This window comes from Platalea leucorodia (genome assembly GCF_965183815.1).
Source record: "Platalea leucorodia genome assembly, chromosome: 4".
In the NCBI taxonomy this organism is placed as follows: domain Eukaryota; kingdom Metazoa; phylum Chordata; class Aves; order Pelecaniformes; family Threskiornithidae; genus Platalea; species Platalea leucorodia.
The window spans coordinates 121,072,822-121,321,480 of record NC_138826.1 but is presented as its reverse complement, the minus strand read 5'-3'; the positions used below and the strand labels follow the sequence as shown (position 1 = coordinate 121,321,480).

General features: G+C 41.4%; 3 protein-coding genes across 3 annotated transcripts; 2 read left to right on the top strand and 1 right to left on the bottom strand.

Annotated features, from left to right (window-relative positions):
• Nucleotides 1-30,982: 30,982 nt before the first annotated feature.
• USP6NL (USP6 N-terminal like) lies at nt 30,983-161,008 on the bottom strand. Its single transcript, XM_082309104.1, has 15 exons — nt 160,924-161,008; nt 155,450-155,539; nt 101,149-101,222; nt 99,185-99,267; nt 79,001-79,040; nt 73,380-73,460; nt 63,522-63,629; nt 60,492-60,601; nt 57,678-57,726; nt 55,724-55,844; nt 51,337-51,431; nt 48,574-48,639; nt 48,388-48,487; nt 45,613-45,765; nt 30,983-34,440 (listed from the first exon to the last, which is right to left on the bottom strand). Exons 2-15 carry the CDS (start codon nt 155,451-155,453, stop codon nt 32,999-33,001), a joined length of 2,526 nt encoding a protein of 841 aa, XP_082165230.1. The 5' UTR covers nt 155,454-155,539; nt 160,924-161,008; the 3' UTR covers nt 30,983-32,998.
• A 23,186-nt stretch (nt 161,009-184,194) lies between these two features.
• ECHDC3 (enoyl-CoA hydratase domain containing 3) lies at nt 184,195-192,387 on the top strand. The gene is made up of 5 exons (XM_082308949.1): nt 184,195-184,328; nt 184,450-184,571; nt 186,801-186,898; nt 190,129-190,329; nt 191,889-192,387. The coding sequence occupies exons 1-5, from the start codon at nt 184,198-184,200 to the stop codon at nt 192,216-192,218; spliced, it is 882 nt and encodes a 293-aa protein (XP_082165075.1). The 5' UTR covers nt 184,195-184,197; the 3' UTR covers nt 192,219-192,387.
• A 21,954-nt stretch (nt 192,388-214,341) lies between these two features.
• PROSER2 (proline and serine rich 2) lies at nt 214,342-240,422 on the top strand. The gene is made up of 4 exons (XM_082309181.1): nt 214,342-214,485; nt 224,030-224,245; nt 235,430-235,682; nt 236,585-240,422. Exons 2-4 carry the CDS (start codon nt 224,066-224,068, stop codon nt 237,577-237,579), a joined length of 1,428 nt encoding a protein of 475 aa, XP_082165307.1. The 5' UTR covers nt 214,342-214,485; nt 224,030-224,065; the 3' UTR covers nt 237,580-240,422.
• The last annotated feature ends 8,237 nt before the right edge of the window (nt 240,423-248,659 follow it).

The window sequence follows — 248,659 nt, the reverse complement described above, 5'->3', positions numbered from 1 at the left end:
GATCTCAGGTGCCTGATATCAGTCCCTTTTCTTTTGGCCAGAAATAGAAAGATCTTAATTTAACCCCATCCCAGTTTACTGAAAATATATGGTGCCTGCCTCGGGGTGGGGTGTAGAGGGATGTGAGGGCAGAGAGGATCAGCTTTGGTGGAGTTAAAAGAAGAGGTGAGAAGAGGTCCCTGGAGTGAACTACCCTCAGGGTTGCACAGTGGGGAGAACAAGCTGGTTGAAAGCTGGGGAATGAACCTCCACCCACGCACAGAGTACAGATGGCCCAGGGGCAACCAGAAAATGAGACCATTGGTGTAGATGAACCTTCAGGCTGGGGGGAAAAAAAAAAAAAAGGTAGCTTCTCCTCTCTTTTCACTGTGATGGAGGTGACTCCATGGTCTGGCCATCAACGGCCCTCACTCCCAGGAAGCGTCATCAGAGACCTCTAAAGTCCAGGGACAGCAAGAGTTTCTTTGTCTAAATTTTCACAGTCAACCAGAGATTTTGAAAAGACATCACAATATTCAGGCTGGAGAAGTGCAGGCAGTGTTAACACACTCAGAAAAGCAGCTGGCTTTATGTAGCTTGTGTTTGCTGCTCAGTGTTGTCAACTGCCATGATTTTACCAAGAAACTCGTAGTAAGTGGTGCTTTTCCTAAGAGCTGGCGTTCCTGGAGTTGTATGCACGCATTTTATGTATCACTAAAAGCTTGAAAACTTCAGTCCTGTGTGTTTCTCTACCTAAAAAGAAAGCAAAAGCACTTTTGGTTTTCTTTTTAATCTTCATTTTTAAGTCATTGTTGGAATTTACAGGAATGAAAAATTGTGCTGGACCTGGTGCCACTGAGCACCCAATGATGGTTTCCACTGTGGGTTTTAAGGTTTTACATGAGAAACCCACCCCCAAAACGTGCATACCATGAGCTGCAGAAGTCAATGTATTCACTGCTGAAGGTCCAAATTATCCTTGCTGGGACATGGTCCAGGGCAGTGTAGATGGTCGAACCTGAGGCTCCAACAACTGGACTCGGGAAATGTCACAGAAGCCTGAAGAATAGTAAAAACATGGAATTATCTCCTGAGGGAATGTGTGTCACTCACTGCTCCTGTCAAGGAAATTGCAGCAAAATTTCAACTGACAAACATACGTACCCCAGGAGCAGCACTACCACAGATGACAAACCCATCACACAGGGGAACAGTGATTGCTGTACCCCTTCAAACAGCATCCTCATCGTTGCGGAGCAAAGCAATTTGTAGGAGACAAACAACCCCCAGCCCTTGCGAACTCCCACACTTCCTGCAAAAATACCCTTCCTCAGATCCCAAAATCAGGAATAGCTTTCAGCCCTCCCAGGAAGGGGAACAACATGCTCTTGCCCTTTGCCTCCCACCCAGTTGCCACCAGGAGAGAGGAACCAAACCCCCCAAAGAGGTTTTTTTTTCCATCCAGAGTGCAGAAGGCAGCTGATATCAGTCCTCTGGACTTCTGGGTGTTGTGTCTCCTCTGAATTGAGTGAAATGAGTCCAGAGGGAGTGTGTATTGCCAAAAATAATCATAGTTGCTGTGGTGATGTCATTGCTCACAAAAAAACCCCTTCTCACTTTGGAGGCCACCAGTTAAACTGAGCCCTCAAGCAGTGCTGCCTGCAGCATGGCCAGGGACGGCGCAGGGACTCAAGGAAAATACAGATTTCTTCACCTACCTTTATGGCTTTTCCCTTGTACTGCAGCCCAACGGCTGGCCAAAAGCTGAGTCTGGAAACACGCTTGGTTGCGTGTCAAGGTAGAGGGGCTGCAGGGAGAGCAGGGCTGTAAAAATCCCTGGAAATCTATGTAGCATCTATGTTGTACCTAAAATGTTTTCACTGTGGATTTAATCTAAGCATACTCCAAGCCCAACATATTTGGAATGTTTTATTTGAAAACCAAATGAGGTGGTGGGTTGATGTCAGAGCTCAGCTGTGAGGCACTGGATTTAAATAACATTGTAGGATTTTGGCACTTGGGCTCCTGTCAGAGCCAGCAGAGCCCACAAAGCAAGTCAGCTCTGCTGAAAGTTGAGCTTGGGGCATGGGGCCGGCAGATATGACATGGGACCTAAGGAAGACCTCTGCTCTTCTGGACTGACACCTGCATTTGGGCAAACAAATAAAGCCCTGGCTGTCTGGTCTGCTGTGCTGCTCTCCAGATTGGCTTCATCTCCACTGAAAATAACGGGAGCTTAAAGACTTAAGCATACATATGGAGACTTAATGTATGTGTCACTTCAGGCTGAATCCCACCCTGAGTGCTTGAACTAAAGGGACAACTCATCCTTTGTTACCCATCTGCTTTGTATTGCAGATTTCCATTTTGCCCATCCCCAAAGATGGGAGAGCAGCCATAGGATGAAGACAGACATCAACAGGGATGGCCACTGGCCAGCAAACTGACAAGCATCACAGACAGATGGAAATAGTTCATGGCAATTACCAAACCAGCTCAGCAACTCCTGAAGCTGCCCAGAGACTGCAGTCAAAGCTGGGACAAAGCTGTAGACTTGCTGATCCAGGATGTGACTTTTCGTGAAACCAAAGGATGCCTCTGTTGTGAAGAATGGGCCCTGCCAGCTGCGCAAGTGGTTTGCATGGCAGGCAGGCTTTTTGCTAGTGCAATATAGAGCCTGAGGGATTTACACTTCACTCTTATCCCTCTGCTCACCACAGAGCTCTGGTCTCATGAGCAACTGAGGACCCACCAGTCACCAGCTCAAGGGTTCAAATACAGCCATTTGCAGATCCTTCCAGTTGGGTGTTTGCCAACAGGGTTATGAAGCACTTGTACAAAAATAGAGATGCTGTCACTCTTCCTGATGAGTCTAAGTTGCATACTCTGTGTATTGTAGTCATCGGTAGATGATGCTTAAGAAAACATCCGTGAAAGAGCAGAGGGCCTGAGAGGTGCAATGTTGCTGAGCTTGAAGCGGCAGCGGCAAGGACTCTGCTGAAACACCACCCAAAATCTTCAGCAGTCCCAGGAAGGCTGGACCAGTTAGAAAGAAATAAGACACATTTTTTTTAAAAGATAGACAAATTTTCAGAGACCTTGAAAGTGTGTTGGGAAAGCTGGAAAGCCCAAAGAAACAAGAACTACCAAAAAGGCAAGGGGCAATCTGTTTTCCATGTCCAGGGCATATAGGAAAAGAGTTAATGGGATTAAGTTAAGAAGAGGGAGATTCAGTTTAGATATGAGGAAAAACTTCCCAGTGGTTGGGATAGTAGAGAACTGGAATAAATTTTTCTGACAAGACTCTACATCATTAAAAGCAGGTTTTAAACAGATTTTTAAAACAAGTCAAGAAAAAAGCACCTCTCAGAAGTGTTACTGGCACAACTGGTACTCTTTCATTCCTTCCAGCACTATAATTCTGTAAGGCAGTGTAAATACCTGTTACAAATTGTACATGCCCTTTTGAAAGCTCGCTTTTAAACATGGTGCAGAGATGAAAAAATGAAAACTTGTATAAAGGGAAGACTGCATAAGAAATATTGAGAGGTTTATGGTCCTATAACTTTGGGGGTTTAGAATAGTATAGTCTATCATAGGTAACTATTTACAGCATCATGTTATTTACACGGTTTTATATATTCCAATAGTGACTTACTAGCAAGCTGCCTGGTTCTTTTTGAAGCTGTGAGCTACTAATATTTATTTATCAAAATATTGTGTATAAGAATGACACCTAAGTCTGGAAAAAACTTTCTGCATGATCCCAGTGGACAAAATTCTGCTCTGAGATTCAGCAAAAAATTTGCAAGTGCTTCTGCATACCCTGTTTCAGCACGTAGCTGGTATGAGTTACGGTGGCCTTGGGAATGTGGGATCTTCCAGCAACCTGCTCCCCTACTCCAACGCAGTTCTGCACCTTGATAAATCTCATTTCTCCTATACATAGATACAGGCACACACGTATGCATAGAGATATTTAAAGTCTACCCCAACAAGTGGAAACAAAGAATATTATTTGAGATGGGCCTAACAGATTGGATTTAAAAAAATAAATTAAACCAGCAACAAACAGCCCTTGAGCACCTGAGTGCCAAGTTTAATCCCCTCGTTAATTAAAAATGGCCGAATTATAACCCCTTTCAAAAATTAGGTTTACAGTGGAAATGCCAGCTGAACAGACCCTTCAGTGTAACATCCCTGCTGGCGCCTCCAGAACACAATCGCAGAATGGCAAAACATATTGGCACCTCCTGTACACGCAATTGAAATATTCGCTCGGTGCCATCTCTTCCTGTTAATTGCTGTGTGGAAAGTGGTCCCCGTACAACCTCTTTATCGATCTGCTTCACAAGCACTGCCTACCGCCACGCGTACTCGAGGGGCACGGTTGGCCAGGTTGTCGGGCTCGAGTGCCAAGCTCGGCGAAGTCGCCGAGTTCGTTCTCCCGTCCCTGAAAGCGGCAGCTGGATCGCCGCTTGGCTCCTGGGCTGGCGCCTTGGTTTGCTCTGCTCTTGGCTGGTGTGGGGCTGTGCAACAGCTTGCACACCTCGCTGGGCGGGATGCTCGCTGCCACTGTCGCTGCTGGGCTGGCTCAGCAGCCTCTCCTTGCTTTTCAGGAGACGAGTGCTCCCAAGGTCCCCACTTTAACTACTACGTTTTCTCCTTTGAATACCAGCAGCGTAATGCTAAAAACCTCACCTGCTTTGAAAACCAGTTTGTTTTTCCGTGCACTGCATCCTCTCCTGTCCATTTTCTCTGTTTTTCACTTAAATCAAGAGCTTTATGCAGCAGGGTTGCTCTTAATTATGAGTTTCTTCAATACCTTGTATGATGCAACAGCACCCTGATATCAGCTATTAAAACTCGTCAGGCTAAGGGTAAATGCAGTCTGTAAAATGGCTTCTGCCTTCGCAGACGGATTCCCTGTACGAATTCAGGACCAAGGGCCAGATCTCCACTGGAGCCGTGCCAGTCCACACCAGCTGTCAGCGCAGCCACAGAAGATCAAGTATTTCTGTTCCACCCCGTCTCATCATCACGACTGTCAGCTCAGGCCCCACCACGGAATATTTATTAGTGGCGACAACAGGAAAGAATAGAAATATCAACTCTTAGGTTGACTTTTGCAAAGTCAGTAGGTAAAAAATTTACAATTTGTCCTCATAAAGTGATTAAACATGTTGGGACAGATATAGGAAAAAAACACCCTTGGGGCTTAGGGGCAGGTTTGCTTTTTGTTTGATGAAAGATTGGCAAAGGACTTACACTGCATGAAACTTGACATCTCTCTCGAATTCATATACAGAATTGGGAAACAGAGCAATCAGTGAAAGTACCGAAGTATTGGTGTAGCTGTGGGTCTGACCATGCAAAAGTTATAAGCAGTGAAGCAGTAAGGGTTGCTCTGTACTGAGAGACAGTGTAAGTCTTTGCATTTACATACCAGCTGTCATCAAGGCTTAACCAAAGTGTTTTCAATTTCTTTTTATTGTATTTTATATTGTGTTTATGTGTTGGAAATCGAGGCACAGAGCCTGCAAGTCCAGGTGAAAAAAAGGACAAAGACAAATTAAATGAGATGCAAGTGGAATTCAGGTGCTTAAATGCACAGAAAGCAATATTTAAAACTCTCTGCTCTGCTGCTGTCTAAACTTAGAGATATCTAAGTGCCCAAAGTATAACTCTTCATTAATCAAAAATTCCTTTATTCCTCTCCTCTACAGTGTACCAAACCATTCGCAGTCCTCACTCATGGGCCCTCAGTCCAAGCTCCCACCAAGCATGGCCCCCTCCATCCCACAGCCAAGCCTTGCCATGCTCCAGCACCTCCCCTTCCTGCCAAACTGGGACCAATCCCATGGCAAAGGATGAAAGACTCCCTGTGTCCCTGACCATGGACCGTGCCTGGTCAGAGGAGCTTCCCAGAAACCCCACGTTTGGGACAAAAAGGGGGTTAAGGTTGATCTGCATGGTCTGCCCTTGGCCCAGCAACCACCCAACTGACTTTGGCATCATCCTGGTCCCACCTGGAGGGCGGTTGAGTCTGACTCTCGTTTGGAGTTCCTAAAACCCAACCAGTAAATGAGGAGTAGAGGTCCTTGGGTTTCCTGCTGGGGAGATAGATTTCCAGGTGCCCCACGGGGACTCCAGCCCCAAGCGCTCTGCCTACGGCGGTAAAGGCACTCTGCGTCGGGGGCTCGTGTCAACTGACTTCCTATCCGGGCTGCTAATAAGAACTCCCTTGACTAGGAAGACACTACCGCAGAGAACAAAACCATCTCCTGCTGAACTGATTATATTTACTGTAAAACACGGAAGCAAATGAAATCTCTGATTGAGAGAGAAGGAGAAAGCTTTTAATCCCGCTCTATGATGCTTCCCAGACTGACAAGTCTAGAAATACAAATGGAAGAGTAATTATACAAGGCTCACTTATGTCACTGTTCAGATTTATTTTTTCAAATGTAAGAAAGAGAAAGAGACAGAAAAGGCCTGGCTTGTTATATTGGTTTCCATAGCTGTTAGTGCAAATTGATTAGAAATCTAAGTCCAGGATGTACCAAACTACTCAAAAAATCTTCTCCTCTTAGCTGTGGCACAATCACAGCATTATGGATTGATACAAGACAAAGGAAAAAAATAAAAGGAAGAAAATAGCAATCTGGGGCAAAGTCATATTTTCATTGTTACAAGTCCTATAGCCCTTCATGGAGGAAGGAGGAAATGTATATGCTACCAATCATTTTAAAGTTATGGGAGAAATCTCTAAAAATATCCATTAAATCTTTGAATTCAGTCGGTAAACAAAAGTGAGAGAGAGAACCAAATACTGAAGTGTCTGGCAACTTATAGCCACTAAATATTAGGAAAAGATACGTCAGGACTTTGGGTCAGACTTGACCTCAGCACAAACGCATTTCTTTGAGGGCCCTTGAGGACACTGTACTTTTTAATTGGACTTGTACTTCCAATTTGAGACCCGAGTATCCATCACACAAGGCATTTTTTAAAAATACAGCATCGACAGGATTCGTCTTGCCTAATTCAAAACATCCATGCTGGAAACATCTGTGTCTTACTGAGCCTCCGATCTTTTGTAACCATGAAGAGAAACAGGCGCTTTTACAGCATGCTCAGCTGACCTATTTTAGATATCGGCTTTAGGGCAAGATGAATCATGCCTTGAATGTGCCAATTTTCCTGCGGTGCCAAAGCAAGACTAGACAACCAGTTTATTTGCTCAGATGAATCCCACGTGGCTGGGGCTGATAGACTTGTGCTACAATCTGGCTGAATGTGAACTGTCTCTGGTCCCAAGTCTTACATCATCCTACGGAGAGTCCTGTGAGTCGGATAAATTAGCTTGGGTAGTTATGCTCTAATTCCATGATACACCATCAGTACCAGAGCTGTCTTGCATCTGGCCAGCTAAAAAATTAGGTGGAAGAAATCAGTTTGGAGAAGAGGAGGCTGAGGGGAGACCTTATTGCTCTCTACAACTCCCTGAAAGGAGGCTGTAGCCAGGTGGGGGTCGGTCTCTTCTCCCAAGTAACAAGTGATAGGACGAGAGGAAACGGCCTCAAGCTGCGCCAGGGGAAGTTTAGGTTAGACATTAGGAAAAACTTCTTCACCGAAAGGGCAGTCAGGCACTGGCACAGGCTGCCCAGGGAAGTGGTTGAGTCTCCGTCCCTGGAGGTATTTAAAAGATGGGTAGACGTGGTGCTCGAGGACATGGTTTAGTGGTGGACTTGGCAGTGCTGGGTTAACGGTTGGACTTGATGATCTCAAGGGTCTTTTCCAACCTTAACGATTCTATGATTCTATGATTCACATACCTTCAATACAGTAAAGAAACCATCACTGCTTCAGTGTTGCTGTATTAATGGGAAGGGCCACGGGAAGCAAAAGAAAGAGCAAAGGCAGAAGCAACTTGCCCAAAGTCATACTGGAAGCATGATGAATGTAGGACTAGAAGCCACTTCTTCCAGTCCCCTTCCCACCCAGTTCAGTATTCATGAGCTGGAAGTTTGATCACGTCTTCTAAACACTTTAATTACCTTTGGAAATCTTTCACCCTCCCCAGGAAATCTGGCCCTTTGTGTTTTAAGAGCAGACCAGCTATGAGATGTCTTCAGGAGCCTCCAGACCTCTCGTTCCTCTTGGAACCGTTGCAGCACCAGTCTGTGGTCTGCAGTGAGCGAGTGTAGCTGTGCCTTGGTGTGTCCTTAGAGGTGAATTTGAAAAGCAGCAACCATCCCCAGATATCATCAGTGCTGCGTAACAGTAGTGTCCCGAAAATTGCCATGCTAATGAATCTGCATGGTTTCCTTTGAGAAACAAATCACCTTAAACTTTTAAGTTATCTCCAGAGCTCTTATTTTATAAAGTCTGAATCAAACAATGGCAGATTCAGCCTAATTCCAGCAATGTTGGTATGGATTTGTAGTGGGAATAATTTGCATTTTCAGTTTTTGTTTCTTGGTGGATGTATACTAATGCTCCAGATAGCGGTATCAAGAAAATAATTTACATTCTAGTCTTTCCTCCTTTGGAGAGGACTTTTTCTGAAAGGCAGCTTTATAGGTAAAGATTCAGATTGCACAGGGACATTGAATATTAAACAGGAGCTTTCCTTCCAAATTTTGTTTCCAGCAGCGCTTAAGAAAGATAACAAAAGTTTTATATGTTTTATTAGAAAGCCAACACTCCAAACTGTGCATATGTAGGTTTTTGGTATGATTTCTGTTATGGTCATAATCAGCTGCTTGCCCATTCCAGCTGCTAACACATAGTAGACAAGACTTGAATTCCAAATATTATTCTTATCACCATGGTATCCTGCGCACAGATCCCCAAAAGTAATTAAAGAAGTTTGAGGCTCTGACTCCAAAGGCCAGGTCCATAAATAATTTCAGCTCTCACAATTAGGTGACATTGTGTTTTGTTTTGAGACTTTTGTACTGCAGGGAGTGAATCCAGAAGCTGCCTTGCCTCCAACAGACAGGGAGAGATCAGGGCACTCCAGAGAGGGAATGGAAAATAGACCCCCCCAAAACCACACACACAGACCAGAAAGTCATGTTAGGCCAAGCTCGTAGAAGATGCTGCACACAGGGACACGTCTGCAGTCTCACCTCTCTTGGAGGCTCCTCACCCAGGCTTGCAGGGAAGCAGCTCCGTCGCCTCAGGGTCTTTGGACAGAATCCTCCTTCTCTCCTGAATATCAGTGTTAAAACCTATGTTAAACACAAACACAAAAGAAGGCTTTTTGGTCACTCCTTCCTTCACCTCCCAAATTCCCAGCCAAAGCTTTAACTGCAAGGTGACAAAGCAAAGACCTTTTGCTATGCTGACTGTTTGGCTCAATATTCCCACGAACATCCTAAATCCCACATTATTTTCTAGACAGCAGCTCAAACAAAACCAAGCCTCTCTTCCAGGAGATAGCAGAGGAAGATCAGAACCCCTTAAGGATGAGGGGTGTGAACCACACTGGTGTACACTCCATGTTTTCAGAAAGGGAGATCCCACTACTTTCTTTGAGCAGCCTCATCTTGTCACTGCCCATTAGGTTTCCTCTGAGAACCGCTACCAGACTGGATAACCCAAAGGATTTACCTTTGTCTTTAATCCTCCATTCCATGATAAACAAAAACAACCAGGACTTCAGATTGTAGCTTTTCATGCTTTTACTCAACATAAAAAAGCATGATTGGTGAGACTGAACAGCAGCAAACCTGTAGGTATAGAGGACTCCAGTAATGCAAGGAGACACATAATCGAAGTAAGAACCTCCAGAACTGGGTGGTGGTTGGAGATAGGTATTACGTGTTGATTACTGTATTTTACTTGTTTCAGTGTCACATTTCACTTTAACTGCTAGGTCCCTTCTGGACACCATCCTTATTGCCTTGCATGCAAACACGGCTAACATCTGGTTCCATTAGTTTTCTTTTGGGGGCAGAGAGAGGAGAGCAATTCATAGAGATTTTAAAAACTGGTTAAGAGAAGAAACAGCAGAAGGTTGTCTTGAGATAGGAATGGGAAGTACTGGGGCCTGACCTGGTTTTCAGTTCCTGCAATAGCTCATACAGTAGTGTAGGACCAGTCCCTTGGAAAGTCACCACCTTCTGCATAAGGAGTAAAGGATTGGCTTTGCCTGAGGTGCAAGTGTTTGCCCTACACCTTCATCCTGCAAAAAAATGGTTTTTAACATGTAATTTTATGTACTTTTAAAGATGGCACAAGAGGCACAGGATCGGTGTTATTCAGTTGCATGTTTACTCCCTTTTAGATCCTGCAGTTCCAGGTTTTTCCTTTCTGTCTGCTCCAAGGCCGAGTTGCTGGTGACCCATCTCAGGTGTCTTGTCAGTCCTAAACACAGTCAATTAATTGCCTTCTGATGAAGATTTCATCAAGCTGGCTTCCCAGTCGTGAACATCTTTCTTGAAATGACAAACCTAATTATACCATTTCCCATAATGTAAAAGCTATGAAGAAAAAGAGAATAAAACCATTGGGAAGAAGAGACACGTACGTTTCCCTCAAGTTTTCTTCCATCCCTGCCATCTTCCATCAGTCTGACAAAAAGCTGTTTGTAAGAGCCTCTTGAAATGAAGAATCTAATATTCAATCACAAAAAGATTAGCCTTTGACTGTACTTCACTCCATGCTACACTAATACAATCAGCATGGGAAATGTTATCCAGTAAGAGGTTACGGAGAGGATGGAAGACCAGGTGGTGCTGGAGACCTAAATTATAAAGGTTCATTTTCCATGAAGCATGACTTTTATTTGCTTCTAACTTTAAGAAGTAGCAATGCTGGAGATGAAACGCACAGCATGAGACGTTCAGCCATGTACTCCAGGGCAGGTGTGCTGCTGAGTCACTCCTTACAGCGCTCCCGTCACGCTGAGCTTGGGCTGACCTGCGAAAAGGATACAGGAAAACTGGGATTACATCGGAGAAGTTAATTCAGAACTAAAGCAGCCTGCCCATACCATGCCCAAGGTGCCACCGAAGGCACGAGGAACTGCAGGAGACCTGGACAGAGTTTGGGCACTCAAATGTAGGAGTGCAATCCACAAAACATTTATCACCTGAGGCTCCTGAAGGGCCATAAACACATAATTTTTGCCACTGTAATTACCCAGCTATCTGGAGTTTTGCTACTGCGCTCAGAAATGCTGCCATCTCAGCAGGACTGTGTGGGTTAGCAGCTATGTCATGTACATGCCTGTTGGGATCTGCAAATTAGGTCTTTCTGTGCTTAAGTTCCCTGAGCAGTCTCAGCTTTTTCTTAGGTATGAAGCACAGGGGAGGATGTTTTGCACAGATTTTCTCTCACGACCCAGAAGCTCAGACACCTCTTTCAGAGCGGGAGATAGGACACACCACCTCCCCTCCCAAAACTGCCTCTGCACGGGAGGCAACCCAAAGCTTGAGCGAGAGAGAACAAAATTGTGCAGCCCACTGATAAAAGCTCTGACCCTGCACAAAGGACTTAGGCTTTCCAGTTTCTTTTACAGGAATCACGCCTGCATTTTGCATTATTTTCAGTAAGTCATACACTGATCCTGCACATTTGCTGCCTCAGCAGTAAAAGAGACGTCTGATTTCCTACAACATAAGCTGCCCTTGTAGGATAAATACATTATATTTTTGTGACTTGCACTGTCATATGCTCTCTCAATGCTGGGATAAACCAGAGTTCATGGTTTTGGAAAACAGAACTGATGACGAGCATCATTAAATCTCCAAGTAACTTTTTTTCCCCCCCGAGATGTCCTTCCTGAAGCCACAGAGAAGGACATTCGATATATACACGTGTCACCATTACTTACGTCAGTAATCTAGCAGACAAGACCGTGGGATTGACATGATGGCCACAGGGCCTGAATTTAGGTCACATACGAAATGAATTAAAAGCTTCTCCTTATCTCAGTGCAACATCTCTCCCTCACCCGCACCCTTGTCTTTGGCACCGCTGGGTGTATGCAGCAAAGATGAGGAAAACTAACCCGCTGCTTGCCAAGTGACTTCAAAGCAAAAACAGCTCCTAAATCAAGGTACCAGACCACATTAAATTGGTCTAGCCACAACCGCAAAGCTCTGAATTGTGTTTATCCCCATGTAGTTACTGCTACAGATCTCAATGACAGAGATCTGTGTGTGAGCTTATCTTAAAAAACAAACAAACAAAAAAACACAAAAAACACAACTAAAAAAACCCCGCCCCTACACAAAATTTGGACTAAATCTAAGTCATTGGCTTGTATCAGATCAGCTGCCCAGCGGTACCCCTGCCTGGCTCATGCTCCCCACTTCACCTCCTCCTCCACAGAGCGAACTGTGCAGCAGAGAGATGGCTTCAGGCTGAACGATAGACTGCAAGCAGAGACTACCACCCAGAAGTGCCAGCTGAGCCCTCCCATAGGAAAACAGCTCCCTCATCCCCTTTTTAAGTGATTTATGGTTTCATAAAGCACATTGAACACCCCACACTGCCCAGATTTGCATGCACACGTTACCGAAGTCCAAATAGAAACCTGCAGCCAACACAAAGGCGCACATCCCCACCCAAACCCAAATGTGTCTGAGTCTTTTCAGGGTTGAAGGACAGCAGATGGAGGGGTTTTCTGGGTGTTTGGGGTGCACTTTTGCAGGACAGGGTAGACAAAACCTGAGCCTGGCAGCTAAGGCAGTCCCAATGTCAGGGTGCTGAAGGGACAGACAGCAAACCTAGCAAAATGAGGTTGGAGTTGGGGTGCTGATGGAAGAGGTCTGGAGCTTTAATCAGGGACATTTCTTGTGTTTGATTCTTCCTGGGCACCTAGGAACTGCCTCTCTATACTTATTATGTAAATAAATACAGTACCATCAAAGCCAACAATCTCCTGGGGTTTCTCTCCTGAGTCAGCTTTGCAAAACTCTACGTTTTTGGCCAATCGTTCTGATGAAAACCGACAGCAACACACATTGCTGCGCACCTCAGAAACAACGTGTGATCCCTGTGTGAAACCTCCTGCGTTTCACAGGGCTGGTATGGTCCCAGCATCCCCTCTCAGGGGGCTGGCCAGTGCAAAGGAATGAGGCATGGCAGAAATTAAGCAGAGGTTAAAATTACTGTACAACAGTATGCATATACTCTGGTGCATAAGGAGGATGAGATGAAATGTGTTGGGTTATTTTCCTGTTTAGTTTTGCCTCTTGTATTTTTAGAGCTTTCTTTTTCTTCTGTTCTTGAAGAGCTTTTTAAAAGGTTGCCAATAGAGGCAGTAGCACTGAGGTATGGATGTACAGAGGTATAAGGCAGCGTGGTAGACCATGGGGAGACAGCAGGGCGGGATGTCCTACCTAAAGACATCTGCCTGCAAAAAGGGAGAGGCTGCATGTTAGAAGCAAGTGGGCAGTGAAGAGCGTGTGTTTGTGTGTGCGTGCCTGGAGGCAGGAGCAGGGGCTGGACATCCGCAGGTGCAGGAAGGGCAGCGGGCCAAGGTCAAGCAGGAGGAAGGAGAGGCTACCGGGGAGGTGACATTGAAACCTCTGGTCCCCAGCTTTGCTTCTGCAAAAATCCAAGCCAGGTGGCTGGGACATGCATGACGATGACATTCAAATGGAGGATTTCTCCTCTCCCCAGCATTTTAGAGTCGATTAGACCATGGATTATGACAGTCAATTTAGGCATGCCTTTTGTTGCACTTTAGCCTGTTCCATAATCACTGCAAGACAGAATTTGGCTTTAAACCCATCATTTTTCATCCCAGGGACAAAGCCTGTTTTCACCCAGTGTGCCAAGACATTCTATGAGATTAAAATTATGTCTCTTACAAGATTGTCAAGATCCTGCCTTCAAGGGTCTCTTTCTAATTGTTTTCAGAGGCTGCCAGCCTTGCAGGGCGTAGTGCTAACTTCAAAAGATGTGGGGTGGAAAAGTCTTTTACAAATGATTTTTAAAATCAGAGGAAGAGAGGAGGCTATTTAATTCCATACAGAAGATCACTTCTTCTTCCTGCCAAGCAGCAGCGGCAGCACAGGCCTTGGAGTTCACGGTTCAAGGGTGCAATCATTTGACATGCAGTCATTGCCAGGAGGGAAAAGGAGGGGAGACCAACCTAGGCAGAGGCTCTGCGACTCTGACCTTCCAAGAGAAAATCCCAATTTGCAGAGCTATCCTTCAAGGACCTGGCTCCACAGACATTCATTGCATTCACCTTCACCTGGGCAATCATAACAATAACAAACGTATCAAGGTTGAAAAGTTTGGGCTTAAGCTTGTAAGGTTGAGGAAAGAAAAGGGGGGCTATTCCCCACCACCAACAACTCAAAAAGCCCTCACCATGAATGGCACTTGGATTTTGGAAGAAGTTTTAAAACTTTCATTTTTCAGGCCCAATATTTAATTAGGACACTTAAAAATGCAGAGGAGTGAAACAACAACAACAATAAAAGACAAACACACCCTGCCCTGGGATTAATCTGATGCCTGGCACTGAAAAAGCCACCAACTGACAGACCGCGCTGTGGTAATTCATGTTCGTGACATTACAGTGATCGGCTCCTAATGCATTCACCAATAAATTACCACTAGTCAAACAAAGAGCTCCAAGGAGAAAGACGGACAGAAAGGAACATTCAAGGTTCTTGATTATTTATCAGTTGGCTGAAACATTTGGAGACCAAAGAGAGCATTACATATCCTACTCAATGAATCACCTCACGGCGAACGATTTTACATTCCCATAAAGTGAAGTTTCCACTAAGGGCTGGAGGGAAAGGATGTGCAAACAGCTCGACTTAGCCAAGGTAGCATTAAGACAGCATTAAGAGGCCAAAAGTTCTTGAAGCCAATAATAAGCTGTTGATTTCAGCCAAGCCCCGTGCAGTGCAGGAAGCAAACTCAGATCCCCAGAAGCCACACCAAGGATGCTTTGCTAGAGGGAAGCTATGGGGCTAAATGCATTCCCAGTTTCAGTGCTACCATCTTTAATCAAAATTAAGGATATTTAAACCACCTAATTTATTCTTCCCTCCTTGCCCTGTACTTTTTTCAGGGTGCTTTATGCAGCCACCTAAGCAGCTTAAAGACTTTGCCTTTCATGAGCTCACATTTTGGCTCTCCCACGCTGTACAAATGTTGCACCATGAAAACACCATGCTGGAGAACAGCTGAACAGAACTGTGTCTCGGATGACATTTTAACCGATTCCAACTAGATTTTTCCAGTAGTAAGAAAAGGGAAAAGAAAGAAAAGGGGGAAAGAAAGAAAAGGGGGAAAGAAAGAAAAGGGGGAAAGAAAGAAAAGGGGGAAAGAAAGAAAAGGGGGAAAGAAAGAAAAGGGGGAAAGAAAGAAAAGGGGGAAAGAAAGAAAAGGGGGAAAGAAAGAAAAGGGGGAAAGAAAGAAAAGGAAAAAAAAAAAGAAAAGGGAAGAAAAAAGGGAAAAAAAAAGAAAAGGGAATGTTTCCACCACAAATTGCTGTGTTCACCCATTAGTGGATAATAACGCCAAAGTGTAATGATTAATTTGTAAGTGCGGTGTGATGGGAAGCACCAGGTTGGTAGCAAGAGATAGCAACAGGAGACAAGGTGCTCAACTAATGTTTCTAAGAAACCAACCTGAAAGGCTTGTAAACTGTTACAATACTTTTTTTTTTCCTCCATCATACTTACATTTGCTTTGCATCACAAATCCATTGCTAAAGAGCACTGCAGACTTGGTGCTGGGTTTTTACAAAGCCATTCTTAAAAACATTTCATACCAGGTAAAAGAGAAACCTAACCAAAATCATAAGGCCCTGCACGTGGCAGCACCCTTCTCGTTGGTGCGGTCTCTCAGACTGGATTCGGTCTGTTCCCCACGCCGACGTATGCAATAATTTCTGCGTGAGCCATGGGAGATAAGGACCCCTGCGGCTGTGAACTGCCACCGTGCTGGACTGCGTGTGTGTGAGAATTTCACACTAGCGTTTTGGGATGGAAAACTACTGTGTATTTTACGCTCTTGTAACCTTCTCTTCATCTCAAACTGTCTTTCGTATGATAATTTGAAATATTTTCCCTAGACCTTCTATCTTTAGTAAAAGTTAGACAAAGCCTGAATCATCCTGTAAGTTTGGTAAATGTTTTGCTACAGATACATTTTTAAATAAACATCTGATTCGAAGATCCCAGTGCACAGTGTTAAAGCGGGATATGCTGCTGTAATTCTTCCCATTTCTACCCAAATATCTCACTACATCTGTGATGTTGCTGCGTCACCTAATGTTAGCATGTGCGATTTATAGGCAAGAAACGGAGAGAAAAAGAACACGCTGAAATAACTTGCCTATAGCAATATGCAGAGAGCCGATGCCAGGGCTGGGAATTAGAGCTCAATTGATTTCTGGTATCCAGCCCCTTGCATAATTCACTAGGTCACAGTGGCAAGATTTAAATATGGGAGTAATTGAATCTTCATATGGGAACTGCTGCTCTTTCGGTCCAGCTTGGAGAGGGAGAAGGGTACAGAGAAGAAACTGAGGTCCCTGGAGGAAAATGCAGGGGGAAAATACCTAGGCATATAGCTGGAAGAGAAAGCTGCTCTGTCCCTCTCCCATTATCTCAATGGCAGGTTAATTCTGGATGACAATTTAAACGTCAAACACAGTCAATCTGTTTCACCAGGGAAAATAAACCGTCTCCTCAAATCCCTGGTGACGCGGGCGAGAACAGAAAGCACCTGGGCCTCCGGTGGGTTGTTAGAAGGGAGCATGGTGAGCTCCCCGAGAGCTGCAGAACTGCCTTCAACAGCGGGGCCATCTCCGGCGGGGTGCGACCACGCACCTGGGGTGACACTGGAGTCATCCTTGACTTACAATGAATAATTGTAAGCAAGAACACGTGAGGTGATAACAAATATAAATGTTAGGATGAATGTCTCCAAAGGAAAATGCTCCTGAAGTTCTGAAAAAACAAACCAAGCCGGTCAGGGGAATTACAGCTTCCCCATTTCATGGGCTGTCCACCACATCCAGCCCGAGATTCCTCCTTCTATTTATTGGGCAGATGTTTTCAGTCCTACCTGCTTTTCCTTTCATCTAGCTCCTGTAGTCAGCGGCAGCACTGTTACACTGGCTGAGAAGATGCTTTCCCTGAGCAGCGTGCGTTATAGGCAGCTTGTGGTCCGTAACACAGCTCCGCTGAGCCACTTCGGTCTTGCTGCATGCGTAAGCAGATGTACTACAAATATTCCTATTTCTCCCCGCCGGAAAGCCAGAACCAGCCTTGGACTCCTGGGGATCTCCATCGTTCTGCCGGCACAGGAGAGGACTTGCATTGCTAACTAACCTCACTGCGTGGCTTGTCCCTGGGGATGGATCCCGAAGCAACTGCCCAGGTATCTTCCCTTACCTTGGCAGTATTAAAGCACGTTCTTCCCAGGACTGTCCCCTGCAAAACAGCAAATGCCAGGAGCTAGGGGTAGTATGAAGCATTAAATATTTCATAATCTCCAAAACAAGCAATTTTTCCTCAGCCACATGGTATTCTTCAACCTCTGATTACTTTATACAGGACATCTGGCATCCCTGGGACACCTGGAAAATGTTCTTACAGATACATTTCCCACCATAAGATCTGCAGCAACACCTGTTTTTCCTCCCATGCCATAAATGCCACACATTCTCCATCTGCTCCCCTCTTCAGGACCTCTGGGATCTGGGCTCTCTACCAGGTACTTCCAAAGGAGTGAAATGGTGAAGAGGTGACACGTAAGGAGATCAAGTCAACACAACACAGTCTGCTCTCCAAAGGTGGTTGCTGTCAGTTCCTAATGGTTTCATTTTCCGGTAGCTAAATTATCACCCAGTCTTCCTAAAAGAGCATCTAGAAAAGCTCTCTCCAAAAAAAAAAAAATCCCTTTTTTTGGACTGCTCCACAGAAATATTTACCTTTCAGGTTCCTTCAGGAGCAAACCACAGTTGTTGCCATCAGCAAAGGTGAAGGCTGCCCAGCTGCAGGTCTGCAAACCCTATTCCATATTTTGTAATCCCCATTTAGAAGGCTTTATTAAACTTGCTATTATTTAAGGTTAGGGATAAAAATTAAAATCCTGTGAGTTTCCCCCCGCACCAAAAAACCCTAATCTCTCCCAATAACTCTGACCAAAAGAAAAGAAAAAGTCCATTTAAAGAAAAAAAAAAAAGTTTTTAATGTTTGCTCTTGTGACCATAGAATTTTTTTTTTTTTTATTTCAATTCTCCCAGCCAAATATATCCAACAAAATTATTTCAGGAAAACTTCTGGCCAAAAACTTTGTTGGTGCTGTTTTTGAAACCACAAACTATTTCTACTGCATCACCCAATGCTAGCAGGAGAGAGAGGTGATCTGAAAGAAAGGGAATGCTTTCTGTCCTTTTTATATGCGACCACCCGGGGGGTTTTCCCTGTTCCCAGCCAGGCTGTACTGATTCCTGCGCTGGCAGCAGGGCTGGAAGCTCTGGACACGCCGGTGGGGATATGCGGTTCTTCCAGATCCCTCATGCTCAGACGCTTTCTGAAGGTGGGATCTGTTTATGGAAACACAAATCCCTTGGCTGGGCTCTGAAATGACTTAAAGCGGTTAAGAAGCTACTGACCAAAGTCATTACAAATCTTGCTCATCTTCACAGGGTCATTTGGAGATGAGCAGAGAAAACTCGCCTTTGGGCTGTCACCAAAGCAATATTAATAATTATGAAAAATAACTTATGCTTAGCACGACATAGTAAATCTACAGTGCCACATCTGGAATTAGCCTTTCCTCGGTGACAAATTCTAAACAACAAACATTCATAATACAAGTCTATAAACTATTGACTGTAAGAGATAATAAATCCTTCGGCAATATGAGGAGGATAGGAAAAGCTTCCCAGTACAAATATTGTTACCTCTGTCTGTGCATTAAAATGGCAAGCTGAGACAGCTCTGGTTAGCAAATACAATGAAACCTTTTACAGAAGGGTTTCAGAGAAAGGGAAAATCCCAAAATGCGATGCAGGGTGGTTTTGTGACAATGCGGAAAGGTCAAACACTCACAACCCACTCGGTGGAAACGCCGAGGGGATTGCTCCCAGAACCAGCCGAAGAAGAAAGGGCAAGCGCCTACATCCAAGCACGGGGCTGGAACTGCGTACGGGGAACCGCAGCAACAAAAAGTGGTGAATAAGTGCTTTCAGCCGTGCTCACCTAGAGAAACGAATGCTGTAGAGGGTCTAGAGACACAGCTGGGCAATGCCCCAACGGCTGTAGTTTGCACTGAAACATTGGTTAGGGTTAAAGGTCCTCGCACACGCCATCACCCCTACTACAGAAACACAGGGTGCTTTCATGCGTGGTTGCTTCAAACACCATTGTCTACCAGCGGTTTCACAGCTCTGGAGGAGGATGTAAATAAGCCCAGCAATTATTATGCAAAATGTTTCAGATAAATGCTAGCTGAGCCATACATCTACCTACTGTTTTAAAAATATTTACACCCGTAGTAGGTAAAGAAATAAATATTTTTTTCTAATATCTTATATATAAGGCTTCCTGGCACTACCCTTTCCAGCCAGAAGTCATCTTCTACCCAGGTTCACAATCCTGGGTAGGCAGGAATTTTTTTTAATACTGTTTGCTTCTCAAAATCATTATCAAGTTTTAATTCAGCTCCTCATGGGCAAGCGTCCACCCCACGGCTAGGTCCTCCGAGCCGTTCAGACTCGGACTCCTAGGCGTTTGAATACTCAGTGTTGTAAGCAGCAAAAGACCGGCATCTGTAACACACAACCAAATGTTGTGAGACAACAGGGTGAATTATTCTTTAAAAATTGGTCTATAATGTAGAGAAAGGAAAGATAATCTATCGCGAGCAAGCATTGCTGGACACAGCCTGTGGCTACCCAACAAAATTTAGAGTTTCTGGGGGAAAAAAAAAATACGTTTCATGGCATACGAAATCAAGGGACAGCTTGATTAGACTAAATTCCCAGGAGTAAATCATTTATCAAGAAATCAGCGTTGGCCTGGGTGCTGGGAATTGTGACTTGGTGCGATTCACTGTGTGTAGCCAGACATGCGGTCGACAGAAGCTTATTGGGAATTTTTAAAGGGCAGCTTTTTCAAAGCATAAGGGAATTGTTGGCATAGCTAACTGGGAACATTACATTTGGAGTGGGAGCGACATAAACAGCGAACTGTTCAAGGTCTTCCACCTGACAGCAAAAAAACCCCCAGCAGACAGGTAAGAAGTTATGCTCTGCAAACAATCCATCTAGTTAAAAGGAACAAATACTTCAATAAAGAAAAATGATAAAAAGCAGAGCAGGAAATGGCAAAGAGTTTCAATCAGGTTGAAAATATAGACAAGTAATAATGGAGACTACAGAATTCAATGAAAACTTTATAAACTTCAAAAATTAAGCATAATAAAGAAGACAACTCGAAATAAAGAAATCTCAAGCGTCAGGTACAGCTTTATTGTTAGATGTTAATGTTAAAATTGTAAACACTGATATAAAAAGGCAACTTTATGTAATCGCATTAGTGGGAGGTATGAATCGGTGGGGCTTTCTCCAGCAGATTCCCCCAGGGACTAACTCTTGGCTCAATATTATTTAATATTTTATCAATGTTTTAGATGTTCATATAAAAATCTCTGTAGATCACAAATAGATGGGATGGTAGCAAATGATCAGAACTTAGTTTTACAAAATAAACTGGTTTTGGGGTTGGTTTATTGGGTTTTTTTTGAAGGATTGCAATACAAGCAAATCGATTCAACCGTAACCAAATGCAAGGAAATCCTTCTGGGAACCAGGAAGGGTGACTTTGGGATTTTATCAACAAAGAATTAGAAGCCAAAGCATTATGAATTCGCTTCTGTCACAGGGGTCTCAGTTCAACTGACCTTTGTTTGGGGCACAAGAGTTTAGTTTCATGAGTACTTCCTATTAACACACTTACTGAGCCAAAGGATTTGAGTTTGGGATTAAAAAAATAATAAAGAAAACACTCAAGACGTGTGATATGTAGCACAAACTCACCAGTCTAACAGCCGTTACACTTCCAAACGAAGTAGTTTGAAGACATAGGATGGCAAACGTCCAAGGGCAAGGACAAGTAAGGGCTCGTCTACATCGAAAGGCGCCTGGCAGCCTGCAGAGCTGCTCCCGAGGAGCCCTGCACGGGCACTCCCGAGGCATATTCACAGTTTACTCTCTTCTAAGACGTTTACACACCGGTGTGAGAAGCGCATGCGTATCCTCAGTTTTGCAACCCACAGAACTAAGAGCAATAAACTCATTAACTCCACAGCAAAAAGGTACTACTTCTCTGCTCTTCTGTTTTAAAGATGGAATCAGCCACCGCATGCTTACCCGCACGCGGGGAGCGGCTCTTTGCAAGTTAGTGGTAAATCTGCTCTCTAGTCTGGAAATTTATTCTTTGCGACAACATTTAAGCACTACAGCTGTAAGTTTTAAGATGAGTCAATGAGAAGCAGAGAACTGGAAGATGTCTAAGCTCCCTTGATTTGTTCCCGTTTTACAGCCAAATAATAGATATGTTCTTGAAAGTTTTCATTATCCATAAGAATCACATCAAATACTGCCGAGAAAAAACTCATAGGCAAGGCAGGTCGGTAATTTCTACGTATGCATACGTAACGGGCACACACAGCCAGATCCTGCCTGTCTAGTGGCAAGTGGTGACCTTACTACACGACCAAAGTCACAAACACAGCTTGTACCTCGTATGACAACTGTCCGTGACTATGTTTAATTATCAATGAAAAAAAATCCTTTCAGTCTCAGAGGCCAGAGACTTGTTCAGCCTTTGTGTTCAGAGATGTTGCTGAGTGCTTTTTTTATTATTATTATTGTTATTTCTCTGAAAGAAGCCTGAGTGAAGAAGTCTCACTTTCACAGGAGGTCTGGGTCCTCCATCTTCCACAAGCCTTTGTTGGCATCTTCATCCTTGATTTCAATGCTCCTTTATATCAGAGACCTCTGATCCAAAGCTGTAAAGAACTTTCAGAGATATAATAAGTTTCTTGAAGTTTGTTAGAATTAATACAATTCATTTCTCTTCTGCTACATCTTTGCATTGTACTGCCACTTCAAACACAGAGCCCACTTAGCTTCTTCTGGAAGACTTCAGATGTCAAGGCTATGAGGTTTTTGAGCCTCTTGGAGCCATTACAATAAAAATCTCATTTCAAATACATGCTTTTAAACAACATCTTTACAGAAAAAAACTCCCATAAAAAATGTTTTTCAGGGTGAATTAATAAACGTGTTGCAGAGCGATGGGTTCGTCTAACTTGAAGAGATGAAAATATTTGGCATCATGCACAGAAACTCAGAGAGAATCAACACTTACTTCGGTACTTCTGAACAGACATAAAAGCATCATCCTACATCTGTGTATGAAAAAAAAAAAACCCAAACAACAACCCCTGAATGAAATTAAAGATTAAAGAAATGTAATTTAAAAGAAAAATGGAAATCAGACACGGGAAGAGTTGTTTGTACAGTGCCAAGCCTGCATGAAATGCATTACTAACAGGTATGGAGATCTCCTCAAAGTTTTTAATCTCAGGCACCAAACATGCAAAGACTGATGGGTTTTTCACTTTGCATATGAAAAATTCTCTCACCCATAAATATTCCAGTTCTGCTGAGCTCCTTTGGCTGGGGCTGCACGGCCAGAAGGCGCGTCCCCTGGGTGGTGGATAGGGGATCCCTCTCTGGAGGGAGCACCGGATAAAATCGAAGAAGGTGCCGCGAACCAACGCAGCCTAAGGGAAGGCCACCCTGACAGAAAAACCACTGGCCCTCCAAGTCATGGGGGTTGGGCAGGAGGCCAACTACCTCCTCCTGGAAAAAAAATAAAAAGTTGCAGAAATGACGAGCATCAACTCGGAGATGGAGAAAATCAGTAATGAAGTGAGGAGGAGGAGATGGAACTGGATCGGTCATGTCTTCAGGAAAAAACCAACAGAAGACTGCGCTGTGGCCCTTGGGACTCCAGAGCACGCAGCCGCAGACCGATCGAAGCGGAAGAACGATGTTCACGCCTTGTGTGCCTCCTGGCACTGAGAGAATTCAGATCAGATCAGATCTGCTGAGCTCAGTGGGCTCGTGCACTCTGTATTTAGTCTTGAAGGACTGAACTTCTGCCGTGGAAGGCTTTCCTCTCCAGGACAGAAAGCCCTCTCCAGCCCCAAGCAAGCACAAGCTAAGAAGTAGGAAAGCTTGGGCAGATATCAGGGAAGAAGTCGTCCAAATCTGTACCAACCCTTGCTGTGCATCTGTGACTGGTAGTTTCTCAGCTGGCGTGGTTAAGAAGAGAGCGACCAGAGCGGTGTGCAAGAGAGGGCAATGGTTCCTGGGCTGCCGGTGACCAAGCTTCCACAGAAAAGAGCTTCACAAGCAGAGGGTGGGCTGGCAGCAGAAGGGACTGAGAGCAAAAACTGGGCAAGGAAAGACAAGGCAGGGTTGCAGAGAGACTAAAAACCTGCTGAGAGGGGCAGGGAGCAGACATCCCATGGCGAAAACTCTGTGGATGAGAGGGGGCTGCTTCCAATAACCCAGAAAAACACGGCTGGGTTGACTTCAGTCCTGGAGGAAAAGACCTGCACAGGAAGAGACTTAATGGGCAAGGGCAAAGAGCGCTTAAATATTTAAGAATGCTCTTTGTCGCTTTGAATTCTAATTAAGATAATTAAGTATTCTAGCTGACATTCTAATAAAGCTTTTTGAATTCAAAAAGCCATTCTCGTTTTCTTTTGTAATCCCACCGTAGCGAGAGGTTCAGGTATACCCACCTCAAAGCACCAACAGCATCCTCTAATTCAGTTCCTGGGTGGTAGGGAAACAAAGCAGCCAGTGACCGAAAAACAGGGCCTCAAGCCGAAAGTAGGTCCGAAAGGTCAGACTAGACTTATCGCAAAATGATCGGATAAAAAAATATTTAAGAAATTCTGTTCAGCAGAACAAAGTGCAGTTATAAAGATACCTTAGGAATTAAATGTTGCAAAGCATGGGAGACACTTTACATCTTGTTAGGCTGATGGATAAGCATTTATTATTTTTTTCCCAGCAAAGGCAAAAAAGCAGAGAGAGAATTTCTCCCTAAGAGTTCCCATCATTAACACATGGAGTTAAAAATAAAAGGGCTGCAGGTTTTTCTTATAAAAAACACTAGAAAAGAAGTGTCAGACAGAAGACACAGGCCGGGAAGGTTTTATAAAGTAGCTCGGCTATAGGCTAACGGTAAAAGTGAGCATCTGTTAAATGCCAAGGATATAAAGATAGGATTTCTTCCTTGCCTTCGTAAGCAATTTGGACATTGGCTCCTCAAATTCTATGAAAAGTAGCGGGTGCTAAGTCACTTGAAAAGTTGGTCACAAGCTCTACAACCTGCTTCAGTCATTTCAAATAATTGGACCCAACTCCCTCGCAGGAGCAGCGCCATGGAGAGTGCTCTTTCAGTGCTGCGTAAACGTGGAGTGTTTGCTTTATGGCTGGAAACAATTCCGACCCCATGGCAATTGACTGCCACTGTATTGCTTAAAGAGAAAGAATTGCAAGACAGGAGTTCAGGCAGTTCACCTTCCTTATTCTGAATATAAAACCCTTTAAAATTACTTACAGACTCCCAATGACCTCCCCACAGCTTGTGGCTTAGGCTGGTAGATGGAAACACAGTCTTCGGTTTACCTCTGGAGGCATCTACTGAGGTGGCCAACTTGTCAACTAAGATTTTGCCGAACCCCCTCCAGCAAATGGTGCACACAAGGACGAATCCTTCTGCGTACGGTACTCAGAGGACGATATACCAAAGGTAACTTAAAAAATAAGCAAGTCCAGTTCAACTGCCTTGCTAGTAGCTGACAAGTCTTTTCAAAGGTATAGCTAACTCTCCGTCTTTGGATGGGTAGTTAGGTAATTTTCCTTTATTAAACCAATCCAATGATAAGTAGAAGTCGTGGAAGTTTGGCTACCCTCCTACAAGCCCCATTAGTCTAGCTAGAAAGAAAATTGAGATCTCAGCTGAGGGTTATTCTAAATATCAGAATATGATTCACTTCTAAAAGGGGAGGTAGACAAGGGAGTCTATCCTTAGAGTTAATAATAAAGTAATTATCAGGGTTGCACAAAATGTTATTCTGGAACTTGAAGGCCTCTGTAAGAAACCACTTAAATCAACAGGGAAAACCACCACCTGACCAACCCTATTGAGTAGAACAAGAGGGTTACAATATGTGCCCAAAATCACAAGTTCTGAAAGCATTTCAAAGCCTTTCAGCCATAACATTTACAATGATAAATGTGTGCACAGGATGACACCCCACCCATTCACTGAAATCATGCTTTTTTATAATGGCATTTAAAGAGCAAAACTATTTTCTTCCTTGCCTGAAGTTTTGCCATCCGAACTTTTCTCCGCGGGGAGCAGATAGAGCTGCACAGCTTCCAGCAGGTCACGCCTGCAGATATTTAAGCCAAGGAGAATTTATGATCTTCCCCTCTCCGTTAGTGCCTGGCATAATTTAGACAGAGCAGGGAGGACCAGGAGGGGAAGATGTGAAAATTGAATAGGTCCTTAGCTTTGTTACAAAACAAATAAAACAAGCAAACAAAAAAAGCCCACAACCAGCACCAGGAGGAGCCGTGAATACTTAGAAGAGACAAGGGGCTTATTTCTTCCGCTGTGAGACTGGGCGTGCTCAGCGGAACTGAGCACATCACTAAAACAACTGCCGCAGGCAGGACGTGTGCCGCCAACCTAGCTGCACAACTGCATGGCAAAGAGAACACCTGAGGTTAATGCTACATTTTTTACACATTACATAGCAAAATTACAATTTACGGCATCAAAAAGCTGGAGGTATAGCTCTGCACAACCGATGAACTCCAGCAGCTATAAATGACTTTCTATAGCTGTGAGCACACTACTTCCCTGGCTAGGAGAGGTTATTCTTCCTTTACTCACTATATGTGATTAAATATTTACCAAGAGCGGTGCGCCCAGCCACCCGCTAAAGGCTGGCTTGCTCCTTCGTGCTGGCCAGCATAAAGCTCTAACCATGGGCATAACCTCCCACTCAAGCAAGGTATCGCCGAGGGAAAAAACTCAGCAAGCCACTTATCATCCCAGTCCTTCCAATTAACTAGATAATATATAAGCACTTATATCACTTCTGATGATTTAGGTGCTGCGTACTGTAAAGCAGAGCACAACCACCAGATAGGCCTTTCTAAAGCGTTTGTGACTGGATTTTATCCTCGCATGTACCATTTTCTGGTTTATAGTCTCCAAATCGTTTACTTTATCCTTTTTCAGAGATTTCTTCAAAGCAAAGTGACAGCACTGGAACTTGAGAACAGACTTAGAGATGGACTGGAGAATGCAATGAATTGATACAGAGCAGGTAGCCCATGACAAGGTGACATAAGAACTGGGAAGGAAACTCATTCCCCGGAGTAGCAAACAGGTGGGCATCTCTACTGGAACTGAGCTAACTGTGAGGGAAACACTCTGACACAGTAAATCCTGGGGACAGAAGGGGACAGAGCAGTGAAGGATATCAGGAGTTACAGACACAACGTTTGAACAAATGAAGGATGTTCGATGCCCAGAGCATCCGTTGACATCAAATAACGATCTTCTAACACAGTCACTTTTGTTAGAGAGTGAAAGGTTGATGGGCGAGTTGCCTCTAAGGAAGACTGAGGCCAAGAGGACTGTTTTAAAACCACTTTAAAAAATACAGTGATACCCAGTTTGTTCTAGGTTACCTTTACGGAGCACGTGTCCAGTACTTTGAAACCTGTTGACTTGCAGAACGGACCCAACTCCTCCTTTTCTGAGAGAATGGCTTCTCCATCACGTGGTTCAGCCAGGGCATTGCTCAGCTTTCAGGAAAAGAAAGCCCAGGAATTGCTAAAAACAGGCTTTACACTGAACTCCAGCTCCATTCCCAAACATTAAGGCAGAGCTAAGCACCACCACCTTTGAAAACCCAGCCCTTTTGCTTTTAAGCTTTGTGAGTTTTAGTATAAAAACCCACATTACTGCTGGATTCAAGCAGAGTCTTCACCCAGTAAAGCTCTTCCACTTACCCGTATTGCAGAAACCCAGTTTTGACAGCCGGGTGCCAACCCACCTGAAAACACCACCCAGCCCAGCTGAAGGTAGCACTGGAGGTCACCTCCTACCTGTGGCATCGCTCTCGGCCGTACGCAGCCCGCCCTGCCAACCGGGTTATCTTTGGGGAAGAAGTCTGGGAGCAGGCAAGCTTAAAAAGGCACAGATCAGACAAAATAATCGAACAGAGCTCTTTGTTATAAAAAACAAGAGAGATCTGGTTTTTTTCCTAAGGAACAATACTGCAAATGATTCTAGAAGATACTGCTGAACTTGCAAACGCAAGGCTCAAAGCGGATGGTCTGAACCAGAAATCAGCTCTAGGCCTCCTAAGAAAGGACAGGAGCTCAGGCTTCAATTCTCTGCCTCGTCTCAGTTCGAGCAGAAACTCTAACAAAAGCAACGTGTTATCAGGAAACGAGGGGGTATTTCCCTAACCGGAATCAAGCATGTCGTAGCTCCATCTGCCCTCCTGCCAGCTGAGCTGGCATGTTTCTGTGGCACGATGCAGCATTTTGCAAAAAAAATGCTTGATCGGCCCTGCGTGCAATACAGCTTTTGTTGCTGGATCCCGAGCAGAAGCAACCTATGACTTTGGATTGCAGAGGCTGTACAAGAGCCTCCGCACTACAGCGTCCTTCACCAACCGCTAAATTAAATTGCTTTCTGTCAGAAAAAAAAAATCTTTCTGGAGAATTTCTGACCAACTATAATCTTGAGAACATAAGTGATTTTTTTTTTTTTTTTTTTTTTTTTTTTTTAATTTGCACATTGTCTGGAGAGGGGAAAAGCTGAAGAGGCAAACAGTAACCTCTGATATTAACTGCTTTATCATGTTCCCAATGAACAGCAAAAACAGCAGCAAAAAGGCATCACAAAACCTCTGAAAAACATAAGCTGGCACATCATCAAAGTGAGGAGAGGGAAGAATCAAGCACAGCTCACCTTGACAAGGCTGACAATAAAATCATCAGTAAAATAAACATACTAAAAAAAAAAAGGGGGGGGGGGGAAGAGCGAGAAGTCAGAACAAGATATGTTAATTTTCAGATTATTCAGAACGTGTGGTTTTGGATCTTCTAAAAGCACCATTGATTTTCTACTAAGACATTAACTCCATGAGCACAAAGAAAGGCAGTCGGTGTCAGCAGAGAGAATCCCGTCGCTCGGGAGAGGGACCCACGCGGTCCCCGTGGCAGTCACAAGTCCTCTTGGCACAAAGCAGCCAGAAAATGGTGTCTTTCCCCAGCTCACCAGATTCGGCAACCACTTAAAGGCTATCCTGAAACAACTGCAGGTGTATTTCCAATTTCAACTGGCGGCCTAGTCATCTCCTCATTGCGACTCTGCTGTTAAAAGCATTTGGATTATCCTAATATTCCCCAAAAGAAAAAAAAAAAAAAAACCAACCCTGCAGCAAACTCTGCAGTAGCTTTATGCCGTCTAAAGAGGAGCCTAAACCATACTTGGTTAAGTAACTGTTTAACTATGGTACATTTACAGAGCTTTACAAAAATGCAGTATTTAAAGGACTACAAAAAAAGATTATATTTTCCTCTCACTGAAGTATTGAAAGCAGAATGTACTCTGCTGGAAATGAAACGGTGGGTGTTTGATGGCATATTTTAAATAGTATTCCTCTTTGTGCATGCAGTGTAATGCCACCCAAGGGGGAGATTAAAAAAAAAAAAGCTGTAATTTGCAAGTCCATTTCAAAGTCATATTGAGGATGATGTGAAATTCAGGATAGGAGTCTTGAGAGAAATCTCCCTGCAAAACGTGTCTGTACCTCAGGGAAGCTTTGGATTTGCTTCCCCATGCTGGAAGGCTGTTCTCTCTTTTGACATTTCCATGTTGTTTACTCTTTGCATCTAATTTTGGAATTATTGAGTGGTTTATTATAAAGGTGTATCTTTGACTAACAACAAGGTATTTCTCTTCTGCAACAGCCAAGGTTTCTAAAAATCCCTTGCTATTAGTCTTGAAACTTTTATTGGTAGTGAGGATATAGCAGTTACTTTTACAGTAAGGGATTAATCCTGCTGTCGGGTATTATGAAGGTAACCGACATTTGCATGTGTGAAGGACCTTCCTTTGCGGCCCTGGGAAAAACAGGATTGCCCGCATCGGTCTGATCATTCTCAAACAATTGCAAACAATATCATGCTTTAAGGCTTTAGGTAGTCATCAGCAGGGATTAGGAGGGAGTACTCTCCTTAATAGACTTCTGGCTAAATGGATTTTCTCTTTCTTGTGTCACCTTCCCTGAAGCGTTACAGGCGGGCCACAGCTGGATGTGGCGAGAGGAAAAGGGTAAGATCATTTTCCTGAGGTCGGATTCTGTTCCTTGGATGCCCGAGTGAGCGGATGCTTAGATTCAAACTCATCACCGAATCTGACGTCAAAGGAATCTTCCCCCCGGGTCAGATGAGGAAGGAGCAGGGACGGCTTCTGTCTTCACTTGTAGTGCATAACATGGTTTGATCATAGAGATAAGCAATTTGATCGTGTAATCACATCCCACTCATCGAGAAGGTTAGGAGTGCCAGTGATACCGCGATCCTTCCACAGCCACAACAATTTGCACTGCAGAAGACTAAAATGCTCCAGTCCCACACCGAAGTCTTCACATTTAATCTAGCGTGGCATCAGGGTGAACGAAAAAGCAACCAGAGAAGACCACAGCATACAACTAGAGTGATTTGCTTATCCTCCTGAATTCTAATTAGTTTAATTTCACTTAATGTTTGCCATACAGAAGTTAAACCCCTATCCTTACTTAGTCTTCTGCATTGTTCTGTGTTAGTGGAGAGAGCGTGACAACGACCACTCTCCAAAACCCTCCCTTGAACTTGTCTCACTAACCACAAGGACAGCCAACAACTAACCTGGACAAAACCCCTACAGTTCACACAACTCAAGGCAGGCAAATTTTGAAAAACTATGAAACCATGGGAAGAAAAGGTCTCAAGTATTTTATGTTGATACTTACTGCTTGACTGTTTTCAGATCAAAAACAGCGACAGAAAAGCTCTTCTGAGGATATCTAATCCATTACGCTGAGATGATTCCCTCTACCAGCAAGATACTGGCACAGCTGCATCTCACTTTACTCTGCATCGAGGGGTTTTTGTTACTGGTATGAATGACAGATTTGAATCTGGCAGTACCTTTAGTTTGGTTTGTCCAGTTAAATGAAGATAAAAGTGTATTTTGCACTACAAACAGATGACACAAGGCTTTTTTGTTTTTTCCTAAAGCTCTATACCATCCTCTAAACATGTGAGACACACAGCAGCCACAGTCAGATTATTATTTTGCACTTTGATCAATGCAACTTTGCAAGTCTCTCATGCCAATAATTCTCCTCTCTTGAATTGGTATCGGGTGAGATTATTAGAACAAAACCAGAAAATTATGATCACAGTTTATACTCCTAGTTTTCGCAAATGATAGGTCAAGGTTTAGCAGTGTAGTAAACTATAATCAATAACCTTGCTGCTTCTATAATAATGCAAAAGCACTACATAGATTGTATCCATATTGCTCAGTCTAAAAATAAACAAGCACAAATGAAACAGGACATACATCAAATATACATATACGCATCATTCACTGATGAAAAGCAATTATTTGTGCCGAGAAGACCTAAAGTCCAGTTTTGAGCTAATCAGATAATTAAAAACAAAGACAAGGCAACATAAGCTTAATTATTATTATTTTAACATGTTAAAAATACAGTCACATCAAAATAGGATACACAGTTATAAAACTGTTGCTGATGACATAAGAAAATAGTGTGTATATATTTTATATATAAAAATCTACAGTATTTACTAATGCTGATACATATTTTGGAGCCTTGTGTTGCTTGCACAAATAAATTGTACAGCTTTGTTATGAATTACAGAACCACCGTTAAACACTGAGATTATTACACTTAGCCACAATATTATATACATACATTTCTAAGCTGCTGTAAGCAATCAGAACTAAGGTAGGCCCAAGTCATATTTATCTTCACAATTTTAGTTTAGGGTTTCAGTGTAGTGCTTTGCTACTGTTACTTTGCTGCAGTTTGCAATTTTTAAAATATAAAATTGCCCAGGTCATTAAAAATTACATCAGACACATTATATACACAAAAAAGTTTTTGAAATATACTAAGTAAATGTTACTTCCATTTGTAAAAATTGTTTTACTTCTGTACCTTAAAACTTACAGAGCCAACCTGCAGCAATTATAGGCACTAAAGCTCATTCTTTAAAGGAAAAATAAAAATATATATCCATTTCTATGTTTTCAGTTAACAAATCTTACAAAATAAAAGATAACAGGACAAGCTTCCAAACCATCCAAAACTGGTGTTGATACCAATTTTTGGTACTTAAGTATTAGAAAAATCTCTCTGTTAAGCACTCCAAGGACCTCTTCTGGCGAGACCCTTATCCGCCTCGACTCCCGTTGGTGTCAATGAGAGGTCAGCACATTTAGCACTCACTACACAGCACCCAGCAGCTCGCAGGACTGTATCCTACATGTGCCATTTAACCTGCATTTTTTTTCACCCCCAATTCACAGTCAAGGAAAGGAAAACATGAAGTAGAAAAGGCTGCAACCACTAATTAAAAACACTTACGTTACCAGGAGTCTAAGCTTCCTATTAACAGTCAGGATCATTTTAGTGTAAAACACGGCACAGTCCCTCAGCAGCCTGATAGCACAGCAGCACATGCCCAATCACAGACACAAACCTACCGGCTCTTTGGGGTAAAAAAGGGCAAAACAAAACAAAACAAGCTTAAGAGGAAGGATACTGCGTACTCACACAGCTCAGGGAATGTCAAGCCTCAACCAAATCTCAGACTCGTGTGTGTACCTCACAAGAGTGTCGAGGAGCCAGTCATTCTCCGATACCTGTGAGATTTGGCCCTGCAACCAATTTGTTTAGTTTGACAGCACAGCACGGCAAAAGGTGAAGGGTGCAGCACCATTCCTGTATCTGGCATTACTCTCACTGTGCTCCAGTATTTTGCATATAGGACGACATTCTGAAGGTAGATTTGGGTGAGAAGGTAAAAATTCTCCACTTTCGATGCACCTAAAAAACTAAAGACTGCCCTGAATTTTAAGCACCATTTCTTAGCCAGATTAGAGAGACATTTTTGGCTTTCTGCTTTTGCCTGCCTGCTCCTTCTTGCTGAGGAAAATGACAAACAGTAGTCAAAGGAGAGGAAATTAACTCTCACATAAGATTAAATTAATAATCCCAAAGCATCTCTCCTGCCCAGAACAGATTGAGATGCTGAGGCAGCTGTATAAAAACGACAGAAATTCCCATTCAAAATGAATGGCTTCTCAAATAAATTACAAAGAAAAATTAATATGAAATAAAAGTACTTCACAAGCTTTGCCCAAAGTTAAATGCATTTACATTTAAACTCTTTAGCTCTTTTCAATATGTGTTTGTGTATTATAAGTGCACACTCACACGCACGCGCGCGCACACATCTATACAGTGCATTAACAATGTCAGTCAAAATAAAACTTGTAAATGTGTTACAGGTTTAGGCAGAAAGATTGTAACACAGGTTATTTAAATGTAAGGAACAATGACAGTATTAACCACATTGTGTATATGATCTTATTGCTATGTCTATGTGCATCAGATCACTTTCAATAGCTTCAATGCAAGTCTCAGAACTCGACTAGCCTTCAATGAAAGTCAAACATCTCTGAAATAGTGTTGCTATTTTTGAGAGTCACACGAACTGTCTGCGTTTCATAGAAGAACGGAGCAGGGCTAACGCAGTAACGTTTAACTGGTTTTGGTTCTTGCCATTTTGCTAAGTATAGACAGATTCTCAGAGAAGCACAGATTCATGCATAGACAACCCATCATTTCTGTTTCGATAGTGTTGGGCTTGAGCTGATGGGCTTGAATATTGGTACTGTGGTGAACCACGCTCTTCAAAAGTTGGTGAAGTCCTGTATCGTATTGGACTATCCACAGAAACAGCAGGAAGACCATGGTCTTGAAAAGGCGTTGACTGAAAATGCTGATATTTCTGGAAATTATCCAAGTGGCCTTTGTTGACGTCTTGGCTCCAGGGCTGCCTGTAGGGTTCATGTCTGTAAATATATGCAGCATCTGGCCACTTTCTATCTTCTGGAAAATAATCCACTGGAGGGATTACGAATTTGACACCTGGGGGGGACCTTGAGTTGCTGGTATAAGCATCGACAGGGGCTACTTCTATCTGTCCAGGGGTTGGTGAAAGAGGATTTTGGCGACTGGCAGAATAGGAATTCATTTGTAGTTTGTCCGGAGAATAATCTACTGAAATAAAAGAACCATAGGGCCTACCAAAAGGGCTGGTTCGATTCCCATGATAATGTAGAGGTACAGAACTTGTATTGCCTATACTAGAAACGTGCTTTGGAGAATTTCCATGGTAAGTAGGTGGATTGCTATAACAGGGCAGTGGCTGTTTTACATTCAGTCCATGAGGTGATCCATCAGATTGTGATGAATATTTTGGAGATCTCGGTTGTGAAGTGAAGGTGTAATTATTGGGTATTTTTAATGGAGTTGGTAGTTTTTCAGTTTGCCTTCTTGGACTATTAGAATATGCTACGTGCCTAGGGCTCTGTGGATGAGCTCTCTCAAGCATCTCTTCAACAAGATTCTCATTCTCATTATCAACTTCCAGAACATTGTCATACTGAGACGCATTAGACCCTCGCTTACCTTCATCAGCATCCAAAACCCTCATCTTTTGCTTTACATTCAACGGCTGCGTTTCTCCTGGACTTGGTGGCGGGGCTGAAACCGAATGGTTTATTGGCCTTCCTTTCACCTCTGCAGTAAGTTTCATTGTCTTTTCAATTATTTTGGTATCAGATGGTTTATTCCACTTAGGTACAAATTCCCTTCTTATATTTGAAGTAGCATTAGAATTTTGATTAGCAGCTGCATTATTATACTGTCTCGAGTTGTCCTGCTCTATTGGCTGAGGCTTTCTTCTGGTATCTACCTCGCTCTTAGGCACACTACTTTGTGTTTCTATTGGTCGAGTCTTCTGCTGTTTTAAGGAAGGTTTCTTTTCCAGTGAATTAATTCTCTTTCGGTTATCTGGTGAACTTTCTGGTTCTTCTCCTGGGGATGGTCTCCTCTCTGTCCTTCTTGCTGTTTGTGTACCAGTGCTGTTCTGTCCATTAAGCATTGGAGTGGAGTTAAGCATAGCAGGCTGAGGTCCTGATGGAATCTGCCCCAATGGCTTCTTTGGAAATTCATCTTCTTTACCTAAAACAAGAACAGTAATAACATAAATTCACCTTTGTACAGAAGTTGTCTTTGATCTGTCGGTCATGCAAGCAAAAATAGCTATGAACTCTTATTACCTGGGCCTCTCTCTGGGCCACCATGCTGCTAAACACCTCAAAGGTTTTTCTGTATACCGACACTGAACAAAGATTTTGCTTAGGCTCTCATCTCAACCAGTTACTCTAGTCTTCCTTTCTACAGCTGATGCAATCTTGGCAAGCTTTTGCTCATTCCTGACACTGCTGAAAAAGAATCATTTTCCTAGGTGATATTTCCATTACAGTACCTACTCTGTATGTAACCCTCCTCACACCGTCCCTGTCACATTAAGTAAACTACTTTCTCCACTTCAGAAATCCTTCCCAATATCCCTCTCCCAACCTATTCTCTTCCATTCATTCATCTTTTAATCTTCACCTCTGTTAAGCTATACTATCAGCTCCTCATATACACAAGCTTCCTACCAGACAACTTTGAACTTTCTCTCACTTCTTTTTTTGGGTGGAGGTCCTCTAACATCTGCACAGTTAAGTCCTTGTTCCCCCTCAACCCCTGTCTAGAAATTTCATAGTATTTCATGTAGTATTAAAATGCTACAGTGTAACTAAAAGACTATGTAGAATCATATTTTTTTCAGTTCGGTTTTCTATCAGTTATAGAACAACTGAAGTAGCTAATACTGATACTGGCTACGTCATGATTTCAACTGAGTGTTCAACAGGCAAGTTTTGCTGAACACAAGGGCATCATTTACAGAACTGGGATACGAATGGAAAGTTCTCCCAGACTGGAGCTCAACACATCGCAACAGCCAGTGGTAAACATCGGTTACGTGGGGACCCAGAACAATCCGCATTGCCACCACAGAAAGAATAAAGAAGCGTTTCATTGCTTGATGCTGCTCATTGAACAATTTACATCGAATTTTCCACTGTACTCTTTCTCCTTAGCAGTCAATGCCCTTCATATTCTCAAAGTCTTTTACCATATCCACTTGCATACAACTTAATTGTGTAATACATTACTTTCCCATTATAAGCAGAAAAGGTCACATACTTCTCATTAAATTTATTAATCTAAATTTGATTTATTTCATGTTCAGTACTTCCCAAAAAATAAACAAATTTTTGAAGTCAGCATAACCAAAAAAAATCCTACTCTGTATCCATTTCTTAAGCAAAAGCTCGGTGGTAAGGAGAAAAAAAGAAATGGCTACCCTTGCTTAAATGTTATGCAAAATAAATTCTATAAAGTGGCTGTCAGTAAAGTAATTTTGTTTAATTCCTGCTTCTTCCTAAGACAAGAACTGTAGAATCTTTCTCCATCATCAAAGATCATAGAGCTAGCACCTCACTCTTTCTAGTTATTTGTAACTAAAATTCCTTTTATATGTCTATATGGGTTCACAGGAGCAAATACACACAAATGTCTCTATCCCTGACACGAGTGCTGTGGTTAGAAGTGAGCTATGTTCATTTTTACAGTCAATAGCATGAGTTCAATCTTTGATGACTGGTTCATGATAGAGATACACAGAGGAATGCCAGCAGCCAAGGTCAGTATTATTTATTATAACAGCATAACAAACTACCATCACAGATCAGTTGCTATATAAACTAAAGGAAAACTCACAGTTTGTGCCAGCTAGGACATAGCAGGAGGACAGCAGAGAAGAATACAATGACGCCATTTGTCATGACAAGATAACTAAATAAAAAGTACTTAACAAAACCAGTCTGGTTTTGCCAAACAATTAAACTAGCCTTTTCTTGATTTTTAAAGTCTTCATACGAGGCCGAAATTCATATGGAAACCTACCCTTTCTTTTAGAAATACATAACTTCAGAAACCTCAGTTTACATATAATAAACACAGCCTGCCCAGGCTTTCTGTAGGAAAACCCTCCACTCTTATTTTCCCCTAGTTATCTTCTGCTCAATTATGATCATACAATTATTTAGATACACAAACCTATGCTCCTACACTGAAGGTACTCACTGTCTACCTTACTACAACTTGGCAAAGGAAGATACTCATGCTGAGCCCTCTCCCCAGTTAACTTGTCCCCAAAGGGGAGATTCCATATGTTAAATCACCTTCCAGGATTATACACCTTGCGCGCTATACTCTGTGATGGAGAGCACCTACACGAATGGTTGCAAGACAGCACAGCAGGTTAGACGGTGGGGCAGTGCCTCAGCATCAGGCCTCAAGGAGCGGCGGCTCTTGGAATGACAAGCCTCGTGGTCTGTTCCCTGGCGCTGCAGGGCCCCACTGCTCACAAACCAGGCTAAGATCTGGAGCACGGCTCTGTAGACTCGCACTCCCCAGCAGCTCACCGTTGGAAGAACAGATGAGGGGACAGAGGAATGAGCTGCATGGATGCTGGAAACGGGTGATTTAACAATTAACAATGAATTAAACAATTAAAGCTTTGCAATATACTGTCTGCTGCACCAGCCTCTTCAAAATTCTTCTTTATTCTTTATGAACAGGAGTTAACTTTCTGAACTTGCTTCAGTTTGGCAAAAGGCATTTGTACCATTTAATTCCATCTGCATCCTCAAACACAGTGTCAGGCAAAGCTGAAGATCTTGTCTTCTAAACAGAAGTTAATTTTGCCCGTAATAAATATTCCTGATACTGGAACTATATATTACAGTGCTTTCAATCTTACTAATTTTGAATGTTAAAATAGCAGGGAGTCTGAATTAAGAAACAATACTCAAAGTACATACCAAAAACTTGTCATCTAAATCATACAGAACTAGTCTTTATATGCTGCTAATCCATTTATCACCTCCAGGTGATCCATAGTAGTTATGGGATTGCATAACAAAATGGCTCCCCAACATTTGTAAATTATTTAATTTCTCTCCTTGTATGCAATAGATGTTTTAGAAAAATTTCTTTTCTTCCATGCTTGAAATTAAACTATTTAAGCTATATATATATATATATATATATATATAAAAAACTGAAGGCAAGTTCTTCTAGTAGCTGCAATGCTTCCTTTATTTGTACAAAGACGTTAAAAGCATGAACTGATTTCCTTTCTTCCAGCTTTTACTCTAAGAAATGCACACAGTGCAATATGAGAGAGATCCTTTGAAATATACTTGGTTGTACAATAAAGGTGGGGTTTGTGTGAGTTTTTTGTTTTTTAATTTCACACACTTAAGGTTTCTTAATTACCATTAAGCTCTAATAAAACCCAGGTGAGAATACTGCAGACATTTTTACTGAATTCTATCTAGGCTGCTTTGAAGATTACCTTCTGTCATCTTTCCTTCACATTTCAGGGTAAAAGAACACACTACAACTAGGCATGTAGGCTGTACTGCCTAGATGATGTACGCTATAACATGAATTACAGCTGTAAAATGAATATCAGAGAAATCTTACCATGTCTGTTGTGAAACTGCTAAAACTCGACATTAATTCATGTACAGAGTAACAAGCAAAGTGTTCCCAGACAATAGTTCATTTAGAAGAAAACCTCTGCATTCTAGCAGCATGATACCGTGTTTGTAGGATGGTAATACTGGAGCTTAGTGCTTTCAGGGAGAACAAAAATATGGAGCGATGAGTATGTGCAGAAGGAGGGTCAGTGGGGAAAACAAGAAATACAGCTTTAAATCTTAGCCACAGGGCTTCCACAGAACTTGTTTTAACTTGACCTCAGACAGAAACAGCTGACACAGCTTGCTTAATCAACCACATCTGCATGTGAAACTTTAAGAAAGGCCACATTGCTAGAGGTACTCAGTTCAGTAATCAAAGCTACGAAGCACAGGCCTTGTTCTGGTTCAAAAATGCTTAAGCTCTCATCACCTCCTGCCATAAAAAAGCACTGGAAAGAAAGGAGTTGTATAAGGATCTATGCTGCTGCAGCACAAACATCCTGCAAACCGGTCACCTTCTAAAGGAAGACCAATTTGCTTTAAACTGCAAAACCGATATTTAAGTATACAGATCATACATACATATACACACGTACACAGAGCCGTCACTTCCAGTGGAACTACCAAGTACTTAAAAAACAAATAAAAACTCCTAAAATTCAAAAAGAGTCCACGAAATTAAACAAGTAGAGGATAACCAAATCTATCACCATGCACATTAATACAATGAGACATTCCTCAAATGCACAAAATAGCATGCAAACTACGTCTGTGAATGCTTTAAGTAGTCCAGTATCAGCAAGAATACCAAGAAAACCACGATGCTGCATGCTGGCAAGAATGAAAGAAAAAAGGTAATAAAAGCAAAAAGCTGAGGAAAAGAAACCACAATGCAAAAGCAAACGAAAGAAACCAAGTCACCACAAACACCTCTACCATTCAGAGGTACACAAACAGCTTGCCAGAGAAGCGTGCAAAAGCACCGATTCTTCTTACAAGCTGCATATCTTTTATCTACCAATTTTCCACTCCAAATCTGCCTAAAGCCTCACATGCAGCTCTCAATCATCATCTTTACTACTTCAACTAAACTCACTGTTCAAACTCCTCAGATCTGAGCATGCAGAAATTTTATTTGGATGTTTTCGAGGACATTCAATTGAATATCTGTTTGTGCTGTTGATCCAAAGTCCGAGTTAATTCACTTTCTGGACATACCTGGCTGACTGAGGAACAGAGAAACATTCGAATTTTACAAGAAGTATTTCTGGGACAAGTGCTTTTCTATACAATCCACGACGTTTACACACAAGGTTTGAAAGCACTTTAAAACTAGAAGTTAAGACAAAGCTGTCCAGTTCAGCTGAGATTATTTTGGCAGCGACCACCACAGTCATCGAATGTGCCTTTGTCTTCTGAAGCAAACAGGGCAATCGGATTTTTTCCAGCTTGCCAGTATTTGCATGAGATGCAGAACTGGGTACCCCTCATCCTTCTCTCCCCCTCTTCCTTCAACAGAACAGGTTCCTAGACAGAGTTTAGTTACTGGCTTTTCCCAAAGACAAACATAATAGCTTATTTCAGAATTTACAGAGCTGGGACTATAGGATTTTCTATTTTTTCTTTAAAAGAAAGGTAGTGATTTAGTTGGCTTGTATGCAGTATAGCATAGAATAAGCAAACAACAAAGAAAATAGGGTGAAAAATGGGTGAGGAAGGAGAGAAATGGAAGTAGAGGGAGACAATTTAAGCAAAACAAGAACAATCAGGTGCTTGTTTGCTGCTGGTAGACATATTACCTGACACAAAAAGAAGGAAAGCAAACATGAGCAGATCTGACTGTTCCCCAAAAGATAAGAAATTCAAGTCAGATTAAAGAAAGTTTTAGTCTACTGAGTTGTCCCTGCTGTAACAAGTCTTGGTCACCACCCAGTGGAAGTCGAGCTCAACTACAAGATTTTTACAGATAATTGCTTCAGGAGGCACTAACAGCCTCATGCATTGAATAGCAGACATGTAATTGGAGTAAAGTGCTTTAAGTGCTCTCTCTGGTGAATAACAGTCTAGTCCCTAATTTCAGCACCAGAATACATGCACTTTGACTGTTCTAACACAGTTTTCAAGGATGATAATGGTCATAAAAACAACTCTTAAAATGACATCTTGATATTTTGTGTTTATTTTCCATCAGTGACATCCCATCTTACTTCTTCGGTTTACAAGTCCAAGAGAATTTTAAAGAAATTTAAGTGCCTGCACTAGAAGCTCAAGCTGCTGTCTGAAAGTCAACCTCTGCTCCTCCCCCTTTACATGCCATCACAGAGAAAGGAGTTACTAAAATGAAATCTTGCCTGACAACCTGAAGGTAGAACAAAATACGCCGTTTGCCTTTCTGCTGCTATGTCACTTTCGTAGTACTGACAGCGAGGAAAACTTACTTTATAAACATCTGCATTTAGACAAACAATAGAAATGTTAACAAATTTGGTCATCAACCAGAAGATACAGGTGGCCAGCTGCATGTCTGTAAGCTGCCTTTGCAAAAATTTCTAAAATTAACCACTTTTTGCTTTACATCCCTAATTCTACATTTCTTCCAGAAAATATGCTTTCTTGAAAAGTCAGTTTAAAATAGGAATATGAACAATGACTAACGTAACTATCTGGATCATATTTTAAAAAAGCATGCAAGTTCTAAACAGTAAAGATTATTAAATGATGCAAAGCCATTGTCTAAAACTGCTGAATATACTAATTATATTAGTATAATTCCATATATTAATTTTTTTCATAGTATTGTGAAGTAGTTGTACCACACAAGACACAAGGCAGAAAAATTAGTTTAATTAATTAAAATATGAAGTGCATCGTATGAAATAGATACTTGTGTATTCTTCAAGCACAAGTGAAAAATCCAAAATTCCTCTGAAACAAAACACAACCAAGAGAGAGACACCATCAGAAACAGGAAAGTCAAGCTGACTTACATATTTCTATTGCTTAGGCTGTCAAAAGGTGCAATAACAGCAGAGAACAGACATTATTTAATAGATTATCAACCTAGTATATACTTCTACACTGTCACTGATGAGTATTTAAAATAGACAGATATTTGAATAAAAGATATTGATAATAAATTTAATAAAATATACCTTTAAAGATAAATAACAGATAAACACTTAAAAAAATCTATGGCAAATGCCAGATTCAAACTTTGCTAGTTTCCCCTGAATACAGAAAAGGCTGGGAGAACTAGAAGAACTGAGTCGGAGCTTAAAGCTGGTGTTATCATGCACAAATATAGCTAAGATGATCACAAGGACAAGGGCAGATTCCAAATTTGCCAATACTGCTTTAAAATTAAGGTACGAGACCTTTACCTCTGATTTAAGGCCTTCTCAGCTGCTGTAAGGTCTATTAAACTTTCAGTCATTAAAAAAAAAATCCAACCCAGGACCCCTCTGCCCTCCCTTTTCAGGACACCTTATATCAAAACGCAAGTGAGAAATTGTCTCAGGAACAGACCTGAGAGCCTTCAGCCTTGAAGGTGGGCCTGACTGTCTTGTTTATAAAGCACTAGATTAATAAACTCTTTTCAGCCACATATTTTTAAGTAGAATATGAAACTTTCACTGGTAAGCACTTTTGTTTAATAAAGTCAGACACTATAAAAAACATACGTATTAACATACAAATATTGTTTATTAATCATTGCATTATTTATGTAGTCGTACAGGAATAACTTACAGCAAACTTGGAAATTCTATCCGTATCTTGTGAGCATTTAAAGAATTTTGCTGCTGTTTTAAATAACAGCCAAGGAAAGAATCTGCATCAAGAAATTTTGGAAATCGGAGTGGTGTGTACCAAGAAAATTCCTTTCATCATGCTCTAGACATCATCCTTGAGGTAAGGAAGAGATTGTCTGCTCTGCGTCAGTTCTGGCTCCTTGAGAAGATGCCAACAGGAGTCATACAGATTTAGATGAGTGTGCTGTTCAAGAACCTGCTGTGGTATGGACACCCTTCATAATGTTCCAGTTAATCCAGAAAATATCAATTGTCTTTTCTACTAAATTTGCTTGAGGATATGTCAGAGGAGAGGTACCTTAAAGGACATAGCTGTCACAGCCTGCCTCTCTCAGGGCTTGATAACCAAGCCGCTTGCCAGTAAGTGTGCTTATCCATACACTTTACCATCTCCACAGAGAGATGGTGCGATGACAGTAAGATATCATAGAGAGACAGCATCTCCACTGGAACAGGGATGCTACCTTGGGTTTTGAGCACTTAAGTTGCAAGCCATCCTCTGAAGGTTGCAGTTGCTGAGCACAGGCCAGCAGTTAGACTAGAGATTACCACAAAGAGGAATGAAAAGCCATGGGCTGCTTTATGCAAAAGAGCCCTAGTATTGGCAAAAGCATTTCATTGACATGCAAAATTAGCATGATCCCCTTAATGTCCATGTTCTGGCTGAGCATTTTAAGGGTTTTATCCGTGAGAAAGTGCTAAATGAAGTCCCTTCCTTCCTCTCTGCTCTGAAGGGAAGAAGGAGCTCCTTAATTCAGTGGGAGAAGCCATGGAGGAAGCAAGTCAGCGAAAGCTACATCAGACATAAGCAGACATCCACTTTAAAGTAACGCAAAAGTTATTAGCTCTTTTAATATCCTACCGCAGCTTACCCTACTAGGGCAGGAAAATCTATACAGCCTAACAAAGGATGCCAGATGGAAAATTCCACTGAGCTTAATTAGCTGACTGCTATTCCTGGATGACTGATACTGATGCAACTATAAGATGGAGATTTTTTTCTTTTTCCTAACATGCATTTTTACTTTAGTTCTTAAAGGTGTAATTGTTGCTCAAAAAAAAGAAAAAAAAAAGTACAAGATAGGAAATAGTGCTTTGGCTTCAGCTGAGTAAACTAAAATAAACACTATTTTCTCAGGCTACAGTGGATACAAATGAACAGTCTGGTATTTTTGCTGTGTATTACTGCATGACATAATGGTTTCATAACTTCTACATGAAATTAGAAGAAAAAGAGTAAAAAGAGACTAAAGGTAGTAAAGATAGTAGAGTCAGACAGACAAGTGAGCCAAGCTGAATGTCTAGAGAATGCTGAGAACCTGTAGAAAAATATTATTGCCTGAAGACAGTGATTAGTAAAACCAAAATGAACATCAAAGTGGGAAAAGAAAAAAAAAAAATAAATCAAAGGCTTGTGAAATTCATATGAAGAACAAACGAGGCAGCCTCACTCAATGACAGATAACAGCAGACAAATCAGCTAGATTCCCAAGGATTAGGATGAAGGCATTTTATATTTATTTTGTGAAAGGTTAAGTAATGATCCCATTTACCCCTGGCAAAAATATACCACACAGAGCGGCTTTCCCAGGGTATTTTGAAATTAAAAAGAAAAAAGCTCAATTCTTCATCCAGCACCAAAATACACTTTGGCTTTGCTTTTCCTATTTTAATATTAAACCTCCCACATTCTTGTTGTGAAAAAAAAGGCATTTTATTGTCATTGGTGTTGCTTTAGCTATCCAAAAGAAAGAACCAATATGGCTCAAAACAATTACCGTCCTGTCACCTAGTCATATCAGAAGTTACACTTAAGCGTACAAAGTATGAAACCAAACCACTTGCATTCCATCTCCAAACTGTCTCGGCAAGAAGATACCTTCACTACCCTTCGCTGTTGGTCTCCACAAGACGACTCCTTGTGCCTCACACCTTCTGTTACTGCATTGCAAGGTGGGTTGCTCTTATGTCACCCAAAGCCTCCTGTAATTTTCTGTGAAAATCCAGAGTATTCTCAAACAAAATTTCACTTGGAGGCAATTTACATTCTCCCAAAAGAAAAGCCTTAAAATATAAATAAGTTAGAACAGACTTTCTGCCTTCATTTTTTTTTCCATCAAGAAAATTTTCAGTAAATTCTGTATTTTCCGCAGAAACTGTCAACACAAGTTACGTGCATGTGATTTTCTAGGCTAGAAGATACATTAACTCCATCATGTAGCAAACTACTTAAATCCTTCCCAGCTCTTCAGCTACCACTGTTTCAAGTGGAGACTAGAAACTTCTCACTGCTGAAATTTACTTTACCACACCCATGAAAAATCTATCCATCTACAAACAATTAAAGATTTTTGGGATAACCCCCTCACCGTTCAAACGCAATCACGGAGAACTCTCTATTTAAAATTTAAACAGAAAGCATCCCCATGGTCTACCTTACTTTAATATGGCAGAGTGGAACTGATGCTAAAAGATACAGTTGTTCATTGACCTATTTGCTCCCATCTAGTCACCATGACCAAGCATCGGCTGTGACAAGGTGTCTGACAGAGCACACAGCTGAAGAGTAGTGCCGAAAAGAGCAACTTGCTCCGAAGAATAAATCAAGACTGAAACCTAGCTTGCGGAAAAAGGATGGAGAGACGATAGGATGGGAAGGCTGTGATTAGAAAGGGGAAGAAGCAGTGTACGCAGTAACATGGAGAAGAACTGCGGACCCACAGAATGCAGTCTGTGGATGAGAAGGACCAAGAAGGCAGAGCAGACAAAAAGACAAGAGCAGGAACTGACTTCGACCTATTGTGGGTGGGAGAAAGCATGCTGGAGAGGTGTTACAGAAAGTCAGAAAGAGGGCAAAACAGAGGACTAGGCAGCAAGAGAAATGGGGAACTCTGACAAGAAGCCAAGACGATGGGAAACAAATGTACAGAAAGTGTTTGTACTCCAGAGGGACAGATCTGCTTAAGAACCAGATGTAACAGGTATCTATTTGTGATGAGTAGTCCTGAAACAGCCCAATACTGCATGCAATAAATAGGGTCCACAGAAACAGAAAAATGAAGTTCGTTAATGAAAGAGCTTCAGGAACAACTTAGCACAACAATGCTACATAGGCAACCTTTATTCTGACACTTCTTAACTTCTGAAAGCTAACCATAACAACTTAATAAAGTTATTTTTAGGTAATTTCTGCCATATGTTTAAAATTTTTAAAAATCTATATTCCTTCTCACATACTATTTTACAATTAGCAAGGATAAAGAAAAAGGATTCTGAATAATCACAAAAAAAATTCTAATTAAAGATTGTGGAAGTAGGGATAGAAAAGATAATAGAATCTTAATGCAAAAAGAAGAGATCCTATACACATTTCAAGTAGTGCCCCACGAAACAACCATCTCCACTCTGCAACCAAAAAGCACAAACACAAAGGCTGAGAAGAAACAAAGAAAATAACTCAGTTAAACACCCAGAAGGTCTATCACCTGCAAACAATTAAAAATCTGGATTTGACTAACAGAAGAAACTATTTGACCTGAAGTTTGTTCCATAGCTAATCAAGCTACAAAACAATCTGGATTCTTGGGCAACGCCATTGCTTCAAATAATTTGAAACCTTGATATTTAATCTTCTATCTTAAAGACTTTATAAATCCAAGTTAATAAAATTATCAGAACATGGGATGTTTTGAAGTGTGTTGCCATTAGCTTACAACCAGTAAACAAAACACCAAAAAAAGAGCAAACCCACGAAATGAAGGGTGTTGATTTTAAACTGTAAAATATTTTTTGGGGAAAAAAAACCAAACCCAAAACCTATGCAGTGATGAAGAGATAAATATTTGCACAATTTTTAGCAGCATGAATTAACACTTTAAAAATGGATAATATGTGAATAGCTCCAAATATCTAAATCTGTGTATGTACAAGTTTCTTACCAGCTGCTGGTAAATCCAGCTTTGCTCGTTTCAATTCTGATATAGAATTTTGGAGCTGGTCTATTACAAAGTCATCTTCATAGAAGAAATCCTTGGCTAAAGACTCCTGCAGAAATTCTACAAGCTCTTCCATTTGTAACTTCATCAGATGCTCTATGTAAGAAAAAAATATTATACATTGAAATATCGTGATTATAAACATCGGAAAATGTACTTAAGATGTACATTAGATGCCTTTGTTTTCAAAGTAGAATGAAAAACACTTATTAATTAAGCAGATAGCAGAATTCTACAGAAGAAATCTATAAAATGCATTAAAAATTCACTTGCAAATCAGCATGGAAATGCTTTCAACTTATCATTCCCTACTTAGGACAATGTTTTCCAAGAAGGGGCATCTTCAGAAAACTAACTACAAGTCTCCCTCCTTCAGCCTTCTTATGTCCAACAGCTTCAGGTCTTTATTTTTCAGCCTGCATCTTCAACTTGCAAAACACTGCTGTAGATCTGTACAACATACATCATCTCTTTTATTAAGAGCTTTGAAAAGCAGTAAAACATTTTAAAAACCGATATTTACGGCATCCTCATTCACAACTGAATTAGCTTCCAATGAAATGATGATGGCAGTTCACCCTTCAGAACCATGGCTTCAGGCTCTCTGAAAATTCAGGTACTTTTTGCTACTTCAATCAAATTCAGGTCATATTTTGAAAGTCATTTTACAGTTATCAGATTATTTTTCTTTCCCTTTTTACACAGCAGTAAGGCCATGTTTCCCACACAAACCTATTTGGCTTGCAAGGCTGTGACTGCATACCTATGTAGCTTCTTTAAGCATAGGTATCCCATCAAAAGTTCCAGAATGTACAATTTCTATACAAAAACCATAAAAAATGTTTTTGCACTGTAATAAAATTGCTCTTGGTATGTATTCCACAATGGCACTTTGACTGGGTAACTATACAATCAATGTTTTTAAGGGTAGACAAAAGACTGGAAAACGAATCCGTCTTCTGCCACCTTCTCTCCCTGCCAGTCCTCTAATCTCTGTTGCCATAAGGTACTCTTGGTGTTTTGATCGTGGAGAAAGTTGCCATGTACTTGCTAAGCAAGCAAACCTGCACTCGAACTTTTTCCTTATGTCCTCCCATAAAAAGAGTGGTGAATAAAAAAAAAAAAAAAAAATTCAAGAAGATGTCTATTTGCAAATAAAGAAGATAAACCAAAATGCTAAGTCTAACGATTTGCCTCTAAATGTTTAGCTTTCTTAAGTACAATAATTTAAAAAGTAACCTTTTTCATTTTTCAAAGCAGTTCATGAACAAACTAATGAATACACCCCAGTGAGACAGCGAGGTAGGATCACCACAGATCAAGGAGGGTAAACTATCAAGCAAATTAAGACATCAATTCTGCAGAGCTCCATGCAGCCCTCTGAATTTCCATAGTGTTAAATGACTTCACTAAGAAAGCTGAAGTCCCAGAGTAAGACTGTATCAAACTTGAGCTACAAGGCATCATCCTGAGAAATGCTCAAGTATATTTAGAAGTTAACATCCGTCCTCAAAAGCTTTTTGGATCCTTTGCAACTGAAGGTGCTAAATCACTTTGGAGAACCAGGCATAGATGCTTTGGACAATTCTTCTGTTTAAAGATCTCAAATTTTACCTTACTTGAAGGCAAGTGATGGAAGGGAAGCCATCCAGGCAGACTACAGAAATTCTGAATTTTAATTACATTCTTGGACAAGTAACGGTATAAAGAGAGACACACACTGGTGATGCCTCATTGCGGAGTTGTTTGCCAATAGAGTTTCAGGTATTTAGTGGTACTGTCTGGATTCTTCGTGCACTTTTTTGATTAATTTAAATCCTCTAGGGGCTAACAAGCCATTTCCAAACCGTGGAACTACAACATTTTTTCCCCATTTTTTAATTAGCAATACAGCTCACCTGATGTCGATGTCTAAATAACCTTCTTACTGTAATACACGTTTTTCTTTGGCAATCACACTGTATTGGGTTTGGCTGAGATGGAGTTAATTTTCCCCACAGCAGCCCTCATCGTGCTGTGCTCTGTATAGGTAGCTAGAAAAGGTCTTGATAGCACACCAGTGGTTTGGCTACTGCTAGCAGCGCTTGCCCAGCATCGAGACTGTCTCTCCAACACTTCCCGCCCTCACCAGTAGGCTGGGGGTGGGCAAGATCTTGGGAGGGGACACAGCCAGGACAGCTGACCCAGACTGACCAAAGGGCTATTCCATATCATACGACATCTGCTCAGCAATAAAAGCTAAGAGGAAGAGGGGGGAAGGCATTCATTATTACAGCATTTGTCTTCCAGAGCAACCGCTACACATATTGAAGCCCTACTTCCCAGAGTGGCTGGACATTGCCTGCTGATGGGAAGTAGAGAATAAATCTTTTGTTTTCTTTTGCTTCCACATGTGGCCTTTGCTTTATTAAAATGCCTTTATCTTGACCCAGGAGGTTTTCTTCCATCTTATTTTCTCACACACACACACACCCCTGGCCCGTCCTGCTGAGGAGGGGAGCGATAGAGTGGCTTGGTGGGCACCTGGCATCCAGCCAAGGTCAACCCACCACACACACACATTAATAAAGCAAAGATTTTGATCTTTTTGTGCATAAGGAAAGAAAAATACCTGTCAGAAATAGCATTAGGCAAACAGAAAACTAAGATTTTCACACAAGGTCAAGCTACACAAAATAAGAACAAAACCAGCATTCAAATGTTTAAGAGATTTCTTACTTCTGTGTAGTTTCAGAATTGTGTAAGACATCGCAGTGAGAATCCGCTCTCCTTCAAGTATGTAGATATCCCATATCCTGAGGCTTAATGTAAAGGGAGTCTGCAATGACAGAATCAGGCAACACTGAAACGGTCTGTCCCAAGTCACAATTAAAAACAGAAATAGAAAATGAAAAACATACTCACACGATCAAGGAAACACTGGAAAAACCACTTTGTTGTGTAAAAGCTAGTGGACATATCCTGGGAGTCCTGTAAAAAATGCAAAAGTTTAAAAATACTCACAAAAATCAAGTAATGCCTTGCACTGTCCATGAAAAAACATTTTCATCTTGAGGCCAATGTACCCAATATGCACCATAAAGAATTAATTTAACTACATGAAACACTGTTACTTCAATCCAACAAATATAATTTCTGTCTTTTATAGTTTTTCTTCGTGAACTTCACCACCTGAAGAAACAAGTGTTCAGAGATGCAGAGGTATTAACACATCTTAGACCTCCATCTTATTCTTGGGACAGTGGTAGCAGAGGATTAAATCCTCTCTCAAGAAAATAAATCAATATTCTGGAGCAACGAAAGTTCAGGCACTGGGTCCATTTAGTCTTTCATTTCTCTATAGCAAGGCTGCCAATTCATGCCAAAGGTTGAAAAGATTTTGTGACAAGAATACCTATCTACCAGAAACCAGCCTAAAACAATCAAATTCTTCAAACACAGGACCTCAAAACAGCACTTAGACTGATAAGGAATTTCATTCCTTAATTAAGGGGCCTAATTTCCCCTAGAGCATAGATGGTCCATCTGGGATGCCACCCCATTCAAAGATGGCTAAAGCTTCTTTGCATTTTCATGGGGCTCCTCAAAGTCCTTTGCACAGCTAGAGGAAAAGCCAAAGTAAAAGCTGAAAAGTTAAGCAATTCTGAACTTCAGCTCTGGGATAACATCATATCCTATGCTTGCCACATTCAGCTTTTCCAAAAATTTCAAGTATACAAACACTGAATAAGCAATGGACCAAATCCCTCTGGCTTATCTGCAGGCTTTACCTTCATCTTTCAACGAGTTAGAATGGGCTCATCTTAGTGATACATTCACAGTAAGAAATGAGGGAAAATAATTCTTCATGTAATTGAAATAACCTTTATGAGATTTTCATTTTGATAGTCTTTAAAAAAAGCAGACAGAACAAAAAACACTTTATTTTGAGGATTTTCTAGCCTGTAAGAACGACCATCAGCCTACTGAAAGATAGATATAATGGACCATGCCTTTCCCTGATAAAAAAACCTGATTGCTACTAAATTTAATGCCACTAAACTAATTCAGACAAACCAGAAGTAAGTTCTGATTTAAAACTGAAAAGAAAAATATATAATAAATACAGAGAGAGAGTGAATGTTTTCTGGAACCCTCTAAACAAGTCATCAAAAACTCCCTCACAAGAGATCTATCAAAGCATTTTATTTAAATCAGCTTTTTCAGTTACTAAAGCAACCTTCTGCACTCTTCTGAAACTTTCTTTTTCAAGTGACCTCGGGTGGGGGGGGGGGGGTGGGAGGGGGTGGAAGAGAAAGGGGACAGCGATGGATGACAGGGAAGAAAAAAAAAGTTCTTAATTGTTAAATGCAGTAATAAGAGGTATATAAGCAATATACACAATTTAATAGCATGCCAGCCTCAGGTTGTATCATCTCAATCATGTATAATTATTTTTGGATTTTTAGAAAGTATAAAGGCCTTTTACCATTTACTGTTAAAACCAGCCAATCTTCTTGGGATTATTCTATATTTTGTTCCTGAAACGTGACAACCTCAAAAATGAGAATAAGACTATATTTCTAAACAGGAATCATCATCTTGCATGTACTGTAAAAACTAAATCCACAACTTTCATTTCAGAGTCAAGTTAGTCACAGAACTGGTCTTGATTTTTTTTTTTTTTTTTTTTTAAATATGACAAGATCATCTTCCGTGACTTATTTTGACTTGACCTTTTAAGAAGAGAGTGGAGTTTTTTTCCTAACCAGATCTGCCTAATTCCATGTTATGAGCAGGTCTTACAACACGTTGTTAAAAAAAGATATTAAATTCTATTTTATAATACAACAGGCACACATTAGATGCAATTCATCATTGCTAAGGTGCTAGTCTGCTCCCAAATGGTATTTTTTTCTTTTTCTGAGGAGATAAACATACTAAAGAGAAAATAATATAGGCCTGGGAAGGTAATGTTTGTAAGCAGCCATCACTCTTAGAAGATGTTGCTGCAACTGAGCATCTCTTACTCTACCTTTTAAGACTTGGAGATGGATTCTGGCAGAACCAATGTGATTGTAAAAGACAATATGTGATGACTATTGGAAGGGCATTTTTCTCCCATTAGGAAAAGAATTTGTTCCTTAGAATATATACAGCCAATATTTGCAAAAAATAAAGAACATTAGAAAAGATAACACTCAACATTTAGCTTCGTGAAAATACTACTGAGTATGTACAAATTTTAAAAGGACGATTAACTCCTCTTATAAAAGTTATTTTTTAAACACAGATTAAAAGTGGTTGGCTGCAAAGTCACCTCTGTCCAGAGATGAGCCACAAAGCTCTACATACCATAAACTCTTGACAAAATGTTTTAACATTTAACTGCTTGCTATACAGCAGTTTGCACAAAGGCAGGTAGAAGGACCACGTATTTTCCTTAACTCAGAGGTCAAAAGTGAGACAGACACCCCATTTAATTACTTTTAGGATCCAGTTTTATCATAACTATGCGAAGGTGCACCATAACTTCGTCTATAATGAAAACAACAGCATTTCTGCCTCTTAGAGCTTTGCATTTTTTTCTGAGGTTTGAGATGTTCTTAACCTAGTGGGTTAACCTGAACTGAAACAAGGTAGAAAGATGTAAATTAGTATTGCTTTTATTGTGATAGAAATACTTACCAAATGTTGCTTAAGTTTGGACAAAAATTTTTTCAGTATTTTGTCATGATGTTCTTGAAACCTCAACAGCTTTGGAAAACCAGGAATAAAAAAACCTAAGAAAAGAAGTTGACCATGTAACAGGGTGTATGTACTATAAAAATGACAAAAAAAGGCATTCAGGGCTCTGAGAACATTATCCTTCTGTAAGACCACTGGATCTGAACAGTAACTAAAACATCCCTGAATTATCAACACTGTTTCCAGCACATATTCAAAACACAGCTCCATACTAGCTACTATGAAGAAAATTAACTCTACCCCAGCCAAAACCAGCACAACATTCAAAATTCTGAATAGGTTTAGTGATCATACACTGGAAAAGGAAAGCACTAAGATCCCCTTCCAATTGAGTTATCAGCAGAGTTAAAAAAAGGCTTGGAGCAAACACGTAATACTAGCCAAAAAAACTTGAAATGTAAAGGAAAGCTAGTACAGCTACCTAGCGGGAAAAGAAACCATTCAATGAAGATCCTTCAAAAAGCTGAAGCTGTGTTCAGATCAGAAAAACAGAGATGATCAAACACCGGCAGTATAAAAATGTGAAAAACAAGCCTTCCCCAAGAAAACAACTTACAAAAGACATTAAAAAAATACTAATAGACCTATTTTCAAACACCTTGGAAGCAAAAAGCCTGACAGAGAATTTGTAGGTTCAACAGCCTGTGAAGATTTTTAGAAGTGCTCAGAGAAGACAAAGTCGAGACTAAAAACAAGTTAGATTCTTGCATGGAAGACACTGGGGAGGTTCCCAACTCAGAACCCTAAAAAACCAAAAAGGCTTCAGCTATGAAGTTGCACAGGAGTTTGTGCTGGGACCTAAGCTCTTTGACACGTGCCACGTGTCCACACTGTGAACAACCAGTCAAGTCCTAGCCATCCTGAAAGAGTATTGGAAAATCTGGAAAAGGCAAGAAGTCACAGAAATTATCAAAGTATACAAGCACTTCTGTGTGAAGAACAGATTAAAACGCTATGTCTGATCAGCCTGCAGTAAAGAAACTGCTGAGGGGAAATACCACCAAGTGCCAGTAGTGAACAGGTTATGAACATTCACTGTCTTTTCTAAGGCAAAATCTAGAGGGCATCATCAAGAAACCACCATGTGGCAGAGCCAAAACAAAAATGGAAGAACGCAATCCATAGTCAAAGGCAATGAATTATTTAAGGAAGAAAAGTCTACTGGGGACTATTAAAGGCAAAACAAATTTCCATATCAAGAAGTTTCTCCAGAAATTCTTTCAGTCTCTAATATGTTTTCCAGAAGGTGTTGATCTTTGGTTGCCTTATTCTCAGACACTTTGCTGAGCATCTGTTGCTGGTCACTATCAGAGACAGGACACTGGGTTAAAATAGGTCCGGCACAGCAATTCCATATTCTTAGGATTAAAAAAGGCTACAAAAAAAAACCAAACCAAACAGTTTTTACTTGTAAATGATACACAGTATGGAAACTGGAAGAAGCATGGACCCACAGAACGCATGTCACTTAAAAAAAAAAAAAGTCACTAAAAAGAAGTCCCAAACCAAAAAGAAAACTCTTCCTAGTTACCAATTACCTAATTCAGTGCACGGTCACTAAGCTGCAAGATTTGCTGTCTCAGATTCACACACATTTAGTATTTCACAGATACAAATGCACATTCTATCATACTTAAACGTCAGGTTGCATATTAGGAAATTTTACTAATATAGGCAAGGTGTTTGGGTTTTTTTTTTTAATGTAATGTAAACAGTGAATGACTACATCAAAGCTAATTAGCCACCATTAATAACATTCAAAGGTGCTTCTTCCATGGAAAGTCGCTCTTTCAATTTATATATACCAACTCATTACCTTGAATTTGTAAGACAATAAAAACCCCAACGGAGCGAGCTTTCAAAAACCTAAATCATTTTCAGGGTCAGATACCTGTATTTTATCGTTTAGAGACTTCACATCATCCAGACAACATGAAACATCAGAGACGCATAAATTCATCCCTTGATTTCAAGCGGTGTTATGCTAGAAATTAGTCTGGCTACGTATCTGAGACACATGGGTTGCACCCAAAGAGCATTCCAGGTTTCCAGATCACAGGTAGAAGAGAAAAACAGATGAAAAACCTTGTCTATGGGGAGGAATTTTTAACCATCAAACTCTTGTCAATATGATTCTAATTGAATTACTCAGCCCACCCCTGTAATTTCCAAAGAGAGATGCTCATTTCAGAGAACCGCCTGATGGTCAGTGGCATCAAGTGTAATTATAAAAGTTTTCATGAATATCAGCAATTTAGAATTGAAATGATTTAGGCTTGGAAGAGTTGGCAAACAGTGCTTGAAACTACTTTCCCCAAAGAAGAACACAGAAAATGTGCGAACAGTTATATGACACCAGTTAAGTCAGTTTTAAAGTTTCCTTTCCAGAATCTACAGTGATATTTACAGGAACACTGCACTGTGGCATAAACTCATTTAAAACATAGACATTCCAAGAATCCTAGGAAATCTAGGTTGGAAGGGACTCTGGAGATTATCTGGTCCAACCTGCTGAAAGCAGGACCTTAGATTAGGTTGGTAACATTTAATAAATGATAAATTGGGAACATTTGAGTTATAATTAAGGTTTTGTCAGCATATCTATAAACGCAAACTTCCGTAACAGACAGTGCCAAGACAGCTTCAATGTGTGTATGAACCTGTGGCACAATGGTTCGTTTGCCCTGTAGAGGAGCTCATCGAGCCTTGGGCTACTCATAGCTCCCTCCTCCCCTGGCTAAGCACTTGACCGATACGTGCCCTGTAACTGGGGGGGGCAAGGAGAAGGGACAGAACCAAGGAGGGCGAGAGGGAGGTCGGAATGGGGTACTCAGTTACAGCAGTGCGCTGACTCCCGTATGTACACAAGCGACACATCTGCCTCTGTAAGTCCATCAGCAGCTACCAGATGAACCCTTCTGTTCATCACAGCAAGCTCAAATGATGACTACAAAAGTCAGCCTGAGAAATTCATACTAAGAGTTCTCCATTAGCATCACACTCCGAGGTTAGGACTCTCCTCTTTTAAAAAAGGTGACATGGACAAAACACTAAGACATAAAGTCTGGAAAAAATTTTAAAATCCTGTTTAACAGTCTACAGCATCTTAAAAAGGCAACTACGCCTATGTGAAGCTCCCATGTATCAAAACCGGATCAACTGATTTGCTATATAATGAGTTGATTTAGACTTACCCGCCAAAACACCTAAATTTCTGTGACCTTTGAGGAGCTCAGCATTCTGCATAGTTGTATTTGCACGGTTGTAGCTGCACGGCTCTTGATGATTATTAAATCTATAGATTTTTTTGTAAGATTATTTTAGTCTTTGTTATCATTGTGTAAAGCTCCAAGCAACACTCTGACTCTTGAGGAATTCAAAATTTCACTTGCAACATTGTCAGACAGCACTTGTTTGTTTGGGGTTTTTTTTGTTGTTGGTTTTTTGGTTTTTTTTGTTTTGTTTGGTTGTTTTTGTTTTTTAAAGGCGATATCTTTGCAAATGTATAAACAGAAAAATAGCCAACTAACACTTCTTGTAGGGGGCAGAGAACATGCAGGGACACTGAAAAGCCAGGGAAGGAAGCTAATCTCAGTATGAGGAAGTCTTAAGCAAGGAAAAGGAGCCAGAGCCTGTTGGAAATTTGCTAAAAAGCCCAAGTTCTAGATAATATTTACTTTTTCAGGCTTCCAAGAACTACAGCTTTTCTGAATCACCACATCATTAACATCTACAAAAGATGCTGGAATTCCTGGAGTAGTTCCATACCAGGAGGCACAGAATATGCATAGATCATACTAAATTTGGCATGGGAAGAGAGAGCTACCAATAACATAAAAGTAACAAGACGGCAGGAAATGCTGTGCCAGGCAGAGATAAAACAAAGAAATTCAAAGTTAATGCCTAGATACAGTGTCAATTTTTTACTGTGGATTCCTGTCCTGCCAAATGATAGCATAGCCACAATATTATTTAACAGTACAATATTACAATATTATTTCTGTATCAGGTTTCCAGTAGTATTTTATTGCTTATATAGATTATCTGCATAACCAGCTTTCAACTGGTTACATTCCCTGAGAGATTAAGAAGAAAGGAAACATCTGATTTTCATTAAGAACTATTTGAAAGCTATCACATATAAAACCAATTACTTACCATCACGGGTGAGCTTCAGTAACATCCAATGGCCCCCCACTATAAAGCTCACATTATGTCTTATTTTGACTATACAGACAGAACAGCACAGTTCCATTTTCTAATAATCTACAACTTAAATAGGGCAGGTTGAAACCTAATATATACTAAGTGACATGAAACTCCATACCATGCATAGCATGCTTTGGACCAGAGAGAAGTTTCACCAAGGCCCAGAAGGCATCTTCTTCGTTCATGTACATAAGGAGTAAAGCTGTGATCTGGCTCATTCCCTGACAGTATCCAACTTCCTGAAAATCAGACAGTGAAAAATATTAGAACACTGAAAACAAAAGCCTCATAACCATGAGCTGTTAGTTCTTCCTCGAGCTACTGGAGGAAGGAGGATGCCTGCCCTGATGGTCTAAGTTCCCTAATTACGACACCACCAAACACGCTTAATATTTAAACATTTAAAACTTTGATAGACAGAAGGGATGATGCACAACCCTCCAACTGAATAGCAAACTGGAAGTCTTGATTGTTCGTTAGAACTCTTTACTGATGCACAAAATCCTTGTCAGGACTAATATTTTCAAGGAACTGTATAATCTTATTCCCTGAATGAATGTATTTTCCATTTAGTTGTAATTTGGGATTTTTGGGGGGGGAGGGGTCTTGCTTTGTTTTGCTTTACAGTCACGGCACCGTCTGATAAACATACCACTTTTCAAGAGTGACCTATAACAACAAACCTGCTCAAGTTTAGCAGCCCATAGCAAGCAGATGCAATAAACCCAAAGAAAAAATGTTACCGTTCCAAAACTGAACTTGAGTATTTCCTCTGCTATTTATTTTGACTTTTATGGCAGGAACAAACTGTCACTATCACTTAGCTGCTCAGATAACCCCACTGATAAAGTATTTGTAAGGACAATGACTTAATTTCAGTAAGTTTTTTCAGGTTTACAAGTTCTTTGCAGAACTTTGCTCTAGAGATAAAACCAAAGCATAAGAACTGCTATACATTAAAAGGAGAAATACAACAACCTAAGTGCAAAATAAAAATGTCACTGCAGTATTTCCATCATTACACTTTAATAGTTGATTTTAAACAATATTTTTCATGCAACTTGAAGATATTAGTCCAAAGTTCTATAGGAGATATATAAAAGTCCTTCCAGAGTTTTATTTCTCAGTGTGTCAAGGCTGTTTACAATGAAAAGCTTAAGGCAACAAAACAAGTGAAAGACAACAAATTCCAGCAATGTAAGTTCTTTTATGGGCCAATAATTGCGGGGAGACAGAAACTGAAACAGGATAGAAAGGTGACATTTCCTAGAACTTGGAAAAATGAAACAAAGTGGTAATTAATTAGAGTGTGTAATTTCACTTTCTTCTTCTTAACTTTACATATTTTTACATTGAATTCTAGGGAGCTGCTGATGGATATAAAATGAAAGATGTACAAAAATGATCAAAATGGGCACAATGAATGAGAGGATACTGCACAGAAAAGTTAAATGTGGACATGACAGCGTTTCTGTTTCTTCTATTTTATGCATGCAGCCAAAAGACATTACAAAATACCTAAGTTTCTAACCCTTATGATATAGCCCGGGAACCCCACTCTAACAAATCCTCATCCAGGACTGCAGCCAAGACCAAGGGCTTAAGTAAAGAAGATGCAACCTTTAAAACCATTTTCCATCTGTTAGAACCCTCCAGGTTATGAAATACGCCTGTTTACTCCAGCATGCATTTTTCTGCAGTGTGTTTTCCTTCCCATCATTCAAATGAGTGGGATGCATATAATATAATGGGGGGAAAATATCAGTAGTATAAAACTCTGGCACAGCACAAATTCATTATTCTTATTAGATACAATACTTCGTTTCGGTCAAACTGTATGCACAGTTCAGTCTGTCCAATAAGATGCTCATAATCAAGATGCTTTGTTTTATTTTAACTTCAGCTCAAAGCATATCAACAAACAATTTATTTCTATGTACTTCCAAACTCTCTGAAATTCAGGAATATTTGGTTTTATTTTTTTTTAGGGAGAAAGAAGATACAGAAATTTAAGTTGTTATCTTACGGCAGGTTCAGAGAAACCATATTAAGTGCGAAGGTACACAACTTACCGTATTATATATGGAATATGCAGCTAAAACATGGAATAAAGATTGTTGCCTGGAGAAATAAAGAGTAGAAAAGGAAAATACTGTTAATATTGTCTTTTGTAAAGGCAGAAAAACATAACTATGTTTTGGAAACCTGTTTGCCCAGTTTAACTTGTCTAGCACTAAAGAACAGGACAAACCACACTTTACAATGATATGCAGTTCTGATTTCAAACCAACGTTATATTTAGCACTTTTCTGATGTTTTACATGTTGAAAGGTTTCAAAAAATTCCTATAATACTTTGAGAAGGCAATGGTGTCAGATCATCATTTTTACAGATAGGTACAGTGAAACATAGGATGGGCTACATTTCAAACACTGATTTATTTTGAATGCCAAACTTCAAACACCCCAGACCTGATTTCTGTGCTTGCAGAACACTAACAGCTGTTACTAATTGCAAACAGAGACATGGAAGAGTTGAAATACACAAAGCAGCCACAAAGGTGTCTTAATCTTGGCACCCAAATTAAAGGCTGCTTTAGTGACTGCTACTGTCAAAATGAAGAAAACCAACATCAACTCTTGACTCGCCATCCTATGCTTAGTTCTCCAGAGGGTACTGATCTCCATGTACTTCAGAGTTAGAATTAAAGAGCTTTGTATAGGTCCTTTGCTTTCTGTAAAAAGTCTTACTTGTGAAGGCAGTAAGGACACCCCCCCCCCCCCCCACCAAAAAAAAAAAAACAACCACAAAAAACCCCCACACCCTCAAAAACAACCACCAAAAAAACCCAAACCCAAATCCAAAACAAAACTCTGCTCTTCTCCAATTGGGATATCAAAGTAATGGTGGAGAGCTCTCATAATCAATTTTTAAACTCTCACCTACCTTTGGTGATTTGTTGGGGAGAGAATTTGGAAATCTGAATGCCTACTTTCATCCACAACTAAAACTGCTAAATTTTAACTGCTGAGTTTTGCATACTGTCCTTTTTCTGTCCAGTGAAATTCCCTCTGCCTGTCACTAATCAAATGTATAGAAATAGGTATTAGCAGGTTAAAAAAAAGAAAGCATAAGCAAAAAGCTGCATATTTTCTATTGGGAAGAGGATGCATATTTGGAGAATTTTGCCAGAACCTCTAGATTATGGCATTTTCATTTGCCCTCTTGCAGAACGGAAGCTTAGCCATTCTTCAGTAACCACAGTGAAGTGTAACTTAAAGTACTAGATATTAAGCTGGAGTCTTATTTTACAAGGACAAACTAAAAGGTCCCAAATGTACCCAGGAACCTTCTGTATCTTCAGTTGGCCATACAGAACTCAACATAAGAGCTCAATCTCATTCACAGTAAAATACATAAAATAATGGTAACTTCTGTACTGTTTACTCTAGATGATACCACTAAAGACCTTTTTAAAGAATGAACCTTCAAAGACATACAATCTACTTAAAAGTCAAACAAGCTATTGATTTACCCAGGGGACTTCATTTCATTGCTATGTGAAATGGTTTCTGAATTTTTCATTGAGGCATCACTGGAAATGCATAATATATGTACAGTAATTCCAAGATCTATTCCAAGTGTGAAATTGCTTTATGCAGCCAAAGGCTTTCCTGTGGACTCTGAGGGCACACTTACAACACAGCTCCAGGGACTGGAGCTGGCTCTGCTCGTGTTAACCCCAAACTGATGGGGTAGCAAGCTTCTGCTAACACCTACAATGTGTGCACGAAACCAAATTGGGGCCTGGAAGCAACACAGCCATTTTTGCACGGCGCTGTGTCAGTACTAGCGAGAGGTGAGGCACGGCAGCTCAAGTACAGGTAGCAGTGCACAAATATATCTAAACTACAGTGGCTGCACAGAATAGCTCTCAGCTTGGGAATTTCTGCTTTGTACTCCATCCTGTGTCGCAGCCATCAGAGAAACTCCCCATATTTAGAATTTGTCCACAAAATACCTAGAATAATAATATAAGAAAATGTTTGGTTTATTATCACATTAAAGTCCACAGCTCTGAGCATTGCTTTTTGAAAATAGCTACTACTGTAGAATCTGCCTTGGAAAGAAAAGAAGATTAAAAACTGAACTAATACGGTCAAAGAAGGGAAAAAAATACCCTCTTCATCTCAGCAGGGTGCTGATGCTGCAAGCTAGCAACAATGCTGATGTTTGTATCACCACTTATTTCATTATTAAGCATTTTTAAAGATGACAGCTGCATAATATTCCTCATCCAATGACAGTTTAAAAAAAAACAAAAAACAAACAAACCACATTTTGAAGAAATCCAAAAGCATTAAGGCCAACATTTGTAAATAATTAAATGCTCACATCTAAAATACTGCTTTACTTGGTTCTGAATTAGATAATAGGGGAAGAGGAATATAAAATCCAAAGGAAGGGTAAAACCTCTGGGAAGATAAGTTATTAGAGATGCAAAAAGTTATTTTGGTTTTGAAAATACACAGTTAAATAAAATGATTGGGTAATAAATCTTAATTAATTTATTAGCTTGGAATTCCCAGGCTTTTGTATTTACAACATCTGAGACTGCTTTTATTAAATATGAAACAAGATGAGAACAGTTTAGAAATGGTTTTCTTTGGAATGCTGCTGACCACCTCATAGCGAGGGAAAACTAGCTGGCTGGAAGTGACCACCTGGTTTTGTGGCAGTAACGGGAATTACATCATTGCACATAGACAATCCTGCCTTGGAAGTTTGGAGCTTACATTCAATATTCTTGCATAGGTCAAAGAGGCTTGAGGCAGATCGGAAGCTAGTTTTAAGACAAATAAAACAAAACCTTTTAATTTACTTACTTAACACCGTATCTATCTCGAAACATGATATGATCTCTATACGTTCGATTTACATCAAGATCAATTTGCCTAATGTCTGGCGAAGACCCTCGTGCTTGACACTTCAATTTCTAGGAAAATAGTAAAGAACAGAAATTAAAATTGTGAGCACTAAAACAGCTGAAACCTGCCTGACTGTACACCTATACTGAAGTATTTGCCATCTCATGATTTAAAATGTTTAATATAGAATAGCAACTCACAACAACTTTAACTTCCAAAATATGCATATACACATATAAATTCTATACAGTCAGACACTTCTCACACAGTATAGACGTAAGAAGACTAATCCCATATCACACATTTTTGTGACACACCATTCACTATCCATATTCAAGGCTATGTTTCAGTGTTTTTAAATTTCTGATTGCCATTTCTCAGGTAGGCACATCACTGGAGGAAGACAGAAAGTGAATTTTACCACTCAGGAACAAGAACCTAAGATGCAAGTGCTCCAGACTGGACTTTCAGCAGATGATTTAGTGTGGTTTTCATACTTTTCCTGCCCTTCCATCTCAGCAGAAGTAATACCTACATAGCTCCCAGTTATTATCTAAGTATAGATAATGGACATTTCTCTAGTCATTTCCTCTGTCTTTCTCTTCTAATCTAATTTTGTTGTAGAATACCCCTACTTTAGCACTTGCTTTAATGTTTTATAATTAAATCCAATTTTGCAATTGAATACTTAGGAAGCCTGCACAGGTTAGATTGCCACCTTATTTTTTGCACTTACAATAATTTTCTCTTGAACGTTCATTCATTCATTCCCACTTCTGTCCCTAAAAGTTGAGTTTGCAAGACATTTCTAACTGGATTCAACATAGTATTTTCAAAACATTACATTTGAGTAGGCATTATTAGAGAACACCACAGACAATCAAAAGGCAGAACTCTACAGATTCTGGTTGCAAGAAAACAAAAAGGCTTAAAGACAAAAATATTAAGAAAATAGTATTAAGAAAAATAAAGGGATCAAACAAGGAACAATAATATCCATTCAGTCTGTTGAATACAACCAGAAGCTTCGGGAATTACTTGTAAATCAATGAACCAACTGGCAGCAGCCATCAACCAGCACAACGCTAACCACAAGCTCAGCTTTGTGCACCTTTCAGTATAATTTAAAGTACTAACATCCAGCATGATTTTCCCCCAGACAGAGAGAAAAGAAGAGAAAATATATTGTTTTAAGGTGGCACGAGGACCCACAGCCTACAGTATCTTGGATTACAGGAAAAGAAGCACCCTGAGTCCTTGCCATCGCGGGAGCCTCTAGCTTGAGTGAAAAGAAAAGGTGCCTAGGGTTTAAGAAATGGAAAGAACAGAAGATTAAGAACTGGTAATTGCCCTGCACAGAGAACTGAAAGAAGGTGTTTGACCTACAGCAAATGCACATGTTTTCCTTCTAATTTTAAGGTGTGCAATTTGTAAGTGATACTTGTAATGAGAAGTGTTAATATCACTTCGGGAAATGGGAAAAAAATGGAGAGCAGTAAAATGAGCTTATCGCAAATAAACAAGCTAGGATAATGATGGAAGAAACTCTACTTCTATATCTGAACTACAAACACTTCTTCGTTTTGCACTGAGCACTAGATGGCATTAATAATCTCTGAAGATGAATTCACCTATTTTTAAATGCTTCTAGTTTTACTCAGTATTCTTTCCCACAACTACATTATTCAGCATGAACTCTGTTTTATCCCTTTTGGATCTGCCACTAGTCTTGCTTACGAAGTTAAACAAAATACAACAGTCAGAAAGGGCAGCCTGTCGGACTAAAGAGCGATAAATAATTTTGGAGGAAGATCACAGACACCAAAATTTAGATAACATCAATGTCAACATCGATCTTCTTTCATGACCTTTCATGACAAGATTCCTTGTCTACTCAGACACAAAATCTCAGCTCCAAAAAAGTGCTATTAGAAAGTGCCAAAATCAAAAAAGCCATGCATTTCCTTGAAACTCTGGACATTATTTCTTTCAAAGGCAGTGAGTATTTAAATTCCTGTGGGGAAAAATTCAAACACACTACAATACTAAATTGCCTTTCTATTAACTAAATTCTCCCCATAATCCTTGAGCAGAAAGAGAGACAGAGAGGAAAAGACAGAATTTTAAAGGATTCAATTCCCCTCCTGCCTAACTTACTAGCCTGCACATGAACCTTACTCTTCATTCTTGGGTCTGAAGTTTAGCTCTGATGGCCATCAGCTGTATTCACACCCACTGAAAAAGTACAGTTAGTAGGCAAAACTTTAGAGGACCGTAACCACAGTAATTCAGAGGTTGCTTTAACTGCTACTCAGGGTGAGGATGGCGGCTGGTGGGGGAAGACATAGCTATTTTCTTTATATTCTAAGTAGGAGATACGCTTAAATGGTCAATTTATGCCTGTAGAATTTTGTGGGGTTAACATCCTGTCATCAGGTGCACCTCTGAGAATACAATCATGTAACCAGACAGTGCTTTGTAGGGGATAGCTAAGCTTCACTTGGAGAGGAGATGGCAGAAAGATAGCCAGCTTGTTCCGGCTTTTACAAGATTAAGGCACCAATCTCCATCCCCTCTGGAATACTGGAACTCCTCTTACTGATACTCAGCTAACAAGGTGCTTCCTTAACAGACATTTCTCAAAGGGCTGTAGTTCCAGAGGTTTACATCTTCTTACTGGGACACATTTTTTTTCTTATTATGTTTTGCTTTGCTTTTGGAAGGGCTTTTGCAAGTATTGGAGGATGGGAAAAGAAATGGAAAGAAGACCAAATTAAATACATGAATTACAGTGCCAAAAAATAAGCTGGAAAAGTGCTTTTCAATACAAAGCCTTTTTCCTAGCTAAAACAAGCAGTAGAGTTCAATGCAATTTCCAATCCTTTTTTTTTTAATAAACACTGCATAACAACAAAAGTTTAATAAAGCCTGTAGCCTTAGTATCCAAAATTTTAAAATTAATGTTAAATGGAAATTCTACAAACTCACGTTATAAAAGTCCTTCATTTCTTCTTTCATTTTAGGGACATCAAGTAGTAAAGACCAGACTTGCCCTCTGAACTGCAGTGGGATTCCTTTATAAATTCGCCTATGAAACTGTAAAAAGAAAAGAAAATATAAATGCAGTACAATGTACAGTGTTCTGAACAAAACGAACAGGGACACACAACATGCTAAAGAGAAAAATGCTGTTATATCAATTGTCCTAGCATAGGGATGACCTGCTGGGGCAAAGTGTTCTGGTGTCTTTTGAGGGACGGAAAGTGCCCAGTGGCACCATCTGGGACCTCCGTTGACGGAATCAGTAGAGGCACAAGGAACAAAATGGACACAGAGGCCAAAACATCACTCTGTGCAGGCAGTGCTTATAAGCCAGGACTTTAGCATGCAGGAAGGCCTATCAAAATTGTATCACCTCTGCTGAGCAGCACGTATTCTACAAATATTGGAAAGACTACTCCAAAATTTGTAATTTAGACCCCCAAAAAATCAGATTCTTCTCAACACAATATTTCAGGACAAGCCACAAATAACTCCCTATAATTACAAACTATAAATGGGAATGGTGAAAGGCAATCAGTAGTATCACAAAGCTTTAAAGATTACCAGTAAAAAAAAAAAAAAAAAAAAAAAGCATGACTGATTTTTGAATTCTTGTAAAACTGCAAGTGTGCTGAAATGTATGTATGCATACCAAACATGAGATCACAAAAAAACACCCCAGGATATGCCATTTCTAAAGCTAACAGCTTTCAAATCATATTTCTAAACTAATAATCAGTTACCTAAATGCATATTAAAACATTTGCCCAAACCCAACATATAAAAGATATTCTAGCTACGGTTTCTAAGAATACAGAACAACCTACCAACACTGCATGCAATCCTTAGCTGTGAAATAGAAAAGTAAATTCCCCGTTCCTGACACATTCTGTTCTGACACATAAAGCTTGTTTTAGAAACGGGTCAGAAGGGGATAACTCGGTACCTGTGCGTAACTAGAGTCGTTTTATAAACTATTTATCAGTCTTGCCTCTGACTTGTCACTGCTCTTGCACTCTCATTCACTGGTTTGGTTCTTACTGGGCTTACTTGAAAAAATCAGGAGCACTGACAACCGTCTTCCTCAGTTCTCTTCTGATTTGTATCTCTTTATGCTGCAGCATTTAGGAGCATGAAAAGCCTCTAAACAGAGAAAGATGGGCTAGCTGTCTAAAGTCTTGGTTTTACGCAGCCAGGAGAGACTCAAGATAAGCAAAGCCTCAGAGCAACTGAATCCTAGTAATGCTGAAAACACACAAAAAATGTTATCATCTTTTCTTAGACATGTCTCCTCAAAGGAAAAAAGGAGAACTCTAACAAAGAAAACGAACCTTTCTGAAGTTCTCTTTTTACCATTATTTTAATGGTGGCACAGGGAGACGATTAGATTTAAAAGAGAACAAAACACACGCAACCCCTCCCCAAACAATTTATTCTTTGCATTTAACCCACAATGAAAGTTAGACCTTAAAAATTTCAATTGACAAAGCTACCACTTCCTTGAAACATTTATAAAAGTTATGTTTGTAACATAAGAAATATTTTAAAAGAAATGTCCTGCTCAAAGACAGGCTCCTTTTTTCTTTTTCACATATTTCACGTCTCCAGTTTTGGAAGATTAATGAACCCCTCATTGCAGTATATTTGCAAACCTCCTGCAGTTTGGGCTATATCAGATCTTTGAAGGTGTCTTTAATGCCAGCAAGGATTCATCTCTGGATTTTAGAATGCATAACTCTTACACAAGTAAGGTTATGACTTTTTTTCCTGTCCCCGTTTCAAATCAAAATTTTGAACTTGTATAAGATGCAACAGCAATCCTGGAGGCTGTCCACAAAGAAAATGTTGTGCTTTTTAAAGAAAACTCTGCTGCTTTAATATTATTAAGAATGCTAAAGCAGCAAGACTTCTAGTGTGAGCACAGTTATGTCAGTACAGTTTCTTCTGGAAGGATAAAGAGCAATGTACAGTGCTACAAAGCACCCTTCTCTAGGGATGTATATCCAGACTTCAGCTCACACAGAGAATTTCAGTGTGTGTCAAGCCAGACACAAGGATAACTGCTTGCAAGAGAGAGGATAATTCAGTCTTTTGAAAGCCAAGCAACGCCAACTGCAGTGGAGTCATCCTAAGAAGAGATTAGCCTGTCTACTGGAAAGCAGAATGAGCCAAATTTGCAAAATCTTTTCTGGGAACTTGAAAGAAAAAAAAAAAAAAAGCAATGTTATATGTCAGCCTTAACAATTCTATGATTCTATGTTCCCAGTGACATGTAGCTATATTCCTCAGACCCACGGTACAGTAACAGTGTACCTCGATAACAAACATTTTTGCCAGTCAATTTTAATTTTGTAATTCATTTTCAAATGTCTCCAGCAACCATAAGGTTATTAATGAAGAGAATTCGTTGAAGAATAAATTCTCAAGACTACTGTTGTTCTAAATTAATATTTTGGGAGCAGGTCAGGTGGACATGAAAGGCCAGAAATAAGCCTTTGTAATAGTAGTTTCTTATAAAAATAGAATTAAAACAAATTCAAACCATCCAAAGTGTGGGGTTGTTTTGTTTTTTTTTCAGGAGATAAAACTGAAGAACAACCAGTTTCAGAGGAGTCTATTGCTTTTACAGTTTTCCCCATCTTCTGCACTTCCCAGACTGAAACAGCCAGCCACTAGAAAAGCCCTTGAAGTAATAAGTAAAAACTGAGATAGAGAAGTGTGGAAGCTCTTTTAAAAGAAAAGTTTGAAAAATGATTTGCCAAATATAACTTTAAAAAGAGTGGAAAGGAGAGAGAGACCAGCAGTTTCATCAGTCTGCTACAGTTATGCCAAAAAGAAAAAAAAAACAGAAGAAAAGCAAATGTTTTCAGTAGCTAAGATCAGAATTATTGCACTACCTGACAGAATAAACCCAAATAACATTCGGAGCTTCTTGCAAACCATTTTAGATCTGTATCCAGCTGGCTCTGCTGTTCCAACTATTCTTTTACTTAGGCAGAGAAAAAAAAGCTCCCAGTCATCCCAAGTCGTTACAAGATCCTGCCTACAGACTCAGCAGAAGCCGAGACTAAAGACTTGCACTGTCTGCCCGGTATACGAGAGAGAAATGTAACTCAAAAACAGAACCTTTCATGGCACAGGCTCCCATTACACAAACGATAATGTGGAAACAAGTGTGAATCATTTTATATGCAATGGAAAACTGCGAGGAGTGGCTGATACACCAGAAGGTCGTGTTGCCACCCAGAGGGACCTTGACAGGCTGGAGAAATGGGCTAACGGGAACTTCATGGAGTTCAACAAGGAGAGGTGCAAAGTCCTGCACCAGGGCAGGAACCACGCCAGTCACCAGTACATGCTGGGGCCGCCCAGCTGGAAAGCAGCTTGGCAGAAAAGGACCTGGGGGTCTCGACAGACACCAAGTTGAGCAAGAGCCAGCACCATGCCCTTGAAGCAAAGACAACTAATGGTATCCTGGGCTGTGTTAGACAAAAGTATTGCCAGCAGGTTGAGGGAGGTGATCCTTCCCCTCTGCTCATCAGTGGTAAGGCCACATCTGGAGTTCTGTGTCCAGTTCTGGGCTCCTCAGTACGAGAGAGACATGGACATACTGGAGAGAGTCCAGAGGGCTACAGAGATGAAGGGACTTGACCACCTCTGCTGTAAGGCTGAGAGAGCTGGGACTGTTCAGCCTGGAGAAGGCTCAGGGGGATCTTATGAAGTGACATGAGTACCTGAAGGGAGGGTACAAAGAGGACAGAGCCAGGCTCTTTCAAGTGGTGCCCAGTGACAGGACCAGAGGCAATGGGCACAAACTGAAACACAGGAGGGTCCCTCTGAACATCAGGAACCACTTTGTCACCGTGAGGGTGACTGAGCACTGGCACAGGGAGGTTGTGGAGTCTCCATCCTTGGAGATAACTCGAAAGCTGTCTGGACATGGTCCAGGGCAACTGGCTCTGTGTGGCCGCACTTGAGCAGGGGGGTGGACCAGATGACCTCCAGAGGCCCCTTCCAACCTCAACCATCCTGTGATCCTGTGTGATTCTGCGATTTTGTGGAAATGACAGGGCTGCAATGCATCTCGGGGGGGCAGGGGGGAACCCACACATACTTCACAGCAAAGCTCATTTCTGATAATCATTCAGTCACCAAACAGTTAAAGAAAATATAAATGAGCAAACTGGTTATTAGCTAACTGAATATCTTTACCATAAGTACCATACTACTGCCCTCTGCTGTCTTTTATTTCCTTATGTAATACAAGGTTGAAAATACATCGAGAAACACTGGGTTAGGTCTATATACTTGCAGAACCCTAATCTACTCTTCTGTTCTCTCTGAATTAATAATTAAAATAAAAAGTAGAAAATTCAGCAACTTACTTTACCTTTTCTTCTGCTTCTGAGGAAATGAAATAATGAGTCAATCTTCAAGAAATTCTTTTAAATTAAGGTTTTCTTAAGATAATAGCTCAAAACAAAATAGAAGTATATAAACTCAGAGTTCAGATAATTGTGGTATGAAAACATGCATCATTCAAAGAATGGTGTTACGGAATCTGGGATGTTTCCATCAGCATAGCACATAGAAAAAAGAAAGTTATCCTCGGTAGATATAATTACATAAACGCAACTTAAAAAAAAAACACAGGTTCAAGTTCTGTATCACATCTAAGCTGATATTCAGGCAAGGATAGTTGTCATGAACTCTTGCAATTATTACTAATATTTTTGATCCTGAAGTAGATAGGACAAGCGGACACTAGATGAGGCCCTCCTACCTGGTAACTCAAAAGGAACTTCTCATGCAAAAAGAAATTGAACCTGTAAATTGAACCTTCCCATTGTGAAACAAGAGACTATACAGAATGAATGAAAAAGCTTACAAAGCAAGAACAAAACAAAAAAAAACCTCCCAAATTTGGAATATTCCAAATTAGCTCTCATAACAAATAATAAAGTCCGTAACATCCAACATTCAATGTGGCCTCCACGCAAAAAACCTGGAAAACACACAACCTCCCCTTCCTTCCCCTGCCCCAATCTCTCCAGCTCATAAACGCAACTAGTTCCTGGACAAGAAATGAGGCCACTGCCACACAGCACTAGTCTGAAGAGTGGGAACTGGCATTCTCGCTGCTACAAGAGATAAAACCGGTTTTCTTGAAAATAAAACTTTCTCAGTTATGTCAGGAAGAGCTGCACAAGCCGCAGAGGGACTCTGCCACCTCAAAAAGAATCAGTGATGAGAAGCATAGGAATTAAAATCTGAAGTCTCACAAGAAAGTATATTTATAATGAAAAGAAAGTATATTTATAAAGGCTGCTGCCTTTAGAGGTTCTTCAACTTGTGTGGGTTCCATAAGAGAAAGAAAAAGTGCAAATACAAGAGTTGCTCAATCTCATTCAAAAAAATCTCAGGAATGCAAAGAGGACTCTTCATTAATGCCCTGTCTTCAGACTCCAGACTAAGTGGAGTCTTGATTATTATATTCCATGTGAATGCCAGAACAAATAGCCAGCTACCCTGATTGTTTCTCTTCTTCCTTTCCCTCTTAATTTAGGCAACTTCAGTCACAGACAGATGAAGGTAGACAGTGAAAGACAGAAATACTTTGGTAGAAATACTCAAATGGGAATATAACATATAACAGTTTTATTTAATCTTTCCTGAAAGTTATGATCATACTAAGCCAGGAAGGATTTACTATCTGTGGTGGTTGATTGTACCCTGGATTATTAAGCAGTAGAATACAAATAGGAAATAAAAGCATAAGGTAGAGGAAGACCACACTGAAACACAAACTTTGCTGCTCTGTGACACTTGCTGCATACGAAATGACTGACGGGGAGATGAAAGCTTTGTTTTGACAAATATCAATCACGGAAAGACACAAGGGCAGTTACACACATCAGAGACTGGTATCTGCAAGAATCAGGATGAGTCCACTGAAAAAATGCCTAAATAATCATATAGGAATCCAGGAGTTTTATATACAGTTATGGAGTTTTACATGGGTTCTTTTTACTATGTCATCCTTCATTACTTCTAAGTTGTTACTCAAATATGGTAGAGACTGGCACATTTCTGGTCTCAATGTGACAACTCTTCCATCTCTTTCGAGTTCCTCATGGTCACACATTGCTGCCCTCCATTACCCCCCCACCACCACCTTTTTTTTTTTTAATTAGGTTTAAGCACAGAAGTTCTAATGGGAAAACAGTATGAAGTTCCCAGAGTCCCCATCTCTCTCTTGAGATATTCTTCTGCAATAAATATCAGGGGAAGATGTAAATTGAAGCATCTCACGTGCACGCACACACATCAGTGCATTAATGTTTTTTCATTAATTCTCCTTGTGAAGTTATGACAGAAAAAAATAAGGCAGCAGCCTATAGGCAACTCTGCAAGAGTATTAAATGAAAACTGTATTTTGCAATTAAGCATATGACAGTTTTGGATAATGTAATCAAATATATGGATTCATTTTCAGTCTGTGTACAGTATGAACAGATTTCTTCAAGCCAAAACTCTCTCAGCTGTATATTATGAAGGCTCATTACAAACGGGCTGTCTGAAGTCCTGTACTTTGTACGTACCCGCTCTACCCCTGGGACCATCACCTTCTCTGACTCTCCCTTGCTCTCTTTTTAAGAACGCAAGCATCTCAAGTATGCCATTTTCCAAAACCAAGCCATCGTTACAATTACAACCCATAACCCTACAACGTTATTACTGTTGTCGTTGCTGCAATGTTCCCTCCAGTGCTGTTTCTAAACAATGCTGATTTCAGGAGCAGTCTGACTGCACAGAAACCATGGGGATGTCAGGTGAAGTGAGTCTTTTAAGATACAGGCTGTTCATTTCCTTTAGCAATTTGTTCCTCTAGTGTTAACCCCCTTCTCCAATCAAGTGAAGACAGAAAGCAAGAGTCAGGAATTGGTCTTGCAACTATTGCTTCCGTGCTTCAAGAAGGCAAGCATGGGAAGCTGGTGCACTCTTCCAACACACCTTCAGATAAAAACAGTCTTTATCTGTGAGTTTTTGTACAAACCTGAGAACATCACCAGGCTTTCCATAAAAAGTCAGACAAATAATGTCTGACTTTCCACTGCATGCTGGGCAGGAGGAGGAGGCTGATTCTTTATTCTGTATGTTCTGGTTCACTTACCACATAAGGTGCAAGAAAGAATAAGGAAAACGCCCTTGTTTTTACAGTCTCATGTGCTCCACCAGAGTTCAACAATCACTGAAAATTTTTCCTAGCCTCAAGCAAAGTTCATCCCCTTTACGAACATATTGAATTATTCCTGCCACTATTTATAGTTCAGCCTATAATTTGTTACATGAACTGAACCTCTTTCTGCTCAGCTGATCTGCTATACCTTCTGTGTGCTTGGTGAATAGAGGATTATTCAGTTAAGTCAGTGTATCATGGACTAACGTCACTGACGGCTGAAGAGGAAGACCGCTGCTGCTTACACAACACGTAGCTATTGTGTTACCTGAAAGGTCATATTTAACATTCTCTTTGCAAACAAAGTAGCTGTTACACAGTTTTTCTGATCATCCCTTTGACTTGGGAACATACTTGATCTTCAAATCACCTAATCACCACAGTAAAACAAAGCCACAAGTGTTACGACCTCTAGCTTCTCCTTCCAGAGAAGATGACAGGACAGAAAGTAGGGTTATAAGAAAAACAAATTATTACTTTTTCATGCATTCACTTAATATTTTAAGGAAACAAATTTTCTAGCGTCTCAGTTATACCCTGAAAAACATCAGCCACTGGCGTTGGTGTTTTTAACAAAAGCCAAGTGCAAGACATAGCTACCAGTCTCAAAACCAAAAGTAGTAAGCAGACATGATGAGTAGGGGACATGCTGAGTAGACTTCTCCCTCCACTTGAATTGTAGTATCTCAGTTCCCTGCTCATCAGGCTAATGAGTATTTTGGTCTCAATCTCGCCCTTTAAAGTTTTCCACTTTGCACAGAATAATTTACTAAAACAAAAGGCTATCAAGGGAGTAAGCTAACGCTGCAGGCCAGTCATCCAGGCAGTAACCTGGGATGCCTAACAGTTGTCCTCTAGTCCTCAGCAAAACACAGGTGGATCAGCAGCATCAGAAAATACCAACAGAAACCCCAATAGAAAATGCAAGTTTTAAGCCCTATTGAGGAGAAGAGGGAATTGAATTTGGGAACCTCATATTCTCTGCATTATCCACCAAACAGCCACAGGAACAGCTATGAAAACCTCCCCAGAATGCAGTGTTGGGAATATAGCCTCTCCAGCAAGTTTTTTTCCCAGCTGAAATTCTTCCATAATGGTAAGATGACCAACACTACAATTCCAGCAAATAAACTATTCACATGAAAATCCCTACCTAGCTTTTAAAGCAAGTAAAAGCAGTTAGCACCTAACGGCATACCTAACATAACCCACTTTATGTCATTACCCCCAGACCATTATTTGTTTTCCGAGTTGGATAAAAATAATTCTGTAACTAAAAATCCCAAAAGCAATTTAAAGATTATTAATGGGCAATTCACTTCCTTAATTCACCTTCCTCACCTGCAGCTTCACATAAAAAAATAATTTTACTTTTTTTTTTTTTTTTTTTTAAAGTCAAGAAATGCTGTAGCACTGCTGGGCACTGTCAAGTAGCTGCCAGCATATTTCAGTTCTTCCATACCGATTCCAAAATAAAAAAAGCCTATCAAGGTATAAAGTATTCTATTCAAAAGTAGATGCCATTCATACCATCAAAAAAAAAAAATTCACTTCTCTTGAAGATTATGAATGCTGTGTTGCATATTATTCACAGAAAAAACAGACTTAGCCCAAGGGGGACAGGGCACTGAATGGCTTCGTATACTCTTTACCTTCTAACTTACTCAGTGCAACTCTCCTTTTACCAAAACAACCAGGTATCTTGGGATATCCTAAGATATCTGTGCTGGCAAGCATGATAATTTAAACATCAAACTATATGCCCCATGTTATGACTAATCAGTTTCCTTGGAGAGTTATTCAAGGCGGTTTTATGCTACCCTGGGCCCTTCAGTAAACCTGGGCTAAAAAAAAAAAGGGGGGGGGGGGGGGAAGAGAGAGAAAAAAATGGAAACTGTAGAAGTGGAGAAGATTAATAATAAGAAAACTCATAGATCTTAATAAGATGCCACCAGTAACTCAGAAGAGTAACTTCAAATATTAATCATTACAATACCCAGCATACAAAAGGAATAAAAAAAGTAAAGTTAAAATTCATAACCCTTAAAAGGGGATTTATGATTCCTGAAGAATTCAGCTACACCCATTTAAAGGTGTCCCCTCTTTTCAAGTTTATAAAGATTTTTCTTTTTTTCCTCCTTTGCATTCTCAAAGCGTACATCAAATACAACTTCTCGCTCTCTGCAAGACAAGACAAGCAGGTCTGATGCTTCACCCGCTCCACAGATTATTTTGCAGACGTGAACACAGTATGCTGCCTGATCCTATCCCACAGTGCAAGCACAATGCAATGCAGCACACAATTATTACCATGAATATGTTAGAGAGCCTACGCAATACTGCCCTTAGAAACTCCTTGCGTTTGACCACCAGTTTTGTTGGACTATTATTATTATTATTGGGTATTATTATTATGTATTATTGCATTCTGGAAAAATGAAAAGCCTTTTTCTTTCAGTGTGGTTTTTTTTTTTTTCAGATCTCATAAACAGAAACAATCTAATTTAAGGTTATACATTCATTCAGAAGTGATAGCTGATGAAAAAAAGCGTGCATAACTTTACCTTTTCACTATTCTTGTATTTTTCCCAGCTTTTCAGCATCTTAAGCCATTTTGTAGTTCTTTCAATTTCAAGGTGCTTTTGCTGAAAAGAAATTAGAATTTTTTTAATCTTTTCAAGTTTAATATATTTGAAATTATTTATGTATATCTAAAAATATTGAGAAAAAGTTCAACACAGCATCATCAACTTTTTATCCAGTCATCTAAGAACAGCAACAGAGTAACATCAGTTCACTTAAAACATCCAAAAAAACAGCCAACCAAATAATGAGCAGAAACCTTTATTTTCAGCACTATGTAAAGAACCGTATCTTGTAAGAGGAGTTTAAGTTTCTTCTCTACACATTTTTGGCAAGTACAAAAGACTTTAATGTGGATTTTATACTCAGTAAATTTTCAGGCAAATAATTTCTGCTGCAAGCTTTTTAAAAGTTAGTTGAGCAAGGTCCTGCACGTGCGTCAGGGCAATCCCAAGCACAAACACAGGCTGGGTGGAGAACGGATTGAGAGCAGACCTGAGGAGAAGGACTTGGGGGTGTCCGTTGATGAGAAGCTCAACATGACCCAGCAATGTGTGTTTGCAGCCCAGAAAGCCAACCGTACCCTGGGCTGCATCCCCCGCAGCGGGGCCAGCAGGGCGAGGGAGGGGATTCTGCCCCTCTGCTCTGCTCTGGGGAGACCCCACCTGGAGCCCTGCGTCCAGCTCGGGGGTCCTCAGCACGGGAAGGACATGGAGCTGTTGGAGCGGGGCCAGAGGAGGCCACAGAAATGATCGAAGGGATGGAGCACCTCTGCTGTGAGGAAAGGCTGGGAGAGCTGGGGTTGTTCAGCCTGGAGAAGAGGAGGCTCCAGGGAGACCTCATTGCGGCCTTTCAGTACTTAAAGGGGGCCTACAAGAAAGCTGGAGAGGGACTTTTTACAAGGGCATGTAGTGATAGGACAAGGGGTGATGGCTCTAAACTGAAAGAGGGTAGATTTAGATTAAATACAAGGAAGAAAATTCTTCACTATGAGGGTGGTGAGGCACTGGAACAGGTTGCTCAGAGAAGTTGTGGATGTCCCATCCTTGGAAGTGTTCAAGGCCGGGTTGGATGGGGCTTTGAGCCACCCAGTCTGGTGGGAGGTGTCCCTGCCCATGGCAGGGGGCTTGGAACCAGATGGTCTTTAAGGTCCCTTCCAACCCAAACCTTTCTATGGTTCTATGAAAGTTAAAAAGGCACAAAGGACATGAACAAAACCAAGTGCATGCAAGAGCAGCAGTGCAGTAGCAGAAGTGGGAATAAGTTCTAATTCTGGATATTGAAAGCCTTGCTATCATTCTCACCTTTGGCTTGGTACATTTTTACCTAGATGGCTCTCTAGCCTCATCAAGGATTTCGTCTGAAGGTAAGATCTACTTGCTTAAGTTATATTACTGGCAAGAATATTTCAGTAACAAGGTGCTAAAATGAGAATTCGAAACAAAACAAACCCTGTCTTCTCAAAGTAAATACTTATATCAAGTAGTATAACATGTAACATCATAAATATGTGAATTCCACGCATTATATTATATATGGCTTTAAAAGCACAGGACAACCCTACTACCTTAAAGATTGCCATTCTGCCTATGAAAACCTTGCTACAATTGCCATCAACTTCCTGAATTTCGGAATCAAACAAGCACTTGGCATTATCTATTTTAGTCCCTGGAATTTCAAGCCACTTTGGCTCTTCACAGCCAAAAAAAATCTGTATTTTGTTGGCTCCAATGATAAGAAGATTTTTAGTCTGTATTTTTACAGCCCAGTTTTACATGCTGTAAAATAGGGAAGATGCCTCTGATTATACTACAAAGTTAACCATTAACTGTACTTTCAAAAATTTTTAAGTTTTTTCAACGACACTATTTCAACTCTTTCATAATGCTTTGGAGCTGAGGATCAACACTGGAAAAGCTAAAGCAGAAAAACGTATGTGTGCAGCTATTGCTTTCTCTTCAAAGATGAATATAAACAAATATTTATGTTTTTTTGTAAAGAACAGCCCATCTACCTCCAACTTCAAATCCAGGGCTTAATAAAGACAGGAAGGATATTCTGTTTCATATGGTTAGTGATGCAATACGATAACAATGTAGGAGTTTAATTTCAAAGCTCTGCAGGATACTGAAAACTTATTAATACTTTCATTAACTGCATCTGAAATGTTGGGGGGAAAATATGAAAGAAAATTATTACTTATTGTCTCAAGAGAATTATAATTTTACTTCCAGCTTTTACTCGTCAGAATTTGTGCATTCTTTCTTGCCTATCAGTGCAACAAAATGGGAAAAAAACTTCTTTAATCCAGGAGCCCAAAGCCTTGTGCTTGCAGAATTACGACTTGATGACTGTTCAGGTCCACCTCAACCATGATTCAGTCCATGAAGTATCCTGGAAATAAGCTGGTTTGGGTTTTTTAAGTTATTTTTATTTGAATCCAACTGATGTAAGCCTGACATAAGTATAAGAAATTTATGGGGGAAGAAGTGCCTCTACTCTCTCAGCCTTAACTTATTCAACTATTCATGTTGTAATCAACCACCCACATTCTTGTTCAGGTTCCATGCTGTATTTCATAACACCTCAACCACTTGCTTTTTTTTATTATTATTATTATTTTTAATTATTTAAAACACTTTCTGAGGAGTTAGGTTAGAGGGGAGCTGTAGAAAAACTACCGCTTCCCAAGTTTCTGCTTCTGATTCTCCTCTACACTTGCAACCCCTTTAAGAAATAAGTATTTTTAACATCTCTAAAGCAGATGTTCTCTAGGCAGAATTTAGATTGCAGAAATAACATTGCTATCAAGTCAGGAAAGGTCTCTGCCCTCAACAGGTTGTTCAGATAATTGGTAAGAAAAATAAAAACCTATCTGCTCCCACAGTCTTTTTGTTTGTATGTTTGATCTACTTTCAAGATTTTTGGTCTTCTGAGCCAGAAGCTCACTTCAATTGTATGTTTGTTAAAGCTTTTATGTCTTCTGTGTCAATTTATCCCAGTTCTCAAGTGATGCTACAGTAGTCAAAATAGCAATTATTTCTGTGTTCAGTTGTTGAAAACTTTTAGCTATTTTTTCCCGGTCTGAATTATGTTCACTTTCACGTCTAACAGGTGCAACACTGAAAACATGGATAGATCTGATGCAGCTCATTGCAGAGTAGACGGATGCTGCTGCTGCTCTTTCAGGCAAGTTCCATGTAGTTGTCACCAAAAAAAAAAAAAAAAAAAAATCCATTTATCTGTCTTCTGAGTACATTTTACACTTTGAAGCATTTTTGCCGTTGGGAATAACAGAATCCATAACTGAAGCAGAGAAGTTTTCTTACTCTTGTGTCAGTAAATAATACACTACTGAAGCAAAAAAGCATGAAGTGAAGTTGGCAGGCATCCATCTTTTCTGCAGCGATCTACCTTCCTGGAGAGCAAGTGTGCTAGAGCTGAGGCTTAAAGTAATGCTTTAGCAGAAGCCTCAGACAAAACCAGAACTCACTGAACAGTTCCCTGGAGAATTTATAATCGAGTAAACCAAGGACAAAACCAAACAAACTGAAAGTGACTTACAAAACATTTCATAGCACTTCAAAAACAGAGTCACAGACAGACTCCAGATTTCCTGAGGTCAGTTCTCTGTCCGCTTTTCTCTTCTAGATGATCTTTCCTCCCCTAGTTTTATCTCAATGTGCTGCATGATTCATCCGAAGGTTAAGTAGTTCACAATGTAGGACAATGATTTGATGCATTTAAGCCACCAAATGCCCAGCAAGGTAATGAAGCATCAAAATTACTCTGTGTTCACAGTAATAATGCCTGTTCTAAAAGTATTACGCACGTAAAGTACACACACGTAAATACACACACAGAAACCCCAGCTTAAGCTTTACACTAGAATGTATATGAAGAAGAGAGATGCAAAATTCACAAGGATACACAACCCTTTACGTAAGCTGCAAACTAAATGAAAACACGACTTGGGAATTTTTTTTTTACATTCACAAGTAAGGCAAAAGGAAAGCAGAAATAGTTCTGCCAAGTAAGTGACTTCAAAAGATATTGCACAGAAAGCTTTCAGTGCTAGCCGACATTAACATGAGACATTAATTATCCGATGAATGGTATCTTGAAAATTGTAAAGATTCAACCACCACTGACAGAAGACAGATAAACCTCAAACCAGCAGAGGTCAGGATATCATCAGGAGTATAACCAGGAGCCTAATACAAGAGCATTACTCTATGATTATAAAAAGACACTAGATTTGCAATTTAACAGTGATTCAATAAATACAGTTTCTATGCTGACATTTTGTCTGAGACAGCATGAATACAATATGCGACAGAGAACTGAGACTCTATTTTCCCCCAATAATTTAAAGCTAACTACAAAGCCACAGTGAATCAGAGCTTCAAAACACATATACCACAATAATTGCAAGCTGTCTAATGCTTATGCTCATAGACCCACCACCCTGATGTGTCCTTCTGATGGGAATGAAGTTATACATACACTCACTCTGTTATTAAATGTAATGGAACATGGCAGGAAAATGCAACTATTTCAGGCTGCGTACGCAGAAACACACATGAACCAATGCAAAACAAAAAGGACGCAGAAGTTCCCTTCTTTTGTGAGAAGTTCCTACTAGCCCAATACTGAAGCTCAAAATAATTCATTTTTAGAAACACCGCTGCTCTTAACACTCAGGGAGCTGAGCTGCTTAGAACAAATCATTCTGTCCCTCTTCCATGCACTCTACTTACTTGTGCAGCCAAGGGGGCTAACTTTAAACTTACAGCTCTAAATATTTTATCATGAGTTTTCTGACGATACAGAAGATCAATACGGACAAACAAGAAGGACCTGATCTGGTCTTGGAGATAACAACAGGTCTGACAGACCAAGGGGAAATACCAATAGTATCTAGGCCCAGACAAGTAGAAATTCAGTTCCCGACAATTTTAATAAAAATTCCCAGAACATCAGTTCCCAAATTTCTCCTCCAGAACCATCCAGCAGCAGCAGGACTTTTGGACTAGGGCCTGCACCAGCTGCTGACAGGTCTTGCATGTCCAGAATACACCTCGCTCGTCAACGGAACATTACAAGGGAGGTCATCGTGTTTCAGGGGCAGCCAGGATATTTGTCACCATTTACCAAACTAGAAAAGCATGCTACGCTCCTCAGGGGACGGCAACGTACACCTCAGCATCAAAGCCAGCACCCCACTTGGACAATCCATCCACCCAGCACAGCTGATGACAGCTCATGACACAAAGACAATAGCTCTCGCTCTTCCAGGGCAGAGCTGGGTGTGATCTCTTAAGTAGCTCTGTTTCCTTTACCAGGTCATATAATGGGTGAGGAAAACTCATGTCTCACTGCAACCAGTAAATGTAAGATTGCATGGGCCCCAGGGGATCTCTGGGCGAGCTAACATGGCCTCAAGGACCACGGTCCTTACGGTACTTAGAACATGTTTCTCTAGGAATGCAAATCACTAAAATGCTTCATCTTCTCATTTCACAATGATTTATATTAAAAAAAGTTGTAAATCTGTAAACATTTACTTCCTACTCAAAAAACTGGAAGACACTGGACTTACCTTTTCTATCGCTGCATCGTGGACAGGAAGCTCCTCGGGACTGAAAACAAAGACAAAGTTCATATTACTCGTGGTCAATCTTGGCACAAAATCATTTCTGTATAGGTTCTTACAAGTAATCATTTACAGTAGCAATATGCAGTAACGAGTAAACAAGAATTCTGAACTTCAGAGAACTAAGGCAATGACACACAGGAACCCTTGGAATTTATTTTTTAAAGCCAGTAAAACTCTCAATATTTTAAGTACAGAACTAGAATTATTTCAGTCTTAAACATTCTAAATCAAAGTAGTTGCATACCTTCAAAAGACAAGAACTTAACAGAAAGTTGTTTTTCTTTAGTAAAAGCACCCTGTGCTGTACTACTGAACTGAAACCTAAGTGAATTTTTTGTTTTGTTTATTAGACCACACTACTGTTAGCTGAAACACCCCTATAAAAGCTTTTCCTTTCCTCCTTTACTACTGTGCCCTGTGAAAGGCACTGAGACTTTGCTTGACTTAAGAGAGTTAACTTCCAGTTTCTCAAATCTCCGCAAAACTCACTCTGAGTAACAGGGAACCAACAAAAAATCAGTTTTATTACTGGGTATCTAATTAATATTAAAAAATACAGTCCTTTCACCACTTAGCCTAACTCTAAAAAGGCAGGTTATTAATTGAAGCTTAAAAAGCAGCCTTTGAACAGATACATTTTCAGACTTTATATTATTTTAGTTTCATTCTGAGGGCTCTAACTTCTGTTCTTCTTATCAAAGAAACTTGTGTTTTTCTTATCAAAAGTAACTGGACGACTTTGATGCCAAATGAGCCTGCCTGCCTTTGCCTGCATCATCTGCAGCTTCTGAAAACATAACAGCTCATCTCTCAGTAGCAAGGCTCCCTTCTTCTGCTCTGCAGATCAGATAAATAAGACACCCAACAAAACCCTGTTTAAAAGGGACTAAAAAGCAGGCACTATGTGAAATCCTTTTAAAAAAAAAATTCCTACTGAGTCTTGATATCACGAAAAAAGTCCTACCCACATCATTACAGCTTTCTATAGCGAGGACATTAAAACCCGGTATTTGAGACCTGTATCAAATCTGTGCAAGGGTGAAAAAAAACCACTGGGGCAGGCTACAAAAGTAGTTGCTGCTGCAGTCAATATAAGACAAGTCTGATGCAAAATGCTTGAATTATATTTGATCTCATTTATTTCATTTAAAAGATGCAGTTTCAGTTTCATAAGTTATATTTGAATCAAGAAATACATTTGATTTACTTCAGCAAATGGAAAAGCTTGCTCCAATCAACACCTTTTCAGAGACCACACACACGTCAAAGTTTCCAGTACACAGCCTAGAAACTAATTTAAAAACCAGAAGAGTGTTTCTTTTGAACAGCATCGCAAAAAGCATAATCCATTCATTTAGAAGCACTTTGCAAGTATCTGAAAGTTTTCTTGAAGAACAACATCAAAACCCAAAAAACCCCTGATGAACATCTGTCTAACGCACTAGGAATTGCCCATATTCAGTGCTATCTGAGGTTGTAAATGCTGTAAAATCATAGTATAGTGCACATTCCCATATAACTAAATTAACGAACTGAAAGTAAGCCCTTTGTGTGCCAAATATCACCTCAAAATTAAGCTTATTTGAACAGAAGTAAAAAGAAAAATAAGCAAAGCGGTAGAAAAAATTCAATTTGATAATTGCCTGTGGTTTGTTGTTGTTTCATTTGGGTTTAAGTACAAAGATTGCTAAGCCTTGCAAACGCCACTTAAAATTTTCAATTCTTTAGCAACCCCTTCTTCTCTCCCCACGCCAAATTTCTGAATAACCTCCTCCGTTGCAGGCACTGTCTACCTCCACCAGAAGCATCGGTCCCATGCAACAAGAGGAGCGCACAGCAGCCGCATTCTTCGTGGCCCTGCAAGATCACACCAGCAGCCAGCTGCACACCCAAGAGCCTCTCCTTCCCCCAGCGCCTCCAGCAGCGTGCAAGACACCGATCTGACTGCTCCGCATCCCCGCGGGCTCCCATCGGGCACAGCTACTCCTCTGCTCAACTGGTACCACTTGACAGCTTATCTTCACGTTTGCTAATCTGGCATGGAAGCTAATCACACAAAAGATTACTCAAATCTCATTTTCTCACAAAGGATAATTCACAACAATTTATTAAGGAATTGTTTTTTGCTAATTTTGCAAGTTCCCATCGACATACAAACAAAAGGGATAGCTGGATCTACTGAAAGAAGGCTCTTTTGCCCTGGGAAGCAGACACCGTACTCCCCACTAGATTAATCCAGCAGCACATTTATGACCACATTCCTTGTTATTTCTTTAGCTACAGAGCTATGCACTAACACCACATACCTATACATTTTAAGCACTGAAATTCCACAGGAGCACATTAAGCCAGCCCCATATTTTTATTCCCTGAGATGCTGCTGGCAGCTGAGCACCAGGAACACAGCGCAGAAGCTGAGCGAATTGCCCCGGGCTGCTCAGTAACTCACTGGACTGGAACAGGAGTTCCTGGAGATCTTCCTCCCAATTAACGAGATTGCACTAACGATGCCCATGTACTCACATACATAATATTCAAATCTATCCTGCCAGGACTGAGGGAATGGCATAGTGGGCAAACAAACTCTCCCAACCCCCTAAAGATATTTTAAATAAATACATTTACATTTAGTGAATGTGGTTTTTTACGCAGAAGCACCTGGGGTTTTTTTTTCCCCTAAAAAGGATTAGGTGGGATCAGACACAAAAATCAATGTAATTTTATTGTACCTTTTTTTTTCTTTATAATAATGAACGTTCCCCTTCCTTCATCAGCCTAGCCAGTCTAATTTTGTTATACCTTCATTATTTCTTTTAATGTTGAATCTTCTCCCACCATCCCCAGCCTATTTAAACTTGTATTTTTTGATGGTTTTTTTATCTGTGTACTTCACCAAGTAATAATGTGAAGTAGTAAACAATATTAACATAATATAGCCACATCCTGCCCTAAGATGACTGCATCCCTTTAATAGCTCAAGTAATATTCATTTAGGGGATACGGAGAAGAACAGGACTGATTAACGTAATTAGCTTGGAACCATACAATAGCTGATATCCAAAAGAGGAGTCAGAGAGATAGCTTTTAACTGAACTCATGTAAATAAGGTCTCACTTAGCAGAAAGGAAATCTTTTGTCCACAATAAAGAAAGATCCAAACTAGGTAAATTCACCTGTTTAAATCGGACAGGAATCAAGACCCATCACATCTGACATGTGCCTTTGCCCCAGGCATAAAGACTACAGCCTCCCACCCGCAGGCTGGGCAGCCCACCCTGCAGCCTACCAGCAGCTCAAGGGCTCTGGCTGTCACTGCCAAGCAGCTCTGGTGTTACAGCATCAAGAGAAAGGTCCCGAAGTGTTGTCTACAGCTTTGGGAGCTACAAAATGCTGGGAGCAAATCCTAACTCCAATAAGGAGCAGGGTCCACATGAAGGTGTGCTGGGTTTCCTAGCAGAAGGATCCTCAAAGGCATTTCACTGGGAGAAAGTACGAGACTCCAAGGTTTGACTGGAACTCAGGACCTCTACCCGTGGTCCTCACTGTTGCTGAGTTGCAGAGCAGCCCAAAGCCTTCCTCCTGTCTTTCAGTCTGGACTGTTACCACCTTCTGGTGAGGATTATAAGGCCTGCAAGTTCAAAGAGACAGGATCTCATTTTGAAGAGCAAGGACTTGATTGAAAACGCCTTTTTATGAGATTATAAGTGATGAATGGATTTTAAATCTTTACATTCACCACGATGGATAACACAGGTTTTCATGAATTTTTCAAGATAACTTAACAGAAATATTAATCTTAAATGCATAAATATCTGACACTTCAGGACATTAAACATGCAGATCTATGGTTTTGGCCATTAAGCTATGTGTTGTAATTAGCCTCCTTGAGTAACAGTGGTAGTTCAAATAAATTGAAAAGTCTCAGACTTAACAAGCTTACAGTCACCTACCCACTGCTGCTGCTTAAATCAGTCTTCTTTAAACAGCGCTTCGATATATTTGTTCAATATAAACACAAGGAAAGACTTTCTAATATTACTCACTCATCAGATTTATTCTTCTCCTACATTTGTATTTAAATCCCAAATACATTCCCTGCTGGCTCAAATCACAGCATTTTCCCGCTTCTACTTTGGCTTAAATAAAATTTAAGAAATGTAAAGGCTCCTCTGTCATTTGCAGCTTCAGCTGAGGATGGAAGATGTTTAGTGCAATAATCAGCAGTCTTGATATGTTGATAACCCCGGAACTGTAAATTCCCGTCAATTTAATTCCTCACAGTTCCAAGTTGTATAAACCCTGACACTCAATTTTTCATTGGGAAAAAAAAGTGGCAAAAATTAACCATAATACACTAAAAATCTCTACCACAAAGCTTACTTGCCCAAAGAGCTGTCACGTTCAAAATTTCTTTGTAAGCTGTACTTTCATTTGTCATAACTTCTATTTCAAAACACACTACTTGCTTAAAACCCTCTCTACTTGCTGTCGTCTTTCTTACCCCAGAGAGAATTAGCCAGTGCACCGTGAAGAACTTTGGAGTCCTTCATCCTGAGACATGTTGCAGGAATAACTGTGATATGTGCAAGTCATTATTGAATTTTTTTAAAAAAGTCAATTAAATTCAATATTCTTATATTACTGAACTCACAATAACATGACTATTAAAAAATATGAATCCTCATAAAACCTGGGATGCAGTCCCTACGCACAACAGTTTCTCAAACTATTTCTCAACTATTTTCTCATGCTCTCCTCAATGTACTACTAAGTGCAATAGCATTACCTTGTACCACTGCAAGCACATTTTAACTGAAAAGTATTTGAAATCACATTTGGTGTCACATATTAAATACAACGTGGGAAAAGTTTCTTGCAGAACACTTATCTTCATGGTCTCATTGACTTAATCATGAAGAAACAGATGCCGTGCACTCAGTTTGTCATTTGTGATGTTAAGTGTTGAAATCCATGAGGAAAACATACTTGCTGCTACCTGGGAGAACTATTTTGAAGGAACTCTTTTAAAAAAGAATAATAAAAAAAATCAGTCATTTGTATTGTTTTGAAACATCTATGATCAAGGAATATGTGAGTGAAACATCCACAAAAACATTAGTAAGGCATAAAACTCAAAAGCAAAAGTGTCATGAAATAAATTTACGAGGAGTGATCATGCACAGGTAAGACATGAGAAGGAAGGGAAGAATTCAGCTGACAGATATCTGAACAAGAAAAGCTTTAGTACAAATGGAGTTGTTTTGCTGCACAATATAGAACTTAGATTGTTGATAACAAATTGCAACAACATTTCGGTACTCATGTATTAGGAAAAAGTAAATCTTCCCAAGTATGAACAGTTTTTAGGCTGTGTAATTTGTCAGAAGTGAGTTGTAGGAGTCTATAACTTTACTAGACAAAAAATTAGTATCTTCACGCTGGGAAACCAATTCCACAATAATAAACACACTGACTAGGTGCTCTCTTAGGTCTGCCTCCCTTGCAGGGCCCGATACACAGCACATAACACTGTCAAAGCAAGACACAGTATTATGGATAGTTACAATGCTGCTTTGCCACAGAATGACACCTTATTTTATATATATACACGCTGTTTCCAGGTAGCTTTTACTGCCTCATGTCATATAACATACATACTCATCTTCGTTCTCAAGTTAGAATCATAGAATCATTAAGGTTGGAAAAGACCTTTAAAATCATCAAGTCCAACCGTTAACCCAGCACTGCCAAGTCCACCACTAAACCATGTCCTCAGGCACCACGTCTACCCGTCTTTTAAACACCTCTAGGGATGGAGACTCAACCACTTCCCTGGGCAGCCTGGTCCAGTGCCTGACTGCCCTTTCGGTGAAGAAGTTTTTCCTAATATCCAACCTAAACCTCCCCTGGTGCAGCTTGAGGCCGTTTCCTCTCATCCCATCACTTGTTACTTGGCAGAAGAGACCGACCCCCACCTGGCTACAGCCTCCTTTCAGGTAGTTGTAGAGAGCAATAAGGTCTCCCCTCAGCCTCCTCTTCCCCAGACTAAACAACCCCAGCTCCCTCAGCCGCTCCTCACCAGACTTGTGCTCCAGACCCTTCACCAGCTTCGTTGCCCTCCTCTGGCCACGCTCCAGCACCTCCATGTCCTTCTTGTAGTGAGGGGCCCAACACTGAACACAGCACTCGAGGTGCGGCCTCACCAGTGCCCAGTACAGGGGCACTGTCACCTCCCTGGTCCTGCTGGCCACACTATTCCTGATACAAGCCAGGATGCCATTGGCCCTCTTGGCCACCTGGGCACACTGCTGGCTCATGTTCAGGCAGCTGTCAACCAACACCCCCAGGTCCTTTTCCACCGGGCAGCTCTCCAGCCACTCCTCCCCCAGCCTGTAGCGTTGCATGGGGTTGTTGTGACCCAAGTGCAGGACCCGGCACTGAGCCTTGTTGAACCTCATGCAGTTGGCCCCGGCCCAACGATCCAGCCTGTCCAGGTCCCTCTGCAGGGCCTTCCTGCCCTCCAGCAGATCGACACTTCCACCCAACTTGGTGTCATCTGCAAACTTACTGAGGGTGCACTCGATCCCCTCATCCAGATCATCAATGAAGATATTGAACAGGCCAGCTGACAAGATAAATAAGACTATTTTTGTAATTCACAGGACACACAACAGTGTTACTTATAATGACTATTTTTAAGCCTGCATTATGTCACAAGATGGGCTACAAAGCGAACTGTTTTCTGAAGTCAACTGAAAAAACCTCATTAACCATTATAAGTAGAAATAAACCAGTATTTCAATGTCATGCCTTCCTTTAGACCCATGATTAAGTTACTAATGTTGAATTCAGATCCTTTAGTCCAAGCAAGTTAATTTTCAGAAGAATTCTGATTACGAATTATTGTTTTAACCTTCCAACCTTTGAATGGAAATTAAAGGCAATAGTGTCATTTTCAAAACCAACAACACATGGAAAAGACTTCTGAAAACATTAAGGAGAAAGTAAGAAAGCTGTTTTTTAAACTAAATGATGGATTTTCCAAAGATAAAATTCTGTGGATCGCTTCCTTCTTTCCATTACACATTTTATTTATATAGCTCACAATTTTGACTGCATGTGTCTATCAAAATAATTGGAGCTCTGCAACTGTAATCACCCATTTTGAATTTTCACCGAATAACCCCTGCACAGTATGGGGGTGGTGACTACAGTAGATTAAAAAACAGCTTTCAGAAGTTTTCTTAAAATTCATAAGCAAGCCAAAGCAATTAATTAACATATGGGATAAGCCAATGTGATATTCCACAATATAATTATCAGGAAATATGCTGCAAGAAAGAATTTAATGCTGGCAAAAGACTGGATCACATGTGATTTTGTGACTAGGTTTTAGTCACAATTATTATTTGTGGATTCTGTGGACGTTGCTGCCAATATGCACAGCACGGTGCCATGAACATGAAGCTCCCGTCCAGAAGGTCTCAAGTAATACACACTCTCAGAGATAAGATAAAATCAAAAGATTTATCAAATTCAATTAAATCTCAAAGTGGTGACTTTTTAATAACATACGTTCCTGCTTGGGAGAAGATAACTTCACTGTAACGTTTTTATTTCCAATATAAAAAATGATCGAGACATTCATAGCAAAAAAAGATACCTGTACTCACACTGTCACATGCTAAAATACATGGTTTTGTGTCCTTAGTAAAAGACATGTTCTATATGCAAACTTTACTGTTTTCCCAGCTTGGAATCGAAAACCTTTGAGAAAATCTGTAATCTGCATAATTGAGCACAGCAGCATTTCTAGTGAGTTCTGATGTCACTCTAATTGAATATAAACACTGAGGTTAAAAGTGTCTTCTCAGAATCCCATTCCAAGTGTTTAAAAAAAAAAAAGATTAAAAAAGATAAAAATTAGTCTGAGCTACCTTAAAACTCTCAAGAAGTTAAAAGTTAAATGAAAGAGAATTAATCTCTTTGCCTTGCTTCTGATTTACATCTGATATATGTCTGAAACAGCTAGGATTTTTTCCTTAAGCATATATATATATTGCTCTTAAGTACTGCTTGAAAGTTAGTTACTATACAGATCACTTACACTATATATTAATAGCGATCCAGGACTTACATGTTGGCAGCTTCATCTGTATTAAAATTCATGTGCTATGCAAAGCGTATTCCAACATAAATTAAGAAAAATGGTAGTGTTCCAGCACTGTATATTTGCTCACTGCTGAAGCTCAATGCTTTATAGACCTACACTTGCTTTTTTTATGAAATAATCTTCTGCAGTCTGAACTTCCATTTTGGTGGCTCTTTCACTTGGGTCAAAAGTAGCAGCGTCTTTGCGCTTCTAAAAACTGTCGCCCCAGACCTCTTTTAGCACTCTCAATAATCAGTGCCAGTGAAGCACACTCTGGCCATTCCCTATATTCAGTTACTTTAATCTTCTATAAATGCTAAATATAGTAGGAAATATATGTGGTAATAATGATTGTGTTAAATCCTTACATTTTAGGGCTTAAGCGGTAACTCAAAACCAATGCGTACCGCTTTATGGATGTTGTATAAATTAAATCATATATTACCATATTTAATCATTTATTCAGTTCTGCTACCTAATAGCTCTTTTCATAAAAGGAAGTAGTTCATGAATTCCTAGTACACAGTGGGTGATCTTTTACTCAAATCAAGTAGCAGCAGCTGTTAACAAAAACACACTATTTGACCTTAGTTGGCAGAATTATCCTGCAGCTTACTTTTGTGTTTGCAATCAAATCTGCAGGATTGCATTCACCTCATTTCTTTCTGTATCTGCAGAGGACTGTTGAAGTGACAGCTTGGACTAACTCAGCTGAAAGAATGGATTTAAAATTCAAATTTCAACTCTAGTCCTAAGAATAAGCTCAAGAAATGGGGACAATTGTGACACAGTTTTAGGGAAAAAGAATCCATACCATTCTGAATGATAGCAACTAATAACAGAACATTCCTTCCTTCCATGGGAAGAACCTGCATGAAGGGAGAGTAGTGGAAGGACCATGCACCAGATCATCATGATAAGAGGAAAATAAAAAAATATATATAAAAAAAAAATCAAAAACCCTTTCAAATTATTCTTAAGAAAAAAAACCACCTTTCATTAAGATGAACAAAACAGAATTAAAGAGAAGAACATCTTAAATGCTTTTGTAAAGGAACAATTAGCAGTCAAAACCACAGGAAAATTTATTGCTATCTTCTAGACACATAGATATTAAAAAATGACTGCAACCATGACAGCAGAGCACATGGACAAACCTGCTTATTTTCCAGTGGAAGCCAAAATTAACTAGACAGCAAAACACAGCTGAGAAAGGTATACCTGAAATCCTGCTACTCTCCTTATTTTGTGACAATAAATACCAATCCAGGAGGCAGGTTATGCAGATGTTGTTTGAAGTACAGGTGGTTGGTGGCTTCTCTTCAAACAGGTCCAAAACAGGTGACTTCAAGCCTTGCATAAAATGAGTTGGTTCTGGGTTCAAAGAGTCTCCTTAGCTTCACAACATTCTAAAGTGAGCCTGTCTCGGACAATGACCTAGCCAAGACCAGAAGTAAGGCACCTCCTCCTTCTCCTGGTGAAGTTCTACCACCAAGAACACAAGTGGTGTGCAAATACTGTAAGATCCTATATGATTGTGAAGCTCACAGGTGATCATCTGGGAGAGAAAGTCTGGCTCCTCTCCCTTCTGCTAGGACTGGTTTAGACAATTTTCATGGAACAGCTTTTGAATAAATGACCACTTTTGCCATCAGGCTGGCAAAAAAAAAAGACTTGTTTCAATAGCAAGCGTGGGGAAAAGTGAACAGCAAAAGCATTAAAGAGTTCCTCATAGCGACCAAAACACATTCTAAAGCAACATTTCTGACCACATACTATTGCAAAATAAGACATTGATTTAAGGAAGCAATTACTGCACATCGCCATATGCATCTCATGCTTTTAGAAATAAGTTCAAATGCACCAATGCAAAGAAACGGATCACAACGCAACCACCACCACAACTGGGCACGAACGCAGCGATCAAAGTTCACTGTCCACCATGGAAGCAGAGCTGTAAACTAAAGAAGTCAGAACGGATAACAACTAAGTAAAATTTACAGCAAGTCCAATGTACTCTTTCCGCTGTCAGTGATGTTTAAATAAAATTGCCTACTTAACCTGAGCCTCTGAAAGGTCCGCCTGAAACTTAGCCCCATCACTTCACAATTACATAGTAAGCAGAGATTCATTTCAACTTACCAGGAGTTCCATAACTGATAAATAGTAAAATTTGTAAAACCTCTTCATTAACGTTTATTATGTATCTATCACCGCTGTGTTTTCAAACCAGGCTTTGTCTTACAGAAATGCAATAAAAACATTCTTTAGAAGCAGTTCCCTGTGAATGCATGCAAGAAAAATGGTTCTGTCTACTGCTAGGAACATGGACCTAAAAAAAAGCATTCTGAATCTCAATTACTAACCCAAGAAAACTTCCATTTCTCTCCTTACATAAAAATAATATCCTCAGCGTACATTAGGGCAAAAGGAAAGAACGTTAAATAGAGCTGAAATTTGTCGTGTGGGTTTTTTTTAACAGCAGTTCCTCAGTACATTTATTAGCAATGAATATTTCAGAGAAAAATCAGTCAAAGTGTATCACATATTAGAGGGCAGAATCCATTGCACGCAATGCAAGACTACAGTAGAGTTTTCGTAGTAGATCTTTATAATGCCACATGAAAAAGTCTACAGTCAAAGTGAGGCATATTCATGTATTTAGTAAAAAAGGGAATTAAGAGAACCACAACTCTTCTCTAACACCCGAGATCTTTATTTAAAAAAAAAAATAATTAAGACTTGTCTTCAGCAGCTGGAAGAGGTTGAACTTAGCACACTTTCTTCCCAAGGCAGGGAAGAGTTAAGCCACCCTCCTGACAAGTAGGGCTGACCCAGTCTCACAAAGCCAAGAAGAAAAGAGGAGGAGAGGAAAATGACAGCAAGTCCCTAATGAATGACCACAATATATAAAATGCAGTAAGATTTACATATATGATTGAACTGTTAAGAATAAACATTTCATTGCTCTTTCAGCACCTCATCATATCACTTAATGTGTTTGGCAATACTTTGCCTAGAAAATTAAGGACAGTGGCTGTGTGTCACTATGAACAGTAACCTTGCAACTCTCCTAGTAACCTTAGTGTTCTTTCTTTAAGCTTTGACGTGCAGACTTTTCTACTAAAAAATTGAAATTACAATTATATAGAAATCCCTATTTTTTTAATACTACTTTGATTATTACCAAATTACAGCCGCCATGCTTCTTTCTTTAATTTCTATTACCCAAAACTTCTGGCACCTCAGCGTAACTTCTTTTGCTGCCAAGAACACTCAGAGACCAGTCCTTACATCTCTTACCCGGAGACACTTCACCTGTGTACCTACTCAAATCAGCAGGGCCAGCAGCATAAGAGTGATTGTTCTCAGACATGTGCTTCGACAGGCACCTTGTAGAAAGTATTAAAGAATCCATGAAGAATATTTTGGAGATAAGGACTATGTTCCAGCAAGTCTATGTAGAAATTACCAAGAAACAGAATGAGAGAGGGGATAACTTGTTGCTTATCATATTGCTCCCTATTAAAAAGTTAGGGGCAAAATAGTAATACTGAAAAAAAAAAAAAAAACCAAAAAATCAATAGCTTCATTCAAAGACATTTAATGGAATATCTCACAATTTGCTCTCCCCTAGCTCATTTGTGCAGCATGCTGCAGAAATGCATTACAGAGCTAATAAAAATGCAATACTTTTTTTTAAAGAGCGAAGTTTGATGGAGGAGAGCAGGTAGGCCTCTATCTTAGCAAAAGAAAGAATAATGAACTCTGCTATTTGAAAAGCGCCTGTGGCAACGCAATGATCTCCGGCATTAGCAAACTATTCTAAAAGCATGCTCACCGCTTTAATAGACTCATGGGATAAAGAATAAGAGTATGAGTCAGATTCTCAGCTGCTGTAAATTGGTACAATTCCATCAAAAGCAGCGCAGAGCTACTGTAAGAGTAGTACAAGAATCTAACCCCATTTTTTAAGAGAGCTTCCTGAATGTGGGGGGGGGAAATCCACACTGTATTTTCTACCATTAGTATTTGTACAGCGTTTCCTTCACTGGGGGGGGGGGACACCAGAAAAAAAACACACCACAGAAACAAAATCAAAAGCAACCTTGCAGAATCAACCTCCAATCTGCCCAACCTCACTACACTGATCCCTGAATGTTTATCAACATAGGAGCATCTGCCACACTGCACGTACATCCCCAGTTTCCCTTTATTGAACAGGTAGTAAAAGAAAAACATGTTTAAGCTTAATCACCCAAGTTAGACCACCAAACTTGACAAGATTGGTTATAGCTATAAGATAATAATTATTAATACAAGTTAACACAGACCTTGATAATGACAAGAGCTGAGAAGAATTCATATTGTGCAGGCTGGAGAAATAAAAGTCGTTAAAATAATTCCTGCAATTTTTTAAATGATGTCATGGCAGCTTATGATTTTCACAGCTCATTACTGGAAGTTAACAGGACAATTCAGTTGATTTTTTCAATGATGGAAAGAAAAAAGTGCTTGAAAAGTTGCAGTAAATAAATTGTAGTTTCTTCTGTTATTTCTACTTTGTATCTATTAAGACCTGAACTATTATAACGCTTTCCACAACATATTAGTCAGCGTATATTAGTCATAATCTATGTTTCCCAATGTAGAGTAGTAAAATTTGGCCTTGAGCTCCACCTGCCCCGAATTCCAAAAAGCAATGTTATTTCCTTCTTATTTAGAAAAGCAAAACTGTGATCTTTAAAAGTCTTCTTACAAAAGAAAACTGAACGCCTCACTCACAGCTGGGTGATATAAAGAGATAGATAAATAAAAGAATCAAATGAGAATATACACACAAGTACAGCTAACAGAAGACCAGATAATATAAATCCTACTTACTAGCTAAAAAGGAAAGGTGTGGAATTTTTTTATTTTTTTTTTTAATACTTTTTGCTCGGTCACTATCTGGGACGAAGGGCTGACATCACTAGTTCCAACAGGTACCCAGTGAATGATCCCAGCTGACGTCTCATCCTCGAGAGGGAATGTCGTTCAAGGAGTTAGAGATTTCAGTACAAAGGAGCACAGAACCTGGCAGACTACTGAACGGGGGCATACTGGTGTGGAGGCCTAAGCAAAGGAAGATGCCTTCTAGCTGTTCGGATTTGCTCAAACTTTATCTTCTGTGCCATCCTAGGAAGACACTGAGGCTGTTTTGGTTATCCTGCTCGCTGACTTTTGGCCTGATGGTGAAAGGCCTGAAAGAGGACCGGCTCTTTAAACATGAAATGGGTGTTGACCTTTAGAGTTGCAAAATGCTGCTTTCAGCTTCTACCCTATTTTAGGAGCGCGTATAAAGTTTAGGCTGTTTTGCAAACCCCAGTCAGCCACCGCTTTTGTGACCATTCAACCTTAACATTATACAGGGCAGGGAAGAAGGGAAGGAATAAAGTTATTTTGTCCTTGTAGCTAGCTGGAGAGTTTCACAAAAAATACATACAAGGATACATTCATGAAAATATATGTTTAAATATGTGCTTCAATGATCTTCAGTTAAAGCTTAAATTCTTATTTATTTACAAAACATTGACTGTCATTTGGATTTGTTGCTTTCTTTTGTTGCTTTAAGACCTTTAATAACTTTTTAACTATCTTTACAACTTTTAAAAATCATTCATATAATTGCCACTTCTAAACAAAGTAATATAGATATTATTATTTAAACTGTAGGCTTAAAAAAGAAATTAAATATCTTTTAAGACGTTCCTAGGAGTAGTAGAGGACTTGCCACCACCCAAGGAATAAAAGTATTAATTCTAGTAGCTTTTTTTAACCATCCCAAAGCAGTAACAGATCAACTGAAGAATTCAAGGAGGGGGAAGGGGGAAATCCCAGATCCCAAGGCATTACTGGAATGCCTGTTATGAGCTTCAAGACACTCAGAAATTCCTTCAGTTTTTTTCCCTGAAGTTATTCCCTTATCAATGACTGCTGCTACAAAAACTGCAAATAGAAGTATCTGCAACGTACAGTTTCTACAACAGAACAGTCCACAGTAAAAAGATTAAGAACATTTACTTTAAAATTTAGCCAGGCTCCAAGATAAGACAGAAAGGAACTGCTTTTTTTGTGGGGTGCAGACTGTTTGGAGTTCGGTTTTCTGGGGTATGGGTTTTATTTTTGTTTTCTAATTGTTTGGGGTTTTGCTTTGGTTGGGTTTTTTTTGTTTTTTGGTTTTCGTTTTGGTTTGGTTTTGTTTTTGTTTTTGTTTTTTAATTGCAACATTCTGGTGCTTGTGTGTGTGTGTTTATTGTGAGCATGAAATGAGAACTTTTGATTAAATCTGGAGGAAAAAAAATGAGGTAGCTTGACACAACACTGACCAAAAAGACACAACATATCCAAAAACAGAAGAAAAAAAACAAAAAAGAAAAAAACCCACCAAACAAAACCCTTATTTTTTATGAATACCAAACACATTCCATCTTTTTCATTTCCAAAACCAGCTGAAACAGTTTTTGTTATGACTATCTGCGAAGAGATCTGAGGCATTTCTCCCATTCCTAAAATACTTGAGTGAAAAAGTCATATATTATAGACTAAAGCTTATCTGAACACTATGGTGGTCCCCTGAGATGGTCTGCTAAACTTATATCAACTTACAGGTATAGAACAAACTACCTGTCACATACAATTTCAAGAATATTTGCTAGAAAAGAATATTTGATCTTATCAAAACACTGCTAGACTCTATATACAAACACTGGTGTTAGATTTCCTGGAGGAAAAAACGTTCCTTTTAAAAATGAATGGTATTTTTCACATCAGCCCTACTGTTGAGCATTCCTGCACCATAACGTGCAATCAGGAGTCCAGCAGGATTTTTACTGGAGAATTTACAGAATGAGGACCATGCCTGAAGTTTTTTGGGTAGAGATGTTCCTTTTTAAAAAAAAAAAAAAAAAAAAAAACAACAAAAAAACAAACCTTATTTTTAGGGCTATAGGTAACCACAGTGCACCTGTGGAAATATACTGGTCTGTTCTCTCAAGACGCTTGTGTTGATGACTAAGATGAGCTCCCTCCTAGACAAACATTACGTAAGTGAAGAGTTAAGTTTTAACAGGCACTACTCCATGTATACCAGGTGACTTTAGGAAGACCAACAGCACTGGATAGAAACTAGTCTATATCGATTAAGATTAACAATGCTAATGGAATTAAGACTGTATGAAATGGTATTGAGATGAACCAATGCTACTTCACCTTTCTTGTACTGCTTTGCAAACTGCGTTTAACGTAACAGGGTTGGAAATATTGCACTGGAAAGCATGAACAACTATCAATGGGGTCCAGGTGGCACACGTGCAGCCTAATCTCAGCTATGAGAAGGCACATCAGCATCTGAATCGTAGCTCCCTCAGAGCTGATCTGTGCCCCTAGAGTCATTTGAGACCTCTGGACTCTGAAATGGCCTTTTCCCCTTGGAAAACACTGCTCTGAAAGCATCTCTTTCCAAATACATCCTCAACCTTCCAGAAGGAAGCAAACACCCTGTCGGGTTGTACAACAATCTAGTAACCATGGTCACGTTTACAGTGTTCTGTTACCAACATGTCCAGAAAACACCGGCTTCCTTGGCCGACATCTCAGATATCTTCTTCACAAGTTGAGTTCCCAGTGCTTGACTTGTACCCAGCATGGCAGTTTTATGTATTGGGTTTCAGTAGCCAGGTGCTGCAGGGGTGACCTGTGTGGGAAGGGGCCACGACCTGCCCTGTGCCAGTCATGGCTGCTCCAGTCAGCTCTGAATCCGCTATAACAAAGCCATCGTTTGCCAAAACTTCAGTCAGTCGGAGGAACCCATGATCCCTCTACTAAAAACATCTTTTTAAAAGCACGGCAGCTGCTAGAGGCAGGAGAAGTGGAGGAGATGTGGGAAGAAGCAGAAGAGACACACAGAAGGAGATGCTGCTGGGGACACAGCTGGAGATGCGCTCTCAGGAGGAGGCACGTCGTGCCAGGGGAGGGACGCCTCCGAGGGGACTGCAGCCTGCGGGTGACCCACGCTGGTGCAGCAGAAAACGAGTAAGATAAAAGGAGCAGTAGATGAAAACAGGTAAGAAATCGAGAGCGGCAGAAAGAAGTCGTTGCACGCAGGATCCCGACCCCGTGCACTGCCATGCCATCGCCTCACCAAAGGAACTGGGGCGAGCCAAGGGTGACCCAGGGCAAAAAACAAGGGAAGTTTGTGCTGGGGGCAGAACGGAGAGGAGTGTTTCCCCTAGGCGCTCGTTAAAGTTTTATCTTTTGCCCCCTCCCCCCCTGCAATATCGAAATCAGTAATCGGAATGTTGTGTTATTTGGCGATAAATTAAATTATGTAAAAAATTCCCCAAGTTGAGACTATTTTGCCAGCAACACCATATGGCTTAAATAAACCATGACGACCACCACTTCCTTACAGCCTCCCAACAACAGTAATTGGTAAGGCCAAGTTTTCTACATTTTAGCCAGTAATGAGAGTTTAACTCTTTCTGGTTCATGCATGCCTCTCATATACAATTTATAAACTACTCTACTGAAAACATACTCGTTACAATTTAGTCAGTCCCACGGGCAATACTCCTCGTAGGTCCATTTTGTTTTGTACAGTCTGGTCTTAAACATCCCAAGAGACAGTCCCCTTCGGCTCCCCACAGGGTTATTTTGCAGCTTAGCATGTTTGCTGGAAACCTGCTTCTCATATCCAACTTCCCTCTAAAACTTCCCTATAAAACTTTCCTATTTTCTTTTCAAACAAGTCTCATTATTATAATGCTTTGGTTCTTCTTACTGAACTTACTTTCTTGTTCCTTAAATTCATTAGGTATTAACTTAGCCTTTTGGGTTGGTTTTTTTTTGTTTAAATAGCTATTTTAATAACCTGTCCACACCAATTTCCTTTTAACATCCAAAGTCAACTAGAACTTCCATATTCATTTGCAGAATTGCAAAATAAACAACAGTACTACAGCGAACAAATTAAATTGTGTTCTTAAGGCAGCAGCTATTAAAAATTTAAGACAGTGCTAAGTAAAGATGGTCTTAACTATTGCAAACAATAAATACTACAACAACAATTAGAATCGACCAAAGCTGCCCAACAGGTATTTCAGCTGTGGGTCTTAAATGAAGGTTAGCCTTAAGGTGAGCTATTTCACCTGAAGGGAAATGCCCTCTCTGTTTCCAATCACCAGCCATTTCTACACTGTTATAGCAAAAGGCACCTTCCCTCTGCTACTCAGTATGTTCTCAGAAGAAAATCTAAACGGTTTTACCCACTTCTACTGGGATGGCAGGAAGACAATAGAAGCGTAAGTGTCTTCAGGTTCTCCAAGTTTACTAATTCTCAGTTTGACACACAAATAAGGACACTGGGACACCAGAAGAATCGTAGATCTAGACCAAAACCGCTCTTTAAAGTCTCTAGTCTTTACTTTCTGCCATCTTCTTCTTGGTGGCAAGTTGCACAGGCAGCTTGAGTGCTTCATCCCACCTGCCCTATCAGTAACCAGCTGAACTTCGAATGCACCTTCACAGAGCCAAGGAAGGCTGCAGACAGGACACAGCCAAGGAGAAAGAGAAGTTTATAAACTACCGACAGTAATCAAGGCCTATTGTACTTGAGCAAACAACCCCTAATTTTCCATCGGGTTCTCCACATCCAGCAACCTTCTGATAAAAAAGACATTTTTCAGCTACTTAGTATTTTAAGACGTCAGTGTAAACAAGATTACAAATCATTGCAGATCTCAACTTAACTAGAGAACAATAAGTTTAATACTGTCCCCGGACTTTCAGTTTCCAATGTGCATCGGCCTGTTGCATTAATTCACACTGTCAACACCTGATTGATGGGTCATGGGGAATTATGGGTCTTATGGATGATAACCATTACAGCAATTGTTTGAGGCTTTTGGTTCATACTGCTTAGTTTCAAATTCTTGTAGGAATAGGAGTTTCTTTCAGAAACTGTAGATTGCACAGGCTCAGTATTGCAGCATACATGAACCCAGACCATAGTTAAAATCTATAGTGCAATATAAATTGTCTTTTCAGGGAAAGACAGTTGATATGCTTATCCTAATTATATTTCTCCTATTAGGAGAGATTTTATTTCTCAGGAAAATAAAGACATCATTTGCAATGAATTTGCTATAAAGAATCATAAAGTAGCCTTGATGGCACTGTCAGGTGAAATCTGTCTTATAACGAGACATCATTAGCATGTAAGCAAAAAATATGGCACAATTAGTGAAGAGACAGAGTATCCACATATATTGTTAATTTGTGCAGTGCTCGTGTTATAAATCTTTCAGGTTTCATCCCTTGAAGTTGACTACGCAGAGAATGAATTCTGCATAGACTTGGCATTGGTGACTAATGACATTACTGGAAAGGAAGTATGGCCTAATGACTAAAGGCCATCTACCCGAGCACATCACAAGGACTGCAGTGCGATGTAAGGGTGCCCACAGTAGCTTTAAGTTACAGCTACAGCAGCACGGAAACTGGCACATGGTGATGTGCCAAGCAGCACCTCCATAACTGCATCTCAAATACACTACGGCATTGGAGCCATGAAATCCAAGACACCTCAAAACTGACTGCAGCAGCAACTGTAGCAGACATGAATAACATTCTTCCATGCCTAACACATAAAAAGGCAAATAGCACAATACAAGTAACAGGAAAAGTTCAGGAGTTCGTAAGGATACCAAAAACAAGAATCCACTTGCAAATCTGAAGGCGAGTGATTCAATTCCCATTGAAGTCGGTGGCGAACTTGGCAATGGCTTCAATTACTTTTGCACAAGAAATAGTTCTGACATCCTCCATTAAGAATGCCTACAACTGCAGCTACAACACCAGACACGTGGTGTTGCAGCTGTAGTTTACCAACACAAAGACCTCTCTGTGTAAAACAGAACTGTTTGGAGGTCATACACCAAATTAACTCACCCTGATGAAGCAAAGGCAGTCTACAGGTAAAGATCACTGTTTTAACTGACAGCTTATAAAAACAATGACATTACAAAATAGAAGAAAGAGGGGGGGAAAAAATCCTCCCAAAACCAAAACACACACACCTCCCCCCAATACTATAAAAGCACATAGTTATTACAATAAGTTTTCCACTTATTGATTTTTCTGGATTTTAATTGCACTTCATGTATTCAAACATAAACGCCAAGAACGGCAGAGAGTCTTGACTTACCAAAAGTAGCAAGTCAGCTTGTGTTCAGTTTCTGCAAGTTGGATATTTATATCTGCCAACCACAAAAGTCCTAATACAATTTAATACTCACATCTTTTATTTGCCAAAAAGACAGAGAATATTTGTTTCAAAGGAGGTACCTATAGGGTAATTGGATCTGGATTCTGGCAGTTTCTGAATTTACTTTATGATGCAATATTAAGTCCCAAATTGGCAGAGACTTCAGTAAGGTTACTAAATACATGAAGTTAAACGAGATTTATCTTTGAAGAACTGTGATACATAGTTGTTCATATACAACCATTAAGTAACCTTAAATGTGTTCAGATTTTTTTTTTTTTTGAAGATCAATATTATAGTAAAATTTTTAAAAATCCTTCCAAGAACTTCAAGTTTGTTTATATATAACACAATTACTTAAAACCAAAATTTATCTGCAATTTAATTCAGCTTGAACTATGTTTTTTGTAGACTATCAGTTTTCATTCCCAAATAAAATATTCAAAAACATTTCACTCCCTACACAGGATCAAGTTACAGAACTAAAAAACAGCTAGAAATGGAATTGAAAAGCACAGTGAAAGATTACCCAAAAGTTACACAGCAAACAGTTTCCAGAAGATCTACTAAAAGGCATAACACTTTCACCAAGTAGGCGATACAATAAAAAGCATAAATAGTAATAGTAGCAAAGTCTTAATCTTATTTTCTTTTCAAGCTCGCTACTTACTGTAGAAACCCAAATCTATCTGTGACTTTGTAAAGATGATAGTCAGCATCTTCCCACGGTTCAATCTGTGCACCCTCCCGTCCCTAAAGGAAAGAATAAAAAAAGAGCCAAATTAAGTTTTATGATACAATAAGATAAGACGCAGAAGACAGGATTCAACCACTCAAAGCATAATCTGTGGGACACACCGGTAGTAGGGTAGAGAAGGGGGAGGAGACTGCTAGTCCTAAACTGGCCAACTAAGAAAAAAAGAGAGTAGCACACCTCTCCCAGCCCCTACAAACAGTATTTTCATCACAGGAAACCTCTTTTCATCACTGCTATACGCAGAATAAATTTGAACCACTGATTTCAACCACAGACTCGTAATAATCTCACATCTGTTGTTAATCTCCAGAAGTCCATCAAGGTCCCCACACAGTGCCTTCTACTCATTTTATTTCCATAATCCATCTTTCCTGAACCGTCACCTGACAACAGCACATACTGCGGACAGTCTCAAGCCTAACGTCCATGCTGACTTCCAGCAGCTGTCAAACAGAATGCAGCACTGAGTTTTCCCTCAATGAAGCACTCGTTCATGTTCCTCTCTTCTACTCCAATTGTCAATTTTCGTAAGACTTGCAGAAATATAAGTATGTTTCAGCTATATATTCTTCCAGTATGGGCTATGCACAGGTTACTGGGTGTGAACAGAGGCCACCACTCAGAATACAAACCACATGCGTGTGTTTTCCTTATTAAAAAAAACACAGCCTCTCACTTAAGTGCACACCACCAAGCCTGGCATGTAAAATGTTTCACGAACTCTACAAACAAGTCTATTGCTCAGTACTCCAATGACACCTATAAAGTCTGTAAGTGTTACAACAATATGTCAATATAGTGTAGGCATTCTAGACATACTCTGTGCCAGGCTTTCACTTGACAAGTGGTTCAAGAAAAAAAAAAAAAAAGGATATGACTAGGGTATTTCTTCAATTCCTTACAGCAATCATAGAATTGTTTAGGTTGGAAAAGACCCTTAAGATCATCAAGTCCAACCGTTAACGTAACACTGCCAAGTCCACCACTAAACCATGTCCTCGAGCACCACGTCTACCCATCTTTTAAATACCTCCAGGGATGGAGACTCAACCGCTTCCCTGGGCAGCCTGGTCCAATGCCTGACTGCCCTTTCCGTCAAGAAGTTTTTCCTAATATCCAACCTAAACTTCCCCTGGCGCAGCTTGAGGCTGTTTCCTCTTGTCCTATCGCTTGTTACTTGGGAGAAGAGACTGACCCCCACCTCGCTACAACCTCCTTTCAGGCAGTTGTAGAGAGCAATAAGGTCTCCCCTCAGCCTCCTCTTCTCCAGGCTAAACAACCCCAGCTCCCTCAGCCGCTCCTCACCAGACTTGTGCTCCAGACCCTTCACCAGCTTCGTTGCCCTTCTCTGGCCACGCTCCAGCACCTCGATGTCCTTCTTGTAGTGAGGGGCCCAACACTGAACACAGAACTCGAGGTGCGGCCTCACCAGTGCCAAGTACGGGGGGACGAGTACAGTACAATCTGACAAACAATGCAGTTCACTCACCCTTGAAGTTTTCTGTAATGATTTAAATGTTTCTATTACCATAACCAAAAAATAAATAAATAAAAAGTAAAAGAAGAGTCCTTCTGATCTCATAGCTACACCAAGCATCCTCAAACATCCCAGTTTCATTACTTCCAATACATTACACTACCTTAAAAGAGCCCCAAAGCAACTTGTCATGCACCTGAAAAATGAGTTGATTGAGTCATTATCCAGAATATCCCCCGTGGAGGGAGAATTTAATTCACCCAGAGGCCAGGGTATCATGAAACAATCAGATTAGTACTACATAGTGTATTTTAAACAAAAGCTAGCGGGAACCATGATTCATTTTTTAAACAGACATTAATTATAGAATGTCTTTAAAATTATTATCAAGTTCACTTACTCTGTCATATTTGGCAACTATCTCTGCTCGTTCTTGGGCAAGTTTGACAGCAGCATCCTGCTCAGCATCCGCACCTGTGGAGAATTAAAATAACGCTGTTCAGATCCTCTCCCTTGTGAACACAGAACTGCAGCTAAATACTTGGAAAACAAACTTCAACCTCAAAGACACTGCTTGGATGGAGAAATGCCAAAACAATTGTATCAAAGCAAAATATGACCTTGGTGCACGTCTTGAATACTGTTCAGAGTAAAATACAATCATTCGATGGTATCCTAACTGCTGAGTTTAGAATGTTCCTGATTTTCCACCAAAGCAGGCACAAAATAAAGTTAAAAAAAATAATACCCCACAACCCACTAACTGAAAGACTGAACAAAGTAGTAAAAGCTGCGAGTTGCCAATTCCACAAACATTCACATAGCCAAAGACAGCCGGAACATACACTACTGGTTTAAAACAAAAGCGTGAACTATTTACAGGATTTGTAGAGAAGGATTAGAATACTGATGAATGCTGAAGAACTACTGCATGACTTCATCTGAGAAATTGCCTAAGACTTATTTCTCAGAAAACAGGTAAGGATATCGTTGAAAACAGGGAAGGATATCGTTATAGTATCAGAACTGCAACTTTGGCAACCCAGAGCTGGAAGAAGCATAAGGATATGACAACAGGAAGGTTGACAAGCAAGAAAAAACAGATGCATGGGTAAGCACTGGACGTCACTATGCTGCAGATACAGCAGAGTTTACTACAGTGGTGGAGTTAATGTTTACATAAACCTGGTTTGATTGAGAGAAGGTGAAGCAGACTCTGTGTGTAACCGAATTAGGTTCCTTGGCATTGTTCCCGCAACAGAAACCATTGCTAGAACACGGACAGGAATGTAAAGAGGGCACCATGAAAGGAACAGTAAGAAAGATGCTGCTTTGACTATTCAACAACATAATGCACTTCAATATCCCAAACGCCATTATGATTTCAAACCAACGAGGCAAATCAGCTTTAATCAATGATAAGTTTGTGAAAGATTCAAGAGTTGATTTCTTTCAATTATTAAAAGGCAATGAACTCTAGATAAAGCAAAGCTTTAAAAAAGGTTTGAAATAGTTTTCAAGTGCACACTGTTATAAAAATAACTGCAGGCAAGTGTTTTTTCTTCACTATTTAGTTCATGGCAACATAATGAACTTCAGCAATTGTACATGTCAACCATCTGGGCCACGAAATAGAAAAACAGATCAGATATTACAGTCTTCCACCATATGACATTATTAACACATTTATTTGTTCAAACCCAGTATTTCTTTAATAAAATTTACCTGCATATTTCTCAGACATTTAGAGAAGAAGTTATGCCAAGGTGGCCTTCTAAGCCATCCGTTTGAGATGTAGCAGGGTCTCTGCATGTTTTCACTTGAAGTTTCTTCAGGGGAATGCAGAGAGAACCTCAGCACGCCCCATCACGGACACAAGCACCAGCGCTCAGGCAACAGCGATGCTTGTCCCAGACTTCCCCTGATGGAAAGTCTGACTGCTTCTTTAAAGCTTTTACTTATGATCTCCAGAAGTTACACTTCGTTGTTCTCATTCTGGCCCTCTTCTGCTTGTCACCATCATTTGCCAATCATATTATTCCCATTTATTAGCGAGGACATCAAGCTTTGTCATTTTTTCCAGCGAGCACCAGAACCAGCACACATGTATTTACAAAATTATTTGAGGGAGAAAAAAATAATAATTAAGAATTACATCTGCTATATTTGGAAGCTATGCATCTGTTCACCACAACACTGATAAATAATTTCCTCCCTGTAAGGCGAGAAGCAAGGAGCGTCATTTCATATTGCTCAGCCTTTGGTGCTGCCCAAGCAGCACACTGTTCCCCTGCTCCTTCAGGTGCTGGATCCACCCTTATTCCCAAGCTTAGAGAGGAGTGCGAGGCACAAAGCAGTTCGGTTTCAGGTTTGTTCTTCTCCGACGCAGTTTTACAGCGATTGCAGGATATGCTACCCCAGCTACCTATGTGAACACCGACCAAGACACAACTCTTACACACCAACCACAGCGCCCTCCTAGAACGCCTCCCCAGTGCTGTCACCACAGAAAGGCACAGACAGAGCTCTATGCGACTCTGAGTGCATTCAAGCACTATATATTCCCCAACACAATTATAACAATCTGGTTTTTATCCTTTACTAGTTGACATACTATGCCTACTAAACTGACAATGTCCATGAAAGCTACCAAATCTACACTGACATAAAGCAGTACATGAAGCTTAGCATTACTTTCAAAGTGAGAAGCTAAAGGAACCATAATCAAAATTAAATTGCATTTTCTTTTGTAAGACACAAAGAGATCTGTGCTCACAGTAAGACTTTATAGAAGGCCAGTTACAGGTTTTTAAAAAGTACACTTTATGCTCGCTTAGAAAGCTGACATTCCTTCAGAGAATTCTCTGACGTACTGAGCAATCCTAACCTTCACTTCTCCAATGGACAGATTTAGGGGAAAAGCTTGCTTGTTTAATGTATGATTGCTGCCGGGCTTGAAGAAATGGGGAAAAATTCCTATCACTATTTTCCCAGTAAATGAGAGATTAGATTTTATTTGAGAAAGAGTGTGGCTGAATAGTAAGTAATCAATATTGCAATACATAGTAGTCAATACATTCAAGTAGTAAGTAAGTAGTCAATACATTTTTTATTAACAGAATTAAAAAATAGATTACTACTTGTATATAAAAAAATACACTCAAAAGGACATGCACGGCTCTTCAACAACACAGATGGAATAAGTGGCAGAAGTTGAAACAAAGTTTAAACCTTTGTTTAAAAGAACGCAAAACTGTATGTGCACCGTAAACAGAGTCCTGATTTATGCCGAAAACGTGGCCGTGGCTTACCTTCCTTTCCTCTGCGTAAGTAACATATGAATCAAAGTGTGGCATGTTCTGTGCCTCATGCCAATTAAATTACATTTAGTGTGGAAATTATCATATTGCCTTTAAAGTAATCCTCTTCCCTTTCTGCCAGAATTATCTTAATCTTCTAGCTGCACTGAGATAGTTTAATGTTACGTTCATCCATCCATACCGAAAACTCAGAAAACAGCTTGAGCCGGGACAAAAGGTTATATTTTGGGAGATAAGCATAAAATATGATCTTTCTTATAAGAGGAATTATTTAAATATCTCAAAGTTAGAAATTACACAATGATTCCTGATAAAGTAAAAGCTAAATATGGGAGCCAGAAAAAAGTCTTCATGAAGTATCTTCCTAGGCACAAAAATACATTATTACATTGCTACGAAATTAAAGACAAATAAGTGGTATTCTAAAGTCTTACCAGTGTTATTCAGTAAGTCTTATCTCACTGAAAGCAGTTAAAGATGTGAAACAAGTGTGATTAAATTTTCTAATTAAAAGTTAGCATTACAGATGATCACCACCACATTACACAGGAAAGAATGCAATCTCAGACGAGGCTGACATTAATATATAGGCAATTAACTAGCACAGAGAACCGATTTTGACTGAAAACTGAGGAAATATATTATCAATGACCAAAAAAAAAAAGTATGATCAATGGTGATAAAATCTGCCAATGACGGCATGCTAAACAGCGCCTTTAAGTCCCCCAAAAAACTGGTCAGGCTTACAAGGTACAATGAGCATGCTTAAAACCCAGCCAAGCAGCAATGTCACACATCTTGCTTTTGAAAAAGGTAAATCAGAAAAAGAAAGGCCAGGAACAAAATTTTCTGAACAGCTGGCCTGATACACATAACACTCCTTATTAGAGAGTTTTTTCCCCTCATCACTTGGTCACACTGACCTGTCTTCTGTATTTACAAATATTAAATTTGTAAGTTTTGAAAATCAGCATGCAAAGGAACTGAAGCATCATTACAGCCAGCAAAAGGAACAGAAAATCCCAATCTGCAATGATGTGAAAAAAGACTGCTGTAACAGCTAGGTAACTGCTTTTCCGCTACACTTGGAAATCAGATTATCTTACTTGTCTGTGATGCTGAGATGACTAGTAAACTGCTGGATTTAAACTTTCAAAAGGATACTTAAGGATGGGACTAGAACTGGTCTCATTTTGCAGCTCACTGATTTTAAACTGCTAAAGACTCAGGCCTGACAAATTAGACACCTGTGGACTGCCATCAGCCCTACAAAGCAAGAGGAAAGCACTGCCTAGCATCAACGCAAGCTTTCTCCCTTCATCACTCTAATAAGAATCTCTCCTTACCTCACCAATTATCAAAGAATTGAAAAAGACAATTTTTTCAGGAACAGAAAGAGGTGATGGTAGGTAAGAAATGTAAGTGGCACAGGCAAAAAATTAAACTAGTCCTACACAAGGACACAATCCTTATTAGTCTCCAGTACTTATTTTCTGAGAGAGGAAATAAGTGATCTGGAGATGCCAGCATTACTCAGTAGCAACAAATTTACAGATGAATTCTGGGTGTTATCCTGCTATCCATTATTAGGCAGCTTCTGTGTGCATCATAGAATCACAGAATACCAGGCTGGAAGGGACCTCGAGGATCATCTGGTCCAACCTTTCCAGCACAGCCTAGGCGAGATGGCCCAGCACCACGTCCAGCTGAGTCTTAAAGATGTTCAGCGTAGCGGAGTCAACCACTTCCCTGGGGAGATTATTCCAATGATAATTGGAATTGGATAATTGACTGTTCTCATTGTGAAAAATTTACCTCTCATGTCCAACCAGAATCTCCCTGGGAGTAACTTGTACCCATTACGCCTTGTCCTCACCATGTGACTCCTTGGAAAAAGGGGGTCTCCGTCTTCTTTGTAGCTCTCCTTTAAGTACTGGTACATGGTGATGAGATCCCCTCTAAGCCTCCTTTTCTCAAGGCTGAACAAGCCCAGCTCTCTCAGCCTATCGTCATACGGCAGGCTTCCCAGGCCCTTCATCATCTTGGTGGCCCTTCTCTGGACCCCCTCCAGCCTGTCCGCATCTACTTTGTATAACGGGGACCAGAACTGTACACAGTATTGTAGGTGTGGCCTGACAAGCGCCGAGTAGAGAGGGATAATGGCTTCTTTATCTCTGCTGGTGATGCCCTTTTTGATGCAACCCTGCATCCTACTGGCCGCCTTGGCCGCAGCAGCGCACTGTTCGCTCATGTTGAGCTTCCTGTCCACCAGGACCCCAGGTCCCTTTCCATGGAGCTGCTCTCCAGCCAGGTGGATCCCAGTCTGAGCTGCACTCCTGGATTGTTTTCCCAGGTGCAAGACCTGACACTTGTCTTTGTTAAACTTCATAAGGTTCTTGTTAGCCCACTCTTCCAGCCTATCCAGATCTTCCTGGAAGGGAGAGCCACCCTGCAGAGTGTGTACTTCCCCACTCAATTTGGTGTCATCTGTGAACTTCATCAGGCTACACTTGATCCCATTATGCATATCACTTATGAAGATATTGAATAGCGTTGGGCCCAATATTGATCCCTGGAGGACCCCGCTTGTGACGGGTTGCCAGTCTGAAAAAGAGCCATTTACCACCACCCTTTGGGTGCGGCCCGTCAGCCAATTCCTCACCCACTGCACAGACCACTTTTCCAGGCCATAACGCATCAGTTTCTCCCGAAGGAGGCTGTGGGGAACCGTATCGAAGGCCTTGGAGAAGTCCAAGTAGACAATGTTGACCACTCGCCCCATGTCAACTGAGCAGGTCACTTTATCATAGAAGGCCACCAGATTTGTCAGGCACAATCTGCCTTTTGTGAAGCCGTGTTGGCTTTTCCCAATCTTCATTTGACTCATGCTTCATTTGACTCGTGATGGCCCCCAGGAGGATCCGTTCCATGACTTTCCCGGGGACTGAAGTAAGACTGATGGGCCTATAATTACCTGGATCCTCCCTTGAGCCCTTCTTGTATAGATAGGGGTAACATTTGCCTTCCTCCAGTCCTCTAGGACATCCCCCGATCTCCACGACTTCTTGAAGATGATAGAGAGTGGCCCCACAATGCCATCAGCCAGCTCTCTCAACACCCTCGGGTAGATGGCGTCAGGGCCCATCGATTTGTAGGGGTCAAGCTCCTGTAATAATTCACATACGAACTCCTTCATCGCTGATGGTGGGTCTATGTTTGGATCCTCCTGGATTTTTGTTCCCAACGCCTGGGATCCAAGAGTGTTGGTAAAGACAGAGGTGAAGAAGGTGTTGAGAACCTCTGCCTTTTCAGCGTTGCTGGTGACTGATTCACATCGCCTGTTTAACAGCCTATGTGTTCCTTCTGTTTCTGCTTGCAACTTACATACCGGAAGAACTCTTTCTTGTTATTTTTGACATCTCTGTCTAGTTCCAATTCAAATTGAGCTTTTGCCTTTCTAACTGCATTTCTGCACACTCTGGCAATGCCCTTGTAGTTCTCAGTGGACAATCTTCCACTTCTCCATCTCTGGTATGCATCCCTCTTGGTTTTAAGCAGACCCAGGAGCTCGTGGTTGAGCCAAGAGGGCCTCTTGCTCCGCTTACTTCCTTTTCTTTTATAGGGGTCATATCTTTTATGTGATCATAATCGCATTTAAAATAAACCCCCACATTTTAAAAGCTGGAGCTTTTTTAAAATTTCAAAACCCCTGTCCAGTTCAGTCAATTGATATAAAAATTGAAAAACATCATGCTAAATTAAAAGAAATTCCTAAAACTGACAACAAACAGGCTTCTTACACAAACTTAAAAACTAACTGCAAACTCCCAGTTCCTACTAAGCAGCTGCAATTCTAAGTATCTTGCAGCTTGCGAGGAATATGGGGGAAAACAGTTTACTTTTCCAGAATTCCAGATTCGTCCAATCGTAAGGAAGAGAGGCAAGTGCAGTAAATTTAAGCAAGAAGGACCTAATAATATTAATAGACATAATGCAAAGAAAAAAATACATAATGTTCTGCTCTATAATGAATGTAAGACTAACTGGAATGGACCAACTGCCATAAGTGACATATTTAATGGCAAAACAACAGATCCAAGTAAAAATAAACACTATTAAAGAGACAATAAGGATGTGCCCTACAAATAGATGTAAAAATGAAATTCTTACTATTAGCAAAATTTTCTCATGGAGAGAAGTTTTTGCAAGAAACCAGGTACTGATACAGAGCTACAGTTTGACAGATCCCATCCAACTCAAAAAGAAATAATCCTGCCTTACTCTTGCCTTCGCGCCTTCTGTTTCACAGGGAGAAACAGTAGCTGGAAATGTAGGCACCTACAGACACCAGAGAACCAAGGTCCCCCTATCACTCACCTAAAATACAGTTTTATAAGGGGGAAGAGAGGGGAAGGCAAAAAAGGAAGAAATAAAATTAGTAATAATGTATTTTTGTATTGATTTAAATTGCCAAGCTAAACATTGAGGGTTCTTCTTGCAGCCCCCCCAGTCAGCTCTTCAAAACAAACGAGCGGGAACAGGCAGTACTATCCCTTGTGCTCCCAGCGGCCAAGGAGCCGCTGAACAGCCTGCGACAGCCCGGCAGCAGCTCGGCTGCTCCTGGTCAGGGGTGACTGTAACACCAACAGCCCACAGTTACACCTGGTTTTCATCACACGGACCGACAGAACCAAGCTGCTGCCGAGTGAGGAACTGCCAGAGGATAGTAAAATGCTGGTCTTTCCCACAAGAAGAAAAGCTGCTGCTATTCGAGTTTTACAAAGTATCTGTAGTTTGAACTTGCTTGCCTAACCCTGCATGGCTTCTAATCCTGTTCAGCTACAGAACTGCAAAAAGGTAAGGCACAGCATTTTAAAAAGTGATTTTCATCTGCAATCCACTGAGGATGCTTCTCTAGCCCATGCAAAAGTAGTCATACAACTTATGGGAATGATTTTTGGGGTGACTCAAACTCACTAGTGAGACTTCTCCCTGAAACCAGCCTAAAAATGCCTGCGCATATCGACGGAGTGTGTAGGTATGAGGTACCTTATAGTGCTTATGCATTATCAGCAGCATAATAAATTGCTTCTTACAGATGTGCCATAAACACTGGAAACGCTAGAACAGGTTGCCCAGAGAGGTGGTAGATGCCCCATGCTTGGAAACATTCAAGGCTGGGTTGGATGGGGCTGTGAGCACCCTGATCTGGTTGTAGATGTCCCTGCCCATGGCAGGGGGATGGACTGGATGGCCTTGAAAGGTCCCTTCCATCCCAAAGCATTCTGTGATCCTATGACAAATTTAAGTAATACCTCTTTCCGATGTGGTCAGTATAGTAATAGCATCCTGTGTAACCTTATCCCAAATTCTGAAAAGCAGATCTCTCCCTTTTTTGTTCTTTGACCCATCATCACTGCCTCCTCAACTGCAGAGCAGTTTAAAAACCCCAAAAGACTTGGAACATGCTAATTTGTTTTCCATGACTTCACTCAAATTCTTGCTTGTTTGCACATTACACATTCCACTGCACAAAGAGCTGCACTGGCACAAATTCCTGTCTGCAGGCACCACCACCAGCTGCTACGCATCTACACATTCAAAGCACATATCAGAGTAATAAACAAAACATTTTGTAAGTCTCTGGTCATATCAGAAAGTCCCTTTAATACCCAGGCTGTTTATTTTCCTTCCAGTCCATTCCCACAAACAATGAAATAAAAGCCATGACGTACACTTAATAGTATTTTGTTGTGGGTAGACAATGTTCAAAAGGAAAAATCTTGGTAAATACCTGCACATAGACATTAAAGCTGCTCTGAACAGAAAAGATTAAGCATCATTTACTATATTTTATTTTTCTCTTCATGCAGAGAGACCTTTTAACATAAAAGTGAAATAGTTAGAAAAGCAATCCCTTTTACATAGCAACACTTCCTCAGAAAGAACAGTATTTCCAGAAGTTAACTGAGCTACATTTCTTCCACCACTAAACATAATACTATTAAGGTAGATAATTAAGTATTTAAAATTCAGAGTTATCACTAATCCAAAATGAGAGAGAAGTAAAACAGCACACAATATAAACAATTACAGACCAGTAGATAAAATAAAACGACATTTTACCAGTCTTTAGACTGCAATTTTCTGTCCAGTCCTTGTAAAGCTCTGTTTTAGTCTTCATGAAGTAAATATGTTTATTTCTAGACCATATTCTAAATCAGTTTATCAAAAATGAAGGGGGGACAGTTCTCCTCCTCCACTTGCAGCATTTGCTCCACATAACTGAGCCACTTGACACGTGCTCCTTCTTTCTCAAGGCATGGCCCCTCTACAGTTACGCGAGCTGCAGATATTCAAACAAAGATATCGTTTGTTAATAAGAAGTGTCATGCAAGCACCATGCTAGCGTTCTCCACCGCGGCCCACAGCCCTGCGTTCCAGCTAATAATAAACAAGAGGATTTGAACAAACAGTCTCAGAGGACGCGGCTCCTCTAACACATCACTGTTACGCTCTTGGGTAAGAATTTTTACTGGCATTTACCAAGTGCTGCATGAAAAGCATCTTATTTAAAGGACTTACTAGAAATGGGGCTTGAAGTACCCTCTTTCTGGCTTATTACCTAAGAAATCATGAAGCAAAGTAACTCTAAAAATACAGTTTAGATTTCTGTAACTGTTTCGCATTCCCTCCTGACAAGATGAAGATTTTACATATTTTCTATTTAAAACTCCTTTATTGTTCAGGATATCTTGGGGACCTGAAATACCTAGGATGTCAGGAGTTAGCAAGAATGTTTTCACTGATGGAAGTATAAACATTCAAGATTTAATATTGTTAGAATTCATCTGCTTTTTGAAAGCTGGTATACAGTTAGCATCCTCAAAAACCTGAAAAACAAATCTCCGTGTCAAATATTCAAGGACTCGCACATCAAGCCATTCTCCTGCATAGATTTTAGTCCTTACACATGCTCTCTCAAGCAAAATGTCAGCTGCTCTGTGATGCTTACAACCAGGAGCCAGCCAATTCCATTTCTTAACCTCAGCAAGTCAGAGCACACATGCTGCCAGACTTGGAAGACTTGTGTGGGCTTCCAGCTCTTTGTGAAGCCAACAGAAAGATGACCAGTGGGACTGTTCAGCCTGGAGAAGGCTCAGGGGGATCTTATGAAGTGACATGAGTACCTGAAGGGAGGGTACAAAGAGGACAGAGCCAGGCTCTTTCAAGTGGTGCCCAGTGACAGGACCAGAGGCAATGGGCACAAACTGAAACACAGGAGGGTCCCTCTGAACATCAGGAACCACTTTGTCACCGTGAGGGTGACCGAGCACTGGCACAGGCTGCCCAGGGAGGTTGTGGAGTCTCCGTCCTTGGAGATAACTCAAAAGCTGTCTGGACATGGTCCAGGGCAACTGGCTCTGTGTGGCCGCGCTTGAGCAGGGGGGTGGACCAGATGACCTCCAGAGGCCCCTTCCAACCTCAACCATCCTGTGGTTTCCTTGCACCTTGAAAAGTGTTAAAATACCAGAAACAGGAGATCTGATCAAGTGTGCTGGACTATTCTTTTTTTCCCCAGGGACTACAAAAAAAAAGTTCCTTCAATTGTTTTAACCTTCCTCCCACTATCGCCTGGCAGAGCACTGAGCCTGGAAGTGAGCAGCAGCTCCTTTGTCTTTACCAGTGATTACTACTCATGGATCCTACCCAAACCCAGGCGTCAATAGTTTAGTCTATGGATTCAGTGTGAGTTTAGACTGAGCTAGTGCGATATCCACTGCTAGGCACGTTTCCCTCAAAAGCTGCATTTTCTTACTGCTGACATTCATACGCACACAGTAGTATCCTTCTTGCTATACAAAAATTGTCTTCCATTTTTCTCATGATAGAGCTACTGAACTGGTTTTGTAAAACCAACTACTTTCTGTTTCCTTACCTGAGAGGATGTTTGTGGGGAAGACAAAAAGAACTCACACACAGGCTAACTCTCTCAATAGATGCCTTCACCACCTGAAAATAACTTGCTTTTTAACATCGCTGGTACTCTTCTATCACATACTATCCTCAGGCAGAAATAAGTTAAAAGCTATATTACACTGATATTTTTCTTATATCTTTAATTGGTTTTCAAGTTTAGTATGTCTATTTTTGTGGATCTTTTCAAGTAAAGACTTACATAGAGAAAAGGGAAGATTTTGGCTTAATTGAAATTTTTCTCTACTCAGATGCAAAAAAAAAAAAAAAAAAAAAAAGCTAAAGGTGGAGCAAAACTATTTGTAAAATCAATATATTCCACTATGCTCTGCACCCAAAAACCCCTGACTACAACAGCAAAACACAGGCACCCTTCCCCCTCTTAATAATCAGCATTTCTTCAGAGTAGAACCTGTTGTAGGTTTACTGCATGAGGAGTAATGGGTGGAAGATACGAAAGCAAGGATTTAACTTGCCTGAAGGAACACGACTGAACTCTCATCTTAATGAAAAATCAAGTTTCACTACAGCAGAATACTTGCGGTTCTGCAGCATCCCCTGTGAGACGCTGCACAGTCACCAATGGAAAATGGTCACCTTGGAAATTAGTAGAATTAACTGCTACTAAAAGCTATCTCAAAGCAATTTTAAAACTATCCCCAAGGGGCTCAAAGCAAGTGCAAGGAAACCAAGGCAGCCCTGCTAAGCAATACTCCACAGAGGAAGCCTGTGTCAAAACATGAAATTAGAATTTAGGAGTCTAATATATATTGCAAAGAATTTAAATCAACTACTCTTACTATCTCGCTTTTAGACAGCAATTGACTAAAGGACTTACAGAAACTCTACTAATATTAATCAGTTACTGCAGTATGTCTATGACTTTATTTTTAATAATGCAGCCTTGCTAATGCATATTAGTTAACAGAGCACTGAAAGAACAAAACTCAGAATAAACCAGCAATAAAACAGCAAAAGAACATAATCTAATAACACACAACTTGGCCACTTAGTCTTAATTTGCAATTATTTTTTGTATGTGTTTCACATAAATAAGTACACCTTAAAATTAAATCACCTCCATCAGCTATGCCTACAGCTAACCCAGCTGGAAGCTGTAGTTTGAACGCTCATGTCATCACTTCACTATTAAGCCTTCTGAGTGTTACCACAAGGGTTACAAAGTGGAGCGACAAGAACTGGCAGGGTTCTACTGTAATTCCATTTTACAAAGCGTTGTGTGTGCAGTCATGAGCCAGAAGATAATTAATTTGCTGAAGGTTAACATAATCAGTTGCAAAGCCAGAAGGAACCATAATTGCTAATTTGCGACAAACTACACTGAAAAGAGTAAGCCCAGTTTTGAACAATGCTCCTTTCTTGAAAGAAAAAGAGAAAATGACCCAACACACAACCCACCCTCCTGCCCAGGACTCTGTCAACACAATCCAAAACATTTACGGCAGCTCTTAACAGACTTAAATGTAAAGACTTGGGCTGGGTATAATTTGGGGCTTGCCAGTATGTAAAGACTGGTCTAACTTGAGCAACAACTAGCTAACGTCTTATGTCTAAGCTTAAGTCATCCTTTGTTCTCCTTCCTCCCAAGGGTGTAGTTGGCATCTGGCCTTTTCACTATTTCATTCCTATTTTTCTCTTTCCTCGCTGCTATGAAAGGGCAGCATTACGACCATTATGAAGTGGTCATTCACCTATGCATTTCATCTTTAAGGAGATGTAAACACTATGCTGACTTAAGTAACGTCAGCCCTACAAACAGCTGTTCAAGTGGTGAGCAGAGCAGATTTGCATTCTCGCTGTTCAACAAGATAGAGGAAGCCTTGTTTCTGTAACACGTTATAACCCAGCAGCGAAGAAACGACAAAAGATACAGTCTTCATGGAAAAACACAGGAGGTTTTCTACTACATGGAAATCATTTTACAGTCTTCCACCAAAGATTACATTTCCTGGAACTCCTACTGTGGCTAGAACCGATCCCGCTGTAACATGTAATCTGTTTCATCTACAGCCCGTGAGTACTACTCCCACACTCCCCTTGAAATCCGTGACCTTTCCCAGTACTAGTGCTAGCCTTTATAATTAATGTCTTAATAAAATATGCTGCAAATCAGCTGCTGCATTAGATGGTAAGATCAGGCACTTGACCACAGAAGCAGTATTGGCAGACAAAAAGCAGGATTATTTCAGGAATTTACCCTCAACCTAATGTAAGTCAAGTCACCCTTTCCACACTAGCACCTTTTCAGGTATTTGTTATGACTTCATAAGCAAATCTAGCTGAAAATGCCATTTTTTTTTGATCCCTTGTAGTTTAAAAGTATATTATGTTTGCAGTCCCCAGAGGCTTTTGAAGACTGAAATATCCCTTCTGCACATTGACGCTACTCATACTTCTTTTAACCATGACAGGCTACTAAACATACAAGCAAAACGATCTTTCAGCAAGATTGAACATAACAGTTCTCTGCAATAAATTCCCTCTTCATTTTCCCAATGCCATACATCAGGATGACATATAAAAATCATTTTTCCCAGCAACATAAATCAAAAGGACATTTTTTTAAAATTATCTGAATTTCGACATAATTTTAGACATAATTTCAGATTTCCTGTATTGTACATCTCCATTAGTACCAGACCATGAATGTTTTCACAGCACTAAGATTTGCAGTATCAATTTAAACAGTACAATGGTTTAATATTTTAGATTCTGACACAAGCCAGAACATTTCATAAGAAGAGTTACGCTTCCCACATTAACAGACTTTAATATAAGTAGTCAGATGCTACACTGCACTAATTACATTAAGTCTCCCGATTAATCATTTTTTCTCAGCATTAGTCAAAATTAATGGAGCAAACAATAATTATGTTTTAAAATTCAGCGTTAATGATGTGAAGTCTATTCTCAGCTTAAAGCATCACCAAAACAACGCTCACGCATACTCTGGAAGAAGTTTTTGAAAGGGGCTCTTCATTTTGGAGGAAGCTGTTTCATTTCTTCTCTAGGGCTAAAGAAGTTACAAAAGTTCTCCAATTACAGAAGTTTCATCTATATTTGTATTTTACTGGCTAAAATAAAAAGATTTGTTCCAGACAATACACAGTACACAATCTTTGAATACTCTGACATACATACAGTCCAACTCATCATTTAATTACACAGCCAATTTAACCGATTAAAACAGGAAGAAAAGAAGGGTTTGTTTTTGTAGTAGATGTTATTCTGCCAGTTAATAAGACTAAAAAGCTCCAAGCCAGCTCAGAAAAACGCCAGCACTGACTCAAGGTGGCATGAGTAAAACTTTACCAGCATCATGGGGAAGAAGGAGGACCTCCCCTCGACCTGCCCAGTGACCACAAGCTATTACCTAACGGCCGACGCTGCCTTCGCGCTCGGCTAAGCTGGCTGCTGAAACCTTGTTGGACCTTGCGTGACACAGAAAAGGAAGCGCTCGCAAACAAGCAGCAGAGGAGCAGTTACTGATGGTACCAGCTTTTACTGACCAGCTACACATATACTTCCCGACTTTCTTTTTTCCTGCCGTCTCCTGGAGGAGACATCGTGAGGTACCCAGGGATTAGTCCTTACCCAGAAGCGTGGGAAAACCGGCCTTCAGCCTCTGTCCACCCTTCAACTTGAGTCTCCCAGATGCCGAGCGAGCGCTCTGCCGACTTGGGCACAGCCTCTGCATGGGGAAACCTCAGGATTTATTTTGATGTTTTAAACTCAGTTTCACGCCAATGCACAAAAAGAAAATAAAATCTTAGATACTGTAAAAATTCTGGCAGGATGAAAAAGCATTTCTTGCTTTATGCCAGCAAAAGCATACTACACTAGTTACTACAGGCTCCTGGGCAGGCTGCTGTGATCCATACGATATGGTGTGGATTTAAGGTGTCCCTCCACCTGCCATAATGATACACTAAAGGGACCATTAGGGATCACAGTACCAGTTACAGAGGAGCTGCGAGACCTCTCTGTATTCAACTTTAATGATAATCTTAACATATTAAAAGTGTTTTCACACAAAATACTGAGAGTTACCTGCTACAGCTCCGTTCACCATAGCTAAACAGCTTTCTTCAGCAGCTCTGTCTCTGAGCTATTCATTTTTGAGCAGATGAACATTTTAACTGCAGTAATACCTTAAGTACAAATAGGATCCTCTAAGTAAATCCTATGAAAAGTCTGAATGGCACCAAGAAGCTCCTATGACACTAAACCTACTCTTGGTGACTCTATGATAAGTTTGAGTAAGCACACAGAAAAACATCAAGGCAAATTTAGATACCTGCCTGCTTATAAATGTCACGTCTACATGCATGAAGTAGAGTTGCTTTGAAAAAATCTGAGTAATCAGCTACTTAAAATAGCTGTCATTCACTTTATTAAAAACTAAAATGAAATTTGAGAGAGGGAAAAAAAAAGACTGAAATCCACTCTGAACATCGGAAATTATCCTAAGTGTCATGCAGCACTACATCCATGGGGTTTTATGCTTATAAAGTGGTTATAGGAAGGGATGGAGGAATAAGAGGCAGCCACATGAAGAGTAAACAAGTTTGTTGAGCAGCAGCAGAAACTGGGGAAGAAAATGCTATCAGTTTCTTCATCCTTGCTACGAGAAAAGGAAGTTAGTGATAGACAAGAAGCTTCTGTTGTTTTCAGTTTCACTGACTGAGGACTGGTAAACAAAACAAAGTAAACAGCCATGGTATTTCCCACGCGAAACAGGAATTAGGGCCTCGAAGGCTGTCCTGTGTTGTTTCGGTCCCAGCCTCAAGCTGAGGGAAAACACAGCAGAGCGGCTGCAATGAAGCCCAGCTGCACGCCCACCAGGCTGACATCACGTTACGTTCGTACTGGTACTTCGCAATACCAGTACAAATTTGTTTGCATCCATTTAGTTTGCATCAGCTAAAACATAGATCAATATAAAACAAGTCCACCGTTTGGTTAAAACAACACAAAGGAAAAAAAAAGAGGAAAAAAAAAGAAAGATTAATCCCTCAAACTTTGCAGCTGTTTATCCACAAAACACTGTGCCAGTAAGATAAACCGTCTGGCTACATTATATCCGTCACCTTTGTTTCAATTAATTTTTGCTAGATGTGACACCTAATTAGTTTTTAGATTTAATCTATCCATAAACCTTAAGATAGACTGGCAAAAAAAGTCTTGGGTTTTTTTCCCAACCTCTGCCAGGAAGATGGGAGACATGAGTTAAGCACAAACAGCGCTGAGATCCCATTATCACTGAGAGGCAAGCACAAAGCTGCAGTACTACAGGACCACAAAACAAAAATGAAAAGGCTTTTGTTTGAATATTTGATTTTAAAGGATAACACAGGCTAATCAGAACAGAATTCTCCACTGAGGTCATACATCTCCTTCAAGGAAGAGATCACAGAGAGATGTACCATTTGGCTCATTCTTTGGATACTCTGAAAATGTTTTACAAATATCCAGTGTTCACTTAAGAAGACAATTATTCATTTATTCTGCTGTTGCACAGAAACAATGACTTTAGTAATCAGCGTGCTAACAGATATATCATTAATACTTTCTTTATACTGGTTTATAGGAAGGTTACAAACAGTGAGGTACCTTAATGACACGTACAAACCTACCGTCAAGTTTTCAATGCTACTTCTCTCAAAATCAATACGTTTATTTCAGTACTGATCCAAGATGAAGAGCTACAAGCACACGTTGCAAAGACCTTAAGAAGTCTCTGTTACAAGATAAACACAAGGATAATTCTAGTCCAGCCCTTGTGCACAGGCATCAAGCAAAAAAATCCATTTATTTGTTAATGCTGAAGTCAATGATGCAGTAAACCTATTAATGAAGATCCACTTTTTTACCACTATGCTCTGCTAAAAAAATCCCAACCAAAAAAAAAAAAAAAAGCCCAGAAAAATCTGACCATTTGTCATAGACTCTCATACCCCAGCAGAAAATTACCTGAAATGGCTAAAAAGCATTTCTGAACTCAGTACACAGAAGAAAGTCTGCTTCATCCAACCTGAACACTGACGTAATACTTTGGCAACGCCTATTCCAAGTTACAAGGATTAGCTCTAGGATAATACACAAATAAAGCCTTTTATGGATTTCAGTCCTGCTCAATAACCTGTTTCATTCCAAACAGATTGCTCTCAGCCCCTGCAAATTCCATATCCCTTACAGAATCAAATCCACAGTAAGAGTCAAGACTTTGTTGAGCCCATGGAGCCGCATGTGGCAAACAAGCCTCCTGTGACCTGGGAAAAGGAGACTAACTGGAGAATCCTCCCAAAGGAAGGGCAGGCACGAGCTGTCCTCTCTGTTAGAGAGCAAGGGGAACAGCACGGCTGTACTCAGTGAAGCACAAGTTGAGACTTAAACATAGATCCACTCACTGTCTGCGCTGTGCTTGTATACAAGCAATTAGGATATTCAGCACTTTGGGGAGGGTTCAAGTTCTCATTTGTGCTGCCTGGACAGACCAGGAACGACAGGGCTGACTGCTCACCCAGACATCAACAAAACATCAGAACTCAACTCTTCACAAGAAGATCGCTTTGAGCTCTAACTACAACCAGCAGCTGCAGACAGAAAACTTACTGGTCAAAGCACTTGGTATGCCTGAATTGCCTTTAAATCCTCTTTTTGACTTACAGATTTAGCTGTGGTGGTCAGACAGGAAACCTTCCCATGAGGCGCAACACTCATGCTAAAATTCATCAACTTCACATGAAAGTTTAACAAGTTCAAGCCTGAAATTTTCATCAGTGAAGTTAAACCCAAAATAAACTTGCAAGGGAAAAATGTATCTTGGTTATGAATTCTGGTTCCCTCTTACCTTACCACTAAAGACATTTCTTCAGTACACATTAAAGTCCCAAATTTGCATTTCTGATGTTACTATAAACAAAGCGAAAGTATCTCCTTGAAACAAGGAACTGTAATGCAGTAAACCAAGGCATCATCTCTGCAAAGGTGTTCCCAAAAGGTCTAGCAATAGGGTAGGAAACGAAGAGGCTGAACATAACAAATGTTGCTTCAGTCACAGCATTTTGGAAGGATTAAGAGTTATCACTCCAGTGGCTTCAAATTTGATGAAAATCCAGTAGCTTTTCATCAACTCTTCCCTCTTCAGCAGAAGTACAGTTGTCATCTGCTGTCACTTAAATAAGTCTAAATGTGAGTGAAAATTATCAAGTGTTTCTCCTGGTTTAGAATATTTTCTGAAATTAGTTAATTTAACAGCAAACTTCTTGTTATGACAGCAAGTTCTTGAAAGAATTTACAAAGAACTCAGCCTACATTAAGGCTAGGAGAAGAGACAGAATTTTCAACTTCAGTTTATTTTAATATAATCCACAGTAAAGACAACAGCTTTTGGTGTGTGTTAGCCACAAGTACCAACTTTACTGTACTTAGTCTAGAAATTCTGCTCGCTTTTTTTCCTCCTTCCCTACCTCACTTTCTTTCCTGGCATAGAAAAAACAAGGGGTGTAACTACTGAAAACACTAGAAAATTACTCACACATACTCTTTATTTGCCAGCACCCGCTGTTTTGGAAGAGCACATCAAACCTAAAAATTGACAACAGGGACCAACAGTTCACGTTATTGTGATAATGCGCTATAAAAACGTATAAAAATAAAAGCATCAGAGAGTACTTTGTACCTGAGGTACAATAGGCTGTTTAATCCCAGGGTAACATTCAAGCCATCTCAGACGAGGATTGTTGACAGGTTTCTCTGAAAAATGAGTCAGAGGCACGTCCTGGGGGAAGTTCTCTCTCTGATTAAAACACTATCACAAACAGCCATTATTCTTCAGGTGCTACTGAGCTGAGATGGCGTTTCACTGAATCACATGCTCCGACACAAACTAAGTCCCATTTTTTTCAGATAAACAGGCAGATCTTTGAGGAGTTTAAGTGAATGCAGAAGACAAATACATGGATTTGCAACCCAACTAATCAAGTTTTACTAAACCAAAATCTTTGGTGGGAATGTAATGAAAGGCTACTACTCTTTTGAGTGGTCCAAATCTATTCTGATGCTGTGGGTGCAAGCGAAGACTATAACACATAGCCACGGCAGCCAGAATTTCAGGGCTGATGGAAGTACGGCCTGACTGCTGTGGCTTAGCTCAAGACAGTGCAACCTGTACCCTGACACACAACGCACCGTGAAGAGGCAATGACCTGTATAATTGCTTTCTGGTAATATAACACCTTCTGAAACCAGAAAAGCAGAAGAGTGACGATTTACAAGTCATGCCTAATGAAAAGCACAGATGTGAACGACAAGAAAAGAGGATATGGGGAGAGGCACGGAGGGAATGTGATGCGTTATTTAGGGAATGGCATTTTGAGAGGACGATGTACAAAACTGCCAGAATATAATTAGTTGTCAGGTTAAAGCATGCGGGGGTCACCATCTCTAAGAGGTAAAGGACTTAAAGCCAACAGAAAGGGATTTTAAACTATACCTTGCATCACAGATATTTTAATGCACAAAACTACAGGTAGGCAACCCCAAACTTAAATTAAATAAATGCAAAAATTATTGAGCTGCTCTAAGTTTTTCCCATCTTGTTACACAACTAATTCCATCAGATTTGAGTACCAATTTTCTCATTGCCTTGCACCTGTTTTCATCCTTCACACCTGTACATTAGATCAGCAATATTTTCTATCTCCCTGCATACACAAACAGTGATGAAATGAAAAAAATAAAAAGCAAAAGCCTAAGGAAAACTCACGGAAGTTTCCTTTCCGTGAATATAAAGGCAAAACAACTGCACAGGCTTAGAAGGTGGGGAAGAAACAGGACCCAAAAGGTTGTTCCAGAAGTTAGTGCAAAGGGGTCTACTGAAGTGTAAGTAACTTTCTGAACGTCAAAAACCCCATAAACAGAGAGAAAAGCACAGCTATTCTCCAAAGCCCACACAACTGAGACATGTGGGGAAAAAAAAAAAAAAAAAAACAACTTACCAGCACGAAAGGGACACATACAAGGTGACTCTAGATTGGTTTCATTTTAAAAACGTTATAGCAACCTTTTAAGAAGCTCCAAGTTAATCAGTAAGGATACCATACAAATAGGGAGCTACCATATTTATAAGCTACTGCGATGGTCTGACTGCCAGATGCAATTGCTACATGGCAAGTTCAGGGCAGGCAAAACAAATTTTGTATTCTTAGACCTCAGAAGTAACTATTTCTCAGTGAAATTGGTATCACTACTCCAATATCAGGCAGTTCCCTGATACATCATTTAGCCATCAGTATTTTAAGTTCAAGCTTATAAGTTCATATAAATAGAATACCAAACAGGTACAGCCTTTCACATGGGACTACAGGATTCAGACCAAATTTTAATTGAAGGACTTCTCAGATTTGATCAGAAAGAAGAATGGTTTGGAAACAAACTCATCTGCTGTTTTCTTGTGGATTGAAAAGAAAAAAAAAATCATTGTGGAAATTGTGAAGAAAAAAAATCATTCAAAATAATAAAAAAGAACTGAACCAGTTTTCATGTTACAGCAATTTTGTAACATCTTTGTATTAAAATAAATTATTCTCAAATCTGAAGCTGAAAGTTTTTTGCGTTTTTTTTGTTGTTCTTTTTAATTGGAAACAACCGTTTCCCAACTAATAAGACATCTATGAACTCAACTGATGAAGGCTGCATGACAGATAAAAGGCAGGCAAAAATAGGTTGGGGAGGGGAAGCTCATACAAAATACTGCAGAGAAGTTGTTTTAAATTAAAAAGGCATCAGAAATTGCCAAGAAAGGCAGCTTAGTCAAATAAAGCCCAAACCAAATCACTAATAAATAACAATTCTACAGCAGCAGCAATGTTTAAGACATGTAAAATAAGTGTCCTCCCATCCATCTGCCCCCCGAAAACCACGTCACATTCAAGTGTATTCCCATTAATCCTAATTCGATTACCGCTTATAAAAGCTTCCCCTATCATGCCATTTCTGTAGCTAGGATGCAAGAGAGAAATTTGTTGAGTTTTCCTAATGGCAGTAATGACTTCAGTAGTTCTAACACTTATTAGCTAAAATTGCTCAAAAAGTCCACTGGCATACCAATAAATACTGTTTCAAAACCAATTACCACAGATAGGTAGTTGGAAGTGTTGAAAAGGTTTGGTTTTGGTTTGGGGTTTGTTTGTTTGTTTTTTGACAGGCTTATTTATTTTTTAACACGGACGGATCATATCTAGTAGTACATTAAGAGACCATAAAGGAAAATGTAGGAGGACATCATTCAGACATCCCATCCTGGATTTACAGCGCTTTTTGAACATGTCATTGCTCTTTGTCTTCAGCTCTGCTGGAAGCTACTGCTCTGGGCTGTGCTGGTAAACACGATCATGTGAGTGCACGGTAATCCGCAACAAGAAAAACAAAACTGCTGAATTAGCTCATGCTACCATCACGGGCATTTTAAGGGAACTTGGACAGGGGAGAACTCGTGGGAATACACGTTTGCAAAGTTTAAGTTTGTCTGCATCCTCGGCATAGCTGTAGTGGGTTGACCCTTGGCTGGCTGCCAGATGCCCACCAAGCTGCTCTCACTCCCCCTACTCAACAGGACAGGGAGAGAAAATAAGATGAAAAAGCTCATGGGTCGAGATAGACAGGGAGATCACTTACCAATTACCCTCATGAGCAAAACAGACTTGGCTTGGGCAAATTAATTTTTTAGCAGTTAAAAACAGAGTAGGGTGGTGAGAAACAAAGCTGCCTTCTTAGCTTCAACTTCACTCCTTTGGTCCCAATCCTTCTACCTCCTCCCCACCTTGAGTGGCACAGGGTGATGGGGAATGAAGTTTGCAGTCAGTCCGTAACACTTTGTCTTTGCTTCTCCTTCCTCCTAACGCTCTTCCCCGGCTCCAGCATGGGGTCCCTCCCACAGGATACAGTTCTTCACGAACTGTTCCAGTGTGGGTCCTTCCCACGAGCTGCTGTTCCTGCCAGAAAACCTGCTCCTGTGTGGGCTCCTCTCCAGGGGCCATAGCTCCTGCCAGGAGCCTGCCCCAGCATGGGCTCTCCACAGGCTGCAGCTTCCTTCAGGGCGTATCCACCTGCTCCCGTGCGGGGTCCTCCACAGGCTGCAGGTGGATATCTGCTCCACCGTGGTCCCCCATGGGCTGCAGGAGGGACAACCTGCTTCACCATGGTCTTCTCCATGGGCTGCAGGGGAATCTGGCACCTGGCGTACCTGCTCCCCCTCCTTCTTCACTGACCTTGGTGTCTGCAGAGTTGATTCCCCCGCATTTTTCTCGTTCTCCTCTCTCACAGCTGCTGCTCTGTGTTTTTTTTATCCTTTCTTAAATATCCTGTCACAGAGGGGTCACCAGCTTCACCGATGGGCTCAGCTTTGGCCAATGGTGGGTCTGTTTTGGAGCGAGCTGGAACCGGCTGTGTCCAACACAGGGGGCAGCCCCCAGCCTCTCCTCACACAGGCCACCTCTGCAGCCCCTACCACCAAAACCTTGCCACGTAAGCCCAATACAGGGGCCAACTAGAAACCTTCCCATGAATTTAGCACTTAACCTTGAGAGGCAGAGCATATACAAACACAAGTCATAAATGTCAGTCTTCAATACGTTAACGCGCAATTTCTTGATCCCCTTTCTGCCCCTGAAATATCAACCCTACTAGAACTTCCACTTATTCCTAAAAAAACCTCATTAAGATATTCTATCCAATGTCAAGATCATAAATCTGGGGTAAAAGACTACTGATGTTCCATGCAATTCTACAAATAGCATTTTAGTTTAGATTGGAAGAGTGTTTTTGGAGCAAATCTCCAGATCATCTCTATTTACTGTTCTTCAGTTTGCCCTGGGAAGCGACATGGAAGTATGCAAAACTGGATTCCTTCCAGATTCAACTATCTGTGAGATGCACTCCTAACTCTACGTTATGTTCTGCCCAGCGAATAAGGCCAAGGTCTCAACTAGCCTGAAAAACCTGCTGAAACACAGAGGGATGCTGGACCCTCAGTTTTCCTCTCTAGGTCTATTACTACAGTGCCATGCTACTTGCTAACATAGACATAGTCTATAGGCTGCTGTTACGTTAAACACACAGCACAGGCCCCAGCACAACCAGTCATCCTTTGATTTGCCTAAGCATATTTGATCATTTTTCCCTTTAGAGCCTATCTGCACTATTTATAGAATGGCTTTACATTCTTATTAGTTACCAGACAATGATTTTTAATACATGTTCCATCACTACGAATACTCTTCTGTGAAGCTTTATACATTATGTAAAATAGGCAATTATCACTGCACAGTTTAGAAGGTCATTCCAACGCCTATAAACTAAATAGTAAAGGGAATTGGAGTCTGTGCAGCTTTTTTTATTATTTTTCATCTATAGATTTGGCAAGCTCCAAACTAGCATTCATCCCACATATTTTAAAACCTAACTAGGGTACTAATTCATAGCATAGAACTGACAAAAACATTTTTATTGATCTGCGTATCTTTGATTTGTGTAACATGCGCTCCACACAACAGTCTGCTAACATAACATTTTCTGTTACTGAGCAATGAGACATGGTGACTCCAGGACTTGATGCAGCTGCAGCATAGATGAGGAAATTTTTCAAAACATGTTAAAGTCTTTTCAATGTACAGCTGTCGTGAGAAAAAAGGAAGGATTAGTCAGGTTTTTTTCTTTTTAGAAGTAGAAAAATTAGGACACAGAGAAACGGTGCAGCCATTTATCCATCACACAGCAAAGTGCAACGCCTGAAATCAGCAGTATATCACGCACTGGGGAGCCCTGGAAGCATCCCAAAAACACCCAACACTTGAAAATCATGAAGAATTGTTCCACTAATCCAAACAATGTGACTTTAAATGAAACAGAAAATATTTCTCTATGAAAGATCACAGCATATTCATGTTACCAAAGTCCCTTCATTAGTACAAACAGTATTTCCCTCTATCAGAAAGAGGAAGTCTCAGATCGAGGCAACTTCTCACATTCCAGTTGAGACCTGTGACCTGTTCTCTAACTGTTTCCTTCAGACTACTCCTACTTCCCACTCAAAAATTAGGTTTAACAACAAAAGCTACACTTCCATTCTGTGACGGTCATCAGCAAACCAAAATTATTAAAGTTCTGAAGGATATATTTCTGAAAACAACCCTGAAACTTGGCTGTAACATCTGGAAAATACTCCTGACAAAAGGGGGATAAAAAATGGCATGGAAAAGAGAGTGCCCTTTCGTCAAAATATTTTTGAGGAAAATCTAGCACATAGTGTAGACTAGCAGACATGGTGAAACTTGCCTGTTCACACTCAGGTTCCCCACCACCTCCACCCCCAAATGCTTACATATTAATCTTGCCTAGTACATTAGATAAATCTCAAAAGAAAAATGTCTCATCTAAAAGCAAGGAAAATTCCAGGGAATAAAAATACTTGCCAGTCAATAAATGCAGAAAGTTTTGTGCCACCTGATTAACCCATAGATTACAGGCCTCTGCCACTTGCTTTTGCAGAAATAATGGACAGAAAGATCCCATTTTGAACACGTCACATTCAGGTATAACTGGTGCCTGCTTTGGTGCAAGAAGGCAGCGCACACATCACTTACACCACTACGACATGAATGCTGAGAAAAAAAACATTTGATTTTTATATTCTTAAATAGAAACCTATTTTTCAATGAAGAATTAAAACAAGGAGAAATAGAGAGATTTCTTTTCCTACCGTCCCACTTATATTTAATTAATATCTGCATTAGACTACCATCACATAAAGACCACCTGCTAATGTGCCATAGGAACGGAGCATCTGTATTGTGATAATGTGTCGTTCTGAAAGCACAACAGTGCCATACAAAGAACAGTTATGTTTAAAAACAAACAAACAAACCAACCCTACACACACCCAGTGGGAAGGGAGGGAGAAATATCAACTACTGCACACAACTTTTGCTCCCCAAGGACAAGTGGTTTCAACTGCGTGCATCAAGATTGTACCTGGCTTAAAAGCTACAAAATCCCCCAACTCTTCAAAACACCCTGAGACTAAAGGCACAATTAAGTCCTATATGACTCTTCAAACAACTCTTGTAGATTTATTGCTCAAGCTGCAAATTCCACATTAAGTATGCACTCCAGCTATTTCCAAGTGGCAGTAGAAAACACCTGCAATCCAGCAGCGGTACTGCAGTGGTATCTGGCAAACAAGAGTATCAAAAGAAGTCTACAAGCTGAATATCAATGAGCTTCTCCATATGGACAGAAGCCGCTCACAAGAGCTGCGGTCAGTGAGCCCGGATTCATTTTACAACAAAGCCCACGCGCGCACACAGACCCCTCGTAGCTGGCAGGTTCCAAGATTTGTATCACGCTCATCACCGCAGCCTGTGGTGAAGAGTTAAGTGACCGTGACATACTGGTGTCGTGCTCTTCTCCGGGAGAGGAGTGTGTGCAATCAAGTGTTTTCATATCTATTTTCTTTTATTTGTTTATGTTTCCATGCAATAATGCTACAGAAGATAACAGTAGGAAAAAGAAAGCTACATCACCTGGGACAATGCAGAAGGTTTGTTCCTTCAGGAAATCATTCCCACCAAGGACCTGCCCCCTCCAGGTACAGCTAGAAAATGCTTCATTAGCTGCTTTATTAGCAAAGAGACAGCAGCAGTCTTGGGCATCTGTGTACTTATTTTCTCATTTCCACCAAGAATTTAATTAACTGACATTAATTAAATTTTCTGTTTGATCTGGAAATTCAGTTCAAATTAACATTTTTATGGATAGTTTAATACTAATGCTGACAGATAATTTCGTTTAGAAGAAGCTGCTTGGACTTGCAACAAGAAGGACGAAACAGGGGAACCTATTCCACTGAGAAACCACTATTTTTATTTGCTGTTAGACATGACTAACTAAAAAAATTGGATATGTTATCTGACTTGAGAAGTCTGGATGTTTTGCTTACAAGCTATACCAAAAGATCTGGAAGCTCAACAGGACATAAAAATACTTTGGAGAAGCCAGATAAGATGTCCAGGAGTTGTGAATTGCCAATATACATCAAAACACTATCTAAGCCACCCAAATGCTATAATTATCTGTTGTAGAAAATGCCCAGCTGAGACCCTGTCACTTTGAAATATTCACCACATTTTAAGTTATTAAAAACAAACAGACAAACTTATTAGCATCTATCTCTGCACTGTTGCTTATTCCTATCCACTGCAATTTAACAAACAAAATTGTCACCTTCTTAAGCTGGAAGTGTATTAAATAAATTCTGTGCAAGCTTCACAAACAATAAGCATGGACGCCAGCGTTCCTATTTAACATTACATTCCAAATTTCATAAGCATGAGGATAAAATACTGGAAACTCAACAATTTAAGGCAAAAAAACATTTCGATGATCCCTCATTGCTTTCAGTGCACACATCTCAACAGCACAAGTTTTCTTTAAGAAAAAAAAATGCTGTGTAGTGTCAAATAATGTCAACATTACGCTTTGAGATTCCACAAGAAGAAAAAAGCGTACATACTTGAAAATAGCATGTGCACAATTGCCATGATCTTACCAAAATCAAGGTCAAAAAAATATGTTCACCTGAACCATGGAAATGCAAGACAGAGAGAATGAGGCTTGTTTTTCTAGATCCTTCATGCAGAGCTTCCCAGCCTTCTCTCAAAAGTCTCCAAATCCAAAACTAAAATGTCTGGGCTTAGTTGTAAAATTCACATCGTGACAAAAGTGCAAGAGCAGCTACAGAAGGAAAGGTACAGGACACAAACGCCTTTTTGCCACGTTCAGATCCAGGCTCGAGATCTCATCACTATTCCAAACATACTGGACAAATGCCTCAGGCAAAACAGAATCCTTGTCTCGGTTGCAGTATCACTGAAACCAGAAATCCAAATACATTCATCCTACCAGCTCAAGCTCAAAACTATGTAACCCATTAACCTTCTGAAACATTAAGCAAACACTTGAATGAATCCCTAACTCCCCACACACAGCTGTCCTCTTCTTTTAAGAAACCCAATAAAGCCACCTTGTTTTCAGTTGGTCTTTCCACCCAGCTGCCAGGTTCCCTCTGCTGCGGTGAAATCACAAGGCGATGCTGTGCAAGTACTGCTGCTCCAGGTCAGTGCCAGTCCTGGGCTTCACACAAACCAAGAAGTCCAGACAGATTTAACAGCATGCATCTGCATATTGCAACAGGTAAAGATTAAATTGATCCTCAATACCACAAGTTTTAAAAAGAGATTTAATGCGAGGCTTCGTTTCTCTTGTTTCTACTTAGCTGGTAGCTAGGACCAAACCAATGAATTTGAATTGTAAAAAGCTCTGAAGGCCACACAGGGGCATCCCACCGCCCGCGGCATTTAAAACCACAAGACGGCCTATTACCAGAAGAGGATAAACAGCAACTTGCAACCATATATCATCATGCAGTCTTTCTAGCCTGCACATTGCTTGCTTTTCATTTTTTACTATTTTGTGTCAATAAAATTTTTAACCAAAGCTATACTTATATTTGAGATTTTTGACATTAGCTGAAGAAGAGATGCTTGTTTAGACTCTTGCAACATCAGTGAAACCAGTCCAGGGTTTGCAGCTCACTATTACTTTACGTTTGACTATCCTTGGATGGATTCAAAACAACCACAGCAGTCAGCAATACTCACAAGGGAACAAAACTAAAAAAAAAAACCAAAACAAAACAACAACAACAAAAAAACACAAACACAAACCACACCGCAACTCCTTTATAGTATTTTTATAAAAGTGCTGTTTCATCTACAGGACAAGAACTGTGAACTATGTAGCTATGTACAAACACACACACCCTGAAAGAAACAATAGGTTTTTTTCCTTGAGAGTTTTTTTATTGCGGGTTTTTTTAAAAACAAAACCGAAAAAAAAACCCAAAAAACAAAAAACAAACCACCACACACACAGCAAGTCAGATCAGCTTCACTGATGCCAACACAGGTGTGCTGATTTATACCAAACTGACCTTCTGTCCCATCTAGCAGAAACATCACTGTGAACCTCTTGCGTTTTTCCCCATTACATTACTGCACTGTTCCTTACTCTTCATTCTTTTTCAAACCTACTTTTTTATAAGAATATTTTATGTTAAGTTGCCGCATTTCACATATGCTACAAATAAGAAACCTGAAGTCGTATTTAGGATTATGGAGCATATTACAGTTGACGATTCATGGGCTTAGGGTCCCACCCCCCAAAAACCCCCCATTTCCTTCTTGCAAATTAGCTCGTTTCAGCTGACCAACACTATTGCATAAAGACAGACGTACTTCATTTCTCTGTAGTTCCTCTATAGCTAAATCAAACCCAAGCTGTCTGTATTAATTGTTAGGCCATAGATCAATTCCCAAGATACAACATCTAAGTACTTTGTTAAATGATGCTACCTGCCTAATAATCAAAGACCAAATAAGCAGATACTAAAATAAGTCATTAACAGCTACATATGGCTAAGCAGCACTGCGACCTTTCTTAATCGCTGCATCTGGCATCACACAAATGAGATGAAATATTTTAAGCATTTTTTTTTAATAAAGTAAAAAGGCAATAAATTGTCAGGATAAGAAATGCAATAGAAGGGCCATAATGTATGTATATCCCATGAAAGTTATTAATATTCAAAGTGAGAGATAGTGAATGTCAGCCACAGAAATAGAGTATTGTAGGTAAAAATCCTCTAGATGAGTCATACTGTGTGTCCAGTTGTTCAGTGATCCAGCTGTATTACGACTTGCTTGCGTTTGTATCACCCTGAGGTTGCTCATACTCCTGCAGTGGCAAGTCTCAGCAGCACTTTAGGCTCGCACCAGCCAGCATCACCACTGAAGGAAGGCCACCCCCGTGTATTTACTCACATCCCACTGCTGGCTCCTCCTTTAAGCTAGCACACGTTTGCAAACCTGCATCAGGAACTGGATTAGTTAAACTGATCAAGATTAAAACTAGCGCAACAAGAAAGAAAAGCATAGTTTAATTCGGAGCAGCTTCCCAATTCAAATCACTATATGGCTATACAAACGCTTGTGAAGCTCTACAGAGATCTGAATTGGGATGAGGAGACAAAATGAGCAGCAGAAGCAAGGCAGGAGTGCATCTTTAAGAGGAGTCGTTTACGCTAGCATTAATTATCTGTGAAACCACAGCCGAAAGGCCTAACTTTAGTACAAATTTAATAGTGTCAGTAGAGCCTGTTGAAATACAGTTAAATTTTGTCACATTGGTAGAAACTTAGTAAATAATGAATGGAAGCTGTGTATATGTACTGATGAGCTGCAGAATACAATAAATTATCTTGACTGCCGTGGGCAGAATTTCATATTTAATGACACACACACACAAAAAAAAAAAAAAAAAAAAAAAAAAGATTTAACTCCCTGCTGTCAGACTTAGCAACTGATTGAACAACTTGCCAAGTTCATTTTTATTTTAATTAATACATAAATAAAATTTACTGTTCTGGCCTTGTGAGGAAAAGATCGCTCATCTCCCCTGTCCATTCTACCTCTAAAAAACAAAGTAATTAGAGAACAGGTATACAAGTCTAGAAAACCTTTACTTCTATCCAGCATTTCTCAGTTAAAATACCCAACCTGGATTATAATAGTATTCCTTGAACAATAAAACACCCATGACTACCCAACTTTCATTCATATTCACATGAACTGTAGTAACACTGGCCGTACAGAGGAACTGCTATAGTCAATAGTCCATCTTCAAGCAAGAGGTCACACTAAATTATCACAATCTCATCTACCCTTTAAATACACCGATTTTTCACATCAGCTTTTCTAGGTACACTTGAATGAGAAAACTTATTTTCTACCTCCTAGATACAGTCTGAGGAAGCCGAAGTTTTTCTTAGGGTTCTTTCAACCTAAAATACCATTAAATGTTTTTGTCAATCAGAAGACACTGCAGGGTATGAGAGGTGATTGTTTTTCAAGGAAAAGTTTGAGGAAAACTCTATGTATAACAAAATCACACGAACTGGAAGAATTCTTGAAGCAGCTCCAGGAGGAACAAAATCAAAAATCTGAATTCTATTTCATTTTTTTTTTTCTTAAATGTGAGAAAAAGCCATTGCCATCTACCTGCTTTATGTGGAACACCATTTGGATTTCATCAACAACTTTAAAAAGAAAAAAAAAAAAAAAAGTTATCCAGTCCTTCTGCGTTCCTTGTCTATGTTCAGTTTCCCTGGAAGATAACAGATGATTAGCCTGCGAGGAAAGGTGCAAGATCAGGACCACGGGGGAAAAAGTTCCGATATAGGAAGCTGGCACCAAAGAGATAAAGGCAAAAAGCCAGTGTATTTTTTTTTTTTTATATTCCTGAAAAAATCTAAGCAATCTTTGAAAGCATTACTAATTTGTTCAGTATTTTGGTTCTGGCTCGGGAGTAAGAGGGAGGCAGAAGAGCTTTCTTCAGAAAAATAATCTTCTTATTATTGGTTTGCATCAGAAAGCATGCATATGCTTTCATAATGTCACTCGCTCAATCCAATTACACAAAAAATACCATTATCATGGCAGTTCTTGCATACAACAACCCTTTGTGGGACTAATCCAGAGCTCAGTGAAGAGTACATGAGATTCTCCTGAGACCAAAAAGGAATTAGGATCTTCTATCACCCAAACTGGAGGAAGAATCACAGATGATGCATGCCAAAAACTTGAAAAATTGGGCCAAGCTTAGCACCAATGAGATGCTGGTCAATGACGGTCAAGAACTTGTCACAGAAATTCCTCAAGAACTTTTCAAGCTTTAGGCTGCAGGCGGCATTCAATCAGCTCATGTGCATGCCTGCGGAACCTCACCTGAAAGCAAATGGCAGTAACATATAGCTCTGTTCTTAAGAGAGTCCAGGGCAAAACTCAAGAAGTCCCAAGATTTTTATTTTAAATAGACATTTCCTATTCCGATTTGCTATTCCTAGCAAATTCCTATAAGCAGACACTGAAAAGTTTAAAAAAAAAAAAAAAAGGCTTATCACATATATAAAACAAAAGTCACTTAAGAATACAATACTAAATTAAAAAAAGTTCTCAGAAATAGAAAGGAGAAAAGTATGTAATTCTTTCTGAAGGAAAGCAGTAAGTTAAAAAAAGAAATTAAAAAAGAAATTCAGGTAACCCTGAAACCTCTCATAAGAAGTAAAATTCTCAGCCTCCTGTGCAAAGATGTTATAACAAATAGAAAAATCAAGAGACTGTGAAGAGAGTTTCCTCCATTTCACTCGTTACCTTGAGGGAATGCATTTGATTATACTTTTCCTCTACTATCACTAAAGGTAATGAGAAAATACCATGCCTACTTGCTGTGGGACCTTTATTGTATTTTCTTCATCTTGCAAGTAATCAACTTAGTCCAGTCCAAATGAAATAAACAAAAAAAAGACGCCAGATTCCTCGCCAAGTCTAAGTCTGGAATATAAGGTTCTACCATGGTACCATCTGCAAGTGAATTCAGGCAGTAACTTCCAAAGTGGGAGCTATTATTGGCACATTTAAACATGATTATCCTCATCTGGCCCAACGTTTACTTACCTCGTAGGCCCACATTTCCAAAGTGAAAATTATCTTTGAAACTGAAGATATCCATAAGCTTTGTCTGAAACCTCAAAGGCTGAGATAAGATATAGTGCCTAAAGAAATATAGAGGATTCCTGATGAGCAGTATCTTTGGCTTACAGCCCAAATACTGCAGTGACCAAACCTGTCTCCTCTTGCAATCCACAAAAAAATGAAACCAGAGTTTTCTCTCAGGTATCTATCTCCTACACTAAAACACGGCATGCCTTTTTAATTCTGTGGTTTTGATTTAGTTCCCCCATCTGCTGGAAGTATTTTAATACAACACCTCTTTTTATATCCTAACATCAGGGTGATGTTGCCAATTAAGCTCTGCTGTGGCCATCTGTAAAGGAAGGAGGATGGAAAGAAGTAAACATTAATATTTCTTTATTAAACAACTTGGATTTCAACCAGGATTTCAGTGACGGAAGAAAGAAAGTAATAGATTTATACTCTACATGCATTTCTCTAGGAAAACTAACATTTGAATTATTTCTTAAAATTCAGAAAGGTTTCAGATCTCGTGAAATGTTTGACTTTGAATTAGAATGCTTATCAAGAGACTTTTATACTGGCATGATTTAGGATTTTATCCAAAGACAGACTTTCAATCCCATAAATTGATTGAGAATTTCAAGTGTCATAAAATAAAATAATGGCAACCTCTTCAAAATTTACTTTCTTTACAACTTCATGTTCACCTTCAAACTTATAGAGCATGTACAGTGTTATCCCTTTGACAATAAATGGACTAGAGGCAATTTTTTCCATTAACTGACCTGATGTTACCTAAATATGGTAAGGGTCTGGGTTTTCCCAAAAACAAAAACCATAAAAAGCAAACAAAAAAATGCTACGCGTTCAGCTTTTACTGCAATTGGAAGACTATGGAACACAATTACAGGGTGGGTTTTTTCTTTAAAAAAAAAAAATTCAAGTTTTAAGCAGCACAATAATATTTAAGGATGGAAATATGAGACATTATAAACCAAAACTCACTGTTCAGCTCATTGCATGTATCACTAAGCAAGAACATAAGAGGGCTACTGAAGGATTTTCTGATGTCAGCCTCAACAGTCAAAGACTAAAGACAAAACCATAACCACGGGACTTGCAACTGGGAGACAAGGTGGATACTCATACTCCCACTGCCTAACTATTTTAAGGATTTAGTCTTGTATTTGTAAACCACCTATTTATCACACTCTTATGATACACAAAATGAAACTTAAATTAACTAGTGGCATGGGTCACAGCCACAATGAAAACAAAGTCTGGCCTGTAAAGAAACAATTAGACGCAGCAAGTTTGGCAGGCTGTTCAACTATCCCATGAAATCCACAGCTCAACCCATGAAATGTTAATAATGGGTTTCTTTTAAACAACATTCTGCAGGAATTTCTTCTGCAGGAACTGAATTTTCTTCTCCATAGCAGCTATGCTTACCACGGACCTTATAACAAGCTTCTGTTGTTGAACCATGGAAACAGACACTCTCTTGGCTAGTAACTGTGTTTCTAGGTCTCAACCTGAAAATAAATGTTGGGAAAATTGGCGGCCGGAGGAATCCTTTCCCCCACGACCTTGTGTACTATTTATAAAATAGTTATACGGTTAGGGCATTCATTCAATCTTAAAGAAGAAAAAATTTAAACTAGGTACAACACATGATATATGCAATTAATACATTATACTACTTTGTAACATTCATCTCCTGAGCTCAAGTTAGGCCCCTACTGAAGCCTACATTCTTCCTGCACTCCCCATGTGCAGTGACCCTTCTGCAAGGATCTGCTCAATTATTTTCAATTTCAGTTTCTTGAATTCCTGTTTTTCACAACAAGAGACAGAGATTTTACAGAAAATTTTGACACAAGTCAAAACCACTGAATTTCAGACTTCTACCCAATAAATTATAAACACTCTTTTTTTAAGGGGAAGAAAAGGATGCAACCAAGGAGCGAGATTAAAAACCTTTACCATGTACCCCATGTACCAACACCAACTTGAAAGCACACTGGTAAACACTTCACATATCCCTCGTGTCTCAATGAGTTCACCTCACATTCACACTGGGCTTCCTAGCAACTCTTCCTTTACAAATACATTTTTCCATTTACTGAAAACAATAATGAAAATTAGTCATTTCTGTAGAATACAGTCCTTCACATACACCAGATGCTTAATGTTGCATGCTGTGGAAAAAAAAAAAAAAAAACCACTAATGCCTACTCAAATTGCTGTATTTATCACAGAAGTCTGTCAGCATTTTGCATCTTTTGTAAATGTTTTCTTCAGAATGTTTGAATTTTTTTTTATGTTAAGATCTTAATATTGCTTGTCAAAATGCACTACCAAGTTCTGTAAGAGCTAACATCTAATTAGCTCAGTTACTAGCAGCTTGAGAATACCGCCCAAACAATGACCCAAAATTACTGTCTTTTAACAAGGGAGTAAAACAAACGGAGAGGAAAGAAAATCTCAAAGCTTTAGAACTGAGAAAATTAGCATTTCCTTATGTTTTTCAAGGCTTTCCCTTCCAATTCCATTGAATTCGTTCCAATAAACAATTTTTTTTTCTATTTTTTGGTGTTATCTTTTTAAACCAGTTCTTGCACTGCTTCTATAAAAATCAAGCCTGACTAGCTAGCTACACGCAGGAACAGACAAGTAGAACTCCTGTCCCCTTCGTTCTTCTCTGTAACTAGTGGAGCGTAAGTACACAAATCAAAAAATGAACAGTGAACAGGGAACTGAAATCAAGTAATTCACTCTGATGAAATTATAAAACTGTTGGGTGAGATGTTCAGCCAATCACTGCAAAATCTAAAGTAGTAATTAGGAAGCTTGGTTTTATGAAATATATGCCCTTTTTTCACAGTAAGAGGATAAGAGCAGAGCCCAGTTCCACCTTTATACATTTTGGTTTTTTACAGAGGTGTTTCATTAGCTAACTCATTAGAACTACAGCAACCTGATGTTATTAAATGAGTGACTTAAAATAAAGGTACTTGCCTATAGCCACACATTACGTGTGAGGGCAGAACAGAACAATGACATAGTAACAGGCAGACACAGATGCTGTAGATCCTAAATTATTCATGACCTATTCAATACAAAATAAAGTTGTCCTAGAAAATTAATCCTAGTAAGAAAGGAATGTAATTTTTAAGACATCTCTACAAATTATTTATTTTCTCTACAAACCATATATTCAGCAATTGCAAATAATTAAGATGTAAAAGTAAAGAAGAAAAAAGTGTTTAATCAGTTCCTAATTAGATAAGTATGCCAGATACCACAAAGGATGGCACTACTTTAGCGAAGAAAAACCAACAGACATTCAAGACACTGAAGAGAACAACAAAAGCATTTAACATCAATTAATTTCAAACAATAATTGAGTATTTCAAGTAATGTTTTGTACACTTGCAAGAGCCATTTCGGATTTTCAAGTTTGTTGTAATCTAGAAATAATCTCATTGTAAAACCTAAACAGCAGTGCAGCTGTGTACTTTCAGTCTCTCTCATTTCCATAAGCACTAAAGCAGCCTATTTTTGCTCTTATTCTCATTTAGAATATTAAGACTCTAAAAACTATTCTGATGGGATTACACAGAATACAGTTGCTATTTTCACAGCCTGAGCTATCTGGACAAGAAAAACGTTTTTACCACAGAAAAATAAGGAAAAGATCTTTAGAACAACAGTAGCAGTTACAAATGCTGACATAAACTCCATCTTCAGCATAATAAACGTCATTGGGATTCTCTTTGGGAAAGCTGCAGTTGCAAAACGATAATAATTAGGCTTAATATAGTTCAAAGCCAATTTATGGCAGCTGTACATGCCACAACAAGGAACATTTTTAAGTATCAAGTACATATTTAGTTTAACTACAACCAAACTCCAAAATATTTCTGATTTCCAGCAAATTACTCAGAACACTGAATATACCCCAGTGCTGCTCTTACCTTTCTTAGCAGCATCTGTTCTCCGTCTTGCTGGCGACACCAGATCCTTTACAATCTGTAGCACTTGAATCATTGCTTGTTAGCAAGATCAAAGAGACTAGATGCTCCTCTAAAATTCCAACAGGTTTCATTACTACACGTTATTACATGGCTGTCTTCAGTATGCTCAAGCTAAACTGATGCAGGAACAACTCGTCTACCTTCACAGAAAGATTTCTGCCTGACGACTCTACAGGCTGGGGTGATGGATTTAAAGTGACTTCAGCACAAGGAGACAAAAAAACCTGCAAGCGCTCCTAAATGTATTTCTACAGAACATTTTAATGTTATTTACTGCAGAGAATACATACTGATTTCTCTAAATAAAGTTTAAAGGAAACATTCACACCACAAAGTAACTAAAGAAAGCACCACTTGAAACGAATGCCGACAGATGCAACGAACTCCCCTAGGCTCAGTATCTAAGAAGTGTGTCTGCATCCTCTTTTAAAGTCTGTCTCAATTCATGCGATTTCCTGTAATGCTTTAAGAGAGCTACCGGTGCAGTGCAGAGCCAGCATCAGACCTACTAACAGAATTAAAATTAAATCTAGCTTGTTAAACTCCATCAGGCACAAGCAAGCACCTGCTAAATAGAGTCATTCGGTTCCTTTTCTCCCCCCTTGAACACACACCTCTGACACCCTTGTACGTGATGGGAATTCTTGCACACCGGGCAGCACGCTGGAAATCCTGGGAGTATTTTGGGCGTTCTTCTCTCTCCCACCACCAGAGGCCCAGAGAACTGTTTCAGCTAAGGTATTATCATTACTTCTGTCAGGTAATTTCAAGCAGACAAATTGCAGTATGTGCCCCACAACATTTTTAATGCCATTTGGAAAATGTACAAAGGCACTTCAGAAAGGCCTTCTGTCAAAGCCTCTACAGAGCTAACAAAAAAAATTGCGTTTTATACGGTCACGTTAAATAACTGTCAGCCCTGACGAGAAAACCGAATTCCCACACAGCATTGCGGGCCCTTGCCTACACGAAGAGAGACATTTAAGAAGCCAACTACATTTTCCAAAAAGCATAACGTTAAAACAAACCACAGGCCGCAGCCGAGGCACAGCAAGATGTATTCCTTGGCCTTTAGACCTTCTGTTCCCATTGCTTAAGTGTTAGATGGCGGGGGGGGAAAGGTCATCTCTTTCCATTTCCAGCTGCTGATCACAAGCATTTCAGATTTTAGATTTGCTGGCGTATTTATCCACATGCATATCAGTCTCTTGAAACACACACAGCGTAGGCACGACAAACAGTTTCTGTTATGTCAGTCTCATTTACAGCCTGCCCATTAATCCACCTCTGCCAGAAGTAATAGCAACCCAAAGTACTATCGCATTTGGCTTGGCAAAACAAAGACAACTAAAATCATTCTCTCTGACGAGCTGTCCCATTTCTTCTCCTACCCTGCAAGTATTCAAGTGTCTACTCAATAGGAAGCTTGCAGACATACTGTGCAGCTGTAATTTATCTGTTCCTGAAGAAGGATTCTTCAAACCATTAGAAACAGAACTCCCAACTTTCTACATTAAGAATAATTTCTAACTAACTCCTGTACATAAACTTAAATTCCAGATTTCAGACAAATGACTTTATACATTGAGAGGTAAGGAAAAGATTACCTAAATAGATGTTTCCAGAACAAGTATAATTTCAAAATGTTTAAGTAAGAGACATAAAATGTAGGGTTGTCTGGTAAAGTTTACCTGAATGTTCTTTACTTAATAATCCAGTCCTCAAAACTCCTGCCGTTAAGAACTTTCCCACCATTACCTTGCCATGATTTCTTTACTTAGTTGGGTTAGCAAACAACTCATGTTCAACTTAAAGATACAAACGCAAAGGAGCATTATTATTTACAGCTACATTACATTGCAAATTTCCTCTGAAAAGCAGACTTCAGAGTTTACGGTTCATAGAAGAACACAGCTACCTCTACAGCACTACTAAACTTCTGATTGTCTTACATAAACATATTAAGGATAGAAAAAAGAAAACAGGAAAAAAAAGAAAAAAAGGAGTAAGGTAGAATAAAATCTTCAGTAATAACATCCACTTAACCAACTAAAGCATAAGTATACCTTGCAGATCCTCAAGGTGGTTTATAACTGAACTGGATTATCTCATTTTTACACCGAGGTTCTCAAGTGCTGGAACAAGGAGAGGGTGGTGGACTGACAAAGAGTAACAGTAGGGAAGGGGGAGCAGAGGATGAGAAAAAAGGAATAGAAGGCATGCTTTGTACTTCCTTTCGTGTCAAAATTACTTAAAAAAGAAATGGAGCCCTTCAGTAGTTAGGAATTAACGCTTAGGAAAGGGTTACAGCTATTCCCTGCTGCTCCCTTTTCTTCAAAACTATCCCTTCTCCTGCTGGTAACAAAGATGACTAACCGGAAAAGGACTAGTAGATGATTTGTAGGTCTAGTGGACTATGGTGAGAATACAAACCCAGTACCTACTAAAGTTTGCAGAATAGCCATTAGAAAGGCTTTCATCCCATGATCACCAGTCTCTCTCTCTCTCCACCAGTGGAAGGGGTATCTTAAACAGCTGAAGCCTGCTCTGAGCTTTTAAGAGAGACACACAAGAACTTTAGGACTAGAAATCATTTTCACACACCCCTGCCTCCCCCAACATGAAATAATCTCCAAAGATGGTATGCACAGTAGTTTTCCCTCTCTTCTTTGTTAGGGAAATTGTAGAAAGAAACTGAAAAAAACCCAAAGCTCTAAAATGAATTTAGGAAAACATGAACAAGTTTACTAAACCTCCCGTGTGCAACGCAAAGAAAGAAAATGGTGCGAGTCTGAGTAAGGGCCATGGTGTTCACAATAAACAATGTAACAAACTTCAATCACTCCAACTTTGAAGAATTATACAATAACCTTTGTGGCTGCTATTTCTCTTTCCTCAAACCAATTTATACATCTACCAAGACAATAATACTAAACCTGCTTTAAAAAAGCGGCAATACCAAAAAGACTTCAAGAAACAAAACACACTAACTAGCTAAATCATGTAAATTCATCTGTTACCCATGAGTGATAGCTTGGTTATAGTTCACTCTTATCCTTGAATCATGTAACCCAACTGGTATTTCCATACAATCTGTCACTACAACGGCCATCTCTCAGACCACATCCTAACAAAACACAAACTGCGGGCAAGGATATTCAGCAGCCGAAAGTTCAGAGCAATTCTGACACAGATATACGAGGTAAAGCAAAAAGAAACCGTGTCATAAACTCAGTGTAATAATTTAAGTAGATTCTGTTTGAGGAGAAAAGTAGTGTTACGTATTCAGTGCCTATCACGTGAATTTCTGCTAAGCATTTTTCGTCTTCAAGAGCTAGTTTGCTAAGCAATATGTGCTTGACGATGTTCTTGCATTTTGTTTTTCTTCCTCAACTTCAAAATCATAGGGAATACAGAAATCATGCACATGTTATCAACCTGAGGAAATAGGTTGGTTTGAGAAGGAGCACTTAACCAGGATGGGATTTTATGGATCACTGTGTGCAGCCCTTGACCTCTCCTAACCACATAAAAAGAACGACCTGCATCCTGATTAGTCAGCTGTCATCACTCAAAATAAAAATGCTTCCATTAACGTAATTATAATTAACCGGTCTTTGAAAGCAGTTCTTTTTCATAAAGCATATTGCCAGGAGGTAACATATTTACAGCACAAAAGATGCTGCAAAAGTATGGCTCAGTGGATATTTGTCAAACGACACTTGGAAAAGAGGGGGAGGGAGTAAATAAAAGACACCAAAATTTAAGTATGAAGAAAACATCCTATTTTCTCCTTCACCTTCTTCTTATAATTTGTAATGTTTATATATTCATGGCATTCTGTCTAGGCTTTTAAAAAAAACATCAAGAACTCTCAAGGTAATCTTAGGCAGCACTGCAGCTACTGAAAAAAAGTGCCTGCTTGTTGTGCCCTCATTTACAGATAGACAGATATACAAGCTACTAAAAAAAAAAAAAAAATACTAAAATGGCTTGAGGGCTTTCATTCATATGAACAATAGGCCTGCACACATTTTATTTGAGATGCAAAGTTATTGTGACCGTTCTTTTTCCATCTCACATCAACCTGAACTGGCCAGAATTCAGGCTGCATACTGATTATTCCACCACATCTCTGCAGAAACCCGTGCAGATCTGTCTTCATAATCCCACCTTAGGCTCCCCATGGCCAGAATTATTTATGTCCTTTTCCCTACCTGCTAGACTCTAAACACGGTTAAGATACCAAGCTTTCGGACCCGACACACCCAAAGAAATGGACAGCCCATAACGCAATGGCCAGCAAGGTACCAGCCTGAAATCCAGTCCTGTTGCTACCTGTTTCAACAGAAGCAGGATCAAGCCTTAAGTCTTGCCGTTATCACCTAGGAAGCACATAGACATACATAAACAAAACACTCCTCCTGGTATCTCTTTAGTTCTGCGAAAGAGCAAAGTCTGATGCTACAGGCAGGAGATGGGGATTTACAAGAGCGGAGGTCCATTTGCTCTTTGGACCCTTCTTTCTACGTCTGTAAAATACAGATGGCACTTGGATATGTTAGAAAGCCAGTAGGACTATTCAAAACAAGGGCTATAAAAAGTCAAGTACCAGCAAGCAAGGGCAGCTGTTCTTAATGACCAACCTAAATGTTTGCTTTAAAAGCTGCGGTTTCAGAAACCACACATGGCAGAACTGCTTCATCTTCCCTCCCATCTTAGCAAAGGGGCTCAGAAAATGGAGCAGATTTTCTTATCAGGAGCAACAACTATTTCATAAGCAGGAGGAGAGTTTTCAACAATAGATTAAAGGATTAAGGAAATACAAGTAAGGCACATTAGCCGGGGAAAGATTCTTTAAACATCAAATAGAAGGAACAGCATATTGTAAAAACATTTGTTTAGTGAGCTCACAGTAAAAACTGCGTATTTCTTGCAAAAAATAATAAATTCAGCTGCTAGGTAGACTTTACCTAAATCCCAGGAACACCTGAAGTATCAATAGAAACATTTTATGATGCTCCTCTCTGACTTTTCCTGTCACAACTGGTCTTCAAATTAATATCTCAAAATAAACAGGCATTGAGCTCTAAGACAGGCAATATATCATGATACAAATTATTACTAAAGTAGCTATAAAGTAGGTTATCTATCCTTTCTCACTAATATTTTGAATTAATTTTCCAATCTATGAACTGAAGCCTACAGTTTTCATTAAGTTTTAAATAGCCTACTGCAGTTGGCATAGGAGAATTCTAGAGTTCCAGATCAATAACTAACCCTCCCCATAAATCTCCGAAACCTTGAATTTTGATCTTCATTATTTTCTATAGATTATTCTTTGACAGTAATGCACTAAAGGGAACCATGAAAAAGATAAAAAAAAGAAAACCTAATGCTCTCAAAAAATCATATGTGGAATTCTGGTACCCTTTCCTACGAAAATGTTCGCACTCCATTTATTATTCAAGGCATTCATTTTTCAAAGACGACTGCTTTGGCTACACATTTTGCAAAGCATCCATAAAAATAAATAAATAAATATCCTCACAGGCTTCTGAATGGCCCCACAGAGTCAGTAAATGTCAGTAACTGCTTAATCCAACAGAATTTGCATTCACATAGGAATATTTTTTTTCTTCATTTTTAGCACTTTTGCTACCATTTTCAAAGCATGAAAGTACAGCTGCAGTTTTTAAAACAAACTGATGTAGATATATGAACCTCTTCTAGAAGAAATCTTCTTGGGAGCAGAAAGTAGCTTGATCTAGAGGCTGGAGAAGTAATAAATAATTGTAACAAAGCCATCTAAGTGAACGCTGATTAAAGAGGATGAGAGGCATTTGTTCACTTTTTTTTTTTTAAAGTCTGTTTTTCTTTCTACTTTAAACATACAAGAAAGCTGTTCATTAAATTCAGGATGATGATTGAGAACTTCAATAAACAGTCATTGAAATTAATTCCACCTGTTCCAGGCAAAAACTTATCAACCCAAAAAAGAAAATCAAATGCTAAAAAAGGGGAAAGGGGAAGAGAAAAAAAAAAAAAACAAACACAAAAAACAAAAAACAAAAAACCATATAGCTCTGTTCAGCAGCCATTATTGCACACTTTGAAGTTGTACGGAAAGAAACTACACATTGCAAAATCCCGTCACTGCACAACACTCTTACTGTTACCCTTCTTACTCAATTCACATTGGTTTTTACCCTTTAGCTCTTGCTACAACACATTCTGGAAGTGGATCTAGGTGATAACAAGAGAGACAGAAACTTTCCCAGAGAGCCACAACGAAGCCAAGGGAACTGCCCATGTAGATCGCTTTCATCATCCTCCTGATACAGACACCAGACACTAATGGAAATCGGTATCAGATGTTTGTGTTCAAATAAGTCTTGATAAAAAAAGAAAAAAAAGAAAAAGAAAAAAAAATGCATGTATGCATTTTATTTTTTCCTCCTGATAGATGTGTTTTTATACCTATCACCTCTACAAGCAAAATAAGGGCACTGCTTAGTCTTTGCTCATATATGTACTGTAAAACCGTACCACCAGATGTAGACCTACAAGTGTGTCCGAACTACACAGTTTAGCAACAGTTTAAAAGGCTTCCAAAAGCTCTTAAATATTTAACCTGTAAAGACTTGTCAAAAGGAATAGCTTAGGCTACAGTACAGAACTCCTTAGATACAACAGAGGTACTTCGTGTCTTCCGGAATGATGTGATTAGGATAGTGGTAAGGAAGAAACATAGCTATTATGATAAAGAGTAACTACAGAAGCACAGATTCTTATTATGGATCTTCAAATTTATCCTATTTTTCTCCTCTCCCTCACACCCATGCCCTTCAAAAGGCAAAAGGCCCCTTTATAAGGCACAGTTATCTAGTAAATAAAGCAAGCGCCAACAAAGCAAATGGCATTTTTCCCAAGAAAAGTTGCATCTAAGCAGCTCATTTTAAATATGTGATAAAATATGTTTTTTTAAAACAGGAGGAAGAAAGTGTTTTAGTACAAGATCTCACCTCAGTGAATGCACACACCGCACAGAATTTCTGTCTCCCTCATATTACAGTCCAAATCTTTATACAGTTTTAGCTACAAATGACAATTATTTTGAGAAAAAAGTTCCATACTAGAAGCCTCGAAAAGAAACCAAACATTTATGACGTTGTAATTACGACAATAGAAAGGTTTTAAAAGATTTTTCCAAACAGAATACGCAGCATTTCCTGCATATGCAGCACTCCAAACAGAATATGCAGCAATTTTGCATTTCCCGTATTTGGGTCATGGCTACAGTATTAATCAACAGATTTGCCTTCAAGCTAAAGGATATTATAAAATATTCTGTCAAACCTGAACATACAGAAAGAAGCCATACTAGTCATTAAAAGATTTTTTTTTCTGTTTGCAATGTTAAACAAAAATCAAAACTACGACTATCTTACATGTGTCAATACTGAAGTCAAAGCAAATTCATTAGTTTAATCTGGTAAAGATTAATAAAAGTGAATGTGTGTTCAATTCAAAGAAGAAAAAAAAAAAAAAAAACTTTGCTTTTAATTTAAACCCTCACTTGGTTTCCTGTTGAAAAGGATATGAATGAGATTAATAATATCTTACCTCCTTGAAGCAAAGAAAAATTACAAAATTCTGTGCATCTCTATGTGTTAGCAGAATTAAATCCTTTACTGCATGTAACATTTCTATGTTGATATTTAATCCAAGTAATAAAATGCAGCTGTCCACAGCCACCAGGAAGAACATCAAAACTTGTTAGCCCACTGCAAAATACAGAGTACTTTTATTAACCTCATGTATTTGCAGGCTTAATTTCTGTAGCAAATAATCTACGGTATGACTTTCTCTCTGCAATAAAATTAAAATTTTTAAAATAAGTTTTTGAACACTTTGTAATACGCTAATCTAACACTGAAGAAATATCTATTTGCACAAATATAGCTTACCTATTGATGAAAAAACTGTTATAAAGAGACACATGCGAGGGAAGAAAGAATTTAGTGCTTCAAAAGTAAGTGAAGAAAATTAGCCTGAAGGTCACACAGGTCAGAAGTGATCCACCCTCCTTTGTAAGGAAGCATACCGGGGTCCCTTTGCTTACTGCAGCTGTGTTCTAATGGCAGACACCATTAACTGTTCACTTTCAGACTTCTGCCTCCTGCTCTCCTTGTGCATTCACTCAGAAAATGCAGTCTTTTAAAACATATTTTAACTAATGTATTTAAAATCTGAGCTTAGTACTTGAATGTGACAAGTTATTATTTTATTATTTATTTATTTATTATTTATCATATTTGATATATGCATTCTGGTTAAGCGGCTGGTTGTGGCCGCCTTTACGGTTATCTCTCTTTTGCCTCTGTTCTTACAAATGGATTTATTTACTAGTGCACTGTAACTAGCACATCACACTTGCTTCATATCCAACCCTATTTCCCATAAAGTATATACATGGCTCAGCTACTAACAAACTTCTCCTATTCCCTGATCAATGAAAAAACTTGCTGGAAACACCTGGGCATCTTAGCAACACTGCTTGCAGATAAGCTATGCGAGACCGAGGCAGGTAGCAGCAGCGTGGAACAGGCTTCTTTATTCAGCTTCACTGTAAGACAACCAAACTACCCAACTGAAGAACACCTCACCGACCCATTACTAGAGCAAAGACAGAGGAACTGTACATGCCCTAGTGACTCAGTCCCAATTTTGGCAGACAATAGACTGTAGTACATTTACTGTTCTCCATGCTCTCTCTGTAGCCGTAGAGAATTTAAAATCATGCCAAATTTCAGCCAACAATTGCCCGTGGTCCAGACGAGAAGGGACTGAACCGCATCACTCTACCCAATATTACAGTCACGCATTTTAATCCATTATTTTAACTACCAGTGGTACTATACCAGTGCTAAAAGAACAGAAAAAAAAGTGCCATCATCATCCTCCATTTGCAGCAGATTTATCCTTGAACTTGATCTGTTAGGTTTCACTGGACAACACACAGGTAACCCGGCCTTGCTATACCATCTACTAGGACCGCTGAGTATACAGCATTAAACAAAAACACAAATTAAGCGTTAGTTCTCCAAAATGGATGTTCCACTTAATGACTGATGCATTAAAAAAAGAAAAAAAACAAAAAACAAAATACACCACACCCAAGAGCCTCACAGTGAGTTTCACATAAATATTATTTCTTTTAGTTTGTTTTAATGCACAGGGAATAAATAAATATTGAAAGTGACTCATTAGCCTTTGCTCTGAAAAGAAGTACTTTCCTACCACACAGTTAATGTAAAAACTGCAGACATTTTTGTCACTGCTTCCAGCATAGAAGAGAGTATGGTGGGGGAAAGAAGTAACAAGCAAAATTAACACTTTTCAGTTTTACCTAATCTTTTCAAGGTAAACTATAAACTTAATTTTTCCTCTCCCATCCTCCAAGACCAACCCCGATGTCCTTCAAATACTCTTACAGTAACTTGATGTAACTGGGGGGGAAAAGAGGAAGCTAAAAGCTTGTCTAGTTTTTATGACCAGATATAAAGTAACATGAAATATAACCGCTTTGAAGACGCAAGGCAAGCAGGGTCTGTACAACAGCCTGGACACGAAGTATGGCTGCAGCACAGCATCACTGATAAGAACAGAGAGCTGCAGCTGTCAAGCGTCACCTCCAAAAAGTAAGTTTGGGGGAGGGCAGGGAAGGAGGTTTATGTCGTTACAGTGTTTGTACAACTCAGAAATAGTAGCATCAAAAAAAAATAGTCCTCATGTAATGCTGTACAAAATTCTACTACCAAAAAAAAAAAAAAAAAAAAGAAGGAAAAAGCTTTATATTGAATGCAGTATAAATCTCTGGTGAGAGACTTCTTTCCCTATGTCTCAAAAAATTCTGGGAAGTCTTGACTGCTGCTCAAAAGAGCTCTGAGTGAGCCTTTCAGCACTCTACCACGGCATTAGGCAGGTTTTCAAAGAGCTTTTCAAGGGTAAAACAGAAAGACTGCATTCAAGAATCCTCTCCTATGGCAAACGAAAGTGCTTTATTAAAACAAAGTGCCCTTTTATATTAGTGATCTATTAGGTTAATGACTGCAGTGGCCAAAAGCACTGGAGATTCTACAGCATGTTGATATGCCTTCCATTCCAGAGAATAATTATGTTACACAAAATAAAACAGGGGGAAAGGAAAAAAAAAAAAGAAGAAAACACAAAAAGAAACCGTAACACACCAGCTTCCCAAACTAGCCTAGAAGTCCTGCACAGGTTTCTGCTGACTTCAGAAATTTTGAGCAGGATAGGTACAGGCATACCAATAGCCTTGAAAAAATTCCAGCGCTATCATGTCGGTCTCCCACATAATTTTAAGAATTAAAATCTCTTAATTATAGGGGGCTCTTTTGCAATGAGAGATTAAATGAACCTTATAATCAGCTGATTGATAGGATATCACCTAAGTGCAACTCCTTTGTTTACACAAACATCTGCAACCATCCTTTAAACACTGAAAGGACAACAGATTGGACTGTTTAAGTAAAGAAAAGATCTTAAATTTAAACAAACACAGAGCCAGTAATCCTGCTGGGATTACTTGCATAACCCCACTTATGGCAACAACCCCAAATATTTTCCATCCGTGCTACAAATCAAAGAAGTTGCTTCCCATCAAAAATTGGGTAAAGAATGTCAGAGCAGTTTTTCTTGAAACACAGTCAATTTAGCTTAAAATAACTACACATCTTGTACATCAGGTGGTTTGTTTCTTGAATATGAACATAAATAATGTAACATAAAATGAGGGTGCAGCTCACTTATTTCTCATATCTGTGATGAAGTTACACTAATGAGCAGCAATAGCTTCACTTCTCCAACACAGTGGTGCATATTATTCAATCATTTGTACAGAAAGGGAGAACAGCATGACTCACAACAGGCAAGGAAAGTCCTCTAAATACCTCACTTAACACTGCTGTTGGAAAAGTTCTTCTTCAGCTCATTTCTAAGCCTTCATCTGCCTCAGCTGCTGTTTTGTGAATTCTCTAATTCAACAGAAAATTGTAACACCACTAGGGAGCTTAGTACTGCAGCCTCTAGAAAGTCCTCCCTGCAGTAACTAGAACAACTTCGGTCTGTGTCTACACAGTGCCTTATGCAAAGAGGGGGGTGCCTGCCCAAACATCTACATCTATAGCTCTAGCTTTTCATCTGTGTTTGAGCTGTGAGTTCCTGCATCCTTCCCCCTTTGGAATGTACTTGAACACCACCCTCAACTTATCACAGGATGAATAGGATCCCAGAAATATGAATTGCTTACATAGCGGTGGATACTTGATAGTCACTCCAGAGAACAAGGTTACAGTGTTCTTTGCTACTTACTCTTTTCTGCCGCAGGAGTACCAAAGATCCACAATAAAGGCATTATTGTGCACTGTTCTATATAAAGGAGTACAGAGATAGGCCCAAAGACTAAGATTTAAATAAAAAAAAAAAACTGTAATAGGAGAGTATTATCATGCCAAATGGATGTACTGCTGTGTACACCAATTAGCCGTAATAATTCAGCGGTCCTTACTGGCCATCAATCAAAACAGCGAGAGGCAGACAAATTTAGAAAGAGGACTCTCTCCCTCTACATATACACATATAAATAAAAGAATTGTTATATCTTAAGCAAATATATAATTTATAATATAAATAGAAAATAATTATATAAAAATATGTAGTACAAATGTAACATGTAATGAATTTTTAAATATATATGAATTATTATTATAAACATATTTCTATCATCTTTGCTATTTTGGACACACACACAGAGTGTTATAAAATAAATAATTTGTAAATAATCCAACCTTAATTTTCAATGCAAATGTGACAGAATAAATGTGAAGTGCAAGTGTCTAAAAAGGACGTATTCAGGGAGCAGTAAGTGTGTATACAAAAAGACTGGTCCTCCAATAACATTCATGATCATAACTTTCCTGCCACCACTCTCCTCTCAGTTCAAAACTAACAATAGCTTCCTGCCACCGCCAACATCTTGGTTTACAAACAGAAATTACATTGGTTTAAACGTGGGTGTCATGTTGCACTAACTTATTTACAGAAGCCCCATCAATCTGACCACCAATTTAAACCCACAGGGAGAAAGCCCAGCTGAAAGAAGATAGCTTTGGAGTTCCCTTTATGGGGGAAAAAAAAAACAGAACAAAAACAAAAAAAACCCACCCAACTTTTTTTAAATGTTTAATAAATGCATTTGAAATATATCCAAAGGGTTTTAAAATATTTAGCTTTACTATACATTATTAACTAATTTAAATGAAACAGTAAATACTAAGCAATACCTGTTTGTTTAGAAAGCCTTATAGAAAGTGAGACTACTGAACTTGAATATATCACGTGGAAGCACAGTTTCTGAATGTGATAAATACATTTTTGGTAGCTGCAACCTCCTGCAAAGCTTAAGAAAAGAAAGCGACTTCACTTCAGTCTATGGAGATTGAAGACTTATTTTGTTCAGTTAAAAAGTGACAGAACAAAACTCAGAAATGTTTGTCGTCTTCTTCAATCTAAAAATAAGTTTAAGTGCAAGGAAAGCCACAACTTACCAGTCCTAAATATCCTAAAGTGATCAAAAATAAAGGAAGGATTCTGAAAACAATTGATCTTAAAGGTCTGCTTAAATGCAGATGAATTTCAAAAAGTTTTCATTGGAATAATCTCCCCAGGGAAGTGGTTGACTCCGCTACACTGGACGCGTTTAAGACTCAGCTGGACAGGGTGCTGGGCCATCTCGTCTAGACTGTGCTCTTGCCTAGAAAGGTTGGATGATCCTTGAGGTCCCTTCCAACCTGGGATTCTATGATTCTACGATATGTTTAAATACCTATACTATCAGCAAAAAAAAAAAAGTTACGAGGTCTCAGAAGGTGCATCATTATGTCAACTGAATAAAGAAGAATTGAATTAAGAAGAAATCCAACATCATAAAATGTGAATATTAAGAAAACAAGTTTCTACTAACAGGCCTACATTTCCTCAATGTGATGCATGAGTTCTGTCATGTAAAGTATTTGGGTTTCTATTTTATTGGGACTAATGCACCATCTGTATTTAGAGGAGCAGTTTAATTACAGCATTGGTGAGAATCTGGGTCATTGAAGATCTGATTAGCCGTCTGGAGATGCTTCTCCTCACTCAGTATAGAGGAAGCCTAAGATTACAACATTCCTAAACAACTTAAACTGTAGTTCTATACACACTTCAAGCTAGGGAAAGACAACAGTCTCACCCACCGATCACTCCTTCTCACCCCTGCACTTCTCTCCCTGCGTCACAGCAGTACAACCATTTATGCAGCTATCTAGTAAACAGCTTCGGGAGCCCACCCAATTCAAATCACCCTCATGAATGCTCCTGCAACAAGGAAGGATGCAGGAATTCAGAAGGGGAAAGGACACCAGCCCCTCTACTGGCAAGGCCAACATCTTAAGGGGGTCACGAAATTTTAAAGACCCTCAGTTCAGCCTTGGCTCCTACAGGCCAGACCTTTCTAATGAGACTGCGTTCAAAGCTTTTCCACAAGTCCATACAAGTTTCTGTAACTCATTAACTCTGGCCTCTGAATCTGCATTTTAAGTCAGAAAACTATCTCCAGCACGCTTGCTGATAGCCTCCCTCGAGTATAGCTGCACTACACAGAGAGGACAGCCAGCCGGTACAGCATTAACTAGCCGTATCTGAAGAAAATAGAAGTCAAAAGTTAAGACAACACCGAAGAGTAACAGTGAAGCAAGACCAAGAATGGTAATCGTTTCTCCTGACCGCTAGGTTCAGGAGCCAAACAACTTTGTATACATGTATTTTTCATGCTTCATCCTCCCACTACAAAAAAAGAGTTACTACACTACTGCTTCTGATCCAAGCACTCATGTGTCAGTCACCACAGTGACGTACAGTGGTCAATTCCCCTGACAGTTTCAAGAAAAAAATAGAGCAAACAGAAGATAAATACGAATGTTATCGATGAAGTAATTCTTACGGGGTTGTTAATATACAGTAGCTTACTATTTTAAGTATTTTGTGGGTTTCATTCTTTTCCAGATAGCTGAATTGCGGGGGGGTGGGGGGGTGGGATATTATTATTTAACTCTTAAAATATTTTACATGTCTTCAAACTAACCTTTTTCAAATATGCATTATGTCTCTTTATCCCCTCTGTCCTACAATTCTTTATCATTCAGAACCTCAGTTTCTAATAAAGAATTACTATTTCAAATTTCAGTAAAGGTTACCTAGGAAAAAATAGCTTCTTCTGTATTTCTCAAGTCACAGTATTTCTAAAGATTAGAAGATAATCAGAAAGTGAAATCAGAAGAACAATTGTTAAAGAAAATACTTCACATACTGTATCTTCAAGCTTGCATTTTATGAATAGGTTTTCAGGGTTCATAGTTCAAAAATAAAACAAAAACTTAGCGTGTAACATAATAATCCGACATCCTTTAGCTATTCATTGTTATACTTCATTTTAAAGATATTTTAGCTTACTTCTAAGCTTTCCTTCCCCAGCATGCAGTTTTATGTATGAATCAGAACTTAGTCTTTCTCCTTTCTTTCAATCTCAGCTCACTGAAAAGAACTGATGATTACAAAGCCTCTTAAACTACATCGATCAGCTTTATAGTTATTTGCAACACTTTAACCCCAAAATACACAAAACGCACAGCCACCTTACACTTTGTGTAAACCACATAAAATTGTCCATTTCCCAGCATTTATTTTATGAACAGTTTGACTTGGTCCTCAGTTCACTACAAATTCATTCTGGCATACAACAAGGGGAGATTGGAGGTGAAGGGGGAAAATTGAGCCAGCCTTAACCAGACGTTTCTTAGCCTAGGAAGCTTTATAAAAGCCCAGAACACACTTTTCTCAGTTGCAAGCATAGGAATTATAATGCATACTTGCTAAACCATATCTTTATCTATTAAGGCTGACCTTAACATTTGTTTTAATTCCCAAGTTTATTGCTCATGAACAGAGAAACTGACAGAGAAAACTATTTCTTTACACACACTACAAGAACTCAAAAAGAAAGGAAAAAAAAAAATTTATTTTTTTTTTTCAGAAATCACAAAACCCTAAGGTTCCTCTGTGAACACAAACCAGAAAGCCAGCTGTAATGAGAGGTCAAGATAAATAACCAGCCATCAAACAGAAGCAGCCTTTAATCACACCATTGTGGTCTTGATTTGAACTGGTGAAGCAAAAAGTTTCCCACCTCATTACCAGGCCACACTGACCAATTTCAAAATATAAGTTACATCGAATAGCATCTCTCCAAACACACAAAATACGCTCCTGCCCTCAGTCAATCACGAAGAAAACCTGACGAGATGATACTGAAGCATGAAGAACAGCAGGTTCACTTCCCAACTGCACAAAGTATAAAGTTTTTAGGGTGTGGGAAATAAAACTAAAAGCAGAAAGACAAAGCCAGGAAAGAATTATTCTGTACAATTTATTATGACAGCAGAATAATAAAAAAGTTGGCACTGCATCCTATACATTTAAGGGGGAAAAAAAAAAATGAGGATGTCAGCAGGTTGCTGCAACAGTATGTACTAACATTTAGTTTAATTGTTTGCAAACTGAGTTCATTGCAGCAGCTCAAATAAGTTCACCGCACTGACCTTTCTTCAAAGGAGAAAGACACAGGAAAACTCCCAAACATAAAAAGCACAGTTTATAATCATAAGAATTTATCATGACACTACACATTTTCTGGCAGCTAAATGTCAACAACTGGAGAAAACATAGAAAATTAAACCAGCTCTTTCTGTGGTATCACATTCTAGGCAGGTTACATACAGCCAGGATTTCCCTGACAAGTTATCTTTAAATACAAAATAAATCAAAATCAATCTAACTTAGCTACAGCATGTGACCTCGCTGTCCCATGGGGCACACAATGTTAAAAGTATAATTTGAAATACTGACTTGTCTTATCCTTATTTATGAAAACAAGACATTTGTAAAAGGCATTCCACAGAAATAAAAGCCTTAATAGACTGCCTCAGTTTTAACACCTCTTCAGATTCTCTGTATTGCCCAACAACTAAAAACAACTACCATGACTGGTGGACTTTGCAATTCTGTCAATACTCTTCCCCAGTACTGGAGAAGATCCAGTACAACAGGATCTGAAGCACTTACCTACACACCTGATAACTATTAAAAGTTATACAACAGCAGTAGTTCTCCTATTCACTTCCCAAAAAATGTTAACTCATCGTTTGCTTAAAAATAAGCTTGTGTGTGCTTCTTAATTACCAAGATATTATGGGTTTACTTCTACAAGCTGTTTCAATAAAATAATATGCTCTATGTAACAAACTGCTAATGACAAATATGATATAAGGTAAAAATGGCTTTTTCAGCTAATGAATAAGGTTGGCAGAAAACCAAATAAATAGGAACTGCTTGTGAATAAATTTAGGACAAATATTAGAAAAGGGATTTAATCATTTTAGGACTGAGATTCTAGAACAGCCCTTCACAAACAGCAATGGAAATATATATTGCATCAAGTGTATCACAAGAAAATAACAAGCAGGATTCTATAATGTAGCCTGCACGTAACAGCATTCTGAATTTTTTAACCAAGAAGTTATTAGCCTTCATAAGTCTGATGTTTCCACATTTTAGATCAACATTTTAGACAGATTTTCTGTTTGAATTACACTAGGTGATGCACAAGTTTGGAATACTAGAGGCTCCCATCACTTAGCTATTCTAGGTGCCCACAGATTTTGTGAATAAGCTTACATACACAGAAGTATGCAAATAAATACAGCTTCATAAGATGACAAATACCTTACAGACTGAGGTACTTAGTAGAGAGGAGCCTAAAACTATGTAGACCATGCTTATAGTTCAAGTTTCTCGGAAGTAAACCATAAATTAAGAAATCTAACACCAGCTGAACCTAAACATCTAATCTTCTCTAAACCATATTTTTGAAAGCAGCAGCATTTTCTTTTGTGCCCGTGAAGCCCATCACTTAGCATGGACTTAAGCATCTAATCTACCACAGGAATGTGGTGTCCTGCAAAGAGGAGAGTATATTTTGAATAACATTATTATTAACCACCACAAAAAGTACTGCCAAAGTGTTATCTTTCATTTGAATAAGGGTCTTCATTCTTGCTAATATAAAGCTAAACTCTCCAGTCTGGAATCATGTCGAAATCTCACCAAAACCAATGGTGTTTTGCTCAAGTCATGACAGCATTTGTTGTACTCAAACCAAAAACATCAGAGCAGCACCTCGGTGACTCACACTTAACACAGCAACTATGATTCAAAAGGTAAAAGGATTTACAAATATTTGTTATGTTTAAGACTATGACAGCACATGGGATGCTCTATAAAACAAATGAAGGTTAATATACCAGCGTCTGACAAATCAGGATATTCAGGTACTTGAATAACTGCCTGTAAAGTTGTCATCTATGCAATATAGCAAATACTTTAAATGACAGAAAGTAAACAAGTGTGAACAGCAATACGACGGAGAAAACAGATGTAATTCTATATAAATACTAAAATAGTTCTACCTACACTAAGCATGAACTCTAGAGTACAGCAATTCTTTCAGTCCTTTTTCTGGTGTAGTTTTTCCTTTGCTGCATTTAGCAAGCATTTCCTCCATCATTCTTTTTTCTCCCAGATGTCAAGAACAGTCATTTTTCATTTAGTTTGACAAGAAATTTAACCAACAATTTTCTTTACTCACTTCCTCCCAGAAAATCAAATGGTCTTATATTACTAACACAGGATATAATTATCCTATGAACTAGATGCTTGTTCTTCAACAGATTCAGTACAGTTGTGCTGAAACTAAGCTACATTATAAATACAGTTCCTGTGCATATGAAGTTATATCCTTATTTCTACATGATGTAAGGCTAGGTAATGTTGCTGCCAAGAATTATATTAAGAAGTCTCACATCCGCAAAACTTATGAAAGATCTTTAAATACTCAAAACAGTTCGCTAAAAAGAGATTATCTTACCCATCAGATATGGGTAAAGCAAAACTTCTGGTGTCTTTCATCTGTTTTTTTCACCAAAACAGATCTTAAGTCACAGTTTTCCGTGGCTCAGATCTTTCCAATCCATGCCAAAATTCCTTTAGGATCAGACCTCTATACTGGAATTTGAGTAATATTTTTTTTTTTCCCCATAAAATGAAGTCCATTCATTTTATGTTGGATTTTTACCAGCTATTCTAACTTACTGGACAGTCAGGTATTTTGGAGTTCTTAGCAAACCCAAAACATTTTCCTCTCAGAGTTACATGTTCTATTCATACTGAAAAAAACAAACATCAGCTTGTTACAGAACTCACCTTCTAGAAAATGATACCAGACTACCAACACATAAGTCTTACAGAGCACACATTGATCAAAAATTTGCAGGTTAAGAACAGTATCTGCCAAATCTCAGCTTTATTCGGTTATTTTTAAAGGACTGAAGAAACAAAACTCAGTATGAGTATTTTTGAGGAAGAACCACCTTCCAAAACCCACTACAGAAGTATGTTTCTTCTAAACTGCAAGCTAAGGGTTTCCTTTTTCTTAAATAAAGAAATCTACTCACTCATGACTGGAAACTTCTTTGCATATAATCCAGGACAGGTCTTGAAGCAAGGTATCTTGTTGGAGAAGGTTTCTCAGAGGTATACATGTCCTGATGATAGTAGGAAAATAAAAAGAGACAAATCATTTTTTTCAACTTCAGATAACTGGAATAAATGTTTATATATAAACTGCCTTTCCTACTATCTTTTCATCCTCCTTGTTAAAAAACGGAATGCAAAGATGTATTTGTTATGACTGAGGAACTTCACTCCTTATGGATATATTTTTATCAACTCAAAACATGTATTTTCTTCTAACATTCGTATTATAAACTTGTGTGCACGTACTGGTTCATAAAATATAACTGCTCCCAAAAGAAAACAAACATTCTTAAGAAGTTAAAAGTACAAGACTACAATATGGATATAGTAACTGAAAAAACCATCCATGTAGTATTTTCCTTCAGCAACCTCAGCTAGCAAGAAGATGCAATATATTCTGTAAAACACAAGACTCAGAAATAAGTTTACTAAGTAAGGATGGGTTGGCATTAGCATCCAACACTTCCTCCTCAGAAACAAAAACCTGAAAAAGTTACCATTTCTAGCAGCTGTAAGCCATCAGATCAGTCAATTCATAATCAAAATGAACAAAAGATATCCAAGTAGGGCAGATATGGATTCACTAACAATATAACTGGCTCTCCCTGAAGCGAAATATAGAGGACTTAATCTCCAACAATGACAGCACAGCAAGGTCATTTTGGAAAATTTATTATATAATCTCCATCCTGCTGCTAAAACTGAGTTTATATAAATCTGAGAGAACAGTTAAACGAAAGTAACTTCACCTCACAGCTGAGGTGAAAAGAAAAAACCAAGCATATCTATTAAGCTATAAAGAGTTTTCCTCTAATACCTCCACAAATAGAGAGTTCCTGTAAATTAAGGAATATTATGCGATTTATTTCCCCTTTTCAGAACCAATTAGAACCTGCTGAACCTGACCACCTGTGTTAATCCAGCCAGATAATATCTTGTGCTGACTCAGATTTCAAGTCTCAACTCTCCCAATCTCTTTAATGTTTAAAAAAATAAGAGACAAAAAGACAAAAGAAGAGATCTAACTTTTCCTGAAGTATGAGTTCGCATAACGTTTACAGATTTACAGCACATGCCAAAAAAGTAGAGGAACTATCACAGAACTGAATTCACATCACAAGAAGGCTCCTATATCAATTACTAAAACCAGTTTTGTAAAGGGAAAAAAACCACACACCCAAAAAAAACCAAACAAAGAAAAAAAAAAAAAAGAAAAACCCAAACTGCACACACACCACAAAAAAGCCAGCTGCCAAAAGGAAGCCTTCAGTAATGCTGCAGACTGAAAATTACAACCACCTTTTTTTTGCATTGAAAAAGTAACGCAGGGAAGAGGCTTAATAGGGGAAGAAAATGGCATCATGCTGAAGAAATACGTACGCAAACGTTATAAAAAACCACAGATGAACACAAGGCCATTAGATGGTGCAATCACTGAAGAAGAACAGTTTGAATTGCAGGTCCTGTCAATTCTCTATGAATGGCTGCTAAATTAAACATTTAATCACGCACAGCCTAATCAAAAATAAAGCGTCTGGTTAAAACATATCATTAGAACCGCAGCCTTGTCAGCTTCCTTTTGATTACCGATGTCAAAATTAGCAAATATAACTTCCATGACTTTTAATTATTTACTGGACTAATTACAGCTATTATGTTAAGAACATCAAATGAGTCATACAGATGGCCCTCAACCCAGGTCCAAAGCACTTCTGACCGGAGCTCCACACTACCCTTGGGCCCAAATTATTCTTCAGTCTTATGCAGAGTCAACTGGAAGAGTGGAGTCTCCCATTCAACTCGATTTTCCAAAGACAGACTCTCACCTTAGCTTTATAAATATGAACTAACAATACTTTGCCTCAGAGACATTGCATTACATGACTTTTTATTGTGTGTAAGTACAGGAAAAGGCTGCTCATTAGGAAAAAACAAAACATCAGTTCTGAAAATCACTTAAGGCTAATAATAGCATAATTATGCACCATATCATTTATAAAAATCTAGTCACGTAACACTAAGGAAACAAGAAGGGGAGAATATAGCAGCTATATACTACCTAAAACCACGTGTCATAACCATGAAAAGCAAACGTTTCGCTACACCACAGCCACTTGAACTCCAACTTCAGCTATAAAATCTTACTCCTATCTTGCCTTCCGTGTCTAAATATTTTGCTTAGCTACTGCTAATATCTGTTTACTAGCCAATATAGACTTCTGGTTAAATTCAGGTTTTTTTCTTTGAAATAACGCTGCACATGTGCTTTATAAAATTTCCCTTGTTCACGACTTTATCATTTCGCTGAAGGCCATTTACTTGGACTATTTGAAAGTGCTTAAGTCCCTAAAAAAGGAAAGTTTCATTTTTTATCTGTAATTTCAAGTATAGCAACAGCAAGCAGTATCGCAAAGTCTGGAAAAGTCAACACTGCCAAGTATCAGAAAGTCTGTGCTTTCTATTGCATTACAATATTGACGCTCTTCCTAAGGATGTGTGTTAGAAACTAAACAGTTATCACTTAGCTCTCTCAGCCAACAATTTAATTTATTTCAATGCTTGTAGGGTTCTCTCCTGCACAAAAACACTACCAACTATTACACAACTGAGGAAAGAAAGACTATTACTTGTTGAGTGTCTTGCTGAAAGATACCATCTTGGAAAAACTGCCTTTTTATTCAAAATAGTACCTGACATCCTTTATACTTTTCCTTGCAATTAACAAGGCTATAAAAAAACCCACACACATAGCTTTGATCCTTCTCTTTTCCTGAAGAGCTAATCCTTGTATTCCATCCAGTATTTCCTCTACTAACATACATCTTCTAGCCCTTGGTGGTATTCACCTTAAGTAGTTGTGAAACTATCAGCATTTTAACTTAGATTTGAAAGGAATACCTGAAGTGAGAGAAGCTCTTGATAACTTCGAATTCAAGCACACTAATACTACATCCAATTATCTGTTTCCACATCTAGTGCCAGGTCTCTTTTTTACCCAATACTCTGTTTCAGGATAATTAAGATGAGCCAGATGATTGCAAGTAAATTACAGGATATATTCTATGCACTATGAGTCTATCCAGAGAAAAGATTTTCCTTTAAGTTGACAATTAAAGATTCAGGTCTAGTCTGTCTGTATGTTATTGCAGTATCTGTTTAATTTAGATGCTAAAGAGTTAATGTTAAGAATTTATATCTCCAGTTCCCAAGAACCAGAAATCACAGGAGCAGCATGCAACTGCCCTTTTAAATACACACACAAAGACAAAGTAGTCTAAAGAGAGCCTGCCTGGCACAAATCAGTATTTTACTGTCATTTACTTTCTTCTTTAAACCAAAATGTTACGGCCCCTCAAAGAAACCAGATACAGAGATTTCAGAAGCACATGTTTTATAGATAGCTGGCTGGCAAAACATTAAGTCTGCAATTACTGGTTTCTGTGCTGTATAATCAGAGGGCAAAAGAACAGCTGGTTAAAAGGCAGTTCTACTAAATACTTATTTTACACTGCATCCAAGCTGAATTAACTTCAAAGTTATAATCAGTAACAACAGAAGTTAAAAAGAAGCAAAACTAAGTCACTTAAGAGCACGGCTATTAAAAAGAACATAATAGAAATTCCTAATATAGCACCAAGCTTCTGAGCGTCCCAGCTCAGTAAAACGCCCAAGACAGCGCAAACGTAAAATTCACAACAAAATAAGACTACTACTGTTTAAGAACCTACACAAAATCATTGACTGGCCACAAATGAGGAAGCACGTAGAAGTACAAATGAAACAAGCACAATGACACACCCTCCTCTTTGTTCATAGCCGGAATATTTACACTACAAAGCGTTGAAGCAAATTGCTTTTAGTTTCAGGCACTGCTGATTGGCCGCCGTATTTAATATACACACGCCTAGCAGAATTTGAGTTTCGACTGTCACACGGCAGCTCTAGATTGCAGGGTACGCATCAAGCTAAATAACCAAAGAGAACAAGTATTTAATAGAATTATTCTAATTGAATTGATCCTCCGCAAAATACATTTCGTAGGATCACAGAATCATTGGAAGGGACCTTAAAGATGATGTGGTTCCACCCCCCTGCCATGGGCAGGGACACCTTCCCCTAGACCAGGCTGCTCAACCATTTGTTGTGAACAAGGCAGATGCACACCCGCTTTCATTCCACTGTAATTCAGCGAAAGCTAAAAACCAGCTACGCTCATAGCCAGCTTTCTGTGCAGCTGCCTGCTCCAAACAGAAAAGAGCACAAAGAAAGTTATTCTCAAGTGTATGCGGGCAAACGACTGGTACAGAAGTTCGGCGACAGTGTTTTAAGTCACCACTTGACTCTCATTCAGCTGGCAGTTCAATGGCTTCGGTGGTTTCCTACAGGCAACCATCCACACCACAGAGAGAACCCGAAACATCTGATAATTGGTTCCCTCGCTGGCAGCCCCAGCAGAGACCAAGGACTAAGGGAGGGCTGTGGAGCCTGAAGCCTGCTGGCAGCACAGCCTGCGGGAAGCCGGCAGGGCTGCGGACCCTTCTGTCCCACACCACGACGCTCAGCCTGGCGCTGGCACTTTTCACCCCATACCTGAAGTATTACAAAAAGCAGAGGAGGGAGCAGGTACGGAAAGCGGCAGTGCCAGAAAGTCACGTTAAAAGACGGGTTCAGCCATCCAAAACCTCCCTGCTCTCCACAGGGGTGGATATTACAGCTTCCCACCTTGAGAGAAAAGGGGGGCCACCCAAGGGGTGTCTCTCCGACCCACAGCCGTGACCCTCACACACGCATCCCCTCCACACGCCTCAGCCCCAGCCGCCTTCTGACGGCGGAGGCCCAGGCCACCGCAGCCCCCCGCACCCCCCTGCTCGGGGGGTCCCTCCCCCCGGGACACGGCCCCCCTCATGGCCGCCACACCTCACTCAAGCCTTACAGTGGGACCCAGGGGCATCTCCGGCAGGGCTTCCCCCGGGCTCCCCAGCTCCTTCGGCTCAGCTGCCGCCCGCACCGCGCCGACTCCCCCCCAGAGCTCCCCACACGCTGCCCCCGCCGCCCAGCAGAAATAGTAGGGACCCTCCGAACACACGCACACCCCTCCGCTGGGAATGGAACAGCCTGAAGCACCCCGGTACCCTCCGGGAGCCGGCTCCCGCCTCTTCCACCTCCCCAGCCCGGCGGGTGGGGCGCGCAGCCCGGGCTCCCCCCGGGGGAGGATGGTATTGCCCGCCTCCCCTCAGCTCTCTAGGAACAGGGTCCCACCCCGCCCGCTTCAATGGAGAAGTCGGCGCGGCGTCTCCCCCCCACCCCCCGCCGCGCCCCGGGAATAGAAGGGTCCAGCCCCCCCCCACCCCGGGGGGCCGCACAATGGCCGGACGTCCCGGCTCGCCCCTACCTTTGCTCGGCTTCCTCCTCCTTCCGGGGCCCCCGTCCGCCTCCTCCCCAGCGGCGCTTCCCTGCTTGCTGCCCCGGGACCGGCGGCCTCCGACCAGGAAGTGCCCCGGTGTGACACCGGCGGCCGCCGCTATGGAAACCCTCCCCGTCCCTCCCCCGCCGCCGCCGCCGCCATCTTGGACTCACAACGAGGCGCGGAGGTGTCCGGCCCCTCCGCGCTGTCTGCTCCCGCCGCCGCCATCTTGGGCTCGCAACGAGGCCTGGGCAGCGCCGGGCGGGCCGGTGCCCCGGCGGCGAGCGGAGCCGTCCCTCGCCGAGGCCGGAGCTGCTCTGGCAGCCGCAGGGATGGGCGCCCAGCGAGACTCGGGCGTTTGCCCCCAGGGCCAAGCCCTGCACCCACCAACACCCAGCTCAGGCATCTGCCCGGCCGGTCGCCACGGGCTGAGCCCACGCACCGGCGCTGAGGCACCTGGCAGGAGCAGGCATCCTGTGGAAAAAAAAAAGGGGAAAAACACAAAACAGGCCTTGTGCTCCTCAGATTTATCTTGGCCGCTAGGCTGTGCTGCGTGAACTGCCAAGACCCTCACTTTGAAAGCCCGGTTGTGCTTTTTTGGCTTTCTCTGGCAAACCACCAGCATTGGATAATCGGAGGGTTGAAGTACGGCTTTATGGGTCAACTTCTCGGCCTTGTGTGTGAAAATACATACGACGGGATAGGCCGGGTTGAGCGTTCCAGCTCTCGTGGCATCGCATCCCAGGAGGGACGGCTTTGATCCCAGCCCCACCTCAAGCAGAGCGCTCCCACTCCCGTGTGCAAATTACTTACGCATATACATCCCTGTGCTTTGCATGGGGCGATAAACCCAGTTACAAACAAAACTGGATGGGAAGACGCACAGAAATGGGACAAACAGCTGCTTGAGACTATTGCACGTCTCAAATGCCACAGCGGTGTCGTGACCAGAAGGGGCGAGTTTGTTTTAAAAAGAAAACCATTGTGGTTAAGAGGGAATTTGAAGTAGCAATAAAATATGATGTTACATTAGAAGCAAGATTAAAATAAACAGTAGTTAAAATGTACTACCAAAAGACGTCTGGTAATGATACAAGAAGAGAGCAAAGCTCAGTAAATGTTTTGAATGTTTTAAACAATCCTGTGTTTGTGTAATAATTATATTTAAATACTTCCTATTCAAATAATAACCAAGGAATTTAGCATCATCGACTAAAGATAAACTCTTTAAAATAAGCAGTTCCAGACAACTTGCAGTATGAGTTGTGGGGCCCTCGACTTCCAATATTAATTTTTACTAACTCTTGTAATACACGGACATTTCGTGACAATTTGGAGAAAGCAGTGCTCCATTATTCCAGGGTAGATGAGATGAGTTGAATAATTATTGACTGGTTAGCTGAAGATCAGTAAATCTTCTCCACAGATACTATCATTTTTTAATAGGCTTTCTGTCCTCAGAGTTCTCTCTCATTTGAGATGAAAAATAGCCTGAATAGTGTTACTTCTGGAAAAACTGGAAGTATCGTCCCTGACACGGGAAATACCCATGCCAGCACGTCTCACAGCTCTGAGAACTAGCAAATCTACATAGCTGTGTGTGAGCATGGTTGCGTGTGACGTTCATTTCACGTAGGAGAAAATGGCTAAAGGCAGTAAGACATGGCAGCTCAGATCATTTTTGTCTAAATGTTTCCTCTCCTTGTGCAGAGGAAATGTAACAGAAAACAGGAATTATTTATTGCTTTGCGATACGTTTCAGAAAGTAACTGTGATTAACTAGCCTGTCAGTATCCTATAAATCCCAAGAGGGATACTGTGGTCGGATCCCACTCCTTACAATTTCAAGTCTTAATTGTCTTTTTTAAAATTTTAGAAGGTGTTGGAATGTAAAAACACTTAGTTTTCTTCCAGCTAGGGATTTGCTTCCTCCCAAATGGCTAATTAGTTAAGATAAATGTCTTCCACCAAGAGCTCCCTACTTCATCTGAACCATCTCGTCCCTATTTCATACCTTCTCAAACTATAGATCATCGTTTTTGTTTCCCCATATGCTCATTGTTTCCTGTTGCACCACTATAACAAGGATGTGGAACAGTTCTAAAATCACAGCTTTCCAAGTGGCTGACAGTGATATCGTACTTGTTTTATCGCTACTCCCACGTACAAATCCTGCAATATCATTTCTACCAACACTTCATTTTTTATTACAGTTCTTAGTCTGAGAAAGTATATGCAATCATTGTTATTTATAATGCTTAAAGATCTACGTGGCATCACAAGAACACAGAAGAGACGTTGCCTGTGTCTCTGCTGTCTTTGCAGGAGCGCGCCCCGGGAAGCGGGCAAACCTCAGCATGGTTCTTACCTGTCTTTGCCCCCCGTTAGATCTACACTGCCCTCAGAACCAGTCCTGTATGTCGCCTGCCAACCGACCCCGTGCTGCTTGGCTTCATGCGATTCCCAACACCCTGCTTTCTCTTCCGCATCATGTAGGTAGGGTGAGCAGCGCAGGTTACGTGGTAGAAAACTGGCCTGCGTCAAGTCCATCTGCTCTCTAAACAGGAAAGCTGCAGTTTGCTCGCCGAGTGTGAACTTGGACTGCAGAGATGGAAGGCACGTTTGGATTTCTGTTGGGCTTGGACTCCCATTTATGATACGGTCTGGACTCTTCAACTGAATTACATTCTGGACTGGTAATATCTGCTGACGTTAGGGAACGTTCAGTGTCTACATGACAAGGTGACCTGGTCTGTGTTGATGTTCAGATGTTGTACTGGCCACCTGCAGTTGTGACTGGAGATACAGAAGTGAACACCTCACAAACTAACACTTCATCTCACCAAGCCTGCACTTAGGATATACCACATCCAGGTACACAGTATGACAAGGTGACCCGCTCAGTGGATGAGGGGAAGGCTGTGGATGTTGTCTACTTGGACTTTAGTAAGGCCTTTGACACTGTCTCCCACAGCATTCTCCTGGAGAAGCTGGCTGGTCATGGCTTGGACGGGCGTACTCTTTGCTGGGTAAAAATCTGGCTGGACGGCCGAGCCCAGGGAGTGGTGGTGAATGGAGTCAAATCCAGTTGGCGGCCGGTCACGAGTGGTGTTCCCCAGGGCTCAGTGTTGGGGCCGGTCCTGTTCAATATCTTCATTGATGATCTGGGTGAGGGGATCGAGTGCACCCTCAGTAAGTTTGCAGATGACACCAGGTTGGGTGGAAGTGTCGATCTGCTGGAGGGCAGGAAGGCCCTACAGAGGGACCTGGCCAGGCTGGATCGTTGGGCCGGGGCCAACTGTGTGAGGTTCAACAAGGCTCAGTGCTGGGTCCTGCACTTGGGTCACAACAACCCCATGCAACGCTACAGGCTGGGGGAGGAGTGGCTGGGGAGCTGCCTGGTGGGAAAGGACCTGGGGGTGTTGGTTGACAGCTGGCTGAGTATGAGCCAGCAGTGTGCTCAGGTGTCCAAGAGGGCCAATGGCATCCTGGCTTGTATCAGGAATAGTGTGGCCAGCAGGAGCAGGGAGGTGATAGTGCCCCTGTACTCGGCACTGGTGAGGCTGCACCTCGAGTGCTGTGTTCAGTGTTGGGCCCCTCACTACAAGAAGGGCATCGAGGTGCTGGAGTGTGTCCAGAGGAGGGCAACGAAGCTGGTGAAAGGTCTGGAGCACAAGTCTGGTGAGGAGCGGCTGAGGGAGCTGGGGTTGTTTAGTCTGGAGAAGAGGAGGCTGAGGGGAGACCTTATCGCTTATCTCACTACCTGAAAGGAGGTTGTAGCCAGGTGGGGGTCGGTCTCTTCTGCCAAGTAATAAGTGATGGGATGAGAGGAAACAGCCTCAAGCTGCACCAGGGGAGGTTTAGGTTGGGTATTGGGAAAAATTTCTTCACCGAAAGGGTAATGAGGCACTGGCACAGGCTGCCCAGGGAAGCGGTTGAGTCCCCATCCCTGGAGGTATTTAAAAGGCATGTAGATGTGGTGCTTAGGGACATGGTTTAGTGGTGGACTTGGCAGTGCTGGGTTAACGGTTGGACTTGATGATTTTAAAGGTCTTTTCCAACCTAAACGATTCTGTGATTCTGTGGTTCTATAATCAAGATGCTGAGCACTCAGCATGGCCACTGATATTATTTGGCAGCGATACTACAAAGCCAGAGCCAAGAGAACAGAGTATTAACATTCCCTTTTAAAGTATCCTGTTCCCTGTAACATTGCAATCCTTCCTACTGGACTTCAAAAGAATACAAGAATTCATATTGCAAAAATGATGAGATTTTTGTCAGCAATTATTTCTCAATGTGCTTTGCCCTTCGTTCCTTTTAGCTATGAAGCTTAGGAAACCCATTCTCTTCAATAAAACAGCATTTTAAAAAATTAAGCAGAACACAAAGCGTATGTGCAGAATTCTATGAGCTAACTGCAACATCTCATGGAAACAAATTTGTCTGTCTTCAAGTCCTGTTTACAGTCTGCCCTTACGGTATCGATGGGCTTCCTAGCTGAATCATTGAAATTGGAGTCTTGCTATGGGCCAAAGGCATGAATTTGATGACCACTCAAGATTCCTTCTTCCTTCCTGGGCTTCCCACATCTTCACAGTGCACTCAGCTCTGCGGGGCTGTGTGCGTACTGGTGCACATACATGTCTTTTGCCATCAACTGCCTCAACGAGTCATCGATAGAGCTGTAATCCCTGACAGAGCGAGGTTTCAGAATAACAACGGCTTTGAAAATCAAAACCCAGGCTTTGAATTGGCAATTGTGGACTGGAGGTCCATAGAAGTTTTAAAGCACTTTGCTGGGGTGGCCTATCCGTAAGGCAGCCCAGTGGGCTAAACATATAAATTCACGTAAGGACACAGCTGCAGCCCTGAAGAGCTTGACCTGGACTTTACAAAATTATGTATTCTGTGAACTGAAAAGACAGCAGTTAGTAGAAGTTTATTGGTCCTAAAATAATTTTTAAAACTGGTTTTGGACTGTTCCTTTTCAGATTGTGTTTGTGCTATAGGTTTGGCTTACCTTCTGTGGTGTGTAGGATTTCAACCTACTTTCTGTGGCATATGGCATTTCCACTTCTGCTTGCAGATCGTTTTTAAGGCACATGAGCTAATGGTTTTTTTCTGTGTCACTCAAAATACAAACCATTTATGCACAGGCATGTACCCTGAGAGTGAGTGGCTCAGAAGATCCTGCAGGTAGCCGAACAAATACAATCCTGACTATTAGTCTTAAATTCAAACAATTGCCTGTTCAACCTTTGAGGCTTGTCACTTTTAAAACCTACTCTAATCATTACAAAGGATATCAGTCAAAATATCTGATTTGATACGAAGTGTTTATAGGACTACGAACAATAGGTGCCAGATGGCTATTCTTTCCAGTATCACAAAGTACATCAATATTTTATAAGATTCAATGTACTCAGCTGCTATACCACCTGGTGGTTTTGCTTTTGTTTATTTTCCCCAAAATGACAGTTGTGGGTGACTGTGTTTCAGGTGTTACTTTCAGTCCGTCACTTGCTTGATCATGTCATAGACATTTCCAGGAGCTTAGCATCAGCCCGTTCCGCAGAGCAGATGATTTAGGCCGAGATTTGCCTGTACACGCGTGGCGGCATCAGCCCACCATCTTGTATTGAAACCCTGCCTTATATTGAGGAAGGGATGTGTTAAAAGCAGGGATGGGAGTGAGACTCTAGGCAGGAGGGTTTGCCCTCTGCTTCATTATTGACTGCTGATGTAATTTTTCTGGCTGCCTAAAAGACTGTTTTCCTTTTGGTTCTGATTGTTCGCTTGCCCTCGCTCAGTCCCATTGTCTGCAGGCTCCCTTGGTTTGCGGAGGTTCAGGTTTCACCGATTGAGGCCTCTCTTCCTGCTTTTGGTGGCTCCTGCCATGGGAATCGGATTTGAATGGATGCAGCGCTTGCTGTCGCTGCCTGGTGAAAGGGCTTTTTCTGTCCCCTCTGTCTGTCAAGACAGATTTTCTTCATCTCCTTCCTTTTTTCCCAATTTTTCTGTCTCCTCTAGCATTTTCTTGCCTTTTTCCATTCGCCTCCTTCTGTCTTATTCCTTCCACTACTTCAACATTGTCTCATTTATTTTAAATGTTGATTTAGCTTTCAGTAGTCTTTTATCTATAAAAAGTACACACAGAACAAAGTTTAGTACACTGATACAGTACAATACAACTTTTTAAAAAGTCTTCTTAATACCAAGTAGTTTTTCAGTGAATTGAAAAACATCACAGTACCAAAAATGTGTCACTTACCTGTGCATCCCATGTCATATAACTTCCCGGAGATCCCTTTCTACATTGACTAGATACATAATGCAAGATGGTGATGCATAGAAAATGCAGAAGTTAGAAAGCCTGACTGAAGAAGGCACACGTGGCTGAATCAAAACCAAAGCATATGATGGGTTTAAAATATGAAATTGGGGTGTTTTCCTGAATCTGAATTTTAGATTCTTGTTAACCAGATTTCATCCTGCTCCCACAGCAGAGGGAGAAGGGATTTGATGAAAGAGAGGGAAAAGCTATCATCAAATCATCCGGCTTTCAAATCAAGGAAAAGTAGAACATAGAACAGAGAAAGAAAAGGAACAGATAAGAAGACAGCAGTCTTATTGGCAATGATGCACAACAAAACAAAACATTAGCTTCATCTTTTGTGTGCCTTAGTGTGGTTTTCCAGTACAGTAGTTGGAAGATATGTTTTTGTAAACTCTGAAGATCTGATGTGGAGTTACAGTAAGACAAGGAACCTGGAATCTCATGACAGTATTTTAGAGAGTCAGTTTTCAGAGCACAGTCACTGTTAAAGTTTATTATCACTCACCCGTAACTGCCAGAATGTGAGAAGTAACTCAAAGGTAAAATAAATAGAATCATTTCTTAGATACCAGCAAATTTAGAAACCTCAAAGGGATATATTTTCATGAAGTTACAAGCAAATGAAAAGGGGAGCCTATAATAAAATGCGTAGATGCTCTCTGCTATAACAGTGTATCCTGCAAAAGGTGTAATTACTTGTCTAACGTAGTGCAAAAGTTAAATCTTTATGACCTTTTCCATTTGCTGCTGAAACAAGCAGACAAAGAAGTGTAAATGACTGAAGGAGACGAGATATATTCAGTTCGTTCAGGTAAAGCTGCTTGTGGAAGATCAAAATAATTTTTTTCCAACAGCGTGGTATTTAGTCATTTCCCGGCTCCACTTCATGTAGAATTTCTATAGCACAACACGAAATGGGGGATGCAAGTTGGGCTTTTAAGCACATTCTTCCTCCTCTGCCTTGAGCCATCTGTGTTCGGCCAGCCTCCTGTTCGCGGCAAAGCAGCGTGAAGTTTTCCTAGGAAGCCTTAACTGTAGAAATAGCTTGCCAGGGAAATGGAAGTCCTATCCATTTATCTTTTCCCTAACCAAGCCCATATGGCAACCGTAGAGTGAAACAAGCCAACGAGAGGGTGGCCAAGCTCTCTCAAGCTGTTTCACACCAGTAAGCAACGGAGTTCATTTCCCACGGTAGGGCCATCGCACAACTGGCAGTGAGACTGCCCAAATACCGGGACCGTTGGGTAATTCACATTCCTGGCTGCTGAAGAAGATGAGCTCACAGATACTGCTGAGGCTGGTGTTTACACCGGGTCTTACTAGGAACCAGTTACCCAATTTCATCCTGTAAGGAAGCCAGGGGACCCTGTCGACAGCCACCATCGTTCATAAAGGCGCCCCTCACCTTTGGCAAACAAAGCCAGCTTTAGGCTGTAAAGCAGTGTGAAGCTTCCCAAACATTTGGCAAATACCTCTGGAGTGTAAACATGCTTTATCCTGTCACAAAATTTTTATGCAAAGAAAAGCTCTCTGAAAGATGAGCCACCAACCACCAAATAACAGGCTTTTTTCCTCAAAGTTTCTATATAATCCAATAATTTACTATCACATTTGGAGTTTTTTCTCCTTCCCTAACCTGAAAATAATAAGCAGGATTCAATCTGACCACACTTCAGATCAATCAACATCATGAAAGGTGGATTTTCTTAAATACTGGGTTGAGGGGAAAGTGAATTTGTGCAAGGACACACATACCTTGAGATATATGAGCCAATCGGCTTAAAATGTTGTTTTGCCCTGACCTGACAAGGCTTGCTGTCTCTGGCAACACATAATCTCTTTTAATATACTACCAGGAAGGTGATGGCTGTTGGAAAATGCTTCTAAACTGCAGTTTATCTCGAAGGCTGACACCTTAATAGAAACTATACCATCTCTTTGGGAACCCTGTTACGAGCAGATATTAATAAGGGTTGTGTTGATTCAGAGGAGAAATGGATAAGGAAAGACTCTGAATCAACTTGTTATAGGTTTTGTGCAGAAGCTTAAAAAATTGTGTGTCGAGGATTTCAAAGCGGACGCTGCCAATGGAGGTACCTATTTTACTTGATAAAGTCATGAGGTTTTGTCCTGCACATCAATATGTTTTCCTAAGAGCATGCTTCTCTATTCATCACCGTCAGCATGATTTAAAGTTGTGCATTTAAGACTCAAGTAAGCTTCTTTGCAAACACTCTTGAGAATAGGATCAAAATGGGAAGAGATTACATGTAATCTAATTAGTTAGGTTCCATTTGAAATCCTTCAGTATAAAAATTAAAAGAATACGACACAGCTTTACCATATGCTATAGTTCATATGGAAATTATATGAGCATGTGTAAATGAGGCAACATATAAGAAAAGATCATGTGTTGGATATAGGGCAATGTTTGCGTTAAAGAATCGGAATCTGAGAACTAGATTGGTTGGGGAACTGAAAATAAATTATAAGAACTTTACCCCCTATGTCATTAATGTGAAGTTAGCCTTTGCCTCTTATTATCCGGCCACAGCTTATATGAAAAAGCTGGCGATCAAAAGATCTGTGTTAAAAAATCAACACCAAACATGACATTGGTCAGCAAGGTTGTGGCTGGAGCAGCACTGACGCTGCAGATTAACATCTGTTCCTGGGACAGACAGTGAATCTCTGTTGCTAAGTACATTTACACCATAATATTCTCCTTACTGTAAGGCCTGTAAGGACATCTGTAATCACTAGAGACTGTTTTGAGTAATTCTTCATTTTCAGTCTTTTCAAAAACACACAAGTGAATTAAATGAACTTTGGCTGTAGGATGAGGAGGGATGGTTTCACTGAAATTGCACCACCTTAGGATCCACACTGAATCAGGCCTCAAATTACGTATTAAATGCCTGATGCTCACATGTGCTCCAAATCTGCTTGGAGGGAGGACCTAGAATGCCCTGTAGTCTCGCTCACCTTGCGCATTAAGTGCTTCAGATGATCTGGTGAGAGGCTCAGGTGCAGTACGTCCCCCCCACATCACCACCGACGCTCCCGATCCATGCATGATCAAATTCAGAACTGGACTATGCTTAATTTGCCACTTGGGTTTTGGAATGCAGGCTGTCCTTCCTTGACTTGGGTCTGGAGCACCATCCAACTTCCCAAACTGTTCTGGGAGATTTCCTCAAAACAGATCGTAGAAAACTTGTGAAAACTCCTTGTCCAGCTGTATTTCCATTATCCTGAGTTATGTCAAAACTGGATTCAGAAAACAGGTTCCTTTCTCATTTTTAATTCAGTTTATGAGCTTAAGAAGTTTCTACGAAGTCCCCTTAAGAAGGAGAAGGTTGGATTTCTCTTCAGATTTTCCTCTGATTTTAGAAAATGGATCAAGCTGCAAAATTCACACCTGCATTTTGCCCTCCACCACAGGACTCATTCTAATTCACTGTAAGGCTACAGATCATTTGCCAAGGCTATTTCTAGCCCAAATTCCAAACGTTTGGGCACATCTTGATCTGATGTTGTAGTCTGGGTCTGTCTGATCACAGAACAGCAGCTAGGGAATCCTCATGTTATGTGCTCTACAACCAAAAGAAACAAATACATTTAAAACAATGAAATAAGTTCTGTACCAGTTGCTGGCCAGATGGTATTGTGAATTGTTATAATTCATCAGCAAAACAGAGGAAGGAAGTGTTTTAAAGCAAGATTATATTATTTTCCTTAAGTTCTTATTATGAAATCTTCCTGAAGTGAACTTTCAAAACTTGAAAACCCTTCCAGAGGGAATGAATGGAACAGGGCAAACCGGAGGCTCACTAGGGAGTAGTTAAAAACAAGGGAAAAGTACAGCATGCCAGTGAAATAAAGGAAGAACCCATTACGAAGTTTTCAGTTTGGGAGACAAACGAAGAAAAACACAAGTAACAGAAAAATATAAGCTGCACATAAAACTATATGGTGTTTCGGTCCTCCTAATAATTATAGACTGGAAAGCACCCAGGGTCTTCCCTCCCACTGGAGGGAAATAAGCCTGAAAGCTGAGAAAGCAGATAAGGCAAGCAGTGATACATTCACCACATAGAGAGACTACAAGAATTAGCGAATTATTGCCAATAAGTGCCTTGAGATCCTTAAGAAAAAATGCTGAGAAAAATGCATTTTATTTTTGCTGTCATTTAAGAAACAAAATACATTTGAAAACCATGAGAAAAAATGTGTCTTAAATGAAAATGACCCCTGAGCATTAAGTTCACTCCAGTCAAATAAAACACATCCTGTTTTTGTAGCTTTTTTATACAAGGCAGATCCTGGTCGGTATACATTCTTTCCAGGCAAGGATTTGACCCATAGTTGAATTTTAATTAGAAGCAGGGGAGGTGATGGAAAATACAAGGTGCTACTCCCACTTTGGTTAAGATAAAGGGTGAAATGTGCATTTGGGAAAATGCAGAAAACAGAGTAAGTTCATTGTAAAATCAGTTGGTACAGAGTTTGGAAATATCCTCTGACAGGGCCAACATATCCACTCTATCAGTTAATTAAATGACACACAGTTGGTCACTTAAAGTACATCCTGGACTTTTCATAGAATCACAGAATGCTTTGGGATGGAAGGGACCTTTCAAGGCCATCCAGTCCATCCCCCCTGCAATGGGCAGGGACATCTACAACCAGATCAGGTTGCTCACAGCCCCATCCAGCCTGGCCTTGAGTGTTTCCAGGGATGGGGCATCTACCACCTCTCTGGGCAACCCCTTCCAGTGTTTCACCACCCTCATTGTAAAATATTTCTTCCTTATATCCAGTCTGAATCTACCTTCTCGCAGTTTAAAACCATCACCCCTTGTCCTGTCACTACTGGCCCTGCTAAAAAGTCTGTCCCCATCTTTCTTGTAGGCCCCCTTTAAGTACGGAAAGGCCGCAATGAGGTCTCCCCGCAGCCTTCTCTTCCCCAGGCTGAACAACCCCCGCTCTCCCAGCCTTTCCTCACAGCAGAGGTGCTCCATCCCTCCGATCATTTCTGTGGCCTCCTCTGGCCCCGCTCCAACAGCTCCCTGTCCTTCCCGTGCTGAGGACCCCCGAGCTGGACGCAGGGCTCCAGGTGGGGTCTCCCCAGAGCAGAGCAGAGGGGCAGAATCCCCTCCCTCGCCCTGCTGGCCCCGCTGCGGGGGATGCAGCCCGGGGTATGGTTGGCTTTCAGGGCTGCGAGAGCACATTGCCGGCTCATGTCCAGCTTTTCATCCACCAGTACCCCCAAGCCCTTCTCGGCAGGGCTGCACTCAATCCCTTCATCCCCCAGCCTGTGCTGATACCGGGGATTGCCCCGACCCAGGTGCAGGACCTTGCACTTCATACAATCATGAAAATCTGTCACACAAGCTAGAATATCTGCATTGAGATACAAAGGCATGCTTATGTTGTGTCCTGCATCAGTCACCCCCCAAATCCTTCCCACGGGAAGAAGGACTTGTTGGCGAACCCCCACCCTTATTATGCACAAAGGAATCTTTTTTCTCCTTGTCTAGACTTTGTGGAAGAGCTTGGAAAAGCCTGGTATGTGCAGAGTCTCTGGGCAAGCCATGAGTGCGCAGGGTCACAAGTGTATCTAACCACCTTCTTTGTGAGACTGCTTAGCCAGAGACTGCTGAACTCAGTTCTACAGCCTGTTCCATGCAAGAAGTCAGACGAGAGGATCTCCTCATCTAGTAGTCACCTAGGGTAGGATTGATCTTGCTTACCCTCAGGTGTCTACAAAGTATGAGCCTATATGTAAACGAGGTGTCTAGGCTCCCATTCCGGTTGCTGGAGGGCTAGTCAAAGGAGTTGAGGGCGCGATTCAACTCATTATAAAACAGACACTTCTAGCTGATTGGATTAATCACACCCGAAGCTCCACTGACCAGCTCTTCATTGATTATACTGGGAAATCACTCAATAAGTACTTGCTCAGCTTCAGATGTCTATTCTATAAATGCCCGAGATCAGGTTCAGCTTGCAGTTTGAGACACCTAACAATACGTGTCTTCAAGATGTGAGTGAGGCATCTAAGCTTCCCTTACAGATAATGGCGATCTGATCAATAGTCAATGAATCTGGAGCGCTGTCAAGCGTAGGTGCCTCCTCTGACCGCGACGGGAGCTACGACAGCTGGCTCACAGGTAAACACCTACGTGCAGACACCTAAATTTAGGTGTCTTAATCTGCGTGCTGAGTCTAACCTTTACATTAGGTAAATGAATCTGCTTCCAGTCAACTTTGTAGAAACACAGGTTTAAAATCCAGATTTTAATAACTTTGATGAACTAAATGGAGAGATTAAACGGTTTGGAAAATATAATCTGAACTGCATTTAGAGCTGAATATAAACCAATATAAGAACCAAACAGGAATCTTCTCTGTATGTGTGGTATCTTGTCTTTAAATATATACATACCTCCTACTCAGCTGTTCAAACGCCAGAACAGGATCTGCCTTTGTAGAAATAGATCAGGATCATTTGTCTTCTTCAGGATTATAAACTGATTATCTGTTTTTGAGTAGATAAAACACACTCTGTGATCGTTCATTCTTACTGACAAGAAAATGTTTACCCTGCATTGAAATCTGCTGCCTGCTTGATACTCTCAGTCATTTCAACATCAAAATCAATGTTGATACATTAACAATCTTAATGATTCTTAGTATGTCTGTTGCAAATGACAATCGAGGATTTACAGGTTTTAGTGTTTTCAGGTGATGACATTGTGTGCCCATGTAGGTCTAAATACTTAGCATTTAATACAGTGTAAAAAACTTCAGGCGCACAATCTATTTTTGCCAGAGATGGTCTACGTAACAGAATGTTTTCAATGCTAATTAAAGCATTCTCTTCGTACAATGACGAAGAGTGTTAGACAAATACCTTGTAATCAGGCAGCACTCCAAATCTGCTTCTGTGTTCACACTGGATATTGCTGATAATTATCCTCTTCCCAATCATATTGCCGTAGAAAACATAACTGGAAGGGACTCTGAGATGGGCTCATCCACTGTATTCTCCTACCCCCAGCTGGATCAGCTGTACTTACAGTTTCTAAATAAGTATACCTTCTTTAGAAATGTATTAAAATAATATTTTGTTCTTTACTGTTTTCTTTGCAGGATTGGACGTTGTTTTAATTCCTTTTGGGGGACAGGAATGGTTTGGATCAAAGAAACAGGTAAAAAACCCCACGCTTTTTGGTTTATTTAGCATCTTGGACAGAATGCAGATACAAATTACCTGTCCATACAAAGGAAGGAGACCGACTCTTTTGTCCCAGCTGTCAGGTTTGGGCGTAACTGAAAGGGGAACAGTAGGCTTGAGGATATGGAGAGGAGAATTATTCTTCGTCAAAAGCCTGCCTCTTCCTGCTAAGAGTAACAGAGTCTCCTAATGATAATAACAAGCTTCCAAAATCCAGAAAACTCTCTCTGAGCAATATCAAGTTATGCGGGTCTAATAACCGGAACAGGACTAAATTATCCTCTTGGCTGCATACCAGTCTTTTTTTTTACCAATGAGTGGAAGCTGTAGGTGTACAGCTGAGCAGGATATAGTTCACAGCCCGTAACATTCCTCATACCTGAACCCCTTGCCATGGTGAATCAGTGTGAAGCTATAAAAAGAAAATGGGGATTCCTCAAGACAAATTCTGATCCCTGCTCTAGCAGATACGAGCAGATGGAAGAAACAAACAGACAGCTCAGTGCGTTCCAGGAGAACTCCCTCAGCGGGGGACAAATCCTGAGGTGGCCTGGAGCTGATGTAGTGAAGAAACAAGGGGACATCATAACATCTCTGTTTTTCTGTCACGTGATCAATGAGGCTGTGAGCAGCCAGATTTAACTTAAAACCAGCATTAGAGTTGCGGTAATTTAGCTTGTAGATACCTAGCTTTAGTTCCTGAATGTGAAGAACTGGGCCAATATTTTCAACACATTACTGCAAATGTCCCTCCACGTACGCCATGTGTTTCGCTCCTTAAGTCTGCTTAAAAAGGAAGTTCAGAAGGAGAAAAAAATAAACTATAGATGTTCTGGGTCACATCTAAAATGACAGCAGTCCCCATTTCTGGGGGAACCAGGTCTCAGATGGGGAAGAAGCAAGCCATCAGAGCAGCTGCCGGGGCAGGAGTGACAGCCACCCCCAGAGCCATTCTGTACTTCTGGCTCGACTTTCACCCACGTTCCCTGGTTGGTTGTTCCAGCTCCTGTGCTCAAAATCTCTTTACATCAGCTTCATTCCGTTACTGCTACTCCAACAATCCTCTCTTCAGTATCTCTTCTCCTTTGTCTTTTCTTTCCATTTGTATTCTTAGAACTAGTCTTACATCACCAAAATACTACATAGCCTCCGTGCTTGCTATCAAATCGCAACTTTCACTTTTGTACATACATTAAGCTGGTTTTCTCCAGCTCTGAGCTATTTTGGAGCAGGGAGTACAGTGGCTTGGGGGGGGGGGGAGCCTCATACTTTCTCAGTCTTAGGCACTCATGTCATAAACATGATTTACCTTCCTAATGCCCCTGTAATTCCACTTCTACAGATTGATCCAGACCTAGACAACTGATTAATGCTAATGTGCACTGAAGAAAAGGAGTTGGTCTTCTACTGTCAAAAAGCTGTGCAATTATGTACTTAGGCTGCTCTGCAATTTTGGGAGCACCGGGGAGGCAAGGTGCTGTCTGAATTCCATTCTGTAGTGTTGTGGCTCTGAGACTGCACAGGTGTTATTAGCGCTGCATATCCAAAAGCTGAAAGTAAGTCTTCACGAACCGTCATGAGTTGCCACTAGCATCAGTGCTTGAGAATTGCTGTGCCAGGCCCAGGAAGCCTGCAGATGGAAACCCGGGGCCAGTGAAGTCCGTAAGAATCCAGCCGTCGACTTCCAACAGGACCGCGATTCAGCTGCCGTGCCAAGTCAGGCACTCTTCCATCCTCAGCAATTCAAATGAAACTTCATGCCACTGTCAACAACCAAATCTGTATGTTCATGAAAAACATGAAGAACTTGAAAAACTTCACAGCCACAATTAATTCATATAATCGGATTTTGTTTGCCTCAGATGTCCAAATATATGCTGTTCATCTCCCTGGAGGTTCCTGCTGAGAATAGTAATATCAGCTGAGGTGCCCAGGTTCCTAGAGCTGAATGTGCCAAGAATCACAGCACGAAAGTCACGCATCAGGGTACTCCTGAAACAAGAGGAAATCTAAAAAGTGGAATTTAAATAAATTACTAGCTAGAAATGGTCTTTTTTGGCCTCCTCCAGAATTAAGCACATAAATACTGATGAAAGAGAAATGCAGGTAGCCATGTTTTAAAATAAGTGATATATTAAACTACATTATTTTAAAGAGACCTAGCCAAACCCTCATATTTTGCATACTGTACAGATCTAATTGGACAATAATGTACCCAGATTTAAGTAAATGAATGTCAGTGGGATTAAGTAGGATGTAAATCAGGGAAGCATTTGATTTCCTTGCCTCTGATGAGACGAGAGGGGGAGATTGGTGTGCACACGTCTCTCCTGCTGTCTTGTGAAGCCAAAGTACAAGTTTCTCATACAAGTGGAATGAAAAAGTGAAAATAAAACCAAAGATAAACTAGTGAGTTGGCGGTTTAAAATAAGTGGAACTCTAAAAATTCACTAACGTGATTAGTTCATTGAAATACTCATTGATAATTGATAAGTCCATTGCCATATTAAGAATCTTTCCAGTACTAATCAGTGCAGGTCTCAATAAAACAGTTACAGAGCGATGCAAATCTATAGTAGTGTCGCTGTTGTGCAGGAGGCTGTTCTTCGTGAAAACAACAGCGTAATTTTAAATGTCTGAGATCAACATTATCGTGGAGGTTATTTTAGCCTGGCTTCCTTTGGCAATATGATCATACTGTTTGTCTCCTGCTACATTTGACAGCAGGTTGGGGTTCTCAGCCACCTTCGGTATCCACCTCTCTTAAGAACAGCGATGGCCGGACAGAGACCAAATTATCGCCTCTAATAAGAGCCAAGCTGCAGAGTTCACTGGGCAATCATCTGTTGTGTTTGACCTGCCAACAACCTGCACTCTTCACACCGTAGCACGTCTTGCTCAGTTAATGGAGAGGATGACAGGGAGGACTGGAGGTACGGTGGGGGAGTGAGAGGGCAGGCGATGCACAGCGTTAGGGATGTAGCAACACAAGTTATTTCTTCAGCTACAGAACTAGTCAAGATTGTTCTCTACAAATTTTAATTCAGTCATGCGCTGTCACAGTAACCCGAAGTTCGCCTTACACATAATCTCCTCTCTTACAGTGTCTCTGTTTGGCACATACACAAACGCGCTGTGTCTCGGCTTCCTTCCACGGCCCGCAGCTCCTCGCTGGGTGAGAGGCAAGGCTGGGTCTGGCTCCGAGCCGTGCGTGTCGACTGGCACACGCACGCCGATTGATTGGCCGGTAGGTCCCACGAGAGAGAGAGATGATCACTGAACTTGTGCTGCAGCCTTTTCCTCGTAGTAAGTGTTCATTTCTGTCTTTTTGTTCTCCTCAGCAATAATTTTCCAGCAACTTTCAACATCTCTTCCAGCCTCCTTGATAGATCTGGGTGACTGGCAGGCATAATTCCCTTAACCTTTTTTTTTTCCTTCAAAACTAAAATAATCCTTCATCATAAAAATGCCCCTTTTAATTTGTGGGTTAGTATTCCCTAAATACGGAATAATTTTCTTTGCTCATTATGTATTAATATTTCCTCTGCCTGGAAACAGGAACCACGAGCACTTTGACACAGAGAGTTACAGGATGTTTCTCCACAATTTTGGACAGCTGTGTTGAATCAGGCCATCGTCCCTTCCTTAGTGTCAACACGCTGCGAATTTAACATCTGTGGCTTTGATAAGATAAAACAGTGCAGCGAGAGTACTGGGGCCAGCTGGCTTACGGTCTGAGCCCCGGCTCCTACCTAGTGTTCCCTCCTGTACGAGGGAAGAAAATACACTCGAGCAGTCGGCAGCTTCGCCGGTAATTCCTTGTCCTGCCTCATGGCTGCCACATTCGACACAGCGCAGGGAGATAAGATGTAAGATAAGACAAGGTAAGATACATGACATTAAGATACGTGACAGCCCGTTAATGAGCAGTGTTCTGGATCAGGCCCCTTGCGGGAAATGTTTCACCCGAGGACACTTGAAAGCATCCTTCTCCTCTCACCGCAGTCTGGTGTGGACATGCCTGGCTTCAGCTCCTAACTGAACTCATTTTTTGTGTGACTCTGTTAACTTTTCTACCCAAGGTGGATTGTATCTGTGTTTTCCCCGTGGACCTTCTGACTTTGGTGGTTCCAAGGAACCATTACCTATTAGGATTCTGGCATTCTCCTATTTCCCTATAAAACTCACGCTCATTTGTAAGATTCTGGTATTCTTACTGGATAAAAGTCCTATTTAATTGAAAATAAATTAATATTTTCCCCAGTTCTAATACAATGCCTCTGGTGGTTGTTATGGAGTGCAAAGAAAAGGAATGAAAGAGAATGAAATGAGCTGAAAATTGGCCAAAGGGCAGGAAACAGGTGAACCGGAAGAGTCCAGAAAATTCAACATATTTTGCTATGGAAAAGAAGTTACTAGTGGAGGCAAGGACAAGGTGGGTAGAGGGTGTAATTTTGCAGTGAGAATTGTCATTTGCAGATGTGGCTTGGAGCAAAGCCACACAATGACAGTGGCTGTTCCCAAGTACAGAGAGCTTTTAGGCAAATTTTTGCTCTTGGCCCCAAACAGCAGCTACAATTTACCTCCTCTTTCAATGTTTTTATCTGTAACCACAGCAGAGAGACACTGACATCTGAAAGTGAATCCTGAGATACAGTGAGAGGATCGGCAGGCTGAGAGGATTCTGGTACTCCATTCCTCCAGCGAGGTCCCTGGGCTGAGATCAGCATTTGTAGCTTCTGTGTGGGTGAGGGGAACGTTCACACCCTCTGCCAGAGGCACCTGACTGGTTTCCTTTGGTTCCCTGTGCAATCAATAGAGAGAAGCCGGCAGCCTGGAGAGGCATTGGGAGCAAGCATCTAATTTAGACACTCTGACCAGCCCTGCAGCGGAGCACACGTCTCCATTGGTTGTGTAGGGAGCCTTGCAGGATTAAGTATCTAAATTGGAAACCTAAGGTTAGATACTCTGAGGACAGGAATGAATACCGCCTTTTTTCCAAGCCTCTTATAACCTCCCTTATATTTCATAATTCTGATCATTGTTCAGATCTTAAGAATCTCATAACTGGAAGGCACATACGAAAAATCTAATTCTAAAGCCAGGGAAATAGGAATCACTTGAAAACCTCTGAGGAAGTGAGGACAATGAAGGATGAAAAAGGGGGGGGGGGGCGGAGAATAAGAGAAAAACAGCAAATAAAGAGGAACAGGGATGGGTCTAGTGACAAAAGGGCTTGGATCATTCACCTGGTTCTCAAGCTGAAGGGAAAACATGTAGCATCCATTACATGGAGCAGTGCTGCCACACAGTGACAGAGAAAAAGCTCTGAGCGGTAATTGCAAAAAATTGCAGCAGCGATGGCAGTGGGAGCTTTACGTTTACTGTCAAAGCCAAACAGGACACTGGCTTGTTTGCCGAAGGAATGCTAAATGTAATTACAGGAGGCAGCAGTACTGCCAGGTAAGGACCTAATCTGAGCCTGACTGGGGCGGCAGGTGTTCAGCCTGGTTCACAGGTTATTACAAAATATCAATAGCAGTCATGGACTTCAAACTGCATTCAAGTCCTTTCTTTTAGCAGGATAATCAACGTTTTTTTTTAAAAAATCACTTTCTCTTAGAGTACAGGCTAAACTTTACTAATAGTCTGCTACACATTAATCCTATAACTGATCTTTAATTACTACTTCTAGTAATTAAAGCCTCTCGTTAGAGAAGGCTGATATATGATAGATCTTTCTGTGATTAAAGTAGAATAATATCTTTTCAAAGAAAAAAAACAAGGCTAGGACCCACAGAAGGTTAGGCAGCAAAGTCACATGAATTCCAGGCATGGACAGGGTAAAGAGCCATTAGCTTCATGCCCTTAGAAAATCCCAGCCCAAGTGAGTATTGTCCTGAAGTTTCTGTGCTATTTCTATCTTAATACCAATACAGAAAGCATAAATTGTCTAAGGATACAGTAAAAAATGTTACACGGACAGCACCCATCATGTGGTGCTGGGACTCAGCTCGGAGTCCTGGCTAAATGGGAACAAAAATGCAAAATCTTTTTTCATCTTTTCTTTAGGCAGTCCTGGAGGGTTCCACATCAGAGAAACCGTAAGGCACTAATCTGTCTCTTTGCTAGCAGAATTCACAAAGCAGGAAAATAAATTATTTTCCTTGGCGTGGGTGCAAGAACAGGGCCCTGCTCTCCCTGTTATCCTGGAATTACTACACACCTGACCAGAATTAAGCAGTCCTTGAGTTTTAAAGGTGCTGAACCCCTCTGGCTCCCAGTGGGATTTGAATGCCTTCAGCAGCGTTGAAAATCAGGTCACAAGATCCTCTGGGAATGCCAGCGTTTCACGAGAAATAATTTGCATGCAACTCAGGTAGGGATACGCCTGCCTCATGCTCCACAAAATAGTCCCAATTTTTCATCACAGCATCCCAATTAATAGGTAGAAGTGTATTTATGTATATATTTACTCATTCACATATGTGTGTGTGTATATGTGCTTTACATTTCAGCCTCATCCCAACAAGGTCTGCCTTTGCCTTGGGAGGAGCTCGACGACACTGACCATTGGCGTGAAGCAGGTACTCCTACAAGGCGCACGTCCCATCTGAGCTCACTGAAAGCCGAGGAAATAAAGACACAAATAAATACTTGTGCTTTGTAAAGAAGAGGATCCTGTATACTGCCTTTGTTGTCCGTGCATGCTATCTAGCAACATTAGAATGGAGACCCCAGGGTGCTTTATAGCAGCTAAGCACACTTGAATTTCGAAACATCTTTTCCTAGCACAGCGTGATACCCTGGAAGTTTCTGTAATGATCTAATGATGAAGTTGTGTTACATCCCTTATCACCTCCCTTTTTATTTTATATGAAGGATCAATACAGCTAAAGGTTAGAAAAGCCCCGTCTGGTACTTGCAATGCTGGCTCCTAGTTGTCTCCAGCTGGAAGCGTGAGCTCAGCCGTAACCACAATGCTGCTAGCAAATGCTATAAAAAGGAAAGCTGTCTGAAATTGGAAAAGCTTTTTCCGACACTTTCTCAGAGAAGGCAGCAGCAGGTCTGTTTAATGCATTGGGGAAGCTGCAGCCAAAAAAAAATCTGTAATGGGGGTGGGTGTGAAAGGAAACATGAGGTTGTCAATCAAAGTGAAAAAGAACAGAATTTCCAGGGAGCTGGAAACATTATATTAAAAAGCAGCTTTTTGGAGAAGAAAAAAAAAATTTTTTCCTTGGAGATGGACAGAAAAAGGACAAGAAGATGGAGAAAGAGAAGGAACTGGAAGAAAAAAAATAAGGTTGTTCTTCACAAAGCCAGCGTGAAAGAGGTCACTGGTCAGAGTTGCAGGGGACTGATAATTCCTCCCAGAGCGAGCACACACATTGTGTTCTGTCTGCTGGCCTTTGTCACATCAAGCACAGGCTTTGAAAACTCCTGTGATCTATTTAAGATGATCGCGTTTTCTTCTAAATCGGCACTTTTTTTGCTACAGATTCCTACCACATATTAAAAGTCAATTTTGGAAGAACTTTTCAGTGAATGACCATGAAGTACAACCAACCATGAGAAAATGAAAACGGGCAAGTGGGGAAAGCCCAGTGCAGACCTAGCTCCCAGGCTATCAGTGTCCTCCAACACTTTAAAATGTACATAAACCCACTGTTGCTGTTACAGTAGGGCCACAAAGCCCGATGATCTGACAGGTCATTGTTTTAGGCAATATAAAATCAGTAAGCAGAAAGTGTATCCCCACACTAAGCTGTTACTATCTGTATAAGTAAATATATTATTAAACACAAAATTCAAGTGGTTCTTTTATGAGGCTGATGCTCAGAACGGAAAAGCCACAATTGCCAATACAGTCAGAAGAAGCTGCAGGGGTTCAACAGACACCGATGAGAACTAGAGACGCATTTGGGAACCTACAAGTACTTTGCAAGAGCTCACAAGAATGGGGAGATCAGGAACCAGGAGCACAGATTTACATTTACAAGGAACATATGTTGGACCTATATCTATTTTATTTTAGGGTACCTACTGCTCTGCCAGAAAATGGAGCACAAACAATGAAGACTTGCATGTGCATATAACACTTCAATTACTAATACTTTCCCCTTGCATTTAGGAAAGGATACACGATGATTGGGTGCGATAAGGAAGAGCAGGGAATCATGACTGGGGCCGCCTGTATCTCCTGCAACAACGCTGCGTGGTCTTTGGGCCTGTCGGCGTCTCACGGCAGATGAGATTTTTCACTCGCTGTCTCATCCCCACAGCTGCTTCTTTCCCAGGAGGCTGCCTGAGCCAGGTATGAAGAAAGAGAGGTCATCACTCTTGCAAGGAAACAGAGAACAGAAGAATGAAAGAAATGTGAGAGGTTATATTGCAAAGTGACATTTTCTGGAAGAACTATTTTGAGTAATTGGGGTCTGCAGAGAGTTGTGCAGCAAAGGAGAGCTTTGGGGTTCAGCAGAAACACAAATGGAGAGGGCCCCACTTCCCCAGATCCATCCCTCTGGTAACGTAGGCAGAGGCATCACATAACCCCTTTTAGAAGCCTCCTGAGCTCCCTCTGAAAAAAAAAAACAAACATTTTATCCATGTAGCTTCTATGGCTAGGGCTGTTCCACAGTCTCACTCCTCTAACGGCAGTATCTTTCCTCCTTCATTTCTGGCTCAGATATGTTAATGTTCAGTGTATACCCATTTGCTATAGTGCCTGCATAGTTCTCCATCTTATATAGCTTTCTGCCTTCTCAGATTGCAAAATGCCTGTCCTCTGGAGACAGCAGTCGTAAGTCCTTTCATATTTGTTTTGCTCGACTCCAGGAACAACGCTCCTCTCATCCCTCGTAACAGAGCCTCTGTTCTGTGCCACGTCTGTTCTCTCTGCCCCTCTTTTAGTTTGGCTTCTTGAACGGGGGTGATCAGAAGCATACGCAATAATCAAGATGAGCTGTGAGTGTACCTGTATGTCCCTAAAATACTTTGAATTTTAAAATCACCTCTTAAAATCGCATTTATCTTTTTTTTTTTTTTTTCTCTTGGACGCATCATACGGACTACAGACTGACTGTGGAACCAATTCAAACACCCAAGGTCTCCTCCACGACCCCTTCCAGATGATGAGCTCCCAGTGAACAAATGATGATCTTACTAGTTCCCAAGTATAGGACCCCAAACCCTGTAGCACTGAATTTCATCCCATGCCGGTTACTCTCAGCCTCAAAGCGATCTCAGTCTCTCCGCGTAACACAGTTGTCCTCTCCGTTGAGGATACACCCCAGCTTAGCGTCACTAACACGTTTTCTCAGCGCAGTCCTAATCTCCATCCCGTGGTCCTAGGTGCAAAGGCTCAGTGGAATCTGAAGAAATTATAGCAAAAATCGTCGTTTTCTAGTACCCCTCCGACATCGCCGAGATACCCGTTGATGAGTGCCACCGTCCCACCCAGGCCTTCCAGCGCGGGAGGCCTCAGGCGGTCGCGCTGGTTCTGCAGCCAGCGCGCTGGGGTCGTCAGGCCGAGAGCCGCACCGGCGGGCGAGGGGAGGCCCGCACCGCTTTACCCCGTCCGCTGGCAGCACGCCCGGGCTGCCCGGCATCCCCGCTGCCGAGGAGAGGCCGCCGGCCTAGGGGTCGGTAGCGAGCCGCCCGCCGCGCTTTCCGGGCGGCCATGGCGGCCGCCGGGCTGTGGCGGCTGAGGAGGCCCCTGGCCGCGGCCTTCAGCAGCGCCGCGGCGGCGGGAGGCGGGCGGCCGCTGCCGGCGGAGCAGCTGACGGTGCGGCGGCAGGCGGAGGGCGTCCGGTGAGGCGGCGGCGGCGGGAGCGGGGAGAGGCGCCGCTGCGGGCCCGTCCCTCAGGCGCTGAACGCGTTTATTGCCTTTTTTTTTACTAGTAACCCTCTCGGTGTTTAACGGCTTTTACAGAAACATTATCTTGAACAACCCGAGGAAGAGAAACGCCCTGTCCCTCTCCATGCTGCGGTCCCTCAGGGAGGACCTGCTGCACGACGTCAAAAGCAAGGACCTCCGCGTCATTGTCATTTCAGGTACTTCCGCGGGGGGGGGGGGGGGGGGGGGGGGGAGCAAAACCGGGGTAATAGGGAGTTTAAACCGAAATCTCCCACAGAATTGCGGAAAACGGTGCGGGAGCGCGGTGGTGTCCGTACAGCGGGCAGGGCATCCTCCCCGCGCCTTCGCCCCGCAGGCCCTGCTCTCCTGCCGCGCTCACCCCAGCTTCCACGCTCACGTACTCAATTCCTCCTTCTTGAACGCGGCGTTAACAATTGACGTGGGTTTTGTTATATTTTTGTTGATACTTAACACGTCTAAGAAGAAAGACTGTAGAAACACGTTTCAAAACGTCCGTATTTCAGTCAGGTTATGCAGTGTGTTTAGAGACTCGATGAGCTTTTTCCTTTTGTAAAAACAATCGGTAGATGAAATAGCTGGTTTAAAACCTGTATGTAAAGAATACTTTAAACAGAACAAAAGGCAGGTTCTCATGCTTATCAAACTAAAGAAATAACATTCCTAGATGCAGGTTTTCAGGCAGGAGCAGGCTGAGCTGGTACGGCACTTGCTGCCTTCGGCGGCAGGTATAGATCCTAGTAAAGAGGGCTCACAAGGTTCCCTCAAATCGCGTGCTCTGTTCCTCTGCTCTAAGCCAGGATCAGCCTCGTTATCCTAGCCGCTGGTTTGTCGTTAAAAGTCTCCGATGAAGGAGAGACCATAATATCGATACTGCAGTCACCTGTAACCTGCAGGTGTAGGACATTACCTCTCAGAGCCTATTACAGTTTTCTTCCGTTTAGGTATTAACATGTAGAGTTCTTAAAGATAATGAAACTTCAGCTGTTCTCAAGCCATCATTTTTTCCCCTGCTATTTTAAGATAATCTTCCCCTGCTCCTCTTCCAAACATCTTGGAGAAATAGGTTTATTAATTTAGGATGCTGCTGTTTCCTGTACATAGAGGAAAACACTGTGTGTTTGTGCACGCACACGTGAGCGTGGAAGTGAGCTAACTTCACAGGGATGAGTTTAAATACATCTATTCAACGTTTCAAACAGCAGTTAAAATTTTTGTGAAACACTTCAGGTTCTTCTTTGGGAGTACAGTAGTCTGGGAGTTTGTGAGCACAACTTCATTTGTTTTTTTGTTTTAGTTTAAAAGGAAATTGCATGTTCCTGATGATTTCCAATTCCCTTGCTGAATGGAGTGCAAAAGAAGAAATCTCAAGAAAATAAAAGACTTCTCAGGGAATGCTTTGAGTCTTTAACACAGACTTTGCAGTGGATTCTTCTTCAGTGAGGGACAAATGCAGATGTGATTAATTTCCAGATACGTATTGCTGATCTCATGAGCTGAGTGATGTTAATTGTGTGGTTATTTCTGGACAGACTGTGCCACAATAATCTGGTCCATAAGAAACAAATGCATAGGTAAGGTTGTGTCTGCATAGTTGTAGCTGGAAATGTCACATCCGTACAAATATCTGAGACGTTCTGAAGGATTGAAAAGCATCAAATTGGTTTATTTTTATGGCAGATATCCTCATGATGAAGGAAAACTGTTGTAAAGATAGCGTACCTGTAGAGGGTGTTTTGAGCTTTGCTGCCACTGGAGGCAAGCAAAGCCAAAACCTGGGTCCACAGAAACCTGCTCTGTTGCTGCCCAAGCCCTGGACATGCTTTTTGGGATTCTCTAGATTACAGTTTTAGGAGTGGAGGAAAAGATGCCCCAACAACTCTTCTGGTTCTCCTCTAGCACAACCACCTTTTTTCTTTTTTTTTTTTTCCATTGTGGCCTTGAATGCCATGACATAAAAATCTTGACGCTTATTTAGTAAAAATCAATCATTAATGCTAGGTTCAATCAGTAGGGAATAACTGTATCTGTTGGTCTGAGAGCAGAGCACTCCGTCCTTGCTCCAGCTGACTAGTTTACATTGTACCAAGGAGCTGTTTAGTACAGTATCCCTACAAGAAACTGGGCTCAGAGGTGGAAAGTGCCTTATTTTTAACTGAGTTAACTTGGAATGGAAGTAAAAACTAGGCCTTTCAAAATGCTTATGGGTGTTACTGTGGTTAGATGTTGCATTGTGTCAATTTAAAGTTGTTACAAAACCCAGAAGGCAATATTTCAGAACTGTGTGTAAAACTCCCTCCCCCAGCTGATTTTTTGACCATTGGCATACCTTTAACTGGGGCGTTGATATGCCGCTGCCCCTGATTTCTTGATTAATTCAGACTGACGTTTCCTGAAATTCTTTGCAGCTGAAGGACCTGTATTTTGTTCCGGCCATGATTTAAAGGAACTGTCAAGTGAAGATGATGTGAAGCATCATACCCAAGTATTTGAAATATGTGCAGAGGTAAGCAGCATCATTCCCAGGTATTTGAAATATGTGCAGAGGTAAGCAGTTCTTAAGTGCCGTCCCTTTTGCCTGGTATTAAGAGCAAGCAATGATATTGGTTTAAGGAGGGACAGCATTACTCATCTGCTAGCTAAAGCACACACTGCTGCTCCACATTCCATGGTTTTTGCTGTTCTGCCATTTTAATACCTGATCCTGGTAAAATTGTGTTTTTCCTGGATTTTTCTACATGCAGAAAAGGCCAGAATGCCAAGGTGCGTGCCATCTACGATGGGTACAGCCATGGCGGGTTCCTTAGTTTATCCAGTCTTCCTTGCAGCCGAGTATTTAGGCAATGTCTTTCCTAGAAATCTAGGGATAACCACCTTCAAATCACTTGTGATCAAACGTTCTTTCCCAGCATCTAGCTCATAAGACCAGCTTAAACATCAAGTAGACAATGTGAAAGTAAGATCTGAATGCATCTCTACTTGGTGGTTGCCCACTCAGCAGACCATACAAGTTCTTGTTACAAAGGCAGGGACCCAGAGGTCGGGAAGTTAAAGCGAATCCTGGAGCCTCTGGAGAGAATGGCAAAAACCCCTTTCGTTGTAACAGCACTAGAATTTGACCCCTAATCCTGCTCAGTGTGGCCACAGAAAGTAATTTGAAACCTTTTATTCTAGTTCGTCCAGTAATAATGATCTCTGTACCCACTGTCAATGTGTACACACATTTCACAAATGCTGTAAAAGCCGTGTGTGAAAGTTACCACTGACGGGCCTTCAGTGTAACATGAAGCAATCATCCTGGCAGCTTTGCCTGGATTTCATCTTGGTGTGCTGATCACAAAGAGGTAAGCACAAATATGACTGAATGACAGGTTAGTCCCTTCATCAGAAAGGAGCCAAGGTCCAAGAGTTTAGCAGCCAGTAGTTTAATATTAATTTCGCAGTTGCAGGGCAGAATAGCAGTATGTTGTCAGTGGAAAACTGAACCGTGTGGCTTCCGGGTCACAGAATAGGAAAGATGAGGCAGAAAAAAATGTGAAACTTATTCCATGTAGCATGAAATGAGGAGTTGGTAAATTTCTCACTTTAAGGACCAGAAGAATTTAAATTGTTCTCTATGTATATCTAGCATTGTGGCTATATTCAGGATTAATGAGTAGTATAGCAAGCTTAACTTTGATTAATAAAGAGAAGTAGCAAAAAAATAACAGAATGTCAGCATTTAGAGTTAAAAACAAGCCTAGGTTTCTTTGTGAGGATGGTGCCCTGCTGGATAGTAAGTTTAGTAAGGCAGCATTATCACAAATAAAAAATGGTGTACCAATTTCGGATGGATACTCCTGAGGCCGTGAAATTCAGAGAGAGCGAGATATTCAAAACGCAGCTGGACACAGTCCTGGACAACCTGCTCTACCCGAGCCTGCTTGAGTGGGGGGGTTGGACTCGATGATCTCAAGAGGTCACTGCCAACCTAAATGCTTCTGTGAAACTGGCAAAGCAAGTTCAGGAAGAAATTAAACGTAAGAGATTAAATGACACTTGAAGTGATCCTTTTTCTGATGTTCATGATGGTGATGAGTGCTTTAAACTCTCTGTGTGAGTATCTGAAAGGGATTTAAGTTTCTCATAAATCACAACTCACTGTTATCCCCATGGAGGAAAAAGGTCTTACTGTTAAATAATAATGGCACTCTACTGGCAAACAGAAATAGAGAAATTAATTTAGGCTTTATTTAGGATCCTAACATCTAGATTTTAGTTGTCTGGTAGAATAATTGACTTTTGCTTTTTTTTTGGTCAACAGAGAGAGAAAGGTACTTTTGAGGGCTTCCAAAATGGGATCATGTCTTCCTAAATTTCAATCCTTAAGTAGAATGGATCCTACCCTAAATGTCGTGCCTGCAGCATTGTGGACTGGGGGGTCCAGAGCATTGGACTTGGTTTTCAGGAACCTTGGCTTCTGCCTCTGTCGAGGACTGGTAATCTTAAGCAGATCATCTCAGCTGCTGCACCTCTGTTTCCCCGTGCGTATAACAGTGTTAGCGGTACTATATCATGCAGCATCCGAGAACTAAGTACTCGCCACATACAAGTTTGAGACAGCTGAAATATCACTTCTCCAGAGGCTTTTCAAATGCAAAACCATAAGTACCAGGGGTTTTTTTTGGAGAAGCGGTTGACTGAATTTTTATAACCACAAGAGTACTGTCTAGGTGTTTGTCTGCACACATGCACGTATCATTACTCTTGTTGTCTGCTGCTCAAGATCCACTGAAAAATTGTTTTTAAACAAAGATAGAAGAACGGAGACAAAGACTGATCAAATTCAAAACTGAATGTAGGTAATTTTACCTAAGCAACATAAAATTTGCTAGACTTCATCTACTGGAGAAACTGAAGTAGCAAATGAAAATTTGTTATCTTGCTACACTGTGCTAATATGAGATTTTTTTTTTTTTAATCCAGATAATGACTGTAATCATTTAACTAGCATTTTCTATCTTCAGGCATTAAAATTAGGTGAGTTTGTTCATTCCCACTGTATGGAAGGACAACCTGAGTTAGAAAAGTTACGACAAATTCGTCTTTCGTAACTTCAGCTGTCTGAAGTTGGATGTCCAACCTTCAAGAATTATCAGAGAGAGAGAGAGAGAAATGAGAGAGTGAGTGTGGTTTCGCATCTTATGTCTAATGCAAGCAGGAAAAATTGTTTCCTGGCAGATAACTCTCTTCCTGGACTGCAGAGTAAGCCTAGAAGGACATCCAGTGATCGTGTTTGGGTGAGATCAACCCAGGCTTGAGAGCATGCAGAAAACAGCAAGAGGCTGGGTTAATTTCTTGGGACAGAGACTTTTATGAAGTCAGTTTTATGGGGCAGACAAAGGTGGGGACGGTGTGTCTGGGATACACATCTTGCCACAGCCAGGAGCACTAGACCTGCGGCGCAGAGGCACCCAAGCTCCGCGCAGATCTGATAACAAGTGTTTCTGCCTTTCATTCTTGTGTTTTCCGTTTCCACGGGAGTCAGCAGGACCAGCTCATGCTACATAAACCCAACGGAGCAGCAGTGGTCTTGTGCATTAAAACAGGTTTTGCAGAGAGCTTACTTCTTTTACTAAACTCCAATTAATAAAGCTGGAAAATGCACACAACAGGTGTGTGACGCAATTGCGAGTTTTAGAACAGCCACTGCTTAAACTTCAGGAACTAACTGACCACTTTCTTTTGTGCATGCAGGTTATGACTTTAATCCAGAAACTTCCAGTACCCGTGATTGCCAAAGTAAATGGCTTGGCTACAGCAGCAGGCTGTCAGCTTGTGGCAAGCTGTGACATTGCAGTGGCGAGTGAGAAATCTCAATTTGCTACTCCTGGAGTGAACATCGGACTGTTTTGCTCCACACCAGCTGTGGCCTTGGGCAGATCTCTTCCAAGAAAGGTAGGCTTCCTTCCCAGATACTCCTTGTAATTTTGCAAGAAGTAGGTTCCCATGTTAGGATTTTTAGTTCTATTGCCTAAACTTTATTTTCCTGCAGTACAACATTCAAAATACTTCATTGCAAAAGACGTCTTCTTAACTCTTTGGACTGCGAAAAATGATAAAGGGATGAACTCTGTTTAGGGAAAGCAGCTTCCTACTGATGCGATTCCAACCAGCATGAGCTCATGCCAGCAGCACGCCAGCTCAGCGATCCCTTTCCTTTCCAACAGGCAGCTCTGTGCTTTAGACAATGATGTTGTCCCCTGATGAGGAAACCCCTGCAAGTTCAGGATATCAGTCCCAACAAGGTATCAGTTCTTGCCAGGCAGTGACATTTCACTGCCAGCGTGATCTGCCTGGGTGTAGATCAAGATGCTTTAAATAGCATCTAAAATCCTCCTATACTTTCTTCCTGCTTTATTTCCTACTGATGGTGACTGCACATCTCTCACTGCGTAAACAATAGTATGATCTGTAAAGCTTCCGTAACTGAGAAAAGAAATTTTGAGTTCTGATCCGGATGGATTCATGCAGATAGACTCTCCAAGCCCAGCAGGGGCTGAGATGCAAGGACTGAACTGCACAAGTCCAATTGCTGGATAAGAGCTTCACCTTTAAATTTCCCATCTGTGAGGCCGTCCTGTTCAAATATAGTCTGTCTGTGGCGTTTTTTTTCCAAGTGTGCTATAGCGTACGGCTAGAACTGTTTCTGAATTAGTATTTCTGGGGTTTATGATTACCTTTTTAAAATGTGTGGGATATACTCTTTCTCTGTGCCACTTTTCAAAGTAGCAAGAACATTGCCTACAGTTCTCAGGATTACTGATTTTACCTTTTATCAAATGAAATGTTGCCATTGTTTGTAGCTACCAGAGCAAAGATACTAATGAGGATAATCGGCGCTTATGATTCAGGGCACTGGTCAGTTGCATCAGGAGTCATGGAAAAAAAAATCTTATTGATATATAGCATTGAATGGTCACTGAGTATTTGTGGGATTTTTTAATTTGAAACCTCAAGTACAAGATGCTGGAAGCAGCAGGAGACTGAAATAGATGAGGCTATAAGAAGGACATATTTAAAAACACCCCAGCCAAACTTAAACTAAGGCAGGTATTTTCGAAAACTACACATTGACATAGTAAGTCTTTATTTATCATTATATGCTCATCTTAAAATACCGAGTTCAGTCATTTGACATTGTGGACCATCCACATCTCTCTTAATTCCTGCTGCAATCACTAGAGATTCTGGGCTTTTGAAAAGAAACCCAGAGGTGTCAGCCTAGGACAGCTGCAGTCAGTGGGCAGGTTTGAAAAAAGGCCAGCTTTAGACCCAGTCCTTCCCTTTGCTGCAACCTCTTAACACTTCCTTGGCAGTTTAAGAGGCCAAAAGATTTAAATCTTACGTTTGTCAGAAGAGTAACTTGTACTTGAAGGAGGAAGCTGAAATTCCCCAAACAAACCAAAGCAATGAGGCAGTTGAATTGACTTAATACAATATTTTTTCTTGTTCAGGTGGCATTGGAGATGCTTTTCACAGGTGAACCTCTTTCTGCCCAAGAAGCATTAATGCACGGGCTTGTCAGCAAGGTGGTACCAGAAGACAAGCTGGAAGAAGAGACTATGAAAATCTCTCACAAGATATGCAAAAGCAGCAAATCCGTCCTGGCGTTGGGGAAAGCCACCTTCTACAGACAGATGACACAGGACCTTGATACTGCTTACAGAATGACTACTCAGGTTATGGTAGACAATTTGACCTTGAGAGATGGGCAGGAAGGTATTGAAGCCTTTATTCAGAAACGTAAGCCTGTCTGGTCGCACTCTCAGGATGAGAAGAAATGAATCGTGTTTCTAAGCTAACCTTAGCTGTGCTTTACAGAATCATAGAATCGTATTTGTGATTCTTCATGCAGTTGCCTTCGGGAGCTGTATCTTTGTTCTTACTGAAAGTTAAATTTCTCTTCTCACATATGCCAAAGACACAGTAGATTTATTCTGAGTATATAATAAATGTTAAGACAAATCAAACCAAGTGGTTTTTTTCAGCAATGAATTTAATCTATGGTTTCAGAAGGAACTCTGTGCTGCAAAAATCAGTTTAATATGTCCCAGGTTACTTAGGGAATCACAGGGACTGGGAGAGAGCTCAGATCACTGTTCAGTACCTGCCCCTGTAGTTCTGGATGAGAATTTCCATTTATTGTTATTAACAGAGCATTAAAGGGCTTGGACACGTTCCAGAGATGATGATAGTACATATCTAATGGATTCCAATGCTGTTTCTATGTTACAGACAAAAGCCTGCAACAGAAGTCTGTTGCTCCTCATGAATATATCTGCTGATGAACTGTATGGATTGCTAGTTTGTCTCCCTCAGCAAATCCTGTTTTTCCACCATCAGTTCAAGCAGTTGTCCCAGCTCTAGAGGATTTTGCTGTTGACTCCAGCGAGGCTGAGCATGGTTTGGGGGTGTTTAGTTTCACAAAGACCACACTGCCAAAGCCACTGCCTGTGGGCTTCAGCAGAGATTCTCACCTGGCAGTGTTTTGACCCAGCTGCATGTCTTCAGGTTATCACAGAATCTTAGATGTGCAAGTTGGAAAGTCGATCCTTGTCTTCAAACCTGTTTTTTACCGACACTGGAGCAGTTCAGCCATGGATTTATGGTCTTGACAACCTCCAACAACAGGGATTCAGCTGGTCTTCTGGGTAATCTGTTACAGCGCTGTGCAACCCTCCTGGTGAAATATTTTTTCTTAATGTCCACTCTGAGCCTCGAAGCAGCATTTTTTTTGGCCATTGCCCTTTGTTACGTTATCTGACATTATTAAGAAAGCTTCAGCTCCATTATCTTTGTAACTCTCTTCAAGCAGTCACAGGCTGCAGTTAGACAACAGTTAAGGCTCCTCTGCGCCAGGCTGAACAAGTCCAGCTTCCTCCGCTCTCCTTGCAGGTCATGTTCTCTAGGTAACCAGCTTGGTAGCCCTCCAGTAGACCAACTCCAGTTTCTCCACATCCCTTTTGTACTGGTTGTGCCAAAACCGGACTGTATTCCAAATATGGCCTCCTCAGTGCTGAGCAGAGGAGAACAAAATATTCCCTCCAGCTGCTGGCCCCTTTCAGCCTGTCAGTATTGCTCAGAATGCATTTTGTCTTACTTGTGATGAGAGTGCACTCTTGGCTCGTATTCCTCTGGGCATCCACTGTAAGCCCGGTTTCAGCAGGACTGCTGCTCCGCCAGTCAGCTCCGAGCCTGTACTGGTGCTTGGGGTTATTCTTCCCCAGGTGCAGAACCTTGCATTTCTCCTTAGGTTATGGTTCTTCTGGATCGAAGCCGGGCCATTTGGTGCGTCAGCCATTCCCCCAGCTTCGCATCATCTGCAAATTTGCTGAGGATGTATTAATTATTGATGATGATACTGAATGATAGGAGCATCGGTATCAATCCGTGGTGATCAACATGGGATGGCCTCTCAGCAAAGACATTTCTTCTGAAGTTCCATGTAGCCAATTTATGAAGGCTCATCCATTTCATCCTTAAATAGGCATCCAAGAAAGACCAGGTGAATCGCTGTATGGATGGGCCTTTTTTTAGTTGTTGACAGTAAAAGTAGCCTAAAGTGCTTAGCTCAGACTTAGATGTCTTGAGTTAGATCAGATGAATCCTACCTGCAGCTACTAAAACTCCACGTGTAGAAGCATCACGAATCAAGAAGGACGTTTTTAAGGTATGTTTGCTCCTGTGTCCTTGGTTCTCTGTCTGAGAATTCGTTCATTCCTCCATTCTCCTCTGGAATGAATCAGATACCCAGTAAATCATAGGATCACAGAATGCTTTGGGATGGAAGGGACCTTTCAAGGCCATCCAGTCCATCCCCCTGCCATGGGCAGGGACATCTACAACCAGATCAGGTTGCTCACAGCCCCATGCAGCCTGGCCTTGAGTGTTTCTAAGGATGGGGCATCTACCACCTCTCTGAGCAACCCCTTCCAGTGTTTCACCACCCTCGTCGTGAAAAATTTTTTCCTTGTGTTCAGTCTAAATCTACCCTCCTTTAGTTTAAAACCATCACCCCTTGTCCTGTCGCAGCAGGCCTTGCTAAAAAGTCTGTCCCCATCTTTCTTATAAGCCCCCTTTCAGTACTGAAAGGCCGCAATGAGGTCTCCCTGGAGCCTCCTCTTCCCCAGGCTGAACAACCCCCGCTCTCCCAGCCTTTCCTCACAGCAGAGGTGCTCCATCCCTCTGATCATTTCTGTGGCCTCCTCTGGCCCCGCTCTAACAGCTCCCTGTCCTTCCCGTGCTGAGGACCCCCGAGCTGGACGCAGGGCTCCAGGTGGGGTCTCCCCAGAGCAGAGCAGAGGGGCAGAATCCCCTCCCTCGCCCTGCTGGCCCCGCTGCGGGGGATGCAGCCCGGGGTACGGTTGGCTTTCTGGGCTGCGAGAGCACATTGCCGGCTCATGTCCAGCTTTTCATCCACCAGTACCAAGTCCTTCTCGGCAGGGCTTGCACTCAATCCCTTCATCCCCCAGCCTGTGCTGATACCGGAGATTGCCCTGACCCAGGTGCAGGACCTTGCACTTGTCCTTGTTGAACCTCATGAGGTTCAGACAGGCCCATTTCTCCAGCCTGTCCAAGTCCCTCTGGATGGCACCCTGTCCCTCAGGCGTGTCGACTGTGCCACTCAGCTTGGTGTCAAACTTGCTGAGGGTGCACCTGCTGTCTATGTCACTGATGAAGATATTGAACAGCACTGGCCCCGGTACGGACCCCTGAGGGACACCGCTTGTCACTGACCTCCATCTGGACATCGAGCCATTGACCGCTACCCTCTGGATGCAACCATCCAGCCAGTTTGCTATCCAAAGCCCCGGGACAGTTCTCTCTGGGGATCAGTTACTCCTAGGCAGTATGGATGAGTCCACATGAGCTTTGGCTCGCTCTGCCCTTCACAATGTCCTGATACTATCTGTCCCCATAGGCCTTGCCTAACGCTCTGGAGCATCCTCAGCATCATGCTACAAACCACCCTGCCGGCAGGCCTGCCTGTTACTTTGGGCACTTTGAACTGAAAAACTGCTGCAATATGAAACGCACTTTTGCCTTTGGGCCATGGAGGTGCTGTATGGAGGCAGAGGAAGCCCAAGTGCTATGCAGTGCAGTTGCTGCAGGTCTGCTTCAGGACGACCTAACCACGAGGGCCGCCTTGCAAAGGCTGTTGTCGGTAACGTCAGCCTTGTTGTTGTCCCCCTGTTAGGAGAAGTGGTCTCATGGTTCAGTCTGCCCCCCGCAGAGCAGCAATGGGCTGTACTCTGTCAGGTGCACTGCTGGGATCTAGGGGTCGAATGACACTTTGCTTCCTGAGCAGCAGAATTAAATTCTGTTATTCCTTATACTGGAGCAAGACCTGGATATTTGGAGAAAAAAAATCAGCCTCTTCTCTTTCTAACTGGCCTACACATTTTCATTCAAACCAGGGATATAAATACTCGTATCATTTATATATATACAGCCCCGCAAAGCAATTCTCTTTTCAATCTACAATGCATACTCGGGGTGAAGAGAAAGCAATTTCCAGCTCTGCTGCTATTTTTAATTTTAAATCTAAATTTTAAAAATAGTTTGTTTCTATAGGAATGTGAAAAATGTGGATCATTGGGAACAGTTGTTTTAAAAAGATAAACGTGTATTGTTACCACTAGGAAAGACGGGTAAATTTTATATAAACTCACATACTTCATATATATAAAGTTAGGAACTGTTATGAGCAGTTAAGAGATAGAAGGGTTAAATCTGGAGCCCAGTAACCTTCATCGTGTCCTTTTTAATGCAGTAAGATGCTGCACGCACTTAGACTCTGTTCCCACATGCTGCTCTAAAAGCATTAGGAAAGAGTAAATTGTTTTTAAAAATATTTATATTTAATGGCTATCTTGCAACTACTCAGCAAATCTCTACTGGCTCTTTTGTTCCAGGCTTTTAGAAATAAGTACATTATCTGATTTTTGCAGAAGAGTGCTCTTTCCAACTAACTGCAGTAATAAAATGGTTTCACTGGCCATCTTAAACATGAGTGATAGTTTAGATGAGCACATTCTCTCAGATATTTAGAAATTCTCGTTCTGCAATTGATTGCCAGCTACACAAAAGGGGGTTTGGCATTATTATTCACTCCTGGTTATAATTTTTGACGAAAAAAACCCTGCATTTTTAAAGAATCGTTACTTCATTGGAAATAGCTATACTGCAATGGAATCAAATTCTGGTCATCTTATTCCTGCACATGGATTAATTGAATTTGAGTGGCCTCCTAAGACATTACAGAGACATATCGGTACCCTTCGCATTATTCACTGAGCAGCCTGACGATAATGGAAGTGCTATGTGAAGTTAAGAACAGGCACACTTTCGCAAGACGGAATGGTGATGGGAGGGGAAGTTAACTACCAAAAGTGGTGTTCTGGTTGTTTATATGATAGGCAGAGGGTAAGAGCGTTACCTTTTCCTTGGCTTTCCCTGTAAAAGAGCAAACACCACAACGCCTCGAGCTCCTTCACAGTTCAAGTCCGTGGAAGTTGAGGAATCACAGCGCTCTGGACAGCTGGGTTCAGATCCTAAAGAACACTGCTTTTCTAGGCTCGTGGTCTTTTTCAGTGGAATTCACGGGTGTGACAAATGTTTGTGTTGTACTTTCAGATCTTGAAGAGAAAAAATATTTATGTTTTAACTCAGTTTTCACAGTATTTGCTTGTACTATTTCATGCAATAAAGCAATCATGTAATTAGTAATCATCAGTTCCAAAAACGGTGGCATCCACAGGAACATTTCCCTCTTGCCTGAACCGCTAGACAGAAAAGCTTCAGAAGGTTTTAGAACATTCCTGCACTGGCCCCTGTGGATTGACAAAGCAACATAATGTCTCATTTCTGACTTGCGTGGGATTTTTATTTTTGCCCACATCTGCCTTTATTGTTTAATTTAACGGATTTACAGGCTATTCCTGGGAAGCAGACTGGTTCCAGAATTGTTAATGAAGTTCTACGGCCAAGAAACAGCAAACCAAATGATAAATTGGGAGCCTTACCGCTGTGGCTATCTGCTGCCTGAGGAGAGAGTTTGTCCCAAAATAGCAAGGAGTCTCTCCCTTGTCACCCCATTTATTTTTATTAAAGAATCTGCTCTGCAGCGATGTCTGCCAGGTAATTAGCCTAGTTTCAAGTGGCCCTAATAGCATGTGGCATACACTCAGCCTTCTCTGTAAACTAAGTACAACTCCATCTGTGTACAGCCTCTAGGATGCAGCTTATCGCTGCGAATGACAGACAGGGGCACGTTTTCTGTTCATATACACTGGAACAGCTGGAATGGAAACTGGGCCAGGAAATGCAAGCAAGGAATTGCCAGGATGAATGTAATGAACTATCCAGCCACCGACCTCAGAGTCCATGGAGGCTGTAGAAGAATGGCTTCAAGCCTTTACCTGGAAATTTTAGAAAAGATGTATAGGCAAAATCTGGAGGATATGATCATATCACTTGTGATGTAGCTTCAGGCTCTCCTCATGAACAAGGCAGACAAACGAGCCGGGGTGCAGCGATAGCTAGAGTAACACTCACCTAGGTTGTTCCTGTTTCATGGACCAGGCAACACTCTGCCTCACCACATCGTTTAGGGGATATACGCTGAAGACGGAGTTAAACAGAGGACTCGCGTGATGGGCAAGGTATTTACACCTTCCACATTCCACAGAGCCAAAGAACAGAATGGGACTTTATATAAGCTTTTATATAAACTTCATGTGGTTTTCTTAAGGCTGCCCAACCCAGAATTCAGCAGACTGGGTAAGAACTAGTTTTGCATTGGTTTGAAGTAATCCCTTGTAGCTGTGGAGGAGAAAGCTTGAAAATATGTACCACAAAGGCACAAAAAGCTGGACATAGTTAACATTAAAAATACATGACTAACTCGTTGGTAAAAGTCAGCATCGTAGTTTTTACCGTCTAGCTCACGATTTCTGAGCATTTGGATGGCAACACCGTGTCCTTCACAGAATTGCCTTTGGGTAAATCCTATGTTGTCATTCCTGTATTGCAGATGGGGAAATTGAGGCCAAATGTGCTCCGCCTGAGGTCTCACGGTGAGCCAACGGCACTGTACCGGTGGCATCCAGAATGCCGACACCTGCTCCTTGTACTTCTTCAGCAACAAAGTTTTCAGTAAAATCAGCAGAAATGCAGGATGATTGCATGCCCTGAAGAGACTGCAAAGGCTTCTGAACAGGAATTATGAGCTACTGCATCAAAGGCCCCATGCTTGACATTTATTGGCTTTTTGATGAATGTTGGGGTAATTTTACTGTCAACAGTTTCTCATTAGGACCCTGGCAATGTTCTTTCTGGCCATTATCTTGCTCAGTATCACATTGGGTTGCTACAAAGAGCAGAGATTTTATGTAAAACCCATCTATCTCTGTAGCTGCAAAATTTTCTAATAATTCTACATTTAAATAATCTCATGGAAATGCTGGCTGCCTTCTCCAAGCAATAAGGAGAATGGACAAATGGTTAAATTTCCATGAAGACCTAAAGCTATAGGACAAATCTCATACTACAATGAGCGGGACTCATTTTTCTTGATTTCACTGGCATTGCACCTCGATTATACTAATTCTGAATTTAGCCACTGAGTAACGCATCCCCATCCTGTTTTACACTCACAAAGGAGGGAAAAATACATCAGAGCTGTACCTTTCTCACTCTCCACTGTACGGTGTACCATTTCCTGGCTGCTTCTTGTTCAATATTAGGAATAATTTTTGTCAAACCCGTAGCTTTTATAAAAAGAAAATAGTAGCACCATAACCCTAATGCCATTGTGTATTTGGAAAGGGGAAAATCATTCATTAGCCTTTGATGTGGCCAACTGTAGTAATTTTCATTATATGACTTTTAAAACATTAGTAGTTATTTTAAGTATTTGTATCCTGGAGTCGTGATAATGGGAGCATCACAGGGTTATTGTATATTTTATTGATTATGCTTGTTGTATAGAAAAAATTGAAAACAAAACCAGATGATAAAACAACAAATTGAATTTGTACTACTAAAATTTAAGCCAGATTCGTGGATTTGATTCATGACTGTTGTTCATAGCTACTTAATGCAAGAGATTTTCATTTTCCCTCCTTAGGTAGGACAGTGTTTTCAGCCTGCCAAAACCAAAACTTGTAACGCTGCGGAGTTAACTGAAAACAAGAAAACATTCCTGTAGCCTAGATCAAAACGCAACCAACTCTTTAAACTAACTTTCATAGCAGTGCAAGTTAACCTGTTGGACTTAATACGGATATAGGTATTGACCTCATCCACCGGTTCTGCTGAAGGAAAGTCACCTCCTGGAAAGGCAGAACAGGTCTGGATGGCAACACCTTAGACTATCTGCAGCTTGGCTCATTAGAACCCTATGTCAGTGAGGTCTGATGTAATGGGCCACGTCTACGAGAGCGGAAGCTCCAACCGTAGTCTGCTTTCTGAAGGAGTTTTTAAGGACAAATTAACTGCAATAAGAGAATGTTGACATTCAGGCTGCCTCAGCTGCTGATGACAGAGAAGCTGTTAAGTCTTCCAAAGTGGCACTCAGGTTTTGTTCCAGATCTGTCCTCCTATAAACAATTACAGTGGATGAAATCATTTTTGGAAAGATGAGCGATGTTTTCCCTGTCAATTCTGCACTGTCAACATCAAGGATAATGTGATATATACCTGCTCCGGTCTTCTCCGCTTCCTGGCCCAAAATCGTTCTCGGTGTGGACACCGAGTGATGCTTCTGGAAAGAAACAATAAAGGATTAGTAAAACGTATATAGAACATGGGGGAAAGGAGAAAGCAAATGAACACATGAAGTCATTCTCCTCATGTGGTTTTCAGTCTGGATATGAATATTTTGTTTCTTGTACCTGTTTAATGAAATATACCCTTCATGCCATTAAAACATTATCATCTGTTGTTTAAGGGAGTTAATCCTGTAACAAAAATCTCTTATTCTGAGTGTTAGGATATAGTGTAAATATAGACATGGCGAATACTTCTGAGTTAGTCTCCCTTCTCTATCAAGACCTCACTAGATTAGGTCAAAAGTATTTTAAAATTAGTGTGCTTTTTCTTGCTTTTTTGAGTCCTTAGTGTGAAGTCAGAACTATTATTCCCTTTTTTTCCTCTCCCTCCTTGAGGGTTGTTTTTTTTTTAATGAATGCTGAGGTTCTTATATAAGTACACAAATCTGGAAAGCTTTACAAAATACCACATATCACAGTTTAGCGACTGATAACCCTGCCATAAATACTGGAGTGGGGGAAAGCATCAGGTTTTAATGCAAAACCTGTAAGAAATGAAGGAGACGCAACAGATGAAGGAGCAGGGTAATGAGAGAATTTGGTTGTCTGAAAGAAGACCCTGCAGGAGAAATACTGATGTGCTCTCCAGAGCACCCATGCAGAGAACTGGAAAACTCACCTAGTTTACCCCTTGGGTACTCATTGGGACCAGCAAGATTATTCATACAACGACAATGAGCCCCTTATTCATTAGCCTGAGGTTATTATTAATTATCAATATTATTACTTATTATTATTATTATTGTTGCTATTATTATTGCTCTAACCTACTTCATACAGTGACATCACTACAGTTCAAGAATTTAAATTTCGATGTCTCCTCCCCATAGTTGGGCTTGGAAACTGGTCTTAATCGCTGAAATCAGAAGCCTCTGCTGCTTGAGCTGGGGAACAGCATTTGTCTGGCAGCAAGAAGAGACTTTTATCCTTTTACGTAGCCTGTGAAAAAACACTTAGTACTTACCATGTAGTCAGCATGGTGAAATGGAAGTTGTTGAAGATAACCGTCCTTTTTGTTTGCTGTCTGTCAATATTCCTGTAAGCTTTCAGTCTTTTTCCACGTGAGCATTTATTCAGAGCAGACAATCCAGGAATACTTCCGTGGACAGCCTGAAACCTTTATGAGGCACTGGATGGTTGAAATGCAACACCAATTTATTCAGTGCTCACCACTACCAAACTAGCAAATCCAAACAGTAAATTTACCACAGCAAAAGTCGTGGTAAAGAGCTCGGTAGCAGTTCATAGGCTAAAAAGAACTGTTAAAATGTCCTAGACCTTTCCCATTCATCACTATAATATTTAAATACATTCCTATAAGCCATTTGTTAGATAATTCTGAAATGTAAACAAGAGGACAAAAGATTTCAAAGCCCTGGGCCAAAAAAAAACAAACCCTGGATTCACTTCCTGGCTTTCTCACAAAACTCCAGTGTGACCTTGGGCAAGCTGATAGAGGCAGAGAAGAAATGTGACTGTCTAGTCCAACCTCCTATTTATCATAGGTCATTTCTTCTTGGCCTGCTTACCCCAATGTGGCATTTGACTGAATTGCAACTTTGGTTGAGCTAAGGAATTATCTAACTTTGTGAAGAAACAAAAGGAAAAAAAAAAGAAGAAAAAAAAGATGTCAACAGTGTGATCCGTTCTTCTTGCAGTCAGAACCTGTGGCTTATTTCTGCTTTGAATTCATCTGACCACAGCTTCCAGGCAGGGTAATCGAGCTGCCTTTTTGTGGGCTCAGCTAGATCTTCCAGTATCTCAGCGACCTATACGTAAAATGGGGCTGATCATTCTTTTTTTTCGCTATCTGTATCTGTCTTTTCTCTGCAGACCATAAGCTCTCCAGGGAAAAGCTGGCTCTCGCTATGTGTACGCTCAGTGCCTTGCACAACAGCTTAGACTGGACTCATCTTTAATGAGGGATGATTGATATGTAGCTTCTAAGTTACAACAGTAGAAAGACATACAAAAATCAAGCAATAAATCTCAAAAATCTCTGTCTGAGGGCGGTCCCTTCAGTTTACTACAGATCCTCAGAAATCCTTGTTTGCGGTACAGCAGAAAATACATGTAATTTTTAAAATGATGGCACTACATAGCAAACTGTCAGCAGAGGGCAGTGACAGCTCACATCTTGAAGCAATTCCTGGTTAATCTGTTGGGCCAGTTCTGCCAGTGTTTTTTTCTACTTGGCTGCTCACTGGGAATGAGCTCCTGGTTTAAGCAGGCAGCCCTCTGAACAACATGTGTGAGAAAGCACTCCTGGAAGTCATGCAAGTCATGGGCCTAAACTCTCTTCTCCCACTTTCCCTACAGCCCCTGGCTTTGCATCCTCACTGATGATGTTGGAGGACCAGTTGTAATCTGATAAAGACGGGCAACTCGGTACCAAATTCTAGGAAGATCTTGGGAAGAAAGAGGAGACCCTGTTCTGCTTTAAGAAATACACCCGTGAGAAATACAGATGTGTCTGGGGACCTGGACCATTCAGCAGAGCACAGTTTGGGAAAGCCTGGCTGTTCTGGCTTTCCTAGGGAGTTTTAATTTTAGATCCAAATGAGTTTATGCAGACTGGTAAGAGGTTCTGGAGGGAACAAGTGGTTCACAAAGACCTTCCAGGAGACTGGATCGGCAAGCCAGGCAGAAGAGGTGAGCAGAGTGTGACAATCATGCCTTCATGCCTCAGATTTTCAGGAATAGGTAGCAATCCAGAGGATGGGTCTCCCAGCCAGAGTTCAGCCAGCCAGGATCTCAGTGTCGCCTCTTCCACCCTTCTTAACAGGTGAACTAAGTGGCACCATCCCTTCTCTCTGTGACTCAATGTCCCCACCTATAAAGGAAGTTATAAAGGTCTCGGTGACATACTAAAAACAGTGAATGATAAAAACTAATCCATCGTGCTACTCACAGCTCGGTGATAAACTGATGCACTTGTCAAACTGCTGGCCCAGAGTCTGCTGGGTAGAGACGAAAACTGCTGAAGGTGTTAGTCCAGATGGACTGTAAATGCCAAGGCACAGCAGGGACTGTTGAAAAGTAAAAATATTCTCTCAAGTCCTCTCCCAGCAGGAACAATATTCCAACTGTAATGCAGATATCTGCCAAGTCATTCCATCCCTCAGGGCAGGTGAATACTTTGCAGGAGTCTGCAATGGTAATCATTCGACTAGTGTAAATATTAAAGAATACAAATGCCAGGTGTCTCTTTATCTGAGCTTCAGCTTTACGCCTGGCTTCATGAAAAGTAAGAAAGCGTGACCACCCATAACGATACCATTAATAACATTTGGAATTTCAGGGACAACTCATTATCAGCCTGAATCAACCAATCCTCCCCCAATTCCCATACTGTAGAAAAAGGATGGGGAGCAGTTACATTAAAGGTCTTTCCCAACCTAAACAATTCTCTGATTCCACATTGTTCAAAGCCACCACGGTGAGGAAAGCCTATAACTTCAAACATCAAAAGAGCCAGTGTACCGGGCTGTGCTGAAGCTGCGGAGGAATTCAAATAAACAACATTCAGTGACCAGCTCCGGAATGCAGTGAACCCAGCTAGGTCAACAAGCACACCGATAAGCGTGCAAGGTGGCAAGCGGGGTCCAGCCCAGGCTAAACCTCCCGCAGCCCATGGTAATGGGGTAGAGGTTACGTCAGCTCTGTGCCCGGCAGCTTCTGGACAACTCTCACCAGCAGACTGAATGGAAGATGTTAATTTAACTGCTTCATTGGTTTTTACTACGAAGGCTCCACTCAGACTAGAGTCATCCCTGTCAGTCATGATTCAATGTCTTTTCCACTAGACAACCTTTGGTCCTGTTGTACAACTGTGCTCCCACACAGCTGAGACAGAGGTGATCTGTGCCCTCTGTTTCATTTTCCTCTCTGCTACTTTTGATCCTTCTCTGACTCAGTGTAGAGGCTTAAGCTGGTTCACGCAGAAGCCGTTTCAGACTATGGCCATCTGTAACCACAGAAATTGAGCCACCGCCACTAATAACACTAAAAGCAAGCAATTGAAACTTTGAAAGAAAAAGCAAATGTTACCTCAGAGTGATAAGCAGCTTTAATAACAGACCTGGCAAGACAATATTTTAAGCCAAAAATGCACTAAAGAAATATTTTTGCCACCTTTTTTGAAATCTTTTCTTCAAAGAAGCTAAATATTGGTTCTAGGAAAAAGGTACTGAACACCAGTTTTAAGCAAAGGGGTTTTTTTTTCTTCTTAATTAAAAACTTACATCTTAAAGGGTTTAAACAAAAGTTTATGCAAGCATTTCCATATAGATGAAAAAATAACCACCACATTCTGTTAAGTGGACAGAGAATTCCTGTTAAGGTGGTGGTTGCATAGAGGATACAAAAATAGCTGGTAATATCAGTATATACGGGATGCCATTAAGAAATCAGGTGCTAATGAGACTGCTGAGGACTGACTCACACCTGCCCTGTGGCTATTCCATGACAGCTCTACCAGGAGGTGTCTCTAGCAGCCATGAGTCAGATCACTGCCTCTGTGTCAGTCCCGCAGGAAACTCCCTACAGAAAAGCTGGCAGGTGTGGCCTTAAAGGCAAAGGAACCAGGGTCTTCCCATGCTTTATCTCTTCCAACTGCAAGAACAGATGACAGAGGCAGCTTGGAGTGGGCACAGATAAAAGCAGCCTGAGAAGTCTCTGTACACTGGCACAGGTAGGCACCCGTCAGCATTGTAAAGGTACAAAAGATGGCTGTGCGCCAGTTTTGTTCCTGTTGGTCCTTGAATTGACGTTGGCTCTGACACTCTTGTGATCTTGAACGTAGGCCTAGAGGACGGAGTCTTTACTGCCTGAATTAAAATCCTGCCCTCAATTACCCTAGGCAAGGTTAATGACTATAATTTATTAAAAGGCCTATAATGGTTTGTTAAATGATGTTGAAAATGGTAGTTTCGTGAAAACAAGTTACAAAGCGTCCCAACAAACAAAAGGTTTGCCCTGTACTTCCTTTGAAATGGAACAGTTACAAGCCGTGCATTTGTCCCCTCTTTTGGGCCAAGAACAATGCATTAACATGTACCTACCATATCCATACAGGTGCCCTATACCATACCGTTTGGTGGTGTGCCAAATGCCACTGCATGATGGTTTCCTTCCCATCATCTGCACTCCATGGGCTTCACAAGAACGGCACCCATAGCAGAGTCTGCGTGGAAAGAAACAAGTGAACCAGCTGTAAACCACCTCTCTCGTTGCTGTCTTCCTCTAGCAATGCGGTCTCGGTGAAGCGGCACCCTTCCTTCTGAGAACCAGCAAAGTATCCACAGGCACTACCTTCCAAGAGACAAGGGCTGGCAAGAGAGGGAGGGATTAGCGCACAGGTGACCTCACCTGTTCTGTTTGTACTGATGTCATTCATAAAACGCTTTTAGAGCTATTAAAAAACCCCTCGATATTAAAGACTGGCAATGTTAATTTGGTATTTAGCATTTGCAAGAGACCCTGCATGGCTGGAACTCAAAAAGGCCTCCAGCATTCAAACGATTTTCTCCTGTTCCCAGGGTCATATTCGCTCACTAGCCTATTGCAAATCTCCTGATATCCAGTGTCCGGAGCTTAGGTCCCCAGCCAAAAATGATATCCAAGCCCAGAGCTAATTGTGTAAGTTCCTTCTATAGTTACAAAGAGAAATAAATGCTTCAAAAGATCAAAACACCCAAAATGCTGGGAGGTACAGAGCTGCCTAGCAGTAGCTGGTAGGGAACTGATGTCTCTGAGCACTTGGCCTTCACCAGGGAACTCCTTGGGAGCTGGAGTCTGACACGTTGTGCTGGGCACAAGAATATTTTCATTGGTAGAACAGGGCCACTGTTTTCCTCTTGAAACCCACAGATTATAAAATAAACGTTTTTAATGTTATTTTGCACTTATATACAGTAACTTCGTGCTTATTTAAGGGCCGTAATATTGCTCTCATCTTGATATGACCCTTTTTTGATATACCTTTTTTTTTCCGTCGGGAATGCCTTTCCCATTCCAGTTTTAAAGGTGCACATGATAGCAGTGTCCCGACCTTAGAAACTGAGCTGTTAGCGCAAGATCTGGTACTAATTGTCACACTACCTCTTCCATCTGTCTTTGCACAGCATCAAGAGGAAAAGGGGGGGGGGGGGGGGGGGGGAAAGCAGTAACAAACGTGCTTTCATTCCTCGCTTTTAAGGGTGAGATTTCCTTTTTATGGGGAGATCTCTCAAATTATTTACTATCAGAGCCTAATATCTTTAATGGTACCTTCTTTTACCAAGAGAACAAATTATTCTGTAAAAAAGCCAATTCGTTGCTTGTTGCCACTGCCAGCTGCATGCAAGTACAAAATTACAAAGCACTCACTTAGATGAAGTGAATACTTCATTAAACAATTAAGCAATAAGGCAGAACAAAGGCTGTGGTTTCCAGGCCTTGTTCTGTAATTGTATCCTACAGCATTAGGCGAACCAATGCTCAAGCACAGGGTTGCAATTTAGGCTAGGATTATCCTCTAATAGCCTTGTCCTGCGGGATTAGAGGATTGCCACAGTGGGGAATTTTTTTATCTGTCGATAGCGATGTAAAATACATGATTTGTCCTTGAAGGTCTAGAGGTGAGGATTTCCATCCCTCTTGCCTCATCTTCTTGCTCTAACGCCTTGATTAGCTTTTATCTCTGCTTTCACTTTCTGAACCATGAAGGTTATTCACCAGCCCAGTTTCTGCGAAGGTACAGTACATAGAAACTCAGTTCATATATAAATATCACTGAGTCTCCCCAAACACACTGTGGACACTTTGAGCCTGAGTGACACTGAGGATGGAAAATGTCTAAGCCCTGACGTTGAACAAGGTTAAGTTTGTGCTGAAATTTTCTGTTCACCTCACACAGCATGTGCATCTCGTGAACTTTCAGGTCAAACTGAGAGGCACCTGCAGAGATAAGGCAGATGCAGGGTTAGGTGGCTGATAAGAAGATTGTTTGGATTGCAAATGAAATTTAAATGTCTAAAGTCCATCTACATTCTGCTATAGAGGTCTAAACCCCTTTCTTGATCTAGTAAAGGCCTGATTCAGCTCCTAATGAAATTACCAGAATTTGTTCCACTGACTTGAAGCTGACCCTGGACAGAGCCCACAGCCCTACCAGAATCCCCTTCCAGAAGAGTTACAGAACATCCTGGATAACAACGGCAAGTCCTTCCCTCAGCCACGATATATAAGGAATCTCTCCGTGCTGCTCTCCTTCTCCATAAACCATTCAGTTCTACTGAAACAGAAAATACAGCTCAAATGCAAAATACAGCTCAATGTATGACGGGACACCCTGTCCTTGGGAACTGGAATTAAGATCATCCAGACTCATGTCATGGGCCAACGGAAGACCATTAGAAGAATTAACTTTCAGTTCTAACAGGAATCAAACCAGAAATTTAAAAAAAAAGACAAAGAAAAAAACCAAACCATAAAACCCCACAACAATTTAAAAAGACATGTTTATTTCTGAGTATATGTATTTTATGCTCTTTTAGACTAAATCATCTTCTATATTTCTTTGATTCTACTTGCACTCCTCCCCTTTGGAAATAATATGATTAATATTTAATTCAATTCAGTGACATATGTCTCCGTTCCCCACAGGAAAATAAGTTGCATCCATTTCAAACTCGCTGACACTGGAAAATAACTAGCTGTCTATACTCATTGGGATGTATGGGAGAACAAACTATCATTAAATGTCAGAAAACATAGGTTTTAAATACTAGAAGCCAAGGAACAGCTATTAGGTATACTTTTCTATTGCATTAATGCTATAGGAACCTGCTAAAATTGGGCCACTTTCAACCAGATACTGCAAAACCAGTAGGTGGCTATCCCACCCCCCTCTAAACAGACAGAACATGGGAAAAGGGAAGTATTTGCTCTAAGAGTAGGATCTGCTGGAGGAAAAAATGAAGGATTAGATCCAGTAAAGGATTTAGGAGCCAAAACTAGAATTTAAGTGCAACTGGGGTACTGAATGTCAAAAAATACACCCCAGCTCCCCCTTCTCTCCCCCCAGCTGAACCGCAGACAAACCCTGAGGACAGCACAACTCATTAGGCAACTTCTTACTCTCTAGAGTTCTCCTCATACCTGCACATCTTGTCTCAGCAGTGAGGTGCACTAACATCAAAAGTAAGGTGAGGAGAGAAATTAGGTCCAGCTTACTAGACAATTCACTAGTACGCCTATCGGATTAGGCTCTGGAGCCACTAGCAAGGAAGAAGGACGTGGCTTGATGGAGAGAGAAGGCAGTAGGAAGCCACAAAGGCAATATGGAGGGTTCTGGGGAAAGAGGGTGGGTGAAGAAGCACTGGTGGGGTGGGGGTGATGGTGGAGGAGGCAGAAGGAATGGCTTGGGGACAGTGAGATGGCCTCAGCAATAGAGGAAGGAGATAAGGTTCTGAAGAGAGAAGGGGACAGGGGTGAATCTGGGGATCCAGAAGACAAAAGGAAGACTGTGAAGGCTGGCTGGAGAGAAGTTAATAACCACAGCTCTCGGTGCCTCCAGCTCTGCTTCTGTACAGGTACAGAACAGCACTGGCCACAGCAGCTTCAGGGCTCTTTCTCAATTAAGTTAGAACATAACCTGGAAATTAGATATTCTTCTGGCTTAATTGCAAATAGGACTAAATGCTAAAGGCATTCTTAGAGAGTGCCCAATAAATGCTGTCTCTGCTCTCCACAGATCCTATCTTGGCCATTTTTTTACAGCAAGTGATGGTATCTCAAGTGCTTGTCTGGGAAGCGTCAGTCTAGGAGGCTCAGTTGCCTCTGAACCATCAGGCTGTTCAAACTCACCTCTCACTTTCCACACACGTACCCTCATCACCCAGGGGAGGAGTGGAAGTTGCTCTCTGCAGCTCAGAGGACGGGATTTTAAACTTCCCATCTTTTCTTATGAGAAAGTTAATGTTTTTAGTTCTTTTGGCACTTGGGTCAACATTTTTGGAGTTCCTTATTCCTGACCCTATGGCAGCGGATCCGGTTTCAGAGGTTGCTCTCTGTCTCCCTCAACCTAAAGTTTGGTTTTGTCCCACAACACTCTAAACCAAATGCAAAAATATCTGGGTAAAAAAAAGATACACATTGCTTCCAAAAATGTTCATAGAATCATAGAACAGCCCAGAATGGAAGAGACCTCAAAAGATCATCTGGCCCAGTCTTTTGTGGGAAAGGGAGCCTAGAGGTTATCTAGCACCCTGTCCAGTCACATCCAGTCACACAAGCCCTATGAGGAGCGGCTGAGGGAGCTGGGGGTGCTCAGCCTGGAGAAGAGGAGGCTGAGGGGAAACCTTATCGCTCTCTACAACTCCCTGAAAGGAGGCTGGAGCCAGGTGGGGGTCGGTCTCTTCTCCCAAGTAACAAGCAATAGGACAAGAGGAAACGGCCTCAAGCTGCACCAGGGGAAGTTTAGGTTGGATATTAGGAAAAACTTCTTCAGCGAAAGGGTAGTCGGGCACTGGAACAGGCTGCCCAGGGAAGTGGTTGAGTCTCCATCCCTGGAGGTATTTAAAAGACGGGTAGACGTGGTGCTCGAGGATATGGTTTAGTGGTGGACTTGGCAGTGATAGGTTAACGGTTGGACTTGATGATCTTAAGGGTCTTTTCCCACCTTAATGATTCTATGATCTTGAAAACCTCCAGCGATGGGGACTCTACCATGTCCCTGGGGAGGTTGTTCCAGTCAGTGATCGTTCTCACTGTAAAAAACATCTTTCTTATATCAAGATGAAACCTCTCCCGGTGCAACTTGTACCCATTGCCCCTTGTCTTCTCCATGTGGTTCCTGGTGAAGACAGAGCCTCCATGCAAATTGTAGCTGCCGCTTAAGTACTGGAATACTGTGATAAGATCCCCCCCGAGCCTTCTTTTCTCCAGGAAGAAAAGACCTAACTCCTTCAGTCTTTCCTCATAGGGCAGGTTCTCCAGGCCTTTGGTCATCTTTGTGGCCCTCCTTCAGACCCTCTCCAGTCTGTCCATGTCTTCCTTGAATTGCAGAGACCAGAACTGGACACAGTACTCCAGGTGTGGCCTGACAAGCGTTGAGTAGAGTGGGATGATCATGTCTCTCTGCTAGCAGTGTCCCTGCAGATGCAGCCCAGGATCCCCTTTGCCTTCATTGCTGCAGTGCTGCACTGATGACTCATGTTCAACTTGTTGTCTACCAGGACCCTCAGGTCCCTCTCAGCAAGACCACTCCCCAGCCACACAGATCCTGGCCTGTACTGGGCTCCTTCGTTACGTTGTCCCAGGTGCAGGACCTTTCACTCATCTTCGTTAAACTTCACACAGTTCTTGCTAGCCCTCTCTTCCAGCCTGTCCAGGTGTCTCTGTAAGATGGTTCTCCCTTCTGACATGTCCACCTCAGCACCCAGTTTAGTGTCATCAGCAAACTGGGTGAGGGTGCTTTCAATCCCATCATCCAGTGTTGAACAGCATGGGGCCCAGTATCGATCCCTGGGAGACCCCACTTAAGTAAAGACCATCGATCACCACCCTCTGAGCGTGGCCTGTGAGCCAATTTCTTACCCATCTCGCAGAGCACCTATCCAATCTGTATCTTGTCAGTCCATCTTGTTTGTTTTAATCTAGATCACCACACAGACATGACTTGACAGCACCACAAAAGCCATCGAATTGGCACGAGAGAGGCAGCAGTGACATCTGGGCTGGGATGTCAGCCTGCTGCTGAGTCACAGACAAATCCCAAAGTTTTGATTACTGTAAGTTTATCTTGCTGTTTGGAAATTCATTCTGCCAGCTGGGCATTGAAAAGCAAGGCGTGCTGTGACACCAAAGCCTTTCATCGGCTCTAGCTGCAAGCGCCTTGCCAAAAAAAGGACATGGTCAATCATGAGGAAAAGTTGAATAAATAAGTCATGAAGCATATTTCGTGGGGGATGACTGACGGTAGTCAGAAATAACAGTGACTGTACGCTACCTGGTATTTGTACAATACTTTGTACTGTACATGGTCTTGGCTTGAGGTTTCCAATGGCCACTTTTATACAAATAGCAAATCAAAATACCACGTTTATCACAACAGTAAGTCAACTATAATGACCATAAACGTAACTCAACCTTCACCTTAGCTAAACTCTGTTTCTTTCACAGTTATCTCATATCTCGGTGCACATTTATTGCCTGTTTTGTCTATCTGTTGCCTTACGTTCAAAAGTTTTCTTTTTCAGCTTTCTAAAACAGGACTTTTTTTTACTTTATATATACTGCCTTGTACAAGGGGACTCTGAATTTTAACTGCGGAGCTTTCTAAGCCTACTGAAATTCAGATAAATAACAGATAGCTTTCCATCACTCTACCTTTTCTTACTGCTTGGTTCTACCAATTGCTTATCAAATCCCGCCCACATGCAGAGGGGGAAAAAAAAAAAAAAGACCCAAAATGAAAACCATTTGTGAAGAAAGTCCAAAACAGGTGAATAAGATCCTCTTTGACCACAGTTGCTTAGTTCAACTTGTCTAGTCTCAGCTATTTGCAGTAATAAATATAACATGCACATTCTGTGAAAAGAAGCTTGAATTTTGGCCTGTAACAGAAGGAAAAGGAGTCAGATTGCCAAGAGGCATGTTTGCAAACATGGGTTAATGGCTCTGGTTTGGGCAGCATTTCCAGAGGGGCTGCAGAATGGGCTTCCCATACATAGGACTGTATTGACACTGAGAGTCTGGTATGTTGTGACGTCAATGTTGGAGTGCGATAGAAGAAGTCAGAAGCGCACATAAAATACTGTTTTGCTTTATGAAGTAGCAACCAGAAATGTCAGTATCACATGTTAATTAATGATTAATGTTAGAGGAAGGAGATGCATGCCTGACATATTTTTAAACTGGTATAACAAGTTTTTACTGCGCAGAGGAGGGAAGTTCTCTATAATACATAGTAATGGCCTGTGTACTTGGAACTGTGCACCATAAATTTCTCCACCTTCAGGACAACCGAGTGTCAACACACAGTTGCTCTCCTAGAATAAAGTCAAATAAGCAGCTGGTAATGTTGAAGAACAAAGAAAGAAGAAAAAAACATACAAATGATGATCGAAAGGACAAAAAACTCTTTCAGACACACCTGGGGTAGAAAAATGTCGACAGAGCACATTTTTCATGTAAGACTAGACCTGATATTACAAGGCACTGAGAGTAAATCAAGAAATAAAGAAAACAACGCTGTGGAGCTGACAAAGCCCTGGAACTGTAAGATCTTCCTCAAGGTGATGTCCTACTTAGCAAGGAGAGCTTTCGCTCAGGCAGGGTGAGTTAGCATATACTTACACATAACGCTGTAAGAATACATTGCAGTTATCTAACATCCCACATTGACGAATCTCAAAGCACTCTGCATCGGCGTATTGATGTTCCCACACTGGAAATCCATAAAGTATATGCTTGCTTTTAAGTATATTCTTGAATTAAATATGTTTCCTGAAGAAAGATGTTCTCCTTAACCAGGGTCTACATGCTATATGTAGTAGACACCACTCCCACTTTGCTCCTTGATGAAATAAGGCACTTTCCTCTCCTGCACTGTCGTGTAACAGATGTTACACGGGACAGTCATATGATCCTGTACCAAGAATAAAAAATAGAGGTGGGATTCATAGAGCCTAACGTTAGCAAGCTATAAACTAGGCCTGCAGTCAAGAGAGACACGCAGGACTCTGGTCAGGCTTCACCACTCTACAGCCACTGGAGACATGTTTCCTCACAACATCATCTGTCCAACCTGTCTTACGCCGGTGGAGATACCCTCTCTCTCTTGACTGTAGAACGACCAAACAGCTTAGATTAGCCACCAGCTTTACAATAACCAAAAATTACCTAAGGTAAATCTCTTTTTGGGATCTGAACCATTTGCTCTCCTCCTGGACACCACTCCTGCAGCTCTGGAGAATGCTCAAGAGAAACCTGCGATTGGGGATGGTCTTACCATTTCCCAGCCCTCGCTGCCCCACATTGCACAGCTCCCTGGTTCTGCTCCGCCGTCTATTTTAGGTAGGGTCGCATCTTTTTGAAACATCTCCATCTTCTATACTTTGAGGTACCTCCTGCTCTAGGAGTATTTCTGCCACCACAGCATGGGGAAGACATAATGATTTCTGAGAGTGGCTTGAAATTTTTACAGTGTAATGTAAGTCAAATTGTTAATTTGATGGCTGCCGTGGCCTTGCACAATGAAGGAGGGAGGGGAAATGATTACTTGATAAGTACCAGTGAGTGTGTTGATATATAAATAAGAGTTCAAATAGACAGTATTTGTTATTGAGCTGTTAAACATACAGGGTGGCACAGATTAACAAGGCATCCAAACCCCTTTCTTTTTTTCCTCACTGAAGACGCAGGCTCAGGCGTGGAGTCGGGCCAGTCATTTTCGACCTTCTTTCTTCACCTTTTTTCCCCTCAACATTTCCCAGTAGCTCAGTGGAGGGACAAGCCCCACAGACACCAAATCCAACACAATTTATCCCTCATGATCGGGGCTGCCCGAAGGCGCCAGGGCCGGGCAGGGCTTTACCTCAGGGTTCCCAGACGAAGCCAAAGGCATCGCCTTCCCCCGCGCCCGCTGCGGGCCGTCATGGCGCCCAGCTGCCTCCCTCCCCGCCCTCAGAGGGTGGCTGTGGAGACCCACGTCCCCCGCTCCGGCCACGCCGCTGTGGGGACACCGGGGACCGCTCCTCGGCGGAGCCATCCATCTCAGGCAGCGCTTCAGAAGCGGGAACACGCGTTTAAACCGCGCTCCAGGGGGTTCTGTGGCAGCACAGCGAAGCCCCTCAGACCACACCGTACGGCGGGCTACCGCCCTCGGCCGCCTGCGAGGGAGGAGTACCGGCCTCACGCCCTGCCCCGAGGACCCGGGACAAAGGCGACCGTCCCGCCCGGGCGAGGCGGAGCCGCGATCGGCCGCCGCTCCCCACACGGGGCGAAGCGCCCCGCCCCGGCCCGGCGCGGCGCCTGTCGCTTTAACCGCCCGCCGTGGGTGGTGGCCGGGCGCAGTGCGCATGAGTTCGGGACCGGCTGCGCGGCGGAGCCCGCGTCTGGCTGGCACCGCCGGCCACCTGCTCGCTGCCGTCCTTCGTCTGGGCTCCTTCCCGCTCCTCGTTCTGCCCTCCGCCGCCCCGCCGGGAGAGGTGCGGACTGCGCCCCGCAGCCGGTGAGTGCGGGCTCCCCTCCGAGGGCTCCTCTCGCCCTGCGCCGCGCTCCGGCTGAGGGGAGCTTCGCTTCCCGCCCCGTCCCCGACTCCGGTGCCCGTCTCCCGGGAGCGGGGGCTGGCGGCGCGGGGAGCCGCAGGCGTGAGGCGATGAGCTCCCGCCGCTCTGCCTGCCCCGGGCTCGCTCTTCCTCAGCGGCCCCTTCGGGGCGAGGCCGCGGAGCGGTCCGCGCGTTTGTTACCCCTTGCTCAGAACGGTTCGGTATTGGGCTTATTCGTGGATGTTTTCGGTTCCAAGAGCCGCAGCCGGGACGGCGGCTGCTCCCTGTGTGGCTGCGCGGGTTCCGCCCCGCCGCTCTCCGGGCTCTGGGCGGGCGGGGAGCGGGCAGGGGCGGCGGGCACGGCCCGGAGGGGTGCTGTGCGCTGGTTTGGCTCCGCGTACGGCGGAGGGGAGGAGGAGAACCATGAGCTGACCGCTTCCCTGCCGTACACAAGGCGCAGTTTCCTAGTATTGAGCTGTGTTAAGGATTATTTTCCCTTTTTTCCCCCTTGGATTTATTGTTTTTCCCCTTCATATCCTGTCTAGTAACAATTTGTGTGTGATAATTGGCGACTTAAAAAAAAGAAAAGAGGGTTAAGGAAAGCTTTCATACCTGTGCGTTGTTAAACTTTGGATGTATGGTGTTACTGACTAAGGGTGATGGGAAAGAGCTGTCTTATTCCTCCTCATTTTCTGACTGCCTGCAATTTAATGTTACCATTGGAAAAAACTGTTGGCAGTAGCAGATTCTAGTTCAAAATACTTTTTTTTCCCTACACTGTGTCAGGTGCCTTTTCCATCTGGAAATGGTAAGGCTGAGATGGCTGGTGCTTCTTAAGATCATAGTCTTAGGTAGTTCGGGTGAGGTTTAGTATATGTAAGAGAAACCACAGCTTTTAAAACACACTGGGGATTTTCGGTAATCCGGGATCTCAAGGGTATGTTTCCTGAATAGTTTTTGTTTTAGTGTGGTACTGGGAGGAGGTGGCTGAAAGTGGAGCTCTGTTGTGCTTGGTCCTGTGCACGGGTGTAGCAAGAGATGATTCCTGCGGTAACAAGCATGCGGATGACATAGGAAAGAAATTTGGAATAGGTTGTTTATCTTTCTAAAATTTTTTTCAAGGATTTTAAACTATAACAAGTATCAGGAAGGTAAGTAACAAGTATCTCCTTTCCCCTTTCTTTTATGAAGGGCAGAGAAGGAAAGACTTCTTTCCAAACCCTAAAGTATAAGGCTTAGTTTTAAAAGCTTTTGCAGTTTCTGGCTTAGGCTAATAAAAAGGTATTATTTTAAGACTCTTCTACAGATTCTTGACTAATGTAGCATTGCAAATGGACGTCCTTGCACAGGTACTACTATAAAGAATAATGATTGTGGGTTTTTTCCTTCCTTTGCAGTAATTAGTGCTGTATAAGGAGGGAGCTGGTGTCTAAACAGTAAAAGGGGAAAAAAAAAAAAAAAAAAAAAAAGTTGCTCACTTGGATCTCCAAGAAATGAATATACTAATTATTTCTCAGAAATGGAATACATTTTATCCAGCTGTGTGTTTCTTATCAAGGATTTGTTTGGGGGTTTTACAACAGAGAGTGAGTAAAATGAAGTTTTATGAGTAGAAATACAGGTAATGCCTGACACTGGAAAGGAACAGGGAGATTCTATGTTACATCTCTCTATTTTGTCAATAGTAAAACTCTTCTCCTCTTGTTGGCCATAGTTGCTTTTTCTCTGCATGCCTCCGAGAGAAATATTAACCAAGAATGTTGGCAGAGGGGCTTGCTGGTTGGATATAGTAACTGGAACAACTTAAGTCCTGAGCAGTTGACAAGTCTCAGGCTGACTGACCTTCTAAAATACTGGAGCATGAAAATAAATGAGCATATGAACGTGGCTTTCAAAGCCAGCCAGACAGGCTGTGTCAAATACTGTTACCAAGTCCTCCCGCCTCCTTTTTTTTTTAATCAAGAAATAAAAGCAAGGAATTTTAATTTCCAGTGTAACTTACTGCCTAAAGATACCCTTTCCAATTGGGTGTTATTGATTATCCCTGTACCAAGGAAAGTCCAGGGCAAGACTTCACTGCTCTGTTTTGCCAGTGCTGTATCCAGCTCTGTTTGCCTTGGGCAGGCAGACCTTTATGTACTTACATAGGAATGAAACGTGCATGGAATCAGCTGCTTTTTAAAGTAAACAGCTCTGCTTTGTGCTTCAAATGTCTTCTGCCCTCTTCCCTGTACCAGCATAGCAGTCACAAAAAGAAACATAGGAAAGCAATGTAAGATCCAGCCGTGAGACAGTGAGGCTGAAAATGATCTTGCTGTCTTAAATACTTTGTAAAACAGGATTTGGTTCACCTTTGCTATGACTGTAGCAGTAGTTACATAATGAAACCCTAAACCCCAGTGATGCTACACCTGTAACGAGACAGAAGTTGACTAATTATAGAGGAGTCTGTGCCTGAAATTGTTTATGTACGTTTCATGTTTCTGAAGTGTTGGCTGTCATAGGTAGCACCACACCTGTTAACAGGGGAGACTTCAAAAGAGTAACTTTAAAAAAAAAGTTGGACACTTTCCTTGTTGAAATTTGGATAAGGACATTTGAAGTCAGAGGAGACCTCAGCCATCACCTGGATGTGTTTAAAGCCCCACATAATACCGGACTAGACAGCTCTGGGTATCATATGTAGTTTTCCCACTGAGCAGATACTGGTCATCAAATCTCAACTAGAGAGTACAAGTGAGAGCCTTACCATTATCCGTGGGTAAGACGTTAATCTAAACAAAAGTAACTACTTGTCACTGGCTGTAGTTTTATTTTTAGTTGAGGCAGGGAAGGATTCTGTTGCTGTAAACGCATGGGGAAGGTGAGCACTTCAGGGATCCTTCTCTGGTGATTTAACCCACACCTTTGCCACTGGCCTTCTTTGCTTTAGGCAACAGGATTCAGCTGAAGCTGCTGGTGATGTAGTGTACTGGGAACAGAGTTCACTTGCAAGGGATAAGGCATGTGAGAACCTGCTTCACAGATTTCTCCTGAATAAATTCTGTCTTGAGGCTGGACCAGTGTGCTTAGCATTGACAAATCCTGCATTGGTATTCCACTGTCTGTTTTAGAAGCAGCAGCATTCCCCAAACACTGCAGAGAGGATGATGAGCTAATCATGATCTAGGCTTTTGCAAAAGGTTTCTTGTCTTGCATTGGCTTAGTTGCCTTCAGTAGGTGACGAAGTTTCTACAGCATCTCAAAAAACTGAAAAGGCTGTTCTTGATAATCCAGAAAGACTAGTTAAGAATGAAGCACAGTATCGAACCCTCTTTTTCTGGTATCTTGAGGCTTGGATTAACGTGGTCAAAGGTGTGACCTTAAGCATTGTTTCTGAGTAAAGCGGGATTCAGACAATTCAATGTAGTAACTGAATTATTACTTAGGTGATGAAAATGTTGGTTTGTGATTGTTTCTCTTCTTTTTAAGTGGTTGCTACATTTAATTTGGGATCCAATTCAGCAAACCATTTAAGCGTGTGATGAAATATCCTAGTGAAGTCAGCTGGATTTAAGTTTTACTGAATTGGTGCCATGCCCATCTAGTTCTTTTAAAAACTTATGTACACAGGATTAATTATTTCACTGTTGGCAGCTCTTACAAATTCTAGTGTGAGTTGCATGAATGACATCCAGTGTGTTTCTTGGGGCTTCACCTTCCAGATTTAGAGGACTGAGAGAATCTTTGTTTTTAGGTTTAAAACTAACGGATTTTGTAGCTCTCCAGCCTGTAGAGGAAAGTTTGAATTGTCATGAACGCACCACAGAAAACCAGAAAGTTTAAAACAAAATATTGGGGTTACTTGCATTAAATTCCCTTGAATTCTGGGAGTCTTGCGTGGTTGTTAGCACTCTCATTACTTCGGTTGCAGCTGCCTGTCTGTCCTGGGCTGCCGTGCTACCGTGAGAGTACCTCGAGTTCCCACTTTGCTAAACATTGTTCAGGCTTACTTGACACCCGTTCTGAAAATCTCAATCAGAATTGATAGCCAAGGAAGCGTCTATAAAAATGCTGTTGGCCTGGCTCTTGTTTAGAGGACCATACTGCCATAGACTGGGGGGGTGGGTTTTCTGTTCTTTTTTTTTTTAATGGTCAGCATTTCTCCTTGGCTGGTTGTACTAGGGTGACAGTCCCTCTCCAACCAACGGCAGAAGCATTTCCTGGTTACTGGATGTTAAATAGCCGTGACTGTTTCAGACAGACAGGATTTTTCATGAGCAGATGAGGAATGTGCATCATAGTAAAATGCATTAGCACATTAGCATAAGCATCTACGCTTATTATATGGAGAAGAAAAGTCAGAATTTAACTGTGTTGGCTGGTTTTGGTTTACCTTGGTTCCTAAAGATCAAGCGTTGTTGATTGTTACTTCAGTTTTGTTTTGACTCTTTCTGTAAGAACAACTTACAAATTTACTGTCTGATTCTGGAGTTTTTATGTGCTCAAAGCAGTACCTCTTCGGACATCCTCTGTGCTCCTGCAGTAATACAGCAATGCCTCTTCAGACATCCCATGTGCTCCTGCAGTTAGTCAACTTGCCTGTGAGGTTTGTCCTTTGTAGGCAGTGCTCTCGCTTAGTCTATTCTTCTACCAGAAACCTTAAATCTTACTGTGTATCTCAAGAGTAGGACATGGGTTACCTCTAAAGCTCAAGGATTTACTCTCATATACTGAAGGACTTAAGAAGAATTCAGTTGCTGATAGCTCTGTTCATGAGGAGGAAATCGGCCACCATACTGGATCAGTTAGTTTTGAGGACTTTGTAACAGCAGTGGCTCAGTGAAGACATGTCATGGCCCAGTTGGTTTTGTTTAGCTGTGATCTTGTACAGCAGGTTCAAAGGTATGTCGCGGGAGCACTTAATACAAGGAAAAATTCATCAGGCTATTAAACACAAATACCTGGCCTGTTTTGAGAAGCCCTGTGGTCTCCTGACCACAATGTGCAGGAATCTAAATTAATTCCTCCTCTCTGCTTGCCTTGTTGTACATACTCTTCCCTTAGCATCTGCTGTGAACTGTCAGAGGCTAATAGAGATACGGGTCTCTAGTCTGCCCCTGTACCGTCGTTTTTATAAAACCCATCCCACAGTAACACTTTGAATGACCTCAGAGTACTTTCAGGTGTTTTTTCCGGATGCTTAACTCTCCAAGCTCAAGCACTGCCATGGAGTGCAAGACGACCGATGGTGTGCGCAGAGCTGAGTGTGTGCATTGGTATGTCTGTATACAGCTGACAGATTAAACAAACCTTGAAGTTCACTGGCCAGTTCTTCTGTTTCGGTTGTATCACTGAGAAATAGCTGTTTAAGAACAGGCAAAAGTGCGTGTGCTGCTCAGGGTACCGTCTAGGCTTAGAAATCTAGCGTAAGAAACGGTTCATGCAAAGAGTGTTCTAGAAATTGTATGTATAGTGAAGGGAGGGAGAGACTGATATTGTGCCCTTTTAAAAATGTATGATAACCTTCTAAAAATTGTCAACTCCACTTACCTTAAATATATTGTGCAGTAAATGGGATGATGCTGTCTGTTTGCTGGCTTTTGGCTCCTGGCTTATGTAGTGGTTAACTTTTAGTCTCTAAATGGCTTCCATTTTTTGTGGGATTGATGTTTTGCCTATTAAGCTAGTCTTCAAAAAGAATTATTAATAAACAACTTTTTCAATCTCCTGCTACTACAGAAATGGTCCCTTGTAAATGTTAACATTGAACTTCAGTAGAGAAGTAATCTTAGTCAGCAAAACTATAAAAATATCCTTTTTAAAAGGACAGACCACACCTTATCTTTGATGGCAACTTAATACGGTCTCTCTGAATTATGTGCCTCTGTCAAAGCAAAATTGAATCTTTGGAGGTAAATTCAATGTTAACTTCAGAATATTTCAAGTTCCTACTCCTACCCTCTGACAAACATGCATGATATGTGAATTGTATTCTTTTAAATATCTTATGAAGGCTAGCTCTGGTTTAGCCAAGAAGTGATCATTTCAGCTGATAGAATCACAGCTGCCCTAAGATGCATTTTTGGTTTAATATTTGGGATATTCTCTCCAAATAGCACTGTTCCTGTCACACTTCTGCACTCTTGTGTCATGGTCTGATTTTTTTTTTTTATTAATCCCTAATGGTACAGGCACACATCTCTTAAACCAAGCAAAAAAACCCCACTACAATGTATTGAATAGACCAAGCAACAAATCCTGTTGTGAGCAACTTTCATATTTAATGCGCCTCTGAAGGTCAGGAGGAACAGCTGCCTGTTGTCCTGCTGTTCTTGCTCTCTCTGAGGATGGTTACCGTATTTTTGAACCCTTGCTTGTTACCTAGGCAATCCTGCTGAAACAGGCAGTGGGGTCGTCTTGAAATTCATCAGATTCTTGGCTATTTCTATCTTAAATCCACAAAGTCTTTCAGTTCATAGAGGGGACATAAAAAAGGGCAAAGGGACTTCTATGTTAGCCATGGTTAGGAGGGGAATTTGCCTGTAAAGCATGCTGTATGTACTGCAGCAGCGCAAGGCAACCTCGCATCACCGGCTGTAGCTGCACTAGGCACTGTGCAAATATGTAGGAGTTTCTCCCTTAAAGTATAAAAAACACAGCAAAGGGAAGAAGAAGCAGTGTATATGACTGGGTTATGATCTTATTGACGTGTACCCTTGAGGTGTTAAAAGATGATGTGAAAGATAGAAGGGAAAAAGATCTTTCCCCCACCCGCTTTCTGCAGGCTCACAGGCTATTGTGCAGCTCCCGAGCTTTTCTGAAATGAGTGAAACCTCCGAAGAAGCCATGGCTTACAACGCAAAAGCAGAACCAGTGCCGTAATGCTTGCTACTTGATCTTGTGTGGGTGGCTCTCTTCGCCAGTCGCAATCGCTGCCTTTATTCATTGTTCAGGAGCTTTGTGAAACATCTGAGCTTGAGCTCCAAAATGAGTAACAGGAGCTTGCTGGAAGCAGAGTTGTTTGTTGTTATTTAGAACTTGTGGCTTTAATGTTTATTACTACTGAATCTGAGTGCTCCTGCTGTCTTGGATGCAGATAGCCCACTGTGAAGCCTAGACCTGGTTATGCTAAGGTTTTGCTGTTGGAGAAAGCAGAACAGTACTGTTAAATACCTTCTTCTCCCTCAAAATTTTGGCCCATTAATTGGTATCTTGGTAACTTGGATTAATATCTTCATTTGGTTAGCCTTTAAATGTGAGTCTTGTCTATGATATCTACTGTAACCTGGAGCTATGACCTCTCATAACGTAGTCTATAAAATGTGCACAAAGAGTTTTGAGTATAATTCTAGAAACCTAGTAGTTGTCTGTAATAAATCACTGAGGGACTGAACAAACATGGCAAGTCCAGTTTATACTGAGGACACCTGGATAAGAATTGATGCTGCAGCTTAAAAGTGCTGATGAGAAATAATGCTCACCTTATGTTGGATGTCAGTAGGAGTACTCACCTCTTGCTGGTCCCTCCTTAGAAAAATACCTTTTTTCCATCTGAACATCACCTTGAAAGTCATGGGATGAAATCTGAAGTCAGTGGGAGTTTGCTGTGAATTTCAGAGGAGTCAAGATTTTCTCTGATAGTCTTGCCTTCTAAAAATGATGTTTATTTTCATGTGTGTGCTTGCGTGTGGCTATTCAGTGCCACAGGGTTGGTTGTAGATGGAGCTGCTGTTGCAGGATATGTTCTAGACTCGGACTGCTCTCTTCCAGTTTAGCTTTCTGCAGCGTAGCTCTTCGGTTTGAGCCTGGGTACATGGCAATCAGAGGTACAGCAGCTGCTGCAGTGCTCTCATGTCTGCCTGTCTTGGGATTCTGAAAACCGGGACCAAGAGCATGTTTCTACCTCTGTGGCATCCCTTAAAGACCATTATTCTGAGGATGCAGTGTATCTTATTTTTAGCTAATATTATTAATAGAAGAAAGGAAGAATGTTCTCTTTATGTAAAAGCAAGGCTAAATCTTAATTGTTAGACCTAATGTTCCTAAGAAAGGTTATCAGATGCTTTTATTGTGGCAATCCAGTACTCTGTTTATGTGGATTGTGTGTCCAAGGCTTGCTGGACTGCAGCCTAGCTGCATCGTGTGGGAGCCTTCCCACAGGACACGTGTTGGTGCTACGGCATCGGCAGGGAGCGTTCGTAGGTACCTCTGGTAATGTCATAGCCCTCTCCTGGGAGGAAACGATCAGTGGGATGGAATTGTTGCTCGGTATTGGCAGATGCTATCTCACTGCTATGAAACGCTAATCAGCTTACCAGGAGGCTCTGGTTTCTCAGCCCTCAGCTGACAGGGGTAGGGAGGAAGGAGAAGTAATCCAATTGAATTGGAAATGCAGACTTGACTTTGCTTCTCATGTCGCCTCTCAAACCATAATAAAGGGAGAAGCACTTGGGAAGCAGGACCATCTCATTTCATGTGTACAGTGTCAGGGTAATGGTATCCAGTTCCCAGCTGGCTGCATACAGCGTGGTACCTCAGAGCCAGCTGTTTTGAGGAATGCATCACTGCTGTTTCCTGATCGCAGGCAGGGTGGGTGAAAGGATGGGCTGTTAAAGAACAAGGCAATTTCTTGTTGCGAAGGATGTTTTAACATATTGGAGAGGGAGAGATGAGCTAGGTTCTACTTTATTTCCCTCCCCCTGTCTGTGCTGTTAGTGTAAAAGGATGACTTTTGTCTTCGTGGTACTTTGAGAATGAAGGAAGAAATTCTGCCAGAGTGTTTTGGGAGATGGCGACAATTCAGAGAAGTATTGCAGAACTGAGCATGAGGATAGCTTAAAAAACTGGGGGGTTTTGCTCCAGTAAGTGCCAGTGCATTTTTCTGTTCCAGTAAGCATCTTCCAAATATACAAGCACCATTTCTTCATGGCTGAGTGAAATAAAAGCTCTGTAAGCCTTAAAACACAATTTTGCTATGTAACACAATGGTGCAAAAACGGCATTAAGTTCTGTTCATGGATCATTCGCCAGAAGTAGTCGGCATAGAGCTGCTTCAGTAACACACGAGTTAACTGCGGCAGTGTTAGGAAGCTCACTGGATTCTGTTTCCCTCGTGTGATCCGATAAATAGAATTCTTCTCTACAAGCTAATAAAAGATGAAGAAGTTTGAACTGGATCAGTTGGTATCTCAGCCGATGGGAATTTATTACTGTTAATGATGTGTCATAATGGAAAACACAAGCCTAATCTGTAGGACAGGTATGTATGCAGGGTCCATGCTTGTAAATGTAGACATCTGGTTTGGAAGCACACGAGATGGGTACAGAACCTTGCTATGCTGGATTTTTAAAGTCACCTTTTAGAATAACGTTTTTAAAAGGTGCCCACAGGTGGTAGACGTGTTCTAGAGCATAAAGATATGCCTGTTAGTAACTTGTGTGGGATCTTTTTTACTATTTATTTTCCACTCCTTTTAAAGTATTTTGTAAAACATTTAAATATAACACGTTGTTCTTTGTTTTCAGAAATGAATAAAGCTAGCAGCCCTACGTAATACGCTGATGGCATTCTATGCTGCATCGGGATTGATAAGTCAAGAGGGTGTGATGCCTAGAAATCTCCTCTCAGATTCTCCTGAAATGGCATCCGAAATCTCTCCAAAGCACGCACTTGGGAGCATGGAAAGCGGTGGCAGTGTGGAAGATCGTGGCAGCCAAGCTAGGTGCAGAAATCTCGCCTTGGTAAGTGTTTAATGAGCCTTATGCTTAGTGATACAAGTTACATTAGTAGATTGGTTCACATCACAGGATTTTTTTTATTAAGCGTTGATTTTTGCCATTTCTAGTCCGAAATGGTTGCTTGTAGTCTTGTTTGTTAACAAACTGAAAGGCCAGAAATAACTACTCTGATTTGGTACAACAGCTTCTTATTCTGGTCTGATTGTCTCTGAGAGCTTGGAGAGTGCTTCTCTCTGGCCATTCTCCCCAGAGAACGGGGAACGGCAGTAAGGAGCACACATTACACTGGGCAGCTCGGTGCAAACACCTGCACGTGGTGCACAGTTTGTGCACATCTCTGCCCTCACTTTAAGTAGCTCGTAAAGGAACTTAAGGATAGTATTGGTTCTATACACTGTTTCTTGCTTAAGCTCCTTGTTGACACTACTGAATGAAGGTCTCTGCTTATTCCACCTTCATATAATTAGGTGAGTAACAAATACGTCACCATAAATAAAGCTGTCTTCACATCAGTGAATATGAGTGTGTGGCCATTTAAATAGTATGTGAGTAATTGAAGGAGTAGGATGCACTTCTGCATTTTTCCAATTAGCAGGATGATTCAGGCGATGAACTCAACAGTACTGTTTGTACTGTGACAGGCTAAGCCTAGAAAGCAGGAATGGTTCCTTGCACGGTTTTTTTATCATCACAACCATTTGAAAAGCATCCATTTTTAGTTGAGGAAAGAGCACTTCAGTAAACATGCTTTCCCTAAATGAGAACATAAATCTGTCTTGCCTTAAACATGGAATTAGGCTTTCCATATCTTTCCCTCTGCCCTCCCTGCTAGCTTCCTTTTAGTAAAGTAGTTTGTTGCTGCGAAAGAGTAAGTGATGAAAATAAGTTGGCAAGTTGATGCCTGTTGTTTATCTATATAAATAGATATGCTATTGTTTATCTATATAAATAGATATGCTCAGTGTTTTGTGCTACTTCGTGAGCTTTTTGGAAACTGAGGTAATTCTAAAGATGTTCCTTCTTGGTTGTTTCTAATGCAAATACAACTCAGTTAATATTCTGCTGTATCCTTCAGGCAGCTTGTGTTGCTAGTTAAAACACAAAACAAGTATTACTAAATTTAGTCCCTTAACTGTTCCTGATCTGCTCTAGAACAAAGTTGTGAAGGGTCAGGGTGGGGGAAGTGGAGAGAGTAGCCAAGTACACCATTTGGACTCAGGTATTTAGAGTATGTTTTTCATTATATGAAAACTGATTGGCTCTTAGAGAATTACAACGTAATTTTATGCAGAATTACGAGTTAATTTTATGCATTACTCTAACTCCCGTCTTCCAGGTTATCAAACTAGTAGCCATCGTGTTTCCATGGGTTTTATTCTTAGCTGCGGTAGCAGGCATGAGACTGGTCATTTGAAAAAATCAGTATTGAATAACAAGGCTATATATAAATCAGTATGTTTGTGCAGTCTCACCCTGAGTCTGCTGTGTCAGAAAATGACATAGATTCCCTTAGTCTAACTAGATCTCACCGTGTGATAACCCATATGATGATGCATCAGCTAGAATTGGAATCCCTTCCTACTCTGTAATGCAGTAATTTATAGATGGAGTAAAAGCTGGCTGCGGGTTTAGGCAATTCCCATCAGACCTGTGCATCAGGAAAAGAAGTTCCCAAAGCCTTGGGTTTGCCTTGTTTGAGCTTGTGCATGAAGAAAGTGAAGCGTGTACCGACAAGTTTAATTCTGGTGCCACAGATCCCCTTCCATGACTGTTCCTCCAGCGGTATAGTAGGTGGCATGTCTGATAAGGCTGGCTTGGAATAACAGATTGGGGGATGGAAACTCTTTTCAATAAAGGCATAATGTCAGTTTCTGAGTTTGAGAAGGGGTCTGTGGTGAAATTAATATGAAGGAAATTCTGCCAGTTGTGATTGAGTAAATAGGACGCAAGCGCTGCTCAGATCTTTGTGATCTGATGTAAGAAAACAGTATTGTTCCACTGGCTGATACCTTTTGTCTGTTCAGCACTGACACAGGCTTTAGAAATCCTCAGGATAAAGAGCAGTATTCTTAAAATATTTCTTTTTCTATATCCTTGTGTAATTGTGTATTAAAAGCATGATTTTCACGGTCCACTAAGCAAATCGGGATTTGTAAGAGGAAAAGCTAGTTGCTGGAACATGCTCCTAGAGACCTTAACTTCTTGCTTCAGTAATTTTGTTATAAAAGTTCAGAAGATGCAGAAGCTTTGACGGCCTAACAAGAAGGAGGGGACAGATAACTTTGTGTAGACAAATAATTTCTTATTAGACTGATTCTGAGAAAGGAAGGGGCAGATTTTTAGGCACACCGGACTTTCTTAGCCTGGAAAAACAGAAGCAACTACAGACTTGCCTGCCTCTTCGTTTATCACTTTGCTGGGTCTGTTCACCTAGAGATACAACAAGGAAAGTCAGGGTTGACTTTGAATTTTTTTTAATGGCCTTGCAAAGGAGAGAGGTGTAGCAGTGTTTTGTGACAGGCCTGTACTGCTGCAGGCTTCTTCCTACTCAATTACAAAAAAAGATGCTCTTAAGCCTCTCTGTGTCAAATTACATTAGTCACTAAATATAACCTTTGTATTGCATCTGTGGAATTCAAACAAACCTAGGGATGTGATAATAGAGACAAACACTTGGACCGGTTTTAGCCTACGCTGACTGCTTAGAGCTGGTCTGGCTGACTGTTGGCTGTTACTGTGTGCAAGCACTGGCAGTACTTGCTGTCGATTTAGGAATGACTGGGAGATGGACACGAATTGCCATGTGCCAAAAAGGTCTTAAAATTCTCTGTGATTCTTACCAGTCAGCTCTTGTCAGTTGTTTAATTTTGCCAGATTTCTCAGCTGTTTCTTAACTACACAATGGTGCTTTTAGTTAATCTTTGACAACTGCAGTCCTTAAAGCCAAATTTATTTTTTTTTAAATGGAAAGCAAGGTGCTGATATCCTGTCTTGATTGCAATAGAGTTTTCCGTATAAATGACAGGTGTTCAGGTCTGGATTTGGGCTGCCAAATTTGTCACGGCAGCTGAAGACAACTACAAGAGCCTACATTTAGATGGGAGGAATGTTTGCCTTGATATTTTCATCTCACGCCAACTTTTTTATATAAATTATATATATGACTTTTATATAAGTTCTTATATATGAGGACATGAATTTGCACATATATTGTGGTTTCTTTTTAATGAAGGTGGTATCCATACATATGCTTGGCAAAAGGATGAGACAAGTGTACCTTCTCAATACATGGAATTGGTTGCGCTATCCAAGGGGGAGGGTAAACAAAAACGCTCTGTTCTGCTTGGCAGTTCTGACTTCCAAAACCCATTCTTGAGTGACGCTCCCTGATATGTGATGTAAGAACTAACTTGCAGTGAAATACAGTTGCAGCAATTTACAGACACTTAATTCAGAGATAAAGCTAGGTCTTAGCTTTTTTTGAAGCAATTTGTCTTGTTCCCTTGGCTGAATAGGCACAGACCGACTTCTTAAAGCCAATCCTTTTTCAGTGCTTCACTCTGGTAATTGTACTGTGTATCTATTCTCAGCCATGAGTAATAGCTTTAGTTTCTAGGTGTGAATAACATGCTAGGACAATAGTATCATCTGTGAAAATCATACCAGAAGGTGCTGGTTGTACCCAAAGTGAGCTGTGGTACTTGGAACCGCACTAGTAATAAGCTGCGTCAGTGCCTTGGATCTGTTGATACGACTTCAGTACTATACCTTCTGTATCTGAACGTGTCTTACTGAGTGACAGGTTTGATGGATAGTGAGTTCCTTGTTACTCTAAATGGATCATGCTGTGGGGTTTTTTTATTTTATTTTTGCCTTTGGTTCAGACAGATCCCCAGTTAATGCCACAGTTCATCACTGCTCTTTTTGGTGCAGCGGTGACCTCTAGAATTTGGTCAAATGACTGACTATTTCCTTTGGTCTCTAATCAAGTGGCTTAAATTGGCAGATGGCCATGATTCTAAAAAGATGTCTTGCTCATTCCATTTGTTATTTCTTCAAACGAGCTTCCTGTGTGGCTCTAACAAGACTTTATACCTGGTCACTGAAGGTGGTTAGTCGCTACCAGACACGTTGTATAGTACAGGTGACATTCTGAACATTGATTACACAGAAAAGAAGAGCAAGTATCTTGTGAGTAGTCTGACCGTGCCATTTAACTCAGGGTTGACCTGGTTATTTTGTAGTTATGATGTCTCTTGGAGCCTAAAAATTAGTTGCTATGACCTTTATCCCTTTTGGATCAGTACAGGTAATTCAAATGCAACAGACCTGGTTTTGTAAGTGCGCTGCGTTACTATCTTTTTGCCCTAGCCTCTCTGAAGAGGTCCTGGGATTCCAGTGTGGTTTTAGGAGTTACTGGAAAAGGACAGGTTGTGTGTCTGTTAGCCCACTGCCACCTTTTTTTCTCACAGTTTGAGTGTGCAGAGTCTTGTGATGCTGAGCCGCACTTCAGGTACATTCAAAGGAAAGTCCTGAGAAGGACTGCTTTCATAAGTTGCATGTTTTTTTCCACCTTGACAGTGATACTCTGCAGGCTTTACTGTACTACAAGGTCTTTCACCATGTCCAAGTACTTTGCCAAATAATAATATGCAAAAAAATGAGAAGAATTTTTTTATGACTGATACTTTCTATGGATGCAGCTGTCTTTGGGCAGGTGGAAGCCATTCCTTACAGGGTGTGGAGAGAGCTATGCTATGCTTCATCCCCTTTAAATTGATATTAACGTGACTTGGAAGCAGTATGCCTTAGAAAAATAAGAGTCATTTTTCCTACCAGCAGGGCAAGAAGTAGAGGGGAAGAGGGGCTTGAGGAGTGCTTACTTTAGACCATGAGTGTAGAACTAAGGTAAAGAGCCTGACTCCTAGCAAGGGATGACCTTGCTGTAGAATGTGCTAGTGAGAATGTGCATAGGGTGCAAATTGCCTTCAGGAGCTATAAACTGCATCATTCTGCTTCAAAGTGGGATCTGGCAGATAAAGATTATTCCAGCAGGTAGGCAGCTCTGCTCTGTAACCCTCACTGATAGGCATTCCTGAACTTCCAAAGCAGTTTCTTTGTAGTCCACTACTTTCTTTCCGAAGGAATACTTGGATAAGTGTTTCTGTAATGTGAAAGCCAATTGTAACTTGTCTTGCCTTCAGTGCACATAGTGGTCAACATTTTTATGTATTAAAATACATACAGGGCTGCGTCTGCCTACCACCCGTTCTTCCCTGTTTTAAAACATAACATGCTTCATTCTTCCAGCCTTCCTGTGCAGCTAAACTCTCAGCATTCCTTGCTTTGTTCTGGATCCTGTCCAGCTTGGCTGCATCCTTTCCGAAGTTCAGCGACTGAATCTGAACTCTGTGTTCCAAATGAGGATGTGCTGTTACTTCATCACCCTGGTTAATGTATCCCAGAATGACATTCGCATACCTGAGCAGCGCTCTTTCCTCTTTACGGCACTTAAGCTGACTTGCAACTCCTTCTGTCTTGCATTGCCACTTAAACATTGTTCATCACTCTATATGCATGTGTTTTTCAACTGAATTTCATCTTATGGGCTACCAGCACACTTACATGGCTCATGAAGGTCTCGTTCTGTCCTACCTAGTTCTTGCAGCAACATCTTCCAGCACAAGGGGATTAACAAATACTAAGTTAATTGTATATTGTTGTTAGTGAAATATCAAAAGTTTAGAGGTGTAGGGATAAACCTGTTCAGGACTCATCTTGTTTCATTGTACAATATATGATATGTCATGCTGCTTCTCAAAAATGGCATTCTCTTGCCTGCCCTCCAGTTACATTGGTACCTTGCAGTAACTTCATCTAGGCATGGTTTCCTTATTTGTCTGTGAGTGTATTTTTGGGGAGCCATGTCATAAAGCCTTCAAATCAAGGTATATAGACATCTTGTGCTTATACCTATTGGCCAAGTCAGAAGCCCTCTTGCGAGAAATAAGATTGGTGGGAAATTACTTGATTTTACAAAAACAGCGTTAGTGGCTTTTGCCTGAAACTTCTCCCAAATTTTATTAGCTTTGTTCTACAATAGAAATTAAAGGGAAGAAGAAATTGTAAGCTGATCAGCCTAACTTTGAGAACCAGAGAGGTGTCTTCAGGGTTTATGTAGATCTTGCATTGCTTTAGCTTGCTTTTTTAAAAAGTAGGTTAGAAGTAATTGAATCAGTTTATAACCTCAGTTCATCTAGTTTATTTTTTACATACTTCTACACCATTTGTTTCCTCGCTTATGACCTATTGGTTTTATGCTTTGCTAACTATTATGAAGCATGCAGGTACAATTACGTTAATAAACTGAAGAAAACAACATTCAATATTATAGTCTTCTTCACCAAATGAAATGGTGGTATCAAAATCATCAGACAGTGGGTTGTAAAGGAAGTACTTTTTGACACAGCACACAATTAAACTGTGGAACTCATTGTCACAGAATGCTGTGAATGCCAGCCATTCAATGGGCTTAAACAATAAGATGAATTCTTGCTAGAAAAGCTCATTAAGTGCTATTAAGTACACAGAAGCGGATGTAACTGGGAAGACCCTAAGCCATTTATTGCTGGAAACTCAAATGATGTAGGGAAGAAAAATATAAATCCATCCAATTTACAGCAATAACCTTCCCCCAACCCTGTTCCCCTGTCCTGTGCATTACTGGTGGCTGAAGGCACACTGCTGAGCTAAATGGACTCTTTGGTCTGATCTTGTGTGGTAGTTCTTATTCTTATCTGTAATTCACTTGCTTCCAACTTGAGCAATGCAGCGGTACAATCCATTCTGTTTCCCTTTTCTGTAAATATAGTCAGAGGTACTTGGCCTTTTTCTTCTGTGCTGAAGCTTTTGTACCTGTTCTGATTGTGTTCCTGCATGCAGGACTTTCTTCCCCCCCCTTTCTTCTTACAGGTAGAGCTGCCTGCCTTGTTACTAGCAGGCTGAGGCTTAAGCGGTGCTACATGGGTCTCTTCCTCCTACATACTAGAATAATTTACTCCCTTCACGTTTTTTGAGAAGCATCCAGCCACTTCTTTCCCATGGAACTGTGCCTACTAATTCTTTGGCACTGTCAAGTGATTGATGATGAATCAGTTGAATCTGCTGTTCTCCTGGTATTTTGCTAATTGAAGTGTAACTGCTTGACATGGGTAGTACCATTTGGTTCTCTAGCAGTTTTCAGAAGAATTTTTTTTTTTTTTTTTTTTAAAACCACTGCAGGTGTCTTGGGATTTCCCCTGCTGGTTCTGTTTCTGTCAAAGCTGTGCTGGTCTTAGGATTCTAGAGGTCTGGATGTGATGTTGAGAATTTCTTCAGATGCATGTTAAAAATTGTGGGCCTCTGATGTTAACTTACTGTTTTGGACAGGTAGGAAAGGGATCTTTTCTATAAAGCAGATTCTGTTCTTCTTTTCTTTTCTCTTTTTTTCTTGTTTCTCCCCCCCCCCCCCTACACCAAAGACTGTCACAACAGATTTTCCTGTTTGGCGTAAGCAGGAAATGTTTGGCTGTATAGGGATCTAAAATATTAATGCCAGCTGAACATACTCAGCTATTTCAGCTGTTTGCATCCCAAATTTCTTCTGTTCAAGCAGTCTTTTTAATCCTGTTAAGGCATAATTTTCAAGTTTCAAATTTAGGCTGTCTTTTGGCAGTAGCTTTAAAGTCAGTAGTGTTAGGTGTATGTGAGATTTAGTTTTGGGAGGTGTGTTTGCGTATTAAGAGTAGGGAGTTGGTGGAAAGTATGAGGGGAATAACTTGAGTAGCTCAAAAGACTCTGCTTTGTTAAAAACCCAGATTCTTCAAGGAGAAGGGAGGCCTGGAAAACCGGCCCGGAAAGAATCTGACCTGTTCCAGGACTTGGAATATGTGGAAAAAGAGCTAATTATGAATAGACTTGGTAATCTTAGTTAAAACTGGCACCAGTTGACTACAACAAAATTCCTCCCATCTTTCTGAATGCTTCACTATAATATAAGTAATACAAGTGGGCATTTTATAATACACCACTGTTCACAGACCACTGGTAAAGCAAGTCACTGCTTGCTTTGTATCTCTGAGCTCCTTTGGTTTGACCAGCTTGAGTAGGTTTATTTTCACTGTGCTCGTGTGTCTAAAATGGGAGTATTTCCTTGTCTCTCAAACTGAAGCATGCCTTCCCTGAGGGGGTTTCTAGCCAGGCTGGATGCCCTGCATCTCAGTATGGTGACCTGCCACAATGCTGCCTGTTCCCTAGGGCTGCTGTCTTTTTTTTTTTTTTCCTTCCTCCCCCTGAGGCAATGTGGCATTGGTCATCTTGAAGGAAAACCACCTGAGGAAAGAGATCAAAGTGCTAACTGAGATGAGGTTGGCCTTTCAAATCTAGGTATGCCATTTACTCCAAATGTATTTGCAAAGGGATGGTTAGTCATTTCAGATCCTTCACCTACAGGGAAACTGCTCATTTCAGCAAGATCTGTGAGGGGTGATAAGTCAGGCAGAGCTCTGCTGACCAGTCCTCCTGCAAATCTTACCGGGCATGGAAAAGTGCTCAGTCTTGCAGCACAAAAATGGATGGAAGGAAGGGCTTCTGAAAGTCTCTTGCTTCAATTGACATGCTGTTTTGCTCAGCTCTTGATCAAATGAGTTAAGCTCGTGTGGGAGCAGTTGTTCTTTTAAATGAACAAAGTGTGGTGCAGTCATTTCTGTACGGTACCGCACTCTGGATCTGCTGCCACTGTGAACCTCTTAAACACAACCCCCTTTTTTTTCCCTTTGCCGGGGGAAGTCTGGCTCTTGCAATGAGCTCACCCACAACAAAAGCTTCTTGGAGTCCTGTTCAGCTCCCGCTAGGACCTACCTAACAACGGCTCCTTTCCTGTCATTCTCTCGCCTACTAGACATAGCAGCCGTATGAGTATTTGGGTGGGGAAGGAAGGAGATTGCAACATCCATTAAGAAAAAAAAGAAGGCTTGTCTGTCTCGCACTTCTCAAGTGCAGCTGTAAAACTTTCCTTGGCCTTTGAAAACTGAGCTCTGCCATGTGGTGGGTGCGAGCTGTGGAATACGTCAGTCTTTGAAGTTAGTGCTTTAAATAGGCAATTCCAAATGGCATCCAAATTTAAGCTTTTGTAGCGGTTTTGCTACAAGCTGCAATAAGTTACTTAGTCTTAGCGTCCACAGTGCACTGTCAGAATAAGTTACAGGTACCCACACCTCTGCCACCCACACCACATGTCGCCCAGTCATTACACCATGTTCACCCTGGTGACAATAAATCTGAATATCTAGAAATGTAGATGTAGAATGAACCTCTTGTTGAAACCAACTTTGGATTTCCCTACCAGACTTCTGTCTTCTGTTTTAACAGAAAGCTGTGCCAGCTGTGATTGAAGACTGTGTTCAGGTGTTTGCAGCCACAGATAAGCAGTCCTGTCCTGAAGTGTCTGAACTAAGAATGGCTGAAAGGCTGTGTGTCTGTCTTCTGTATTTCATTCACTTATTTATGGGGAAAAGGTTCTGCTGGCCACGCAGAAGGCAACTAAGAGCCCGAAAGTGTTTATTTTCTCACCTGTAGTGTTTTGAGTGCTTAGAGACTAACTGCCACTTGGTACAGTGCAGCACTTCATAGTTTTTAATCTATAGGCATTACGTTTCTGCAGAGGTACATCGTTCTTCTTTTTAACGCCAGGGATGGGGATAAAAGCTTTGTTTGTGCAAGGAGCTGAGTTACCAGGTAGAGCTGCACACAGTTTTTTCTATTCTAACCTAATGCAAGATGATCTGAACAGGCATGGTGAGTTTGAAGCAAGTTGTTCTGCCCTAGCCAGAACATGTCTACCTCTTGGATATTTGCACCGCATACCTCTATTTACCTAAACTCCCCCAGTCCTCCATTGAGAAGTAGCCTTGTTACCTGCACGCACAATCAGAGGGCCTTGGAGAAGTGAAAAGTAGAGATGAGAAAGGAAACTGTCTTGCCTTGCTTTGCTGGTGCCTTCTTGTTAAGTTACTGATGGCAAAGTTTCCAGTATGTGCCTGGTGGGAGAGAAATTCAATCCAGAAAAGGGAAAACCTCGCTTACTTTTCAACAATACTTAGTTACATTCCAGAACTTACACGGCTCTCTTGGGAAATGTCTTTCCTGTATCCATTGTCTTAATGTAGTGCCTTTCCTAATCATTCTTTGTCATCTCCAAGCTTCTGGAAAAGTGAGTGTTTCCCAGGGTGTAGGTGGAGGGAAAAGAGTTTGCACATTGCTGCCTAGCTTCTCACAGTGGTATTGTGTTAATCAAGTTAATCAAGAGCACTGACTCAGAAAATGAAGACTGGGTAATCCAAGTGGTTATTTATCATTTCTGTGGTCTACAGGATTGTTTCCTGCTGGAGAAAATACCTAAGGCACTTGACTGCTAGGGAACACATCTTCATACTTATTCTAAATTTTTCCTTTCTGTAACTCAAGGGTAAAATCTTTAGAAACCCTCTCGCTCTTTATTATTACTTCTCTGTAATCTACCGCATAACTCTGGATAACTCAGAGATTGCAGTGGTAGAGCCAGATTTCAGCTCCAGCTCTGCCTCTAGAAGCCAAGTCCCACTTTGGTCTAGGGCAAAAAGGGAATGAAGCCATTTGTTGGACTGTCCTGAATGCACCCTTTCCCTCCCGTGCTGCTCCCAAGCCTTGTCCCTGAACCTGACACAGCAACTGAAACAGCCTACTCCAGTTTGGAGGCTGAAGAAGCTATCTTAACCCTTGTAAAGGCGCAGGTGTGGAGGTTTTTTTGTAGTTTGTTTCTTTCTTTTTAGTCTGCTTTTATGATCTTTTAGCAATTTGTTCTGTCCAACTCAAATGGACACTTGTCTGCTGAACTGAAGTTAGGTACTTTAAAGGATGAAATACCAGTTGCTGTTCTTCAGTCAAAACTAATGCACTGTAAACTCCTGGCTCCCCTGCCTTGTAGTGGCTGAAGGCCTCTTTGGGAAGGGATGAAGCAGCAAGCAGGAGATGCTTCTGATGTGACTGCTGCCTGTTTCATCCTGCCCCTCTTGGCCTTCAAAAAGGGGTGCTGTGTTTGCGATCAGAGTACTTACCTGGGCTCACCTGTAGGGTGTTAATCTTTCTGGCTTTTTTCTTTTTTCCCCATAGGATGATGAGAGTCTGAAGCACTTAACTCATGAAGAGCAGGATGTTCTCATGTTCTTCGAGGAAACCATAGATGCCTTAGAAGATGACTTGGAGGAGCCGGTCCTACGTGACAGTGGCATCCACTGTCAGTCTCCAAGGTCAACGGAAGAAAATGTGTCCAGTCATTCAGAGACTGAAGATATCATCGACTTAGTACAGTCTACACCCGAGAGTAGTGACCACGAAGGCCCTCCTAGCAGAGATGCAGAACCAGGTAGCAGTATTTCTTGAAAGTGTGGGTTTCCCTTTGACGTAGCCCTGACATACTCCAGTTCTCAACAGAAACAGCTAAAGAAATTCTGTACCTTCCTTACTATGTCAAGATGAATCTGTTACACATCAGGAGCTCTAAGGACCGTGATTTTAATTTGACTTGACATTTCTGAAATTCCTGATGTTACTATAACTTTTTTTTCCCTCGTGGAGGGGTCATGCATATGATTAAGTTGTTGGACTGCTATCTCGGTCCCCTTCCCGGTGACTGAGTTGTAACAGAACTGAGTATTATGCAGAGTCATTGCAGCAAGGCAGACTAGTGTTCATCAATGTGTTCACGCTCTGCTTCTCTCTAAGGCCTCTTAAGACTGTCTCTAAGAGTTTTAAGATAGCAGATTGTTTGTAGTGTTACATTGTGTGGGACTGAAAGGCACACGATCCTATCAGTAAGTGTGTGACAAGATGGTGCATGGCACGTTGTTTTCTTCACCCTTCAGAGTTTGCTCTCTTCATTTTTGGAGAATGGATTTATCAGCTAGTACATACAGTGGGATGCAATGCATCCACTCCTGGCTGTTATAATAAATAAGAATTGCAAAACTCTTATGGAAAAAGCAGCCATTGAAACACAGGAAAGCTAACATGCAGATTGTGAATGAATGGCAGAAAGAGGGCTTCTAGTGAAAGCATTGTAAATATGGTGATTTGAACTACAGTGTCGCCTACAAGATGCCATTGCTGGGAGTTCAGTTATAGTTTCTTCTGGCAATGTGGGCTGAGTTTGAGTTAGAAAGTTTGGGGGAGGGGAGTGCTGATGCTTGCTAATCCTAGGTGAAAGAAAGCCTTATATCCTGCTCTGTGTGAAGACTTAACGACATTATTGCTGCTTTGTCTTTTAAGTGTTGGATGCTACCTGGAGAACGGAGAGCCCTAAGCCAGCTGTACCGGTACCTGACCTTCCCCCACACCCCCCTGCACCACCACCATCGATACCTGAGACGCTTCCTCTTCCTCCTCCACCCCCTCCTCCAGTGCAGCATCCAAAATTGCTTCGCTCTGTCCCCACTCCGCTCATCGTGGCCCAGAAGATGTCCGAGCAGCAGATGGAGAGCAGGGTGCGCTTTCCCACTGCCCTCAAGGAAGGGAATTCCGACAGGAAGAAAACCCCAGTAGCCAACGGTGATTATTTTGTGGCTCCGAAGCACCCTCCTGCACCTGCACCCAAACTGCACCGGTTCCCGAGCAACATCAACATCACAAATGTCAGTGGCAAAGAATTCAGTGAGACCATTTCAAAAGCAGCAGTTAACGTCCAGGAGCGGAGAGCTCAGGTGCTGGCCAACATAAATGGAGGCGCTTTTCTAGCAGCTGAACTGGAGGAGAAGCTGCAGAAAAACGATTTCTTGTCACGTAACAGAAGTTCTTCCTTAAGGGATCTCTCCTCTGAGCAAACACGATACGAGGCCCTGGCGAAACTTGGCCTAGTTAAGGGAAAGCCAGCTCAGGACCAAGTAGACCATGCCCCAAGCACTCAGCAGCTTGATGTGCAGCCCAAACAGGCAGACGCTGTGCCCAATGGATATCAAAACATCCACGATATTTTAAAAAGTGAGCCCAGCCCTTTCCTTCCTATGGGCAAAACTGTAACAATCAAACCAGAGGTAGCCCTTGCTGCTAACAAGGTCAGCAGCACACAGCAGAACACAGCAAAAAGTTGTAACGATTATAAACAACCTAGTCTAAACCTGGATATGAGGAGGAGATCAGGTTCGCTGCCTAGACCTTCAGGATTTCGATCCCAAGGGATAACGGTAAAGTTTTCTGGCCGTGGCTCAACAGAAGAAGCTAGGAGAGAGGCACTTCGGAAACTGGGACTACTGAAAGAGACTGCATAATTTTGATGGGAATATTTTGGCAACGGGGGGAAGTCATAGCATGGCTTTGTGCTAGATTAGTCCCAACAGGATTGGGATCAAACAGGTTGGAAGAAGAAGTTCTCTGCTTCAGACAAGCTAAGGAGGGACTAGATACTGTGGAGTGACCACTCGTGTTTATCCCAGAAGGACTGGCACCGTGTATGGTCATGTACAGCGGGGGGTTTTGCCTCCTCTTCCTGCAGAGATACTCATCTGTTGCTCTTTGTGACTAAGAGGAATTTTATTTAAGTAATGATGGACTATAGCAGACAGCATCTTGTTAATGAAGTGTACAGTGCAGTATTGTTGTACATAGCAAACTGAATGGCAAATCTTCCTTTTGCTCTTTCTGAAGCCAAAAATGACCTCCGTTTGTCTTGCCCACATGTGTATGTCTGTTCGTGGGAGCTCGAGAGAATGTCAAAACTGAAATTTCTGACCAGCGTGACACACTCCCGTGACTTTGTTGTCTGTATTATCTGGCTTGGCTTCGCTTCATTCCCTACCGGTGGTGGAGTCTTCTACTTCCTTGCTCTGCGCCCCCTTGACTCAAGACTGTACAGAGGGTGGTTTCTGTTTTGACCTTCTCCTCGACAGAGTGGCCCAGGCTTTGAGCGGGTGACTGCATCGCTCTGCTGCTTCGCTTGAAGTCTTGCCTTTCTTCCCAGCCACCTGCTTCTTGGTCACGCTCTAGCAGCCTACGTGTCCAGTGAAAGGCACCAGTAAGCCTCAAGGATATGCACCATGCGCCGGTTTTCGCACTGACAGCCAAAGTGTCTCCTGACAATCTGTGACCCCAACTGTTCTGTACCAGTGATGATCTTAGAGCAGAGAAGCCATAGGAACAAGTTAACTTTGTACCAAATGCGAGAACCTTATGTCAAAAGTCTTATCTTTTACGTTGGGGTTCCCGTGAAGAAACTGTTACTTTTTGAACAGTAGCTGTACTACACTGAATAGTTTTTAAGTTCTGTTACTTCTAAAAACTGTCATTTGATCTTCTTGTAGTTTGATAGCCCTAATAATCCTCTGTTCACAGCCTTATTTGATTCTGCCCTGCAGATGCATAACAGAAGTTGCAGCCAAAATTCTTGCAGGCTAAGTGGAGCTACAGGAGAGTGCTGTATGTAAGAGCACATCGCTCCTGGGTGGTCCGAGTTGGCCTATTTTGCCTTTGTTCAATAGCCATGCTGTTAAAGATGGTCCCCAAATATATTTGTGTATTGGTATGATTTTTTTCTTTTAATATGGCAAAGCTGCTCTTCCGCATTAAAACTCCCTTCCCTTTTTGTACACCTGAAAATATCCAGAATAGCCGTTCTAAAATCAAATGCCAAACTCCAGACCCTCTAAATTTCTTATTGTTATTCCTGCATGTTTAAGAGTTCTGTGTTTTGGTTTTTTTCTAAAGGGAAAAAACTCACTTACTCTCTGCACTTTCTAAAGCCTCAAACAACCCCCTCTTTTTCCCAAGAAGCTGAGTAATAAACCTTGGAGAAGAGGAGGGGAGCGGCTATAATAGAAACCGACACACCCTTCAGCGAGGAGCTCTGACATAACTGTGACAAACAAGTTTGTAGTTCTTGTGATAAAGTATTTCAAACTTGCTGAGCTGTACTTGTAAATGAAGCTGTCATGAAGGAAAAATCTTTGCGCCATTTTCAACCTGCCTCATAAGTTAAAATTTTTTGTTTTATTTTTTTTAAATTATCTGCTTGCTGCTTAAATTTTTAATTGTGTTCTTATGGTATCCGGCTGGTTCTGTTATGTAGTTATTCTTTTCAGCCTTTTCACTGGGTAAGTGATCATGTTCCTCATTGTGACAGGCATACTATACACAAGCAATCAGTAATTAAAATATGTGGCCATTCCTCAGTCTGGCAAAGCACTTACGCATGCATAATCAAATGTGAGAAGTGCCGCTGAAACAAAAAAGGCTGCTTGTATGCTGTAAGTAAAGCACATACTTACTTTGCTGGGCTCTGAGTCTGTAGTCCTAAATCAAACAGACAAGGAAGCCCATAAAACACATCCAAGCACCTGCTTCAGTGCAGCCTGGACTGGAGTCCTACGTGTGGGTGATGCATTGTAATTTATTAGCATAACCTGAGAAGTAAATCTAAATGTTTCATGACCTTTGTGCTTTTAAATCCTGTTAAAGCAAATTATTCATTATAAATGTGAAGTGTGTACAAAGTAATCTTCACATCCCATCATTTCTTGCCAGCTCTTCTTATTCAGTTGTTTACAGCTGAGAGCCCATGCTAAGCAAACAGGGGGGAAAAAAACCCCAACACTAATTGTTTCATTGAAATTCAGTCCCATTCAATAACTCTGTAACATAACCCTATTTAAAAAAAAAATAAATTAGAAGTTTAATACTTAAAGTATAAAGTTGCAATATGCTGAATTAGCTGGATCATGTTCTTTCATCCTTTGTGCAGGGCTGTGTCCTCAACCAGTGAGAAGGGAGAGTTAGATCTTCATTAGATAAACCAATTTCTGCCCAGTGAGGACTTGGAACGAGGTATTCATTGTGGCCCTTCATGATAGCAAATATCCTACTGGTAGATTCTTCTCTGTGCCTAAAACTGTAGTAAGTAAAGCCATGTACTAAATGAAGTTAAGAGTCTAGCTGCTAATAACCTGTATATAAAGTTAGCTCTGTTTTGTGTATCTTGTTTTGTGTGTATATGTTGTTGTGATTTTTATTTTTTCCCCCTTGTGTTAGAGGTAACTGTCTTGCACAAATCTGATAAATCATCTATTAAACTGGGATAAAACCAATGACACAATGGCTGACGGGAGGTGGAATTTTGTTCTTTGTCACCCAATAGCATGCATCTTTCTTGGAGGAGGGAAGTGACTTTAATGGTTAATATCAGTTTAATAACTTGTCTTTTTGCAACTGTGGGTGCGTGTGAGCCAGAGTTCAATCTTGTCACACCATAAGTGAAGGCGGGGGAAAAAAAAAAAAGGAGGATTATGTCTGTCTTCTGTCAAGAGATGTGTGTTCTCACTGCTGGGCTTCAGTACCTGTGACCAAGGTCCTTGCAGGAATGAAGTTTATCCCAAACAGCATTTGAAGTCGGTAAAAGCCCCCCTCTTGCAATGATTTGCAATATTAAAATGACTTTTTCGAGAGGAATATTGTATATGTGAAAGAATAGTAACTCATCTTTGTGTTTCCATGGCTGCCTTCCATGGGTGTTACCGTAAGCGAGTGTGATCCTGCTGAGGGCAGAAGTCTGTCTTGTTGCACGGGACAAAGTTCCCCTTCAGAGAATATTCCTGCCCATCCCTTCTGAGTGTGTGCAGGTGTTTGCTGCCTTTCTGTCTTTCCTTCGGGTACTTGCACCCCAAGACTGCTAAGATGCTTCCAACCAAGAATTAGTGCTGACTCTGGTGTGCATTACTGGAGTTACCGCTGCTGAGTACAGAGGTGAGGGTTTCCTAAGGAAATGCTACATAGCTGCGGTGGTGGCTAAGTCATCTTGTGCTGAGACTTGTCCCACTTCAAGTAGGGAATGGTTTAGAGCCGAAACTAATGAACTTTGACTTAATAACAATGATGACAAAACCCCCAGGAGAACAGATGTTCAGGAATGAGCGGCTGCTTACTACTCAGACTCCCTAGGGTAAGGGCTGCGTTCAGTGGCTTCAGCCCCTGGTTCTTCGTGCAGGCTGCCCTGAGCAGGAGGCTGGAGGGTGGCACTGGCACCCAGCTTGCGCTGGGGAGGAACCCTTGAAACACTTCTACTGTTTTGAAGATGGATTTTCTTTTTATATACAGGTGGTGTTGAGCATTTGTCCAAATATCATGTATCATAACAAATAGAATGGAAATCACTCTAGAAAAAAGTTGACTCCCATTTGCATGAGATACTTTTTTTTTCTTTTCTGTCCCCCAGGTAGGATGGTGGTGGTAGCCAAAAAGCATCAGCAGGTCTAGCAGCCTGTCCCCAAGCTTCCAGGGCTGCCTCAGGGCTTGGGTACGCATCTCAGCCAGGACAGGGCAGGTGGCCTCTTGTAACTGTGTCCAGCTCCAGCCTGAGAGAATTTAACTTGGCTCGATCTATACTGAAACTTAAACTAAGTTACAGTGCCTCACCTTTGCTGTAGGGTAAAACCTCACACAGCTGCCCAGTTACTGTCAGCCTTTCAAGTGGCTGCAGCTTTGGGAATAAGCTTTTGATGTTCTGACTCCTTCTGTGCTTGTTTTGTGTACACACACACAAATGAATTCGGGCTCTGCCTTAAAAATAAACGGCTTCAAAAGTGTTGTCCATAACTGATCAGGGAAGGCATGAGGCTAAAGGCAGATGATAGCTTTAGCCCAGCAACTGGGGCTGGTTTTCTCCACTGCTGGAGGCACGAACAGAAGGACTGTAACTTACAGCGCTCCTGAATGAGCTCAGACCGTTTTTGTAACGGACCCCACCAAGGTGCTAATGACGGAGCGGGTCCTCGGGCTGGCTGCTGGGCCGCCGCTGTCCTGGCAGAGCGGGAGGCCAGGCTGGCGCAGCTCAAAAGCACGGCGACGGTGTGGGATTGCTCAGGCTGCTCTGCAGGCAGTCACACAGCCAAGCCCCGGTGGTTCGGTGTTCAGGTGTATCCCACACCCCTGCAGCACCCACAACTCCAGCTGACTTGTTCTTGGTGACTTGGAGCCTGTTTGATGTCTTTAATAGGTCAGCACTGAAAGATGGAGGGGGGGGTGAATGTGAAGTGAGTGGAAAAACTTGGAAGCCTGTTTACCTTACTTAAACACTTTTACCTCTAAATGTTAACCTCTACTGTTTCTTTTGCTCTGAGGTTCTGACAGCGAGTTGGTTTGGCTTCACCTACCAGTCTGCTTTTAATCCGTTGGAGAAGGCATGAGCTTACCTGAGCTGGAGTAGCATTTACCATTGCTTGGCCACTAGCTCAGGAGGGAGTTGTGTCAGGTAGAGATCTGGTCTGTACATAACTGTGTCCTATGCTTACTCCTGTTAACTCGCCAGAACAAGCTGTACCAGCGTCAGCTCCTGTCCCAGCACTAGCAATTGAGTTCAGCAAGGTGATTTTAAAACAGGTGTGTGTGTAGGTATGGATGCTCCCTTAGATGTGGATCTCAGATGAGAGGAAGCCGTTAATTCATCACTTCTCACATGCAACCCTCCACCTGCACAGGGTCTTGCTTTCAGATAATCCCTGCATCACGTAGAGGCAAAGGCAGAGGAGTCTTCGTCATGGCGTTGACTCCCAAACTATAAATATCTTTTCCCCTGAGGTAAGGAGGGTCCTTAGACTGGATGGAGCCAAACCTTTCCAAGGGAACACACCCTTCTCTTGCGTGTTTTGTTTTTGTTTGGTCTTTTTCCCCTCAGAAGGAGGCTTTCTCTTCCCATGCAAGGTGACCCCTCCCAAATCAGGAAATGCCTTCCCTGAAAAGCTGCCGGTGCATCCGTGCTCCTTCACTGCGGGGGCAGATGCGTTCCTACCTCAGGGGAGCTGTGCGGAAAGATAATTTTTGTTAACGGGGCTAGCCATTACTTCTCAGCCTTTAGATTTTTCCACATAATTATCTCCTGCTACTTACAACTAGCAAAATAAAGAAAACCAGAAGAGGCTTTGGTAACTTAAGGATTAAATCTGCAGGCATGAGGAAGAGTAGAGAAACCAGCTGGCAGGCTTGAAGGAGTAACTCGGCTTCACCTTCTCTTTTGTTCCCCAGTCTTTGCACCTGCCCCGAAGCACTAAGGAATGCTTCACAGAGCCCCGGGAACGGCAGGCTAATTCGGAGAGGTTCCCCAAAGCTGCTGAGGCGCTGGTGTCCTGGGACACTTATTTTCTTCTGTATCACAAAGAAATGCAGCTGTTCCAGCAGCCCCACCTGAGGGACAAACAAAGCCCAAGTTTTGTGGATTTTTGGGGGTGTTTTTCCCCCCATAATTTAAAAAAAAAAAATATAGTTCCCTTCCCAAATAAAATAACTTCATAAAACATAGTGTGTTTGTTGAAGGGTCGAATTTAAAAGAAAACAAATAAAACCTTTGCTGCTTAACCACTGAATGGGGGTGCAGCTCTAATTTCCAAAGCCGGTGAGACTGAACATCCCCCCGTCCCTGTGCTACAGCCAGCCCAGGGCTCTGTCACAGCGATTCACTTGCCATCGCTACACCCAGTACCCTGTCCCCACTGATCCCAGTAAGCGCACAGCCACCCCCCAGTGTCGCTGCGCTCCTGTCAAAGCCCAGCAGGGACCCTAGGGCAGGTTCCATCTTCTTGTTCAGCCCAGGAGGGACCCGGCAGCCCTACGGAGCTGGATGCAGCTGCGGGACGGGGTGCGGGCACCCGCCATGAACCTGGAGAGCCAGCGCCCAGCTGCACGGAGCCCCCGAGAGCCCGGCTCCGGCCGGGCACAGCGCGCACCCGTGCCCAGCGGCAGCTACCGCAGCACTCGGCTCTCACCGCTGACGGTGGCTTCCTGTGCAAGTCACCCTCTCTGATTCAGCCTTGGAGACCTCTCTTATAACAGGATCACTCATTTCCTCAGAGGCTTCTGATCTGATCTGAATTCTCTCAGTGCCAGGAGGCACACAAGGCGCGAACATCGTTCTTCCACTGCGATCGGTCCGCAGCTGCGTGCTCTGGAGTCAAGGGCCACAGCGCAGTCTTCCGTCGGTTTCCCCCTCAGGACATGACCGATCCAGCTCCATCTCCTCCTCCTCACTTCGTTACCGATTTTCTCCATCCCCGCCATTTCTGATGCTCGTCGTTTCTGCAACTTTTTTTTTTTTTTTTTCCAGGAGGAGGTAGTTGGCCTCCTGCCCAACCCCCATGACCTGGAGGGCCAGTGGTTTTTCTGTCAGGGTGGCCTTCCCTTAGGCTGCGTTGGTTCGCGGCACCTTCTTCAATTTTATCCGGTGCTCCCTCCAGAGAGGGATCCCCTATCCACCACCCAGGGGACGCGCCTTCTGGCCGTGCAGCCCCAGCCGAAGGAGCTCAGAGGCTTGGGGAGGTCAAATTCACCACCAAACGTTCATGATGTGTTTTTTCCCATCATTCTGTCAGAAGCTCTCTACTCTTTTGGGCTTTTGTTATTGTAAGCATCAGAAAATTGTGTCATTTTTTTATCTGTTCTCTGCCTGCTTATCCATCCCCGTGAGGAAGGGCAAGAGCTGCGTTTCCCAGCTGGGAAATGAGGGCAGCGATTGTAAGCCAAGAAAAAAGGAGCAGAGATGAGCGTGACCTCCTGGTTCCCAGGCTTACGCACTAACCCTGCATCACCCTTCCTCTCCCACCACCGCACCTACCGCTTCGGGAGCATTTACTTGCCAGCCTAGGAGAAAAAAAAAAAAAAAAACCAGCAGCCTGGAAGCGCAGACTCACGTGTGTGATGAGTTGTTCATACCCTCAGCTTAACGAAGATAAGCCACCCATTGTACTGATGCTCAGAGGGTGGAATGACACCAGAAGGAAAAGAGCACTCGTACAAGCTGTCGCAGCAGGAGGGAGATGATTATTTCTTCATGTTTAAACCTCTATTAGGAAACAGTTGTCAACACATTTCTATTTCCAATATACAAGCCAGCACAAGGGTAGAGGATCAACAGGGTCTTCAGGCTTCGTGACACAAACAAACTTCATTACCGTGGAACATTTAGTTTGCCTGATTAGGTTTAATTTTTATTTATGGCATGAGTTTTCCAGCATGGCCGTTCCCGCTACGTCCTGTAACAAACCCCCGAGTTCCCTCTGCGGCGTGTCGCCCTGCAGGCAACAGCGACGCTTTCTCTGAAACCAAAACCTGGTTTCATTTTATGTCGGGTAAGTCTCACAGCTAGTAATAAACCCCTCCTTTCACGGGGCGTGGGATCTGGGACCAACCTGAATAACAAACCACAAACAATTACGCTTCTCAGGCATTATTACAATAAAAAAGGGAGAGTTTGTCTGTTCTGTCCATCTTTCCACTGGAGAAGAAAGGCTGCTGCAGGAGGGATGAGGAACCGGCGTCTTTCTGGACCAGCTCGGCTGAATTCCTGGAGAGAAGCCGACTGATCCTCCCCGGCCAGGCTGCCCGCTGGGTCCCCCCCAGGACAGGGCTCATCCTGCCTCGGGCCCGAGGAGGAAGCTGGAGCCCCATCACCACGCAAAAGCTGCTCAGAGCGGCGATAAGAAAAGCCAAAGCCACCGCTGAGACCTCTCTCCCTAATTCCTTACCTGGGCTTCATTTCCATCACGCCAGGGATGCAACTTCCAGCAACTCCTAGCAATTTAATAACCACTTACTGGATTAATGCACTAGAGACACCAAGCGTCTCTTCGGGTGGGTTATGAAAGCCTTACTGATGCATTCAAGCCTCGCTTCCCAGGAGAGAACATCTCATCTTTAGCTTACTATAAACAGATAAACGAGACATATATGTGTGCCAGCATGGGTTTATGAAAGGGAGGTCCTGCTTCACTAACCTGGTCTCCTTCTGTGACAAGGTGACCCGCTCAGTGGATGAGGGGAAGGCTGTGGATGTTGTCTACTTGGACTTTAGTAAGGCCTTTGGCACCATTTCCCACAGCATTCTCCTGGAGAAGCTGGCTGCTCACGGCTTGGATGGGTGCACTCTGCGGTGGGTTAAAATCTGGCTGGACGGCCGAGCCCAGAGAGTGGTGGTGAATGGAGTCAAATCCAGTTGGCGGCCGGTCACGAGTGGTGTTCCTCAGGGCTCAGTGTTGGGGCCGGTCCTGTTCAACATCTTCATTGATGATCTGGGTGAGGGGATCGAGTGCACCCTCAGTAAGTTTGCAGATGACACCAAGTTGGGTGGAAGTGTCGATCTGCTGGAGGGCAGGAAGGCCCTGCAGAGGGACCTGGACAGGCTGGGTCGTTGGGCTGGGGCCAACTGTGTGAGGTTCAACAAGGCTCAGTGCCGGGTCCTGCACTTGGGTCACAACGAAACCATGCAACGCTACAGGCTGGGGGAGGAGTGGCTGGAGAGCTGCCTGGTGGGAAAGGACCTGGGGGTGTTGGTTGACAGCCGCCTGAACATGAGCCAGCAGTGTGCCCAGGTGGCCAAGAGGGCCAATGGCATCCTGGCCTGTATAAGGAATAGTGTGGCCAGCAGGAGCAGGGAGGTGACAGTGCCCCTGTACTCGGCACTGGTGAGGCCGCACCTCGAGTGCTGTGTTCAGTGTTGGGCCCCTCACTACAAGAAGGACATCGAGGTGCTGGAGCGTGGCCAGAGAAGGGCAACGAAGCTGGTGAAGGGTCTGGAGCACAAGTCTGGTGAGGGGCGGCTGAGGGAGCTGGGGTTGTTTAGTCTGGAGAAGAGGAGGCTGAGGGGAGACCTTATTGCTCTCTACAACTCCCTGAAAGGAGGCTGTAGCCAGGTGGGTGCCGGTCTCTTCTCCCAAGTAACAAGGGATAGGATGAGAGGAAACGGCCTCAAGCTGCGCCAGGGGAGGTTTAGGTTGGGTATTAGGAAAAACGTCTTCACCGAAAGGGCAGTCAGGCACTGGCACAGGCTGCCCAGGGAAGTGGTTGAGTCCCCATCCCTGGAGGTATTTAAAAGACGGGTAGATGTGGTGCTTAGGGACATGGTTTAGGGGTGGGCTTGGCAGTGCTGGGTTAACGGTTGTACTCGATGATCTTAAGGGTCTTTTCCAACCTTAATGATTCTATGATTCTGTGATTCTATGTGTGTGTGCATATATATATTTAAAAAACTGGGTGCTGGCACAGCAAGGAGGACAGCACAGCCAGCTGAGCTGGGCAGTGGCACTGAGCTACAGCGCGGCTCCGCAGCCAGGAGCAGCTCTCCCCTGTAGAGCCAAGAAGGGCTTCCCCGGGCAGCCGGCGGGGGCCTCCAGCAGCCCCTTCCCCCAGGGAAGGGAAGGACGAGCCGTGGCCCCGAGGCCGCGCACGCGCGGGGTAGCTGAGAGCGGCTCCCTGGGGCCTCCTCTGCCTCAGGAGAGGTGCTCGCGGTCGCTCTCTCGCTGCTCTTTCATGGCATCGCTGTCTTCACCCGGCAGCTGCCCAAGAAGAAATTCATTGAATTTGATTTGATTTAATCAAATTAACCAGAGAAGAGCCTTTTAAGAGATCAATTAGTGGCTACCAGCCCTAGGAGGTAGGACCAGCAAGTGAAAAACTCCAGTCCTGAGCAGGCTCCTTCGGGATCCCCAGCTCCCAGATCTGCACGGGCTTTTCCGTGTTTGCAGGGGAGGCAGAGCCGACAGCGGTGGCCAACGCCAGCGAAATTAAGTCTCTCGTTGACACCGTTTCAGCGTTTCTCCTCCCGCAGCGAGCTGACTGCAGTCAGAGCCAGCCCGGTGCCGCACTCAGGCACCCGCAGAGGCAAGAAGCAGCGCCTGAGCGGTTTTGCATCTATATGAGGCTTTACAGGCACCAGAGAGCTTTTTATTTTAAGCGGAACCAGCAGGACACAACGCATCGCTCTCTACAGCATCACTCCCTGACCGGTCACGCCACCTTTGGTGGGGCTTTCGTGGAGCTGCCTGCATTTTAAGGTCTTCTTCCAGTTCAAATTCCTATTTTGAGGCAGAGCGGTACACAGCGGGGGTCTCCTCATGCACATAGAGCTTAAATTCCTACGTCTGGGAGGGGAATTTGCAGTCTGAAATAAACGTGAGATACAAACTCCTACAGCAAGCTCTGTCTGCCCTGAAACGAGGCTCCTCTCCTCGGTCCCTCCAGGACCCTGGCTTTCTCGTCGCGCCCCTGGCTCCAGAGCTGCCTGGTCCCTTTAGCGGAGAAGAGCATCACCAGCATCCGAGATCGCTTCCCAGCTCCCACTGGGGAGCGTTAGGGCTGAAGCACGTTAATGAGAGCGCGACGGGGGCGTCCTGACCAAGGCAACCCTGAGGTGCTACCAACAAATCTCAAAAAAAAAAAACCCAAAACAATTAAGGGGTAAATACAACAAAGTTTTCAAGCTCTTGGGCTGTCAACCATGACTTGTCTCCAGCAGAAAAGGTCACTCCCCTTTATCCCGCGCACAACAGAAACTGTTTTCCTGCAGGTAAGAGTCAAAGAACAAATAAAGATCAGCAAAAT

Bases quoted from the DNA above. Each gene is read 5' to 3' on its own strand.
- PROSER2 (XM_082309181.1), top strand. From the start codon at position 224,066: ATGGCATTCTATGCTGCATCGGGATTGATAAGTCAAGAGGGTGTGATG. The intron at 224,246-235,429 runs GTAAGTGTTTAA...TTTTCCCCATAG, and splicing joins GGTGCAGAAATCTCGCCTTG to GATGATGAGAGTCTGAAGCA. The intron at 235,683-236,584 runs GTAGCAGTATTT...TTGTCTTTTAAG, and splicing joins TAGCAGAGATGCAGAACCAG to TGTTGGATGCTACCTGGAGA.
- USP6NL (XM_082309104.1), bottom strand. The intron at 48,640-51,336 runs GTAAGTATTTCT...CATTTTTTACAG, and splicing joins CCAAACTTAAGCAACATTTG to GACTCCCAGGATATGTCCAC. The intron at 34,441-45,612 runs GTAAGAAACTTG...TTCTTGTTTTAG, and splicing joins GCTGGATTTACCAGCAGCTG to GTAAAGAAGATGAATTTCCA.
- ECHDC3 (XM_082308949.1), top strand. From the start codon at position 184,198: ATGGCGGCCGCCGGGCTGTGGCGGCTGAGGAGGCCCCTGGCCGCGGCC. The intron at 184,329-184,449 runs GTGAGGCGGCGG...CGGCTTTTACAG, and splicing joins CGGCAGGCGGAGGGCGTCCG to AAACATTATCTTGAACAACC. The intron at 184,572-186,800 runs GTACTTCCGCGG...AATTCTTTGCAG, and splicing joins CCGCGTCATTGTCATTTCAG to CTGAAGGACCTGTATTTTGT.